The sequence below is a fragment of the Dasypus novemcinctus genome, chromosome X (assembly GCF_030445035.2).
Source record: "Dasypus novemcinctus isolate mDasNov1 chromosome X, mDasNov1.1.hap2, whole genome shotgun sequence".
Classification (NCBI taxonomy): domain Eukaryota; kingdom Metazoa; phylum Chordata; class Mammalia; order Cingulata; family Dasypodidae; genus Dasypus; species Dasypus novemcinctus.
The window spans coordinates 30,070,968-30,359,325 of record NC_080704.1 but is presented as its reverse complement, the minus strand read 5'-3'; the positions used below and the strand labels follow the sequence as shown (position 1 = coordinate 30,359,325).

Sequence of the window (288,358 nt, the reverse complement as noted above, 5' to 3'; positions counted from 1 at the left end):
ATACATAATTATAGTGATTAAATTGCTCTCCATTCACTATTTCCTAGACTATGGTCAATAACATTAAGAGTGGTAAAACGAATACCCAAAATAAAAATTCTGAAGAAGCACATTTGAAACCTCTTAAAATAGTAAGGAAAACACTCATTTTTTCCATGCCTTGACAATTATAGTGCAAGCCTTTTTTAAAGTTTCCTTTTCAGATTCTAAAATGTTTGAAATAATACTGGAAAATATGTAATAATAAAAGACTTTTAAACGTTGAGAACAAAACTGCAGATTTAAAAAATAATTTTATAATCTCATTGGTCTTGCCTAATGGTGAAAAATTTTATCATGAAAAATATATAATTTGTTTAAAAATTTATTTGAAAATTCTTTGATTTCTCTGAGTTATATGCAGTAACTAGAATATAGTTTTAAAAAGAAATAAAAAAAGCTTTTAGTTATATTCACTTTGAACGTGCTTTGAGCAATCTTAGAATATGTTTATCATTCTATCAATTGGTATGTGTTATAGGCAGAATAATTAATGGTCCCCAAAGAATATCCACATCTCTGGTACCTGTGAATATGTTACCAAGGAACTTTGGAGATGCAATTAAGTTTACTTTTTTAAAAAGTTTATTCCCCACCCCCACTTCTTGTGCCCACTGTCTGCTCTCTGTGTCTATTTGCTGCATGTTCTTCTGTTTCTGCTTGTTTTCTTTTCTTGTCTTCTCTTTAGGAGGCACCAGGAACTGATCCTAGGACCTTCCCATGTGGAAGAGAGGCACTCAATCGCCTGAGCCTCCTCAGCTCCCTGGTTTGTTGTGTCTCTCATTGCCTTTCCTCTGTGTCTCTGTTTTGTTGTGTCATCCTGTTGCATCTGCTCTCCATGCAGGCCAGCCCCCCTTCACCAGGAGGCTCCAGGAATCAAACCTAGGACCTCCCATATGGTAGACGGGAGCCCAATCACTTGAGCCACATCTGTTTCCCAAGTTTACTTTTTAAGTAAAGCCTTAACTTTATCTAACTCGATTTTAGGTAGTGCTAGTACTCTTAAGGTTATATATTACATACTACGAAGACCAGTTAGTTTGGCGGTTTTATTTAAGTTCCAGACTAAAGCCCTGTCTCAAGGAAAAAGGAAAGAAGCTTCATTAGCAATTTTCTAATCAAATCATATAATTAGCCAAACATTGATAATTCACTTAATAATAATAGCAAAGTGACAAGTAATTTATTGACTCACCTTAATGAAAGTAAATAGCTATTTATTAACTAGTCCTATAATTTTTACCCATTTTTCAAATGTCACTTTAAAATATTTTCATGTAAAGAAATCAGAGCATGTTATTTATTATTTTAAATAAACACAATGTTTTTACCAATGTTATAAAATAATTTTACTAAAATAATTTTTTAAGATTATTTATTTATTTCTCTCCCCTTCCTCCCCCTCCCCCCCCAGTTGTCTGTGCTCTGTGTCCATTCACCATGCGTTCTCCTGTGACCGCTTCTATCCTTATCAGCGGCACCGGGAATCTGTGTTTCTTTTTGTTGCGTCATCTTGCTGTGTCAGCACTCCATGTGTGGCACTATTCCTGGGCAGGTTGCACTTTCTTTCACGCTGGGCGGCTCTCCTTATGGGGCACACTCCTTGTGTGTGTGGCTCCCCTACACGGGGGACACCCCTGCGTGGCATGGCACTCCTTGCGTGCATCAGCACTGCATGTGGGCCAGCTCCACACGGGTCAAGGAGGCCCGGGGTTTGAACCATGGACCTCCCATGTGGTAGGCAGACACCCTATCCATTGGGCCAAGTCTGTTTCCCTTACTAAAATAATTTATCAAACTTTTATTTCAACACCCATAGCAGTATACACTGGACTGACATTAGCCTTTGCTACAAACACTATTTCAAATTTGCTAAAATTCCAGGTTTCCAATGTTTTTGAAGCTCATTTTGATTCCCATGTTATGTCCTAAAGGTGACATACTATCTGTCTCTTCTCTGCAATGTGTCTCCAGCTGTCACCTGCAAATTGAGTTTATGCTTAGAACTGATAGTCAGTTGGGATTAACCCCTTTGGCCACACAGCTATCCATAATGACTGGTCGCTGCCTATGCCATTCAGGCTGTTAAATATTTTGAATATCGCCATTCAGGCATTTATATATTGAAAGACACAAAAATGATTTACCTCTCCTTACTATACTCAAATTTGCATTGAGAAAAGAGGGGGAGTCCTAGATGGTGGAATGAATACTTGATTGATCTAGGTAAGGTGCTGCGAATGATTAATTACTGGGTTTAGGTAGTACCTTGGCTGATGGCAAGGTAAAGAACTCCCCAGTTGGTACTCTGAACACAGCATATGGGGGTCATTCTAATTGCAGTGGTGAAATGAAGGTTCTACAAGTGCCCCTTTTCTAAAAATTGTCTAAAAGCAGCTGGGACCTGAAGACTCTATTCTGAGCTTCTCTCCTGCATGGCATTAGCAATCTTTGCTATTCCAGTCAGATGAAGTCACTTCACTAGGAAGATTGTGCAGTAATGGAACTGCGTGATCATTTGGAGGGAGGGGCAGTTTTGGGGAGGTATTATGCAACTGTGTACCCTGACTGTAATAAGCAATGACAGGGAACTGTATTTTTTCTGCATTATCAAGTATAAAATACCCTTCAATTTGCCCAAATTTTGTTTACAAAATTGCGTTGATGTTTGGAATTGTAAGCAGGTGTCTGAGACGCACACTACCAAAGGGATAATGAGTGAAAATGAAACTATAGTGAATTTGCCATAGTGCATAGTGGTCTTTATTTATATTTTGATAAAGGGAAATGGGCATGGGGTTTTAACTCAGAAAGGTCTACTCTGCAGAGCATCCAGCACTGGGTTTCTTTGAGTTCAGTAAATGGGAATATGTTAAAATATCTCCACTAAAGTAGGGAATAAACTGCATTTTGCTTCACTGACCATGTTGGCAAATGAAGCACAACACTGGTTGGATAATTTGAGCTATGGCATCAGCATATTTCTTACTTGAGACTAGTGTTTGGGCTCTACCTAAAGACTCCAGAGGTGTCGCTATCCTTGACTGAGGTTTATCCTGGACACAGGTCTTCCAAAAATCATAGGTAGCCTTGCCTTTAGTTCCACAAGCCTAAAGGAACTTAGGCTTAGTAAAAAGACCCACAGTGGGTCTTTTACTAGAAATGTGGGCCTTCTTACTAATTCCAGATGTGATTTGCCACTTGTGGCAGCAGTCCATGAGGAAAATTCTGAAATTACCATTAGTGTCTGGAATCTGCATAATATTTTGAAGGTCTGAGTTAAAAGTATTACTATTGGCACGTCATTAGGTATTGGGTTCTGGTAGAGATTGTCAACTATGGCTGATATAAGCAAGAGGGCAACCTGTAAGAGGCCACCCTATGGAGGCCAAGGGATGAGGAACTGATTATGAAAAGTAATAATTATAACCAGGTGGAACAAACTTTTCTTTATAAAGGAGTTTTGTGTCTCTCATAATAGTGAACGATGGAAACTGCCAAAGATAGTTTTGATGCCCAATTGCATTTCCAATTGCTTTTACCAAGAAAGACACTTATTCTAAAGTGTTAGCCTACACTTTGGTTACTAATTCACAATTTGTTTCCCTGGAAGCCTGTAGACCTATTCAAAGTGTTGATTAGAGGTTTAGTACTTATGTAGCATTTCACTTGTTTGTACAGCACAGCTGATGCCTTTAAAATGTGGGATTCCATTGGGTCTGTTTTTAATGCTTAATAAAGAATGCAGAACACATGCACCCCTCTACCACCACACACACACATCACTGTACACACAGAGACATGTGTACAACATATCATAGAGCTTGATACTTACTTTTGTAAGTTCCTAGGATGCCACATAAACAATGCATGCTGTTAACCAAGGGAATGATCTTTCTTTTTCTTTTTGCAAAGAGATGTTAGAGATAGGTATCAGTTAATGATTTAATGGGTTTGATTGTTCCCGTGTACTCTATATTCTATTTAGTATTAATTCCCTTTTGTCTTGCCTGCCATCCCCATCATGGATTACATAAAAAATAGGCTCACATGGGAACTTGAACTAAATTATTAATGTTAAGACATTGACTCATCAACATTTTCTATAATTGTGAATAACAGAAGCGTCCTAATGTTGTTTCATTTACCCCACCAGTCAGGTACAGATCTGGTGGCTTTGCTACTGTTGATGCCCCAAATGGCCACCAGAAAACCCATTAATCCAGGAAAGCAAACTTCAGTAAAAGAAGACACTCTCTTGACAGCATTAATATTAGTTCAGAATGGGGAGTCAGGAGAGAATATTTATAGAGTTACGAGGTCTGGAATCAAGTGGTTCTTAAGATGGGTCTTCCAAGGCAGGAAAATTGATTGAGATTGGGAACGTTTGGATATAATGGGCTATGACTGATGAACACTGCTAGACAAACCTCTTGATGTGAGTCTTGGTGTGTCAACTCTTGTTTCTTAAGTGAGCTCTTTGCTAATGTGAGCGATCTATTGTCCTCAAAGAAGAGTTGTCTACCCCAAGAAAACAACTATCTGCCCGGACAAATTTTTTTCTTAACAATTTCTTGAGGCAAAAAGTGAAGTTATGTATTGGCTTAAAAACTTTATCATCCAGGACAAGAAGTTACAGGGAACAAATATTGAGGTCACGTTGACAAAGGTGGTCCAAATTCTCTGTCTTGACTGCTAATCTACATGGATACAGATGGTCTCAATTCTCATTAAAATCATCACAACTAGTGTCTAGGGTTTCCTGTTTTGGGATACAAGTGCCCCAGGACATTAAACTAAGCAGAACTTACTGGTACTGTCAAGAATCTTCTTTGGCCCATCAACAGAAAAATTGCTGATTAAAAAAAAAAAAAAAAACTAAGCAAATTTGTTTCTGGAAGCAGGCAAAGATCAAATATCTTGAGAATGCAATGTGGGTTCTTCTTCAAGGAAAGGGTTGGTGATTGGCAAGTGAGAAATTAGCTGTCACACAGATATTATGTATTTAACTCTGTTCTTTGGGATATTCCATTTTATTTCCACTCATGTATAGCTTCGCAGTATGTGTGCCTATTGCCTTTTCTGCAGTATCCTCATAATCAGCAACCAAGCTTCTATACCCACTTCTAAAACCCCCACCACTAGTTCCTCTTCTCAGAAATCTTCCCCTAGTTTCCTTTCCACATACACTATCTGTCCTTCACCCACTACCTACTCTTCCTTTTATTCCCCTTTCCCTTCCCATAATAAATTATGGTAAGCTGACCTCAGAGAGCAAATCATTTTTAACTCAAAAACTGTTTCCTCTCTTTTTTTTTTTGTTAAGATTTATTTATTTATTCCTCTCTCCCACCCTTGTTGTTTATGCTTGCTGCCTGATCTCTGTGTCTGTTCATTGTGTGTTCTCTGCATTTTCTTGTCTTCTTTTAGGAGGCACTGGGAACCAAACCCAGGACCTCCCATGTGGGAAGGAGGTGCCCAATCGCTTGAGTCACAGCCACTCCCTGTTTGTTGTGTCTCTCATTGTGTCTCCTCATTGCGTCATCTTGTTGCGTCATCTCATTGTGTCAGCTCACTGCACCAGCCCACCACATCAGCTCACTGCATCAGCTCGCTGACTTGCTTGTCTTCTTTAGGAGGCATTGGGAACTGAATCTGGGACCTCCTATGTGCTAGGTAGGCACCCAACTGCTTGAACCAAATCTGCTCCATTTCCTTTTTGATGGCTTAAGGATTTAGTCTTCCAATCCTTCCAGAAGGTGAAGAAAAGTAATTGTATTTATTATTTTATTGCACAAAAAAGAGAGAAAAAAAACAAACCGTTAAGTTTCTATAACACCAACTGAATATTCACATAGGCATATTTTGTTAGTGTACTGAAGAACTAAGGGTTGTGGAGTTGATAATCTATACAGCTGAGTGCTGTAAGAGTTGGAAGTGGTTATTGCAAACACTGCCTCATGCGTCACTCTCCTCAATATTTATAGTTAATAAATCAGAATGATGCAGGCAAAAAAAGATGGAATTGGTGGATACAAAATGGTCATTGAGGAATGTGTCTGAGCAGGAAAAAAATGTTGTAACTTTCAGTAGATACTTGTTATATTCCAATCAGTACAAATTCTGTGATAGATCAATGCACATTGATTAAGTAATAACAGTCAACATTGGTGGAGTTTCCCAGGAAACCGATGACAATGAGGAGGAGTAAATTCCATCTTGTCATCAATGTCCTAGGATATGACCTATTTGAAGGTCATGTATACTTTTTTCTCACTCATTTTGCACCAACCCATAAAGTATACTCTGAAAGACTGAACTGAGATTCTACTAAGGATAGTTTTTTAGAGAGAATTATGGTATCATACCTACAATTGCCCACTTCATATTCGGTTCTGATAACTATGACTGGATTCTATTAGTCTGATATATTACTTTGGCAAGAGTCTTAAATTAGTTTTACTTTAAAGATAGTAACTTTCGATAAGTATCATGATTCCCCCACACATCATAAATTTATATGTCAGTTTGGGCAAATTTCCTCTTGAAAAGAATGACTATTAATTTATTGAATATTAGTATGGATTGCACTGAGGTTAATCCATTTTATTTGACATCATACTGAAAACTGAAACATAAGAAATATTAATGGTCATCCTTAACAATCTATAACAGACCATAGCTGTTCACTCTTGTTAAAAAAGTTATACCTGAAAATACATTTTCTGTGATGCTAAAAATTTTGCAGTGGGTTACCTTTATTTAACTGTGGCAATTCTACCTTCTAAGTGATTCTTATTCCTTATTGTGAGGTGATAAGAGTGTACACACCTTTTATTCCCTTACCCAACCCTGGCTTCTGGTTTCTGTCAAGTTCTAGAACTAGCTGAGGCTATTCCATATTATATTAGTTTTCTACACCTGCATACCAAATTACTATGAATGCAGCAACTGAAAATAACATATATTTATTATCTCACAATTTCCATGATTCAAGAGTTTAGCCACAGTTTAACTGGGTCCTTTACTCAGGCTGTACTCAAGATGTTGTCTTGATGCACTGTTATCAGGAGCATGACCAGGGAAGAATCTGCTTTCAAGCTTATTCAGATTGTTGACAGAATTCATTTTCTTAAGGCTGAATAACTGAGGTCCCTGGTCACTCACTGGCTTCTGGCTGGAGGTTATGCGCAGAGCCCTGCCCTTTCATAAGCAGGACAAAACATGGCTTTCTGCTTCTATAAGACCACCAGCATAATCTCTTTCTCATTATATTTTCTCTCTCTCTCTTTCTCTCTCTCTCTCTCTCTCTCTCATCTGCTAAGACAGCAGATAGGACATCCTATCATCCTCTTATAAGAGACTATCACCATTGTCATATTCTAACAATTCGAAACAAATCAAAGATTCTTCTAGCATCGAATGGGAGATGGTTATACAAGGGTGTGACTTATTTAGGGTAACCTTTAGAGTGTGTCTGCCACATACACCATCCCCCAAATAAACTATGAAGATACTATTGAGATGAAGAGGTGACCTTGATTTGAAAAAAAATAACAACAAACTTTGGGATACCCCTGAAGAGCCACAGGCTCTTTTGAATGATATGTGTGTTTACCAGGTGTGCTGAAGCTTGGGGCAGAGGGCAACAATAAAAGAAAATGAGGGAAGGAAGTTCTGATTTTGATTCTCCTTGTTATCTTCAGACAAGAGTTACCAGCCCTATAGCAAAGAAACCTGCAGCAACAGAACAGATCACCAGTGCAGAAAATAACAGCCAGAACACAAGTATAATGCAAAGATATGGAGTTGAAAATAACACATGCTGGCTGACCTGGCACTTGTGGGTGTTTGCTTTTCTATGTCTTCAAACTCTAAGCCTAAATGCTAATGTATTATAACCCAGGAATACCATCTTCTCTCAGTGCTGCTTTTTGTAAGTGTTTAAAAATGAAGCTCTGGCTCGCAGCAGCGACTGGAGTGACCTACAGTGTTTGTGTGTTTCTGGATACCCTACCTCTCATTTTAAATTCAACCTGAGGGACAGTCCAAGGCCTTGACCTTGGCTTCATTCTAAAACTTACTAGAATATCTGAGACTACCAGGAAGCATGAGCTCTCAGACCAAATTAATTAAATACCAGAAGTACAATTACCTCAAAAGAAAGACAACAAAACAAACATCAGATAACAGCTGAAACAGCAGAACAGAAGGACAAGAAATTTAAATGTCCTTAAATAGTTAAGTGATGATATAAGCAATACAAGGTATAAACAATAAAACATCAGGAAGAACAAAGTGGAAACATTTGTATAAAATTTATAACATTTAAAATAGGAATACAATCATTGGAATAAATTGTAGCATAGATATATCTAAATTACTTATTGAATTGAAACAGATTGATAAAGTCTTATACATGGCAGAAAGCAAGGAAAAATAAGTCAGAAAATAGAAATCTAAATATGAGACCTAAGGGGGATAGAATTATGAGTAACAGAAGGAGAGGAAATGAAAGAAATGAGGTGATGTTTGAAAAAATAAGTTTAAAAAGTCTTAAAATTAGAAAAAAAAAGATAAAGAACTATATTTATAGTGTTTCTAGAGAGCTGAGAAAAAAGTCAAAATCTATACCTGGGGAAGTTGCTGTGACTCAATCAGTTGGGCTCCCATCTACCATATGGGAGGCCCTGGGTTCATGTCCTGGGGCCTCCTTGTAAAGGCAGGCTCACCTGCACGCCGTGGAGAGCCGCTGGTTCACAAACACCGCTGGAATGCCGCCTGGCCCGCAAGTGCTGCGGAGAGCCGACTTGGCAAGGTGATGCAACAATAAAAGGGGGACAAGTAAAAAAACATGGAAGAGCACACAGCAAATGGACACAGAAAGCAAACAACAAGCTGCAAAGGGGGAGGGAAGATAAATACAATTAAAATGGACACACAGAAGAATGCACAACGAATGGACACACAGAGCAGAGAGCAAGCAAAAAGCCACGGGGTGGGGGGGGCGGATTAAAAAAAAACTATACCTGATACATATTAGTAAAATTCAGTAACAACAATGACAGATACACATTTTAAATGACCCCAGAATAAAAAGAAAATACCCTACAGAGAAATAAAGATTATTATATTAGATATTATATCATTATATCAGAATCATTAGTAGCAAAGCTGAAACACAAAAAAGAAACTTTTAATATTATTTAAGATTATATTTCATTCAAGAATGTAATATTTGGCCACATAGTCATTCAAATATGATGGAATAATAAATATAATTTTCAGTAATGATGTAAGAATCTTGGCCAAAAAAGATATGTAGTGTAGATACACTTGAAAAAATATCAATGAGAAGAGAAACAAACCCAGAAACAACCTTCAATCTGGAAAAGGCATGGGAATAATATAATCCCTAGACTATATTAATATAATGGAAGATTTCTGGGGCAAATGTAAAAGGGACATATTTAAATACATACCTCTTTAATACCTAATTGTTAGGCAATAAAGCTACGTAAGTTTAAAAATTCAAAATGTGAAGGCTCTGATTCTAGTTTGGATGTAGAAATTCACAAGAGAGTGTTGCCCTCACCTTAAGAACTAAATCAAGCCAGTTCAACTACAAAAATCATAGCTTTGTTTTTTTTAAAAAACACAACATCAGAGAACTGAAACTCAAATGAAATAAACTCCAGGAAGAGAAGAGGCCTTCTTGGTAGAAAAAAAAAAAAGACCCATGCTTCCTACATCCAGTAGAAAGAAGAAGGAGCAATCAACCATAGAAGTGACCTCATCAAGATGATGACATAAGACATCCCCAGAAAAGTTTCCTCTCAGAAGCAACTAATAATAGGGCAAAACCCATTTGCTTGGAACTTGAGAATATGCTAGAGACTGGAGAAAGACTGCACACATGCTAAATTAAAGGAGGAAAAAAACCCACGAAAAATAGGAGATGGCAACTCTTCCCTGCCAGTTCTGACCCATCCCCCTCACTTGGTCCTGCACAGCTTAAGAATCATACAGCAGCAGTACTCTGTCCTGGGCACCACCTCCCAGGACTGCAGACCACGGAGCCACTCAGAGCAGCAACTTAGAAGCTCACACACTTGAAGGCATAGGACCCAAGGCTACAAAGACCAAGGCTGGAGCCCAAGCAGTGGGTGAATTTGTGCATATAAAAGGGCCCCCAGGAAACAAAACCATGGGTGCAGTATAAGCTGAGCCCAGCATTCAAGAAGAGCCTTAAAACACAGCCAATCTACAATCAAACTCTAGGCAAGAGGAAGAAACTGACTTTCAGGGTTAGCACATCAAAATAATCAGATGCCCAGACATCAGCAAAAGATCAAAAGTATACTAAGAAACAAGAAGATATAGGATATTCAAAGGAATGATTTAAAACTTCAGAGGGAATACATACTTTGGAATAAGTAATCAAAGAAGTTCAAACAAATCTCCTAAATCAGTTCAAAGGATTGAAGGAAAATATGGCTAGAAGTAAACTAAATAAGTATATAGAATAAAGTTTTTAAGAAGAAAATTTGTGAATGGAAAGAACTGGAAAGTTTAAAAAGAAACATAACAGAATTTATGGGAAGGAAAAACAAAATAATGGACATTAAAAATAAACTAGAAGCATACCACAGCAGATTTGAACAGGCAGAAGAAAGAATCAGTGATCTAGAAGACAGGACAATTGAAACCATATAGACAGAAGAATGGAGAAAATAATAGAAAAACTGAGCAGAATCTAAGGGACCTGTGAGACATCATGAAGCATACCAACATATGCACCATGGAGTCCCAAATGGAGAAAAGAAGTGAAAAAAGGGCACAAAAGTGTTTGAGGAATAATGACCAAAAATTATCCAACCTTTACAAAAGACAAAATGATACATGTTCAAGAAGTTCAACGTAGTCCAAACAAGATAAAACCTAATAGACCTGCACCAAGATGAATATCAATCAAAACGTCAAATGCCAAAGATAAAGAGAGAATTCTGAAAACAGCAAAAGAAAAGCAATTCAGGGAACCTCAATATGACCAAGAAGCAATTTCTCATCAGAAGACATGGAGGCAAGAAGGCAGTGATATTATATATTTAAGGAAACGAGAGAAAATATCCAGGAACCTAGGAAAGTTTAAGACATAATCAGCTAGACAAAAACTGAGAGAGTTCATCACAAAAAGAGTGCCTTAAAAGAATTGCCAAAGGGCATTCTTCATGTTGAAAGGGAAAGACAGGAGGGAGTAGCTTGGAGCAATATGAAGAAATGAAGATATTCTGTAAAGATAGTAAATGGGTAAACACAAAATTCAATGTAATGTATCCTCAGTATATAACTCCACTCTTTATTTTCCTATAAAAGTAAAAGACAATTGGATAAGAAATAATCATTTCCTTATAATGAGCATGCAAAATATAAAGGAATAATGTGTGACAAAAACAACATAAAGAAGTGGAATGAAGGGGCTATAGGAGCAGAGAATATGTATACTATTGAAATTAAATCGGTAACTTTTCTACCTTATCGTTTATAGACTTAGGTTGTTTAATACAAATCCCAGGGTAACCGCAAAGAAAGTATCTTTAAAAATATATAGAAATGGAAATAAGAAAGGGATCAGTGACATCCCTATAGATCAACTATATACAAAGAGGCTTCAATAAAGGAAAAGAGAGACAAAAAAAGATAGCATATGGGAGGCAAAGTAAAAAATGGCTGAAATAAGTGCTCTTATCAGTAATAACACCCAATGTGAATGGATTAAAGTCCTTAATCAAAAGACACAGATTGGCAGAATGGATAAAAAAGCATGATCTAACTATATGTTGTTTGAAGAGACTCACCTTAGATATAAATATGTTGAAAGTAAAAGGATTTAATGCCAATAGCAACCAAAGACTGCTGGGATAGCTATACTAATAAAAGAAAAAATAGGCTTTAGGTCAAAATCTGTTACAAGAGACAGAGAAGGAAACTGTATTAATAAAAGGGTCAGTCCACCAAGAAGAAATAAAAATCATAAGCATTTATGCACCTAACCACAGTGCCCCAAAACACCTCAGGCAAACACTGGCAAAACTGAAGGGAGAAATAGCCACCTCTACCATAATAGTTGGAGATTTCAATACACCAGTTTCATGAATGGATAAAACATCTAGACAGAAGATCAATGAGGAGACAGAACTTGAACAACATGGTGAATGCCCTAGACATAACAGACATATACAGAACATTGCAACCCCTAACAGCAAGATACACATTCTTTTCAAGTGCATATGGATCATTCTCCAGGATAGATCACATCATGTTATAAAAACAAGTGGCAGTAAATTTAAGAAGACTTACCACAATGGAATGAAGCTAGAAGTCAATAACAGACAAGTGGAAAATTCACAGATATATAGAATTTAAGCAACTCTCTCTTAAGCCACAAGAGGAATTAAGAAATATTTTGAGATGAATGAAAATGAGAATACAGCATATCAAAACCTACAGTAGGGAAGCAGACTTGGCCCAATGGATAGGGCATCTGCCTACCACACGGGAGGTCCACGGTTCAAACCCTGGGCCTCTTTGACCCATGTGGAGCTGGCCCACGAGCAGTGCCGATGCACGCAAGGAGTGCCGTGCCACTCAGGGGTGTCCCTGCGTAGGGGAGCCCCATGCGCAAGGAGGGTGCCCCATAAGGAGAGCTGCCCAGCATGAAAGAAAGTGCAACCTGCCCAAGAATGGTGCCATACATGGAGAGCTGACACAACAAGATGGTGCAATAAAAAGAAACAGATTCCTGGTGCCGCTGATAAGGGTAGAAGCGGTCACAGAAGAATACACAGTGAATGGACACAGAGAGCAGACAACTGGGGGGGGTGGGGAGAGGGGAGAGAAAAAAATAAAAAAATAAATATTTAAAAAAAAAACCTACAGGACACAGTGAACACAGTGCTGAAAGGGAATTTATTGCTCTAAATGCTTACATTCAAAAAGAAGATTTTGTATGATCTATGTATGTTAAAAAAGAGAGAGATAATAAAAAAAAAAGAAGAGCTCAAGTCAGAGACCTAACTGTTCACCTGGAGGAACTTGTAAAAGAATAGCAAATTAATCCCAAAGCAAGCAGAAGGAAGGAATTAGAAAGATTAGAGCAGAAATAAATGAATAGAGAATTAAAAAATAGAATTAACAAGACTAAAAGTTTATTCTTTGAAAAGATGAATAAAATTTACAAACCTTTAGATAGACTGACAATGAAAAAGAGAGGACACAAATAATTGAAATAATTAATAAAAGGGAGCCATTACTACTGACACCACAGAAATAAAAAGGATCATAAGAGGATCCTATGAACAACTGTATGCGAACAAATTAGACAACCTAGATGAAATAGAGAAGTTCCTAAAAACATACTATCTATACTGACACCAGAAGAAATAGATCTCAATAGATCAAGTACAAATAGAGAGATTGAATCAGTAATCAGAAACTTCCCAACAATGAAAATCCCAGGACCAGATGGCTTCACAGGTGAATTTTATCAAGAATTACTACCAATCCTGCTCAAAATATTGGAAAAAATTGGGGAGGAGGAAACACTGCTTAACTTACTCTATGAAGCCAACATCACCCTAATACCAAAGCCAGATAAATATACCTGCAGGAAAAGAAATTTACAGAACAATATCCCTTATGGATATAGATGCAAAAATTCTCATTAAATACTAGCAAACCAAATCCAACAGCACATTAATTATTCATCAGAACCAAATGGGATTTATCCAAGACTGGAAGCGTATTTTAACATAAGAAAATAAATTAACATAATATACTAACATTAACATATGGAAAGGAAAACACTACATTACCATCTCAATTAATGCAGAAATGGCATTTCACAAACTCCAGTACCCTTTCTTGATAAAAACACTTTGAACAATAGGAGTACGATGAAACTTCCTCAACATGATACAGGGCATATATGAAAAACCCACAGCTAACATTTTACTTAATGTTGAAAGACTGAAGGCTTTACCTTTAAGATCAGGAACAGGACAAGGATGCCCACTGTCACCACTGTTATTCAACATTGTACTTGAATTTCTAGCCGGAACAATTAAGCATGAAAAAGAAAGAAAAGGCATCCAAATTTGAAAGAACGTAAAATTTTCACTATTTGCAAATGTCATGATTACATATATATATATATATATATGTACACCCCAAAAACCTATATACCCCAAAACCTATAATAAAGCTGCTAGAGCTAATAAATAAATTCAGCAAGGGGTGGGGTACAAGATCAACATGCAAAAATCAGAAGTTTTTCTATACAATAGTAAGGAATGATCTTGAGATTGAAATTAAGAAAAAAATTCCATGTAAAAGAGCAACTAAAAGAATCAAACATCAAAGCATAAATTTAAGCAAGGATGTAAAGGCCTTATAGAAAGAAAATTATAAAAAAATTTTTAAAGAAATTAAAGAAGACCTAAATAAATGGAAGAACATTTCATGCTCATAGATGGGAAGACTAAATGTTGTTATGATGTCAATTCTGTACCCAAAGCTGCATACAGATTCAATGCATACTGTCAAAATTGCAAGAGCCTTTTCAAAAATTTCATCAAATGTATTTGGAAAGGTATGGGTCCCTGACTAGCCAAAACATGTTAAGAAAGAACAAAGCCAGACGTGTTACACTTCCTGATTTTAAAACTTATTTCAAAGTTACAGTGGTTAAAACAGCATGGTACTGCCACAAGGACAGGCCTATAAACCAATGGAATTAAATTGAGAGTTCATAAATAGACCCCACATCTATGTCCAATTGATCTTTGACAAGGATGCCAAGTCCACTCAATTATGAAAGAAGAGTCTCTTCAACAAATGATGGTAGGAAAACTGGATATTCATATCCAAAAGAATGAAGGAAGAACAATATCACATACCACATATAAAAACTAACTCAGAGTGGATCACAGGTCTTAATGTAATAATCAGGTCTATAAAGCACCTCGGAAAAAACTGAGGGAATCATCTTCAGGACTTTGTGGTATGCAATGGTTTCTTAGACCTTACAGCAAAACCACAAGTAATGGAAACATAAATGGGCCCTCATTAAAATAGAAAATTTTTGTGCACCAAAGGACTTTATGATCAAGGTAAGAAGAAACCTACAGAATAGGGGAAAAGAGTTAGAAACAACATATCCGATAAGGGCTTAATATCCAGAGTTTATAAAGAAAACCAACAATTAAATAACAAAAGACAACCCAATCAAAAAATGGGCAAAGGCTTGAGTAGACATTTCTCCAAGGAAGATTGACAAATAGGAAATAAGCACATGAAAAAAATGCTCAATATCATTAGCCATTAGGAAATGTAAATCAAAACAATGAGGTAATATTTCACACCCACTAGAATGGCTACTATTGAAAAAACAGAAAGCAAGAATACAATTGTTCTAGAATGTGTGGAGAAACAGGAGAACTCAGTCCTTTTTGGTGGATCTTTAAAAATAGTGCAGCTGCTGTGGAAATCAGTTTTGGTGGTTACTCAAAAAGTACAGAATTACCACCTTACCAAGCAATCCCATTTCTAGGTATATACTAATAATTGAAAGCAGGAATTTGGACAGATATTTTCACACTGATATTCATAGCAGCATTATTTACAGTTGTCTAAGATGGAAGTAACCCAAGTGTCCGGCAACAGATGAATGGATAAGCAAAATGTGGTATATACATATGATGGACTATTATGCAGCCATGAAAACGAATACAATTCTGGTAAATAGATGAACCTTGAAAGCTTCGTTTTGAGTGAAATTTGCCAGACTCAAAAGGACAAATATTGTATAACCTCAGTGATATGAAATGATTGGAATAAGCAAATTTATAGTCAGAAACTAGAATATGGGTTACCAGGGGTTGGTCAGCAGTAGGTAATGGGGACTTAAGTCTTATTTTCTTCAGAATTTCTGTTGGAAGTGATGGAAAAGTTCTGGTAATGGAGAATGGAGAATAGAGAATGGTGATGGTAGCACAGTATTGTCAATGTAATTAACACCACTGAATTATATATTTGAATGTTAAAGGGTAGGAATTTTAAGTTGTATGTATGTTACTAAAATAAAAATAAGAAAACATAGGATTGTAAAATAAATAGTAATGTACTGTAATGTACCATTACCAGTCATAGTAAAATTATAAAAATGTTCTTTTACCAATTTTACAAAGGTACCACACTAATACAAGGTGTTAATAATAGGGGTGGTATCTGGCAACTGTGTATTTTTCTGCAAAGATATGTTCAAAATCTAATCCCTGGTCCTGCGAATATGATTCTATTTAGAAATAGGATCTTTGAGGTTGTTCTTAGTTAAAATGAGGCCAAAATAATTCCAATCTTAGTATCTATAATCTAGATAAATTTTTGCACATTTGCACAAAGGAAAACTAGAAATTTGCATAGCAGCATAATTTGTAACAGGCAAATGAATGACAACACTCCTCGCCTGTCTGCTCATTGTCTGCTTTCTCAGGAGGCACTGAGAATGAAACCCAGGGCCTCCCATGTGGGAGTGGGGTACCCAATTGCTTTAATCACATCCGATCCCTACCTCTAACAAGGTTTTGCAATCTGTTGTGAAATTATGTCTCCTAGCGTACTGTTTTAAAATTTTAATTACCTGCTTTTCTAATAAGTTGAAATGTATCTTCATAGATTTATTGGTCATGTTTATACTTTGGGGAATGTCTACTAAAATCTTGTTTGTGTTGTATTTCTCTATGGGGTATATTCTTAGGATTTGCAGGGGTTCATCATATATTCTTATTTTATTTAAGATTTTTGAAAGTATTTTATTTATTTCTCCCCACCCCCTTGCTGTTTTTTTTCCCACTTGCTGTGTCTGTTTGTCTTCCATGTTTCTTTAGGAGGCACCAGGAGCCCAACCCAGGGACCTCCACTGTGGGAGGCAGGTGCCTAAAGCTTGAGCCACCTCTTCTTCCTGCTTTGTTGTGTCTCTCACCATGTTTTGCCTCCCTGCATCTCCTTGTTGTATCATCTTGTTGTGTCAGCTCGCCAACCTCTTTAGGAGGCACTGGGATATGGACCAGCAACCTCCCATTAGGTAGGCTGGGGAGCCTAGTCACCTGAGACACATTCTCTTCCCCATTATATATTCTTGATTAAAATTATTTGTCAATTATATGTATTACAAATATATTTTCCCACCTTTGGCACTGTCTTTAACTTTGCAGGTTTTTCTTCATTGAAACTGACATATCTTAGATTCATTTCTTCCATAACTCTTTTGGGTAATGGTTAATGGGAAACAGCTTAATTGTACCCTATGCACTTTAGAAACTTTGTAAGATAAAGAAGAACTAATTTATTTCTAACGACACAATTGGTTTGACCACTTAGATTGAATTTATAATTTTCTAGTACATTTTACATTAGTAGAATTAGAACTGATCAATCAATTCAGTGCAAATGATCAAACAGATCCTAAGGACAGTTATGCCATGAGGATATCTAATAGGCAATTTAAACTTAATATGTCCCACAAAAAAACTCTTCAATCCTTGACTACTTAGTTCTTCAGAGTCATTAACTTATCTCTTTTCCTTACCCCCTCCATAAAATCTATCAACATCTTTGGCTAGGTCTACTTCAAAATATGCCCTGAATCTGATCACTTCTGTTAAGAATCATCACAAATCCTACAGTTTCAGTCCCAATCAGTTCTTGCATGAACAATCTTAATAGCTTTCTAAATTGTCTGCCTGCATTCATTTTTGCCCCTCTACACCTCGTAACCTACAAAATTGCTAGATTGACATTTTTTTCTACTTGCAACTATATGTTATTGAGCTATTTTGCTTCCATTTTCCTTTATTTGTTTAGTCTATATCTATATCTATAAAGATATATATCTATCTTTTTTCCATATAATAAACTTTAATATAGAGAAGTTTTTTTAAAGATTTATTTATCTATTCCTCACCCCACCCCCTGCCCCTTATTGTTTTGGCACTCACTGTCTGCTCTCTGTGTGTTCTTCTGTGTCTGCTCGTCTTCTCTTTAGGCAGCACTGGGAACCAATCCTGGGACCTTCCGGAGTGGGAGAGAGGCGCTCAATCTCTTGCGCTACCTCAGCTCCCTGGTCTGCTGCATCTCTTATCATCTCTCCTCTGTGTCTCCTTTTGTTGCCTCCTCTTGCTGTGCTAATTCTCCATGTGGGTCATCTCTCCACGTGGGCCAGCTTGCCTTTCTCCAGAAGGTCCTGGGAATCAAACCCTGGGCCTCCTATATGGTAGACCAGAACCCAATTGCTTCAGCCATATCTGCTTCCCTAGAGAAGTTTTTAATTGCACAAAAGTTATATCAAAAGTATGGCTTTCTCATATAACCCACCATCTCCCCTCCCACATATTCCCCTATTAATTAATATCTTACATTATTGTGGTACATTTATTACTATTGATGAGCAAATATTGAAGCTTGGCAGACTGACTTTTAAAAAATCTAAATTAGATCAATTTATAACCAACAATGACTTCCCACCATATTTAAAATACTATTTAAGGGGAAGTGGATGTGGCTTAAGTGATTGGGTTTCTGCCTACCATATGGGAAGACCTAGGTTAGATTCCTGGGGCTTCCAGGTTAAAAAAAAAAAGCATGCTTGTGCAATGAGTCAGTGCCCATGGGGCAAGCTGGAGTGCCTGTGTGGTGAGCCAGTGCCCGTGCAAATGAGTCACGCAGCAAGATGATGACACAACAAAAAGAGAGACGGAGGGGAGAGTCAAGACGAGGCACAACAGAAACAAGGAACTGAGATGATGCAAGTGACAAGGAACCTCTTTCCACATCAGAGGTCCCCAGGATTGAATCCCAGTGAATCCTAGAGGAGAAAAACAAGAAGACAGAAAGAGAAATAGATACAGAAGATCACACAGCAAATGGACACAGACAGCAAAATACGGCAGGGCAGGGGTGGGGAGGGGGGTGGACGGGGAGGGAAATTACTATCTAAGGACTTTCTCAAGGTTATACTATCTCATCATAATGAAAAGGGTTACATTTTTTTTGTTAAAAAGAGCAAAATTTAACTTTTAAGGAAACTTTGTTTTACAGTATTATTTAGACATCTCAGATTATTCTTTTATGGGTTGAAAGAAGTACTTTGGTCTTAACACTGTCTATATACTCATGCATTCTTTCATTCACTTGGCATATTAGTTTTACACTTATAAAAATACCTTGGCCTAATTAAGTGCTCACTGATAGCCACGCCCTGAGCCTCAACAGACTTCAGCTCCTACACTCTGATTTATTGGACTTACCCCACTCAGCTAACATGGAGTTGAAGAATGTCAACCACCATACCATGGAGCCTAGAGTGCCTACAACTGAAAGCAGGAGGATTGCATCCAGTATCCATGTGGAATCTGAGCCCCCTCTTGACATAGATGTGGAATGGACACAACCAAGCCAAGGTCCACAGGATGGAGAAATACAGTAAGGGTTAGAGTGGACTTAATGATATTCTATTCATGAACTATTGTGGTTAATAATCGAGAAAATGTGGCATTGGTGTGGAAAAAGTGGCCACGGTGGCTGCTGGGTGTGGGGAATGGGAGGAAGAGATGAGATGTGGAGACATTTTCGGGACTTGGAGTTGTCCTGGGTGGTGCTGCAGGGACAATTGCCAGACATTGTATGTCCTCCCATGGCCCACTGGATGGAACGTGGGAGAGTGTGGGCTATGGTGTGGACCACTGTCCATGGGTGCAGCGATGCCCAGAGATGTACTCACCAGATGCAATGGATGTGTCATGATGATGGGGGAGAGTGTTACTGTGGGGGGAGTGGTGGGGTGGGGGCGGTGGGGGTGAATGGGGACCTCATATTTTTTTGAATGTAATATTTTTAAAAAAATGAATAAATAAAATAAAATGATAAAAAAATCAATAAATAAAATGTGTGCTGGCAAAAAAAATATGAATTGAATAAAGAAACAAATCAATGAGTAGGTATGTGATTCTTTTTTTTTTTTTAAATATTTATTTATTATTATTTTTTTAATTACATTAAAAAATATATGAGGTGGTATGTGATTCTAACGCCTATTTTTGGTAATTCTAGCTCTTAATTTACTGAGCATTCAATTATCTAACACATTTTAATTTAATCAAGTTATCTAACACAATTTAATGTATCCTAGTATTTGTGCCATAAAATGATGGAGATCATTTTATATATTTATATTAGGTTGTGAGCGAAATATCTTATCAGTATCATCACCATTATCATCAACATCCTCCTTCTCCTCCTGCTCCTCCTCCTCCTCATCATCATCTTGCTGGAATGTACTTCCCCATAGGAAGGACTTTGTAAACACAGTGTGCTAGGGAAATCACAGACACTTGAGAAGAGGCCATGGTCTAGATCTCACCTACCCCCATCGACCTTCACCTCCTTCAGCCTGGAACACACACTCACCTGCCATCCTCTGGCCTTTAGCTACCACACTATCTCCTTTTCTATTGTGTGTCATTTCACAACTTGGGGGAGATGTTAAGTCTAATGAAAAAGCCTGGAAAGTTCTTATACTCAGAAACTGGGAACAAGCAGCTCAGAAGCTTATCAGAACAGTATTTCTCAGTGGCAGGGACCCACCCCCTTCCCCAGGTGGATAAAAATCATATTGAAACACTATCAATTGATCTCTTTCTCCAGGGCAAAATGGGGCACATGGAGCTGCCATCAGTGTACCCTGACCAGGGGCCTTTATGGGATTTCTCCTGCCTTTTGGACTATTTTTGACAGAGATTGTTTGCATTTTCTGTAGTCTTTTATTCTGTGCAAGTAATAAAGGGATCATTTGCTGAAAGTTTTTGTTGTGCCTCACCCCGTGTTTCCACAAGGCACCACTGTAGCAACTTGCTCCTCACAGTGATATAAGATTAATGGCAAAATCCAATTAACAGATATATGAACTGTATATGTCCATTATACGTAAAATCACAAATGTATTTGACCTCATCCTACCCAGTCCTCATGAACAAGTCCCTTGTATCATTCTCAATTCCAGAAAGTAATCAAACTTCACAGACTTACAGTGCTACCTGGGGTTTACTGTAGGGAAAATTCATGAGTCGATTCCCAAACCAATCCACAAAACTGAAAAGGATTCATTATCTAATCTAGTAAATAGACTGCAGTACTCCATGTGTCCTCTGGGAACTTCTAGCGGCCACTGAGATGATTTCAGCTGGTCAGTGAGGTCAAAACTATTTTCATAATACTATTAGGATGTTATTTGCCTTTCCTTCTCATTCTCTCATGAGTGTACTGTGGTGTTTTCCAAAGGCTATGTGCAATAAGGTAGAATAAAAAATTTGACACAGTAGCTCATATGAGAATCCAGCTATCTTCTATTAAAGCAGTAATTGTATTGATTTGCAAGAAGTAAAAAACGAATTCCATTACTACGTCTTTGGGAAAGTGTAGTTGTTGTTTTTTTTAAGGTTTATTTTATTTATTTGTTTCTCCTCCCCCTTTAGTTCTTTTGCACTTGCTGTGTCTGTCTTCCTTGTTTCTTTAGGAGGCACTGGGACCCTAACCCAGGACCTCAGATATGGGAGGGAAGCGCCTAATTGCTTGAGCCACCTCCCTTCCCTGCTTTATCATGTCTCTCATTGTGTTTTTCTTCTTGTGTCTCTTGTTGCGTCAGCTTGCCATGCCTGCCCATCGCGCCAGTTCACTGTCTTGCTCTTCCTTTTTAAGAGGCACCGGGAACCTCTACTTCCTGCTTTGTTGTGTCTCTCATTGTATTTTTCTTCTTGTGTCTCTTGTTGTGTCAGCTTGCCACACCTGCCTGTTGTGCCAGCTCGCGGTCTTCTCCCATGTGGCAGGTGCGTGCCCATCCACTTCCCAGTGTAGTTCTTTTGCATACCTTGTTTTTTATTGGAAATGGCTTGCTAGTATCATTTTAAATGAAATAATGAATACATATTTTTAAATATTTTTTAAATCTCTAATATGATAGAGATTAATAATGATAGCTATAACCCAAATAATAAATAGATATAGCCCAAACGAACAAAAGCTCTTTGGTGTCCTCAATCATTTTTATGTGGGTAAAGGAGTCCTGCAACAATGTAGTGTGAGAAGTGCTATATTAAGAGACCCTTAAAAAAGTATTTGTTTTCTCACTTAGTAGACATTCATCCCTACCTCCACCAGCACAAGTTAACTTAATAGTTTTAAATAAGATAAAAATGCAAACACTCTTAGCAAAATACTCAAAACATGTTAGTTATTGTTGTTATAAACATTATTTTTATTAGCAGAATCATGGCTTAGAATAAGAAAGCATTATTTTAGTAATTCATTTAAAATATATGCCCACATGGTTTAACTAAAATCAGACTAAAATAATACTTAGTCAAGTCTTTTCTTCTTCTGCATGGTATCAAGTGATAATTTTGGTGTTTTTCATGTAAGGCAATATTAGTTTAGTAGATGTAGCCTTAAGTTACAACTGCGGTAAGATCAGTTTTGTTCCTCTGGTGGATATAAACTTCAGTACGAATTTAAAATGCTGATTTAATTGATGAGTAAAAGAACAACATCATATTCAAATTTGAAGCAAAAGAGTCTCAAAATGCCTTCCTCATATTTTGATGTATTCTTTAAGATAATTTTGCATTTTCATTTTATGATACTTGGTGAAGGAAAAGGAATGCCATTTCACTGATTTGAAAAATGTAAATTTGTCCAAGAGCTATTGGCAAGACCTCTGATGAGAGTTGTTGATGAGAAAAAATCATAGTCAGGTAGGCTGTTTAACAAATTACTTCCAAAAACTAAGCTACCTGCCAGTAGTTATTTGCAGTCATCTGTAAATATTTGACTTATTTTATTTTCATACCTAAGAAACCAGAGAAAAATGACACTAAAACAATGTCCCATGAAACACTGAAAAATGAGGTTAGAGGAATAGAAATGAAGATTGCCTTCTCCTCTAGGCCTTACACCCATTCACCCAAGAACCATGACTAGACTTTCTGTAAGAATGGAAATCTTAAAATTGCTTGAGTTTACATATAATGATATTTGTTTGTGTAATTGTGTTTGTATACGTATATGTATATGTAATTGTGTTTGTATGTGTATGTGTATATGTATATGTATATGTAGATCCATATACATGTAGGTCGGTTCATAGAGGAATTCAATTCATCTGTGTACTTACTTCCTGGGGCCCCAGCTCAAGAGTCCTGCACCAAACTCAAAATCAAAACTCCAACATCAAAATCTCCAACTCTGTCCTTTGCCATGCCTTTTTTCTGTGAGTCCTCACCCACCTAGGAGTAGGGATGCAACACCCTACTGGTGTGGCCCAATCAAAGCCTCAATCATAATTTAATCATGCCTAGGTACAGACCAGCCTACAAACATAATCCCATATCTATTTCTGGGATTCACAACTATATCAAACTGCTGCAGTCTGTGTTACCCATATTTTAAAAATGTGTTCATTTATTCAACAATTCATTCACTCATTCTTTCATATCCCACATAGTCACTGGAGGCCTCATAATTGCAATGTAATATACTTGGTCTTGAACATTCAAATATGAGTAATAAAAATGTCCATTGCCCTCCAAAAGCTTACAAGTGGGGAAGGGGATAAGCATGTGGACATGTGCATCATCAGCACTATCACAGAGCTATTAGCATAAGTGTGATGAAAGCCAAGGAAAGAATCAGGACCAACTCCTGAGCTGCATCTTATGGTGCCACATTTTCAGGTTAGATATACATATATATATTTCTGAAAGTTTAATGCATCTCTCTCTTTCTACAAGTTTGCACATTGCAAATACAAAGATGAAAATGGGCCGTTGTCATAAGAGTAGTAAAAACAAAATATTCTGCTATATCATAATAGAAAGAAAAGAAATCACGTATTACAGAGGTCATCTAATGTCTACTTTTGGGAGTAATTCTATTATTTCCCTTCCCCAATATGATATGAGTTAACTTTTTAAAAAAGATTTATTACCCCCATCCTCGCCCACCCCCTCCACATTTATGCTGGCTGCCTGCTCTCTGTTCGTCTTCTTTATTAGGAGTCACTGGGAATCAAACCCAGGACCTCCCATGTGGGAGGGAGGTACCCAATCACTTGAGCCACCTCTGCTCCCTGCTTGTTGTGTCTCTCATTATGTTTCCTCGTTGTGGCTTTTCATTGCATCATCTTGCTGCATCATCTTGTGTCAGCTTGCCACCTTAGCTTGCTGCCTTGCTCATCTTCTTTAGGAGGTACCAGGAACTGAACCTGGGACCTCCCAAGTGGAAAGTGACTGCCCAACCGCTTGAGGCAGGCACCCAATTGCTTGAGCCACATCTGTTTCCCTGAGCTTTAACCAGATTATAGGAGTTGGATTCAGAACATAGTCCTAACAGCAATACTGAGTCCTATATTTATGAAATAAAGAAAGGGTAATGTGAGTTTTGATTATATATTTCATGTTCACAGAACCTCATTTAGAGTATTAGAGTAAAATCAGTGAATCCACTTTCAAAATGAGTTGATATTGAACATGCACTGGAATAATAGTCAAGGTTCATCCACATTAGCCAGTAAGAATTTTGTATTCCCAGTATTGCATTTGGTATTCTAGGAATACTCAGTTTCTCCTTGTCAATATATTATTTGACTAATTAAAAAGTTTATAAAATGGGGATATTTAGGGGAATGGATTTACATGAGTATTTCAATATATCTCTGGTCAAAAGGGAAATATAATGGAAAGGGTCTTTTGTAACAATGTAGAAAAATGTATCCAGGTGTATGGTCATAAAGAAAGAGAAATCTTTTACAAAACTCAAGCTGCAGTGATATGACTGTCCTTAACTGAACTATTTATAGTGGCATAGAAAATGATTGCCATTACTGTTACCTCAGTGAATTTGGTGTATAATATGTGATTTCTAAGTGATATAGAATTAATGGACTATCTGATAGAATACATCATTGATGTTAAGTGACCCTACAATCATTTGACAAATTTTCACTAATTAAATTATAAAGGAGTGAAGTCACCCCATGTTACATGAAAATGTGAACTCAAATTGATGGAGTAGTGTGACATTAATTAGCATTGGAGTGCATGGAGAAAATAGTGATTTTGACATCATCTAAAAAAAGGATTGGTATTCAAGATAATTCTAAAGTCCTCTTTGTAATAAAGTGAAAGAAAAACATATTAATACATACTAATAATATACAGTAATAGAATGTCACTATAGTAGAGGCCAGCCCAGGGAGAAGCTCAAAGCTGAAGAGATGAGCTGACTATCATTGTGCCCTGCTGTGTGCTTGATTGCCCACAGATAAACTTGGAGAGGAAGCATCTTTAGATGATGCCACCATGCACTCAACGCTCACAGCTGCAACTTGGTGTGGCAACATCTCTTCATGATTCCTTGATTTGGGCACTTTCTGAGCCTCAGAACTGTAAGCTTTCAATCTAATAAATTCCCATTATAAAAGTCAACCCGTTGTTGGTATTGCATTGGCAGCCTTTTGCCAAACTTAAACACAATTAAAATAGAATTTGTGTTCAAAATTGAACAGGGTATTTATTGAAATATTCCAGGGAAGATGACCCTTGATTTATATGGAGATTCATTATCTGCTGTAGCACTTTGATATTATTGATGAATTCCAAAAAGAAATATTGGATTTTGTTTTTAAACTGGTCTTTTTCTCTGGACATATTAGATTATACTGATTACTTAATCATGTAAACCTCTTGTGCCACTAGGGCGTTGAGTCCCTGCCCCTTAGTGGGTGGGGACTCACAGATAAAAGACATGGCAAAGGACAGAGTTGAGGGTTTTTTGATGCTGGGGTTTTGATGTTGGAATTTGATGCTGAAGTCTTAACCTGGAGCCCTGGGAAGTAAACACACAGGAAAGAGAAGCAAGCCCTGGGAACAGAGGAACGCTGAGCCTGGAAAGAAGCAAGACCCAGGGAGAGAGGAACTCAGGAAGCCTGAACCCTGGCAGATGTCTGTTGCCATCTTGCGCCAACACATGAATATAGACTTTGGTAAGGAAAGTAACTTATGCTTTATGGCCTGGTATCTGTAGGTTCCTACCCCAAATAAATACCCTTTATAAAAGCCAACAGACTTCTGGTATTTTGCATCAGCACCCCTTCGGCTGACTAATACACTGCCTGTAGAAAGAATGCATTGATTAAAGGGAGTTGGTTTGCAATGGACGCACAGAAAAGCTGAAATAATAGAAAATATTGATAGAACTCATCAAAGCACTATCTAAGGGAGAAGAAATCTTAGCCCAGCAGATAGTGAGTGGTAGAATCCCAGGACAAAGTTATCCCTTCTTATTTCCTGGTGTCATTGTTTTAATCTGATGAAATTAAGCATTCAAAAAGTACTTAAATTTTTTTTGCCTTTATTCCTTGTGAACCAAGCAATCTTTTGAAAATAGAGGGTATAAAAGCATAAATCAGTCTACAGGGAGACACATTATTCTTGGAACTATTTATGCCAAGGCTCCTCTTGCTCTTTTCCAACCCAGACCTCTTTGCCTGGGACAATCACTGATAGTTCTTTTTGTGCATATGTCCAGACACTTTCTAAATCCTCATCTCTTAGAGATTGTTTCATAATTGAATGAATCATTATATTCTATGATATGGCTACCATAATTTATCAGACCTTTCCCCCATGGATGGGCATTAATTGTTGTATTCTTTGTTCTGGACAATAATGTTTCTATTTTTAAAATAATAAAGTTTCTATAAGATTTTAATGTTCCATTTAAAAAAAATTAGTTAATATGAGACCGCCCTTAAAAGACGGATCTATTTTCATTGTGAATGCTAAATGCTTTTTAAATTACTATTCTGGAAGTTCAGGTTGATTCTTAAATACTAGAGTGAGGCTGAACCTGAAGGTGAAGAAAACATGAAAGTTTCTAGATTTGTGTTAGGGTTAACTAAGGAGATGTTAAAAACGGTGCTCGTTCACCTAGGCTGATGCACAAACGTCAATTTTGCTTATAATATTGCCAAATTCTAGAAGTTAATGTCTATGAGGAGACATGACACCAAAGGGAAATGGCAGATTTCCCATGTGGGACCCCAAAATATGTCTCTTCACCTGTTAACAACTCTAAATAGGCTCACAGGGACTTTCCCTTTCCTACATTATCAGGACACAGCATCCCAGTAGAATGAGGACTAAACGGGTCTTAGTAGAGAGATGTCAAAATGTTATTTACATTAGTTTAAACAAATAATTTTTGTTATTAATTCTAGAACACATTGCTAATATTTTTGCGTTATTTCTAATATATGTAGTACAACAATGCCTTATTTCTATAGGTCTCTTATTGGATAAAGTCCTAAACCATGGAAAACCCATGTATATGTAGTCTTCAAAATACGAATATAAGCATCACTAACAAATGCTCCTATCTACTGGTAAAATGGACTGCTGGTTTTTGGTTGGTTTCAAAATCTCCTAAATTGCTTGGTGAAAATTCCAGCTTGTGCTAAACTCCAGGCTTGGAGGGATAATACTGACCCTGCACCTGTCAGTGAAGCTGCAGATGGTGTATGTAACACACACGATTGCCTTCAAAACAGGAAGGAGGAGGAGCTGAAGGAACAGATTGCTGTGTGAAATGAACACACACTTCCAAAAGGCTAATTATTTGTTCCCTAAAACTATTTCCAGTGCGTTGCATCCTTAAACACTGAGGCTCTTTTCTGTGCATCATTAAAAAGCCAAAGAAAATTTCTGATAGGAAATGCAATACATAAATACATTGTGGTATCATTCACCAGCGTGCATACTTTGCGTTCTTTTGAAACTATTTCTGCTTGTGGTTTAAATTTTTTTCACTTAAATGAAGAATAGATGAACTAATAAAATGTTTAATAATAATATTTTTCTTCTCTTAGAAACCTGAGAAATTAATATTAGTTTCATTGTAACTATTTTGGATGACCAAATGACGTCAGAGTATTGATTTCATCAAATAGCATCTTAAAAGTAAAAAGCTACAAAAACTTTGGCATTAATCTTAAAATATAAAGTTGAAAAACACTATAAAAAGAATGTAAAGTATAACTTGTTTTAAAAGAAATGAAAAAGGAATAATAGAGATATTAAAGAAATATATTTGAGCAATAATTATATAGTAGTTACAATTTTTGGATCAGAAATGAAAATTAGAGGCTGATATTTCAAAATTGAAATTATTTGAATTTTTATAAGAACACATGAAATACATATTGCAGTGGTGTTAAGAAACCTTTCAAAATAAATTTTGATTTAAACCGAACCTAGTTTTATATAAAAGTATCTTGTATAGTTTATTCAGAATACTTAGTAAAACCAGTTTCTTGATACTCTGGGTGTATATATTCAGGTCCCTGTATTGTTCTATCATAACTGCTTTAGCATGATAAAATAATTTTGTCTCTTATCATATCTTCCTATTGCATTGTTCATTTTTCTAAACCTCTGAGAAAAGAGGAAATTTGGATTTCCAAGCTGTTCTGGAATAGTTTTTCCACTCCTGTATAAAAGTTCATATTTCCTTTTAGGTTGATTATCATCCTCATTGCTTCATCATTTACTTCCCAGATGATCTAGATCTGGCAGAGTAGATTTCCTCTCCAAAAGGTGACAATGCACCTTATACCTTAGTTCTCAGATTGGGGACCCACCACTGTTACCCTACTTGACCCAGGCCATTCACTCTCACGACCTCACCACTGCTTACCCAGAGCTCTTTCTCTCTTGAAACCTTATACAATAACTGCTGTTATTGTCCCCATCTCCTCTTATCCTCTGGACCAATCATAATTCGTCTTTTTCTTCACTTCACATGGATTACTGAGTGGCTTTAATAAAAATCACGTATTATCTGCAGATGAGTAGCATAACAAATCCAAAATTCCCAACTTAGTTTGGCCCCTCAGAACTCTCCCAGGAATCTGTTTGTCTGCTTTCGGCTCCTCACCCTATCCCTTCTTTGTTCCCTCAGTGTCTATTCCTAAGCAACCAACCCTCTCTTTCAGCCCCTTATTGGTCATCTAATTCTCAGACAATAATCTAGTTTGCATTTATAATCCCATGGAGACAACTGCTTCCATTCAACAATTTGCCCCCAAACCTAAATGCTTGATCTGCATCCATCTTCTCTTCACCACATTTTATTGAATCTCAGAGGATGCAGTAGCTCCCACCCTGAGGCCACTCATTCCATTTGTTGCTTTGACCCTGTCCTTCCTTGGAAGTGTTGGTGGTCACCATTCTCTGGTTTTTTCAATCTCTTTCCTTGTTTCTCACTGTAGTTACCAAACATGCTGAGATTTCTACCAACTCAAACAAATATATTTCTTGAACTATGACCCTATCTTGCTGCTACGTAAACTCTTCTTCTATTCATACAAACTTCCTGAAAGAATTTACTATTTTATCCGAAACTGATTTTCCTAATGTCCCCCCATGACATTCCCATTTCTAAATATTGTGACATTTAAAAAATATTTACTATTTTGAATCTCTGTTGCATTTGACACTTGAGCACACACTATTTAGCACATTTGACACTATTAAGCACAAACTTTCTAGTTTCTACAAGCAATACCTATTCATTTTAAAAGGCAAAAAAAACCTCACAAAATACAATAAACATTTTGACATATAACTTCCAATAGTTCTATGAATTCTTATTAATATATGCATATAATATTTAAATAAAATAGGTTCATGATGTACATCACATTGCAATACAACAGCTTTTACTTAAAATTTCATTGTGAATATATGTGAATAATACTAAATATTTAGAACATAATCATAATGCTGTCATTGTATTTTTCCTAATTAATATGTTCTTTGATAGACTGTATTCAATTTCATTAATCTTAGTACTAATGCAGCATGTAAATATTCTATTTGAATCTTTTAACGTTTAATCTTTTAGGATAAACAACTAAATTTGGAATTCTAGGTTTAAATGTAAGCACGTTTAAGGATTTTGTTATATACTCTAAATAATAGTTGAAATAGTTGTCACAATTCATAGAATAGTAGCTCCTATGATCCCTTACTTCAAGAAACACTGAATGAATATGTTTTATTCAATTTTATTGGCAAAAGAGTGTAACACATAAATTGGTTTATCTTTGAATACTCGTGAGATATATATTGCATCATATGTATGATTTTATTTATTTTTCATGATTTTGAAATTCATACCATTTTCAATTTCAGCCACAGTCCTCTGCCTCCCCAGAGCTCGCCTGTTCCTTCCTCCAGCCCTCCCTACAGCTCTATGCATAGCTTAACCCACCCTCTCAGTATACATCTTTTCCGTTGAGAAATTTATATTTAATTCCAATTATTTAAGCATGTTTACAACTATCACTTAATGCATAGTTACATTTAGTTTATTCTGATGTTACAGAATAAATATTTAAGAACAGATTTTTGTAAAATATGTCTCCTGAATTACAGTATATATATGAAAATGTTGACCTACTGGGTTCACTGTGACAATTTGAGTATTGAATTTCTAGATAACACATTTCACCCCCACAAAATTTTATTAAACTCATTCCATTGATGAGAAGCTAGTGGACCACCAATAAGTAATGTACTAATGAGATTGGTTTTAATCTTCTTTTTTTTCAATTTTCCTTGCCTGGAAAATATGAGGTTTCCCTTCGAAGTCTTTAGAAGTTCTCCAGATTATGTCTAGTCATTGATGCCTTCACAGAAGCACTGATTACATCTTTTAATGTGGGTTTCATAACCCTGTGGAATTCTGCCAGCCCCCTATGGATAGCAGGGAGTTTTCTTATTGTTTTAGTCTGCCAAGCTGCTGAAAGCAATATATTGGAAATGGGTTTGCTTTTACAATGGCATTTATTAGCTTGCAAGCTTACAGTTCTGAGGCTGTGGAAGTGTCCAAATCAAGGCATCATCAAGAGGATGCTTTCTTACTGAAGCCCAGCTGCCAGTAATCCTGGTCTCCTCTGTCACATGGCAAGGTACATGGCCGTATTGCTTGTCTCTCCCTGCTCCTCCAGGCATCCTTGCCTTTGGTTTCCTGCTCCTGTGGCTCTCTCTCTCTTTTCCTCTGAATTTCATTCTCTTAAAAAGAACTCTGATAAAAAGATTAAGACCCACCCTGGGCCACACCTTACTGAAGTAACCTAATCAAATGGCCCTACTTACAATAGGTTTATACCCACAGGAATTAATTAACTTTAAGAACATAATTTTCTGTGGTCCAGTCACCTTCAAGCTATTACATTTATTATCATCTTAATCTTCCAGCTCTTTTATAGTGCTTTTTAAAATTTTAGTAAGAATGCAAACCAGACTCTGCTTAAAATTAATTTCTTTCTGCACTAAAATATGTTAAAATGTTAATGTGTAAATATAAGTGTACATATAGATATGTGTGTATATATGTTTGCCTGGCTATATGTATGTAAACAGAATTTTCTCTACTACCTGCATGCTGCTTAGTTGCTCAATTTTGGCTTCTTTCTTTCTTTTTAGGAGAGCATGTATATAGCTCAGTGGTTGAGTGCCTCCTTCCCATGTAGGAGGTCCTGTGTTCTATCCCCTATACTGCCTCAAAAACAAACAAAAAATATCATGTGGCTACATTTTCCTTCCTACACTTCATTAGCTTTACACAATACTGTTATAAAATTGTTCTATTATCTTAAACTTGAAAATAATGCAAATTTATAATACCAGCCCAGAAATCCAGGAATAAGTATTGGTAGCACGTCTAAAAACTAAATATATGTCTGCATAGATATACTGACGTGTGCGATGGAGTCACTGTACCAGACATGCATTCAATGAGTGTATGCCCCTTTGGAGACTTGAATCTGCCTTTCCACAGTTCACCTCAACAAGTCAATTCCTCACTCAGTAGACATCATGCTGGGTGTGCTTTCTGTTGTTTAGAACAAGATCCAAAAATGAAAGCCAGCTAATATATCAGTTGCTCAACTGAAGAATTAACGATCCATTCCACCTCAGTAGGGAAAACAAGCTCTGGAAAATTATTGTGCTAAGGGAATGTATACTGTTTTCATACATGATGCCTTTCTAACATTTTTTTAAACTCAATTTTCCCACTGAATGCTGGCTTTAAAAGTTGAAATTTATGTAAACTTTTTCTTTATTTTTTAAAAAGGGATTCCCTTTTAAGTTGAGAAACTGATAAGCCAATCATTTTAGAGCATGCTCAAATGATACTGTGCAATTCAGCAAATACATACTCTAGTTTCCAAGAACATGACTTTTCTGTGTTATTTTAGGGAATTTCTGAAAATATTTTTCCTATTGTGAATATTCTCACTTCCAGTTAACTCCTTTAGTTTTCTTCTGTTTGCTCTAATAAAAGTCCTCAGTACTTGCCTCTGCTTTCTTCCTTTATAAATGGAAAGATGGAGAAGGTGCAGTCTCAGACTTCTGGGAAGGACAGAAATCGGGGCACCAAACTGCCCGTCCTTGTCAGTATTCTTACTGACTTAAAGATCACACACATATGCTGCAAAAACAAAACAAAAACCAGGGAACCAACAACCAAACAAACAAGCAAAATAGCATTGGAAGCTAAAGAAAAGTATTGTCCACATACAAGTGGAAGAAATAGAAACTGGCATAATGCCAGTGAAATAATTATGGCCACAACATGAACTCCCATCCACTATATTCAAATATTATAAATGTGCTACTCATGAAAAAAAGACAATAATAAAAAATAAAAGAAAAAAATATGCTACGCATTGCTCTTTAGTGCTTACTCTGCACAGCCTACAGTAACCAATTTAATTCACAGAGCTTTTTCTCTTCTCTTTATCTTTTTTAACATATCAATTTTATTGATACATATTAATAAAGCATACAATTCATCCAAAGTGCACAATCATTGGTATTTGGTATAATAGCACATAGTTGTGCATTCATCACTTCAATCATTATTAGAGCATTTTCATTATTTCAGTACTACTACTACTAATAATCAGACACCAACCAGCCAAGAAATTCACCTCTCGATCTCTCTCTGTTTCCCCTGCTGTACATAGCTGATCTTTCTGGCTGTTCTTGCACATTTATTAAGCAGTTTTATTGAGATATATTCACATACCATACAATCTATCTAAAATAGATTGGCCATTTAGTATAATCACAATGTTGTGCATTCACCATCACAAAATTTTCCCTTTAATTTTTTGTCCTATGTATTATTATAGGAGTCTGGTAAATTAGCTTCTTGAAGAGTGATTAGTGAACTCTTAAATTCATATGTTTCTGTGGAATATTGCCATGTCCACCTACATCATACATTATATAGTTTATTGCTAGAAATCAGGTATTCATTCATTCATTCATTCTTTCATTCATTTAGCATTTCAATCCCCTAACAAGGCCCAACAACATTGTAGGCATAATTATGTGAAGTAGAAAATCCTAGTGTGGAATTTCAATAGCTAAGAGACAAAGGACAAGTTATTTAATCTCTGTGAGTTTTATCTTACTCATTTGACTAAAATCATATCATTAAAAGCTCTGGGGAGGGGGAGCAGATGTAGCTCAGTGGTTGAGCACCTGCCCCCCATGTACAAGTTCCCTGCCTTCAATCCCCAGTACCGCAAAAAAAAACAAAAACCCTCAAACACAACTCTGGGGAGTGAGTATGGCTCAGTGATTTGAGCTCCTGCTTCCCATGTATGAGGTCCCAGGTTCAATCCCCGGTTGTGGCCTAAAAAAATAACAAAAACAAAACAAACCTCTAAATTTAGATCATGAATATCAGTTTTCTGCAGAATGTCTAATATTCAGAAGTACTGAAAAGGGATAGTTATTATTCTTGACCATTGGCTAATGAAATGCTGAATGGATAAATGGATGAATGAGTGAATAAAAATACAAGACAGATACAGTTGCACTCTGCCACCAATCTTGTGCTATTCTGAAGGGCTAGCATGTTGTTTGCCAAGCTTGTCAGAAAAAAATCACATTTTCACAAAAAATATAGTCCAATGATGGTGAGATTTTAACTGTATTAAAACTAGAAGAAACCATATAAAATTTTAGTCCAACACATCTTTAGTATGCTAGATAAATATCCTCTTCTATAGTAAGAATGTGAAAGATTTGCATATACTTCAAATTGAATATTCCTCATTGAACTTAAATAAATGATAATTGACATTTGCAGTGGATAAGTAGTAAGGAATACTATATTGAAATGCAGCCCAGAGTGTGTACATAAGGAAGTGATTGACTGGCTTTTTGTGAGCTCTTTCTTTAATATTAATAATACATAAAGTTTTTGGGGGGAGAGTGAGGGGCATATGGCAAGTATCTTCACATACAAATTTTTCTAATTAGGCACTTACAGTGAAATTCAAATCACAGATCTTTTTAACTTTTGATTAGACACAAGTAGGCCAGTTATATAATATGAAACTATGTTCTTCTTGAAGGCAGGGCAGGCATATGCCCTTATTTTTTTCTTTATCTTTTGGAACATCTAGCTCAGTTCCTTGTACATGACAAGTGCTCAATTGTTAAAACACAGAATAAAGTGCCATAAAGGGATGTTTTATGTATCTTTAAGACAGAAATTTGGAAAGCCTTACCTGAGAAATGTTCAGAAACATGAGAGCTGCTTCCATCCATCTTGCAAAGGCATTTTGGTATCACAGTAGCTGATGTGAACTTGCCATCAACTCCAAGGGATGTGGGAAACTGAGCAGCTGGTAGCCAACGAGGGCAGAGCTGAGGTGGCAAAGGAGATAACAGGATGGGGCTGCAGCCTCCAGTCAGATAGTTGTCTGCAAGGAGCACTTGCTAATTGCAAGTCCCACAACTCCCTTGGGAATCACTGAAGGTCTGTGGCAGCATTCAGGCTCACTGAAAGAAGGTGTGTTGGTTTGGAGAAATGTACCCCAGAAAAAATGTTTCCAAAACCTAATCCATTCATGTGGGTTTTAACCCATTCTAAGTAGGACACTTTTGATGAGCTTACTTTAGTTAAGGTGTGGCCTACCTTAATCAGGTTTTTATCCTAGCACTGAAGTCCTTTCTAAGCAGAATAAAACTCAGACACAGAGAAAACCACAGAAAAAGCAGCCAGAAGCTCAATGAAACCCGGAAGAGAAGGGAGAGACCAGGAGACACCACCATGTGCCTTGTCATGTGACAAGCTAAGGACCAAGGATTGCCAGCAGCCCTCACCAAAATGCCAGTGTTCAAGAAGCAAGCATTGCCTTGATGCCTTGATTTGGGTTTTCTCTTAGTCTCAACACCATGAGCCAATAAATTCCCATTGTTTAACCCAATCCATTTAATCGTATTTGCTTGAGCAGCTTAGGAAACTAAAAAAAAACCACAAGGTTACCTATGACACTGTCACATCTAAGTTTCTTCCTCCCTCCCTTCCTTCACTCCCTCCTTCTTCCTCCCATTCTCAGAGAAAAAGAAAACACTCCTACCTCTCCTGTCCTTCACTTCCATCTTAAATCTTTTCTCAGTTATTTATTTTCCCAAATTATCAGGATGTATATCATTACTTTTATTTTGTAACTAGTCAATATTCTTAAAGGTAGAGTCAAAGATGGGAGATAAAGAGATTCTGTAAGGACAATCATTACATCTCCTTTATGTAATGGAGTATCATGTTATTGTCTAAAGTTTGTATAAGAAGCAAATGAGTTTTTAGTATGTTATGGAAAATTGCAGTGATTTGAAATTACGGTTTGGAAGTGGTAATGTGATGTAAGGTCAGCATTCCTTCTTCCTAATCCTTAAAAGCATCTAAGGGCAACAGGGGAGCAAGAAATTCAAATGTAACCTCCATTTTTTGGGGGGCCAATGAGATAACTAAAGCTTAATCCATAAAATAAATGAAAAGTACGCCAAAAGCAGTGGTGTTCAGGCTTAGGTGAATGTGGGAAGAAACAGAGAGAGCATCTTAGCTGTAGATCTCAGAAAGAATCTCAAATGCTATGACAAGTCTACTCTGAGTTGGAAAACCTAAATCCTCTTTTTGCAACCGCAGGAACTGAGAATGGAGGCTGTAATAGGAATGTTTCAATATCAAGCTGGGAGTCAAGAAGTCGAGGAGTCAGCACTAGGTATTTCATCATTGTTACATTATTTTATAATAACGGAAAAAAAAAGGGAAACAACTGAAATATGGACTGGTAAGTGTCTGGTTAATAAACAATGGTAGGTCTATGCACTAGATTACTGTAAAAGAATAAAGAAGCCTCTTTGTCTACACATGGATTAATCTCCAAAACATGTTGTTAAATGAAAAAAAGGAAAATTCACAAGCAAGGTACTATTTTCATTTTTGAAGAAAAAATAAACGTAAGGATGTATTTGACTGTATATTCATAAGCTATATTTGGCAGGACATTCAAGAAAAATAAAATTGTATTAGTAGCCAATTATAGGACTGAGAATAATATAGCTATCTAAACTTAGAAGGGGGAGCAGGAGAAAGATGGTAATTTAATTAAATTTACCTTCCTTCATTTCAGAGTAAATTGACATGCTCAAAAAGAGGAGTTAGAGAAGCCATTCTGGATTTCAATGGTAGGTGTGTGCAGACATACGTGGGAACACACACACACGGAGCATCAAGAGGGAAAAGCAGTAGCCCCTAGGATCAGGACAGTTATTTCAGCGAATTCTGTTTCCTCTCATTGCCGAATAAGGGTTTAAAAATCTCTAATTCATAACTCTGACAGACACAAAATATCTAACTCCATGTGGATTTTTCTTTTTACATTAGTGCTACCTCTAACCCAGTCCCATTCTGGGAAGCAAACTCCAATAGCTGTCAGCAGTTTAATATAACTATATCTCTCTAAAATGGCTGAACTCAATCTGGAAGGCTTAACTCTGTTTGAACAAGGTGACATGTATCAACTTTCAGATCTTGATGGCTAGAAACTATGACGTTTTTTGACCAGATTTATATTCAAGGGCAGCAATTGCTGAGCATTATAAACTATTATTGGGTAGATTTGAGTAGGATATTGAATGATGAAAATGAGAATCTGATCTATCCTCTGGAACTGGCCATAAAAGCACTTACCTGAAGGAACTGGGGAGGCTGTGTACAAGGAAGATGCATAAAATGAAGAAAGTGCTATTTCTTGTTTTGGGGGAAATAAATTATCCACAAAATTATCCTCATTGTCTCTCAAACATTGCTGCACATTAGAATCAAGGCACATTTTTATTTATTTTTATTTTTTATTTATTTCTCTCCCCTCTCCCTCCTCCAGTTGTCTGTTCTCTGTGTCCATTCGCTGTGTGTTCTTCTGTGACTGCTTCTATCCTTATCAGTGGCACCAGGAATCTGTGTTTCTTTTTGTTGCATCATCTTGTTGTGTCAGGTCTCTATGTGTGTGTGGCGCCACTCTTGGGCAGGCTGCACTTTCTTTCGTGCTGGGCAGCTCTCCTTACGGGGCACACTCCTTGCGCATGGAGATCCCCTATGCGGGGACACCCCTGCATGGCACGGCACTCCTTGCACACATCAGCACTGCCCGTGGGCCAGCTCCACACAGGTCAGGAGGCCCGGAGTGTGAACCTTGGACCTCCCATGTGGTAGGCGGACGCCCTATCCATTGGGCCAAGTCCATTTCCCAAAGGCACCTTTTTAAAGATAGGGGTGCCTGACCCCAGAGACTCCAATCTCATTGATCAGGAGCACCTTATGCCATGTGATTCTAGTAAGTAGCCAGTTGTGTACCACTATGCTAGAGCAGTGGTTCACACACTTAGCTCATAGTAGAATCACCTGGAAAGCTTTTACAACTTCTGTTGCAAAGGTCATAACCACTGCTGATTAAATTGGAAAGGCAAAAGGTGGGAGTCAGGAATCAGTTTATACGATCCACAGGTGATTCCAATGTGCAGCAAAGTTTGGGAAGCACTAAACAGTCAAGAAAGGAGCAAGGTATCAGAAATGCTACACAGCTGGGTTATAGTCATTGGCTCTGATATTGGTTATCTAAGGGACATTGTTTCTTTATCTACAATATAAGCCAAGGGATTCTCTTTCTAGATTGTTTGTGGATTAAGGTAGAATATGAGGTAGAGCACTAGATCAATGTAAACCATAATATTTCAGTGACTTCCATAATGCTTATGATCTGAATAATATTGATCAGCCTTGCCACATGATTTTTTGTAAATTTTTGAGGTCAAAGTATATTTCAGACTACGATGACAAACTATGCCAGTTTACCCGAATATAGAACTTTCAGTTTTAAAACCAAGACAGTTTCTGGCCAACCTGGACAGTGGGCCACCCTACGTCCAACCTCTATTAAGCCAATACAATTCATTGTGTAAAATTTTAGTTGTTACACTAATCTTCAAAATACTTTATTTTTTGCATTTGGAGATTGAATTAGAAACAGAAGTTTAAGGTAATGTTACAAATTGAAAAGATAGTTTTAGATGATGAAGTGAGGTCTGAGACAGCTGGCTTTAAGAGAAACAAAGGATAAGAAAGATAATGTAAGAAGGATATGGTCTTAGAGGATTCCTTCAAACTGCAACAGTTGGCATGAAATGCCTATTCCTAATTCTGTTGTTTTTGCTCAACACTGATATGGGAGGAGGAAGCAAGATGGTGGCTGAGTGAACTTGCCTTGTGGTCTCTCCTGGGAAGAGGCGGCTGGGCGCCACTGGAGGTTCTCCGAGGATGGGCTTTTTCGGGATTTTTGCAGAGCAGGAAGTGTTTGGACATCGATTTGGTGGAAAGGTAACGGAGAGGATTGGTCTATAAGATATAATTTGGGATCTATTTCCTGGAGGTGAGACCTACACATGGGTTGCTCCCTCTTTGGGGGTGGGTGGAGCCACGGTACTGGCGCGGGGGCTCCGCTTTTGGTGGCTCTGCGGTGCTGGGGAGTTCGCGAGTCCTGGGTGGGCTGTTGGGGGGTTGATGGGACGGGACGCCTGTGCGGATAGATTTGGGGAGACAGACGGTGTTTTGTTGTGAAGCAGGGGAATTTTTGACTGCAGACACAAATAATAGCGCTTCTGCCTGGAGCCCCACCCCCACAAGCCCGGCTGCCGATCTGCAACAGAATTAGATTGTTGGCAATAAAGGGATGTAATTGGGAGGGTGTTACAGGGTTCGGCAAGGGAGGGGGACACGTCTGGAAGCCGAATGGGGAATATTTTGTGAAGCCTGGGAATGCCGGTTTTGGAATCTGTTTTCGGCATTTCCATCTGAAGCCCAGCCCATGGGCCAGGCTTCGGATCTGCGTCATTAAATTGGCTGCGGTGTAGTGGCGCCCTTATGTGGCCGTCTTGTGGGAACACAGGGGGGGAACTGTCCAAAAGCTGAATTGACGATATACCCACATAAACCCTAGTGAGTAAGTGAATTGCAGGGTTCAGACATAATGTAGAGTTTGCGGATCTGACTTCCCCCATAGGGCTGGCACCCAACTGCGGGGATCCCTGAGGGCTGTGTTACACTGCAGGGCTCCTAGGCTTCCTGTTGACCAGATTTGAGGTTCCCAGGTCTGAATCCCCTAAACTCTGGTGGCCCACACCCCAGAGTCTCACACCTCTTGAGCCTTCAATATCTCAGACTTTCCACCCCTGAATCCATCACGCCCTGCGGTCCATCTGAGGTACTTGAATGCCCTAGCCTACACCGTTTGCATTTTTTCTTTATCGTTTCATTTTGTTTTGTTTTTATTTTCATTTTACCTTATTTTTTTTTACTTTTTTTAATGTCCTGATTGCTAATATTGCATTATCCCCTAGTCTTTTCTCCCAGCATATCCCCCAAAGTCTTTTTTTTTCATTCAGTTATTTAGGGTTTTTTTTCTTGTTGTTGCTGTAGTTGGTGTTGCAATTGTGGTCCATGTATATCTGTTTTTTTCTTTTTCCTTTTTCCCCTACCTGTTCCTCACCCTTTGCCCACCCCCTTTTTTCTTTCTTCATTTCTTCTCTTCTTCCTTTTTTTTTTTCTTTTCTTTTTCTGTTTTCTCTCTCCCTCTTGTCCCTCTTTTTCTACTTATTTTATTTTAACTCAATTATACAATAGGTGCGGCAGGGAACTCCTCACATTTGCTAGGTTTTCTCATCCTCCACTGCCTCATTTCTCTGTGAACTGATTTAGGCTACCTACACTATCCCCTTTCCCCTACGTCTTGATATCCACCATCATCTACTGTCTCTCCTATATTCCACCTCCCACATCCCTTTCTTTGATCCACAAAGTGTCTAACTCTTAATTTCTAATACCTTTGTTTTGTTTTCTGTCTGTTATCCACTCCTGAAACTATTACCTTTCTTTTCTCTTTCCCTCTCTCATGAAAACAATAGCTTTTTAGCTCATACCATATTCCTCCCATATTCAGTCATCTACCTCATAATAGGTACTCTACCTACTGCTATAACTCTACACAATTTACATGAATCTAACCTCCATCCTCCCAGATCTCATATTCTTGCTTTGTTAACATATATCACCAATACTACTTTACACTTTTTCCTTGCTTACACAATTGCCTTTCCCTGGCACTAATACTTTCCTTTAAAGTGAACTTAACCAGCAACAAGAAATTAGAATAAGAAGAACAAAGTGACAAAGAGAAGATATAACACTTATGCAAAAACAACAGCTAATTAATCTCCAAAAGTAGACAAAGAAGCTAAGGAACTGATTAAACCCGTCAAGATAATATGATGACCAGACAGCAACAAAAATCTACAAACCAAACCAGTAATCAGGAAAACATGGCTGAATCCAATCAACAAACCAAAAATCAGGAAGGGGAGCAGAACTTCACACAAGCAGTGAAAGATCTCAGAACATTTATCACCGACAAATTTGATGAAGTAATGAAAGAGGTTAACAACATGAAGACAACACTTGGAGGGGAAATTGCAGACATATGCAAAAAGTAACAGATATGATGGGAATGAACACCACAGTTCAAGAAATCAAAAATACACTTGTAGCAAATATCAGCAGACTAGAAAAGGCAGAGCAGAGAATTAGTGATGTGGAAGACAGTACATCAGAAATCAAACAGATAGTAGAAGGGGTCGATAAAAAGGTAGAAAAAATCCAGCTAGGACTTAGGGACCTGAATGACAATGCAAAACACTCAAACATACATATTATAGGCATTCCAGAAGGAGAAGAGGAGGGAAAGGGGTCAGAAGGAGTGTTCCAGGAAATAATGGCTGAAAACTTCCCAAATCTACTGAAAGAGACAGAAGTACATATCGAAGAAGCACAGCGCACTCCACTAGTCATAAACCCCAAAAGGCCCACCCCAAGACATATACTTGTCAAATTAAATTATCCAATGCTCAAGACAAAGAGAAAATCCTAAAAGCAGCAAGAGAAAAGAAAATCATCACATACAAGGGAAGCTCCAGAAGATTAAGTGCTGATTTCTCATCTGAAACCATGGAGGCAAGAAGGCAGTGGTATGATATAGTCAAGGTACTAAAGGAAAAAAATTTCCAACCTAGAATACTCTATCCAGCTAAACTAGCATTCAAACATGATGGAGAGTTCAAAATATTCACAGATAAACAGAAACTGAAAGAGTATACCAACAAGAAACCTCCCCTTCAAGAAATTCTAAAGGCAGTTCTGCAGGAAGAAAGGAAAAAACAGGACAGGCAGAGGTGGAGGAGAGTATAAGAGCAACAAAAAAAGACAAAAATAGAAGGAAAAAAATACAAACAAAATATGGCAAACACAAATCCAATCAAAATATGGCTAACACAAATAATTCCTTGAAAGTAATAACACTGAATGTCAACGGATTAAACTCACCTATCAAAAGATTCAGACTGGGACATTGGATAAGGAAATATGACCCATCCGTATGCTGTCTACAGGAGACACATCTTAGACCCAGAGACACATGGAGATTGAAAGTGAATGGCTGGAAAACAATCGTACAAGCAAACAATAACCAAAAAAGGGCAGGAGTAGCTATATTAATATCGGACAAAATAGACTTTAAATGTGAAACAATTGTGAGAGACAAAGAAGGATACTACATTTTAGTGAAAGGGACAGTCTGTCAAGAAGATCAAGCAATCATAAATATTTATGCTCCTAACAAGGGTGCCTCTAAATACGTGAGGCAAATGCTGGAAAAACTAAGTGAAACAATAGATGCATCTACAATTATAGTGGGGGATTTTAATACACCACTGTCTACCTTGGACAGAACATCTCAAAAGAGAATCACTAAAGAAACAAAACATTTGAACAGTATATTAGAAGAGCTGGATCTAATAGACATATATAGATCATTACACCCAAACACAACAGTATATACATTTTTCTCAAGCACACATGGATCATTCTCCAAGATAGACCATATTCTAGGCCACAAAGAAAGGCTGAATGAATTCAGAAAGATTGAAATCATACAAAACAATTTCTCTGACCACAGTGGAGTCAAGCTGGAAATTTGCAAGGGACAGAGGCCCAGGTTTCACACCATGATTTGGAAATTAAACAGCAAACTCTGAGAAAAACAGTGGGTCAAAGAGGAAATCTCAAAAGAAATCAATGACTACCTTGAAACAAATGATAATGATAACACAACATACCAAAATTTATGGGATGCAGCAAAAGCAGTACTGAGAGGGAAATTTATAGCCATAAATTCATATATGAAAAAAGAAGAAAGAGCAAAAATTGAAGAACTAACTGCACTTTTGAAGGAATTAGAAAAGCAACAACAAAGTAACCCAACAGGAAGCAGAAGGAAGGAAATAACAAAGAAAAGAGCAGAACTAAATGAAATAGAAAATAAGAAAGCACTTGAAAAGATAAACAAGACCAAGAGCTGGTTTTTTGAGATCAACAAAATTGACAAACCTTTAGCGAGACTAACAAAGAAAAAAAGAGAGAAGATGCAAATACACAAAATAAGAAATGAGAAAGGCAATATCACCACTGACCCCACAGAAATAAAGACTATCATTAGAGGATACTTCGAAAAACTATATTCCAACAAAAATGACAATTTAGAGGAAATGGACAAATTCCTAGAAACACATAAGGAACTTGTAGGGTGGCGCCGTGTGGGAGTGTGACAACAGCAAGGGTCAGCTCATCTCCAGGCGCCGGTGCGAGTCAGACCCGGGTGGCGGCAACGGGCGTTAAGGTCCTCCGCTTGGCGTTCGGGCGTACTGCCCGCCCCTCTGCCCAGCTGCACCCGCTTCCCCCTCGGTGGCCTAACCCCGCCTCTCCCCCGAGGGCCACCACCGCGCCATGACAGCCCCTCCTCGCTGCCGCCGAGAACCCTGGCTACCCCGTCTTCTGCCCACAACCAGTGATGCACCCTTGCCCGAACCTATCAGCCGTCTGCCGCCCCCCGGCCACGCCCCCTGCCCCTCCCCCGTCTTCGCCCTATATTAACCGCTGTACTTCCTGAATAAATCAGACTTGCGCACAGATCCTGGTCTCCTCGGTAGTCTTCTTCCTACCGCGCGTCCTCCGACCTTGCCGGCCCCAGAGCGCCTTCTCGCAAGGCCCCTCCGTGTGTTGCAGCCCTCCGCCCGAGCCCACACCGCCCCTGCAGCGGCCCTCCGGGCGAGCCCACACTGCGACAGCAACCCATATTGACGAAAGAAGAAATTGATGATCTTAACAAACCAATCACAAGCAGAGAGATAGAATCAGTCATTATAAATCTCCCAACTAAAAAGAGCCCAAAGCCAGACGGCTTCACAGGTGAATTTTACAAAACATTCCAGAAAGAACTAACACCAATCTTGCTGAAACTATTCCAAAAAATTGAAACAGAAGGAACATTGCCGAACTCCTTCTATGATGCCAACATTTCCCTAGTACCAAAGCCAAACAAAGACACCACAAGAAAGGAAAATTACAGAACAATTTCTCTAATGAACCTAGACGCAAAAATACTTAACAAAATACTTGCTAATCGTATTCAACAACATATTAAACAAATTATACACCACGACCAAGTGGGATTTATTCTAGGTATGCAAGGATGGTTCAACATAAGAAAATCAATCAACGTAATACACCATATAAGCAGATTGAAGGAAAAAAATCACATGATTATATCTATAGATGCAGAAAAAGCATTTGACAAAATATAGCACCCTTTCTTGATAAAAACACTCCAGAAGATTGGAATACAAGGAAATTTTTTGAACATGATAAAGAGTATATACGAAAAACCTAAAGCCAACATTGTTTACAATGGAGAAATCCTAAAATCCTTCCCTCTAAACTCAGGAACAAGACAAGGATGCCCATTGTCTCCGCTCCTATTTAACATAGTCTTAGAAGTACTTGCTCGAGCACTGAGGCAAGAACCAGATATAAAAGGCATTCAAATTGGAAGGGAAGAAGTCAAAATTTCATTATTTGCAGATGACATGATCCTATACATAGAAAACCCTGAGAGATGTACAACAAAGCTTCTAGAACTCATAAATGAGTTCAGCAAAGTCGCAGGTTATAAGATCAATGCGCAAAAATCAGTAGCATTTCTGTACACCAATAATGAGCAAGATCAGGAGGAAATCAAGAAACAAATACCATTCACAATAGTAAATAAAAAAATCAAATACTTAGGAATAAATTTAACTAAAGAGGTAAAAAACTTATACACCAAGAACTATACAAGACTGTTCAAGGAAATCAAAGAAGACCTAAGTAAATGGAAGAATGTTCCTTGTTCATGGATAGGAAGACTAAATATTATTAAGATGTGTATCCTACCAAAACTGATCTACACATTCAATGCAATCCCAATAAAAATCAACACAGCCTTCTTTAAGGAACTAGAAAAACTATGAAATTTATTTTGAAAGGAAAGAGGCCCCGAATAGCCAAAGACATATTGAAAAAGAAAAACGAAATTGGAGGAATCACACTACCTGACTTCAAAACATACTACAAAGCTACAGTAGTTGAAAACAGCATGGTATTGGCATAAGGAGAGACACAGACCAATGGAATCGAATTGAAAGCTCTGATATAGATCCTCACATATATAGCCATATAATATTCGATAAAGCCACCAAACCCTCTCAACTGGGAGAGAATGGCCTATTCAACAAATGGTGCCTGGAGAACTGGATAGCCATATGTAGAAGAATGAAAGAGGATTACCATCTCACACCTTATACAAAGATCAACTCAAGATGCATCAAAGACCTAAATGTAAGAGCCAAGACCATAAAAACCTTGGAAAGCAGTGTAGGGAAACATCTACAGGACCTTGTAATAGGAAATGGCTTCATGAATATCACACCAAAAGCACGAGCAGCAAAAGAACAAATAGATAAATGGGACTTCCTCAAAATTAAAGCCTTCTGCACCTCAAAGGAGTTTGTCAAGAAAGTAAAAAGGGAGCCCACACAGTGGGAGAAAATATTTGGCAACCATATATCTGATAAGAAACTTATAACTTGCATATTAAAGAACTCATATATCTTGAAAATAAAAAGATAAACAACCCATTTAAAAAATGGGAAAAAGATTTAAACAGACACTTCTCCAAAGAAGAAGTACAAATGGCTAAAAAGCACATGAAAAAATGCTCCAAATCTCTAGCTATCAGGGAAATGCAAATCAAAACTACAATGAGATACCATCTTACTCCCATACGATTGGCAGCTATGAAAGAAACAGAAGAATACAAATGCTGGAGAGGATGTGAAGAAAGGGGAACACTCATCCACTGCTGGTGGGAATGCAGAAGGATCCAACCATTGTGGAGGACAGTTTGGCGGTTTCTCAAAAAACTAACCATAAATTTGCCATATGACCCAGCAATACCACTGCTGGGTATATACCCAGCAGAACTGAAAACAAGGACACAAACCGATATATGTACACCAATGTTCATAGCAGCATTGTTCACTATTGCCAAAAGTTGGAATCAACCCAAATGCCCATCAACTGATGAGTGGATCAATAAAATGTGGTATATACACACAATGGAATACTACTCGGCTGTAAGAACAAATACACTACAAACACACGTGATAACATGGGTGAATCTTGACAACCTTATGTTGAGTGAAGCAACCCAGGCATTGAAGGACAAATACTACATGACCTCAATGATATGAAATAAGCAAGCTGCCTCAGAGAGCTAGAGACTGAACGATAGGCTTACAGGAAATCGGGGGGTGGAGGAAGGATGTGAGCCGACATCTGTAGGGGTGGAATTTATGTTGAGCTGGCAGTAAGTATAAACACAAAGAAAAGATAAAATCGGGGCAAGGGATTGCCTTTGGGTGGGGCTTTGAGGGTTTGAGGGGGGCTGGGGACGGGCGGATGGGTAATATTGCCCAAAAAGTGGGGGTAGGGAGGGGTAGCATATGAACATAGGAGAGCGTCAGGTGTTGGTTGAGAGTAAAATGCTGAGAAAATCGTATCAAAATATAATTAAGAGGGTTACCTGTTTAGGATGCTCAGAGGGGATGGTCTGATGCGGGATGGGCTCCTGGGGAATATCTGAATGCTCATTTTGCCAGAGTGGGTGATACCGTTGGGTAGAGACCCAAGTAGTGAGAGTGGGGGTGGACCCACATCCTGGGGAGGACTAAAGCCATCAAATAGAGGGAACTGTATCTCTCGAGAGAAAGGGTGGCTCCCAGGGCATTGGGGCAGTTGAGCAAGTTAGGCCCTGAACACTGTTGCAAGTATCTCTGGACGTGGCTCCTTGGGAAACGGAGGTTGGCTGTCACTGTGGGCACCAAGGGGATGGGAAAATGGATGTTAAATGTGTGGAACCAAGGTAAAAGTGGGGTAAGGGAGGAGTTTCGCGAGAGTACACAAGGATGGATATAAAACATGTAATATTACACCATAAACATATAGGGGACGACAGACTGATAATGTAAACCATAATGTAAAACATAGGTAAACTAACAATTTAGAAAACTGTATATCCTAAAGTATGCACCACAATGTAAGCACAGATGCCACCTTGTTTTAAAGCTATTGTCTCAGACTCTGTACATCACTTTAAGTAAATATGATGTGAATAGGTTGTAAGAGTATCGCTGTGGAAGGGAAAAGGTTTTGTGGTGGATGTGTGGGAGTGCTGTATATTGTATATATGAATTGCTGTGGTCTAGGGCTCTTGTGAAGAGAAGCTCAATAATTAGGGAAAAAAAAAAAAGGAAAAGATAGGATAGAATTTTTCCAAGTCAGCACGTATTCTATATCTAACCTTTAAACCCATCGCTATATGCCATTTTGCTAGTAAGGCATCCTGACATTATATTGGGCTTCAATTTTCAGGAAGTTCTGGATCACAGAGTGGTTCAACAATGGCAGCAGAGGAATACTGGTATAGGATACTATTGACAGGAGATATATGGCTGACAGGGAGCTATACAGGGCATATGTCCAGGGTGCATGGTAATGTTTGGATATTCTCATAATGGTAACAATTAAAAACTACAGCTGGGAGGGTACTGGGTTTCTGGCCGGGGGTGCTCTGTCGTGGTTCCTAGGGGAGCAGCGGCAGTCCCCCAGGTGCAGCGGCAAGGACCGGGAAGGAATGAGGGTCCAACAGTGAGCCCCTGATACTAATGACTATGCTTGTGAGCCCATATGCCTGAAATAAGAACAAGGCCTAGAGCAGCACTGTTCCTGGGAATTTCCTCCTGACAGCCTTCATGTTACTCAAATGTGGCCAGTCTTGAAGCCAAACTCAGCATGTAAATGCACTGCCTTCCCCCCAGCGTGGGACATGACACCCGGGGATGAGCCTCCCTGGCACCGAGGGATCACTATCAACTACCAACTGATGATGCAACTGGAAAATGACCTTGAATTGAAGGTTTGATGCGTATCAGCAGAATATCCCTGTCTACATATAATAACATGACTTTAAAATGCTGTTTGACCTAATGTAAGGGGGATAAGGAAAGGAGAAATGAGTTTATATGGCTACGAGTCTCTAAAAAAGAGACTGGAGGCTGTCAGAAGGATTGTCCTTATGCACAACTGAGCAGAGTCTAAGAGACAGATAAAGTAGATACAATCCCCAGGTATTGGTTCCTTGGAGGGCTAAAGAGACCCACGTGTTCTATGGTCATGGCAGAAGGGGTTCACTGACATGTCAGATGGCCCTTCTTTGGAGCTGGTGTTTCTGCGTGATGAAACTGGACTCAGATGGGATCTCTTTTCATAAGACTTTCATGCTACTTTATTGGAATTGTAGTTAGTGTTGGGGTTTAAGATATAATTAGGGGATTTGAATCTCTGGACTGACAATATGATAGCCAGGCCCTGTGCCTCAACAGACTCCAGCTCCTACAATCTGATTTATTGGACTCACCTCACTGAGCTAAGATGGAGTTGAGGAAGGACAATCACCACACCATGGAGCCTAGAGAGCCTACAACTGAAAGCAGGAGGATTGCATCCAATATCCATGTGGAATCTGAGCCTCCTCTTGACATAGAGGTGCAACGGACACAACCAATCCAAGGTCCACAGAGAAAAGGTGGCATTGGAGTGGGAAAAGTGGACATGGTGGCTGATGGGTATGGGGAATGGCAGGAAGAGATGAGATGTGGAGGGGCCTTTGGGACTTGGAGTTGCCCTGGATGGTGCTTCAGGGGCAATCACTGGACATTGTAAATCCTCCCAGGGCCCACTGGATGGAATGGGGGAGAGTATGGGCCATGATGTGGACCATTGACCTTGAGGTGCAGAGATGCCCATAGACGTACTTACCAAATGCAATGGATGTGTCATGATGATGGGAGTGAATGTTGCTGGGGGGGAGTGGTGGGGTGGGGGTGGTGGGGTTGAATGGGACCTCATATATTTTTTTAATGTAATATTTTTACAAAATCAATAAAAAAAATTTAAAAATCAAAAAAAAACAACACTGATATGGGGAATTACTGTGCATCTACTTTCAGGCCTCTTATGTTTCCCACTCATCTCTCCACACTACTCCACCAGCAGAGGTTATTACATGCCATTGCTTCCTTCTAATAAACAGGAAAGTGCAACTTCTGAAATGTCTTCCTTCAACAGCCTTATCAACTCTTGAGATATATTGTTTGAAGAGTTAGGGTGTCCTTTGTAGCAGGATCATTGTCTCTATCACTTTTTGTCTTCTTTCATGAATGTTATTTAGTTCAGTATGGTACTTTGGGATACTGTTATTCAAAACTTCATTTAAGATCCAGGATACTGAAACCTTAGTGACGAATATAACAGAGTTGGGGGTGCTAGAATATCAGATTTGAATTCTAAAAATTTTCTGCATTCAATTACTTTACAATACCTTCAAAAGAATTTGGCATCCATAACTCAGTATATCTGCATCTGAAACCAGAAGTGACCATGAAATCTACTGACTTAATACTGATTGTAAATAAAAGCACAGAATATATAGTCTTTCTGAAAGTGTCAAAGGAATTTTTGAAGGATCATATAGGAAGGAGATGATTTTATAATTTATCCCACGATGATGTTGTAAGCATACTCAGAAATATAATACAGAAATTAGTTGTAACAAAAGGACAAATAAAATTTTTTAATTAATTAAATTTTAAAAATGAGTTGCAAATTAAATTTCAGATATCATGCCCAGCAAAGCTAAGAGTTTAAAGTGGCAATTTCCTTCCAGTTGAAGTAACGTTAGAAAGCCAACTTTTTCTCTAGAGGGAATTAAGTTAGCATTAATTCTCTTCCTCTGACCTCCATATGTCTACTACTCTCCCAGTTGGGAAATCAGAGGGTTATTTCCTCCTACAATTGATGGGAAGAATCTACACGTTCAGAGGCAGGAGGCATTGTTGTCTGACAGAATGAAATTGGGCCTGCTGTGGCCTTTCTGGGTATCCTAGAATAGGATGTTGACTGTTGCACAGAGAGCACTTTTAGGGCTATTAATAGCTTATTAGTCTGGTGGACTACTTCTGAGATATAGACCTAATAAATACTTAGAGAGATCTATTACTGAGAAGTGGCATCCCTGGAACATTTTACTTCATGGTCCCTTATCCTCCCCCTTCCCTTCCTTCTTCAAGATGGACATTGTGGACTCTGCAGAAAACATATCTTTTCTTCCACTTCAACTCTTGGGAAAATTGTATATATAATTTGATTGGTGAAACTATAAGATTGGAAATAATGAAATGGACAGAGAAGTTCCAAGTTTCTATTAGTGTTTTATTTTTAATATCCATTAATTCTTGCCTTTGTATTGTAAAGTTTTTAAAAGATATTATTGTTATCCTATAATACAAATAAAGCATGTGTCTGTACCAGGGATAACAAACTTTCTGGAAAGGGCCAGATGGTAAATATTTTAGATTTTGCAGGCCAATCAGTCTCTGTCGAATTTGTTGCACAAAATTGGCCACAGATAAAATGTAAATGAACGAGCCAATAAGTCCAATAAAACTTAATTTACAAAAATAGACGGCCAGCGGGATTTGGTCTGTGGGTCTTGTTTGTCTGTATTCTCACAACTCAAAGTGGGTTCCATGGACCAGACAGGGCCTTATTGAAAATGTAGAATTGCAGGTGCCACACCACAGCCAGGGAGTCAGATTCTGCAGTTTAACAAGATTCTGGGGGTGATTTGTACACTCATGAAAGTTTGAGAAGTTCTGGTGTATAACACAATTATTTCGATCACTTCTGTTTTCAGCTGTACATTGTCTTAACCAAAGAAAGTCAGAAGGAAAAAAAAGTGGTCGTTTAGTACAAGGATTGAAGGAATTATTAATTGTCTCCCCACAAGTACTTGTGCTAATTCAGTGTATGAGGAATAATACTAGATAACACTTTTATGGGGCCTATTGTGTGAGAAGAACTATTATTGGCATTTGTAATCTTCTCAGCATGTCTCTGAAGTATGTATTGTTAATATTCTCATTTTACATGGGGAACTTGAGAGAATAAAGTTAAACAACTTGCTCAAAAATCTCATACATAAAGGAAACAGGAACATAGTACATATTGCAAATATTGTAAAATCTAACCCATATTCTATCATATTAACTTATCTGTATTTATGTTTCCCTATTAAAGTATATTTAAGAATGTTTGTGCCTGTATATATAGCCTGAGATACCAATTATTTCCTTAGAATACCATCTAAGAAGAGAAGTGATGGCAGCGAAGTGCATGTAATTTAAATAAAATGGTTTACACACTAAAAAGATATTTTTTGAGGCATATCCTAAGTAGTTCCCTAGCCACTAGCAATAAACAGGAATATGTCTGTCAATCTATCTACTCCAGCACATAGTAGTAGTCTTTCTCACAGTTTCATAAACCACATTTTAAAAAGGCAATATGGTTAATTTTATATTTCTATGAGGTTTTTTTTGAGCATTTATTTTTTATTGTATTTTTCTGAAGATACGTAGATCACAAAAAATGTTACATTAAAAAATACAAGAGGTTCCCACATACCCTACACCCTGCCCACCCCCCACCCCCTACTCCTCCCACATCAACAACCTCTTTCACCAGTGTGGCACATTCATTGCATTTGGTGAATACATTTTGGAGCTCTGCTGCACCGCATGGATTATAGTTTACATTGTAGTTTACACTCTCCCCCAGTACATTCAGTGGGTTATAACAGGACATATAATGTCCAGCATCTGTCCCTGCAGTATCCTTTAGGACAACTCCAAGTCCAGAAAATCCCCCCACATCAACTCTCTTCCCTCTCCCTGCCCTCAGCAACTACAGTGGCCACTTTCTCCAAATCAATGCTACAGTTTCTTCTATTAATAGTCTATGAGTTTTAATGAGCTTGAATTATGTCCATTCACCTATTAGTCATATATTTCTTTACTCTTTGAGAAATTATTTTTTATCATGTTTGACACATTCCAGAAGTGTTGCGCTTTCAACATTTATTAAAAATTTTTGTTGCAGGAATATTTTTCACCTTTTTGTTATTTTTGCCTTTGAAGTAGCTAAAATTGCATAAACTACCTTTAAAATTAATACCAAAATGAAAATTGCTTTTAATTTTTAGTATATAAAAGTTTCAAACTTTTATACACAAATATTTACTTCTGTCTATAATTGAGTGATTGTAGCATACCACATCTTCTACTGAGAATAAGCATAAAATTTGGATATAAGCAAATATATGTGAAGGCTTTGGAGAGCAAAAATATTTTGAGGGACTTGTGCTCTTTTTTTACCTAGACCCTGGATGATAAGATGCTGACAAAAAGTCTGATATAATACTTCACTTGTCTATAATAAAAACACTAGAAGTTAAGGGAACTTCGCTATGTATCAGAATGCTTGAGTCTCCAAATAATAGAACACTGAGTAATTTATTAGTAAGGTCACCATGTAAGTTATCATCTACCTGGGACACTTTGGAGAGTGAAAGGAGGAACATTTAATAAGTGTGCCAGGTAACAGGTGGAAATAGGAACTGTCCCAATCAAAGCATACGTCATGGTCACTTTATGACTTACATTTCAAGAAGGATGGAGATAGGTTGATTTCAGAGTTGTGTAATTCAGTGGTTCAGTGATGTTGTCTAGGACCCAGATGCCTTCCATCTTTCCATGCTGCCTTTGTCAGTTTACCAGGAAATGCCCAGAAGCAGGCATTTCCTCCTGTCGTATTATTGCAAGAGAAACCTTCCCCTCAAACCCACCCATCTGGTTCCATATGCCAGGATTAGGTCATAAACCCATCTCTAAATCATAAGTAGCAAAGGAAATGGGACTACACTAATTCGCAAGCTGCAGTGGGCCCCAGGGGCTGAAGGTAGCCCACTTTCTGGAATAACATAAAAAAATAGACAAATAGAGAATGAAACAAAACTTGGACTTCTGTCCACAAGAAGATGGAAAGAATGACTGTTGGGAAGACAGTCAAAAGTGTCTGTACAGTCCTTTCTACTGGTTCACAACATCCCTGCATCTTCCTTGTCCCACAACTTGATAAGGGATGTGAACCCTAAGACTATAGCAGATGCTGTGCATCATAGCGAAATGTTAGGTACACTGTCATTTAAGTCACAAATGAGACACGCCTGGCTGTTGCCCTATTATTTTCCATTAAATTGATAGTGCTTATAATTACAATAAGACCTGATAAATAAATAGAATATGTAAATAATTATAAAAAAAGAAGTATGGGCTTTTATTTGCAGAGAGTATATGTATCCTGAGTAAAATACAAAAGAATTAACTGAGAAACGTTTATGTGTCATCTGTGGGTTGATTAGGTTTTCGGTATTAAAAAAGCACTTCCAAAATTGGTTTCCTATAGACCAGTAATACTAATTTTAAGAAGTTATGGCAAGAAATGAGATTATTCACAATTGAAAACAAAAATATAAAGCAAAATTATACTTAATTTAAAAAAGGCAGATCTTTATGTGGAAAGAAATTAAACTTTACTGAAGTACCTAAAAGAAGATCTTCTTGAAAAATTCAGTGATATAAAGATGCCAGGTTTTCTCAAAGTAGTTATTAAACTTAAAACAGTAAAAATCAAAATCACAGCAAGATTTTTCATAATACTCGACAAGCTACATGATTCTGTTTCATGTAGCTGAGTATGAATTGTTAAGCAAGATTTCTTTATTTTTTAATTTGTTTTCCCCCTCTTGCGGCTTGTTTTTGCTGTCTACCCTCTGTGTCCATTTGCTGCATGCTCTTCTGCGTTTTTGCTTGTTTCCCTTTTTGTTGTGTCTCCTTGCCGAGTGGACTCTCTGGGGTGCTTGGTGGGCTGGGTGGCTCTCTCCAGCATGTTTGTGAGCCTGCCTTCACAAGGAGGCCCCAGGATGTGAACCCAGGGCCTCCCATGTGGTAGGCAGGAGCCCAACTGATTGAGCCACAGCTGCTTCCCTAAGCAAGATTTTTTTAAAGGACACATGTCCTTTTAGTTATTATGATTTATTATAAAGTGTGGTAGGCAGAGTCATGCCCATCACCCAAAGATGTTCACGCCCTTACCTCTGGGACCTGGGACTATGTTACCTTATGTGACAAATAGGACACTGCAGGTGTGATTACATTGAGGATTTTGTCATGAGATATCCTGAATTGTCAGCCTGGACTAAATTATATCATTGTATGAGTCATGGGGTAATGGAGGATGGCTATGGAGGGTGGAAGTATGGAGGCATGAGCCAAGGAATGCTGCAGTCTCTAAATACTGGGAGCAGCTCTCAGCTGACAGTCAGCAGGAAAACAGGACTTCAGTCTTAACAACTGCAAGAAATTGAATTTTACCAACAACTTGAATGAGCAGAAAATGGACTCACCCCTAGACCTTCAGGAAGGAACATAGCCCTGCCAACCTCTTGATTTTAGCCCAGTGAGACCCATGCTGAACTTCTGACCTACCGACCTGTGAGATAATGAATTTGTACGGTATCAAGTCACTAACTTTGCAGTAATTTGTCATGGCAGCAATAGGAAACCAAGACAGAAGGCTTTAGTGTGGTACTGGTGTGGAACTATAGACAAAATGACAAATGGAGCGAATAGAGAGTCCAGAAATAGCCATATCTCTATCAACTATATATTGAATTCATTTTTCCTATCTATCTCTTGAATTTATTTGATAAGAAAAAGTGACATGTCAAATTATGGGAGAAAGCATAGGCTACTGCATACAATTTAGGGCATTTGAGTGTGAAAAAAAATTTGCTTTTGATATTTCTGCCAGACCCTTTAGAAAAAGAAATAAAAATGCAACACAAAGGTTAATAGAAAACATAAGGTAATATATTTATAAACTTAGGTTACGAGATTTAAAAAAATTGTGGTAACATATATGTAATACAAAATTTCCTATTTTGAGCATTAAGAGTACATTTCAGTACAATCATTTACAATCCTAATGTTGTATTACCATCACGACCATTCTTACCACTTGGTTGTTTTAATTTGAATTTCCCTGATGATAAATGATGCAGGGCACCTTTTCAGTGCTTACTTATTATTTTAAGCTGACATAAACATCAAAAAACTTGAAAAAAATTGACTTGTAAGTCCACTAAAATTAAAACTATACAAGAAAAATAAAATCTAAGCAGATTTGAATAATTAAATGGGAAGTTGGTAATATGTATACATCTATATACATATAAATTTAGATTCCATATTATTTAAAGAATTCTTGTAAATCAATAATGTCTGCATTATTCTGCCTCACACTTATAAAGAATCATGCGAAACTTAAAAACAAAAACTCCACAAGGTAAGAAAAATATTTCTTTACTTAAGCAACTTGGTGATGATTTATTTTCTTTCTTGCACAAAACAAACTATGAACCATCCCACTACTCTTATTTTTTTGCTATGGTTACTAGGATTTATGGAGACAAAATCTGTGCTCAAATACAAAGTGGCTCAAATTTCTAGAAGAATGATCTTTAACTTTGTTCTTGACCTTCTATTTGGTAGAGAATGGTCCTGGTTTTAATATATTTTGAACCCTTTTTCCCACATGTATAGTCTATAGGCTACTTCTTGGTGAGCCACAAATAAAGAAATAAAATGATTTTTGGAAAAATTAAAGAAATAAATAGATGGACAAATGTATCATTAGGGCATTTATTAGGGAGTAAACCAAAATATAGGCATTGTAAGTTGCTTTCAAATATTTGAGGTGGTAGTCATTCTTAGAAATAAGTAGGTAAGAGTGTTTTTTTTTTCTGATGAAGACCTGGAATCCACAGGGAGAAGTTGTAACAAAGGAGTCACCTCAACACACCCAGCATAATTCCAACAGAGGGATTTCACACAGGGAACAACTCACAGCACAGGTTGTCGCCTATGCCTGAAAGGCACCCTTCTCCCCCACCTGCCCCAGATAGCATCGTGGCCAACTCTCACCCTTTTGCAGGTCTTTTTTTTTTTTTAAAGATTTATTTATTTATTTATTTCTCTCCCCTTCCCTCCCCCCCCACCCTGGTTGTCTGTTCTCTGTGTCCATTGGCTGCATGTTCTTCTTTGTCCGCTTCTGTTGTTGTCAGCAGCACAGGAATCTGTGTTTCTTTTTTTGGCGTCACCTTGTTGTGTCAGCTCTCCGTGTGTGTTTCTTGTTTCTTTGTCAGCTTCTGTTGTCATCAGTGGCAGGGGAAGTGTGGGTGGCGCCATTCCTGGGCAGACTGCATTTTCTTTCGCGCTGGGCGGCTCTCCTTACGGGGTGCACTCTTTGCGCGTGGGGCTCCCCTACGCGGGGGACACCCCTGTGTAGCAGGGCACGCCTTGCGCGCATCAGCACTGCGCCTGGGCCAGCTCCACAAAGGTCAAGGAGGCCCGGGGTTTGAACCTTGGACCTCCCATGTGGTAGACGGATGCCCTAACCACTGGGCCAAGTCCACTTCCCTCTTACAGGTCTTTGTCATGTCAATTTTCACTTGGTCAATGAAGCATCCTCTAACCAGCCTATTTACAGTTCTAATCTCCCTGAACCACCCTCTTCTACTGCATATCTATTCTCCTGTTCTGGTTTCATTTTATTTTGCTTTCTATGGAACATAAAGCAATCTTAGTATGATGCATGGGCCAATAGGTACCACTAAATACATGTGGCTATTTAAATTAAATTTTAATTAATTAAAGTTAAATAAAATTTTAAAATGATTCCTTCTGTCATACTGGCCACGTTCCAAATTTTAAAATGATTTCTTCTGTCATACTGGCCACATTCCAAGTGTCCAGTAGTCACATGCATCTAGGGCTGAACTCTGTAGATATAGGACAATTCTATAATTTCTATAATTGCAGAAATTTCTATTTGACAGCATTGTACTTTATAATTTATCATATTTACTGTCCTTCACTTAGAATGCAAACTCCGTGAAGACATGTGTCACATAGTAGACACAGAATGAAGATTTGGTCAATGATTGAATGCATGAGCACAAGCAGATGTTCTAGGAAGAATGATGATCCATCTGGATCCTTATGGAGTGAGATAAAAAGTAGGCATACAGGAAAAAGACATTTGGAGTGAGTATAGATGCATATTGAATATAAGTGCTCTTTTCTAAGGACATTATAATGGGTTGAATATAAAAAAATCTCCTCGCAGGCTGATGTCAAGTATAATTCAGCATCTTCAGGAGAGAGTTTGGAGATCACCAGATATGGAAACCATGGCAGAGATTTGACTTGAGTACACTAGGAAGGTGAGCTCATCAAATGAAAATAAGCAGATGGGAAAAAAGAAGAAAGGTGAAAATTCAACTTTGAGGAATACACATCAGATCTTAACCAAGAAGGATAATATTTTTCTTACTCTTTTAATAGAAGATTTCCAATGACCCTTTGGAATAAACACAATTTAGCTATGATGTTAACAAAGTTGCATTATAGAAAAGTGACAATATACATTATGTTACAAGATACACTGTTTCTCTCATAATTGCTATAAGCGTACAGAATCTGTCTCATTATTGATAATTTATATAGAGATTTATGAGCAAACGTAAAGAAACAATGCTTCTTAATTCTTGTTTATTTAATAATTTTAGCTATGTATTCCAGTTCTTATGTTTTTCAAGTCTGTTTTATTCTTCTATTGATGCAGTCACCACTCTACCATAATTTCTTTATAAATATAGCATCAAACATGTAAATAATAGTGGTAATTCTCCCAAATATCAGGAAATTCTTTACTACTTTCAAATTAGGCATACGTATGTATGCATCATTTTTTGATAATTTAAGTGAATATTTTATGTAATTGAATATTTTATGTAAATTTTTATTGTCATGGGTTTTTAATATTTTTTCCTTTTTAGTGTTTTTATTTTTAAAGAAGCTTTAGATTACATAAATGTTACATAAAATATAAGGGATTCCCATATGCCCCCACACACATACTTTTCCACATTAACGGCATCCTTCATTAGTGTGGTCCATTGGTTACAATTGATGAACACATATTGAAGCATTGCTACTAAGCATGGTCTATAGTTTACATTATAGTTTACACTCTGTCCCACACAATTTTATAGGTTATGACAAAATGTATAATGGCCTGTATTCATCATCACAACGTCATGCAGGACAATTCCAATGTCCTGAAAATGCCTCCATGTTATACCTAGTCTTCCCTCTCCCTCCCCTCAGAACCTCTGGTGGCCACAGCCTTTATATCAGTTAAAAGTTCTTCCATTACTAGAAGTATTAGTCTGTAATAGAATAATACTAAGTCTCCTTTAGTCCATTGCTCATTCCCCAGTCTTGAGGATTTGGGGATGGTGATGGCCACTCTGTTTCTAATTGAGAGGGGGCTTAGATCCCATGGGGCAGACGGATGGGACTATCTTGCTTGCAGTTGCAGACACTCCCTGTTCCTTGGGATGGGCATTGCCCATCATCATCTCCTTGTTGTCCTGGGTGAGTCCAATGAACTGGAGAGTAGGTGTTGCAACTCTGCTGAAATTCAGGGATCAAGTGGCGCATGGATGGATCAAAGATTTAAGTCTCTGGAACATATATTTATCAAGTTCAGTGCTAATTATGAGTTCAGATAAAAGGGTCAGAAGAGCCATGTGTAGAGAAATGAGTCTAACTCTGTTACACCGGGGAACATAAAATCCAAAGTAAAGCTCACTGACAGGGTGCTGAATTCCTGAGCTGTCTGCCTGCTTATGGTGCCTGGATGTCTCTAGAGCCCTCAGGAGCCCTGCTGTTTGAGGCGCTGTTTACTGTGGCAGTCAACAAGATCATGCTGAGACGTGTGTAACCTCTGGAATGACCTCCGGACTCACTTCATATGAGCAGGAGAACACATCTACTTAAATCTCTCGGTGCCAGATCCCTCCCTCAATTATCGCTTAACTCTGGCCTTCCAAGCATATGCTCACACATCTTCTTTCTTCAATTCACAGCAATCTATTTACACCACACACCCTCTATCTCCCCATATACTCATTCTGAATCAGTCCGCTTATCTCACTAACGACTTCCTAAATAACAAATCAAACACCTGTTTTTAATTTTGTGAGACTTTTGTCAGTCAATACTGTTGATCAGTTCCTCCTTCTACTCTCCTTTCCCTTAGTCTCCATAATATTGTTTTCCTGTTTGTCTTTCTATCTTGGTAGCTCTTTCTCATTCAACCTTACTGTTTTTCCCTCTACTTAACCCTTAACTACAAGGACATTTCAGAGATCTGTTCCAAGTTCTGTGCTCTTTGCAAGTTGTTTCCTACACAAAGGCTCCTGACCAAATATGTCCCAGGGACTAAAATTCAGCTCCTTTATAAAATAAAAATGCAGGAAATATCTAGGTTCACTGAGGATGTTGAACAAGGATAACTGCCGTACACTGGTGGTGTGAGTGAACATTATTAGCACAACCTCTTTGGAAAACTGCACGTCCTCCCTTTATTTTCAATATATTAACATATTTGCTTGAGCCTAGATACACCGAAATTATTTTCAGAATTGCTAACTCATACTACTGTATTAAACAAGATTCCCAGATGGAGATCATTAATTTTTAAAAATCATTTTGTAATTTATTGAGATATATTCACATGCCATACAATCCATCAAAGAGTACAGTCAGTGGCATTTAGTGTAATCAGAGTTGTGCATTCATCACCACAATCAATTTTAGAACATTTTTATTACTCCAAGAAGAAAAACTCCATTCCCCTTGAGTCACCTCTCAATTCCTTTATCCTTCTACAGCCCTATATAACCACTAATCTTATTCCTTCTCTATGAATTTATTTATATTTATATTAATGTAGTGCTTTTTGTCTGGTTTCTTTTACTTAGCATAATTTCTTTCACATTGTAATCTTTTTTTTTTACTAATGAATTTGTAGGTTTTCAGAAAAATGTCAAAAATACAGCCTTCCCATGAACCCTGTATTGTTGACACTTTATATTAATGTGCTACTGATGAAAAAATATTCAAGTATTATTGTTAACTATAGTCCATTATTTACCTTAGATATGTTTTTCCCATATTCCACCCTATTATTAACTCCTTGTTATGACGGCATACATTAGTTATAATCCATGAAAGAACATTCATGTATTTGCACTACTAACCACAGTCCATCATGTACTATACCATTCACTGTGTTATACAGTCCCATTTTGTCGTCCTACTTTCATTCTAGTAAATACACAACCCAAAACTCCTCCTTTCAACTACATCCACAAACATAATTCAGCACTGTTAATTATACTCACAATAATGTGCTACCACCACCACTATCTATTTCCAAACACTTACAATCAACCCAGATAGAAATTCTGCACAAGTTAAACATCAGCTCCATATTTTGTATGCCCATTCTATCCCCTGGTAACCTGTAGTCTTAATTTTAACCATGAATTTGCTTATTACAATTAGTTCAAATCAATGAGATCATATACTATTTGTCATTTTGGATCTAGCTTATCTCACTCAACATAATATCCTCAAGGTTAATCCATGTTGTTGTAAACATCAGGACTTCATTTCTTCTTACAGATGTATATATATATATATGTTTTACACATTTTACACTTGCACATTTTGTTTATACATTCATTGCTCTCCTTTTCTTCTAGGAGATTTTTTTCTGTTTTTGTTTTTTATTTTTCTCCCCCTCCCCCCCCCCCCCAGTTGTCTGCGCTCTGTGTCCACTCGCTGTGTGTTCTTCTGTGACCATTTCTATCCTTATCAGCGGCACTGGGAATCTGTGTTTCTTTTTATTGCATCATCTTATTGTGTCAGCTCTCCATGTATGTGACGCCATTCTTGGACAGGCTGCACTTTCTTTTGTGCTGGGCGGCTCTCCTTACAGGGTGCAATCCTTGCACGTGGGGCTCCCTTATGCGGGGGATACCCCTGCGTGGCAGGGCACTCCTTCTACGTATCAGCGCTGCACATGGGCCAGCTCCACGTGGGTCAAGGAGGCCCGGGGTTTGAACCTCGGACCTCCCATGTGGTCGGTGGACGCCCTATCCATTGGGCCAAGTCTGCTTCCCATTCTTCTAGGAGTTTTATACTCCTGATTCTTATATTTAGGTCTTTCATCCATTTTGAATTAATTTTTGTTTAAGGTGTGGGATAGGGGTCCTCTTTCCTTCTTTTGCATTTGCTTATCCAGTTCTCCCAGCACCTTTTGTTGAAGAGACTGTTGTGTACCAGTTGAGTGGACTTGGCAGCCTTGTCAAGTATCAGTCGGCCATAAATGTGAGGGACTATTTCTGAAGTTTTACTTTGATTCTATTGATTAATATATCTACCCTTATGCCAATACCATGTTTGTTTTGACCACTGTAGCTTTGTAAAATGCTTTAAAATCAGGAAGTGTGGGTCCCCCAACTTCATTCTTCTTTTTCAAGATGTTTTTTGCTATTCGGGGCCCCTTACCCTTCCAAATAAATTTGATGATTGCTTTTTCCATTTCTGCACAGAAGGCTGTTGGAATTTTGATTGGGATTGCATTGAATCTGTAAATCAATGTGGGTAGAATTGACATCTTTCTGATATGTAGTCTTCCAGTTCATGAACACGGAATTCCCTTCCATTTATTTAGGTCTTCTTTGATTTCTTTTAGCAAATTTTTTTGTGTGTTGAAGTCCTTTACATCCTTGGTTAAATTTATTCCTAGATATTTGATTCTTTGAATTGCTATGATAATTGGAATTTTTTTTCTTGATTTCCTCCTCAGCTTGCTCATTATTAGTGTATAGAAACCCTACTGAATTTTGCTTATCTTGTATCCTGTCACTTTGCTGAACTTGTCAATTAGCTCTAGGAGCTTTGTTGTACTTTTTTGGGGACTTTTTATATAGAATCATGTCATCTGCAAATAGTGCAAGTTTTGCTTCTTCCTTTCCAATTTGAATGCCTTTTTTTCTTCTTTTTCTTGCTGAGAAAACTCCTGAGGCTTACTTGCCAATAGTTTCAACCCAGTTCCTGAAGGGCATGAGTTGGTGCAACCACGAGACCAAAGAATGCACTTGGCACTGAGTCAGGCATAAGACTTATTGGGACTTACAAGCAGGAGAGAGGCTCTGATGATGGCCGATTGGAGAATGAATATAGTGCTCTGAAAAGAGATGGGAAAATGAGGGGCAATATAAGAGGTTTCAGAACAAGGATATTCCATAGGGTATGAGAACAGAGTTTCTGCTAGGGTCATGTTAAGTGTCCATATGGATCTGATGATATTTTCACTATGCTCATAGGAAGTATGTTTACCAAGGACATTTACTGCTTTGGGAAGATTATAGTTTATGATACTATCTATACAGTCTGTCCCCTCTGGGGAGGGTTGTTAACCTTTAACTTATGTCTAGGTCACACACTGGCATAGCTGCTCTAGCTAGAACTTCTAGTACAATGTAGAATAACAATGGTGGTAGTGGGCATCCTTGACTTGTTCCTGATCTTAGAAATAAAGTTTTCAGCCTTTTATCCTTGACTATGGTGTTAACTATGGAGTTTATTGTTTTTTATTCATTTGTTTTCTGCTTGTGTGTGTTAATGCTGTGAAATTTACATACCCTGAAATGCAAAACTGTTCAATGTAATATTTGATGAAGTTTTACAAATGCATATACTCATGAAACCCATACTTCCATCCAGATGTGCATTATTTCCATCACCCCCCAAATTGCCCTCATAACCTTTCTCTGCCAAACCCCCTAATGCAAGCAGCCACTTTCATGACTTAGTTCCCAATGGATTAGTTTATTCTATTCCAGAACCTCCTATAAATAAAATCAAATAGTATATTCATTTTGCATCCTGCTTATTTGCTCATCCTAAGATCTGTGAGATTCATCTATGATGTTGAGTGTGTCCATTGTTTATTCGTTCTAATTGTTGGTTAGTGTACTTTGTTATACAATAACCACAACTTGTTTATCCCTTCTCCTGTTGATAGGCATTTGGGTTGCATCCAGTTTTTAGCTATTTTGAAAAAAGATGCTATTCACATTTTACACAAATCTTTTAGCGCACATATTTTTTTTTATTCTTTTAAGTAAATATATAGAAGTTGAATTACTCCATCATGTTATGGTTATTTATTTTCCATATCCCAGTTATTCCAGCACCATCTGTGAGAAATTCCCCATTGATTTGTGAATGTGTGAGTGTTCATATACATAAGCCATGGTAAGAAATCAACTATTTGTATAAATGAGGTTCTATTTTTGCACTCTATTTCATTCCATTGAACTATTGTCTATCATTTGCCTATACCTTACTGATTTAATTACTGCAAATTTTTATGAAGTCTTAAAGATGGCCAATATAGGTCCTCCAATGTATTCTTGTTTTTTTTAAGATTCTTTTAGATATTGTAGCTGCATCCCCATATGCATTTCAGATTCAATATATTGATTTCTACCAAAAATAGTGTGCTTGGAATATTATCCAATTAAAATGAATTTATATATCAATTTGAGAACTGACCGTTTGAGATTATTAAATCTTCCAATCCTATGAGCATTATGTATCTCTTCATTTCTTCAATTCTTCATTAAGTGCTGCTTTTGTGGTAGATATCTTGAATTTGATGTACATTTAGTATTTGAACTCAAATACTTAAATTGCTCAAACAAGGAATGCTTACAAAATATTCCTTTTTAAGAATAAGAAGTGTCATTACAAGAGAGGACTTGACACCTAGACGATGTGCTTATTAAAAATTTCTTTACTTAAAACAGCTCTGAAAATCTAAATATCTTCTCCCCATCTAGTTGACCTGTTTTTGTGTTAACCTAATCTTAGTAGTTTACTCTTTTTTTCTTAGTTGCTAAAAGTGAAGCAGGCTAGTAAGATAGGGAATTAATAGGCAGATCTGGAACCTGGCAGAGAGTCCACGTGGACATCAGTAACCCCCAAGATGGCTGCTGGAAGACCCCCACCCCCAGGATTCTGCTCTCCAGAACAAAGACTTCTTCTGGATGCAAAGAAAAGCCCCAGATGTTCCCTAGGGACTTTTACCATTGGTTCTTCACTGGGGGATTGATAGGTGGGGTGATCAATCAAAATAGCAAACAACTGGGACTCCTCCCCTGTCACTAGCAAAGTGGTGGAATAATTCATAGTTTATAAAGCAGACCCATGAGTTCTGAGAGCCTCCACTCTCTTGCCTCTGGACCCGTTCCTGCCCTCTGCGTGCCGCTCTTGCCATTTTTCCTCTGCCATGTGGCCACGCAAGTAAACCTGGGGAATTATACCCTATAATGGGGAATTGTAGTCTGTAAATCAGCCCGCTTTATCACTGTTCAGCCCCTTCCTCTCTACCTGGGACTCCTGATCTGTTATTTTCTCCCATTTCTCTTCCCTCCCTACCTGAATAAATTATTGGCTTAAGTCACCCAGTGTGCTCTTTTTAAAAAAAAATATTTATTTATTTATTATCCCCCCCCCCATTGTCTGTTCTCTGTGTTCATTCGCTGCGGGTTCTTTTGTCCGCTTCTGTTGTTGTCAGCGGCATGGGAATCTGTGTCTCTTTTTTTTTGTTGCATCATCTTGTTGTGTCAGCTCTCCGTGTACGTGGCGCTATTCCTGGGCAGGCTGCACTTTCTTTCCCGCTGGGTGGCTCTTCTTTCGGGGCGCACTCCTTGCATGTGGAGCTCCCCTACACGGGGGACACCCCTGCGTGGCAGGACACTCCTTACGCGCATCAGCACTGCACGTGGGCCAGCTCCACATGGGTCAAGGAGGCCCGGGGTTTGAACCGCGGACCTCCCATGTGGTAGGCGGACACCCAAACCACTGGGCCAAGTTCGCTTCCCACCCAGTGTGCTCTTGAAATTCATTTCTGCAGCATAGCCAAGAACCTAAACGAAATCTGGTAACAGAAGGAGACTAACCCTCAGACCTTTCAAGTTCTACTCCAGGAAAGTCGGGAATAAGAACTTCTCAGCAGAGCCATTGCCAGGAGCACTTTATAGCCCAGGAAGTCTGTAACTTCCCTGGGATAAAAGGCTGTGAAGGACGACATCAAACAGTTTTGCATAAGAAATTTGCCCACACCCCACTCAGGAGACCCTGTAAAAAAATTCCAGAGTCATCACCTACAAGGCAGGCACAGATCACACAGTCAACCCCTATTCCACTCACAACAAACCTAGCCCCGCTTCCCACTTTGAACTGGTTTGGGAAAGATTTCCCCAGTTCCTTGTTTGTGCATTCCCTGTAAATCACCTTCTCACTGAGAGATATTTTAACTTTGAGTATTTTAAGTATTTCCATGTTATTATACATGCATTTGAATTTTTTTCATTGCTAGTTTATAAAAGCACAAATGATTTTTGCATATTGATGTGTATCCTGGAACATGGCTAAAATTCACCTATAAGGTTTTGTGGATTCCTGTGGGATTTTACATAAATAATCATGCCATCTGTGAATAAATACAGTTTTATTTCTTGTTTTCCCTTTTTGCCTTTTATTTACCTTTTTTACACTAACTAGTAACTTCAGCACACACTGAGTAGGCAATAGACTCTGTCTTGGACCCAGTCTTAGGGGAATAGCTATGAATTTTTTTATATGAAGTATGATGTTAGCTGTAGGTTTTCCGTAAATGTAGTGCTTTTTCTCATGAGTATGAGTCACATTTCTCTGTCTCCCCACATATCTAATAAAATTTTCTTATATAGTGCACCTTATGGAATAGATGTTTTAGAGATCCTGGCTTCTGATAACATTTATTTTTGCTGCAGCTGGAAGTTAATTTGAATAAATCAATCCCAATTCTATACCTGCCCACCCCTTACCCACCCCTGCAATGGGCAGCAGTTGAAACTTACCAGTTCTTTCAGCCTTCCAGCTATTGTTTCATGCTGAAAAGCTTAGAGTCTCCATAGCTAACACAAGGTTCAGGGAGTATCCAAGAATGTGCACAGAATTTGTATATATTTGGGGACTCCCCTGCATGTGGCCTTCTCTTCTTGATGGTTTCTAATTGCTTTTTAGTCGCTCTGGCACACCCAGTTCCTCATGCCAGTAAAACCAGAGCACTCTCCTTTATTTCTAGAAGTCCCACAAAAATTGGAGTGCCCTCAGTGCCTCAGGGAAGAAGCCCTATTAACCAGCAATTTTGCTCTGGGTACCTCCAATTTTTGTTTAATTTTGGTTATTCTGTGGTGCTACAGCAGCCCCTCCCCTCCTGAGTTTATAATGCTTTTCTGCATGAAGTTTATCCTGAAGTCTATTCAGCTCCTTACCTGAAGTGAAACTAGATGGACTGATTTTTATTTCCATATTGTTAAACTTTTTCTTTAAAACTAGACTAATTTATTATTCATTTATTATATAGTCTTTCCTTTATTTTGTCTCTTCTCCTTCCATCCATCTTTCATTATACTACGCTCGATGTTCTGTAAGAATGTAATATTTTATCTGAACATCTAGCTCCTCAAAACTTCTTTGAAACAGGAAGCCAACATGTATGTCCTAGTGTCATTAGTACCAGGCCCTGATGACAACTTTACATATTATTATTATTTTTTTAAAAGATTTATTTATTTATTTCTCTCCCCTGCCCCCCCCACCCCGGTTGTCTGTTCTCTGTGTCTATTTGCTGCATCGTCTTCTTTGTCCGCTTCTGTTGTTGCAGCAGCTCGGGAATCTGTGTTTCTTTTTGTTGCGTCATCTTGTTGTGTCAGCTCTCCGTGTGGGTGGCGCCATTCCTGGGCCGGCTGCACTTTCTTTCACGCTGGGCGGCTCTCCTTATGGGGCGCACTCCTTGCGTATGGGGCTCCCCTACACGGGGGACACCCCTGCATGGCAGGGCACTCCTTGCGCGCATCAGCACTGCGCATGGGCCAGCTGCACACGGGTCAAGGAGGCCCGGGGTTTGAACCGCGGACCTCCCATGTGGTAGACGGATGCCCAAACCACTGGACCAAGTCTGCTGCCAACTTTACATATTATATGTGTTCATTAAATTGACATTCTTTGGTTCATTTCCAGAACTTGAATGCCTTCTGTGTGACCAAGTCCTCATTTTCTTTTCACCTGTCAGAATCACGATCCTTCAGAGATGGGTGTACCAGGAAAAGAATGAGGCCCATCTCAACATAAGTACATTATTTCTTTGTTGTTATATCTTCCAAATGAATTTTACTGTGGAATTCATAGAGTAGCAGCTTATGAGTTTTGATATCAATAGTAAAGGTCATCTGTTTCCATCATCTCAGACTTTTTGATTTGCTCTCTTTTAGAGAGCCTATTTCATCCAAAGATAAATTATCATCAAAATGTTCTCTTTACATATGCATTAAAATGCAAATACTGAAATTCAAATTGCCAGTTGCCTTCTTGTGGTTTAATAATCATAACATTTTTATTTCCAGGTCAAAAGTCGTTGACTGAAAATCATGAGATTATGAAATGAATTGATTTAAAGAGAGTGTGTGCCAGATTGAAAGGGAGGGTGGTAATGGATCAAATCAAGTGTCGCTCTAAAAATAAAACCGTGCCAAAGTGAAGAAGAGTTAAAATATGCTGAATTACTTTCCATTTTGTGTTTAATATTAGTTCAGTTTATTAAATAGAGAATGGATTAGGCTAATCCCCTGTAATTATACATTCTATCAGAACTGAAAGGTAAAGGAGAAAGCAAGTCTGCATTGCTATAAAATTCAGGTTTCAGATAATCAGCACAACAGAATTAAGTTGTCACTGAATGACATTCATTATGCAGCAGAAGCCTAAAGCAGATGGAACTAACTCATTGTTGGCTGTATTCTAGATGTCAAGAACCAAATATATTTAGCTAGCTTCTCAGGTTTTAGGAAAATAGTCGTATGGTAGGTGTACTGACAGTCTTTTAGATTGCAGAGCTAGAAACCAGTATTTTCTTACCCTTGGGGAAAACATTTAGAAATTAAAATGATCCTGTTAGATTACCAGGTTCTTCAACATCTGACACTAATCCTTGGCGGTTTATTCTTGATTTGGTGATTCGTGAGCATGTGTTCATATTTATCAAGTAATGCAACAGAAATTGAAAGCAAAAAAAGCAAGTTTAACTTTCAGTTTCCTCTAATTTGTTAAATTAAGTTTTTTAGATGGATCAAGATGCATAATACTAAAAAGGTTAGGAATTCCATGACTTTTCCACCTGTTTGATTTTTCTGACTCATCCCAATAATATATTTTTTATATTTAATTAATTAATTAATTGATTTCTCCCCAACCCCTCGTTGTTTGCACTTACTGTGCACTGTGTCTTCAGGAGACACTGGGAACTGAACCTGGGACCTTGGATGTGGGAGGGAGGTGCCTTATTGCTTAAGCCACCTTTGTTCCCTGTTCTGTTATGTCTTTCATTATGTTTTTTCTTCTTGTGTTTCTTGTTGCATTATCTTGCCATGCCTGCCTGTTGCATCAGCTCACTGTCTTGCTCATTTTTTTCTTTTTCTTTAGGAGGCACCGGGAACCTCTGCTCCTTGCTCATTTGTATCTCTCATTATGTTTTTCTTCTTGTGTCTTATTGCATCATATTGTTGTGTCAGCTTGCCACACCTGCCTGTCAACACCAGCTCGCTGTCTTGCTTATCTTCTTTAGGAGGCACCAGGAACTAAACCATGGACCTCCCATGTGGTAGGTGGGAGCTCAGTCACCTGAGCCACATTGGCTTCCCCCAGTAATATTTTTAATCACTGTAAGAGTTAAATCAGAAGTCTTGCTGGTACTCTGCTATCATAATTCCTCTACTTATTTCAGCAATTACTTTTAGTCCATTCCAAGTCTCTACTAACATTATTATGTTTCAATTTTTACCTCAAACTGTTATAACTCAAGATTTCAGGCAACTGAAATGAAAAAAAAAAGTGAGGGAAGATTAAGTTGAGGGTGATGATGATGTATCATGGAATTTAATTTGAGTAAGGTAGAAAGCAAGAGTATTCTAGTTGATTGGGAGGAGGGGGGGAAAGATGATACCTTGTCGCATTAACGGATTGTTGGCCCTCATAAGGTCAAAGAATTGCTGAAGCTGGGGTACTGGATGGGGTCGTCTTCAGAGAATAGAAGGCTTGAAACTGATATTATTGAAGGCTGAGCAGCCATGTACTGGTAATGACTAAGTTAGTGTATGATAAGCAAAGGGGTCCACAAATTAAGAAGCTAGGGCAGTTGAAGAATTATCTACATTGATATTAAAATCATCAATCCTTGTGAGAGTACGATACAGATGGCTAATGAGTAAATACTTGTGTCTGTATGTGAGAATGTATGTATTTGAGGTTTAGTTCAAACATAATATCATTCCAATGCATTTAACCATTGTATTTTCCATACCTGAATAATTAAGGAAAACAGAAAGCATAACCACTCTCCTTGTCCCAAATATATATTGTTTTGTACCATGGTTAAAAGAGTACTTCTTATTCTCACTTCTCCTTGAAAACAATCATGGCTAATTCTTCTTTATATATTCTACAATTTGATATGTAAGAAATATCTTAGTGATGAGGAGTTAAATGAAGAGGGAGTCAATTTTGAAGCAGTAGCATTTGTTTTCATTAGACCTTGACATTTGGCGGCAAATCTGGTATGCTATGCAATTATTAAAATAGATATATATAACAACAGCTAAGGTTTATTGAGCTTTCTGTGCCTTATTTGGTGCAATGCTTTATGTACATTGCATCTTTCCCATTGTTTCCCCCAACTTGATTTCCTTTTTTTTTTTAAACAACTCAGTGAGTTTTAGTAACTTTACCGAGGGCTAGAACCATCACCATAAATCAGTTTTAGAAGAGTCTCATCCCCCCAATAAGATCCTTTTTGCCCATTTTCAGTTAAACTCCAACCACAGGCAATCACTAATCTACTTTCTGCTTCTATAAACTTGTCTTTTCTGGACATTTCATGTAAATGGAATCATACAATATGTTGTCTTTTGTGTCTGGCTTTTTTACTTAGCGTAATGTTTTGGAAGTTCATCCAGGTTGTCGCCTGTTTCAATACTTCATTCCTCACAGTATACTATTACATGTGTATTCCACTTTTTGTTTATCCATTCACCACTTGATGGGCATTTAGGTTGTTTCTCAGTTTAGGCTATTATGAATAAACCTGCTGTGAATATTAATGTACAAATCTTTGTGTGGACATAGGCATTCATTTCTCTTGGATAGATAACTAGGAGTAGAATTGCTGTGTGGAATGGTAATAGTAGTACCCTTAAAAGCAGATTTCATTTTCTAAAGCAGTACAGATGCTGATTGTATTTAAACATTTCAAATTAATCTTGAAATACTATATAAAGACTTACCTATCTTAGAATTGTTTCATATGTGTATGTGAAAAAAGGTATTTGAAATTAAATTTGTTACATGCTATCTTAACTTGCCAGGGCTGCTATAACAGGTACCTCAACCTTATTGGCTTAAACAACAGGAAGGTAGTATCTCACAGTTTTGGAGGCTAGAAGCCCAAAATCAAAGTTCTCCTGGCTGTGGCTCTTCCAAAACTGGTAGCATTCTGGTGGTGGCTTGCCAACCATCAGTCTCCACCTCTGTCACATGGTGATCTGTCTCTTTCTGTCTCCTCCTGTGCTCTGTCCTCCACACTCTGCTTCTGTATCCAAATTTCCTTTGCTTGAAAGGACTCATGCTGGATTAAAGCCCACCCCCATTCAGTCTACCCTCATCTTCAAAGATCCCATTTTGCAGATGAGTTCGTACCCACTGGGCCTGGCGTTAGGACTTGAACATGTCTGTGTGGGGACATGATTCCATCTACTACACACACCTTTTTTATTAACTGAAGGAAAGCAATGTAGTGCTCTGAGAGGGAAAAATATCTGATCTTGAGTCAGGGTTGTGGGAGTGCAGTAAACTTTCTGTGGAGGCTTTCCTGGGGAAGTAATTTCTGACTCAACATCAGAAAGGTGAACAGAAGTAAGCGAGGTGAAGAGCAGCTTGGAAGAGTATTCCAGTCAAAGGGAACGGCATGTGAAAATCCCTCTGGCAGGAAAGAGCATGAAGCTTTTGAGGAATGGGAAGAAGGATAAAGGGGCTTGAATGATGTCAGTGATAAGACAAGTTGAGTCTAAGCCTTCAAGAGTAAGATCTTGTTCCTAAGATCAGTCAGAATCACTGAAGGGATTGAAGCAGGCAGGAGCCAATATCAGATAATCTTTTATGGGTTGGAAAATAGTGATTCATCAAGAGTCATAGTGAATGCTGGGAGACCACTCAATCTACCTGATTTTCCCCCACTTGAACCTTTTTTTGTAACACATTCATCATGCTGACACGCTGAGCAAGAAAAGTCACACTGGTGTTTGTTGATTTTGTTAAGTTGTATTCTCTGTGCCCAAGGAGGGCAGTGATAGAAACTTAGTGGCTAATTCCTATATATTTGACAATGGATTGATTAGCAAAGAGGTCTATGCAATTATAAAAATCCATTATAAAGGAGGAAGACACATGTATAAGTGTATCTCATCATTCATAAAAGGATAAGCTTCCTAATAAAGACAACAAAGCCATACAGGAACTCCTAGCTGTCTATAATATTGTTTTAAAAAAAAAAAGATAACTGAAAGTTATCCACCTCACCCCAATATCTGTATCATTATTGATAATAAAAGTAACATTCTTAACTATACCAATTATGTCATGCCAACTCTCCTAGCTACTCTTAAGTATTTTATATAACTTATCCTGAAAATATTAATAGTTGACTAGGTAGTCATTCTTAACCCCATCCTTTGGATGAGGAAACCAAGGTTCAGGAAGGTTGTAAATAATGGAACACATCATCCAGTGATGGTCCATGTCTAACCACAGGAAGTGTGCTTACTGATTTTGCTGTTTTGTCTCCATCCAAGCATTTTGTAAAATAGAAATGGTATTTTTCAAAACCATTTCTGTAACAAGTGGCATTTTCAGTCACAGAGAGGCTTTTAAGTGGTTTTTCAAAGAGCCTCCCTCTCAACCCCCCTTCTCTCCACCAGGCTCTCTACGTTAGATGAAGTAATTCATATACAGAGAATATAGTAACCTGCTCTGTCATTAATAAGTAAATGGACCTTCAAAAATGAGCAATTTTCCCCTTCCTGCCTATCAGTTTGACAAGGCCAACTATTTAACAGGCAATTTGTTATATGTCTAAATTTATCTTAGGGGTACAAAAATTGGAAAAAGATGAATAGAATGAAAGACAAATGACTTACACATGAAACAAGGCAGAAGTACTCAAAGAACTGAACCATGATGCATCCTATGATTAAAAAGAAATAATTGAATATTTCTTAGTCATCTTAATAATTCTGCTTTCTATAATAGGGTCAAGATTGTACTTATAAGCACATGATACTTACCCTTTTTATCTACTTGCTATCATCATTCCTAGAATACAATATTTCTTGTACTTCAATCTGGAGTAACAGACTCAGATTTTTCTCAGAATTGGCAATGAATGTTAGAAGCTGCAAATGGTTAAAATGCATTGATTTGTCATCTATAGATATTCATGGTGATAAACTAGGCAATATTCCTGATGAGAAAAAATTAGTTTTTTTTTTGTTCTTGTTTCCTTATTTCATTTAAAAAACCCACAAATATTGTTTGGAATATAACTATATTGTAAAATTCTATATTAAACTTGTCAGTAGGTTTTCATGCAAATGGCCAATTGCAGATATAATAAATAACTAGAGAGAAGAACGCTAATAGAGTTCACTTAGGCAATGTCAATGAATGTTCTTTTTGACAGTAAATAATGACAGATGGCTACCTTCTCGGTGACAGTTGCTAATTTAGATGCTTCTGACACCTAAAAAGAGCACTTCCCTAATGACACAAAAGTGACCTTTTCTGAAAATGGTTTGGACATCATCCTTTTTATAATATGAATTTTAATGTACGTGCTAAATGCAGTCTATTCAAAAGGCATATCTGATTTAACCTCACGGATATAGGCTATAAATAAGACTATTGCAGTACACGTGTGCCCTGGCCTTGCCAAGATGTCCATAGTTGCTCGGCCTCTTCTGCATGCATTGCATTTGTATATTTATGGATAACTGTAGGTGTATGCAATTAGAGAAAATGAGGAGGAAATACTTAGCAGGAAATTAGGTATTCACTTGTGTGGATTCTATCAGTCTCCTATCCTGAAGGGTACCAGATGAATACAGTCACCTCCTGTCTGTCTGTCATATCCTTCTGTGTTTGGGTATGCTTGCAGATATGTAGACTGCACGTTCTGCTAAGTCAGCTTATCTCTGATGAAGGGTGACCAGTCTCCCTAAGGATTTCTGTAGCCCCTCGCTCCTGGATGCCATGATACTTTGAAACAGAGGCAAAATCGACCATTTCCAGACCTTAAATTTATGGATGTTGTGATTTCAAGGGGTGTCATGCCTCAAATCCCTTTCAGTTCCATTATCAGCAGAAGTCCAAGTCTCTCAGATTATCCTACCTCATGTGATTAGGATCCCCATCCTGCTCTCCACCTCCCCCAACCTCATTCTCAGCTGATGATCTCAGCAAGAAGCTCTTAAAATATTGCAAAAAGCTAGAATAATGCCATCATTCCACTCCTAACTCCACACCCCCTCCCATCCCCAGCCCTGCCACATGCCTGTGTACTTCCTATACCCCCCCTTCCATCTGTTACTATGGAAGCAGCATCCTGCTCTATATAAGGTTGCCCCTTCCACTTGTACCCTGATCCCTTTCCCTTTTATTGGCTCAGGGATATTTTGTTTTTTAGATCTATTAAAGTTTATTACATCAGATGTTAAAGAGATCTGAAAAAAAAAAAAAGTAAAATAATTCTACACTTCTAACTTGTATAATTTTAAATAAACATTTCTTTTTAGTTTAGAAGGGTTTTAGCTTTACAGAACTATGAAGGTAGTACAGAGTTCCCATATACCATACACCCAGTTTCTCCCATTATTAACATCTCGCATCATATGGTTTATTTGTCACAGTAGTGCTACATCACTGTTAACTGAAGTCCACACGTCATTCAGATTTTCTTAGTTTTGGCCTAATAACCGTTTTCAGTTTCATGATCCCATACAGGTTACCGCATTGCATTAGTTGTCATGTCTCCTTAAGTTCCTCGTGGCTGAGATATATTTTGTTTTCAAAATATATGTTTCTGTAATAAAAATTTCTTTGTTTTTGTTAATATACATTGTTTATTTTGCTGTTTTAAAATGAATTAATAAATGTTTTAAAATTTTATCACTTTTAATTTCTATATGGAAATATTGATAGGTATAACCCAGGGAAGCCAAGGCCCTTTAGTGTCCTCAATAATTCATAATAGAGTATAGGAGTCCTGAGACCAAAAAGTATAAGGGCCATTTGTCTAGGGTATGGCAGGAAAATGAAATGGAAGGAACTTGGATATCTGAATCCATTTCCCACCGTACAGTGATATGAGAGAGTACACTTCTCTAATCTGCTGAATATGTGTTGTCTCTTTGATAGAGACACTTATTTACTCATCCTGCAATGGAGACCTTCTAAAACAGTGCTGTTTTATGAATACTTACTCTGACCAAGAGACTGGATTGAGAGGAAATATAAGAAGAGACGGAGGTAGAAGGAGAAGGAGAGGGAGGGGTAAATTTCTTGCCTTCATGGAACCTAATGAAAAGTAACCACTAAATAAGTTGCAATGAAGAGAGAAGTACAAAATGTGATTGGGCAGAAGGGAAGAGCACACACACACATAGCAGCAAAAAATTTTAAAAAGCCTCTCAGAGGAAGTGACATCTAAAATGAGATCCAGCATTTGAGAGGGGCTACAGCTTCAGAACTAATGAAAGTTCATGTGGGACCTAAGCCCCTTCTCAATTTAGAGGTGGAGTGGACATCGCCATCCCAGGGTCCACGGGATGGAGGAATATAATATGGATTGGAGTAGACTTACTGGTATTCTACTACAGAACTATTGTGACTTTAGTAATGGAAGAAATTATATCACTGATGTGGAGACAGTGGCCATGGGAGTTGCTGAGGGCAGGGAGAAGGAAGAAGAGGTGTGATATGGGGGCATTTTTGGGACTTGGAGTTGTCTTGAATGATATTGCAGGAACAGATGGAGGACATTATATATCCTGCCATAACTGACTGAATGGACTGGGGGAGAGTATAAACTACAATGTAAACTATAATCCATGCATGATTATTGCATTCATTAAATGCAATAAATGTGCCACACTGATGAAAGAGGTTGTTGATATGGGAGGTGTGTAGGGGGGTGAGGAGTGGGATATATGGGAACCTCATATTTTTTAATGTAACATTTTGTGTGATCTATGTATCTTTAAAAGAAAAAGATAATTTTGAAAAAAGAACTAATGAAAGTTAAGAAATGGGACAGAGTGGGAGATTTTTCCAGGGAATGGGAGTAGCACATATCAACAACTAGAGAAAAAAGTACATTTGGGAAATTGTAATAAACAATGCCAGGGGATTAGCAAAAGTGGTATTGGAAGGGGTAAGCAATGGAAATATGGAGAATAATGTAATAAATCTATTTGAAGTTTTAAAGATTTGTGAGAAAAAGTCACTAAAATATTTCTGGTAGGGTAATGTTACTATCCAAGTTGGATTCATAAAAACTCTTTTGATCTGAATTTTGGAAAATGGAGGGGGGAAAGGCCAGAGGGAGGACAATTTATTAAAGACTGTTGCAATAATTAATTAAAATGAGCATTAACAGTGGGCTGAACTTTGGTGCTGGCAATAAAGATAGAGTTAAATAGATTTAAGCAAAATTTAGAAGGTAGAACTGTAGGTCTTGGCAATTGGTTAACTGTGGAAAGTGAATCTAGAGAGAAATCAGAGATGCCTCCAGAGATCTGCCTTGAGCAACTAGTTGGATCGGGGGACCATTCACTGAGGTCAAAACTCAGCAGTGGCGGGTAGATTTAGGGAGTAAATATGATGATCTCGCTTTTGAACCTGAGGAGTTTCATGGATCACTGGGACAAAGAGTTGGGGCAGTCTAAAAGGAAGTAAGGTAAGCATGTCTGGAAGGCAAGGGAGATTTGGACTGGAAAAGTACTATGGTTTCAGCAGCCTAATGATAGGAAGTAAAGACCCAGGAGTGAATGAGATTGACCAGGAAAGTGTGAAAATATAATCAAGACCCAGCAGAGAGCTTTGAGTAACTCCAGCAATTGAGGTCAAGCTGCAAATGAGCTCTTAAATTGCTCCCCAGGCACTGTCTATTCCCTTATGCTTTTATTTCCTTCATAGTATTTATCATTCCCTCAAATTATATTATGCATTTTAAGAATTTGTTTTCTGACTGCCCTACTAGAATGTAAATTCCATGAGAGCCATACATTGGTCAGTTTTCTTTAACCGTAGGATGCAGTGCCTAGAAAATTTCAGGCATTTGATGAACACTGATATTTTTCCATGACTGGGTGGGGAGAGGAAGGAGGAAGAGGAAGAGGAGGAGGAAGAAGAAGAAGAGGTCAGGGGACTGGAGGGCCGGAGGAAGAGGAAGGAAGGAAGTTAGGAAAGAGTCTGAGAAGAATCACACAGAGATGAAGGAGTAACAGGAAATTGTGATACCAAGGAAGCCAGTGAAAGGTATTAGAGAAAGATGTCAACAGTATCAAAAGCTGTCTGTGCATGTGTGTGTTTAATCATATTATACTTGTACTTTGTATACCAAAGGAAGAGAATAGATCCTCCTTATATATTACATAACCAGTGAGAATTAAAAGCTACATATTGATTTAGCAACAAGATCTTTCCTTAATCTGTGTCTGCAGGAGAAGTATCTGAATTACATAGAAATATTTTCTGATGAGGCAATAATTAATTGACATGTAAGCAAATATAAAGCATTAGCAACAAACCTTCCTGATTATGTCCTTGGGGTGTCTATTTGTTGACTTTTGCTGTCTCTTTTTTTCTAATCAATGGGCCCCAATTTTGTTTTGAGACCCATTTTATGTAATCTCAATAAAAATGTAATTCTTTACAAAATATAGACTCATGATGCCAGTCAAATCAGTTGGGATCTCTCTCCTGTGACTTTGAATCCCATGCAAAATCATGCAGAGATAACTAACAAAATTTGGAACAGTTTCAGTCCAGCAGTGATGTCCCTGATGAGCCTAAGAAGTACTTTCTAGCCATCTTGCTCCCCACATTATCCCTGATTTCTGTCCCATCCAAGCTCTGTTTTTTTTGGTCCTTCCTTTAATCCTGTGACATCCCAGATACCCCGTCAAGAGTTTTGCTTATGTCAACTAGACACTTTCTATGACTTGGGAATGAAGAAACCTAACTGACCTATCATCTTTCTGAAAAGCGGCAGTGGGAGCTTTTTCCAGTATTACAAGAGTCAGTGAAGCTGAAAAATACAAAAATTCTTGGTAAGTCCATGAAAGACAGCTCTGTTATTGGAGTACAGTGACATAGCATATTTAAGTTGGCATCGTTTACTTTTTTTCTTAAATTTATTTACACACACATACACACACACACACACCCGCCACTTGCTCGCTCTCTGCTCTCTGTTTCCATTCACTGTACATTCTTCTGTATCTGCTTGTCTCCCTTTGTTGCATCATCTTGCTATGCCAACTCACCATGGGCATGGGCTGTCCACTCTGCAGGCGCAGGCCAGCTTGCCTTCACAAGGAGACCCTGGAACGTGAACCCAGGACCTCCCATATGGTAGACAGGAGCCCAATCAGTTGAGTCCCATCCGCTTCCCTACATCATTTACTTGTAAAAATAACGTCAAGGGAAGACTCCTGCCTCCTATCATAATATTTCCTCTAAGATGCCTATTAGATGTCTCCATTGGGACAGCATAGAGTTTGGGCAGTACACAGAATAAGTCAAACCTTGAATGACAATTGCAAAATTCTTTAGAGGGTGTATTTGATGTATTCATCAGTAAATATGGTATAAATGATTTATGCATTCCAGCCAAAGTTCTTTTAGTAAATAGAATTCTACGAAATAGTGTCAGTCGAAAATAGAACTACTCATTTGCTAAAGCTTAGTAAAAAAAAAAAAATATATATATATATATATCCTTTGAGACAATCTAGGCTTTTAAAATTTAAATAATGTTGAGTTAACATGAAGTTGGTATAACAATGGAAGAAACTGACTTGAGGTAATATTTTTAATCTCACACACACACACGTATAGACCAGTTCTGAACTGCATATAGTATAAGTAGTTCCCGGTAGCTATGAGTTTAGAAACAAGATTTTTAGTACAAATTATTATCAACTAATTAAAAAAACCAGGTGCCAACATCCTTGGGCTCCTACCCAGGTCAGTCATTAAAAATTAGAAAGACTTTTTATGTCACTGGTCATTTACCTGTTACCTTCATTTGTAAAATGGGGTTGGGGGGTGGGGGGTGGGAAGGAGGGTATGGTAAGATCATCTTAGTGCTATTATTCTATAACATTTCCAAATAATTCCTTTCTTTAGAAGCAATTCACAATTGGGAGCACCATCTGGTGTCATGAAAGGGAATTCCAGGGCAAGTTTTAGTCATCTCTTGCAACAATGGTATGTGTGTCATTCATTTACGAAAAAGGAAAGGAATATCAGAATGTGTCACGAATTACCTTAACAAGTATTCAGTCAATGGTATTCAAAATACCACCATATAAGCAAGAGTAACATATTACCATTTTCCATATTACATGTGTCGCCTTTTGATTATTTTTCATAATTTTCAATGCTTTTAAAATATAAATATATTATGATCTTAGTATCAGTTTGAGAGCTAATCTGAACTAACCATTCAGTTTGATGAGGTTCTAAAAAAAGCAAATAATGGAATATTTTTATTCAGATAAAAATACCATCAAAGTCATGGGTTAAAATAAAAGATGATCATAACCTACTTTATATCTCAGTGCATCCAGTTGTGAATCGTGAAAATGTTTGAATAAAGATGTCATTGAGTGATATAAAAAATTAATGCTTAAAATGTGTTTTGGAATGGTTCAAGGCAATTCTTTTAACCCCTTGATCAGTTGCTTGTTGATTTGGATAACCATACCTGGAGTACTGTCATGAAATTATTCTCAAAGAGCTAAATTCTTCTGAATTCTATATAGCAGAAGAGAGGAAGCAACATATTTGAATGTGGAGATTTACATGCACCTGAGTTACCTTCACAAAATGGAATTAATATGTTTCTAGTACTTTAAAGAGTAGGAACCAAAAAGAGTTATTGCCATATTGGGAAAAATCATGGCTAAAGTTATCAAACCCTAACTTATCTTGTGATAAAATCTAACTTTATGTAACCTAGCTCAGCTTTATGAGTTAAAAGAAATGAATGACTATAGAATATGTTGATTTTCTTATTAAAAATTAAGTGGCAGTCTTTTGGAGTTGCTCTCCTGGAATTTACTACAGCAGTAGCTGCAGAAAAAGTACCTTGTATATCTTCACAAGTTTTAAAAATAGAATTTTAAACAGCAAATAATATGGCACTAAAACATTTTAACCAGTTTGGTTTCAGAAGTCCCATAATAAAAAATAAATCATATTTATTAATGACAGTTAGAAGCCATTTTATATTCAGAATTACACTTCATAAGTAATTAGTCTGAAACATCCACAAAATATATTTGAAAGACCGTTTGACTGTAATCAATCACCAGGTGTCTATTTGTCTGTGTGGATGAAGCACATTCTAACATTTAACCATCTGTCAGTCAACATTATTTATTGAATACCTGCTGTGTATGGAATAGTTAACCTTAAAAGGAATCAATCACAAAAAGTCATGTTTTTAATACTGAATACAAGCAGATGGAAGCAATTACATCAATTTCTGACCAACAATTAAAAAAAAAAATTACACCATCGTTTTGTTTTTCTATTGTATAAGTACTCTTGGAATGTTTTATTTGCATAAACTATGAAGCTAATAATTTAGGCCTTTAATTAGAAAGTCAAAATATACAGTTTTCAAGTTATCCTGTTAGCAACTCTCTGGTAACTAGGCTCATCCCACTACCTCAACACAGTATTTTAGTAGAGGAATTTTTCTGTATGACTGAATAATTAAAGGACTAATTAAAGGATTAACACTGGCCTACTACCGAATTATCCTTAAATAAGACGTGATAACTTCTCTTCATCATATTATGTTGTTGTTATCAATGTCCTGGGTGAGCATTATAAGGAAATCCTCATTTGATCTTTTTTTTTTTTTTTTTTTGCAGGGGATATATGGACACAGTGTTTTTCTCTTAGTTTCCTAGGAGGGTCTATTAATATCCAGTGTACATAATAGACACTTAATACATGTCAGAACTTTTGTTTCTTTTCACACTATCCCAAGTGAAAAATACAGCCAGAAAAAATATAAGGATATTTTAATGTAGGTTATTGGAATAAAAGAGGTCTTACCCCCAAAAAGGGGAGGGTACTTAGAACTTGGGCTTTGCAAAAAGTGTAAGAGGGAAGCTTCATTTTTATTTTAAAACTAAGAAAGGAGGAAGGATGGAAGGAAGTGGGGAAGGAAGAAGGAAAGGAGATAGGCAAGGAGGGGATAAGGGAGGAAAGGAAATTTCTAAATGTGCCTAGGAATAATCTGAGCATTAAAAAATAAGTTAAATATTAGAAAATAAAATTGATTCAGAATATCATTTTTTTAACCTTTAAATTAGGTATGCAATGAGTGTACTTGGATTTTCACCTTTGTTTATCTATCCAAGTTAAATGTATGCAGGTGGTAGAAAGAACATCAATATACACATAAGGAGAAATTAAATGTTTGTCAAAGATCTAGAAGATCAAAGTTATATTAAGTCTAAATTATTGTTCTTATGTTCTTATGTTCTTAGAAGGAATATTGCTTAGGAAGAAAATATTAGGTAGCTAGGATCTCATCCAATTTTCTTAGCTAAAAATTGTAACAAAATAATAATCATAACATCAAATAATTTAAAACTTTGGTGACCTTGTATTCCAAAGTTTCATTGCAAAGAGAAGTGTGTTGTCATGGTTGGTATCTATTAGTCTGTTGCTGTTTTCTCAAAGAATGTGTCTCTATGCTCCCAAGTATGGTGATTTGCTGTATTTCCCCCCACACATAAAGTAGTAAATTAAGCTAAACATGAATTGATAATATAAACTTCAATTTAATCTAAGAAAATAACACCTCTGAAAAGCTTGTTGGTTGTACCTAGAAAAGCTAAATCTACAAAGGTTCAGGAATTTAAAATGGAATATATACCCTAGTGTGTCCTTTAAGTGTAAATTAGGATTGATTGATACTATTGTTCAAGTTGTCCTTATTTATTTAGAGGCGCTTTAATTAGGTGCATGCACATTTAGGATTATCATGTCTTCTTTTTTTTATTCACCTCCACTTCCCCCACCATGCTGCTTTTGCTGTGTCCATTCGCTGTGTGATCTTCTGTATCTATTTCTCTTTTTGTCTTCTTGTCTTTCTCCTCTAAAATCTCTGGGATTTGATCCTGGGGACCTCTGATATGGAGAGAGGTTCCCTGTCAATTGCACCACCTCAGTTCCTGGTCTTTGCTGTGCTTCACCCTCACTCTGCCCTTCATCTCTCTTTTGTTGCGCCATTATCTTGCTGCATGACTCACTTGCACAGGCACTGGCTCATCGCGCAGGCACTCGGCTTGCCACATGAGCACTCACTTGGCTTACCCCCCAGCTCACCGTGTGGGCACTTGGCTCAACATGCAGGCACTCGGCTTGCCACGCAAGCACACTTTCTCTTCTTCTTTTTCACTAGGAGGCCCCAGGGATCAAACCTGGGTCCTCTCATATAGTAGGCAGAAGCCTTATCACTTGAGTCACATCCACTCCCCTATCATGTCTTCTTGATTATTTAATCCTCTAATGCTATGGAACACCCTTCGTTGTGTCTGGTAATAGTCTATGTCCTGAAATATACTTAATCTGAATTAATATAGTCAGTCTAACTCTCTTATGATTAGAGTTTGTATGGTATGTCCCTTTCCATCCTTTTAATCTTAACCTATCATATTCATCTCTTATATCCTATATATAGATGAGTCTACCTTTGTATCTAGTATAACGATCTGTCATTTCCATTGGAATCTTAGTCCATTAATATTTATTATAATTATTGGTACCATTATCTTTGTCCAACTTTTTGATGTTTATTTTCTCTTGGACAAATCTCTTCTTTTTTCTCTTATGCCTCTTTTCCCGCCTTATTTATATTTGAAATATTTATGATTCCGTTTTATCTCCACCATTGGCTTAGCAGTTAGACCTTTTAAAACATTTTTATTAGTTGCCCAGTGTTCATAATATACACCACTGACTTCCTACATTCTACCGTCAAATAGTATGCCACTTCATGTACAGTATAGGCGCTGTATGGCAATATCCTTCCATTTCCTCTCGCCCATCTTTTGAGTTACTATTTTGTACATTTTTCTACTATAGATGCACTAGCCATATGGGTCTCCTTGCTCTTTCAGGAAACTGTTTGGCATGTGCCTGCATGTGTGCTGCCCCTTCTTTCTGCCTACTATGTTATTCCCAGAATTTATGTGGCTCACAGGAGAACAGGTCTTTGAAGTTTGTTTTTTTTTCTTCTGTCACTTTCTCCACCAGATCTAGAGGATGTCCATAAACAAGTTGTAAACTCCCTCCCCTCTCCCATCACTACAGATTCCCCTTTCCCAAGTTCAATCTTTTCCTGGTTTTCATAGCATTTATAGCTTTCTAGGGATCTATATCATTCACTTATTTGTTATATCTGCTGTTGAGTGTCTATCTTTCACTGAAACAAAAAGGTCCACAATTACACTAATTTTCCCTCTTAATTGACAATTATCTGAAGCACTTAGAACTGTCCCTGATAAATGAAATGCAATTGATAAAATGTTTTGAATGAATGAATTCCAATTGCATTTTTCTGGAAATTACCATCCTATCTTTATCTACCCATCAGCATTATTAGAATGAGTATTATTGTGGTTGTATAACAACAGTTGACTGGTGGAAATAAAACCTATGTGTGGAATTGACTTCTGTAAAGAAATCTACTCAATATTAAAGAAAACCAAGTAGTAGCAAGGCAGTCACTGTTTTAGTAGGCACCATAAAATTTTAATCATGTTTTTGGTATTATATTTTATCTGTTCTCTTTGCTTTTTATAAAGCAATCTGCCTTCTAATTCTCAGTAAAAGTCCTGTATATTCATTAAAGAAAATACTGAAATTTAAAGTTATTTTCAATAATCTCACAGGCCTGAGAAAATGTATCTACTCATTTTATTTTCTCGCCATATCTTGTATTTTTCTTCTCTTCACATTTAAATATACATTTAAAAATTTTAAAGTTTATTTCCATTTCCTTTATTCCCTAGTTCCTTTATATCCACTTTAATGCTAGAACTTTCAGACAATGGCAAGCAGCCCTTCAATTCATGAGTAAAAAGGGACAGAGACGGGTTTTTAAAAAGAATACTGGAAGAATAAAATTTACTGCAACCAAACCATGGATGTATTTAAAATAACTGTTTGTAAATCAAGTCTAAAATTAACAAATATTGCATTTTTAACGTAAGTAGAGTAATTAAAACATTTCATTTTTGTTTTTGGCATAGAAAAATCATTATACTTCCATGTCTTTCCTGTTGCTGTTCTAAGTAATTACCACAAACTTAGTGGCTGAAAACCGCATAAATTGATCTTATCATTCTGGAGTTGAGATTTCCAAAATGGGCCTCACTGAGCTAAAATCAAGTAGCTGGCAGAGCTACATTGCTTTCAGGAGGCACTGGCAAATACTGTGTTTTCTTGCTTTTTTCAGCTCCTAGGGGCCTGCTTTGCTTACATTCCATGACCTGTGGTCCCCTTTCATTTTCATTTTCAAGGTCAGGAATCATTTGACCTCTGTTTCCATCTTCACATGTCTGACTCTCTGCCACTCTGCCCCCCGCCCTTTTTTTTCTTTTAGGAAGACCCTTGTGATTGCATTGAACCCACCCAGACATCTAGGATAATCTCCCAATCCCAGAGTCTGTTGCTTAGCAACCTTAGTTCCACGTGCAACCTTTTCATAGGTTCCAGGGATTAGGATTTGGGTATCTTTGGGTGACCGTTATTCTGGCTACCACAACCACAGTAGTGAGTTGGAACCTCTAGAAACCTAAACTTCCATTCTGTTAATTTTTTTAACGCATCTGAGATGCTAATTCTATATTTGAATTCCAACAACAGTAGGGAGACATAGAGGAGAAACTTAGTGAAAAGGGCAATCTAAAAATAGCCCAAAGAACTCTTGACAGGGATTCGTGTGTATTTTATGCCTACTGCTAAAGAATAAGCAGACAGCTGGTATATGATCAAGATGTTCAAGTGACTAAGCAGGCCTGGAAAGATTCAACAAATAATTGGAGAGAAACAGGCACATAATATGAATATAAATCCTATCCAAATCAACTTCTCTCATTAGCAGAACTATAACCAAAGGAGAAATATAAGAATTCTATGTATTAATATAGATATGCTTAAGATTAATGACACCACCAGACACCATCAAGTGTTCTATAAATTATCATGTCACTAATCTAACTTGTTTCCCCAAAAGGCAAAAGTAGATGAGAAAGAAACTTTTTCTTAGCTTTTAAAATCTTCCCAGATACAGTTAGGTACTTCCCAAGACACTGACAACTTTCATTTCTAAGCCTGTACTTTCTTGCCTGTGTCCAGACGTAACATTTTCCTGTGCTGTTCTCTTTTGATCAGTGCTTGTTCACCTTGTTAAAGTGCTTTCGATCTGCCTGCAAATGGAAATTCCTAAACTTAAGAATTTTTGAGTCATACTTGCATTCCACCTTTCTTATAAACTTTTAAATCTTATCACGGCCTGTCACTCATTAATATCACTACCCCTGAGAAGTGGCCAGTTTATCCCAATTTGATAGAAAGAGCAAAGAGAGAATTTGAGTTTGCCTTTAATTAACGTACTACAGTCACAAAGAGCTCCTTGTTTGTTTGCCATTTCCATCACACTAACAGCACATGATAATACAAATATGAAACTCAGATGCTTCCCTTTTTGCATGCAAAAATATTAATATTGCTTTCTTACCATGGAAGGAAAAAAAAAGAGATTTCATTTACCCTCTTTAATGTTATCTTAGGGCCGATTTATGAAAGGAAATTGGGGGGCAACATACCTAGCGGTTAAGAGTGTGGATTCTGGAAGAAACATGCCAGGATTTGTGGTTTGACTCTTTACTTAACAACCATGTGGTGTAGGGCAGTTTTCTTAGTCTCAGGTTTAACACATGTAATGTGGGGTTGATAATAATAGTAGATACATCACAGAGTTGGTGTGAGAAATAAATGACATAGGATATATTAGCATGTAGCCTCACCCTTGGTACATTTTCATCCATGACCATACTCCTTTGTTTCAAATTTAGAATTAATGAAAAATTACTGAGTGCTCACAATAAACCAGGCATTCTTATACATGTTTTCATCTTTAATAAACTGTCCTGGTATATGTTCTTTGGGTTGAAATGCCTTACCTCTTAATGGGCCCTCATGGAAATTGATCATTTCATGGAAAGGAAATTTTCGATTAAACAGCCTAACATTTCTTACCTGCCATAGGTTTTTCAGGCAATCAAAACCCTATAAGTTGAGACAAACCCCCAGAAACTTCCATGGTAAAATATAAAAAGAACTTCAGTTAAGGCTCCCAAACAGGTGAGTACCCACTCTTTAAAATATAGGTGTCTCTGTTTTCTGCTTCTGGATCTCCATTTCATTCACAGTGAAAGCTATATGAGTATACAAGATCTAGCTAACTTCCATTATCCCTTTTAACTTCATTTCCTACTCCTGCATCACTTGCTCACATTGTTCTGGTCATAGGTTTCTTTCTTGTTTCTTGAATACCGGGTAGGCTGTTTGATAAACACATCCAGAGTTCAAAATGGAGGTCTAGTGGAAACTCATTAGCAGCTATGTATGGCAGGGGAAGCATTGAGAGATTGAGAGGTGGTGAGTTGTTGTTGTTGTTTGATTGTTTATTATTATTATTATTGGAATAATGAAAATGCCCCAAAATGGTTAAAGTGATGAATGCACACATATTTGATTATACTGAATACCATTGATTGTATACTTTGGATGGATTTTTGCTTTAGTGTGTATTGATAAAACTGGTTTGTTAAAATTAAAATTAAAATAAAAAAAGGAGATCTACACTGGAGGTATTTATTTGGTAGTATTCATTCAACATATACATTCATTTAAGGTGGTGTAACTATGAATGTGGCTCTATTTTATGCTTTATCTGAAGTATTCATGGGTGGGCAGGCACTCTTTGTGTGTGAAAAAGAAGTAATATTGTTTATTCAACTGTGTTTCAGTAATTCACCTTCTAGTTAAAATATTATAAAGGAAGCTGTAAAGTGTGTGTGATTTGTGCTACTCAGAGGACCTAGACACATAACCTAGAACACATGAACCTATTGGATCTTTCCACTACAGCCAAGCTTTTTTGAGCTTCCAAATCTGGTACGGTGGTGCTATGACAACGCTGGCAGGAAATACTGAAGGGAAACATCTTCAGGAAACAAATCAAAATGGACAATTCTTTTATTCATAATAATGTACAGGGCCTTGGTAGGATTTACTTGTCCAGCAAGAAATTGCAGGAGCTTCCTAAATCTAAGTGCACCTCAGCCATTCGTTCTAGGTTTCTATCTTGAGAGGCATTTTCAGAGGCTAATGGAGGATTTCCAAGATCTTTAAAATGAGTTGTAACACACACTAATGCAGTTTCTGTTTTCAAGTTAAGTTCTGCATTTAGGTTTGCTTCAATAATAAGGTCATTGCTGATGTTTTCATTTTCTCCACAACACTCTTGAGAGTCTTCACCCCTGGTAAATAAATACTAACATCAGAGTCTGGGATCAGTGGCCCAGCAATCTTGTAGATACTGTGGAGGTATCAGTGACCCAAGAAGACAAAAATGTCATCATTCATGGAAATTATGTCCTGGGAAGTAGGAGAGAAGATCAATAAAATAAAGAAATAAAATATATGGTATATTAGAAATTGATAATACCTAATAACAAACAAATAGGGAAGGGGTTTGAGGAGAAAGGGGTTGACCATTTTAAATAAAATGGGAGACAAAGCCCCACAGAGACTTACATGTAAGACCTAAGAGGTTTGAGAGAGTAAACTCTATCTGGGGTGAGATTATTTCACTAAGGACAGCAGAAGAGCATGACTGGTTTGTCCAGGAAACAAGAAAGCAACCCATGACCAGAACAGTGTTAGCAAGTGGAAGATGAAATTAAAGGTGGTAATGGAAGTGGAGCTAGAGCTGGTATAATTATATGGCTCTTACCATATATGAGATGGGGATCTAGAAGGTTTTGAGCATCGGAATGAAATTATATGATGGATGTTTTACTTGTGGAGCAAGGATGCATTCAGGGGGACTTGTTAGAAGTGATTAAAGTATTCCACACAAAGGCTTATAGTTTTTTGGACCCAGGTCCTAACAGTGAAGTGGTGAGTGCAGTCACCATGTTGCAAAATAGCAAGGCTGTATTAACTTTGAAAAACTATGAGAATGGTTATGCACTGCACAGTCCAGGGGGGAGTGCTCACCCGGCACAGGATATTAACCTCTCCCTGGAGTTGTGTTACCCAATATATGTGAGAAACAGTCACATTCTAGGTATATTTTGAAGGTAGGGATGAAAAATTACGATGACAGATTGGAATATATGTCATGAGAGAGAGAGAGAAAATGAGATGAGTCAAGGGTGATGGTGAATATTTCATTTTGAAAAATTGTGCCATAATTAAGATAGTAAAAACTGAAGGGGGGGCAGGTATGGGGAGAAAAATTAGAACCTTGGTTTTGGACATATTGTGCTTTAAGACATATATTGGAGAAACAAATGAATGCTGAGTAGGATGTTTGATATACAATTCCAGAGTTCAAAAGAGAAGTCTCAGCTAGAGGTATATATTTGGGAGTGTTCAACATATACATGCATTTAAGGCTATTTGACTATGTAGGATCACCAAAATAATACAAGTAGAGTGAAAACAGGAGGTTCCAGAATTGAATCCTGAGGCACTCTAGTGTTTGTAGGAGGTCGAGAAGAGGAGTAGGAGCAAGCAAAGGAAACTAGAAAAATGTGGTAGAGAATTTAGGAAAAATGGATCACCACTCTTAAAATGCTGTTGACTTAGATTTTCATTAGCTTATGAAAGTTCAAAAATCAGGAATGACTAAACAATGTTATATCAAATCTGTAGGCCACTGGGTCACTGTGTAAAATGTTAAACGTGTGAAACAGTTATGCCTGGAAATGTATGAGAAGGTGAATTTTCAATTTAAAAAATTGCAGGAAGAAATGGGTGCCTTTTAAATTTGATGACTCTATAGACATATCTGAAGTTTAAAAATGGAAGAACACAGAGAATTACACAAATAGGATCTTATTTGGGATTTAATTCTATAATAATAAACATAGCTAGAAAAAAAGTGTATAAGGACCAATCATGGTATTTCAGGTTATTTTCCAGAGTTCCTTGAAGGTTCATTGTTCAATTTAAAATTTCTTCTTAAAATTAAGATCAACTCTGAGTTTCAAATTGATTCAGGAATGCTTAGGGAGAAACAAACTCTAGACATTTCCCTTGTATTATGTAAACATAGTCTTGAAAATGGTAATTAGGCAATTATGCTGATTGTTTGACACAATGCCAGGCTCCAGTCTCTCCTTTCTTGATTCTTGAAACGAGTTAAGTTTTCCAGTGTTCAGTGTCAATTGTTCTAAAGGAATCCTGAGTTTAATTAACTTTAATTCAGTTGACACAATGTTAAGATACATTTAATCCCTTGAGGTTGAATGACTTGGACTTAGATTTGGCTAGTCGTATTTTGAATATAAGAACTTTGTGTAAAACGGTAAAATAAGAATGGCAAAAAAATAAAATAATAAATACATATATAAATAACTTGAAAAGTCACCTGAGAGCTATTATATGGGTTAATTTTAGTTAATTTGAGTATATGCTTAGCCCTACTAAAACAATCCTGTGATTTGTCAATTTGAAAAGTAGTCTGATTGTTAGGTAGGAAAAGATTATTAATGGGATTGTAAAGAGTATTGCATTTAGAGACAAGCAGAATTAAAAGCACATCAAGGGAAGCGGACTTGGCTCAATGTTTAGGGCGTCCATCTATCACATGGGAGGTCCGCGGTTCAAACCCCGGGCCTCCTTGACCCGTGTGGAGCTGGCCCACGTGCAGTGCTGATGCCCGCAAGGAGTGCCCTGCCAGGCAGGGGTGTCCCCCGCGTAGGGGAGCCCCATGCGCAAGGAGTGCGCCCTGAAAGGAGAGCCGCCCAGCATGAAAGAAAGTGCAGCCTGCCCAGGAATGGTGCCGCACACATGGAGAGCTGACACAACAAGATGACGCAACAAAAAGAAACACAGATTCCCATGCTGCTGACAACAACAGAAGTGGACAAAGAAGAACATGCAGCAAATGGACACAGAGAACAGACAACTGGGGTGGGGGTGGGGTGGGGGTGGGGTGGGGTGGAAGGGGGGAGAAATGAAATAAATAAATAAATCTTTTAACAAAAAAGGCACATCAAGCAGAGCAAATGTAGCTCAGTGGTTCAGTGCCTGCCTCACATGTATGAGGTTCTGTTTCGATCCCCGGTACTTCCTAAAAAAAAAAAGCCTAACAATAAATGCAAGTAAATAGCTTTGAAATCTTGCTGATGGTTACATAATAAAGAAGAGGAAGAAAACCTCTGATTTAGAAAGGCATACTAACAATTTAAAGGCAAAGTGTAGAATCAAGCTCACAATATAGTTGCAGTGCTTTCTTTATAAGTATATTCATCATTTTATTCATTCGACAAATATTTATTGAGTACATACTTTATTCTAAACATTCTTCTAGGCAACACACAGTGAAGCAAAGACACAAAATTATTTCTCTCATGGAGTTTACACTGTAGAAAGAAGGCAGGCAATAAATAAGTTACATTTACAAAGGACAAAAATGAATTAGGGAATGGCAATAAGGCATGATGGGAGTGGGGGTTAAAATTGGACATTTGGTGGCCTGGGAAAGCTTTACTGAAGTAAAGACCAAAGTGGGTGACAAGGTGTGCTGGGTTGAATCACGTGCCCCCCCCCCCAATACATATTCAAGCCCTAACCTCCAGTCCTATGGGTGGTAACTCATTTGTAAATAGGACCTTTAAAAATCCTATTTGGATGAGGCTAGATTGAAAGAGTGGGCCTTAATCCAATATGGCTGAAGTCTTTATAAGGAGCAGAAATTCGAACTCAGTTAGTGGAAACCAGAGGCGGAGAAAATAAAAGATAGATTTCTCTGTTGAGGGAGGATTGTCAGGAAGCCATCACCAAAATGCTAAAGTTTCTGGAAGAACGCATGGTCTGGTGATTCCTTGACTTTGGACTTCTAGACAATCAACAGAGAGATAATAAGTCCCTGTTGCTTAAGGGAACCCATATTTGTGGTATCTGTCATGGCAGCCTTGCAAACAAAGACACTGGTAGTGGTTCCAGCCACGAGAAAGTATGAAGGAAAGGTGTTTCAGAAAGCCAGACTAGCAAATGAAAGGTACTGATGTGGGCATTTTAGTGGCTTGTTTGTGAAAGAGAGAGAAGACTTTTCAGCTACAGCAAAGAGAAGAGGGGGAAAGTGAGATGAATGAGGCCTTGGTGATATATTACCCTGTTTAGGAATTGTACTATACTTTGCCTTAGGATGGGAAGCCTTTAGCACATTTGGAAAGTAACGTTACTTGACATAACTTTTAGTAAGATCCCCCTGACATCATTGATGAGAATAAGCTGAGATTATAACATATTCTTCATGATCTCCCTGCTTTGGTATATCTTATACCTCCCTTTCCACCACTCCTACCCCTACCCTGAGTTATTCCAATCATTCCAAGAAGACTTATTTCATGTTTCTCCTTTCTTGAAGGCATTTGTTGCATTTCCCTTCACTCAGAAGATACAGTGAAGATACAACATTTATGTCTTTGTTCTGGAAGTGCTTTTGTGTGTACCTTGGCATAAAAAATGAGATCTGAATATCATAGTGATTGAATTACATGAAATAATTATGGCTACTAAAGACCTGATGAAAGTAATTTATTGGTAGGTAAGTTTTCTCAAATATAAGAAGCGAAAGCTTAATCCAGTCCATCAACTTTATACATTGTAATATTTACAAGACAATAAATTTAGGGCTAAATCCTAATGTACAAAATACCATTGACTTTTAAGCAGTTCTAAGTAACATCGCTTAGTACAAGACTCATGATTAAAACATATTCATAGAGCAAACAGCTACTGTTTCTATACCTCTCTCCCCCACCCCCACCTCTGCATGTTTGCCTCCCTTTGCGGGAAGTCATTGGCAATTGCACTACATTCTGATATACAAATTCTCAGTAAGCTGGGCGATGTCTTCTGGAAATTTTTTCTTTTGGACTTTCAATTTAGTTTGGGCTTTATATTAAAATAAAAAAAGATTGTTATGTAACCATTTGCTTTTTTTTTTTGTCCTTCAATATGATTCAACAGACTTTTATGCAAAACATTCATAGCAAGATCCCCTAAGACTTCTTTCCAAATTAAATGGCTATTGGAAGAGTTGAGCCACTCAGGTTTTCCCTGCCAAAGATCTTCTATAGATCTTTGATTTCTGTCCCTTGAGATATATATAGAAACTTTTATTTTCTTCTAGACAAATAGATTTATGCAAACAGAGTATCACTAAAGAGTACAAATGAATTCACTGAATGACAGGAAGACAAGGGGATAATTTACAAAGGGAGACTCAAGACTTAAAATAACCAACCCATAAAACAAATAAAAGGGAACAAAAATGCCAACAGGAGAAAATTAGCCAAGAGAAACTTTGCTTCTTTGTCAATTAATTGGGTGAAACCTTGAGCCTATCAGAACCTTTAGAAGAAAAGGCAGAAAGAAATTATGATCAGCCATTTATTTTAACAAGCAGGTTATCACCTCCATCCATTTAAGGCTATCTTAAAACTATCAATTCAATATCATCATTAGGGAACTGTTTATCTTTTCAGAGCCACTTTTCTTTGGGTTTTGATGGGCCTATCTGGAATGCACATTTCCTCTGCTTCCCAAACTACGTGCCAGGTGATCTTGGTAAGATAGAGAACAGAGACTGTGACTGTATTAGCATGACAACACACCTGAAGTATATTTTTAAAGTCATCTGTATTAGAAAATAAAAGTTTGTGTCTGCTGTGATTATGCTGAGAGCCATTGATTATACACTTTGGGTGGGTCGTATGGTGTGTGAATAAAACGGTTTCCAAAAAAAGCTTGTCTAGTGCAGTGCTACTAAATGTGTGGTCCTGGGATTGGCAACATTGGTATCACCTGAGAAACATTACAAATAAACGTCCAGGAGTCAGACTCACTGAAATGGGGCCCAGGGATAATTGCTTTAAAATTACTAAGCCGATTCTCCTGCACCTAAAATTTGAGAGGCCCTGGTGGAACAGACGTTTTCCTCTGAGAAAGCATCCTAAGGGCATGCCTGCTTCTCAATCAAGGAGAAAACCAGATGCAGTAGGCCCTGCTATCAGCAGTGAACAGAAGGTGAAAGGAAAACCAGAGAAGAGGAGGAACTCTACGATTCCTTTCCAAGGTAGGCTCTTAGGGACTGGTGTGTGGTGTGGTACCAGTTCTGTGTGTACAATGATCTTCTGAGAATGCTTTATTTCTGCTAATGGACTGTCTGTACTTTCTTGATATTTCAAACGTTACAGAGATGCCAAAAGGTGTTTAAGTTACTAACATCAATAGGGTTCCGATAAAGGGACCTTTATTTCAACCTTGATTTATTTCAAACTTGATTGCTGAAGAGAAGTGTACTTCTTTGAAAACGTCTTCTGCAACATTATATTACCAAACCTCAGTACTGGGAGACATAAAATGTTAAGGGAATGCTATTTCCTGCTTTGTCTATTCATGCAAATCAGTCGTGGTGCTGGCAAGCACCGAAACTTATTTTCATCGTGTTTCTTACTTTATATAAAATGTTCCTTTACGTTATCGCATTTTGTCCTTTTAAATATAAGAAATTGCTTTTATTATGGAGAGCAAGATTGTGAGGCTGGCTAATTGATTTCCCCAATGTCATAGTTGGAAAGCTGCAGCCCCGGCACTTGAATGCATATTTTCAGAGTCTATGTTCAGATTTTTCTTTTAGGCCTGTGGTCCTCAAAATATGGTCCACAGATCCGTAGGGATCCACAAGACCCTTTCAGGTGATCTATCAGGAAAAACAAAAATACAAAAATTGCTTTTCGTAATAATACAAAGAAGTTATCTTTTTCACTGGGTTAATAATTGCACTTCAGTTACAAAGGCAATAGAGGATAAAGGCGCTGGCACCTCCACACAAATAAAAGCAGTGGCACCACAGTGAATACCCAGTATTTTAAAAAATGCCAGTTTCACCTAAGAATATTCTGGACTAAGTAGGAAACAATACTAATTGTATAAAATCTTGATTACACATCTTTTAACATTTTGCACACTGAAGTGGGAGGTACACAAAAAGCATTTCTGCATACTGAAGTGTGATGATTGTCTCAGGAAAATCATTTGTGCAATTGAGTTGTGAGCTAAACTAAAGGTTTTGTGTTTTGTTTTTAAATGGAACATTACTTTTACTTGAAAGACTCCTGAATTAATGGTTATTATTCAGACTTGGGTATTTGGAAGACATTGTCTCAAAAGTTATCAAAGTGAGCCTGTCACAGCATGGAAAACAACTGACAATCCTTGTTGCCAATGAAAAATATTGAGGTTTCGTGCAAAACTAGCATTATGGAAAACTTGTAAATGCGTCGAAAAGCTTGACAGCATCTCAGTACTTAAAAGACTTTTCTCATGAGAATGGTGATATTAATATTTTTATATTATATAATGAAATGCCCATGAATCCAAAATTTCTAATGACCAGTATGTGTTACAAAATTATACATGTGTAAAGGATACATTAAAAGTGTAAGATAGACCAATGATTTTCTTATGCAACAATATGAGAAGGCCAGTTATGTGGCTTCAAATTCCACATTGCAACTAACTTTTATGAAACTATCACTTGTGAATTTGGGTGTAGTACCAAAAGAGAATATCCAAAGTCACCTTAAAAGACTATTGAAACATTCCTCTCTCTTCCACTTACATACAGTGGGAGGCCGTATTTTGTTCATATATGTACTTTCACCAAAACAACGTAATCACAACGGAATCCACTTGTCTTCTATTAAAGCCAGATGTTTTTAATGTTTTCAGAATTGTTAATCCCACTCTTCTCATTAATGTTTTATTGTTTCATTAGATACTGTTCTCTGAAAAATATTTTTCAAATTTCTATTTTAACTTATAATATAGCAAATATTAATAAATATACCTTTCACACAGAAAGCTCTTTGGGGACTTCAATATTGAGACCAATATGTTTGAGAATCAGCTTGAGTACTCCAAGCTGTAGCAGTAAATGTAGCCTTTTACATTTATGTAATTTGTCTATCTACAACGTTTCATTCTCAAAAAAATATTACACTTGGTTTTCAGAAATTTTTAAACGAACTTCTCTTAAGATAACCTACTGTTGCTTATAGATATATTGTGGCCCAAACAATTTAAGGTAAAATAATTAAACGTGGGGCTTGTCATGTCATCTGTGCTGAGAGTTTATTCTAACAGGCCTAAAATTGGCCTGAGTTGTTTTCCTGAAGTAGGAAATGTACTTGCAAGACACTGACCACTGGTCAGTGCATGAAGCATACCGGATAATAGTGTTGTTTTGTAACTGTGGGTCCAAAGGCAGTGTGGGACAGCTTGTACTATCTTGTCAGCATTATTTATTGGTTACATCAAATTTGACAGTTGCATCTGGTTTCAGGGAGACCCTCCTCCATTCTTCTCCACATTGGGGCTGCTTGAATAGCCCAACTAAGACCCCATTTTGGGTTCCCTGGTTCTGAGGTGCTCTGTGTATGCATCAGTGGTTCTTGAACGTGTCTTGTATGGACCTTTACAGAGGGAGGACAATTGTTGCTTGAACTTGGGCTCTCCAGACCGATGCAGTTAGGCATCCTTTGGCTGTGGTGCATATCCTAAACTTAACGCTGTTGCTGTGGTATATCCCTTTTCTGCCATGAACTGCAGACTTCATAGGCCCTATCATTTTAGTCCTGTATGTCTTCAGTAAGCACACTCTGGTTGCTGTCATTCGTGCATCAACCAATCCAATTTACTACAAATGTCAATAACCACGTGTTACTTTTCTAAAATAGTCTGTAAATACATTCACTAATAAAATGGTTTTTTTTTAATGTTAGCAATTTGTTACTATGTCTGGAAACCACATGTTGAAGTATATGCTCTAAAATAAATCAAACAATTTGTTATTGATGTCATAACATCATAGCATACATTATCATAGAGAGGTACATATTAATATTGCATCTCTCCATTAGCAGTAGCATATTTGGACAGCAAGTACAGTAGTTCCCTTACTTAACAGAAAGTCTGGAGAGAAGAATCTGCAAGATGAGTTTGGACCCTTAGTGATGTCATTAAGTACTCAGGCTCTTGCCAAAATTATCTTCCTCTGCACTGAGTATTGACGTCATCCTCAGGATTCTTGCCTCATGGTGATATTCAGGTAATATACGTGTTAAATCTGCATATAACCAATGTCAAATAGATAACAGGATTTTGTTTTGTTTTCACTCCTGCCTCTTTTAATCCTGGAAGAAAATCCTTCTCAGAGTCCCACCTCTCCTCCCATGCAGACTTCCTGTTTGGACAGGAACACCCTGCAGCAGAGGAGGCTGGGGAAAGGAAGATATGGTAGTTTAGTTTCCACCATGGAAGGCAGGCTTTGCCCTCAAGTAGGAGGGAGAGAAAAGCTGACAGGTTAATCCCCACGACTGATAGTATAGAACACATAGTTGAGTTCCTAGATTCACGTGTCAGGTGTAGAGGGAAAGGTGTAAGGCAGGGATTCTTAACAAGGGGTCCATGTGCTCGAATTTAAATAAAATATATAATTCTTGTGGGCGCGTGTTGGCACGGGTGTGATATATTTATTAAATAATGCACAGTAGAGTGTGGACTTCGTAAGGGGTCCGTGGAACAAAAAAGGTTAAGAACGTCTGGTGTAAGGGATGGTATAATATTGTGAAATCCCTCAGACCCAACTCTGTTTTAAGATAAATATGGAGTGGTTTTTAAAAAAATTTCTGCTATGTGGTACCCGTTTTCCTAAAACATCTAAATAATCCACTTTCAAGTAACTGGTGAAAGATCATTGCTTCTTGGAAATTCTCCTAGACACACAAAGAAAGAAGGTTTCTTCCTCCTCCAGAAGCTGACAGCATTGCATTTAAACCACCATTATAGAAACAGTCGTATTGAAGCGATCCGTTTATTTTCTGATTGCCCCCATAGACTGAGGTCCTCTAGGAGTAGAACTGTATTTATTTCTGTATGTCTATGGCATTATCAGCTTCCATATAATGGGTGTATTTCCTGTGATTAAATGAAAACCAGAAAGTTGAAACCCATCTTTTTCACAAATATATAAAATGGGGTTGAAGAAAACAGGAACAGACACTCTTCCCCCAACACCATTTCTTAATGACCAAGTGAGACTGTGTATCGTGGTATTATAGAAAAATAGGCCCATGTCAGACTTATAAAACGAATCTCTTTATTCATGTGCTAAGCATGGCTGCAACACACTGATATGTGCTGTGTGATTTAAAACAATGGATAATATATATACATTTGTTTTATGTGGGAAGCATGTTTGACCTTTGGGTTTAACTACTATAGTATGCCATTTATATCTTTTAAAAAATATTAAGAAAATACCAGGCATCCTCAGTAGTACAAATAGTTTGACTTCAGCTAAAATAACCAGTATTAAATAAAAGATCTATAAATATGCATGCATTACAATATAAACCCAAATGTCCCCTATGGGATAATTAGACTAATCCTAAGCTTTTAGAGAGGGTTTTTCATCTGTGGGTCTTAAAGTGATTCACATATTATTAATTCCACAAAAATACCCCTCAAGGTAGAAAATATATAAATTAGGGAACTGAGATTTTTGGGTCCATTTGCTAAAGGCTGTAATGCTAGAAGGCTTCAGAAATGGGTTTAAAAGCTAAATAATATTTCCCTCTTCCCTTTCGCTGACCACGAGTGCTATCATAATCATGTAAAAACATACCTTAATGAGCATCCAAATGTCTATGGTTCAGTGCTGGGAACTGAAAAAAAAAAAAAAAGGAACAAAACCAAGTTTAATGAGCACAGTCCACTCCCTTGGAACACTCAAATATAAGGTAGAAATTATGTGCAGAAAAATTTCCAGAAAGACAAACAAAATAAGGCATGTGATACAACCTTTGTATAGGTCATAAACACTAATGAATTTACATTTTAGAAGCAGTAGAAAAGTACAAAAATATCAAATAGCGATTTAATTTGTGTCTCAGAATGAACCCTGGTTCTCCTAGCAGAATTATATATATAAAAATCCACTATGTGGTTATATATATTATGTATCATTGTCATATATAAATCACCCTATATACTACCCACTATCATCCTATCCTATCCTCTTGGTATATTCATAGTTATATATAATGAGAATTATATACATATGATAGTGATAGGAGGGAGTAAAAGAGAGAGAGATATGTATTGGCTTTATATTGGAAGTTTTCTTATTTTTTTTTAGGAAAACTCCTATTCCTGCGTGAACACTAGTATAGTTCCAAACAGAAATGGAATTATCACTGTACTTAAACAGTTAATACCCCATGAAACCCTTTAAGTCTCGATTGCCAATATTTGAGCAGACTAGCAAATTAAACTTCTGTCCTCCCCAAATGGTGGCATACTTTCCATATACTTTGCAGAGACAGTTCCTTAGTCGCATTAATAATCTTGAAAGGTCTTTAAGAACATTTCCTCTTCTAAAGGTTTGCTTGATGGCGTACTCTGGAGGCAAAACTTTACCTTTGCACTGGAACTTCTTAAGAGGTCCGCCCCAGGGGTCTTCATCCACTAGAGTCCTGTCCTATCCACTTGGCATTTGGAAAATATGGCCAAGAACAAGTGAAGAGCCTGCTCATAGGAGTCACTCTGGAGCCTCAGGAGAAGCATGCAGCCTGCCATAAATCTCCAGTGCATAGCACGCCAAAGCACGCTTTGGTCCTAGCTAGTAACTACCAGTCTCTCCAAGGAAAATTAAACCTAAAGGAATAAGGGCCCAAATTTGGGATTCATAGGAAGCGGTTCAGCGAAAGTGTTACAAATTGTAATCTGGAACCATATACTTGGAAATGACCTCCCTCAGAAAGCTCTAAAATCACTACTGCCCTACAAAGATAACCACATCATAAGTGATATAATTGCCAAATACTCATCGTTATAGCTCTGTACATGGAAAATACTTTTCCTAATTTTGTGAAACAAATATATTCCACAATATTCTACATTATAGGTGATTTAAGTTGAGTGTGCGTGTGTGTTTTAAGATGAAATGCTTCTATTTAAAGACCTTGAGGGGCATGTTTGTATTTCTTCTCCTGCCTGGTATATTAGTTTTCTATTGTAGTGTACCACGTTATCACAGATTTAGTGGCCTCAAGCAACACCCACGCATTAGCCCACAGTTTTGTACATCAGCAGCCTGGACACAGCACAGCTGGTTCAGTGGGTATTACAAGGCAGAAATCAAGGTGTCAGCTCTGTTCTCATGCAGATCTCAGGGTTCTCATCTAAGCTCATTCAAGTGGGTAGAATACATTTTCTTTCTTTCTTTTTTTAATGTTTTATTTATTTATTTCTCACTCCCCACCCCCCATCATTTGGGCTCACTGTCTGCTTTCTGGGTCCATTCATTGTGTGCTTGTCTTCTTTTTGGGAGGCACTGGGAACCAAACCTAGGACCTCCTGTGTGGTAGGTGGGCGTCCAATTGCTCAAGTCACCTCTGCTCCCCACTTGTTGTATATCCTCATCGGTGCGCCTCCTCGTTTCGTCTCCCCACCACACCAGCTTGCTGTCTTGCTCATCTTCTTTAGGAGGCAACGGGAACCAAACCCAGGACCTCTCATGTGGTAGGTGGGTCTCCAACTGCTTGAGCCACATCTGCTTCCCAGAATACATTTCCTCGCTGCTTGTCAGCCAGGGGTCACTCTCAGCTCCTAGTGGCCACTCTGAACTACTGGAGTTTGATTTCAGTTCTTTGCCATGGCTCCCACCATCCTGAAAGCCAGCAACAGAGAATCTTTCCCATGTAGGATTCCTTTCGTGCTTCAAATCCCTGAGCTCCAGATTTAAAGGGCTGTATGTAATTCTGTCAGGCCCATCTCATAATCACCCTTTCTTAAAGTCCACTGTGCCATATAACCTACCCTAATCACAGCAGCAAGATCCCTCATGTGCACGTCCCAGGGTTTATACAGGGTGTGTACATGAGGCAACTAAGATCTTGAAGGATATTTGAAAACCTGAACCTGGTACCTGGATTATTTTTGAAACCTGTTTTCATGGTTTTCATGGATAAAATCCACCTAAATATCAGAGTAAAACCATTTTTACATAGCAGCAAGGTGAAACTTTGAAATCTGATTAAAGATTTTGGTTTTCTTTCAAAAAGCAAACTATGAGTATCAGCATTTCATTAAACATGCTTGTCCATCCATTCACCCTAAGGAAGGCAAGATAGTTATATTCAACCCAGAAGAAAAGAATGTAAGTTGTAAGGTATTTTTCCCCCTACTGTAATCTTTTCTTTACACTGTATGCATAAAATCATAACAGTGTGCCTGCAATGTTACTGCAGGTAAATTAGGTACATGTATGTTTTTCTTTACACAAAATATTTGAACTATATTTTACTACCAACCCCACAGAAATAAAAGGATTCTAAAAGTGTACTATAAGCAATTGTAGTATACCATCCAACAAATTAGAAAACCTAGAATAACTGGACAAATTTCTGGCAGCATGCAAACCACCTGCACTGACTCAAGAAGAAATAGAAGATTTTGACACACCAATAACAAGTAAAGAGCTCAAATCAGTCATCAAAAACTCCCACCAAAGAAAAGCCCAGGACAGTTTCACTGGTGAATTCTACCAAACATTGAAAGATCCTGCTCAACTGTTGCAGAAAATTGAAGAGAAAAGAGTACTTCCTATTTCATTCTATGAGGTTGACATCACCCTAATTCCAAAGCTAGATAAAGGTATCATAATAAAAGAAAATTACAGATCAATAGCCCTTATGAATATGGTTGCAGAAATGCTCAAACAAATACTAGCAAACTGAATCCAACAGCACATTAAAAGAATTACATGCCATGACCAGGTGGGATTCATCCCAGGTATGCAAGGGTGGTTCAACATAGAAAATGAATTAATGTAATATGCTACATCCATAGAACAAAGGAAAAACAAAACAAAACACATGATCATCTCAATTGATGCAGAAGAGGCCCTTGAAAAACTGCAGATAATATCATACTCAATGGGAAAAGACCAAAAGGTTTCCCCCCTAAGATTAGGAACCAGACAAAGATGTTCACTGTCACACTGTTATTCAACATTGTGCTGGAATTTAGGCAAGGCCTACAAGTTGGAAAGAAAGAAGTAAAATTCTCCCTATTTGCAGATGACTTGATCCAATCTGTAGAGACTCCTGAAAAACCCACAACAAAGGCACTAGTGCTAATAAATAAATTTGGCAATGTGGTGCGGTACAAGGTCAACAGGCAAAAAATCAGTGGTGTTTCTATATGCTAGTAACAAACAGTCTGAAGAGGCAATCAAGAAAAAAATGGGTTTATAATCACAACTAAAAGAAATATCTAGGAATAAATTTAACCAAGTATGTAAACTACTTGTATATGGAAAACTATAAAATATTGCTGAAAGAAATTGAAGAAGACCTAAATAAATGGATGGATATTCTGTGTTCATGGACTGGAAGACTGTTATCAAGATGTCAATTCTACCTAAATTGATTTTCAGATTCAATGCAATTCCAATGATATTCCCAACAAACTTCTCTGTGTAAATGGAAAAGTCAATCATCAAATTCATATGGAAGAGTAAGCAGACCTGAATATCCAAAACCATCTTGAAAAAGAACAAAAAACGTAAGACTCTCATTTCCTGATTTTAACTTATTACAAAGTTACAGTCAGCCAAGAGGGAGCTGATACAAAGTGCCAGAAATCTGCTGGCTTTTATAAATGGTATTCATTTGGGGTAAAAGCTTACAGTTGCAGGCCCCTAAAGAGTCCACCTCAAGGGTGCTTTCTCACCAAAGTGAGTTGCCACATGTTGAAGCAAGATGGTAGGCAATCTCTGCTGGGTTTCTCCTTCATTCTTCCTCTTAAGGATCTGCGGGCTCAGCTTCTTCTGATCTTAGCTGGCATAGGGTTTGTCTCTCAGAACTTCCTGTATCAGTTTCTGGCAGAGGGCTTCATTTCTTTCTGGATGTTCTTAGCTGCTCAGCTGCTCTGTTCTCTTCAGCTGCAAACTATCAGGTGAATGGCTCATCTCTCTTCCTAGGGCCTTAGCTGTTTGAGCCTTCTCCTTTCTGTCACATGGCAGGACCGAAATGAATAAGTTCTCTCCTGGTCTGTGTCTTCGTGAGTGCCTGTTTATATCAGCCCACCAAGGTGGTAGGGACTTAACCTGAGTCATACCCTACCAATGGGGGCAAATCAAAGGCCCTAAATTGATTTAATCAAGAAAATGCAAAACTTTTGAATTTAATACAAAGGGCACCACACCCAGAGGAAAAGACCAATTTACAAACATAATCCTTCTCTCTTTGTGGGTTCATAAATAATCTCAAACTGTCACATACACAGTAATCAAAACAGCATGGTACTAGCACAAGGACAAATCTGTAGACCAAGGAAATCAAATAGAGAATTCAGAATGAAACTTCACTCCTTTGGCCAATTGATCTTTGATAACCATGCCAAGTCCACTCAGTAGGTGAAGAATAATATCTTCAACAACTGGTGCTGGAAAAACTGGATATCCATATGCAAAAGAATGAAGGTGGGCCCCCTACCTCACACCATAGACATAAAAAATTTAAAATAAATCAAAGACCTAAATATGACATAGGTAAACATTATCATTACTTGGTATTAAGCAGTGATTTCTTAGAGTTTACACCAAAAGTATGAAGAAAGAAAGAATATATGTAAATAGCACTTCATCAAAATTAAAATCTTTTGAGCCTCAAAGGACTTTATCAAGAAAGTAAAAAAAAAAAAAAAAAAACCGAGAGAATAGGAGAAAATATTTGGGAACCATATATTTGATAGGAGGTTTTTCCAGAATATATGAACAACTCCTACAGCTCAACAACAAAAATACAACCCAAATTTAAAAAGGGAAAAAGACTTGAGTAGACATTTCTCTGAAGAAGATATACAAAGGGTCAATAAATGCATGAAAAGATGCTCAATGTCATTAGCCATAAGGGCAATGCCAATCAAAACCAGAATGAGATACCATATCACATCTATTAGAATGACTGTTATTCAAAAAGTGGGAAATAACAAATGCTGGAGAGGATGTGGAGAAAAAGTAAAAATGTTGGTGGGAGAGGGAGGGGGCAAGATGGCGGCTGAGTGAACATCCCTGTTAGGGTCTTCTGCAGGGAATCGGCTGGGCGGCGTTGGAGACTCTTTGGGTCCGGATTGTTTCGGGATTTTTGCTGGTCCGGAGGTGTCTGGACATCGATTTGGAGGGAAGGTAACAGAGAGGATTCGTCTGTGAAATATACACGGAGATCCCAGCTACCTATAGAGGATTCCCTCCTTGGGTAGGCGGAGACGAGGCATCTAGCCCCGCTCGGTGGGGCTGAGCCAGGCCGAGCCGGGCCGCGGTAGCGTTTGGAGCCGGGCGGGGCCGGTTCAGGCCCCGGCCGCAGGCCGCGGTAGCGTTTGGAGCCGGGCGGGGCCGGTTCAGGCCCCGGCTGCGGGCCGCGGTAGCGTTTGGAGCCGGGCGGGGCCGGGTCAGGCCGCGGCGGGTACGGAGCCAGGCAGGGCCGGTCCAGGCCGCGGTGGCGGGAGGTGGACGCCGGAGCCGGCTGGGCCGCTGTAGCGAGCGGAGCTGGGCGGAGCCAGGCCAGGCCAAGGCGGCGTGAGGAGCCGGGCAGAGCCGGTCCAAGCCTCCGCGGCGGGCGGAGCCGGGCCTGCGGAGGGGTTTCTGTTTTTTTTGTTTTTGTTTTTGTTTTGTTTTTGTTTTTTGTTTTTTTTTTTTGTTTTTTTTTAATTTATTTTACTTAATTTTTTTTTTTTTTTTTTTTTTTGAGCATCTGCAGTACTGGGGAGTTCGTGGGCCCTGGGCGGCCTATTGGGGGTTTGTGGGAAGGGAGGTGCTTGCAGACCCATGTGGGCAGACAGACGGGGTTTTTAGGGCAAAGCGGGGGGAAGTTGTTGTTTTAGATAGTGTTGCAATGGTGACACGTGTGTACCTGTATCTCTCTTCTCCCTATCCGTTCCCCACCGTTTGCCCATCCTCTTTTTCTTTCTTCCTTTCTTCTTGCCTTTCTTTTTTCTTTATTATAATTAGTTTTTGTTTTTTTTTCGGTTTTCTCTTTCCCTCTTGTCCCTCATCTTCCACTTATTTTTACTTTAATTCAAGTATACAATAGGTGCTACAGGGAACACCTCACATTTGCTGGGTTTTCCCATCCTCCACTGCCTCATTTCTGTGTGAACTGATTTAGGCTACCTACACTATCCCCCTTCCCCTGCATCTTGATATCCACTATCATCTACTGTCTCTCCTATATTCCACCCCCCACCTCCCGTTCTTTGATCCACAAAGTGTCTAACTCTTAATTTCTAATACCTTTGTTCTGTTTTCTATTATCCACTCTTGAAACTATTACCTTTCTTTTCTTTTTCCCTCTCTCATGAAAACAATAGCTGTGTAGTTCATACCATATTCCTCCCAAATTCAGTCATCTACTTCATAAAAGGTACTCTACCTACAGCTATAACTCTATACAATCTACATGAATCTAACCTCCATCCTTCCAGATCTCATATTCTTGCTTTATTAACATACATCACCAATACAACTTTACACTTTTCCCTTGCTTACACAACTGCCTTTCCCCAACACTAATACTTTCCTCTAAAGTGAACTTAACCAACAACAAGTAACTAGAATAAGAAGAAAAAAGTGACAAAGAGAAGATATAACACCTGTGCAAAAATAACAACTAATTAACCTCCAAGAGCAGACAAAGAAGCTAAGGAACTGATTAAATTCGTCAAAATAAAGAGATGACCAGAAAGCAACAAAAATCTACGAACCAAACCAATAATCAGGAAAACATGGCTGAAACCAATCAACAAACCAATAATCACGAAGGGGAGCAAAACTTGGCACAAGCAATGAAAGATCTCAGAACATTTATCACCGACAAATTTGATGCAGTAATGAAAGAGGTTAACAACATGAAGACATCACTTGGAGGGGAAATTGCAGACATACGCAAAAACATAACAGATATGATGGGAATGAACACCACAGTTCAAGAAATCAAAAATACACTTGCAGCAAATATCAGTAGACTAGAAGAGACAGAGCAGAGAATTAGTGATGTGGAAGACAGTACATCAGAAATCAAACAGATAGTAGAAGGGGTCAATAAGAAGATAGAAAAAATCCAATTAGGATTTAGGGGCCTGAATGACAATGCAAAACGCTCAAACATACGTATTATAGGCATTCCAGAAGGTGAAGAGAAGGGAAAGGGGTCAGAAAGAGTGTTGCAGGAAATAATGGCTGAAAACTTCCCAAATCTACTGAAAGAGACAGATGTACATATCCAAGAAGCACAGCGCACTCCACAAGTCATAAACCCCAACAGGCCCACCCCAAGACATATACTTGTCAAATTATCCAATGCTCAAGACAAAGAGAAAATCCTAAAAGCAGCAAGAGAAAAGAAAACCATCACATACAAGGGAAGCTCAATTAGATTAAGTGCTGATTTCTCTTCTGAAACCATGGAGGCAAGAAAACAGTGGTATGATATAGTCAAGGTACTAAGGGAAAGAAATTTCCAACCAAGAATACTTTATCCAGCTAAACTAGCATTCAAATATGATGGAGAGTTCAAAATATTTGCAGACAAACAGAAAAAAAAAGAGTATACCAACAAGAAACCTCCCCTTCAAGAAATTCTAAAGGGAGTGCTGCAGGAAGAAAGGAAAAAACAGTAAAGGCAAAGTTGGAGGAGAGTATAAGACCAACAACAACAACAAAAAAGACAAAAAAAATACAAACAAAATATGACAAACACAAATACAATCAAAGTATGGCTAACACAAATAATTCCTTGATAGTAATAACACTGAATGTCAACGGATTAAACTCACCTATCAAAAGATTCAGACTGGGACATTGGATAAGGAAATATGACCCATCCATATGCTGTCTACAAGAGACACATCTTAGACCCAGAGACGCATGGAGATTGAAAGTGAAAGGCTGGAAAACAATCATACAAGCTAACAATAACCAAAAAAAGGCAGGAGTAGCTATATTAATATCAGACAAAATAGACTTTAAATGTGAAACAATTGTGAGAGACAAAGAAGGATACTACATTTTAGTCCAAGGGAAAATCTGTCAAGAAGATCGAACAATCATAAATATCTATGCCCCTAACAAGGGTGCCTCTAAATACGTCAGGCAAACGCTGGAAAAACTAAGTGAAAGAATAGATACATCTACAATTATAGTGGGGGATTTTAATACACCACTATCAACCCTGGACAGAACATCTCAAAAGAGAATCACCAAAGAAACAAAACATCTGAATAGTATATTAGAGGAGCTCGATCTAATAGACATATATAGATCGCTACACCCAAACACAGCAGGATATACATTTTTCTGAAGCGCACATGGATCATTCTCCAAGATAGATCATATGCTAGGCCACAAAGAAAGGCTGAACGAATTCAGAAAGATTGAAATCATACAAAACATTATCTCTGACCACAGTGGAGTCAAGCTGGAGATTTGCAAGGGAAAGAAGCCCAGATTTCACACCACGATTTGGAAATTAAACAACACACTCTTAGAAAAACAGTGGGTCAAAGAGGAAATCTCAAAAGAAATCAATGACTACCTTGAAACAAATGATAATGATAACACAACATACCAAAATTTATGGGATGCAGCAAAAGCAGTACTGAGAGGGAAGTTTATAGCCATAAATTCATATATCAAAAAAGAAGAAAGAGCAAAAATTGAAGAACTAACTGCACATTTGAAGGAATTAGAAAAACAACAACAAAGTAACCCAACAGGAAGAAGAAGGAAGGAAATAACAAAGATAAGAGCAGAACTAAACGAAATAGAAAATAAGAAAGCACTTGAACAGATAAACAAGACCAAGAGCTGGTTTTTTGAGAAGATTAACAAAATTGACAAACCTTTAGCAACACTAACAAAGAAAAAAAGAGAGAAGATGCAAATACACAAAATAAGAAATGAGAAAGGCGATATCACCACTGACCCCACAGAAATAAAGACTATCATAAGAGGATATTTTGAAAAACTATATTCCAACAAAAATGACAATCTAGAGGAAATGGACAAATTCCTAGAAACACATAAACAGCCCATATTGACAAAAGAAGAAATTGATGATCTTAACAAACCAATCACAAGCAGAGAGATAGAATCAGTTATTAAAAATCTCCCAACTAAGAAGAGCCCAGGGCCAGATGGCTTCACAGGTGAATTCTACAAAACATTCCGGAAAGAACTGACACCAATCCTGCTGAAACTATTCCAAACCATCGAAACAGAAAGAACATTACCCAACTCCTTCTATGATGCCAACATTACCCTAGTACCAAAGCCAAACAAAGACATCACAAGAAAGGAAAATTACAGACCAATTTCTCTAATGAACCTAGACGCAAAAATACTTAACAAAATACTTGCTAATCGTATTCAACAACACATTAAATGAATTATACACCACGACCAATTGGAATTCATCCCAGGTATGCAAGGATGGTTCAACATAAGAAAATCAATCAACGTAATACACCATATAAACAGATTGAAGGAAAAAAATCACATGATTATATCTATTGATGCAGAAAAAGCATTTGACAAAATACAGCACCCTTTCTTGATAAAAACACTCCAAATGATTGGAATACAAGGAAATTTTTTGAACATGATAAAGAGTATATATGAAAAACCTAAAGCCAATATTGTTTACAATGGAGAAATCCTAGACTCCTTCCCTCTAAACTCAGGAACAAGACAAGGATGCCCACTGTCGCCGCTCCTATTTAACATTGTCTTAGAAGTACTTGCTCGAGCACTGAGGCAAGAACCAGAAATAAAAGGCATTCAAATTGGAAAGGAAGAAGTCAAAATTTCATTATTTGCAGATGACATGATCCTATACATAGAAAACCCTGAGAGATCTACAACGAAGATTCTAGAACTCATAAATGAGTTTAGTAAAGTCGCAGGTTATAAGATCAATGCGCAAAAATCAGTAGCATTTCTGTACACCAATAATGAGCAAGATCAGGAGGAAATCAAGAAACAAATACCATTCACAATAGTAAATAAAAAAATCAAATACTTAGGAATAAATTTAACTAAAGAGGTAAAGAACTTATACACTGAGAACTATACAAGATTGTTCAAGGAAATCAAAGAAGACCTAAATAAATGGAAGACTATTCCTTGTTCATGGATAGGAAGACTGAACATTATTAAGATGTCTATCCTACCAAAATTGATCTACACATTCAATGCAATCCCAATAAAAATCAATGCAGCCTTCTTTAAGGAACTAGAAAAACTAACTATGAAATTTATTTGGAAAGGAAAGAGACCCCGAATAGCCAAAGACATACTGAAAAAGAAAAACGAAATTGGAGGAATCACACTACCTGACTTCAAAACATACTATAAAGCTACGGTGGTGAAAACAGCATGGTATTGGCATAAGGAGAGACATATAGACCAATGGAATCGAATTGAAAGCTCTGATATAGAACCTCACATATACAACCACATAATATTCGATAAAGCCACCAAACCCTCTCAACTGGGAGAGAGTGGCCTATTCAACAAATGGTGTCTGGAGAACTGGATAGCCATATGTAGAAGAATGAAAGAGGATTACCATCTCACACCTTATACAAAAATCAACTCAAGATGGATCAAAGACCTAAATATAAGAGCCAAGACCATAAAAACCTTAGAAAGCAGTGTAGGGAAACATCTACAGGACCTTGTAATAGGAAATGGATTTATGAATATCTCACCAAAAGCACGAGCAGCAAAAGAACTAATAGATAAATGGGACTTCCTCAAAATTAAAGCCTTCTGCACCTCAAAGGAGTTTGTCAAGAAAGTAAAAAGGGAGCCCACACAGTGGGAGAAAATATTTGGCAATCATATATCTGATAAGAAACTTATAACTTGCATATATAAAGAACTCCTATATCTTGAAAATAAAAAGATAAACAACCCATTTTAAAAATGGGAAAAAGACTTAAACAGACACTTCTCCGAAGAAGAAATACAAATGGCAAGAAAGCACATGAAAAAATGTTCCAAATCTCTAGCTATCAGGGAAATGCAAATCAAAACCACAATGAGATACCATCTTACACCCATAAGATTGGCAGCTATGAAAAAAACAGAAGAATACAAGTGCTGGAGAGGATGTGAAGGAAGGGGAACACTCATCCACTGCTGGTGGGAATGCAGAAGGATCCAACCATTCTGGAGAACAGTATGGCGGTTTCTCAAAAAACTAGCCATAGATTTGCCATATGACCCAGCAATACCACTGCTGGGAATATACCCAGCAGAACTGAAAACAAGAACACAAACCGATATATGTACACCAATGTTCATAGCAGCATTGTTCACTATTGCCAAAAGTTGGAATCAACCCAAATGCCCATCAACAGATGAGTGGATCAATAAAATGTGGTATATACACACAATGGAATACTACTCGGCTGTAAGAACAAACACACTACAAACACATGTGATAACATGGATGAATCTTGAGAACCTTATGTTGAGTGAAGCAACCCAGACATTGAAGGACAAATACTACATGACCTCAATGATATGAAATAAACAAGCTGCCCTAGATAGCAAGAGACTGAACGATAGGCATGCAGGAAATCGGAGGGTGGAGGAAGGATATGAGCCGATGTCTGCAGGGGTGGAATTTAAGACGAGATGGTGGTAAGTATGAACACAAAGAAGAGATAAAAGGGGGGCAAGGGGTTGCCTTTGCTTGGGGCTTTGCGGGTTTGAGGGTGGCTGGGGAGGGACGGATGGGTAACGTTGCCCAAAAGTGGGGGGAGGGAGGGGTAGCATACGAACCAGGAGAGGGTCAGGTGTTGGTGGAGAGTAAAATGCCGAGAAAATCATATCAAAATATAATAAAGAGGGTTACCTGTTTAGAATGCTCGGAGGGGAGGGTCTGATGCAGGACGGGCTCCTGGGGAATGTCTAAATGCTCATTCTGCCAGAGTGGGTGACACCATGGGGTAGAAACCCAAGTAGTGAGAGTGGGGGTGGACCCACATCCTGGGGAGGACTAATGCCATCCAATAGAGGGAACTGTATCCCTCGAGAGAAAGGGTGGCTCCCAGGGCATTGGGGCAGTTGAGCAAGTTAGGCCCTGAACACTATTCCATCTATCTCTGGAAGTGGCTCCTCAGGAAACGGAGGTTGGCTATCACTGAGGGCACCAAGGTGGAAGGGAAAATGGACGTTAAATGTGTGGAACCAAAGTAAATGGGGGGTAAGAGAGGAGTTTCTTGAGAGTACACAAGGATGGATATAAAACATGTAATATTACACCATAACATATAGGAGATGACAGACTGATAATGTAAACCATAATGTAAAACATAGGATAACTAAAAATGTAAAGAACTGTGTATCCTAAAGTATGCACCATAATGTAAGCACAGATGTCACCTTGTTAGAAAGCTAATGTCTCAGACTCTGTACATCACTTTAAGTAAATATGATATGAATAGGGTGTAAGAGTATCACTGTGGAAGGGAAAAGGTTTTCTGGTGGATGTGTGGGAGTGCTGTATATTATATATATACATTGCTGTGGTCTAGGACTCCTGTGAAGAAAAGCTGAATAATTAGGGGGGGGGGGGGGGGAAGAAAAAAATAGGATGTGGAATTTTTTCAAGTCAACATTCTTTATCTAAGTTCTTTATCTAACTTTATCTAAGTTCTTTATCCTTTAAACTCATCGCTATATGCCATTCCCTAGTAAGGGACCATGACATTATATTGGGCTTCAAATTTCGGGGAGTTCTGGATCACAGAGTGTTTCAACAATGGCATTGGAGGGATACTGGTATGGGATACCAATGACAGGTGATATATGACTGACAGGGAGCTGTACAGAACATATGTCCAGGGTGCATGGTAATGTTTGGATATACTCATAGTGGCAACAATTAAAAACCATAGTAGGGGGGATACTGGGTTCCTGGCCAGTGGTGCTCTGTCGTGGTCCCTAGGGGAGCAGTGACAGTCTCCCAGGTACAGTGGTGGGGACCGGGAGGGAGTGAGGGTTCAACAGTGAGCCCCAGATGCTAATGACTATGCTTGTGAGCTGATAAACCCAAAATAAGAACAAGGCCTAGAGCAACTTTGTGCCTGGGAATTTCCTTCTGTCAGCCTTCATGTTACTCAAATGTGGCCAGTCTCGAAGCCAAACTCAGCATGTAAATGCAATGCCTTCCCCCCAGCGTGGGACATGACACCCGGGGATGAGCCTCCCTGGCAACGAGGGACCACTATCAACTACCAACTGATGATGCAACTGGAAAATGACCTTATACGGAAGGTTCAATGCGGATCAGCAGAATATCCATGTCTACATAAAATACCATGACTTTAAAATGCTGTTTGACCTAAAGTAAGGGGGAAATGGAAAGGAGAAATGAGTTTATATGGCTACGAGTTTCTAAAAAAGAGTCTGGAGGCTGGCAGAAGGATTGCCCTCATGCACAACTGAGCAGAGTCAGAGAGACAGATAAAGCAGATACAACCCCCAGATATTGGTTCCTTTGAGGGCTAAAGAGACCCATGGGAGTTATGGTCATGGCCGATGGGGTTAACTACCAGGGCAGATGGCCCCTCTTTGGAAATGGTGTTTATGTGTGATGAATCTGGAATCAGATGGGATCTCCCTTCATAAGACTTTCATGCTAATGTGCTGGAGGTGCAGTTAATGTTGGGGTTTAAGATATATTTAGGGGATTTGAATCTCTGGACTGACAATGTGATAGCCAGATCCTGAGCCTCAACAGACTCCAGCACCTACAATCTGATTTATTGGACTTACCACACTCAGCTAAGATGGAGTTGAAGAAGGACAACCACCACACCATGGAGCCTAGAGTGATTACAACTGAAAATGGGAGGATTGCATCCAGCATCCAGGTGGAATCTGAGCCTCCTCTTGACATAGAGGTGCAATGGACACAACCAATCCAATGTCCACATAGAAGAGGTGGCATTGGATTGGGAAAAGTGGACATAATGGACAAAGGGTATGGGGAAAGGCAGGAAGAGATGAGAGGTGGAGGCATCTTCGGGACATGGAGCTGCCCTGGATGGTGCTTCAGAGGTAATCACCGGACATTGTAAATCCTCACAGGGCCCACTTGATGGAATAGAGGAGAGTATGGGCCATGATGTGAACCAATGTATATGAGGTGCAGAGGTGACCAAAGATGTACTTACCAAATCCAATGGATGTGTCATGATGATGGGAACGAGTGTTGTTGGGGGGGGGGAGAGGGGGGGGTGGGGGGGTGGGGTTGAATGGGACCTCACATATATATTTTTAATGTAATATTATTACAAAGTCAATAAAAAATTAAAAAATTAAAAAAAAAATGTTGGTGGGAATGTAAAATAGTACAGTCACTGTGGAAAACGATTTGGCAGTTCCTTTGAAAGTTAAAAGTATAGAATTACCATATGAAGTGGGAATCCCACTTTTTGGTATATACCCAAAAGAATGACAGCAGGAACTCAAGCAAATAGTTGTACATTGATCATCCCAAGAGTATTATTCACAATTGCCAAAGGTGGAAGCAACCCACGAGTCCATCAAGAGATGATTGGATAAACAAAATGTTGTATATACATGCATGTAATATTATTCAGCTGCAAAAAAAAAGAATGAAGTTCTGATATATGCAATAATGTAGATGAACCTTGAAGATACCATATTGATCCACCTGAGCCTTGCCAATGACCTTGCCTGCCACTGTTCTTTAAGGGAAATATAAATGGGACATTGGGAGAGCCAGAACCATTTCCTTTGTGGCCTCTTGCTTAGACTATCTCAGCAAGTGAAGAAAGGCTTTTAGTTTGGCTTGATGTAGCAACAGCTGGCAGATTTGGACAAATTGAAACATACTATGCACACTTTTCTCGAGCTTGCTTTTCTTTTAACTTAAAATATATCCAGGATGCAATTCCATAGATGTACTGAAAGATATTCATTATTCCATTTGAAAAAGGTATGTAACTACCTGGAGTGGATTAGTTAATGCAACCAGTCACCTGATAATTGGCTTTTACGGTTTGTTTTTTTAATCTTTTATTCCTTTGCTATTAAAAATAGTTCTGCATCTCACAGCCCTGCGCATACATCGTTTTGTACTTTTTACAAGTGTATATTTAGAAGAGATTCCTAGAAGTGGGCTTGCTCTTTTGGAAAGAAAAATGAATATGCAATTTTAATAGGTATTGCCAATTCTTCTCCAAAGAACTTGTGCTATTTTGCATTCCAGCTAACAGTGTGTTAGAGTGCATATTCCCCCATAGCCTTACCAACAGAGGGTATTGCCAAACTCTTAGATTTTTACCAATCTAATGGTTGAATGATTGTATCTCAGCATAGTTTTATTTAATCACAGTTCTTACAAGGTTATGAGATAACTTCAATATGTGGATCACAGTTGCTTTGCCAATGCTTTTCTTTTTCTATGTGTCCTTGTGTGCATAGTTCATTTTGTTTGGATTCCACACATTATATATAAAAAATTGTAGAAATTATGTAGGACTCTCTATATTATTTTGCTTTTCTTCAGCAAAGCCTTTCTTTCCCTTCTACCAGACAGTTAGAATGGAAATATCTCACCTCCATCCCAACTTGGATTGAACTAATTCAGGCTAGTTTTAGTCTTTGAGAAGGCTCGATTATTTCTGGGTTGCCCTTGTCCTGTGGTGTAACCATACAGGGGTCCAAATCCAAATCTTAAAAAATTACCAGGACCATTCTTACCTGGCATTCAGTGAATTATTGAGTTCTATCAAACCTTCTCTAGCTATTATTTGCTTCTCAGCCTTGGACCCCCTATTCTTACGCTATTCATACATTTCCTGACCTTTTAATCCCATGTTGCTTAGGAATCTGTGCATGCCTCAAGTGCATCAAGGGATAGTACAATGCAGAATGTTGCATTTACCTCAATGCCCTTTCCTTCTCTCTTGTCTCTTATATGTCAAACCTTGGCTACCCTGGTCGCTCTTTGATTCCTTCACATATTTTTTTTTTATTAAATTAATGAAGCTTCTCTATTTGTTCTTTATAGAAAGATTACTCTTTTGCAAGCTGCACTGCTGTATTGGAAGTCAGCAATAAAGTGTTGGTTTGTTTTTCCAAACAAAAGTCCTCATATATATTACTGAACCAACCAATTAATGCAAAAGCACAACATAAAAAATCAAACCAGTTATTTTCCCAATAATTCCAACTTTTCAGAAAGGGTGACTTTTTCAAGTTGATTCAGTAAGATGCTAGGGAGCTTGATACGGCATAAATATGTGTGCATCACATGTTTGAGTTGTTACCTAGCTTGGTTCTTCTCCAGCATCTCCTCTTGGAGTTGTACCTGATCTTCTTGCCAGTTTTCATTCAAACCAGCTGGGGCATGAGACAGTTCTCTTTTTAATTTCCTGGTCAGGCATTGCTTGATCTAAAAGCCTTTTGAGAAGACTTGGCTAGGACAGGAGTCAAACACACACAACAGGATGATGGAGTAAGTGAAAGGGGGTAGGGAGAAGCGATGGGAAGGATGCCTTTAAAAGACCAGCAGTAAAGTCTTACCTGGAAATTTGTTCTATGATGCTTTTAGTGAAGTGGTAGGATGGTATCCTCCAGTGAGCGAAGTTAAAGAAAGTAACTATCAGGATAAATTTGTCAGGGCTGCATCACAAAGTAGAACAGACTGGTTGGCTTAAACAACAGAAATTTATTGTCTCACAGTGTTAGAGGCTAGAATTCTAAAATCAGGGATCTACAGGCCACGCCTTCTCCAAAGTCTATAGCATTCTGGTGTGGCTTGCTGGCAATAAATCTCTGCCTCCATCACATGGCCATCTCGGTCTCCTCTGTCTTCTGTTTTCATGCCCAAATTTCTTTTGCTCCTATCATGCTGTATTAAGGTCCACGCTGTTTCAGTTTGACCTGATGTTAAAAGGATATTTGACCATCCCATTTACAAATGAGTTCACATCCACAAGACCAAGGGTTAGAACATGAACATGTTTTTATGTGAGACATGATTGAGTCCCCAACAATATCATTTAATGATTTTTGGAGGAAAAAAAAGAGAATCCTCTTAAAATCTAGATGAAAACATTATATTTCAAATTTTTTTAAAAAATTAGGTTATCCTGAAATGGAATTCAAAATTAACTTCAGCCTTTCTTAAAAGTATTGGATTAAATTGCCACCAAATCTTAGAATAAACCTGAGTAATTCAAGTGTTAATTCACCTACCTGTCTATTGGCGTGATTTCTTCTTTTTACTCTCTGACATCCACAACTTGATCATGGGGCCATTTGGGAAAATAATTTCAGGCCTTTATTGATTTTTATCCATAGGTGAACTTTGATTCTTTGAAATGGAAATAATTCTCTTTTGAAGTACCTATCTTAAGAATTTTAGACTCAAGTGTTTCCTGGTCCGGAAACAAAACAGAATCAATTTTTTAAGAAGATTCTCATTTGTCAGTGTTTTCGGGGTATGGTTAATGCAGTTCAGCAATACCTTCCTGAAATTCCTATTTATTGCATCGTTCACAAGATCTGCAAATTTCACTTTTCTTGAAACTTTAAATACAAACTTAAATTGTAAGCACCTCCGTTCATAATATGCTGTCACCATTGGCCTATACAGGGATTCTTCCTTCCTTCCTACCTGCGTGCCTGACCTCTTGCCTTTCGTTCTTCCTCATTTTTCTCTTCATCCTCCTTCTTCCACAATTGCACAAGTATTCTAATATATTTGATTGTTTCTTTTATATTTTCAAAATAAATATTATATATGAGCCTCTATTTTTAATTTTGAATTTATATGAATTGTATTTTATTACCCCTCATTCTACTTTTTTTCTAAGCAATATGTTTTTAAAATACCATCAAATAGTTATGGCATATAATTCATTGATTCTGCTACAAAATACTCAATTGTATACAATGACTAGTTTTTACCTATCCACTCTCTCAGCCTGGGCAAACAGATTATCTCATTACCTCTAACCTCTACCAATCCCAAACCCCACAAACAATGATTCAGTGGAGGGCACACTGCCTGATAACTTTAGAGTAGAATTGCTCCACTTTAGGGTATCCATCTACTTAATTGGACTGGGTCAGATGGCTCTATACTATACTCTCTGTCGTAAAGCATGGAGTTTCCTATATCTCATCTCTCTACCAATATTTGACATCAACTCTCTGATCATTTTTACTTTGCTATTTTACCTTGTAATCAATTTTCACTATACTTGAACTGCCAGATACCGACCAACTAAGACTTTGATGGGCTGGATTGGGATCAACTTGTGATAAATATTTGAGTTTGAAAAATGTTTATAATTCATCAATCCATTAGTAAATATAACTAGTTTTTTGGACAACTGCTTTTCCCAAAGCAGCCCCAAGACTCCAGGGAATTAAAAATTTTTAATACTCTAATAAGAAATTCTGCAGATAGTAGGAAGAGAAAGTGAAGAGTTGCAGAGTATTGTTTTCAGTATATAAGAGAAAGCTCCTTGCCTTTTTCCTACCCCCATTCCAGTCTGCCTCAGTAGACTCTAGAAGAAAAACAGTCTTGCCTGGAGTCCATAAACGTAAACATAAAAGGTCTTTGACATGTTTATATAACACATGGAAGCCTCTTTGGGGCTTCATTGAACAGTGTTAGGAGAAAAATTCAAAGAAAACAGACATGCTACAAATAAAATAGGGGGCTCAGCACATCCAGATTTAGTATACTGCTATTGATAACACATACATACTCACAGGAGTGTGAACCTAACACAGTCAAGCAGTAACAGAGGAATTAGTAGTATTTTGGGCACTCATGCCCCAAGCAATCTGCTAGGTGTGTTCAAATAGGGAATCTCCCTTGAGCCTCACTAAGGCCCTCAAAGGTGGGGTTTCTTAACCTCAGTACTGCCAACATTTTGGGCCAGACAATTCTTGGTTGTTAGGGAGCTGTCCTATGTATTGTACGATATTCAGCGGCATACCTGATCTTTGCCCACTAGCGACCAGTAGCACTCCCTCCCCACCCAGTCATGACAACCAAATATCTCTAGACATTTCCAAGTATCCCCTGGAGGACAAAATCACCCCCATTTGAGAACCACTGCTTTACAGTAATAATCATTATCTTTTTTTGTTAAGTGAGGACTGAAGTTTACAAGTCTTGAGTAACTTGACCATGTAGCAAGGACACACAGGAGATGGAATTTGAATCCAGGTCATCCTTTGTAAAAGCCACTCCTATTTCCCCTACTGTATATCACCACCACCACCCATGATATTGCCTTTTATTTGTTCAGTTCAGTTATTTTTAACCACTGTTCTCTACTCCTGAACGTAAGAGGGATGTAAAACAACAACTACCACCACTGCAACTGGTAATTGGAACATTCTCTCCCTTCCAGGCTCCTACCCTCCACAGTCCCATCCAATTCCCTGGAGAGTTCCCATGGACTTTCACTTATTTACTACTTATTAGCTCACTGCATACTTTACCATCTTTTAAGATAGTAAGGGCAAATGTTATTTTTTTCTCCTTTAATAAAAGAGGAAAAAGATGGATCTAATTAAACTCAAGGATATGGCAGAGACAAGTTAATAGACCAGGTCTTCAGAAACTTAGAACCTTATTCTTACAACTTCTGGAATAAAGAAACACATACAAGAAAGACCAGGTTTTTACTTTTCAAACAATTATATTAGATTCATATTACCTCAACCCTAAAATACCTAAACTTATACATGTGTCAAAAGGAAATATAACCTAGAAGGCCTACCAAAATGTTATTATTAAAAAAACCCACAAAGCAATGCAAAGCAAATGATTGTAACCTAAGCCTATTGCTTTATGTTGTGTATAAGTCTGCCCTAATTCCTTTTTGGGCCCAGGACACCATCACTACTGTTTATTGCTAGAACAACATTATTTATCACTGAACTCGGGCAGGGTCACCTTTCTCTGTCAGCAATGGCTTAATGAAATGGTCTTTCACCTTTTGAGGCAGGCCTTTAAATTCTTGCTCTACAAATGGAAATGCTGTAGGTCATTTTCTTCTAATTGCTTGTGGACAAGGATTGACAAACCATCACACAATTTAGCTTGACTGGCAGGTTTTTCTTAGAAGCAGTCTAAGCCTGACCTCAAGATTTCAGAACAAGATTTAGATGTCTTGTCAGAGTGTGGTGGGCAAAAATTAACTTTATTCTGAGTTCCCCCAAAGAGTTCTCTTTACAAGTAGAAGAAGAAGGAAAAAAAAAAGCATTTAGCAATCCTTTAACATCAGCATGATGCTTTTGTTTTTCTATTCTGTGAGTTGCTTTTGATAAGTTGCTTTGCTGTTATCATCTGATGTCTCCTTCATAAACTTACAGGAAGAAACACATGCAGGGAAAATGTTTTTGAGTTGAGAGTACATTTTTAAATAGAAAAACTTAAGATTAAAATTATTAAGGTTTAAAAATTAAACTTTAAAATATTGTAGATGTTTTTATCAAAATTTTTTGTGATATGCTTGAAGAAATGACAAAGGGTAATTGGTAAACATATGTAACACTTTTTATCTGGCATAAATGCGTTCATTCTTTTCATCTCAATCCTCTTTCTCAGTATTTCACCCAATGTTGCAAATTGCCAACAATGATCTTGTTAATTGAACTTACTACAACCTCTACCTTCACTTTGGATCAGATCTTCTTAGGCACATTCTGAAAAATAATATAATTCCATATTTGTTTTCTTTTAAAAATAGTCATTTGTTAGGTCAAAGTTTTTGAAATAAGAATGGATGAACATATTCATATCTTTAGACCACTGGTCCTCAAACTCTCTGGTCTCGAGCTAACCATTTAAACTCTTAAAATTGGTGGATGGGGAGCAAATGTAGCTCAAGTGATTGACAGCCTGCTTCTCATGTGTGAGGTTCTGGGTTTGATCCCCAGTATCTCCTAAAAAAAACAAATAGAAAAACCAACTCCCAGTGGGGGGCAGATGTAGCTCAGTGGTTAAGTGCCTGCTTCCCATGTACAAGATCCTGGGTTCAATCTCCCTTACCTCCTTTAACAACAACAAAAAACAATTGATGGAGGATCACAAAATGCTTTCATTTATGTGGGTTAAATCTATCAATATTTACCATACTATAAATCAAAAAACTTTAAAACATGTTTATTTTAAAAATAATAATGAACCCATAACATGTTGATATAATCTTAATTTAAAACGTTGTCCCTTTTATAACTAAAATATTTGAGAGGCATGACATTGCTTCACACTTTCACAAATCTTCTTGGTATCTGGCTTAATAGAAGGTGGTAGTTCCTCATATGTGGCTATGTGTTACGATATTGTATGACATGGACTCTCTGTAAAACTTGACTAATGTTTGTGATAGAGTAAGAGCACCAAAAGAAGGCAAATGTCATCTTAATATTATTATAAAAATAATTTTGCTTGAAAATGCTATGAGAGGGTTTCAAGGTCCTTTTTTTTTTTTTAAAGATTTATTTATTTATTTAATTTCCCCCCCTCCCCTGGTTGTCTGTTCTCGGTGTCTGTTTGCTGCGTCTTGTTTCTTTGTCTGCTTCTGTTGTCGTCAGCGGCACGGGAAGTGTGGGCGGCGCCATTCCTGGGCAGGCTGCACTTTCTTTTCACGCTGGGTCGCTTTCCTCACGGGCGCACTCCTGGCATGTGGGGCTCCCCTACGCGGGGGACACCCTTGCGTGGCACGGCACTCCTTGCGCGCATCAGCACTGCGCATGGCCAGCTCCACACGGGTCAAGGAGGCCCGGGGTTTGAACCGCAGACCTCCCATGTGGTAGACGGACGCCCTAACCACTGGGCCAAAGTCCGTTTCCCCTCACGGTCCTTTTGTTCAAAGGTAGCATCAGAAATGTAGGTTTGGTCTCAGTTCAAGGCAAAATTTTATTACTTTTTAATTCCGTGATTTGGTTTCACCCTTCTGTAAATAGCCTCGTCATATATTTGGGCCAATCCTGCCATTGAACAGGGTATAGAGGTGATGGTGTCCATAGCATGGTGAAGAATCTTTTTCTTGATAAGAGATTGAGGGCTGCCAAATTGCAAAGTAAATCTAATTCCATCAAAGAATAAATAGAAAAGCAACCCTATTTATATTTATATTTTGGTTTTAAGAAATATCCTCCTCATCTACTCACCTGGTGAGATTGGGGAGTGGGAAATGAGAGGCCAAAGGAGAAATAAAACACAGACAAGAAAAGAGAACTGGGAAGGATTGAGAATGAATGGTGGATTAACATATACTTAGTAGTAAAGGCAATGAAAGAAGTTAAGGAGAAAAAGAGGCAGGCAAAGGAGGAAAGTTTCAAGGATTTGGAGTCTTCTCCGAATCAATCGGGGATACTGTTAAAGAACAGACTCTGATTCAAGGTCTAGGTGGGATCTGACCTTCTCACAAGCTCCCGGGTGATGCCAGTGCTTCTGGCTCATGGACCCCACTTCCAGTAGCAAGTTACTAGGAAACATATTCTCTGGTGTAGGGTATGACTATATCACTATCACTACCACCTGGAAGCTTTTTCAAAACTCACTTCTCCAAACCCTATCTCCCAATTCTGAAAACTGCCTCCCAGGGCAGGCAAAATAATTATCATTTGCTAAATGAGCCCCAACATCTGTGGAGCATGCATCCTTTATCTTAACTGAGTGGAGGAAAAAAAAATAAAAGACTGAGATCAAAAGGTTGAGAATTGATACTCTGGATATTTAGTGTGAATAACCAGGGCAGGTTGCTAGGAATAAAATTTTTTTAATGTGGAGCGACAACAGTTTTCAGCAATGACCCTGAGGACCAGGGGAAATGAATTTCAAGATCACAGAAGCCATTTGTGTGTTGATTGAATGAATCCACTAATTGGCTAGTTTTATACAATAGCAATCATGGCATTGATCATTTATGTCATGGAATAGTACTCATTTGTCATACTTCCTTATCCCAGCATTCCTGGAAATAGCTATAATAATGTCAGTTACTCTTACTACCAATTACTATAAGCTAAGTTAATATAAGAACAATATTCATGATTGATCTACACAGCCTACATATCATTTTACACCTAACTAGCAAGATCTCTGACTTTGTGCTTAACTGACCTAGATTATGGCAGCCAGATTTGTTGCGAGTCTTTGCATTTGTGCCTCCTCTTGCAAGTTCCCAGCTCAAGGAGCCAATTCACCTAAGGCTCATTTTAAAAATTTACCTGCTTGGGTCTTGTCCCTAAACTACTGAGTCCAAATCTGTGGAGCAGGTAGCTTGGATGTTTTACAAACCCTACTTTATGTACAGTCCATAAGACCTGGAAAACTTCCTTAAGAGTGTGTTGACCCATTTCTGAAATGGCACCACTTTGGGACTACCAGACATTCAGCACCACCTTAGGGGAAAGGGGCTTTAAATAAGTTTCCCACCAGACAGGACATCACTCCCCGTTTCCTTGGGACATGATTTCTCTCCATCCAACATTGTCCTTTGTCTGATGGGACTACCTATAATTCCTGGTCATATTTATTGTTTACCTAGTGTGAGATTACGGTTTTTCATTTTGATGAGTCTGAATTAGTCACTCCATTTTATCTTATTTGAAAGAGCTAGTGAATATGTTTAAAGCGGCTCATGTGAGAAACCCTACCTGTAATCAGAGGATGTTCCAGTTTGCCAAGAAGATCTGTGGATCACTGGGTGATAAAGGGAGTAATTGAAGGTGGTGAAGGGGCTAGGGGAAGGTGGAATGCAGTGCTGCAATTGGCAAAATAGGCCCCTTTCAATATACTTTCTAGCAAAAAATAAACTCAAAATCAGTAAACACTACCTTGCTCACTAAGAATTTTGTGTCACCAAACTTTTTTTCCTATCCCTCCTCCCCCCTTTTTTTTAATTTGGGAGAGGGAAATCGATAAGCACTATGTTCTATTTTTGTTGGCTGAGGCCAAACATATAAATTGCCTATGTAGTCAGGAGCTGGACAATGATGTCATAGGGCTACCTATGTTGATGAAAACAAAGCTTCAAGAATATGGTTCAGGGAAGCAGACTTGGCCCAATGGATAGGGCGTCCGCCTACCACATGGGAGGTACAAGGTTTAAACCCTGGGCCTCCTTGGCCCATGTGGAGCTGGCCCATGTGCAGTGCTGATGTGCACAAGGAGTGCCCTGTCACGCAGGGGTGTCCCCGTGTAGGGGAGCCCCACACGCAAGGAGTGCATCCCATAAGGAGGGCCGCCCAGCACGAAAGAAAGTGCAGCCTCCCCAAGAATGGTGCTGCACACACGGAGAGCTGACACAGCAAGATGACGCAACAAAAAGAAACACAGATTCCCGGTGCCATTGATAAGGATAGAAGCAGTCACAGAAGAACACACAGCAAATGGACACAGAGAGCAGACAACTAGGGGGGGAGGGAGAAATAAATAAAAAATAAATCTTTAAAACAATATATGGTTCAAAGTTTTTTGAAGTTCTTTGAGACCTTTTGGTGATGGTAGCTGTACTGTGCAAAGTTGGATTCTGTGGTTATAAATAGCCTCCCCTGGCATGCATAAAAAGTGGTATGACCTCCTGGCTTAGCCGGACCTGGAACCAACCTCCAGATAAAAAGGACAACCCGTAAGGCCATTCTTGATGTTCTTAGAAGCAACTTGGCAATGCAGATCTTGAGATGTGAGTAGAAAACCCTTCCGTTGTTAGGGGAGAGAGTATTCCTTTTGATTCTGTTCTTTCAGGTGCTATTGCCTTCTTTGTTTTGCTGAGCGACTGGGTGAATTATAATTATGTCATTATCCCTAATTGTTATAACCCTGCATGTTCAGTATTACCGTTCCTATTTTATGGATAAAATGGAGACAAAGGCCTAGTTTCACTTGGCTAATAAATGATTCACTTGGCATTAAAACACCCCTTACCTGTATCCCTTTTCCAACCCCAACTCCAGCAGAGCCCTGGCCTCAGTTTTCCATTTATTGGAAATTACCCAAAAAAATTTAACTGTATAAGTTGTATAAAACCAATTTACTGATAATCTGAGCTTGTAATAGCAACAGAGAGCATTTTAAAATTTAGCCCTTGTACTAAATTAGCCTTCATTTCTAAAGATGCCTTTGAAGTTGTTTGAACATTAAGTTCTATTGAGTGAAAATAAGAATACAAAAAGTGGCAATTGAATCTTTAATTTCACTTGGATATTTTGTGTTCTTTTAAATATTTTCATGATTTTAACATAGCTATGTTTCATAGGGGATTTCTTCAGTTAATTTTCCTTTTTTTAGCATGAGTCAGTGTTCATTTTACACACACTGATACCCTATTGTTTTACAAAAAAAATCTTATAAGGATAATTGCCTTACTCTGTTGACAAATTGTTTAGCCTAAATAACAGTGCCATCTGCTGAAAAGGACGAGTGAGTCACAGAAAACTTGTTGGCTATACAGGGCTGATGATTTAAAGTGAAAGATACCAGAGAAGGAGAAAATAAACCAAGACCAAATCTAGAAAGCTTCAGGATACAAGAAAAAGAAGAAAAAAAACACAAAGCCTTGACATGCTATAAACCAGAGCATGTTATCAGAAATCTTGAAAATTTTAAACTCTTCTGACTGAAATAATAATTATTATGCAAGTGAAGCAAGCTTTTAACTTTTTAGCTTTCTCCAAAATATTCTGATTGGAAGAGTGAGGATGGTATTTTTTAAGAGATCAGGATGAGGAGACATTGATTAGTATATCCTCATAGTGCTTGAATTTTACTGATGTATTTGTAGTTTGTTAAAGGCATATCAGACAAGCAAATTCGTTTTCAAAGTAATGCCTTTGAAATAAGTTTAAATATTGTGTTGTTGCTTCCCGTGATATTTCTAATTTCTAGTAGTCTCTTTTCTACCCTGTTCCAATGAGGGATCGGCAATTAATGACTGGTGTTCTAAATGTGAATGGATGCTGTGATTGTAATGAAAGGTTTGCCTTAAAATGCTTTTAAATAAAAAGAAATCGTATATATCCCTGCTTATTGCCATTAAAAAGAAAGTTAATCAAGAATGGACTAGTGATGAGTGCATTTCAAACATTCCATGTCTCCATTTTAAAGTAATATAGTTCTGGAAATACAAATGAATGCTCTGCTACCTCAAAAGAAATGTACAATAATTTTGACAATGCTGCATAAATCATTGTAATTTTTATTCTTTTAATATATTTCCCTACACAAATCTTAGGTGTTCTTATATAACGTTATGCAATGCCAGTATCTAAAGGAAAACTAAAGATTTAGAAAAAATACTCCTGAATTCTACATTCTTTGTCTATCCTTTTTATTTTTAATACTTATAAAGCAATCTACAAGCTTATTCTTTTCATGCACTCTCCCAGTTCTCTCTCCATTTTTCAGAGTTGAGCTCATCTGTATTTTAGAACACATAACCATTACAGACTACATTGTTACTCTTATAACTTACCTATGGTCTTAAGTGTAGATAATACTTAATTTTCACTACCAGTCTTTAAATCAGTGTCACTCGTTAAGTCATTGGGGATGTCTAAAGCTTATTTTCTGGTATGTTACTAGAGAAAGTATCATGGTAAAATATTTACTTAGTTTTGGCATGTTCAAAAGATTGTTTCTGGTCTTAATACTTAAAAGATGATTGGGTGCATATAAAATGCATGGCTCACATTTTCTTATCTGAGTATTATAGCTTGCTGGCATGAAATATTGCTTTTGGATAATTTGATGACAATTTGATCTTTCTCTTATATTTGACTTTGAATTTTTGCCTAAATGCTCCCTTTTCTCCTTCTTTCTTCTAGTCCAATAGTTATACTAAAATATGTCTCAGTGTTGGTAGTTTTGTTTTATTTTTTTTTTCTCCCCCAGTATGTGGTGTGAATTTTCAATCTCTAGTTTCAGTTTTTTCTTTATATTTCAGGAATATTTTTTTGTGTAGTAGACTAAAGCATTTGCCTGACTCTTTTACATGGGGGGTGGGAAGGAGAGTGTCTCCTATGTATTTACTGGTTCTTTATCACTAATCTTCTATTTCCCTCACTTTTAAAAAAAAATTAATTTATTGAAATATATCACCCACACACAAACATACATAAACAGTAAGTGTATAGTAATAGTTGTGAACTTACAAAACAAACATATATAACATCATATAGGACTCTCATAACTCACCCTACCACCAACACCTTACATTGTTGTTAAACCTTTTTAACTAATGATTAAAGAGCATTATCAAAATATTACTAAAGTATTTCCCCCAACCCTCCCTATTATTATTATCTTTATGACATTTATATATGAACATACATAATCAATTAAGTGTATAGTAAAAGTTGTGAACTTACAAAGCAAACATTCATAACATCATACAGGGGTCCCATAAATCAACCCTCGCCAACACCTTGCATTGTTGTGAGATGTTTGTTACAAATTACAAAAGAATAATGTCAAAATCTTACTACTAATTATAGTCCTTATCTTATACATTTGGTGTGTTTTTTCCCCCAACACACCTTATTATTATTTTAAAAATATATTTTAAATATATTTTTTATGGCAGAAGTTGTAAACTTATAAAGTAATCATGCACATATGCAGAATTCCCAAACAACACCTTTCCATTAACACACCACACTATGGTGGAACATTTTCTACAGATAAGATAATATCATCTAATTGTTACCATGTCCATAGTTTACATTTGGCTCATATTTTCCATATTGCCTCATTATCAACACAGTATATCTTTTTCATAGATGCAAGAATATTATTACTACTAACCACAGTCCATAGGTCACTGCAGCTGTATTTTTCCCATGCTTCTCCACATTCCCAACACCCTGCAGTAGTGATATACATTTAAGGACACTCTTGCATCTGTACCATCAACCACAATATTCATCCACGTCTTGGTTTACTGAGCTATTCAGTTCCTAGATTATTCTCTAACATTCTGTCAATTGGCATTTATATTCCTAGACTACCATTTTCAGCCACATCCCTATTTATAAACCAGCTATTACTATTTTACCATCCATTCTATACATTTCCACACTTTTACAGTAAAGCTAATTAAAACTTTTACATACATTAAACATTAGTAGTTCATCTCAGTCCTTCTCTTATCTCCATTAAGAATCCATCACCTACCACCAGGTCTTAAAGATATTTTCCTACAATTTTTCTAGGAGTTTTATGGTTCTTGCTTTTATTTTAGGTTTTTGATCAATTTTCACTTAATTTTTGGATGAGGTGTGAGGTAGAGATCCTCTTTCCTTCTTTTGACTATAGATATTCAGTTCTTTCAGCACCATTTTGCTGCATGGACTGTTCTACCCGAGCTGTGTGGGTTTGACAGGCTATTCAAAAATCACTTGACCATACATGTGAGGGTCTGTTTCTGAGCCATCAATTTTGTTTCATTGGTTTATGTGTCTGTCTTTATGCCAGTACCATGCTGTTTTTACCACTATAGCTTGGTAGTATGATTTAAAATCCAGAGATGAGGGTTCACTTTTCCTTTTATGATGTTTCTGGCTATTCAGGACCCTTACCCTTCCAAATAAATTTGCTCATTGTGCTTTAAATTTTTTTTAAATGCTGGTGGAATTTTTTCAGGGTTGCATTGAATCTGTATATCAATTTGAGTAGAACTGACATCTTAATGATATTTAGTCTTCCAATCCATGAGTATGGAATGTTCTTCCAGTTATTTAGGATTTTTACATTTCTTTTAACATTGGTTTGCAGTTTTCTGAATACAAGTGCTTTACATCATTGGTTAAGTTTATTCCTGACTATTTGAGTTTTATCTGTCCATATTTTATTTTCACCACTCTTTTGATACTTTTAGTTACTTTTATTAATATAATCTTCATTTCTAGACTCTCTTCCAGGCCTCTCTCTCCTGTCTTTTCAGGCTCTAGTACACCCTTTAATATTTCCTGAAAATCTGTTCTCTTGCTTAGAAATTCTCTCAGTTTCTGTTTATCTGTGAATATTCTAATCTTACCCACATTTTTTGAAAGACAGTCTAGCTGGATATAAAATTCTTGGCTGGAAGTTTTTCTCTCATAACTTAAATATATCAGAGCACTGTCTTCTTGCCTCCATGGTTTCTGGTGAGAAATCAGCACTTAATCTTATTGGTATCCCTTATATGTTATGCATTGCTTTTCTTTTGCTGTTCTCAGAATTCTCTTTGTCTTTGGCATTTGACATTCTGATGAGTTTGTGTCTCAGAGTTAGTCTATTTGGATTTTTTCAGATAGGAGTACGTTGTGCTTCTTGGACATGGATGTTTATGTCCTTCAATAGGGTTGGGAAATTTTCTACTATTATTTCTTCAAATATTCCTTCTGCCCCTTTTCCCTTCTCTTCTCCTTCTGGGACACCGATGACATTTATGTTTGCACATCTCTGGCTGTCGTTTAGTTCCCTGAGACCTTGTTCAATTTTTTCCATTCTTTTCTTCTTCTGTTCTTTTGTATGTTCACTTTCAGGGCCATTTTTTCAAGCTCACCAATCCTTTCTTCTGCCTTCTCAAATCTGCTATTATATGATTCCAGTAAAATTTTAAAATTTCATTTATTGCACCTTTCATTCCCATAAGATCTGATATTTGTCTATGTATGCTTTCAAATTCTTCTTTGTGCTCATCGAGTGTCTTCTTAATATCCTTAATCTCTTTAGTCATCTCATTTACTTTATTAAGATTTGTTTGAACATCTATGATTAGTTGTCTCAACTCCTTTATGTCATCTGGAGGCTTTTCTTGTTCCTTTAACTGGGCCATAGCTTCCTGTTTTTTAGTGTAGATTGTAATTTTTAATTGGTGTCTTGGCATCTGGCTTACTAGAGTATTTATTCTGGATGCAGTTTCTCTCTTTAGTTTAGGGCTTCCTGCCCTTTCTTCCTTGCTGGTTGTGCAGTAGGAGCCAAGGATGTAATTGGTGCTATAAACTGTGGAGGTTCAATCTGCTCTCATTGCCCCAGGGATGGATGAAGCTTCTTCCAACTTTCTCCTTTGCCAGAGGTAGGTACCGAGTCATAGCTGTGTGGAATAATCCAAGTCGTGCAGTCCTAGACTATAGTTGCCCGGAGACCTGATGAAGCTTCATTCCCCTTTCTCCCCTGCCTGTGGCAAGGATGGAGCTGCAGGTGTGGGCAGCAATCTATGCGGTGCGGGTCCAAGACGACCACAGTTGACCCTGTAGACTTTTAATTATTCAGTTTGTGCCAGCCAAAGTTACCCTCAGTTACCTGGATAGACTGGTTCAGGGCCTGCCAGCCTCCTCCCTGCCAGAGGTGGGCCTGAAGCCTAGACTAGGGCTGCAGGCTGATCCTGGTGAAAGAGACTGGTTCCTCCTGTCACTGTGGATTTTCAGTCAGCCAGGCTTCCCCTCTGGCTGGGGGTAGAGTCAAAATGGCAGCCACTGGCCTTTTTCCAACTTAGACAAATTCACACCCCAGCTGTTCCTAGGGCTATTCCTTGGCCATCCGAGTCTACCAATCAATAGCTGAAATGGGCTACCAACCATCTCCTCCTTCCCTGTTTTTGGGAAATGGAGCTTCCAATTCCCATCACAGAACAGCTTCTGGGGTGGTGTCCTACCACCAGAGGAGGACAATCACTGGCCTTGGCAGCTTGTCTGGCAATTTCCCAAAAAACCTGGTGCAGATCCCTGCATCTTCCTCCCTGTTGGAGGTGGCACTGGGACCTAGGCTAGAGCTGCAATCTGGCCTGGATGGAAAGAAGCTGGTCCCCACCAGCACTGGGATTCTCAGTCCGCCCCACTTCCCCTCATGCCAGGCGTGGAGTTAAGATGGCAGCTCCCAGCCTCTTTCTGACTTGGACAGGCTTCAACTTTAGCTGTTCTGAGGATTATACTGTAGCCCACTGAATTTACTCATCAGTAGCTGAAGTTGGTGCCCAACCATCTCTTCCTCCTCCGTTTTGGGGAGGTGGAGCTTTCAATTCCAGCTGGGGAACAGCTCCCGAGGTGGCTTGTGCCTCCAGTGGAAGATGGGCACTGGCCTCTGGGACGTGGAGCCTCTACTTAGGAGTCTTCTCTGCAGACGGGCCGTCTCCTCCTTCCACTCCCCCAAGGACATTGCAGGATGCTCTTCTGGCCTTCTGGAGCCCCAAACAGGTGCTTCAGCTAGCTCCAGAGAGCTCTGGGTGTTTGCTAACTGCCCTGTAGCAGGAGCTGATTCTAGGAGCTCCTTACTCCGCCGCCATCTTGCTGTCAATCCTGTTCTTTCACTTTTACTCAATTATATTTGTAATCCTTTCTTCATTTCCTTGTCATTTAAAAAATGTCTCTTTTCATTACTATTTTCCATGCAGCAGTACCTCTTGTTTTCCTTTGTTCTTTTCTTCCTCAGAAATTTAGTTTGCACTCCTGGATATTTTTAATTCTTTCCTGAGTTTTGCTGTTTCTTTTGTCAAATCTTCCTTTTGTCCAGCCATTTCAGTGCTGCATTATTCTAACTCTGATTCATGATGTTCTTTTGTAGTTCCTATTGTTTTCTTCCTTAATTTTTGATTTAAATAAGTTGTACTAAAAAAAAAAACTACTTTGTGTGCATGTAATTTTGTTGCACTTTAAGTATCTGTAGGACCTTTTCCTGCTCCGTAGTCTCTGTTTTTTTTCTTATTATAGCTTTGTATTGGGTTTTGACCAGGATCCATATATTTTTTTCATTTTCAAATAAAATTTGTGTTCCTGTAGTTCTAAGAGAATAGATTGTCCAAGGTAGTTTTTCTTTACTTTTTAAAAAATAATTTATTTATTTATTCCCCTTTTCCCCCCATTATCTGCTCTCTGTGTCCATTCCCTGTGCATTCTTCTGTGTCTGCTTGTCTTCTCTTTAGGTGGCACTGAGAATCTATCTGGGGCATTTTGGAGTGGGAGAGAGGTACTCAATCTCTTGTGCCACTTCAGCTCCCTGGTTTGCTATGTCTCTTATGTCTCTCCTCTGTGCCTCTTTTTGTTGCATCATCTTGCTGTGCCAGCTCTCCGCTCAGGCCAGCACTCCTGCATAGGCCAGCACTCCATGTGAGCCAGCTCTCTCCTTGGGCCGGCCAGCTTGCCTTCACCAGGAGGCTCTAGGAATGGAACCCTGGACCTCCTATATGGTAAACGGGAGCCCAGTTGCTTGAGCCACATTCACTTCTCCAGGGTAGCTTTTCTAGCATTATCAATCTAGAGTGCTCTTTTATTATTTTGATTAATTTATAGTAAATCCTATTTCATATATTTTGAGCTGTGCCTCCACTGTTCCCTAATTTTTATTTGAACCTTCTCTTTTATATTCCCCTATTACTGCTGTCCTCCTAAATTTGTATTATACTACAAGTGATTATTCCTCAGTAATAAGCTTTGTTCTGGTAGAAAGTTTGTTTATTCATTCAAACAGTTGACAGTGTCCACAACACTGTAACACTTTCATTTCTTACCTTAGTCCTTTTGTGCTCAGTCATAAATTTATGGATGTGGAAATACTAGTAGATATATAACACATATGCTCTTGTTCCCTTTATTAATAGCTAGTTAAAGAGCTTACATATTGAATTTAGGCACCCAAGTAATTCTTAAGGATAAAAATATTATTTAATATTTGGCATTTAATATGTTTAAATGATCTTATAAGTATTCTCATCAGATTGGTTAAATCGTATCTGTTGGAGAACCAAAATATAAGTAGCAATACAGCCCTCATCTCTATCTTATTCTTTTGGGGCAAGGGTGAACAGAATAGAGGAAGGAAGGTGAGAAGAGAATGGTCCTTGATTACTTTATAAATTATATTTGAATGGAAACTTCTGTCTGAAATGTTGTTTGGGTGGCAATAAGTAGAATGTCTTAGTAGTCCATATAATATTTTTTTGTTTTTTGTTTTTTTAAATAAAATAACTTTTCAGGGGCTTTAAAGATTCATTTTGATTGTTTTATTTATTTTTTGGTTGTTTAGGTTCTTTTCGGTATGCTTTACTTCCAGGTATTTCTAAATGGGTATAGGAGGTTAGCATGCTTAATTTTCAGAATGTTTATGCAATGATTCAGGTAAGGAAATTGCCTTATTTGGTTTTTCAAATCTTGAAGAGTCATGCTTACTGTTGGGGATTGAATCATGTCCTACAAAAAAGGCAGGTTGAGCTCCCAACCCCTGGTCCTGTGGGTGTGAACCCATTTATAAATAGGACCTTTGAAGAGGTTATTAATTACGGTGTGCCCACATTGAATGAGCCTGGGCCTGAAGTCAATATGGCTGAAGTCCTTAGATGCAAAGGAAATTGGACATGGAAAGAGGGAAGCAGTGAGGAGCAGCTGGAGGCGAGAAGTCAACAGAACCCAGAAGAGACAGGAGACGACACCTCCATATACATTGTCATGTGTCAGAAAAGCCAAGGAACCCCAAAGATTGCCATCCAGCCAAAGGATACCCACCCAAGGAGGAAGCCAGCCTTCTAGCCTCTGAGACCATAAGCCCACGGATTCCTATGGTTAAGCCAACCCATCTCTACAGTATTTGTTTTAGCAGGCAGGAAACTAAAATGCTATCACTCTTCTCCAGGAGGAAAAAATAAATTGCTGTGCCTGAGGGTTGCAAAGGGGTCTATAAGGTATTTTAGAGACTCCAGCAGAGATGAAATGCCTAGCTATAGTACCACAAATTGTAAGTCCAAGATAAGCATTTTTCAGCATTTTTCTTGAATATAAAATACTAATAAAAACCCATGTTTCACAGTCTAGTATAAGCAAACTCACAATATAGCCACACTTAGATATAAACAAATAAATGCACATTTTCCCTAAATACAGTGTTTTTAAAAAGTAGTTATAGGTATTCTCTGTTTATGATAATGATGTATCTATAGACAGTATGACTTAAGTTAAAACAAATGAACAAGATTTTTCCTTTGAACTAATATGCTATAAAGAGATTCAGTGTTTAAAAATTATTAGAAAATAGGGAAGCAGCTGTGGCTCAAGCAATTGAGCTCCTGGTTACTATATGAAGGAAAAAAAAAAAGAAAAAAAGGCATCCCAGACCTGCACGGAGAGGTGCAAGGCCCCTGTGTGGCATGGGTGGTGCAGTGATGCACCGAAAAGACAATGATGGAAACCAGATAAAAAAAATTACCAGCATAAATTAAAACTGTAGATTAGTCAACAAATATTACACATTTGCTGTCTTAATTCACAAGCCTAGAAATATCTGATGTGACATAAGATGAATATTTACCTACTTTGAATATATTAACCTTTCTGGGTAAAACGTTTTCACCACATTTTAATTATTTGCTAAAATAACAACTCTAGACATTTTATAAGCAGTAACATTTATTAGCATGACTCCTTATGTTCCTCCTGGAGTATTCCCTTACAGGGGTACCTTAGAAAGGTAAACCACAGAGGTTCATTTTTTTCCTACATATATCCCTAAATAAGAGTTTTGATAAACCACATTAAATACTCAAGGGACCAGGCTGATGTGACAGCCTTGAGGGAAAGAAAAATAAAATTCAGCCCATCAACAAAATCACAGTGCAGCCCTATATTTAGGCCTTAAACTATCTAGAACCAATCTTACAAGTAGGTTAACTAATAGCAGCCACCAATTTAAGCTTGGAAGAATGAAGGAGCCACATTGACAGAAAAATTACCTCCACTTTTCCAAAGCACACAACTCTTTTGTTATTTTAGGCAGATTCAAAGTTCAAGTGGGAGCTAAACTCATGCAGGAAACACATACTAAGAGCAAAATCAAAACATCTTACCCTCATAAAAACATAGTCAAATGGGTGGTTAGCTAGACACTTCTGGAAAGCAAAATAGCCAGCCACTAGCAAATTTTAAAGGATTAAGTTAGAAGAATCTCATGCAAGTCAAGTGAGGTACATAATTATTAATAGAAATCTTCTCTAAACATGCTTGGGAAAGTCTAGCACGGCTTATCCCAATAAGGAAAAATGTGTGTTCCCCAACCTTGCTATAATTAGAATGAGAAAAAAAGTGCATATTATGTCACCTTGCTTTTAATATATGTATTCACTTAATTCACTAATTTATTCAATCATTCAACACATTTATTTAATCGCGTCATTTAACATGTATCTATTGAATATTGACCATATTCCTGGCACTACACAAGGCAGTGAAATCATCAAGGGAACAGCAGGCCTAGCAGTGAGTGTCAGACCAGCTTATAATAACTGTGAGCTCTAGTGTGAGCTTCTAATAACCCTCATCACATATCAGCCCAGTTCCCAGATGTCAGGGGCTGCTTTTATGTTTCTCAGGGTTTGAGATTAGCAAGAAGGCCGGTTGACTTGAGTTCAGTGAATGGAGGGAGGGTAAAGAATCCAAGGTCAGGAGAATCTCAGAGGACCAGATCAACCTGTTAGGGTCAGAGTAAGGGTATTGCTTCTATTCTAAGAGAAATGATGAGACTATAGGTAGAACAGTTACACCAAGTAGGGGGATGTATTAGCCAAAGGGGTGCTGATGCAAAATACCAGAAATTTGTTGGTTTTTATAAAAGTGTATTTATTTGGGGTAGAAGCTTACAGTTACCAGACCATAAAAATGTAAGTTACTTCCTTCACCAAAGTCTGTTGCCATGTGATGGAGCAAGATGGCTGCCGACATCTGCATGGGTTCAGCCTTCTTCCTCTTAAGGCTCCATGGTCCCAGCTTCTTCCAATATCAGCTATAGACTGGAATAAGTCTTGTCTCTCTCTTGGGGCTCAGCTGCTCTGATCTCTCCACAAGGTCAGCTGTAGACTATTGGGCTCTGACTTCTCCCAGGGCCTCTGCCGTGTCTATGGAGCCCTCTCTATTCCTTTGTGTTCTTCTCCTGTGTTTACTTCCTGGGGCTCCAGCATCACAAAATGCCAACTCTCTGCTCTGCCATTTCATTTTCTCTGTGAGTCCCAGTCCACCAAGGACTCAATGTCCTACTGACATGGCCAAATCAAAACCCTAATCATAATTAATCAGATAAAAGTGAGACCTCTGGATTTAATAAAATCTAATATGCCCAGAGGAACAGACAAGTTTACAAACATAATCTAATATCTATTTCTGGAATTCATAAACAATACCAAACTGCTACAGGGGAGATTGGGAATTCATTTCTAACACGTTAAGTTTGAAATGCCTGTTAGACATGCAGCCCAGATGTCAAGTGGGAAGTTAAATGAATGTGTCTGACATTCAGGGGAGATATGATTTGAACATTATCAGCCTGAGTCTGTTTGAGATCACCTACTTCAGAAACAGAAGTAGTCCAAAGACTGAGCATTAGAGGATGGGAAGATGAGGAAGTAGTGGTAAAGGCAACTAAGCCAAGGTCAAGAGTAGAAGGAGACCTCAGAGTGAGGGGTATCCTTGAAGAGAAGAAAAAGAAGGGTAAACAGTGGTGTCAAATCAGTAATTTAAGAACCGAGAATTGACCGATAGATTTGGCAATACAGAGATCGTTTATGGTCTTGTCAAGTACAAGTTTTTGTGGGTAGCAACAAAAGAACCTGACAGGCATGAAATCAGTCATGAAAGAATTGGAAGAGAAGTATAGGCAGTGCACACAGACAATTCTTTTGACAGTTTCTGTTATAAAGGAGAGCAGAAAAATTACAACACTTGTTAGGTGATCTATAGCATACTCATGTGTCATTGGAATGACCTCAGAGTAGGAGCAAGGAATAATATGGAGATAATATAGATGCTATAGAAATCACCCAAAATTATGAAAGAAGTAGTTTTGGAGAGAGTGAGAATGAGCCAAGAGCTAAATTTGTTAAGAAATGAGGACCTGGGGATCCATGGGTGCCTGCAGCATGTAGAAATAGCAGGTGATATGTCAGTAGCATTTACCTTTAAAGTCAGAGATTCTCGGTCAGCGGGGTGGGGGTGGGGGAGGTTGGAGGGTAACAGTACAATTGTCTGCGAGTGGCAATAAGAACAAGGAAGACATCAATCCTACTTCCAGGCCCAGTGCTAAGGGAGCTTTGGGAGAGAAGGCAAAGCAAACACTTGAGGAAACTACATGGGTAGCATTTTCCTGGGTAGAATGTGTGCTTTCAGTAGCAGCAAGAACCTGCAGGAGATAGGGGATTTTCCAGGGGATGAAGTGAAAGGGTGTAGAGAGTCGGAGAGGAGTGATAATGGTATAATATTAGGCATATCGAGAACCATAGGAATGCATGTCCTATAAGGTATAAATGAGAGATCTTGGGTTTCTTGTAGGTTTCCCTGCCACATACAGGGATTTGGGGAATGACTAGATTAGTTTTAATGGCCTTCTTGGTAGTTTTGGTGGTGAGGTTTAGAGAATTTGGGGGGAGGGTGGGGATTTTCCAGGAAGAAGGACTCATATCCCGCCTCGCTCAAGGGATGTATAAAAATCTGCTAAGGGCGGGGTATTAGGAACAAGCCAAAATCTGGGACTCTACACCCAGTTCATTTCTGAGGTAGATGGTGCTAGAACATGGCAGTGGGATGAGGTTATGGGGGGACAGATTTCAAATGGCTTTCACCGTGCATGTCTCTTAGACTTAAAACCTTTTTAAGTCTTAGTTTTTGTTTTTGTTTTGTTTTTTTGTGATAAAAATATGTAGGGATTTTCCTAGGTTTAAACATTTTTTCAGATAAATTGTTTAGCATAATGTACATGGTAGATGCTTAGTAAGTAGTAGCTTTTAGATATTGTAATTATTGACAATGAACTTTAAGGACTTGATATTTAATGAGCTTTTGCAGTTTTTAAAATGCATATATAGGTATGCCTAAAAGGCATTTTCTGAAAAAGCAAATGGATATAGTTTCTTGCATATTTATGGATTTATTGACTTGTCTTCTTGTAAGGGCACCTTTGTAAGCTGTTGAAAAAGTGTGTCTTTGAAGTAACTGAAATAGGATTTATAAGTTTAATTATAATCCTGAATAGCACTGTAGTCAACTTCGCGAATCCACAAGATGAGAACAAGGAAGCCCCATGATGTCTGGATAGAGCACAACCTTTAAACCCCAGTATTGGGTTATTCATTTGCAATGTTGAAATTTTCTCCTCCTGCGTATGTTTGATTATACTGACTCTATGTGTTTGAGTTCATCTATAGAGAGCTATCGACATGAATTTTTCCTTTTCACTAATTCTGATCAAAGAAATGAAACATCACAAGGAGGGTGGGGAAACTAAGAATAGTCCGTTGCTTTAGAAACCTCTTGAAGTAGGCAGTGAGATGCTCTGAACCACATGTACTTCCAAAACTCTCTTTCCTTCACTCTAAAATTTTTGGTTTGCCCATTCATTTGGTGAGAAAGCAGTTATCCATGGCAAATAGTTACTTAATCCGAGCATGAATAGAAATGATTGGCTTACCCTGCTTTATTTAAATAATAACCTTTAGAAAGGCATGAGAAACTTTGCAAATGTTTTTGTTTTTCTTTCCAAAACAATTTATCACCTTTGTCATATTTCTAGCCATGGTTGCCTAGTTTAGGAATCTTTAGAAATTATGAATTTAGGAATCAGAAAGGAGCTTAGCAGTTTTTCACAAAAGAAAACCACTAAGTGAATGATTTTCATAAATATTATAAATCTGAACATAAAATGAACCATATAGTCATGGTTAATGATTATTATGAGCAATATGAAAATAGGTCAATTTTTTTTTTTATCATTACACATTACATAGTGCTAAGGATTATTCTAAATACTTTCTCCCACACAATCTCTGTTGAATGTCACAGTCACCTACTGAGGCATGTGTTGTTATCCTTCTATTACAATGACAAAAGGAATGCTGGAAGAATTCAAGCGTTATGCTTAAAGTTTCACATCCAGCTGAAAAGTGAGACTAGAACTTGATTCAGGGTCTTCCTTTGCAAATTCCATGCCTTTGTCCAAACAAGATGAGGGTTTGAAAAATTATACTCATTTCTTGTTTAACTCCACTATCTTTAGCACTATCTCTTCCTCTGAGTTCTATAACATAATTCCAAGGGACAGCTGGGAAATTTAGCATGCACATTTTTCTTTTGATGCATTTTCTTTTCTTTACTTGTTTTTAAGCTCACATTTGCATTGTCGCCATTTTGAGCCTTGGTCATTTCACACCATAAAGTTTTTCCTGTGCTCTTTTGCAAGTCCTCTGTTCTTTTCAGCTCTTTCCTTCATATTCTCCACCAGGTCATTATTTATATAATAGGATATCAGATAGCTCCAATTTTTTTTTAAAGATTTATTCATTTCTCTCCCCTTCCTCCTCATTGTCTGCTCTCTGTGTCCATTTGCTGTGTGTTCTTCTGCCTCTGCTTGCATTATCCAGCGGCACTGGGAAACTGCATCTCTTCTTTGTTGCGTCAGTTTGCTGCATCAGCTCTGTGTGTGTGCGGCACCACTCCTGGGCAGGCTGTGCTTTTTTCATGCAGGGCGGCTTTGCTTGTGGGGTGCACTCCTTGTGTGTGGGGCACCCCTCCGTGGAGGCGCCCTTCATGGCATGGCACTCGTTGTGCGCAGCAGCACTGCGCGTGGGCCAGCTTTACCGCTCGGGTCAGGAGGCCCTGGGGATCGAACCCTGGACCCTCCACATGGTAGATGGACATTCTTTTCAATTGAGTCACGTCCACTTCCTGCTCCAAACTTTTTAATAGTCACTGTGTTGCTCTTAAAATAATACCCAAACCTGGAATGGCCTAGAATTCTACTCATCTGTAATCTGGCTAATGCCTTCAACCTTATCCTCCATAATGCCCTTATTATAGAAGGAAGACCACACAAAATGGATCTAAATATTTAAAAGATGTAAATCAAGCTAACCATTCAATAAAATATGCTTTATCCTTCTACTTTGGTAGATTTCCATATCAATAAAATTGTAAAAAGTGCAAAACTTTTTAATGAGACTGAAAATGGTCAAAATATTAAAATTTAAAATATTAAAGATTCATAGTGGGGGGTATACAGGAACCTCATATATTTTTTTAAAAAGGTTTATTTATTTATTTTTCTCCCCTCCCCCCCACCCCAGTTGTCTGTTCTCTGTGTCTATTTGCTACATCTTGTTTCTTTGTCCGCTTCTGTTGTTGTCAGCTGCACGGGAATCTGTGTCTCTTTTTGTTGCGTCATCTTGTTGTGTCAGCTCTCCTTGTGGGTGGCACCATTCCTGGGCAGGCTGCACTTTCTTTTGCGCTGGGCGGCTCTCCATACGGGGCGCACTCCTTGCGCGTGGGGCTCCCCTACGTGGGGGACACCCCTGCCTGGCAGGGCACTCCTTGCGCGCGTCTGCACTGCGCATGGGCCAGCTCCACACGGGTCAAGGAGGCCCGGGGTTTGAACCACGGACCTCCCATGTGGCAGGCGGATGCCCTAATCACCGGGCCAAGTCCATCTCCCTCTTATTTTTTTTAATGTAACATTTTTTTTTGTGACTATATATCTTCAAAAAAAATACAGTTTTTAAAAATAATGATATGGGGGTGGGGAGTGGGTTATATGGGAACCTCTTATGTTTTTTAGGTTTTTAAAATGTTTTTTAATGTAACATTCTTTGTAATCTATTAACTTTAATAAAAAATAAATATTAAAGATTCAATATAATTTGCACATGTCTGGTGTTCTGATAATGAGACAGTGATTTCTGTATTCATAATTATGGTACAGGTATTCAACAAAGTTTACTTTTATTTCAACCAAATCACTAATGATTTATTGTATCATAAAATATTTTTCTAAAATATGTGTTGTATAGAAAGTAATGCTCTAAAGATTTGCTGTCCTATCTAGTAACCACTAACCACACATGGCTATTCAAATTTAAAGGAATTAAAATTAAGTAAAATTAAAATTTACTTTCACAGTCACAACAGTAATATTTGAATGGCTCAATAGCCACATTTAATTAGTAGGAGCTATACAGAATGGGGCAAATAGTGAAATTTTTCTATGGCAGAAAATTCTATTGGAAGACGTCTATCTGAAGGATTAAGAAATTAAACATAATTTGATTCAGAGTTTACAGAATTTAGATATATATTCATCAAAAACTAAAGTAAGGATATAGAAAAACTCCAAAAATTAAAATTATTTTCCATACATGATTTCATAAAAGGTTATTTTTTCTCCCCAAATAATCAACCATACCCATTATAAATCAGAAGGCATAATACAATTTGTAAGTAATGACTATTAAAGTTTTAAATGAATATTATTTAAAGCTGAATTTTTAGTTTAATTTTTTAAATGATAAAATCTAAGTATTTTATACAAACAATATCATGAATATACAATTGCCAATTTAAACAATGCTGTGTGTAGGTCTACATGTACAAATGCAACAGTAGTATTGCAAAATATTCCTCTTCTCTGAAGAGCAACTTTGGAGAAGCCCACCCTCATTCATATGTACTTCTGGAACCATGAGTTGGAACATTAAGGGAAACAAAAAAATGAATATTTTGAACTACAATGAGATGACATTTCATTATGCAGAAGCTACTTGTAGTCATGCTATCTGAAAGAAAGAATTTGACAACTTAATTAATTTGTCTTTTCTTGTACTTAAATGCTTCTGCCACTCAAATCCTTCCCAATCTCTGAAGGAATATCCGTCTTCCATGCTGGCCGTGGCCCAACTCTTAAGGCTTCATGACATTTGGATGCAGTTATCTTCTGTTTTGAGAACAAAAGCTGGGGAGAAAAGTTTCCTTGGGGCCTGAATGGTATTTGATCAGAGCAGATAGTTAGGTTTCATGGGTGTGTCAGATCCCAGGTAACATAGGTGCACATGTGATAAAATAACTCAATTTGTGCATGTTCCTATGATTCATGGAGCCCCCTGAAGCAACAGCCTAGTCAGAGGCTCTTCTTGCCTGGATCTAAAGGTGGTACTGAACTAAAAACCTTTCAATTCAAGCATACTGGTTCCTTTGCCTACACTTAGATTTTCTGAATCTTTAGGCCCTTCTGCTTATGAAATTAAACCTGTAATCCTCTAGTTCTAAAACATTCCTATTTTTCAAGGTCAGATAGAAACATCAACTTCCCGGTAAATTCTTCTTAGGCAAATCCTTACCAGAAGTAATCCTTTCTTCTGGAATATTGGGCCATTTATACCTGTTAACAAGTTGCCTGAGGCCTGGAGGAGGCCCACACATCAGGTTTTTAAGAACTTCCCCAGCCACCTTCAGTGAGAGAAGTTGTGTTTTGTTTCTGTTTTTTTGTTTCACATGAATGTTCATACCAACTTTATTTGTAATGCCCCAAACCTGAAACAACCCAGATATCCTTTAGTGGGTGAATGGTTAAACATACTGGGGTACATCTGTACCATGGAATACTACCTGGCAATAAAAAGTAGTGAATTATTAATATGGGCAACAACCTTGATGGGATACCAAGACCCTATTTTATATAAGGATTCAAGGCTTAAAAATCCTTCCAGGTGATTGGTTTGATCTCTACTCTGTGGCCTTTGGGTCTAACCTTCCAGATAGTAAAGAAAGTCACTTCTTGGTAGACTAAAACCTCTGTGAATCTAAAGCCTCAGTGAATCTAGGGTATCCCCACAGTAATATATATTCCAGTTGAGAAATAGAAATAAATTCCTCCACTTTTGATTCCTGGCCTTGAAAATGATGACTGAATTGAGAAGTAAACCCAATTCTGGATGGAGGAGGCAATAAATAAAATGCAAGTGTATTGTCTTACTCAGTTCTCTCTGAATTTGCTAGATTTAGTGGTTTGCTAGCATTTTATGACTTACAATATGGCCGTGATGGCCTTATCTTCCCCTTAGCTTGACTAAACTTTAGACAGAATTCTCTCTGACTCCTGGCCCCTGACCTCCCTCTCACTCCAGCCCTTATCCCATTTAGCTGCCTGAAAGGCTCCTAGCTGGATAGTTCCTTATCTCTTTTTTTCCTTTTCTACCCATCTGGGTAGAAGCAAACCATTCTAATCGAGACCTCAGTAAATCCCTTACCATTCCAGTGGTCAAGCCCCCTACCATCTTTCAGTGCTTTTTCTCCAACCCACTCCCTGCCCTTTAAAAGCTTGCTGTGCTTTATTTAGACAGAACTGAGGTCTACTCTCTCTCCCCTGCTGAAGCAGGTGCTGAATAAAATCATCCTTGCCTGTTTAACATCGTCCAGTGCAGTTTTTTTTCTTTGAAAAATGTGCTAACCTGTATAGCACAGAGGTTTTTTGTGCATTTAAGAACTTTGCTTCACTTGTATACAAAAATCAGACAAGTAGGAAAAAAACACACAGTAAAAAGACTCAGGTCAAAGTAATATACAAAAAAAAGTTATGACTTGAACTGATTTATCTTAGAATTCTATCTAAAAATTCTTTCATCACAGACACTGAGTGTGAAATAATATACACTTATGCCTAATTATTGCAGATAATCTCAATTATATATGTGTAGAATACACTAAGCTCTTGTATAAATTCTACATCACCTTTGGATCTGAAACTTTTTCATTAGACAACAGCCTTAATTTATAATATTAGCATGAGAATAAGTAAGATCTTTTTCATGACAAAGTCATACCCTTAGAATTGTTTTGGCCAAAAACAAAATGAAAAATGAACATTTAATCAAACGTGAATTTTATCTAAGAACTAGGTTTTGATGAATTTTAATTACTTGCTTGCAGATAGCTGCTTGAGATAAAGCCAAACTTAACTGGCTAATATGTCTGCTAGATGGTACCTATGGGACAAAGGACAGAATTTTGCTGCTTGGCATGTATGGTTACCACCTTACATGGCTTTCCCTTTGTTGCCCAGTGTATCTGATTAACAGCCACAGATACCATGGTCCATTGTTCTGATCAGTGGCAGCAAGGGCAGACATGGGAGGCAGATCTCACTTGCCATGGCCTGGGTTAACCCATTTGTAGTTTGTTTTTGTTTGTTTATTTCTCTTTTGTGGTTGAGGCATCATGTCAATGAAAGAAAACAAAGAAATCACAAATCACTGGAAGTTATACCTACTCTTATAGTGATGCATTCACGCTCATGTACCCATTCCATTCTCTACACCTATTAGGGAGGGGACCACGATACTTGATTCCTTCTTTGTTGAAAAAGGTATGTGTTCTCTGTTGAATAATGACTATATCTCTCCATCTAGCAGTCATGGCCTTTCCCACATTCACAATCAAACACTCTGGGTAGTTCCTATGACCCACTAAAGATAGTAATATAGTAGATAGGAACAGGGTCATGGGTTCTGTGGCAGTTTGACATTATTTATGAAATCCAAAAAGAGAAAGATTATATTTATAAATTATTCTGGGTGTGAGACACTTTGATTATATTGGATTCAGTTGAGGGGTCCTTGACTAAATTACCTGTTAAGATTAGGGCTTAGATTTGACTATGTCAGTAAGGTGTGATTCACATTGAGTCCCCGCCTCCTTAGTGGGCCTGTGTAAGTGGACACTCACTCTAAAAGCCATGTAAGGAAAGAGAGAGCTCTGTCATGTTTGATCCTGGGCCTCCTGGGAGAGATGAGCCATTTGCCTGATAGTTTGCAGCCAAAAGGAACAGAGTAGCTGAGCAGCTGAGAAGGCCTGAAAAGAAACAAGCCCTATGCCAGAGACTGATAACAGGAAGCCCTGAGAGACCAGGCAGAGATTGCCCGCCATCTTACTTCAATATGTGGCACTTGACTTTGGTGAGACAGTACCTCTTATGGTACCTTGAAGGACTTTCCATGGCCTTGGGACTATAAGCTTTTCCCCAAATAAATACCCTTTATAATTCCAACTAGTTTCTGGTACTTTGCATCAGTACCCCTTTGCTGACTAATAGAGGTTCTGAGTCACAAAGTCATTCAAGTCACATTCTGTAGCCCAGTATCTCTTCAAAGGGAGACGTCTTGACTAAAAAGGATGACTGGGAAGGAGATTAGTGAGACGTCAGCACAAATATTTTACATCTTTATGTTCCATCGAGGCAGATGGGGACTTCTCTCAAAGGGTTAAAGCAGGGTTCTAATTTTACCGTGGGTTTCAAGAGAAAGCAAAACCAAACTGCAACCTTAGAAATCTGAAAACTCACCACATAAAAATAGTACCAACAAGAAGTGGGTGTGGCTTAAGTGGTTGAGTGCCTGGTTCCCACATGGTAGGTCCCAAATTCAATCTCTGGTGCCTCCTAAATACAAAAACAACAAGCAAACAAAAAACAACTCAGGGGAGCTGATGTGGCTCAGTGGTTGAGCACTGGCTTCCTGCATGCATGGTCCCAGGTTCAATCCTGAGCATGGTACTTAAAAAAAAAAAAAGTACCAATTGTCATACTATTATCAAGTCTTACGCGTAAGGACCAATCCTTTTTCTAACTTAATACATTCTTTTAAAATCTTAGTAATATACTACCCTTCTAATTGTCTATAACGATGTATATCCTGTTCTACATATTTTTTAGCTGCACTTTCTTTCCAGGAAATCCTTGTGCGTATGCTTGCCAGATAAAATTCAGGATGCCCAGTAAAATTTAAATTTCAGATGAAGAACAAATTCATTTTAGTATAAGTGTCAAATATTGTATGGGACATACTTACACTAAAATATTCATTCTTCTATAAATTTCAATTTTAACTCAGCCTTTCTTTTGTTAATTTGCTAAATCTGCCTCCTACTTATGAGCCTAAATTGTCTTTTTAAGCAATCTTATTGAGATATGATCATATACCATACAATCCATCCAAAGTGTACGTTCAATGGCTTTTGGTATAATCACGGAGTTGTACATTCATCACCACAATAAATTTTAGAGCATTTTCATTACTCCAAAATGAAAACCCCACCCCATAGCAGTTACCTTTCAATCCCTCTATCCATCCCTTGCCATACATTTCTGCTAGTCTAATTCCATCTCTATAAATTTATTCATATTTTACAATTTATATAAATGGAGTCAAACAATATGTAGTACATTGTGTTTGGTTTCTATCACTTAGAAGAATTCTCTCTTCTACTTTTTAAAAGTTGATATAAGAATATTAATATATTATCATTTGGAGCAGTCCATAGTTTGCTTTAGGTGCTTTTTAGCTCAGCTAGCACCCTATTGTTAAATATATTGAAATATTGAAGTATATTGATTCTGAGTCATGAAAGAATATTCTTATGTTTGTACTATTAGCCACACTCTTAATGTGTAAAAGAATCCAATCTGCTATACAGTCCCATGTTTCATCATTAGCTTTTCTTCTAGTGACACACACAACCTTAAACTTTCCCTTTCAGCCACAATCATACCCCCATTTCGGTGCTGCTAATTGCATTCACTCTAATGTGCTATCATAGCCTCTGTCCAATTCCAAGCATTTATAATCAACCTTATTACCAGTTCTGCACTGTAGCAGTTTGATATGCTTATGAATTCCAAAAATAGGTAAGGGTTATGTTTATAATCTGGTCTGTACCTGGGCATGATTAAGTTATGATTAGGGCTTTGATAGGGCCATGTCAGTAGAGTAGTGAGTCTCCACTCCTTCATAGGTGGGGACTCACAGATAAAATACATGGCAAAGGACAGAGTTGAAACTTTTTAATGCTGGAAGATTTTGATATTGGAGTTTAAATTTGGAGCTCCAGGATGTAAGCACACAGAGGAAAGAGAAGTGATCCCTGGGAAGAGAGGAACTGAGCCAAGAGAAGACCACAGAGGAATAGAGATGGCTCCTTAGACACAGCAGAAACCCCAGGGAAAGAGAGAGAGCCATTTGCCTGATAGTCTACAGCTGACCTTATGGAGAAACCAGAGGATCTGAGCCCAGAGAGAAGCAAGACCTGGGAATAGAGGAACCCAGGAAGCCTGAACCCTGGCAGACATTGCCAGTCATCTTACTCTAACATGTGGAAATAGACTTTGTTAAGGGAAGTAACTTATGCTTTATGGCCTGGTATCTGTAAGCTCCTACCTCAAATAAGTACCCTTAATAAAAAATAACCAATTTCTGGTATTTTGCATCAGCACCCCTTTGGCTGACTAATACATGCACTAATGAAGCTTCTGCTCCCCATTCTATCTTTTGGTGACCAGTCTTCTAGATATCAACCCCATGACTCGGTTCATATTAGTGTGATAATACAATATTTCTCCTTTTGTGTCTGGTTTGTTTCACTCAACATAATGTCCTCAAGTTTCATTCATGTTGTCATATGCTTCATGACTCATTTCTTCCTATATTGTATGCTTACACCACATTTCATCTGTTGATGGACACCTGGGTTTCCATCTTTTGACTATTGTGAATAATGCCATCATGAACATTGGTCTGTTTGCATGCCTGCTTTAAGCTCTTCTGAGTATATATCTAGGAGCAGGGTTGCCAGATCATATGGCAGCTTTATATTTAACTTCCTGAGGAATTACCAAACAGTTTTCCACAGTGGCTGTACCATTCTGCATTCCCACCAAGAGTGAATAAGCGTTCCTATTTCTCCACATCCTCTCCAACATTTGTAGCTTTCTCTTTCCTTTTTTAAAAATAGTGACCATTCTAATAAGCATGTATTGATATCTCGTTGGAGTTTTGATTTACATTTCCCTAATAGCTTATGATGTTGAACTTCATGTGCTTTTATGCTGTTTGTGTTTCCTCTTTGGATAAAAGGTTTTTTCATGTATTTTGCCTATTTTAAAATTAGGTCATTTTTCTTTTTATCACTGAGTTGTAGGATCTCTTTATATATCATGGCTATTGTAGCAGTTTGATATAGTTATGAATTCCAAAAATAGATATTGGGTTTTGCTTGTAAACTGGTCTGTCTAAAGTTTCACATTTACTTAATTAAGTTATGATTAAGGCTTTGATTGGGCCGTGTCACTAGGTTGTAGAGTCCCCATCCCTTGGTGGGTGGGGATTCACTGATAAAAGGCATGGTAAAAGAAGAGAGTTGGAGTTTTGATGTTGGAGTTTTTGATGCTGGTGTCTTGAGTTGGAGCCCTTGGAAGTAAGCACACAGAGGAGCTTGGTTGTGAGGAAAGAGAAGCAAGCCCCAGGAGGAGATGAACCCTGAACCCAGAGAGAAGGAAGCCCTGGGAAGAGAGGAACCCAGAAAGCCTGAATGCTGGCAGATGTCAGCAGTCATCTTGCTCCAACACATGGCAAAAGACTTTGGTGAGGGAAGTAACTTATGCTTTATGGCCTGGTAACTGTAAGCTTATACCCCAAATAAATACCCCTTATAAAAACCAACGAATTTCTGGTATTTTGCATCAGCACCCCTTTGGCTGACTAATGCAGATATTAAACCCTTAGTAGCTATGTGGTTTCCAAATATTTTCTCCCATTGAGTAAGCTGTCTTTTCACCTTCTTGACAAGTCCTTTGAAGTACAAGAGCATTTAATTTTGAGAACATCCTATTTTATCTATTTTTTTAATTCATTGTTCGTGCTTTGGATGTAAGGACTAAGAAACCATTCCCTACCAAAACATCGTGAAGATGCTGTCCTACATTTAGGATTAGCTCTTTGATCCATATTGAATTTGTCCTGTCCCAGTTTAGTGGGCTTGGTAGCCTTGTCAAAAATCAATTGAACATAGTGGTGTGGGTCTATTTCTGAACTCTCAAGTAAATTCCATTGACCTATATCTCTGTCCTTATGCCAATATCATGCTGTTTTGACCACTATGGCTTTGTAATATGCCTTAAAGTCAGAAACTGTGAGTCCACTGACATTGGTTTTTTTTTAAAGATATGTTTTAGCTATTTGGGGTCCCGTTTCCTTTCCAAATAAATTTGGTATTTGACTTTTCCATTTCTGAACAGTAGGCTCTTAGAATTTTGAATGGGATTGCATTGAATTTGTAAACCAAATTGGGCAGAATTGACATCTTGATATTTAGTCTCCCAATCTATGATCATGGAATGCCCTTCCATTTGTTTAGATCTTCTTTAATTTCTTTTAGGAATGCTTTGTAGTTTCCTGAGAACAGATCTTTTTTTTTTTTTTTAAAGATTTATTTTTATTTATTTAATTCCCCTCCCCTCCCCCGGTTGTCTGTTTTTGTGTCTTTTTGCTGCATCTTGTTTCTTTGTCGGCTTCTGTTGTCGTCAACCCCACGGGAAGTGTGACGCCATTCCTCGGCAGGCTGCACTTTCTCTCGTGCTGGGCGGCTCTCCTTACTGGGTGCACTCCTTGCACGTGGGGCTCCCCTACGCGGGGGACACCCCTGCGTGGGGTGGCACTCCTTGCACACATCAGCACTGCGCATGGGCCAGCTCCACACTGGTCAAGGAGGCCTGGGGTTTGAACCACGGACCTCCCATGTGGTAGATGGACGCCCTAACCACTGGGCCAAGTCCGTTTCCCAGATCTTTTACATCCCTGATTACATTTATTCCTAGATATTTGATTCTTTTAGTTGCTCTTTTAAATGAAAAGTTTTTATGTCCTCCTCAGACTCTTCATTTCTAGTATACAGAAATGCTAATGATTTTTGCAAGTTGATCTTGTATCCTGCCATGTTGCTGAATTTGTTAATTACCTTTAATAGGTTCCTTGTCAATTTTGGGGGGTTTTCTAAACATAGGATCATGTCATCTGCAGATTGTGAACATTTTACTTCTTCCTTTCCCATTTGGATTTCTTTTATTTATTTTTCTTGCCTAATTGCTTTAGCTAGAAGTTCTAGTACAATGTCAAAAAAACAATGTTGACAGAGGCCATCCTTGCCTTGTTCCTAATCTTAGAGGGAAAACTTTTGCCCTTTCACCATTGAGTACCATGTTGACTGAGGGTTTTCTATATACTCCCTGTATTGTGTTCAGAAAGTTTCCTTCTATTCCCATCTTTCAAAGTGTGTGTTTTTTTTAAGATTTATTTTATTTATTTCTCTCCCTGCTCCCCCTCCCCTGCCCCAGTTGTCTGTTCTCTGTGTCCATTTGCTGTGTGTTCCTCTTTTTGCCTGCTTCTGTTGTTGTCAGAGGCACGGGAATCTGTGTTTCTTTTTGTTGCATCATCTTGCTGCATCAGCTCTCTGTTTATGCAGCACCATTCCTGGGCAGGCTGAATTTTCTTTTGAACTCAGTGGCTCTCCTTCCAGGTGCACTCCTTGCGCATGGGGCTCCCCTACATGGGGGCACCCCTGCATGGCATGGCACTCCTTGCGTATATCAGCACTGCATGTGGGCCAGCTCCACACAGGTCAAGGAGGCCTGGGGTTTGAACCGCGGACCTCCCATGTGGTAGACGGATGTCCTATCCACTGGGCCAAGTCCGCTTCCCTCCAAGTGTTTTATATCATTAAAGGATGCTGGATTTTGTTAAATGCCTTTTCTGCATCACTACAGATGAGCATGTGATTTTTCTCTTTTGATTTATTAATGTGGTGTATTACATTAATTGTTTTTCTTGTGTTGAACTGTTGAAATACCCTTGAATACCTGGTATATAACACACTTGATCATAATCTAAAATTCTTCTAATGTGCTGTTGGATTTGATTTGTAAGTATTTTGTTGAGGATATTTGCATCTATATTCTTTAGAGAGAATGTTCTGTAATCTTCTTTCCTTGTCGTATCCTAGTCTTGCTTTGGTATGAAGGTGATGTTGGTTTCAAAGAATGAATTAGGTAGTGTTCCCTCCTGTTCAATTTTATGGAAGCGTTTGAAAAGATTTGGTATTAATTTTTCTTTAAGTGATTGGTAGAATATACCTGTGAAGCCATGTGTTCCTGAGCTTTTCTTTGTTGGGAGGTTTTTGATGACTGACTCAATTTCTTTACTTGTGATTGGTTTGCTTGTGTGTTCTGTTTCTTCTCGAGTCAGTGTCGGTAGTTTATGTGTTTCTAGGAAGCTGTCCATTTCATCTAAGTTGTCTAATTTGTTGGCATACAGTTGCTCATAGTATCTGCATTAGTCAGTCAAAGGGGTGCTGATGAAATCTGTTGGTTTTTATGAAGTGTAGCAGTTTGACATAGTTATGAATTCCAAAAATAGATACTGGATTATGTTTGTAAACTGGTCTGAACCTGGGCATGATTAAGTTATGATTAGGACTTTGACTGGGCCACATCATTAGAAAATAGACTGGTGAGGGAAGTAACTTATTCTTTATGGCCTGGTATCTGTAAGCTCCTACCCCAAATACATACCCTTTATAAAAACGAACCAATTTCTGGTATTTTGCATCAGCACCCCTTTGACTGACTAATACAGAATTTGGTACTGAGGAGTGGGTAAGTGCTTTTGCAATTACTGAAATGTTGCAATGGTTTTATAAATGGGTAAGGGGTATTTTTTGGAGGAATTGTGAGATGATTGATGGAAAAGGCCTAGATTGCTTTGCAGAAACTGTTGATAGCAATATGGATGCTAAAGAGACTTTTTATGATGCCTTAGGAGTAAATGATGAAATTATTATTGGTAACTGGAGGAAAGGTGATCTGTGTTTTACAGTTGCAGAGAATTTAGCAAGATTAACTCCTGGTGTTATATAGCAGGCAGAATTTGAAAATGGTGAGCCTGGGCATTTAGCTGAAGAAATTTCTGAAGTAAACCTGCAGAATGTGACTTGGCTTCTCCTTGTAGCTTATAGCAAAATGCTAGATGAGAGAGATATACTGAGGACTGAACTGTCAGGCACAAAGAAAACAGAAACTAATTCTGGAAATTTCAAGCCTCTGGAAATCAAGCTTCCAGATGAAATGCCCCATTGGAGGACTTAACTAAACTTGAAACTTGTAAATCAGGATTGAAGATGCAGTTATCTCAGGAAGTCTTGTGGAAAGTCTTACTGTCTGATGGCTTCGACCCCTGCTTCTTGCATGCTAAACCAGCAAGGTTTCTGAGAGAGCTGTATGAACAAAACTACTGTCAGCATGGAATAAAAGGGACATAGGAAGGAAAGATTGAAGGGGAAACAGCCTCAGTAGGAAATGCATGGAAGCTGAGATCTGGAATTAAGACATCACCTTGGGCCAAGAGAGGAACCCCACCCATGTGTTCAGAGAGGATGAGTTTACCCCAGGGGTTGAAGAGGATAGATGTTCCTGCCCAATGTTCTGGGAGAGTTTTGCCACCCACGGTACAGAGAGGGTAGAGTGCATTCCCCAAGGATTATGGTGGTTAAGGTCAGCACTGCACAGGTCTGAGAGGAGTGGACCGGTCCCCCAAGGATTAGGGAAGGCTAGGTGGCCAACCCATTGCTCTGGGAGGGTTGAGTCTTCATACCAAAGATTAGGGGGAATGTTTTCTTCACATCACTGTACTAGGGGGTTAAGACTCTAACCTAGGGAAGTGGACTTTGCCCAATGGATAGGGTGTCTATCTACCACATGGGAGGTCTGTGGTTCAAACCCCGGGCCTCCTTGACCCATGTGGAGCTGGCCCACATGCAGTGCTGATGCACACAAGGAGTGACGTGCCATGCAGGGGTGCCCCCGCGTAGGGGAGCCCCACGTGCAAGGAGTGCACCCCGTAAGGAGAGCTGCCCAGCATGAAAGAAAGTTCAGCCTGCCCAGGAATGGTGCCACACACAGAGAGAGCTGACACAGCAAGATGACGCAACAAAAAGAGACACAGATTCCCATGCCTCTGACAACAACAGAAGCAGACAAAGAAGAACAAGCAGCAAATGGGCACAGAGAGCAGACAACAGGGGAAGGGGAGAGGAATAAATAAAATAAATCTTAAAAAAAGACTCCAACCTAAAGATTGGGTAAGGTGTGACAATCACCCCAACAGTCTTGGAGGGTGGGGCCTGGAGCTTGGTCTACACCCAGATTCTTGATGTGGGTAGAACCAAGAAAATGGTCATTGAGCAAGCATGTGGAAAGGGTGGGTTCCCATAAGGCACCATGAAGAACAAACCATCATCTTAAGAATGACTCTAACACTGAAATCAAATGCCCTGCAGGTTTACCGAACTGTAGAGGACCCATGACTCATGTTCTCTCCCAATGTCTCCTTATTGTAATGAAAATGTTTAACTTTTGTCTGTCCATTTGTGTGTTGGAAACAGATAAATTGTAAGTTTCAGAGGTCTATAGCAGATAGGACTTTGCCCCAAGACAAACTGTATTTCTTTAAATTGGTTGTAATATGATTTAATACTTGCATTGTTACTAACTTAATGGTTTTTTGAATATTGTGATGTCTTTTTGGAATTCAGAGGGTGGAGTATAGCAGTTTGACATAGTTATGAATTCCAAAAATAGATACTGGATTATGTTTGTAAACTGGTCTGAACCTGGGCATGATTAAGTTATGATTAGGGCTTTGATTGGACCTCGTCATTAGGGTGTTGTGATTGGGCCATGTCATTAAGGAACTCACAGATAAAAGGCAAGGCAAAGGACAGAACTGAGGGTCTTTGATGTTGGAGTTTTAATGTTGGAGTTTGATGCTGAAGCCTTAAGCTGGATCCCCAGGGAGTAAGCTCACAGAGGAGAGAGAAGCAAGCCCCAGGAAGAGATGAATGCTGAGCCCAGGAAGAAGCAAGCTCTGGGAAGAGAGGAACCCTGAACCCAGAGAGAAGTAAGATCTGGAAGGGAGTAACCCAGGAAGCCTGAACCCTTGCAGAGGTTGGCAATCATCTTGCTCCAACATGTGAAAATAGACTGGTGAGGGAAGTAACTTATTCTTTATGGCCTGGTATTTGTAAGCTCCTACCCCAAATAAATACTGTTAACAGTAACCAACCAATTTCTGGTATTTTGCATCAGTACCCCTTTGGCTGACTAATACATAAAGGGTACCAGAAATGTGTTGGTTTTTATTAAGGGTAAAAACTTACAGTTATAAGGCCCTTAAGAGTCCTACTCAAGGTTACTTCCTTACTAAATTTCTTGCCACTTATTGAAACAAGATGGTGGGCAATATGTGTGAGGGTTCAGCCTTCCTCTTCCTTCTTAACTCCCCCATGGGCTTAGCTCTTCCTATCTCAGCTGTTGGCTGGCATAGGGCTTGTCTGTCTCCCTGGTGCTCATTTCTGTCTGGGATCAGCTGCTCTGTTCTCTTCACAAGGTCAACTATAACTATCAGGTGAATGGGTCATTTCTGGGGCTCCAGCATCAAAACTAAGTTCTTTTCTCTGCTTGTCTCCTTGATTGATTGTCCATTTATATAACCCACCAAGGGGATGGAAACTCAAACTGAGTCACCCTAATGACATGGTCAAATCAAAGCCCTACTTTTAACATAATTTAATCAAAAACCTCTTAGTTGAGTCTAATACAAAGTGAATCATGCACAGAGGAACAGACCAGATTAAAAACATAATCAATACCTCTTTTTGGAATAAAAAAATAATACCAAACTGCCACAGTATGTTTTTATGATCTTTCTTATTTCTGTAGGATCAGTAGTGATGCTTCCCTTTCATTTATTATTATCTTTATTTACATATTCTCTCTTCTGTCAGTCTAGTAAGTGTTTGTCAATTTCGTTGATCTTCTTGAAGAAATAAATTTTGGTTCTGTTTATTCTCTCTATTGGTTTTGTAGTTGTTCTCAATTTCATTCATTTTTGCCCTAATCTTTGCTATTTCTTTCTTCTTACTACTTGCTTTGGAATTAGTTTCCTGTTATTATTCTAGTTCCTCCAGGGGTGCAGTTTGCTCTTGATTTTAGTTCTTTCTTCTCTTTTAATGTATGCATTTAGGGATATAAATTTCCCTCTCAGCACTGCCTTTGCTGCACCCCATAGATTTTGATATGTTGTGTTCTCATTTTCATTCTTCTCTAGATATTTACCAATTCCTCTTTCCATTTTTTCTTTGGCCCACTGATTGCTTATGAGTGTGTTGTTTAACCTCCATATATGTGTGTGATTTTTCCTGTTTTCCATCTGGTATTGATTTCCATCTTTATTCCATTATAATCAGAGAAAGTGCTTTATATAATTTCAATATTTTAATATTTATTGACACCTATTTTGTAGTGGAACATGTAGCCTATCATAGAGAATAATCCATGAGGACTTGAGAAGAATGTATATCCTGTTGTTTTGGGGTGTAATGTTCTGTGCATGTCTGGTAGTCCTAGTTTGTTTATCATATTATTCAAGCTCTCTGTTTCCTTATTGATCCTCTGTCCAGATGTTCTATTCAATAACGAGAGTGGTATAGTATAGTCTCCAACTATTATTGTAGAATCTATTTCTCCCATCAGTTTTGCCAGTGTATGCTTCATGTATTTTGGGCACCCTAGTTTGATGCATAAGTATTAATGATTGTTATTTCCTCTTGGTGTTTTGTCCCCTTCACTAATATATAATGTCCTTCTTTGTCTCCAACAATTTTGCTTTTAAAATGTATTTTATCCAACATTAGTGGAGTTATTCCATCTCTTTTATGTTACTGTTTGTGTTGAATATCTCTTTCCAACCTTTCACTTTCAGCCTATTTGTGTCCTTCCTTCTAAAATGAGTTTCTTTTAGATAGCATATAGATGGGTCATATTTTTTCAACCTATTCTGCCAGTCTCTATCTTTTGATTGGGGAGTTCATTTCATTAAAGTCAATGTTCTTGATGTAAAGGCATTGCTTACTTCAACCATATCGTACTATTGCCTCTCTTTTTACCTTTTTAGTTACCCTTACTAATAATCTTCATTTCTGCCCTCTTCTTCAAGCCTCTCTCTCCTATCTTTTCCTTTCAGGCTATAGAAGTCTCTTTAATATCTCTTGTAAGGACAATCTCTTGATGACAAACTCTCTTAGTTTCTGTTTCTCTGTGAAAACTTTAAAATCGCCCTCATTTTTGAAGGACAATTTTGCCAGATAAAGAATCCTGGCTGACAGTTTTTCTTTTTCAATAATTAAATACATCTTACCACTTTCTTCTTGCCTCCCTGGATTCTAATGTACGATCAGCACTTAGTCTTATTGAGGTTCCTGTGTATGTGATGCATTGCTTTTCTCTCGCTTTTTTCTTAATCCTCTCTTTATCTCTGGTATTTTGTCATTCTGAGTAGTAGGTATCTCAAAGTAGGTCTTCTCAGATTTATTCTGTTTGGGGTATGTTCCCCTTCTTGGATATTGATATTTACATCTTTCATAAGGGTTGGGAAGTTTTCATTCATTATTTCCTCAAATATTCTTTCTGACCCTTTTCCATTCTCTTCTCTTTCTGGGCACTGTCATACAATTCCCTGAAACCCTGTTCATTTTTTTCAATTCTTTTTTTCTGTCTGTTTTCCTGTCTTTTCAAGTTCAGATGTTCTGTCCTTGATTTTACTTATTCCTTCTGCTATTTTAAATCTGTTGTTATATGCCTCTAATATATTTCTGATCTCATCCATTGTGTCTTTCATTTTTATAAGCTCTGTTACTTTTCTTTGCAGTCTATCAAATGGTCCTTTATGCTCACCAAATGTCTTTTTAACAGACTTTTTCTCTTTAGTCATATTATCTGTGAACTCCTTGAATTGATTTAGGAGATTTGTGTGATTGTTATTGATTAGTTGTCTTAGATCCTGTGTCTCATCAGGGTTTTCAGTTTATTCCTTTGGATGGGCCATCTCTTCCTGTTTTTCAGTATGGCTTGTAATTTTTTGCTGATGTCTAGGCATCTGATTATGTTGAAAGTTTACTCTGATGATCAGTTTCTTTCTCTTGCCTAGGATTTTATTATTGAGTGGTTTTCTTTTATGGATCTTGTTTTATTTTTGGTCAACTTATTCTAAATCTTTAAAATTGCCCTGCTTAAGTTATCAAAACTTGGCCAGGGACCCACTAATGGGGCACACGCCAGATTCCTGTGTGCCTGGAGGTAGATGCAGAAGAGACTCCAAATAGTCTTTTTCTTCTGCCTTTACTTTCCCAGCCTGCCAGCAGATTGTACTCTTTGGTGAACCTTTCCACAGAGGTGTGTCTTCAGCCTCCTTCAGATGGTGTTTCTGTTAGAGCTGCAATTCAAAGATGGGCCCTGTTGTTTAAACTCATTGAGGAAAAACCACACTCTCCCTTCTGTCACACCTTACTTCTTCCCATGGGAGAAAACCTCTGTTCCACTCTCAGCCAGGGGCTGTCAACCACGGATTTTACCATGGTTGTTCACCTTGAGGGTGTGGGATGGACAATATTCCTTGCTGTGGGGGATATTAACTCACAGTTTTCATTTTGACTTCTTTGTCCTTTGAACCACTGCCTCTTGGATGATGTGCATGGCACTCCCCTCGTCTTCAAATCCCCAAAGCAGCTGCTTAGGACAGCTTCTGCCCTTTGTCTGATGTTTTTGTAAGAGAGGTGAGCAGTGTCAACCTACTCTACCACCATCTTCCCAGAATTCTCCTCTAGAGTATGTCTTTTTTCTCCTTCCATTCTATTCACACCTCTGTTGGTCTGGTTAGTATTTATTTTCTAGTTCCAGAAGGAGAACTAGAGTAGGTTCTTTTCCCTCAAGTCCAGAGATTTAAAACCATGCCTGTATATTTCAAACACTGCAGAAGCTTTAAAATATGTGCATGCCCAGGAACCACCTAACTCTGGGATATGGCTTAAGATGAGTAGTTTTGAAAACACCCAAGGTTATGATAATAAACAGCCATTATATTAAGAACCACTCACAGAATTTAATACCATCCTTCTGCCCTCCTAATACCTGGAAGAAAAGAAACAAAATGTTCCCTAGCCAAAGAGGGAAATAAAGGTTATAGTTTTCCTATCAGAATATAGATGGCTATTTTCTAGACTGGCATTGAAAAAGCCAACTCTGTTTTCATGGATCCCAGCAGATATGCTAGTAGGTTTGTTGCTTGTCCATTCTGCCCTCTTCAGAAGGCTAGCTGGTAGAGGCAGTGCAAGCAGGACCCAAACACTATGATGACATATAAAATGGTTTGCAGTAGGTGTTGGGCTATGCCTGTTTGCAGAAAATGGGAGGGCATTTAGTGACTGAGTTTCCCCAGGCAAAAAATAATTTATCAATCCTTTAAAAATATATATAACTGAAGCATTCATTCATTTGAAACATAATATTCATATTCTTTCATTTCAAATATACTATTAGTGCCAAAATCGAAAAGCTACAGTGTGCATTAGTCCATTTTATATTGGGAAACTAAAAACTTTAGCTAAATTAGTGAGTGATGCTGGTGACTCCAAAAGTAAAGTCTTCATTACAAAGTTGTATTTGCTTAAACTATCCTAGAACGTATTTATTCAAATCCTGGTCAGGGAAGCAGCAGCTAGATACCAACTGGGACCTTGTTCAAAATGCAGAATCTCAGGCCCTACCCCAGACTCATGAATCAGAATCTGCATTTTAACAAGATCCCCAGGTAATTTGTATGGAAATTAAAATCTAAGAATGATTGATCTAGAAACTTCAAAAGAGACAGTACCAAAGTACTGTTCACTGGGCAAATACATACTTGATAATTAATTGGTAATATCATAGTTTTAAACTTCTTCACATGCCATTTTTTTCAAAATTCCAGTCCAATGGCCCCTATGGAGAGTAAACTGAATTTATATTTATGTCAAATTCATCATAAGTTATGTAGGCCCTATTATTAGTTAGTAATAATGAAATCATACTTTCCATTTATTTTCAGATATAGACATAGAATTTGAGTTACATAAAGGGAACTTAGAAATTATGTGAGGTAACCTATTTATTTTATCATTAGATATGTTACACAACTTGCTTAACATCAGCGTGTCAATGTTTCAATGACCAGTTCAGTGCCCATATTTGTACAATATGTAGCCTTTTCCCATTGTCTTATCATGGAGTGATGTACAGCCACTTGTATTCTTGATTGACGAAGGCCCTGAACTCGCAGTATGTATACGATTGATTGATGTCAATTCAACCAATCCCAAAGTTTTGGGGGGTTATAAATTAACACAGACTTTCTGGAGAGTCATTTTTCCAAAAGACCTCAAAAGGTTAAAATTGTACACGTCTTCTGCCTTAGCAAGTTTTCTTCTTAGGAACTTATTCTAAAGAAATAAATAGGTGTTTTTCTCACAAATTCTAAAACCCTTAAGTTATAGACTAGGGAACTTCATAATGTACTGTCACTTCTTACTATTTAATTATTTAATATAAATGACAAACATGATATGGTTCATATAAATTAGAAGTTACAAAGTCAATAATAGAATGGGAATAAATTTCTTCTTCACAGAAGAAGGAACTTATGTAACCAAGTGAGAAAAGAGATTTAAAGTAGAGGCTGTAAGCCATTCAGGAAGTTACTCTTATGCATGTCTCAGCCAGATATCACAAACTGCCAGGCGTGCAGAACTAAAAGCAATGATGTTTCTGAGGACATCTGGATGGCAGCTACAAGATGAAAAAAATCAGTAAACTGTCTAACTTAAGGACATTTGGAAAGCCCCTAATATCCACCAATCAGGAGTCTTTAAAGCCAACTTATGTAATCTTCTTTTTCTTTAAAACACCTTGCTTGCAAGCGCCAAGAATGGACACAGTTCGGGTTACTACCTGAATCCGTGCTCCCCGAATTGCAATTCTAAGACCCTAAATAAATGCTTTTGTGTCCTTGCAGCTTTGTTTGTTATTTCCCGTTTGACATTACCTGGTGTTCAGAAGTGGGAGCCAAAGCAACCCCCTCCTCTACTCTGGAGTTGTCTTTGGATTCGAGCATGGTTTCTTCTGGCGAGTCCTCTCGGCATTGAATCTCCCTTTCTTTGGTTGAGGGTCTTGCCTTTGTTTGGGTGTCTTCTGGTTAAGGACATTTTGATCATTGTTCTTCTGGTTTTATTTTGAACTTTGTTCTTTTGGTTTGGACTAATTGGCAGAATTCTTTTGGTTGCCCTTTTGGTTTAGAGGTATTTTTCCTGTTTGGTGAGTACGCCAATATTTGGAATCTCTTCTTCCTTTCTTTCTCTGACATACAGAGGGACATCTCCCTAACATTTAATAACCTTTGTCCTGACTGAAAGCAATTACATAACCATTTTGGTATGCATGGCTCAGACATTTAAACACTATTAGAGTGCCTGCCCCTTCTTTGAGATGCCTCAGCTTCCAAAGACTAAAGTCGACTCCCAAGTAAGGATAAGGTAGTCACCAACAGATTAGATTGACAGTAAGTCACCTGCCACCCTCAAGACAATTTCCAAGCAATTAATGACCCAGGTTAAAGTATCCTAGGTAAGTCACGTGTAAAATACCTAATTAACCAAACCCTAAGACAAACCCTGTCAGGCATTTAGACTTTAGATTTGCTCTCAGTCCAAAACAGTGGGTTCCAATTCTTCAAAAAATTCTAATGGTGGGCCCCCATCAAGCAAACTAGTTGAACAAAACCAGATTCAGTAAAGCAGAGCAGAAACTTCTTTCTTTCATCAAGGAATGGAGAAGGGATCAACTCATGTCCAAAGGGCACCATCTCCCCCACAGGAGGGTCGCAGATTTCTTTTATTGAGGAGCCAGGGTTAGTGTGGAGAGGTTGCCTAGACACGTGCAGAAGTCTCTTCTTTGTACACACAAGCCCAATCAACTATCGTGGGCAGAACCAGTAGGGGTTGCCTTTTCAGTTGCTGGTGGTGACTTGGGCCTTTTCTTTGCGGTCGGTGCTTCTTGCACTTGGTTCTTGAAAGCAAGCACAACTCAACAAAGTTTAGGAGGAAATTTCTATGAGTAATCATTTGGGTGACACTTCTTTCTGGTAACATGGTCCTGGATCATGTAAATTTTTATCTCCCAGGACCTGGCATACTAAAGATAATCTTGATTACAATGGCTGTGATGAGGTTCTTTTGATTTACCCATATTAGAGTATTTGTGCCCATAATTAGAGAATGGGGATATAAAATCAAACAATCTGAATGGGATACCTTTTTCAAGTGGTACTTGGAAGCCTCTAAACATATATAGCAAATTCCAAAATTGCCTCCCTTCAAGAAACAACATAATAACAAAACAAGGACGTATCTAAATTCATAAGCACACTTGAAAAATTGTCTGAAACCTCTGAATTTTCTGAGTCAATCTCAACTCCTTCTCTGTCTTCCTGCCCTTCTCCTATTTATCCTAGGAGTTGCCTTTTTATAATAAGGTCCCCAAAACTCCTTCGTCAGACCCATCCCTCTTAGCCCCTTTTAAAGTTAAACCTAATAAAGGAGGCTCGGTCAACACAAGCATATGAAAAAGATAGCAGTAATCAAATAAATACCAATTAAAGGAAGGGTAAAATATTTTTTCAAATAACAATTTGAAAAGTTATTTATTTATGTATTTCGTTACTTTGATACCTAGTTGGTGATGGTGCTATAAAATGAACACTGTCCTGCCTTGTTGGAAAAACCAATTATTACAAAATTTATGAAGAGTTGATTTTTTCCCCAGATAGCATCGAAATCCTTTAAAAATGCATTTCCTTTTCCTAATCAAGTCCATTTATATGGATTTATATTAAATAATCATGGTGGTTTGCAAAGAGAGGACTTTGAGGAAAATTAACAAATGGCAATTTTAATAATCAAATAGCAAAAATATAGGAGCTGATCTAATAAATTTTAATACATCTTTATGGCTATATGTTAATGAAGCAATTATAAAGGAGCTTTAAAGAGTGTCAAATTATATTGTGAGTATTTATACAGAAATTTATAAAGTAGGGGAAAATTTGTAGCAATACGTTCCAATTTTTAGATACTAAAATAGGAAACATGAACATATCCATTTTGGGGGTTATATTGTGGATGATTTTTATTTCCTCTTATTTTTTTGCAGTTTTCTTAATTTTCAGCAATAAGTATGAAATTCTAGTAAACCATCTTTTTAGACAGATTATAATAGAAAGAGGAATCCATAAATATGTGTGAAAGCTTACATGTACACACTGAGGAGAGAGAATAGAATGGAGAAGGAAGAAATATGACCTTATGGGTAGAATACCAACTTTTTTGGTCATACAAACAAGTTTAATATCCAGCATGTGCTACCTCATCAAAGACTTAACATCTTTTAGTTTTAATGTCTTTCCCTTGATCTCTAAAAAAATTTGAAATACTTTGCATGGTGCTCAAAACATGTTATATAATATTATCAGGTTGGTATCCATAAAGCAAAAGGTACAATTACTTATATACTCAAAAATAAAAGACTGGGAAGCAGACTTGGCCCAATAGATAGGGCATCCACCTACCACATGGGAGGCCCGCGGTTCAAACCCCGGGCCTCCATGACCCGTGTGGAGCTGGCCCATGTGCAGTGCTGATACATGCAAGGAGTGCCCTGCCACGCAGAGGTGTCCCCACATAGGGGAGCCCCACGCGCTAGGAATGCGCCGGTAAGGAGAGCCGCCCAGCGCAAAAGAAAGTGCAGCCTGCCCAGGAATGGTGCCAACCACATGGAGAGCTGACACAGCAAGATGATGCAATAACAACAACAACAAAAAAGAAACACAGACTCCCGGTTCCGCTGGTAAGGATAGAAGCGGTCACAGAAGAACACACAGCAAATGGGCACAGAGAGTAGACAACTGGATGGGGGGAGGGGGAAAGGGGGGAGAAATTTTTTAAAAAGTGGAAGACAAAAAGTTAAATTATTTGAAAAGAATATTTAAAATCTTGTTCATTTTACCTAATCATGGAACTATTACAGTTTACTCCATTACATAATTGTACTTATTTTAATATTTTGAAAATGTAAATTGCTTAGCATCAAGGAAGAATGATGCTTCTTAAAAGATTTTCCATGTTTATTTTGTGGTTTCACATTCTTATCTTCAAAATTCTTCTATATCTGTGCTAATGCTTTCTGTGTTTCAAAAACAGATGTCACAGAAATTTTGCAAATTTATGTGGCTGTATCAAGGACAGCTCTTTGTTCTTTATCAACAGTGATTGAGACTCTTGATTTTTAGCTGGATACACTGTTGTGTAGTAACCAACTACGTTTCCCATCTTCAGATGCAGCTCTGATCATGTGACTAAGTTCTGGACAATGGAATGGATATATATGAGTTGTGAAAAAAATACAAAAATCTCAGACCATTCTTTAAAAGGAGTGTTTCGAGTTAGTTAAGTTGGATTTTAAGTTTCCATCCAGATGGAGGTCAGGTGCTTCCCAATGGGAAACAGAGGCCATAATGCATGAGAAAAGATAGTTACTCACAGGTCCCAGAGAGAAAGAGGGATGTTGTGAAGGATCTATGGGGAGAGCTATGGGCTCACACACCTCAGCGAGCAGGCAGGGAGCATCCTGGCAGAGCAAGGGGGATCAGTGGGCTTGTGCCTTTATTGTGGTCCAGGGGTGGAAGATGACAGAATTTCCACAAGAGTCAAGGGTTGGTTAGTGTAAAGCAGTGGCGCGCGAAAAGGGGAAAGGGATTGGGGAGTCTGTGGGGATGGTGAGCTCATCACTAGGGACCAGCTATGGGTTCCGGGTGAGGTGTGTGGGTGGTGGCCACAGATGCAGGTTTGGGCTCTGGAGGAGTTTATTCCCCAAGGATGGAAACTTCTCTTTAACTAGGCCAAAGTTCGTGTTGAGGCAAGTGGCTTAGCCAAAGTAAGTTGGATGCTGAGGCAGCAAATGCAAACTTTTGATAGTTATAGCAGGATGAAATCTTCTTTAAAGGAGGATTCCTTCTTTCCTTTTTCCTTACAGCTAGCTGGAAGGCAGGCATGATATTTGGTGTTAGAGCAGCCACTTGACCACAAAGAGGAAAGCAAATATATGGATGGCAGCACAATAAAATAGAATCCTGCAACTGTCATATAATCTCTGGACAACTTCCTAGGCTTTTTTTTTTTTTAATTCTATCTTGTGTAAGCCATTGTTATTTTGGGTTTCTTCAGCATTCTCAGCCAAGTCTAATTTTACCGGATATAGTGGCTTTTCAGATTACCTGATTTTGCTGAGTGGAAGTAGGAAGCAGCATTGACTAGACTCTGGAAACTCTGTTCAATCGTTCAGTCTCTGAAAATTTATCTGTCCTTTTCTACGGATTGCCTGAGCTTGGTATTTCTATTAGCAGTTACTGCTGTTATTTTTACCTCTTCATAACTCAACTGCAGCTCCTCTGGAAACAGGATTAGACAGATCCTGTCTGGAACACAGTAACAGAGTGAATAGCATTTTATAATTTGCTGATATAGCTTTTCTTCCAGCTTACAAAATAAGTCTCAAGAGCAGTGGATAAAATCAGCTATAGTTCAAGAGGGCGCTTTTACAAGGCTTTGTACATGCCCTGCCACTATTAATTTATGTAGTAGCCACCTTAATACTAATTGAAAAATGTGGAGGAAAAAAACATGATTGTCAAAATCCCCGAGTAAGCAAAATAACACTCAATCCAACTGTGTAACATATGGAGATGTTATGTTATCATGATTAAAAATTCTAAAAAAGTCTATGCTTAGAAAATGTCTTTGAACTTATTAGATACCGGTTTCTAAAATGGTTTGAGACTTAATTATAATGCAAATATGGAGGTAATTTTTGTGCCCTTTCAAATATATTTAATAATGGTGATTAATTTCATATTCTTATCTGCATGATTTATCTTCATCAAATCAGTCTTGAACTGTTACCTCAGTCTGTAAAAAAAAGTAGATAGAGCAGTATGAAGGAAGACATACGTATTTTCCATCATGATAATCAACTAATTTAGACTGTGCATTTTACCTTAATACTAACATTTGAATAAAGTGAATGAAACATACTCATTTGAATGAGGATACATTTATCAGATTATTGCCCCAAATGGGGAGTAGGTCTATTATATTACTTACTTTATGAAGTCATCCACATCTTTATTCTACACTACAGTCCTACAGAATTTAAGATACAAATAAGATTAGTGTGCAGTCATTTTAGTTATGTTTCTAAAATGAACTTGTTAAAGGGGAGAGAAAGGGACATTAAGATGATAGATTGTAAAAAGATTTTGCAGTTTTAACTCCGAGTTGTAGCTGTACAGTTGTAGGTACAAACATGATGCCTATTAATCTCTTTCTGTGCAATAATATATGGATGAAGAATAAACACTAATGTGACTGGGCATTGATTTGCAAATGTCTTTGGTCAGTTGATTATCTGAGAAGTAAGAAAATCTGATATAGTTTTCCATCCTCCTGACTACAAACACAAATTAGCAAGCAATTCATACCCAAAGTCTTTTGTCCCCAAGGAGCCTTTTGAATGCTGCTTTCAGATAGCAGTCACACAGACCCCCAGCTATTAGGCAGTCTGTGGATCCCCAGGGACATATGCTTGCTGGCACATCCAAGAGTTTTGCTTACTTTTTATACTGTTGATGGAATTTTCCTGTATTTTTCACCAGCTCTTCCTTTTGTGAAAAAGAGAAAAGATTATTAAAAAAAATAAACTACGATTTTAAGCAAAGTGAAATTTCAGTTAATATTGTAACTGTTCTGCCAAAGAATATTTGAGAAGGAGCTGTAAACTGTTCTTGCCCAACTGTTTACCTGTAGTCCTTCAAATTGGACCAAGGACTCTAGAATTGTGCTCTCTTGGCTTATTAGCTGGACTACAGGTTATGGAACAGAGAAGATGCTTCTTATAGCATTCACTGATTCTCTGTTGAACTGGGAAGTAATGCTATTTTGTAATGTTACTTTTTCAAAATGTATAATATTAATTATTTCATGTTTCTTTTAGAAAAATTAGTCTGTAGCATCAAGGTAAAAATGAAGAAACAATTCATCCAAAATACAACCACTCAAATAATCCCTCTAATCAATTTGGGGCAATATTTTCCATATACAGACATAAACATATATAGCAGAATGATGATGGAATCTTATACCCTTTTGTCACATGCCAAAACATTTTTATATGACTAAGTATATAGCTAGAGAATCCTTTTAATGGCTATAAATAGTGGTGCTGGCTGAGACATTGTGGGCAGGAAATTAAAAACCCATACTGAGAATTGGTGTTTATACCTAAGAGAATAAACCACTTCCAGGGTAGAAGGATCTCCAGGAGGAAAAGTGCCTAACCAGAGGCTCAGATTGGTTTCTCGTGGTGGCAAGTTGAACTTCCAGAGGCAGCAAGAGTTAAATTAGCCTTGGTAGGAGCATTCCATATCATGCCCTTATGGCAGTGCTGGAGTAGCCAAGGCTGAATTCTGACTAAAGTCAACTGCCTGCATCATTTTGTCTCTTTAACCAAACAGTACCTTTGCAGTGGAGGATACTTTCTGGAGGGCATTAAGGTGTGATACTAAGATAGTCTCATTTAGTTCCCTCATTCATGTCCATTGATATGCCTTTATTCCAGACCTTATCCCCAGTCTCCCAATCTTTTTCCTTTTAGGATCCTCAGCAGCTGGCTAGCCCATTGCCACAGTCCATGAGTTCATATATATTCTTACCACTGGCTGCTTTTTATTCTATGCAAAGTGAATGACCAGGTTTATTGCTAACCACTCTGCACATTGGGTTTCTCTGCCCGCTGTCTTTCAAAGCTATCTTTGAATGTGCTTGCAATCTGGCCATTGTCCATTTTCGGCTTATTACCCATATTCTGATTTGATTTCAGTATACCTAACTCAGGCTTTTTCTTCCTCCTTCAGCCGATCATCAAGATCTTTTATATAGAGATACATGTAAGCTGAGAATAGTTTAAGGTTGCAAATGATATAGGAGCCTGGGTTCCTTCCCAATGATGATTTGGGGGTCCACATGAGAAGAGTGTGACAACTCTAAAGCTAAAGTATATTCTAAAGGAGCTAATAGCTGGAGACTGCCTGCTAAGCCCACTTCTTGCTGCTGGACAGCAAATCCTTTCATGAGAGATCACAATGGTACATTGTTATATCTGCCAAGTGTTGTGAACTATTTTCCTATCTCAGCTAATTTCATATATATTCGTTCAGGTTAAAAATAAGATTCAACACACTAGAGACCATAGTTAGAGGTGATAGTCTGATGATATTATCTCATAATCTGTAATGTTCTACAACAATGTAGTGTGTTGGTGGGGTGTTTATGAGTGTTGTATGTGCACAACTGTTTTTAAGTTCACAATCTATCTAATAAAAATATGTTCTTTAAAAAATAAAAAATAAAAAAAAAAAAAAAAAAAGATTCAGAGAAGCAAGCATCCTTGGGGCCTAGGTGGGAGATTTGGAGAGGATAATTTAGTCCCTCACTACAAAGAGCACTTGCCCAGAAGGTGAGACAGAACAAAAAAATACAAATAATAGGCAAGAGGGAAAATGTGTATAATAGTGTAAGGTCAGAGACCAAATGGATATTGGTATGTTGGTCAGAAAGCAAAAGGAAAAAAGAGAAAGGGGATTATTTTGGCCAGGTTGGGAAGAGGGCCATGCTGGTCACATGGATGACTGAGGAAACTTTTGGGGGAAATAGCCTCAGATTTAAAAGAAAAGTGATCTTCAGAAAAATTTTCAGGGGAAAGTGTTTTTGGGAAGCTTAAGAAAATCCTTTCACCTTGCCTCAGGAGAGGTACCTCATCCAGAATTCTGCAGTGAGAATTAGGACTATGAGCCAAGAAGCCCTGAGAGAGAGAGAGAAAAAAAAGCCCCTTTGGTGCCCTTAGACCCTATTGAGGAGAAGCAAGCAGAGGAAATAAAGTTTTCTCAAGAGATTCAGGGAATTCCTGTACCAACATTTAACTTGTTTTTTCCTCATGAATCCCACCTGTATTAGTCAGCCAATGGGGGCTGATTGAAAGTACCAGAAATCTGTTGGGTTTTATAAAGGGTGTTTATTTGGGGTAGAAGCTTACATACCAAGCCATAAAGCATAAGTTACTGTTCTCACCAAAGTCTGTTGCCACGTGTTGGAGTAAGATGGCTGCTGATGTCTACAAGGGTTCAGGCTTCCTCTTCCTCTTAAGGCTCTGTGGTCCCAGCTTCTTCCAATATCGGCTGTAGGCTGGGAAAAGTGTCATCTCTTTCCCAGGGCTTGTTCCTTTCTGGGCTCAGCTGCTCTGGTCTCTCCACAAGGTCAGCTGTAGACTATCAGGCTCTTTCTCATCCCAGGGCTTCGGCTATGTCTATGGAGCCATCTCTATTCCTCTGTGTTCTTCTTTGTGTGTTAACTTCCCAAGGTTCCAGCAGCAAAAAACTCTTAACTCCTCTATTGTGCAGTTTTCTCTGTGAGTTCCCACCCACCAAGAGGGTGGGGACTCGACATTCAGCTGATGTGGCCTAATCAAAGCCTTAATCATAATTTAATCAAGTAAAAGTGAAACTTCTGAATTTAATACAATTGACCAATTTACAAACATAATCCAATATCTGTTTTTGGAATTCATAAATAATACCAAACTACTACACCACCCAAGAGCTTTTCCAAGAACATCTTGAGTAAATCATGGGACCAGATTCCTCTAAGTACTATGATAAAAGCTTTTGAATGAAAATCATAAATGAATCAATAACAGAAATCTCACTTTGAAGTGATACCCATTTGAAAGAAAATCCCAGAACCACATTAAACATCATTTACTATTAGAGAGCCTAATCAGGAGATAAAGCTTTTAATGTGAAGCATGTGGAATAGGTACTAAGAACTAAAAATTTCTGGGTGAGTACATACTGGATAGAGACTCTCCAAAAGTGAAGAATATTAAAGTGCTTCAGTGATCATTCAACATTATGAAATCATAGAATTGTTAACAAGGAGAGTGACCTCATAGGTATGTTGTGTGTGGGATAGTGTTCAGCTGTTGCTTGCAGTTTTTTTATACACTGAAGAGCTAACACAGAGTAGAAACCTGTGATTGTCATAGGAAAGGACTTAGTGACAATTTGTTGTTATTGTACCACCAGAGAACACCCACTGGAGAAAACCACTACAAATATTATCTATGGGAATATCTGTCAAAACTTAATTTGTATTGGAAGGAGATGCCTACAACTCTGGGACTAGTTGCAGCCTGGTCTGTGCAAGTAAATAGCTTCCTCTTCATGCCTGAGACCGAGGAAGAAACTTTATTGGGGCTTTTTGAAGATGTTTTTTCTTAAACAGTGAGTACAGAACATTCATTTTCTGTACTGTATTATTATATCATTAGGAAGACAAAAGAAAGGCGACATCTCACCAGAGATGAAGCTGGCTGAACAGTGTGGGACTTTGGGAGAAGAGCAAAGTGCTGCTTTGCTATTGAGTCTGCCCCAGAATCTAGTTGGCCTCACTGTCTCCTACTATTTCAGTTCTGATTATATGTCTCTTGAAATCATCAGTGACATGAAAAGGGCTCACCTTCAAAACAGTGCTTTTGATAGAGAAAGAAAGAGGCTCTGAGCCCTGAAGTATAGTGACAGCATCCTCAATAGAAACTTGACATCATTTTCTTTCCAAACCTATTTGGGTTCTGCATTGCCTGCTTACCGTTCAAGAGGGAAACACTAGAGGAAGACTGTTGGCAGCAGAACTATTGACAATGAAACCACTGGAATCAGTGACCTTCAATGATGTAGCTATAGACTTCACCTGGGAAGAGTGGGCTTTGCTGGACACAACCCAGAGAAAGCTGTTCAGAGATGTCATGCTGGAGAGTATTAATCATCTGGTGTCAGTAGAGGATCAGCTCTGCGAATCAGATGTGATTTCCCATTTGGAACAAGGAGAGGGACTGTGGACAGAAGGATTAGGATACCTCCAAGGCCAAAGTCCAGGCTGGGAAAATGACTATAAGAAACAAGAGATGATAACCATGCAACATATCTGCAAGAAGGACACATCTACCATCCAGTCAAAGCAGATTTCTTACACTGGAGAGGATCCTTTTGAAAATAATGATTTGGGAGAAGATTCCATTCACAGCACCACATCAACTCAATATGTGCTAACTGCTATGGGAGCAAAACCCTATGTGAGCAAACAATTTCAAAAAACCCTCAATGACCAGTCATCCTTTAGTTGGTCGCAGCAAATTCATATTAGAAGTAAATCATTTAACTGTCATCTATGTAGAAAATCCTTCAGAAGTAGCTCTCTCCTTAGAGAACTCGCACAGGAGAGAAACCATATAGCTGCCAGCTATGTGGGAAAGCCTTCAGTCAATCTTCCAACCTCAGGCAACATGAGAGAACTCACACTGGAGAGAAACCATATGTCTGCCATCTCTGTGGGAAAGCTTTTAGTTAATTTTTCCCCCTTAGGCAACATAAGAGGATTTATACTGGGGAAAAGCCATATGAATGTCATTTCTGTGGGAAAGCCTTTAGATATTATTCTGCCATTAGACGACATGAGAGAAATCACATTAAATATGTTGTGAATATGGAAGAGCCTTCAGCCATAGCCCTAATCTTTTAAAAAATTAACCCATACAGGAGTGTAAATCTATGTCAATATGATCAATCTAAATGCCCTTATTTACAACCTATCTTTAAATAACATGACTAGACTACACTGGGAGAAACCCTATATCTGTAGTTACCTATGACTGACTTCAGCTGAGCTCCAGCAATGGTGTGCAGAACAATAGCTCAGAGTAGGAATAGCTCCTAAACCAGAAAAGCAGACTGGAAAGTTTATACCAGGAGGAGGAAACTCTAGGGGAACAATAGATAATTTTTGCTTGAGTAGTTATTCAATGAAACAAATGTGAAAAGTCCTTTACTTATAGAGAAGTATTTATAAAATATGGGAGGTTTCACATTGTAAAACACCCTCTCTGTAAAGAAGTCAGCAAAGTCTTCAGTGGTTTTGAATTCCTTCCTCAATGTTAAAGTGCTCATACTGTGGAAATGGCAACCACAAAATCAAAGTGAAAAAGCCTTCAACTGGGGCCCACATCAGGAATATCAGCTTGAGAAAAACATCTAATGAGAATGCTTTACCACACAGTTCAACCACAAATTCCGAATTTTGCCAAATGAAAAAAATTATATGAAAATGTAGGATTGTGAAGTGAGCTGGAACTGTTAACTGCAGAATTTTGTAATGAGTAGTAGGTAAGCATATTAAAGTTCTTTTCAGTAGATTAGTATTTGTAAATACTTACAAAGTAAAATCTGGGCTGAAAATTCTGTTTGGTTGGTCTGCTTCTATTTTTTTATACAACTCTAAAAAATAATTATGATGACTAAGTTGAGTCAGACATTAACTTTGCATGTTAACTAAAAAGTGTACAACCCAAGATGATGTCATAATTGTTATATATAGAGTTAACCTGTATGTAAATAGCAATGATGAAAAGAAAATAGATAAACAGATACATAAAAGTAATCAGAATCAGTTTGTCAACTTTCATATACAAATGTAATTTTAGTAATTATTCAAATATAGATATTGATTGGAGATCAATGATTTCTTTTAACACTATTGAATCCTTCCACTGAAGAATATGGCAGGTCTCCATTTTGTTAATTCTTCCTTTTCTCTCAATAGTTTAAACTTTTTATTCAAATTGACTTTACACATTTTCGTTTAGTTTATTCCCTTTTATTATTTCTGTCCCCATAAATATTATATTTTCTATTGACCATTGATTTACATTAAAACATTATTGTTAAACTCTGGTTAATAAAAGGCTAAGTTCTATTTTATTTATATAATGTTTCTACTGTTTATCCTGGAATATTTATATCATCATATAATTTGTTAATAGTCATATTCAAATATTGAATAATTATTGCATAAATAGAATAATCACTAACTGACCATAGTGCTTCTTGACCATATGCATAAAATAATGTATATCATATATAATTTTATAGAAAATATTAACTTCTATACCAGTTTTGTGTGCAAGTCTTTACATTTTCCTTCTAATACTGTGTATTTGCAGTTTATTTGATTTTCTGGCTTGGTCTTGCCAGAGACTGTTTTCATTGCTGCTTTAACTTTTCCAGTGCCTGTTCCTAATATACTGAGTGAATTAATAATCTTCGAATTCCACAAAAAGCACAAAGATTTTCTTTAGACTCATGTTTCATCTATAAATCAATTTCAGTTTTATAAAATAGTGTATAATATATACCTGCTTATTTTTATAATAAAGTATTATTTTTTCTCTGACTACCTAAGAAATATTGATTGTTCAGGACCTGAACACTACTGCTAAACTAGAAAGCTCCTGGGTTTCCCTGTTTGAGAAACCTTGGTCTGGTTTAGAGATTGACAAACCACTGCTAGTGCGCCAAATCCTGCCTGCAGCTTATTTTGGAAATAAAGTTTTGTTGGAATACAGCCACACCCATTTATTGACATATGGCCCATGGCTGCTTTTGCTACAGTTGTGACAGAGATAATATTGCTTGCAAAGTCTAAAACACTTAATATATGGGCTCTTTACAGAAAATAAGTTTGCAATCCACAGATAGTTTGGGTTATTCAAATTTATTCCTGGATTATTTTTCAAAAAGGTAGTTTTCCCCTGTCTTCTGAGTCAATATCTAATTTTACCTTTATATTATGTCATACTTTTCTTAGTTTTCATTGATCGAAGCTTTCCTGATTTCTTGGGGTTAACTCTTTAAATGTTTTATTATTTTTTCCTATTCACTGCGATAAGATTTTCCATGCTTTTAATCAAGTACAAATTTAGCAGCAATACATTTTTTGTATAGGAGGTTCTCATTTTGAGTTATGCAAAACCGTCTAAAACTTCCATTTTAATTTCTTCCTTAGCCCAAAGATTTTAGAAGAGCATTTCCCTCTAAATGTTGTGATATTTTTTACATGTTTATTTCTAATGCCCATTTTTACTGAATTATGCTCAAATAATACTTGTACAAAATCTACTTTATAAATATATTACGGCTTTTCTTATGGCCTATGATGACATTTTAGGAGTATTCTGAGAATTCTTGACAAGATTTTTGAGGTCCCTGGAAGGGACAAATTTAGAAGTGCCTCTATATAATTACTCTAAATAACTACTTTAGTTTCCAAAGACAGAGAGATCTATGTTATACAACTCCGAAACTTCTAATTGTAAAATGGACTGAAGCTTTGTCAGACCAAAAAGGAAAACTTTGTGGGATTAGGAGTGTGGAGAGGAAAAGGTAAAACTGAATTTTGTGGATTTAACAGGGTAAACCCATGTGTTGCTTACCTGTTAAGCGGCCATTACCCAGACTTCACCTTCCCCTACCTCCTTCTCTTGGGAAGTCAAACACAAGCTAAGCAGTCTTCTTCTGGCCTAATGCTAGCCTCCACCTCCTTTTCGATTGTGTGCCCTTCTACAACCTGAAGGAGATGTTAAGTCTAATGAAAAGTCCAGGTCAGATGTTAAACCTGGACTAAAGCTGCCCCTCAGATGCTTATCAGAACTGAAATTCTACATGACAGGGTCCCCTCCCCCTGAGACAGATAAAAACCACAGTCTGACAGTCTAGATTGGTCTCTCTTCCCCAGCGCAGTGGGACTTGGGGAGCTGCCATCTATGGATCCCAACTTGGAGCAGTTTTTGGCCAACCTGAGAAACCGGCCATATTGGGACTTCTTTACCTCCTCTTTGAACTCTTTGTCCTCACTAAGTGACAAGGAAATTTGTCCTTTCTGGACTCTATTCTGTGCAAAAAAGGGATCATTTGCTCACAGTTTCTGTTGTGCCCTGAACCTGTGCTCCCATGATGCACTGTTGTAGCAACTCGTTCCACATTAAGTCCATGTTAATAAACATTGTGTCATGCCTTGTTCTTCATAGAGTTTTAATATCAGAAACAGGTCCTCCCATAATGCTATTAGGGCACTAGGCTGCCAAGATAATGTAGTTTTCTCTCTGATTACAATATCCTTAAATCAATAGAAAGCTTGGACCCCGGTAATGAATCTTTGAACCTATCCTCTTAATCTTAAATACATTTGTATTGACCCTCTGGTTCTTCTTAACTGATTTAAATAAGTACAGTGGGTTCTGGGGCAACAGTTAATTTAAACCTATGGCACATGAAGTAAAGACTAGGCTGAAGAAACATCTCTTTTCTTCCCTATTTCTTCTTTAAACAAAATAAAAAAGATAATTGCCTCCTGAACGTAAATTATTATATTCACTGAGTCTAGTTTCTGCAACATAAAACTTTTATGAGAACTGTGATAATCAGCTAAGGATAATTATTTACTTTTGTAACCAACTGAAAACTAAGAATTCATATACTGAATAAAATTGTAACTTTTTGAAACAATAATATCAAATTTACATATTGGAGGATACAAAATAAATATGTAATACCCTGGGACCACCTTACCTTCACTTCATGCATCTATTTTTTTAAAAAATATATAAAATGAGTATTATGTAGAATTGCTATCACAAAGGCAAACATTTACATAAATCAACAGTTGCTTTTAGTTAAGGAAACCTACAGTCACAGATGCTGGAAATTTTCTTCTTAAAATGCCCAATAGTAAATACTTTTTTCATATTTTAATAGAGTTTGCAAGGATTGTTTCCATCTCGGGAAGTTTTTCAAATTCTCTTTCTTCAAGGGATACAGTGTTTAATCACCATTTACTTTGATTTCAAATCAGTGTATAATAATGCTGCATAATCCTGAAAGGCAATTGAAAGGGAAAATAGACCTCTAATCAGTGCAAACTGGCACTACTGACAGTATAGGACAGATCAATGCAGAATATTTTTATTAAAAAAACAAAGTGGGATTCAAAATGAATAATTATATGAAAAACCACCACAAATAAGTATTTGAATAAATAGTTTCCAAAGGTGCCTATCTCCTTAATATCCTGCAGTGATGTATCAGCTACTGCTAGAAAATACCAGTAACAAATCAAAGGACTTCCAATATAGATTAATTCAACATTTAAAAAATGCTCCCCAATTTATCATTTTTAGGCATAGTATCCTTCTCAATAGATGTTTTAATGTTTGACATGATTTTTGAAAAGGGCCATAACAGTGGTCATTTTACTTTTCACATGGGTGAAGAAGCAATATAAACAATTTTAAAATTGATATTTTTGGATTAAAACTGTATATATTAGTTTCCCAAAGAAAACAGAATGACTAATCTTAGAGTGTTTAAAATATCACATCTGGATAAATCAAAGTAATTTAACAGACAAATCCTTAATCATCTCAAAGACCAAAAAAATTTTTAAAAATTATTTTTACCTTGTATTCAAATATTTGCAATATGGGTATAATGAATTCTTAATTTCTCTCTAGGGCTTTAGATTAATAAAAGATTTCACCATGGGTTAGGAATTAAGCTTGTATTGTGAACTATCAAACATGCTAGCCCAAACTTTAAGATGTTGACTCATTTCTGATTATTATTTTCTGATTTGCAGAGTGACTCTAGAGAATAGAACAATACAAGAGCAAAGATATTAGCAACAAAAAGGAGATAGTTATATTTGAAGGATTCACAGAACCCTCAAAAGTACTTTGTTTTCCTCATTTGCACAACATTTCTATTTTTAAGGGATCATTGGAGATTTTATATTTCAGTAAATGGGAAGAAAAATATTACTCAACTCACATACTTGGTACTATTATTTGAAAGTGCAGGGAATCATATATTTCTTCTACTTCAGGTATAAATTCTTTTCAAATTCATGTATATGAAAGGGATTCTTTGCTTGAATGCAATACCCCAGAGTGATCTCTACGTAGGAGAGTTCTCTAAGGCATGTGTGTATCATACATAATACATTTTGAAGTTGATGTTTTGGGGGAAATCGTTCTTTTAACATTGTTTCACACAGATGAGCAATCCTATGTATGGGCTTATCTGTTAGAAAGTGTCACTAGATTTGTTTTTAGTGTTTGTGAATTGACCGTGTCAAATGAAATTAACTTTGAAATTTTTGTCATCAGATCCCAAGCATGTGATTAAAGAACTTCTGATACCTATAGATCCACAGACTATATCAGTACCTAGAAAATGTTTTAATAAAAAAGGTAACAGAAAGAGAGAAAATAACTTTGAAAGTACATCCATTGTCCCAGAGATATACATTTCTTAAACACTATGTATGATGTTTCCAGTTTTCATTTTATATTGTTGGTTTTTATTTCACTCAGCAATGTATTTGTTTGTTGGTTCATTGAATAAAAATCATTAAACTTAGAAGGGAGAAAAGAAAAACAAACAAACAAACAAAACATCTGTTTTAATTACTGATCAAAATCCTAGTCCTTGCCATTACAATGTTGGGAGCTCTTGCTATAGTTTTCATGAATGAAAAAGCCTTATAATATATGTTTAGGGGTGTATGTGTATCCCTGTGCATATAAAAAGGGGCTTGGGGTTGGGGCAAAAGAGGGTAGAAGATAAATAAGATAGAATAAGAAATGATTTCAAGAAATATTATTGGAACTTACACTGAATATGAACAATGAGCGAGAAAGATGGTCACATGTCTCAAAAGAGCCATAGAATAAATCACCAGGAATAGGACACAGGCAACTTTGGATTACCATAATTCAGTCTACCTACCCCTAAAGTCTTTTTCTTCTCTTATTTCACTCAAAGAAGGTTCCTCATAGAACACAACACTGTTTTTCTCTCACAGCAGACTCCATGAGGGCTGAGGCCTTTATGGTTTAGTTAAACAATTTATACCCCAATGCAGTACCTGGCAGAATTTAGCAAACACTTGATAAATGTTTCTTGAATGGACAACCAGAATGATATTCAAAACCCAGGTATCCTGATTCACAGCCAGAGGCTCTATCTGTAATATCGTAATGCCACTTTTAAAATTAGTATTATCATTGTATTATAAACATTACCCTGAAAGTAGTTCTCATAGATTGGTTTGGCACCTAGATCAAATGCGGTCGCTGCTTTAACACACCTGAGAAGTGGCTGCATGCTTACATATAATCCATGTAAAATATCCGCTGGTTCAGGTCAAGTGGATCATGACCCATGCTAGAAAATTTAGTCACTTGGTTCTGTTTATACCTCTCAGGGTTTAGCAAAGAAAGCAAAAACATGCTGTGTTAAAGAATTGCAATTTTTTTTGGTAAAGTATGATCCAGAAACTATTGGAAGAAAACAACAACTTTCTTATACATTTTTAACCACTTAGATTTTGGTGGTATTAAAGTATGAAAAATAACATATTTAGATTCTATTTCAAGGTTTTTGGAAAATATACTCCTGTTATATATGTATAGTAGAGTGATTTTTTATCTGAAAGAAGACTAGTCCAAGAAGATTGAGATTTCTTTAACAAAGAAAAAATGAAATGCTCCATCTACAAGTTGCCATGGTTTCCGTTTAGCAGAAAAATGAAATTGGAAGGTCACCAATAAGTTCTGAGCATATTCTTTTTTTTTTAACAAAAAGAAATCATATCAACGCAGTGTAAAAACCTAACAAGATTTAGAACAATACAGGCACTTTGAAAATTACAAAACCATTAGTCAATACCATATTAAGCTGATTTATTACCCTCTAGTGGCACAGCCTTTTAGCTGCTGATGAGGATCCAGCTAAGAAATAAGATTATGTCTCCTTTCTTGAGGTTTTCACACACTGCTTTCTCTGAAAATAAAGCAAATTAGACAATAAATCATTGTCCATATCACTTCTCAACCAGTACTGATCTCAGAGATGGAGATTGAGGTTGAAAATTATTTTCCCCTCCTCTGCATCAAAATTCTGCACAGTCTTTTTCAGTCATATGATGCAGAAGACTCCTTGACTGAGAAAAAGGAAACACAATTTGAACTAGGTTAAAGAGCAAAAGACAATTTATGAAAGGACAATTCCTCTCTCAGATTACTTTCTAATAGCTTCTTGACCAGGCTCCAGTATACAAACTCTGGGGAAGGTTTTCATTGTCCTTGTTAAGGTTCCTACTTAGGTCACCTACCTGCCTACTCCATGGATTGTTCATTGTAACCAGGTAGGGAAAGTCCAACAAGTGACTTTAATTAACTTACTTGCCTTCTTGTTCACCTCTGTGCTAGGGATCAAGATGGGGTTTGTTAGCAAAAGAAGGGTATGGTGGGCAGAACAATAGCACCCCGGAGATGTCCATGTCCTAATCCCTGAACCTGGGAATATGTGATATTACATGGCAAAGAGGAATTAAATTGGTGGCTGAAATTAAGGTGTGCTGAACATAGGATCCTGGGTTATCCCAATGTGTGCAATGTCATCAAAGGGTCCTTGAAAGTAAAAGAGGGAGGCAGAAGAAGAAAGAGATGTGATGCCGGAAATAGGGTTAGTGAGGTGCTACTTTGCTGGCTTTCAAGAAGGAGCAAGGGCGCCATGTGTCAAGAATGGGGATGGCTTCTAGAAGCTGGAAAAGGAAAGAAAATTGACTCTCTCCTACAGCCTCCAGAAGGAACATAGCCCTGCCAACACTTTGATCTTAGTCCATGTCAGACTTCCCATTTGTTATCTGACAGTTGTAGGTGGTTTGTTTTAAGCCACTATGTTTGTAGTAATTTGTTATGGCAGTGATAGAAAACTAATACTGTCAATGAAAGAACTGGGAGATGTGCTGTAAAGCAAGAAGGAAGTTTTATTGAGCAAGTGCAGCATGCATGTAGGGCAGCACCACACGGGATTTTCTGCTCCAAAGGCTAGGTTGTAGAAGCAGCGTATATGGCTGCTCAGGAGGGGGTGGGAGAGAATTGAGGGGGGTGTGGGTTAATCAGGGCAGAGTGTTCTTGGGCAGGGGTTGGTTAATCAGCAAACTGCAGGAGCAGGATGTTTCTGCAAGATTTGGGATATCTGGTGACTGTCAGCAGACCTTCCATCACCAGGCTTGACTTGTTTGCTAGTTTCCTTTCCACCCAGGGGCGGAGGGTTCAGTTGCTACTGCAAAGTATCATTGGTATGTCAACTCAGGTCAGTTGGCCTCCTTTTCTTCTTTGCAGTTTCCTGAATAAAATGGACACTCAAGCAAGTCAAGGTGGTTTGTTAAGTAAATTACCATTCCCTTTCCACAATATAAGGAAAGACGTATCACGAACATCATCAGAGAAAAACTTTTGTCAGCAAAGGAACAGCCTCATTTGCCAGCTGTACACTATGCTATTTCTCCTTCCTCAACAAAACGATTATTAGTACTATGATTATATTTGGCTCTTCAGAATTTTTAAGGAACAGAAACTCATGAGCAAAATCTGCACACATATAAACCTATAATGTAAATCATATTAAGATAATATTTACTTGTAAACAAACTTGCAGTTGGACACTACATGCTAAGATGTGACAGAAATGTGGCTTCTTTATTTCCTATTGAGGATAATAATGAATTTTAAAAAAACATACCCACACAGAACACATGTCTTTCTAGGAAAAGACTTATTTTCTGGCCATAGTAACAAGTAAACACAAGAACTTGTAGTAAACTTGTCCCAACTGATCAATGACCAGATGACACAGGCTTTTGAAAAACAGCCAATCATGAACAGCTGCATGCTTCTGGAAGTCTCCCAATCAGCAGTAGTCACACTCAAGAACCATGCTTCCATGCCTAGAGATCAACAAGTGCCTAAACACTCCCATTTCTGAAGTCCGCCAGTCCCTGAACTCCTTGCTTCCCTTAAACTCCATAAAAGGTCAGCACTTTCCTTTGTTCAGAGAGACTGTATTGTACCAACACAGCTCTCCTCTGCTTCAGTACTGTAACTGATACTATCTTGCTCAGAAACCCATCTCATCTCGTCTACCTAAACTCTTGTACAGGAAAAAGAACACACCTGGTGGGGTCCAAGAAAAAAAAACAATATTAAGAAGTGGTTTCTTTTTTCCAGTTTATCTTTGATCTAAATCAATCTCATCTGAGTAAAGGTTCTGTCATCTAATTTCCCTCTTATTCCATTGATTCTCTCCAATAAAGAATGCAGGACCTTTAGTTGGATTTTAATTACTCTCCTGGGAGAAAAGGGAAGATTGCATTCACAAAGTTTGTAGGGGTGTGGATGATGTGTTCTTCAGGGAGAGGAGGCAGCAGAGAGATAAGGAATTGTTCATTGTTGTCCTGTGGAATTCTCTCTGGTATCAGATGCAGAGTAGCTGGTCTATTCTAGTTTTTCAAGTAGTGACCCCTTTTAATAAAGAGGCCCTGGACCTGACTTTCAGAGACAGTGATACCAGCCATTTGTTCTCTACATCATAGGCCCTTTTGCCTACCTTTGGGGCCACTGAATCTTCTCACGGTGGCACCTATCATACCCCCAGGGTGTGGGAAATCAAGAATGCCCCCTCAGACTCATCAATCTAGCCATCTCCCCTATGCTGGAGTCTCGCATCATATTGAATTTTGTCTACAGCAAGGCTTTTCGGCTATGCCCAGGCTTTCAGCAGCTTCCTACAAGCTTTTCCCTGGAAACTACACCTCTAGTGTTCACAAGGTACTCCATTCTCCATTCTTACCTTGGTGTTTCTAACATGCTCCATTCCCCTGGGTTCAACCCAGTTGTGATTTGTTGAAGAAAACGGGCTAACATTGCCCACTACCTCTGTTTCATCAAAACTTATCACTAACCACTGGGAGAGAACAGCAGCTTTCCATTTCTTTTATATCATGGGTTTTCCTGGATCATATATTTTTCTTCCCCACAGATACTAAAATTCACAACTCAGGGAGGTAAAAGGGCTGTAGTCCCTAAAATGTGGGACAGCTGTCTTCCAAGTGCACCTCTTAATATGTTAATGGGACATAAAGGAATTTAGAAAATCTTTTTATCTCTTGGTAAAACCAGGCTTTTAAGATCATTTTCAGGCTTTGAGCTCAAAGAAAGCTGATTTTGGGTCTCAAAAGCTGACTATTGATCCCCATTTCTCTTTGTATTCCTGTTATAACAATCCTAATCTTTCCCAAGTCAAATGAATGCCCCTGTCTGCATGTGAAAAAGGCATATGGGGAGAAATGTAAAAGAGAAATGAAAACTTACACATTTTTGGGGGGGAAATAGTCAACATAAATTTTCATCAAAATATTTCAAATATTTTCATATCTAATACTTGTGGTTTGAGTCACTCAAACTGCTAAAGTCCTATAAGAATTTATGTACATGCAGAGATTGCTCATGACCCCATTTTGGTAACCCAAAGTTTCACCTCCACCTGCCGTGAATCCCTCAGTGTTTGATACCTAATTAGTATGCTCTCTCCTATGAGACTGAAAACTGAGGAAAACTTTAACCTTTAACCACATAGATATTTTTGTTGTTGGTTAAGTGGGGTCAGAAGGAGGTGGTGACCCAAACAGCCATTTGCTTGGCAATTAATAAAGAGAAACAGAGGAGAAAAAAGTAACACATGTTTTCTGCAAAGCAGTATTATATGGAAGAATACAAATAAGTAAAATAAAAGGATCTGTGCATTTAAAACTCATCTAAATCAGTAGAATCGCATAAACATCATCAATCATTAAGGTTAGATGTCCATGAAAATTTCCAAGTCTTTTCTGATAATGTCTTAGATTGTTCCATTGGTTCAGAGAACCAACTGCAGCAACAATACAAACTTTTACTGGATGCTTATCCCAGGCCTGGTGCTTTTCCAAGTGCGGCATATGTATTACCTGTTTTAGTGGTCACAAAAACCCTGTAAAATGGTTATGATTATCATCTCTATTTTACAGATTAGAAAACTGAAACAGAAAGAGGTTAAATAGCTTTGACAAGGCCGCACGACAATTAGTGTGAAGCTTGAATTTTGATCCATGCATTTGACTTCAAGCTCTTAATATATAAGCCATGATAATTCTCCAGGGTCACCAATCTGATAGATGGAGAGTTGTAGACTTCAGAGTTTGCTCAAGTATGGCCAGGTAGTTGTATTTGCAGCATGAGTGTAATACCTCTGGATTTTTTCCTTAACTATTGTTCCACAGACCCTTAATTCTCTCTCCTTTAGACTTTCAGAATCTGCGATTACTCAAAGTATATCAATGATGATCTCTTTCAGAGTATGGCCATCTGTAAATCATGGTGGCCGGTTTTAATGAATAGGGACAGCCTCAAGAACTCAATCCAAAACCTAATGAACTCGGGCAAGAGAGGGCAAGAGGCTTCTCTGAAGCCTTAATCATCAAAGAGAACTGTTGTTTTCCACTTGCAAATTCTAACTGGTGATTGACTAGAGATTTCTGCATTTACACTGCTAATGCAGATAATTACCAGGTTCTTTGTGTCTGAAGCCAAGCTTTTGTCCGAGGAACTATGGTTATGTGAAGGGAAAGTCTCTGCCACAATCCAAGATCCAATCCAGTGTCTTCAGGGATTGGAGGACTGAGGAGAAGACATGTACCTTGGCTGAAAAAAACTGGATCCCAGGGTTCCACGTAGAGACAATTTTGTAACTGAATTTATCCACTGTTGGTGACTTTTCTTTTCCATAGGATGGGGAGTTGTGGGAATCATAATGAATGAAAACAATAAAAGTACCAATAGGAAAAAAAACTACCAACAAAAGGGCAAAAAATATAAGCGGCAAAGAGAAACCTACTTTACATCACAATCAGTTTGTAAAGTAGATGATATCTACATGCACATAAATATATGATAAATATATTTTACCTTGGGCATTTGTAGACATATGACAAATACATTTTACCATGGGCATTTGTCTATTACAAACAAGCATTTTTAACAAAATTGAGAGAGATGTTAAATAAGAAAATGATATCTACTTGAGATTTTGCGTAGTTATTTAGAATAACCTGTTAGAATTTAATTTCTTAATCTAAAATCATATATAAAGTATCATTTAAAACTTTGGAAAATCACTTAAAATATAATTTAAAATCTCTATTGGTGAAATGAGTCATTCTTATCAATTCATGTGGTATTTGTGAAGTTAATAGATTAAAACACACCTGACCAGTATAAATAACAATCTGTATTGTTCATTTTGTCTCTGCTGACTGCCACATGTAAGTTATCTTCTTAATCCTCTCAAGAATTTTAATATGGCATTATCCATTCAATTTTAGACAGGCAAAAACTGAGGTCCAGAGATATAACGTAGCTTTCCCAAGATTACAGTCAAGTAACTGCCAGAGCCAGGATCCAAACTCACGTCCATCTGCTTCAAAACCATTAGTATTGGTAAAGTGGCGTTCTATATATAGATGAGCAAGAAGAAACATTGACTAGTTCTAAAACCAAACTATCTTACCAAAAAAATGAAGACCGAAGGTATGTTTTCAGTCAGATGATGTATTTCTGATACAGTTTGACCCAGATTACATAGCTTGTGAGAAAATATCAGAGCAAAAAATCCGAACTAAGACAAAACAGAACAACACAAAAAGAGAGGTGGGAGAACAGAAAAAGTGAAGACCTGAGCTGGTCAAAGGGGACTTTTTCCAGCACATCCGTCATAGTCACATTCACCCTGACAAAGAACATTAGGATGGAGAGAAAGTCTTTCCTTGAGACCTTGACTGTAAAATAGCATCCATAATATAGGAGGTGTTCAAATACTGTTCTTTTATTGTTGTTGTTCTCATTTTTGCTGTCATTAATACTATTTTCAAAGAGTATTGCAAGAAGGAAATAAAAAAGACAGGCAGATGGCATCACAACTCTCATTTTGCCTTTGTGTCCACAACACATAGTGTAAAGAAGCTCTTCTAAGTGCCTGTTGTTGAACTTTAAATTCAGTTTAATCATGGATATGAGGGCATATGGCCACCTTAAAAAAGGATGTTGGTAAATTACTCACACTAGTTCAAAAGACTTTCCAAGAAGGGGAGAATAGTGAGGTGCAAAGGGTAGCACACCCCTGCCTTGCAAAACCAGAAGTGGACCATCCCTGGTGTGGTGGTTTGCAGCTGAATGTTCTGAAAACATGTTCTGAAAGTTAATCCCTTCCTGTGGGTGTGGACCCATTGTAGGTAAGACCTTTTGATGAGGCTACTTCAGTTAAGGTAGGGCCCACCTCATTCAGGATGGGTCCTAATCTTCTTAAGGGAGTCCTTTACAAACTAGATGAATACAGAGGGAGAGAGAGACGCCATGGGAGCAAGAGGCTAAAAGCAAGGAAACTCCAAAAAGAAGAGAGAGACCAGCAGCCACCTCCATGTACCAGGATCGCTGGCAGCCTGTCTGGGAAGAAAGCATCGCCTTGATTTGGACATATTCCTGGAATCTACTAAGCTAATAAATTCCCATTGTTTAGAGCCAACCCATTTCATGGTATCTTCTTTGAGCATCCCAGGAAACTAAAACAGCAGGGCTTGTAGAGTGTGCTTTTTAGTTTAGTCTATGAACTGTGACCTCTGGCTCTTCTTTCAGGCAATACTTCTCATGGACCGGCACCTACCCCTGCAGAGGACACATAAGGATTTTATGATCTGCTGTACTTAGTATGCAGTGGAAATCTTTCTGATAAACCTTGGTGTAGCCAGATATAATGTGGTAGAAAGAAGATAGCCAGATGGCCACGCATTATGGAGTCAGCCTCTGTTAGAATGTTGTCTCTCCCATGTTTCTCCCAATCACAGGCTTTATTATTCTAGGTAATAATTTCCAGCATTATAAAATAGTTATAATACTCCCCTCACATTGGGGTTGTTTTGCAGACTAAACGAGATATCATGCAGAAAATAGCCAATAAAATATCAGCAATCAGTATTAGCAGTAAATGGTATGTAATGTAACGATGGTATTTTTATTGTTGGCTTCTTAAGGAAGATCATTTTGTTTGACTCCCCTACGTCTGCTTTCACTCTTCAAGGATGAGTCAGGTTTTAATTTAAATGACTCTGCTTCTCAGAGAGAAGAATTGTGAGGTTTAGGGGCATAGATTAGACCATATGTTTCCAATTGGATATTTAAATGGAGGATGAAAATCACAGCATTGGTGGGTAATTTCTCTTCTCATCTTCACTTTTGTGTGACTAGAAGGAAAGTGCCAAAATTTCAGAGAAGTCAAGGAAAAGTAAGGTTAAAACTTTGGCCACTGGAAATGGTCTCCTTTGAAATTTCTTCTCTTGTGATTTCACTCCCTTCTGGGCCTCTTGCCAGTTCTCTGACTTTTCCTCATTCCTGTTTCTTGGCGCAACTTTTCTCTACCCATTCCTGTACTCAGGGTGTCCCCCACTTTTCTCACAAAGAAAAGTCTCCATGGTCAAATATATTTAAAGGAGGCTGCTTCAGGTAAATTTACATAAATTTTGTGTTCCTCAGACTGGCTTTTTTATAAAAAAAAATGGCAGTGAGTTTGTAGTTACTTGCAGACGATCTGTGGGAATACAGGTGTTCTGCTTTGTCAGTGATGGGTAAAACCATGCATTTTAAGAGTCCAGAGAGCTAGAAGTAGGCTTGACAATCTCTGAAAATTAAAGCACCTAACAAGGGAATGCCCTGGAATGGAAAGTCATTTCATCTGCTCCCATAATTTCTTAATAATGCTTCTGAATTTAACAATATCAAGTAAATAGTTGCTTCCACCAAATTCACCAATGGTTCGTTTCCGTTTCCTGGAGAGAGGAAAAATAAACAAGCAGAAGCAAATACCCAACTTCTAAAAGTAAAAAGACAGCAATAATTAAATAAATCACCAGAAAGTAAAATAAAAAATACAACACTGATACAGTTTTGAAAAAATTAACTTTCTTGTGTAACTGTAAAACAAAATCTATATGAACAGAGACAACTCCTGTCTTTTGCAGGAAACCCTTACCTTTCATCTTCTAATTTATAGATGACAATATTGATGTTTTATTCTACAGAACATTTCGTATACTTCTCAAATATTAGAACATATTCTTGAGATATGTACTAAAGTGATGCCATTTTAATAAAATATATTTTTCATCCATGCCTCCTGACATTTATTTTTATCCACCTTTTTGTATGTGTGTATTCCTATACAGTCTTTCAGCTCCAAACTGAATCACCATAATTTAAGACGATGTCAACATCTCACCATTCTGCTTTGTCTGCTTAAGACCCAGTGCCAAATAGCCTTGGAAAGTGTCAGAGTTTAAGGTGAAATCTATAGATGGTGACAGAGATTAATTAACGTATCTAAGAAGTAGATGGCTGTCTTGCACAAAGTCATTTTTTTCACCCCTGAAGTGGAAGACACTGCCATTTCTGTTATAATCAATAGTCTCTACAAGGGATGCAGTCACAGGCACGTGAGCAAGTACTTATAAGCCAGTCCAGTTATGTCATTTACCTGGAAGATTATATACCCACCTTTAAATTTCCTTAAATACATACCTTTATTACTACCCTGTAAAGAAAGGAAATAGGAAAGAAACCTTAGTAGAGCTAAAATGTATGCAATAAACTCTGCTTCTTTTTTTCTATTATATTTTGATTCACTAAATTGTAAGAATATGTTACCCATGGAAGCTTATGCTTTCAGAGATAGAGTAAGGGGAGAAAATGTTATTGGCTGAGAGGGGCATTAGTTGAGGTGGTATGGGAATAAAGCCTAGGGGTTTGACCTCAGGATGAGAGAACTGGTGCACTATTTTTTCCATTGCTAGGAAACATTTTGCCTTCTCTGTTATTGTTTGGTAGATATCCCCTCTTTTAGGAAAAAAAAATGACCTTGTCTGTTAAAATGAAGTGAAGCTATTTTTGTCTTTGTAGCAAATGTTTGAATCTATGATTTGTACAATAACATGTTGAAAAGAAACCAGTTTAGAGGGTATGATTTATTAAAACTATTTCCATGGTCTTAGTTATCCAAATTGGATACCTTTATACACCACGTTAAGGGAATTTAATACTGTTTTTCATTCCTTAATATATGTACGGAGCTGGCAGGCTTGATAAGTTTTCCACATGGTTACCACGTTCTACCTTACACAGTTAGATATTAATCCATCTACTCATAATTGCATATTACATCCCTAGACTAACACACAGAGACCATCTCTGTGGGGAAAAAGATAGCTAAACCAAAAGCTATTAACATATGGTGTGTACACAAGGTGAGGGGTTCACAGGGGAGTGACACCTGGCTTTTGGGAGGAAGAGAGAAAATTAAAAATGAATCCTGAAGGAGATGACAAAGACCAAGGCATTAAGAAATCAGAGGGAGTTAGAAAGAAGTAGGCTAGTATCCTAGAGAGACTAAAATCGAGTATACAAATGTATCTTTGACAAAAGGGCCTCCTTTTCAATTTCTTACTAGAATAATATAATTGTGACTTTGGTCCTGGTGTCTAGCCCCAATCCATTCTCCCCGAAGTTAATGGAATTATTTTTCAAAAATCAAACCTTGTAATATCACCACCATGCTTACAAATCTATGAATAGCTCATTATAGATATTAAGGATTAAATGAAGTCTTTATGAGCCTGCCTCTGATTTTGAAGTACATTTTATTAGCCCTTTTTGTAGACAGCTTTCATAGACTTAAAAGTTCATTTAATGATGACTTATATCGATAGACTTCTAATAAAGCCTATATATTCTTCTATAGCAGATAGCTGCATTTATCATAGGAATGGTGAGCCCAAATATTTCTGTGAAATTGCAGCTGCATTACATATAAAGTTGTACATGTACATTACATTAGGTGGTGGTCTTTCTGTGAGGACTAAGAAATAAATTTCTGTCTTGTCTCCAAGTCAGAAATTGCTGTATTTCCCCTGAGGAAATTAGTATACCTCTTTGGTCTGAAGGAATGCTTAGAATCCAGAATATATTATCTTCCACTAGTCTAGGGGCTCTTAACCTTTTTTGCTCCATCGACCCCTTTGCCAGTCCAGTGAAAACCACAGACCCCTTACTAAGTCCATACTCTACTGTGTATTATTAATAAATATATCACACCTGCACCAACACATCCCCACAGAATAATGTTTCCTTGCATTTCAGTTCAAGCTCACAGATCCCTTGTTAAGAACCCATGCTCTAGTGCATGTTTAGGACTCTAAGACAACTTTTAAAACTAGCTTACTGCCCCCTCTCGATTTAGAGGTGGAGTGGACATCGCCATCCCAGGTTCCGCAGGATGGAGGGATATAATATGGATTAGACCATGAGGTGCAGTGGTGCTTGGAGATGTATTCACCAAATGCAATGAATGCCTCATGATGATGGAGGAGATTGTTGTTATGGGGGAGGAGTGGGGTGAGGGGAGTGGGGGATATATGGGGACCTCATATCTTTTTAATGTAATATTTTAAAAAAAGACAAAAATAAAAAATAAAAAAATAATATGGATTAGAGTGAACTTACTGGTATTCTACTATAGAACTGCTGTGACTCTAGCAATGGAAGAAATGGTGTCATTGATGTGGAGACAGTGGCCACAGTAATTGCTGAGGGCAGGGAGAGGGAAGAAGAGGTGTGATGTGGGGGCAGTTTTAGGACTTGGAGTTGTCCTAAATGATATTGCAGGGACAGATGCTGGACATTATTTTTCCTGCTATAACCCACCGAATGGGCTGGGGGAGAGTGTAAACTATAATCCATGCAGTACAGCAGTGCTCCAAAATGTATTCACCAAATGCACTGATGAAAGAGGTGGTTGATGTGGGAGGAGTGGGGTCGGGGTGTGGGGGGGAGTAGTGTATATGGGAACCTCTTATATTCTTAATGTAACATTTTGCGTGATCTATGTATCTTTAAAAAAGAGAGACAATAAAAATAAATATTTACTATCTGACATTTTACAAAAAAAAACCCCCACACAACTAGCTTGCTATTTGGCTTTATGTTATTGCCCCATATTCATTTCTCCTGATGTATTTTTTTCTCATCCATTTTGTTTCATTTCACATAAGTATAGCATATATGTCTTTGAAATTCATGTTAAAAGAAGGCATTATTTAGAATGGAAAGGGAAGGAGAGGAGAGAAGAAAGAAAAGTACAGTTCTCCTAACTTCGTGGTTCTTAAAAGCCAAAAGGAAAGAGAGAAGAGGAAATCTACTCTTCTGTACTGAAGTGATGCAAACATATGCACAGTATTTTGGCTTGAATTGTGTCCTCCCAAAAGATACATGACACCCCAGTATCTTAGAATGTCAGTCTATTTGGAAACAGGGTCTTTGCAGATAGAATTAGTTAAATTAATCTGAGGTCATACTGCTGTAGGGTGGGCGCCTAATCTGATATGGCTGGTGTCCTTAGAAGAAGAGAGAAGAGAGGCAGAGAGAAGGGAAAATGCCCTGTGACAACTGAGGCAGAGATTTACGTACTGCATGAGCAAAGTAAAGAACGCCAAGGGCTGCTGACAAAACACCAGAAGTTAGGAAGAGGCAAAGACAGAGCCTCCCCTGCAGGTTTCTGAGGGAGCATGGCCTTGTTTCAGATTTCTATCCTCCAGACCTGTGCGGCAATACATTTCTGTTGTTCGAAGTCACCTAGTTTGTGGTATTTTGTTACCACGGCAGCCCCAGGAAGCCTTAGGCTCCCCCTCTCTATTTCTAAAACAAATCTTTTGTAAGACAACTTTTAAAAACATGGGAATGCCTGGACTTGGCAGGTTAGCCAATAGAGCTACTTTGTCTACTCAGCATTTCTTGGGGGGACCATGAATCGCCCCCTTCCCAGTCCAAGTGTTTCAAGAGTTGCTCAACCAAACCCCAAAATCCAGGGAAGGGCATATGATCTGACTCCAGCCAATTAGAACATACCCCATCCTTGAGCAGAATGACTTGTTTGGAAATAGGCTGCTGACCCAAAGCTAGCCTGAGACTTTGGATGGAACTGGTATTGCCAGTAAAAAGAATGAGGGAAGCCTAGAGCAGCTGATAGTTCTTGTGCTGCCATTTGCAGATGCCTTAGAATTAGGCCACCATTGAAGGGTGCAGAGCTTAACACAGTAATGGAAAGAAATTTAACCTAAAGCCATTAGACTTTCTACTTACGTAAGTCAATGATTTATCTTTCCCTTTTAAAGTAGTTTGAACTTGGTCTTGATCCTTTTAAGCAAAAGTGCCACAACTGACCAAACAGATATTTAGGCCATTGATTCAGGAGAAGTAAAAAGGTTTTAGAATCCAATAATAACTATCACCTCTACAATAATGATTATCACCATACCACCACCCAAATGGTCAGAAGATGCTTTTTCCCCTCTATATTCAAGGAAAATACTATCTTTCACATCATTGCAATATAAATGTACACATGCTTTTTTCACTCTTACTTATATAATAAAGGCTTTAATCTCAGTTTGCCTATAACCCTTATATCTTTTATCCATGAAAAGAAAAAAATAGTTTAACATTGCCCTTTGAAATATATTAAACACTTTCATTTGGAACACTCATAAAACCGACACAACAGGAAATGATTGTGTAGCCAACCTTCAAATAACCAGAATCCTGATATACCAAGGTTATTTCTTAGTATGGAAACAAACACAATATTAAAACATTATGTATGATATCATTATTGAAATTTAATATCTGAGCCTTGATAACAGTGATTATCATATTCTCATATATAAGTATACATATATAGACATGCACACATACGACAATACATATGTGTGTGTACATATATCAGAATATGCTTTTATTCCTTTAGGGTCAGTGAAAAGTCAAAGAATTTCAAAATTTCTTTTAGGAATCATTCTACCTCAAGTCTCTATTTTTTGTATACCAAATAGAAGTAAATTAAAATGAAATAAATAAAAACCAAATCTGGGTTATAAATACAGATTTTCCTGATATTCTATATTTGTATCTTTTTTTAATTTAAAAAGGCTAGTTTTCATCTATGTGAATGGAGAAGTATAGGCAGAAATATTCTAATCTATAATTTAGGTTCTTGTAATAAGATTATTAAGAAGAAAAATATATACGTGTGAGAAAAATGGGTGAGGCAATACTTTAAATTATCAGTTAATAAGTTATTTTCCTGACTCTTTGAATATTCCCTTATTTCATCTACCCACCTTCCTTATTGTAAATATTATAGTAAATCTTTCAGAATGAAATAAAGGGGAATAAAATAATAGACCATTTCAAGTACCATGGGAGATAATTGAGCAATTTTCACCTCAGAGGAACCCACAGGGGTTAGGCATCAATGCATTTTCTGACTCATGGGTGATTTGCAAGGTCATATTGCTTTGCTCCCTGATACATGCCACAACTTGCCCCTGCCCTTTCTCTCTGCCAAATTCTCCCCACCTATTGCCCTGAATGTCTCCCTTGGATATCTCAGTTCCATAAACCTAGGCTCTTCTCCACTTCCAGCATGATCTTTTATTTTTCCTATCTGCCACATATGTGCTCTGAAAGCAATCCAGTTCCACTCCCTATTTATCTTATTGCATAACTAGGCCCTTGAAGTACAGTATCTGTTTAATATGATATAGTAATACTCCCACCTACAGTCTCCCTTCTTGGGTTCAACATTTGTATTACCACACAGGGTTTAATTGTCAAGTCAGGCTCACCTTACTAATAGATCTTGCCCACCACAAGTTGCACTAAATAGTCAAAGGATACAGCTAAGTATCAGTAACACGTGGAACATTCTTTCTCTGGAGGAACCCCAAGTTGTCAGGTGACCATCTTCTAGCTAATTGTGACAAATTTTGCCTCTGGATTTCCAAATGAATTCTTGATAGTTTTGGAACGCCTCCATTTTCTAAACTGTACATCACACAAATAGGAAAATGTTCACTTAACTACCCTCTACTCTCCAACCAACCATGCTTATTTTTTTATTTGCAATCTAGATCATAAGCATGTTGACAAGATCAGCTGGTAGTGGTCACTTACCACCCATCTCTTCCTGTCTAGGTAGGAAGGGAATAGGTTACAAGCTATGGTTAACCCTTTCCGTGGAAGAAGTTACTATAACACCTACAAGATATTTTTGGATTAATAATATTTTATGTGGAATACCAACTCTCTACTGTTCATTGCAGCTTAAATGGAAAATCACTGACAAATAAAGAATGGCCTCTTATCTTTACAGAAATCACTGTCTAGTGGTCTAGTGGAAACAATATATAAACAAACAATGCAGTATACTGTGAAAAGTGCTAAAATTTATGCCAAGCTGTTGAGATAACAAAGATGAGGGATATCTAAACCCAATGAGAGATTCATAACACTATATTGAGGAGTGGGTGCTTTAACTGAGTCTTGAAGGATGATAAATAGGTAGCTAAGAAGAGAAGAGGAAATAGTTGTTCCAGACTCAGGAAATAGTAAAGGTAGAAGAAACAATACATAAATAAATTAAGTGGTGTATGGTGTAAATAGTTTGTTATGAGGACAGTAAAGAGGGTTTGTGCCTGTGATGTGAGAGGAAACCGATGAACTAGGGAGGGCCTAAGGTTTTCAGTTTAATCTTTGAAACTAGGGATACCCAACAAAGAACTTTAAGCTCAGAAGAGGCATATCATGTCTATGTTTCCATTCACTCTTTTTCCAATTTCTATTCAACTATTCATTTATATTTTCAACAGATATTTGCTGAGAGCTAAGCACAGCACTAGGAGCTGGCTTTACAATGATGAATGGATGGGGCAAAGTTTGCTCTGTCTTTATCTTATAGATAAATAAGTGTGAGCAAACAATTTAAAAGTAACAAATATTATTATAAAATATAAAGTTTGTGACAGGCATAGACAGGGATTTTTTAAAGTAAGAAAACAAAAATAAAGGCAGGATCTACTTAGGAAGGCTTGTCAGCTTGTTAGTGAAGGCCTCTCTGTGAAGCGGAAAAGGGAAGAACCATCGTTAGAGACTCTACGTGACAGGCAGAAAGAACATCATGTACAATGTTCCTCATGTGGGAAAGAATTCTGCATATTTAAGAAATCAGTAGGAGCAGTGGATGTAACTTAGTGGTTGAATGTCTGCTTCCCATGTACAAGGTCCCACATTCAATCCCCGGTACCTCAAAGAAAACAACAACAAACAAAATACCAAATGGAAGGTAAGGTCAGAATTAGGCACAAGTCAGGAAATTTTAGGGCAATTTCAGATGAGAAAGCATAACAATGATATGGATAATAAAATTTAACTTTTCTTGAACATATACTAAGTTTGAACCATTTGGACTTGCTAATACACAACTATCTGATCTACCACAACTGCAATTTCATATGGTTCCATCTATATATTAGATATTACACTAAGCACTTTAGTCCATGATCTCATTTAATATTCATGGAAACCATATGAAAGAGATCATTGTTCATATATTTCACAATGAGAGAACTGAGACTTACTGAAATTAAGTAATTTGATGAGAAGCATGTGGGTAATAAGCTGTGAATCAACAGGGCTTAGCAGGAAGAAGGTAGCATCTCAGAATAATGTGAGGAAATATTAATAAAGGGATTATTAACAAAGGAGTTGGCAGAGTTTAGGGAAAACAACAAGGGACAGTACAATAACCCAGGAATAGCAGTAGCCACCATCTGTTACCGTGGCCAGGCCTAAAGGGGCAAGTGGAGTAAGTATACCCCAGAGAGGTTATGTGGAGAAGAGTGCTTGACAGGAGCTATGTCCTTTGGTAGGAAAAGAAGTCAATCCATCAAGACTTAATAAGGAGAGAGTGGAGCTATTACCCCAGAGCTGACTCTGCAACTCCAAACTCCTACCTGAGTTTCCCATTAAAGGAACCCAACTAGAAGCCAGAGGGTGAAGAAGTCTGTGAATGTAGACCATAAAGGTCCATCTGCCAGAGTACAGAGCAAAGTAGTGAAGGTGTGTGTGAATCTGAGAGGGAGTTGACAAAGAGTATATCCAGCATTGTGCTGGAGCTGTGTAATGAATTGAGTTCATGATAATAAGCACAATTCAATATATTGCTTGGTGGTTTCAAGTAAAATTGTGGAAGCACAGACTGTGAGGATAGACCGAATAAAAAAAATTAATGGAGGAGGATTCTGCAGGAATTTGTAGGGGATGAGAAAACAGGAAGAATCTAGAGTAAGTTCAAAGCTTTTGCTTTGGGTGATTCAATAGATAGTGATGGAATTAAGTGGTATAAGTAAAAATGCAAGAGACAAAAGCTCAATTTGGGGAATGCTTAACTGAAATGCAATAGATCATCCAAGCCTAGTGGATAATATCTTCTTGCTGGAGATTTATGATTGACTATAAATGGGATAAATGTGTAGAAAGAATTTCAGAGAGACTAGAACATTGGGTTATACTGATTTTTATGGGCCAAATAGAAAATTAAGAAAGAAAATCCACTAAACTTATTGTCCCACTAGATAATTTTAAAGAGATATAAACAGGAGAAAATAGCATTGTAGAAAACGGGGGAGGTGAGAATTGCTGAAGGATGGTTCACTTTTTTCTTCTAATTCTAGGAAAAATGTGGAAATTTCAATAATAAAGAGAATCAGTTAAAATAATGTACTTATAATACAAATATTTATCTGAAAGTTACATGTTGTTTTCTCCCCTCCCGGTTGGGTAGCAGGATAAAGGAGGGGCCAAGTGTGACAGACTAACAAGGGCACTTACCGATTGAGGACAAGACAAACCAAGGGATGGCTAAAAGTCTAGGTGTAGGCTGTGGAAAACGCTTATAAGAGAGGGATGTCCAAATAGAACTCAATAAATAAGAAAAGCTGGAAAGTGAGAAGATAATTTGGTAATCTCCTTAAATATTTATACAGCAAAAGTTATATAGTCTCTTCCACCTAACTGTCCTCATTAAAGGACAAAGAGTAGAACAGATGAGCTATATTTTTAACTGTAATTCCCCTACTAATTCATGAGATCACATCTCATTATGTCATACTTAATTTTCTATTGATTAAATAGAAGTACCATGTCTTGAAAATGATATAACAGAGGTGAATTTAAAATGGGGACATTTTCTAAGGAAATTAGCTTTGAACATATTTGATGAAAGACAATTAAAATAAATAATAAAATGCTATTGTTATAGTCTCTTACCTAAGATATATTAAACATTCAGACTCATGAGTATTATTATACGTTAAGAGTGTTATTGGACTATATCCCAGAGAGTGATAATGCTTATTATTACTGACGAGTAACACTATTTTTTCCCAATGAGATGGACAACATTATGAAAGTTAATAAATTGGGAGTTTTAGAGTATAGAGAACATTTCTGACCAATCTACTATACATTCAAAAGCACTAAATAAACTTCTTAAAATAGATCTTTATGGTACCTTGATAGAAAGGAAACTATTTGTTGCATTCCAGCAAAATGCCTCACAGTTCAAAGATACAATTATTCTGTTGAAGACTGTAATTGGCCATTATACTAAATTCTCAGGAAGTTGTTTTAAAAATCAGTTTCATGGAAAAAATACATTTCATTTCCAAATGTAGGTTTTCATTTTCATACTTCTAATTGCAATTGTGGTTGTGTTTTTTTATTCATGTCTTAACCAAGAGGCATAACCACCCTAAGGTTCAAATATAAAGGGCCATTTTCATTTCATTTATAAAATTTCTTCCCCCAGCTAATAAAAGTACATAGGGTACTTTGTGAGAGTTCTAATGTAATTTTGAATAAAAACCACAAGAAATAGCTGCATCTTTTTAAAGAGGGTTTCAAATGTCATATTGAAGAATGTTTCTCCTGATGGATCAAGGCAAGAGAGGGGGTTCACCTGAACCAGCTAGACTGAAGCATCATGGGTCCAGATGATTTCCTTTTTCATGGTAACAAATTCACAGTCAAGACTTGTTTAACTCTGTAGAATATGGACTTTCATGAGGACAACTTGGTTTAGGCATGAATACTGCACTATTTCCATATTAGCAAAGGAACATTTTTACCTCGGGTAACAGTCACAGTTTTCCAGGGAGGGAATGATATAATTTCCATGACAATGTCATGTGACGATTGAATTTCTCCATCAATGAATCTCTTGTATATATGTATACTTTATTTACCCATGCCTGTATTTTGTTCCAAGAGCTGAAGTTGTTAATTTCTTTAATCCGTGTCCCTGCTGTAATATTGGTATTAGCAACTTAGATTTAAAGTTGGCAAGTATAATCTTCAGTCATATTTATGCCACAAGAGTGGCCGGGCCAGATAGAAGGAGCTGTGGCAGTCGTCTGTTCTGGAATCCATCTGGCCGAGGAGAGGCACATCCCGCGTCTGATGGGCTCGAGGCTGGCATGAGGGCCCCCCACTTTCCCAGCTGGTTCTGGATGCCAGGACAGGAGAGCCACCCCTTGGCCTTAGCAAAGAACCCGGTCTTAAAGTGTTGTGCGTGGGGTCCTCTGTCCCCTTATGATTTAGGCACAGAGAAGACATCATCTACCCCCCTCAACCCATCCTTCAGATGCAGTCGGTGTAGCGCAAGGTCGCCCGCCTTGGCCGGCATTCAGCTTCCGCCTGTCGACCGGTGGAGCCTGCCGCGGGCCCCTTCAGCAGCCTCGCAGACATTCCTGTTTCCCACCGGGCCTCGTGGTCACTACACAAGTAGCCTCCGTTGTCCTGTGTGTATGTCCAGGCGCTAGGACAGTCTTACGTCCATGCCATCTTACAGTTCCAACGAACAGGCTTTTTCGTTTGTTGATTACAACCTCTTTTATACACATTAATAAAATTCTTGCTGTTCTTGGATCAGTGGGGTGCCTATATTTTTCTCGAGTTTTTGTGACTGACTTTGGCCATCTACCATTCTGGGCTTTTGTTTGTTTATTTTTTATTTATCCCCGCCCCCTCCCCCCAGTTGTCTGCTCTGTGTGTCCATTCATTGTTCTTCTGTGACCCCTTCTATCCTTATCACTGGCACCGGGAGTCTGTGTTTCTTTCTGTTGCGTCATCTTGTTGTTGTGTCAGCTCTCCGTGTGGGGGGCACCATTCCTGGTCGGGCTGCACTTTCTTTCGCGCTGGGCGGCTCTCCTTACAGGGCGCATTCTTGCACGTGGGGCTCCCCTATGCGGGGACACCCCTGCGTGGCAGGGCACTCCTTGCGCGCATCAGCACTGCACGTGGGCCAGCTCCACACAGGTCAAGGAGGCCCGGGGTTTGAACCGCGAACCTCCTTTGTGGCAGGTGGATGCCCCATCCATTGGGCCAAGTCTGCTTCCCTGTTTTATTTTTATTTTGCATACCAAAGGTACTTGGGGAATTATTTTTATTTATTTTATTATGTAAAGATTTATTTATTTTTATTTATTTCTCTCCCCTTCCCTGCCCTCTCCCCAGTTGTCTGCTCTTTGTGTCCATTCACTGCGTGTTCTTCTGTGTCTGCCTGTATTCTCGTCAGCAGCACCCGGAATCTGTGTCTCTTTTTGTTGTGTCATCTTGTGTTAGCTCTCCGCGTGTCTAGTGCCATTCCTGGGCAGGTTGCACTTTTTTTGCTCTGGGCGGCTCTCCTGACAGGGCTCACTCCTTGCGCGTGGGGCTCCCCTACGTGGGGGACACCCCCGCGTGGCAGGGCACTCCTTGTGCACATCAGCACTGCATATGGGCCAGCTCCACACGGGTCAAGGATGCCCGGGGTTTGAACCGCGGACCTCCCATGTGGTAGGCAGATGCCCTAACCACTGGGCCAAGTCCACTTCCCTGGGGTGTTATTTCTTTGGTTGTTGTTTTGTGTTTGTTTATTTGTTTTGAGATGTGTAATTCTTTTATGGAGTTTTTAAAAAGAATTTAAAGATTGTTTTTCTAACATGGCTTCCTTAAATGTTTAAGTATTTTAAAAATACATATTTGGACCAGATTTTATGAATAATAGTACAGGTAAAGCTATTTTATTCTGTATTTTTTAAATTGTTGGGCACAAATAAAAGCTCTTCTGGATGAAAAAAAAATTTGGCTTCATTCACTGCAATAGCCAAACTCCTTACAGTTAAATAAAAAGTTGCCACTAGATCATTAAGTGAAAATATAATAAATAATAATGGTATTGAGGGAGACAAAAATAATTCCTACCTTAACCAAGATAAATTTTTAATGTTAGGTGTTGTGCATTATATAATTTTTCAACTAATATTCATTTCTTCCCCTGCTACTACCTCCAAGGAAGGAGTAGCCTTCCAAGTTACTGATTTGGGGCATGGGCAAAGGACTTCCTTTGGACGATGTAAGTTGGGCGGTCTAAAACTAAAGAGACCTCATGAGTTCCTGATCACCTATCTGGGACCTTGTGACTACCACCACATTGAAAATATTCCCCAAGTAGCAACTTCCTCTGCATCATGGGCTTAGTATGAGACCCGTGTAGAAGACCTGAACTCAACTTGTAGTCTGAAGCATTGTCCTCCAGATGAACCGCAGACCTGCAGCCAGGAGCAGCGCTGTACAAGGCAATATGTAGATATGAGAATGAGAAAGAAATGCTTTTTAGTGTAAGCCACTGAGTTTGGGGTATTTTGTCATGGATCATTATTAGAAAAACTCCTGACTGGGAAAGCAGGAAAGGAAAATTTACTATTGTTTCTTACAATAAAATTACAATAAACTTCTACTACAGATTTAGTAAAATATTTCTTATTTTTATACTTTGAAGATTTTTCAAAGGATACTTTACCCAATGTACATGAATGCTGTCATAAATTTGCTAGATGATTAGCAGAGCTCAGAGCATTTGTTTCTCTTATTTCTCCATTTGTTTTGACAGTCTATGAGAGTCTCCAATATTTGTAAACATTGGCCAACAATGTACAAAAAGCAAGGCACATTTTTATAGGTATAAAAAATAGTACAGTTTGAAAGGTTTTCCTCAAGTATTGTTTAGTTCTTTATTGTTCAGTTTTGAGATGGTGTATTAGTTTCTTACTGCTGCTGTTTTAGTCAGCCAAAGGGGCGCTGATGCAAAACACCAGAAGCCTATTGGTTTTTATAAAGGGTATTTATTAGGGGTAGAAGCTTACAGTTACCAGGCGGTAAAGCATAAGTTACTTCCCTCACCAAAGTCTGTTGCTATGTGTTGGAGCAAGATGGCTGCCACTGTCTGCAAGGGTTCAACCTCCCTCTTCCTCTTAAGGCTCCATGGTCCCAGCTTCTTCCAATATCAGCTGTAGGCTGGGCTAGGTCTCATCTCTCTCCTAGGGCTAGTCCCTCTCCAGGCTCAGCTGCACAGTTCTTTCCACAAGGTCAGCTGTAGACTATCAAGTTCTCTCTCTTCCCAGGGCCTCTGCTGTGTCTATGGAGCTGCCTCTACTCCTCTGTGTTTTTCTCCTATGCATTTACTTCCTAGGACTCCAGCATCCAAAGCTCCAAGTAACTCCTCTACCTTGTCATTTTCTCTGTGAGTCCCTCCCCACTAAGCGGGCGGGTACTCTACATCCTACTGACATGGCCTAATCAAAGCCTTAATCATAATTTAATCAAGGAAGAGTGAAACCTTTGAATCTAATATAACCTAATATACCCAGAGGAACAGATCAATTTACAAACATAATCCAATATCTATTTTTGGAACTCATAAACAAGATCAAACTGCTACACCAAGTAACTGACATATACACAGGTTCTGGAGATTAGGATGTGCGCATCTTTAGGGGACACGGGGAGGCATAATTCTTTCTACCACTTGTGGTATAATGGAATGTTGATTGTGGTAATAATGTTATGAATATATAGCAGCAGAGCACACTGATTCAGGTCACTGACTCTACATTGGGCTTCCTAGTACAGTCTCAGTTGTGTGTTTTAAGCAGGACCATGAACCTCTCTAACATTTAATTTTGTCATATGTATACTGGTGGATAATGGTATAAACAGATCATGCACTATGCTGAGTGTTTCGTAAAATTTTTACTCATAAAAATATTTATTTTGAGCAACTCATGCTTAAAGTTGAAGAGGATGGAATTAAGTGGTATCATCTATTTTGTCATCCTAAAAATTTACACAATAAATTTTACAAATATCTTTAAGGGGCACTGAGAAATGCAAAGCATCAGAAGGGTAATAAGAAAGACTCCTTGACAATGATTCTATTAGCCTAAATTTTCTAGCCAAAAATAATTAGTACTTAATTTAAAAAACGTTTTTGTGTGTACTGTGAATAATCAGCTTAAATGTAACAACACAATTTCTTTCTTAAAATGTAGACTTTCACTGGAATATTATGATTATCACAATATTAATACAGTGAAGATATTTTTCATAAGATATACATCCATAGGAACAGATTCGAAAAAATAAGAAAGGAAAACAGCACACACAAAAAATAGATGGACTCAGAGGGGATCTCTTTTCACAAGACTTGCATGCTACCTTATTGGAATTGTAGTTGGTGTTGGGGTTTAAGATATATTTAGGGGATTTGAATCTCTGGACTGATAATATGACACCCAGGCCCAGAGCCTCAACAGACTTCAGCTCCTACACTTTGATTCATTGGACTTACCCCACTCAGCTAACATGGAGTTGAAGAAGGTCAACCACCACACCATGGAGCCTAGAGTGTCTACGACTGAAAGCAGGAGGAGTGCATCCAGTATCCATGTGGAATCTAAGCCCCCACTTGACATAGATGTGCAATGGACACAACCAATCCAATGTCCACAGAGAAAATGTGGAATGGGTGTGGGAAGGGTAGCCATGGTGGCTGCTGGGTTTGGGGAATGGGAGGAAGAGATGAGATGTGGAGGCCTTTTTGAGACGTGGATTTGTCCTGGGTGGTGCTTCACGGACAATTACGGGACATTGTAGATCCCCCCAGGGCCCACTGGATGGAACGTGGGAGAGTGTGGGCTATGATGTGGACCATTGACTATGGGGTGCAGTGATGCTCAGAGATGTACTTACCAGGTGCAATGGATGTGTCACAATGATGGGAGAGAGTGTTGCTGTGGGGGGAGTGGGGGGTGGGGGCGGTGGGGTTGAATGGGACCTCATATTTTTTTAATGTAATTTTTAAAAATAAATAATTAAAAAAATAGATGGGAAGTAAAGATTTATTGGAATGATTAGACCTCAGAACTCTTATCCTACTGGGCTCAATGGCAAAAATTTACCCTTTAAGTAGGAGGCTGGAAGAGTACTTTGGCGAATGTGACTAGCTCAAAAGGAAAGACCTACAGATATTGCCACCAGGGCATCCCTAAGAAGTCACCATTGACATCGACCTAAGGTAAAGTTTAAATTTATTAAGCTCCTCCCATGTATTCAGAGTTGCAGTCTCCAGATTATAATTATAAGCAGATGTCCAAGTGTTCTTGGGAAGTTTCTGACATACACTATGGCAGCCTAGAAGAAAAAAAATGAGGAGGAGGAGGACAAAAAATCATAACAAAAACAAAAGAAAAAAATGTGAGTTGGAGGAACAGCCACTGTTCTGGGAGAAGAAAACTTCAATATCTACAGAGAGATGAGAGAAAATATTGCACATATGGTGTAAGACCAGAAAACTCTATATAAAAAAGACATGCTCAGAAAATAATCAGAACATTTTGTTTCAGTTATTGTCTTTCAGCTCCAAACCCATCCTTCCATATGCTGCTCTGCTAGCTGCTCCCTCTTAATTTGTCACCAAAGAGTGTGAGATGGAGATGGAAGGCTGGACCAAGGACAAAGGACTTAGTTATTCCATTTGCTTCCCAGCAATATTTCTCCACCCCAGCAGCCATACTTCCTTTTATGAGCAGCAGCCAAGCCAATTGGCAGTTTTTCTAACATTTGCGTTACTAGCTGCATCATGCCATCCCTTACCAGAGACATCAGTAGAAGTTCAGGAGAGCCCCTTCTCAGAGGTCAGGGTCACAGGCTAATAGAGCTCTGTCCTCTGAAATCAGAGACCCCAGCACGAGTTGAGCAGAGCTTTTCTCCTCAGAAAATCTGAATATTAGCTCCAGGAGGCTCCTACTGTGCATTTCTAACTTTTAGAGGTTTTAACCTCTTATTTTTGACCTTTCAGTCCAAGCAGTGTTAGCCACTTACTGCAGTTCGTAACTTTGTGAGTTTTTTTTATACCTTCAGTTACCTAGTTAAAAACTTTATAGTGAGTTAGCCATTCATTCTATTAAATTCTTTTGAAAGATGTGGATGTGTTTTTCTCCCCTCCAAAGACTCTGCCTGATGCAACATAACAGCAAAACTGAAAATCTCTGGGGAAGAGTTGGAAGACAGGAGGACAAATCTCTGAGTGGAGCAAAAGACTAAGACAGAAAAGAGGAAAATTAACAGACTGTTCCAGGAAGCCTAATAACTGACTAATAAGCACCCTAGAGAGAAAAAAACAGGGAAAACGTATGCAAGGAAATAAGTAAATATTTCAAGAAAGTTTCTCTGAAAAGAAATATATGAATTGCCAGATTCAAAGAATCCACTGAGTACACAGCACAATAGATGAAAATAGACCCATTTCAAATGATATTATGAAATTTGAGAACACTGGAGACAAAAAGAATTCCTTACAAGATTCCCAAGAGGGAGAGAGTATGGGCCATGATGTGGACCATTGACCATGAGGTGCAGAGGTTCCCAAAGATGTACTTACCAAATGCAATGGATGTGTCATTATGATGGGAATGAGTGTTGCTGGGGGCGGGGGGAGAGGTGGGGTGGGGGTGGTGGGGTTGAATGGGACCTCATATATATATATATATTTTTAATGTAATATTATTACAAAGTCAATAAATAAATAAATAAATAAATTTAAAAAAAAAAAGATTCCCAAGAGGAAAAACAGATCTCACATACAAGTATCTGTAATCAAAATGGCTTCAGGCAGGGAAGCAGAGGTGGCTCAAGTGATAAGGCCTCTGCCTACCATATCGGAGGACCCGGGTTCGATCCCTGGGGCCTCCAGGTGAAAAAGAAGAGAAAGCATGCCTGCAAGGGGAGCAAGTGCCCATGTGGTGAGCCAAGTGCCCGCATGGCAAATTGAGTGCCCATGTGGTGAAACAGTGCCCATGTGGCAAACCAAGTGCCTGTATAGTGAGCCAACTGCCCACGTGAGTGCCCATGTGGTGAGCTGGTGCCCACATGGTGAGCCAAGTGCCCATGCGGTGAGCCAGTGCCTGTGCCAGTGAGTCACACAGCAAGATAATGACACAACAAAAGAGATGAAAGGGAGAGTCAAGGTGAAACACAGCAGAGACCAGGAACTGAAGTGGCACAATTTACAGGGAACCTCTCTCCACACATAAGAGGTCCCCAGGATCAAATCCTGGTGAATCCTAGAGGAGAAAGACGAGAAGAGAAGACAAAAGGAGAAATAGATACAGAAGATCACACAGCAAATGGACACAGACAGCAAAAAAAGCAGGGTTGGGGAGAGGGAAGGGAAGGAAAAAAAATGGCTACAGGCATCTCAAGAGTAATGCAGGAACAAAAAGATATTGGAGCAAAGCCTTCAAATTTTAATATAGGTATCAATTCAAGCAGGTATAGGGAAAATAAAGATACTTTTCAGACAATCAAATGTATCAAGAATATACTTCTTGTGTACCTTTTAAAAGGAGTCTATCAGAAATGGAGGTGAGAGTGTGGGAAGATGGCATCAGATTAGTCAGGCAGGGCTCAACTCAAAAAAACAATGGAGAAGGAGACAAAAGCTGTCCAAGATCCTGCCTTGAGGGTCAGCAGACTAGGACAGTGCTATACATCTGCCAGAAGCATGAGGGACAGAGAGACAAAGAACCCAAAACTATAAACATGAGTTACCAAACTCCCACAGCTGGGAAGGTCTCCCCCCTCCCACCCCCAAGATATTAAGCTGGGATAAAACCCCTGACTTAGTGCAACCCACTGAGAGGCAAATAGATATCTTCCTCCCTGTGAACAAGTACAAAGGAAAAGTTAGGGGGAGTTCAGGGGCTTTTCTTCAGTGAATTGGGCCAACAGAGCCCGCTTTGAATCTCAGTTCTCACCAGATCAAAACACAGGAAAATGGAGATACACCTCTGTGTAAAGGTGCCCTGAAAAGCGCCATTTTCTGGCTGATCTGGAAATTGCATGGGCAGAAACTGCTACTGGCTCTTTCTGTACCCTAACTCCTGGGGCGAAATCTGTTTCCCAATAGTGAGTCCCCGACCTGATTTTGGTAACTTAAGCTGAGAAATTTTAAAGAATTAGAATAAGTTGAATCAAATGTCAAAGAAGAGCTGTGACAAAATATATAATAGGCAAGAGAGAGAAATTGGCCATTGGAGTAAATTCACCAACATATTCAGATGCCTAGACATCAGCAAAAAATTACAGGCCATAGTAGGAAACAGTAAGAGATGCACATGCCAAAGGAATAAACCAAATATCCTGAAGAGGTACAGGATTTAAGACAATCAGTGATAATCAACAACTCTCCTAAATCAATTAAAAAATTTAAAGAAAATATGAGTAGAGATAAAGGATATTAAGATGACACTGGGTGAGCATAAAGAACTATTTGAAAGACTACAAAGAAAAGTAACAGACCTTATGGGAATGAAAGACATAATGGCTGAGATTAAAAATACACTAGAGGGGTGGTGGTCTTGGCCCAGTGGTTAGGGCGTCTGTCTACCACATGGGAGTTCCACGGTTCAAACCCCGGGTCTCCTTGACCCGCGTGGAGCTGGCCCATGTGCCATGCTGATGCGCGCAAGGAGTGCCGTGCCATGCAGGGGTGTCCCCCGCATAGGGGAGCCCCAGGCACAAGGAGTGTGCCCCGTAAGGAGAGTCCCCAGCATGACAGAAAGTGCAGCCTGCCTAAGAATGGTGCCACACACATGGAGAGCTGACACAACAAGATGACGCAGCAAAAAGAAACACAGATTCCCGTGCCGCTGATAACAGAAGCAGACAAAGAAGATACAGCAAATAGACACAGAGAACAGACAACCGGGGTTGGGGGGAAGGGGAGAGAAATGTAAAATTAAAAAAACAAAAAACAAAAAACATTGACATTAAAAAAAATACACTAAAGGGAGCAGATGTGGCTCAAGTGATTCAGTGCCTGCTTCCAACATGGAAGGACCCAGGTTTGGCCCAAGTGCCTCCTAAAAACAAAAACAAACAAACACATGAAAAAACCAACTCAGGGGAGCCAATGTGGCTTAGTGGTTGAGCACTAGCTTCCCACGTACAAGGTCCCAGGTTCAAAGCCCGGCCCCAGTACCTAAAAAAAAAAAACCAAAAAACAAGCAAACAAAAACATTAGAACCACATAAGAGCAGATTAATTGCTCAAAGACAGAGGTAGTAGCTTAAAAGACTGAACATATGAACTGGAAAAGGCAGGAGAACAGAAAGAAAACAGAATGGAAAAAATGTAACAAGGTCTCAGAGAACTGAATGACAACACAAAATGCACAAACATTTGCATTATTGGTTCCAGAAGGAGAAGAGAGTAGAAAAGGGGCAAAAAGAATATTTGAGGAAATAATGACCGAAAACGTCCCAACCCTTATGAAGGACATAAATGTCAATATCCAAGAAGGACAACATACCCCAAACAGAATAAATCTGAGTAGACCTACTCCAAGACACCTATTTAGAACAACAAATATTAGAGATAAAGAGAGGATCCTGGAAGCAGCAAGAGAAAACAAAGCATTACATACAATGGAGACTCGAAAAGATTAAGTGCTGATCTCTTCTAAGAAACCATGGAGGTGAGAAGAAAGTGGTATGATGTAGTCAAGGTACTGAAAGAAAAAAACTGCCCGCCAAGAATTCTCTATCTGGCAAAGCTGTCCTTCAAGAATGAGGGTGAGTTCAATGTCTTCACAGACAAATAAAAACTGATAGGATATATTACCAAGAGACCAGTTTTGCAAGAGATACTAAAGGGCATTGTTTTAGTCAGCCAAAAGGGGTGCTATTAGAAAGTACTAGAAGTCTGTTGGTTTTTATAAAGGGTATTTATTTAGGGGTAGAAGCTTATGGTTACAAGGCTCTAAAGAGTCCAACTCAAGGTACCATAAGAGGTACTTCCTCACCAAAATTTGTTGCCACATGCTGAAGCAAGATGGTGGGCAATGTCTGTGAGGGTTCAGCCTTTCTCTTTCCTCCTAAGGCTCCATGGTCCCAGCTCCTTCTTATCTCAGCTGTAGGCTAGAGGGCTCGTCTTTCTTCCCAGGGCTTTCTCAGAGCTGTAAGCTATCAGGTGAATGACTTATCTCTCTGCTGTGTCTATGGAGCCATTTCTCTTCCACTGTGTGTCTTCCTGTGTATCTACTTCTGTGTGTCTCCTTGAGTGAGTGTCCATCTATATATAACCCACAAAGGGGGCCGGTACTCAAACTGAGTTGCCCTAATGACATGGTCCAATCAAAGCTCTAATCTTAACATAATTTAATCAAAGGCATCTCAGCTGAATCTAATACAGTCAAGGGTATCATGCCCAGAAGAACAGACGAGTTTACAAACATACTCTTTCTTTTTAGAATTCATAAATAATCGCAAACTGCCACAGGGGTGCTGCAGTCTGAAAGGATAAAACACGGGTGAGAGATTTTGAGAAGATTTAGGAAGAGTAAAGGATAAGAAGACAGACAATGGGATAATATGACAACTGAGAGCTGAAGGACAAAATGGATGAAGTAAGTAATGCCTTTATAGTAATAACACTGAATGTGAATGGATTGAACTCTCCAATCAAAAGACATAGACTGATAGAATGGATAAAAAGTTATGAGCCATCTATATTTGTCTACAGGAGATCATCCTCACAACCAGGGTAAAAGTGAAAGGTTGAAAAAAGGTATTCCATGCAAATAGTAACCAAAGAAAGAGCTGGAATAGACCAGATAAATGTAAAAAAAAAACCAACATTATAATATACAAACAATAATTACTCAGTGCAAGTAGCAAATTGTTCCTGTGATCAGTATTTTGTAATTTTTTCCATACAAAATGAACACTTTCTTTTAATTGAGGAGGACTGGAGAAGAGATGTTTTCGGAAACTTCAGTTTTCTTTAATCTTTTTTTATTCTTACTCTTTAATTAAAATAATCTATCTGGATCGATAATGATTTAACATGCCTACTGTTGAGCAAGAGTTTGAGGTTTTCTGCCTCATAAAATTATGAGTTGGCAAATTTTTGTTTGCTGTAATTCAGTCCAATAAGATGTGAGGTATTCCCAAATAGGAATTTGATTATCTAGAAAGAATTATGACCTAAAGTGAAATTAAATAACTAAACCAATAATTTATTTCATTCTTAAAGATTATTGTGTCTAATAGTTAGACCTATAATATAAAAATAGAATTACGTTATAACTTCTAATATATTTGAAATATTCCTTATATTTAGAAATATTCTATGCTATTTTTAAAATAATGATTATTTAAATGTAATCTGGCCTCGCATTCTCTTTTAAAATTTGTAATTTCTTTCAATCTATTTTTCTATTTATTTTACAATAAAGAACACTTTTACAGCTAAAAAAAAAAGCCATTGATTAAACACTTTGGATAGATCATATGGTATGTGAATGTATCTCAATAAAACTGCTAAACAAATAAATAATTGTGCAAGAATAAGCAGAAATAGCAGCTATGTACAGCAGGGGGAACAGATTGAGACGTGAGGAATTTTCTTGTTTGTTGGTTTATTCTTTTTGTTTATTATTATTGATATAATGAAAATGCTTTAGTAATTATTGAAGTGATGAACACACACTATGTGATTATACCAAGTACCATTGATTGTATTCTTTGGATATATTTTGTGTGCTTTATTAATATGTATCAATGTATTAGTCAGCCAAAGGTGTGCTGATGCAAAATACCAGAAATCTGCTGGCTTTTATAAAGGGTATTTCTTTGGGGTAGGAGCTTACAGATACCAGGCCATAAAAGCATAGGCTACTTCCCTCACCAAAGTCTATTTCCACATGCTGGAGCAAGATGGAGGGCAACATCTGCCAGGGTTCAGGCTTCCTGGGTTCCTCTCTTCCCAGGTTTTTCTTCTCTCTGGGCTCAGGTCCTCTGTTTTCTTCACAAGGTCAGCTGTAGGCTATGAGGCTCTCTAGGCTTTGCCTCCCTCCACAAGGTGAGCTGTAGACTCTCAAGCAAATGGCTCTCTCTCTCTCCCTGGGGTTTCTTCTGTGTCTGAGGAGCTGTCTCTATTCCTCTGTGATCTTTTCCTGGCTCAGGTCATCTCTTCCTGGGACTTTCTTCTCTTTCCCCTGAGTGCTTACTTCCTGAGGCTCCAAATCAAAACTCTAACATCAGAATCTTCTAGCATCAAAAAACTTCAACTGTCTTTTACCATGCCTTTTATCTGTGTGTCCCCCACCCACCAAAGGGTGGGAACTCAATGCCCTAATGATGTGGCCCAATCAAAGCCCTAATCGTAACTTAATCATGCCCAGGTTAAGACCAGTTTACAAACATTATCCAGTATCTATTTTTGGAATTCATAACTATGTCAAACAACTACAATCAATAAAATTGAATGGCTTAAAAAAAAAAGGATGAAAAAAAATATAGGTCACAGTCCCTGCCTTCCACTGACTCATGGTATGCTCCTTAGCAACACTTAACTACCTAATATTTTCTTTTACTTATATAAAGCAATTTTGTTCTCCTTATTTCACATGAGAAAGGATACTTATTTCAGAAACTGGCAAAAGTCAAATAACTTTTATGTGACAACATTGAAATTTGGACTCAAATTTACCTCTTTCCGAAGTGTGCTTTCAGATAAAGCAGATTACCTGCATTGTTCTAAAAAAGAATCATTTCAAATAGTTATGAATTGTTACCGGATGTTGTTCTTATAAGATTAATACCATACGTGTTACTGTTTACCACTGTCAAGGTTAATCCAATTAAGTTCATCGTTAAATTTTGATTATTCCTCAAATCCAAGAGGACTTTTGCATTTTTCTATGAGGAAGAATGCCATAAATACCACATTGGGAGAACAATGCAGTTCTAGTATCATGTATGTTTAAAACACCGTTAGACATAATTGCCATTCTTTAAAAAAACTCTTCTAAACAGTTCAGAGTAGCTTAGAATTTTAGGACCTGAAAGCATATTTGAAAGTATATAACCCAATTAAAATTTTATTAGTGACCAAAAAAAAGTCCAGGGGCAGTAAAGTGACTAATCAAAGATCAGTGCGCATGTGGGGGTAGTTTGGGGATTAAATCCACTCTTTCAAACGCCCAGTCATGTGATCATTAGAGAGTCATGTGATTGAAAAGGAACGCTGAAGAGTTACCATACAGACCCCTTTTCCAATATATGAATTTGTTGGCTTTTATTTCTGAATGACTTACAAAGACCAAAATACTGTTCTATTAGACAACATGTCTTTTGCAGTATGTGAGAAAACAGTAGACATCCTGGAAAACTAATATTTGATTGAGTGAGTTGTTTTGAAAAATCTAATTAGTCTTTATATTTTACTAAAGAAATATAAATCTATGACTAGTATACAGAATTAAGAAGTAATTGATTAGCTATAAATAGAGCCCAAGAACAAATGATAAAAATTGGTTGAGTCAAAAAAAGTATAAGAAACAGCAAGAACTATAGCACAATATCATATGTGATTATTAAAGCACATGAAATAATAATATAATTTTTAAGGATACGCATGTTAGGATATAACACATTATAATGAGTATCTATGGTGGTGATCTGAGGAGGGGAGAGTGATATGACAGTGGATACTGAAAGAAATGGGCAAATATAAAATAGTTTAAGAGTAAAATGAGAATAGCGCCTTGCAGAGCCTGATAAACTAAAACACAGTGTTAACTGAGCTCTTTGCCCCTGAGATCCAAAAATAAAATGAAATACAACAGATTCTTCTTGATATTCCTTAATATAATGCAGTTGTTTCTTCAAAGGTAATTATCAATATGAGTGATAATTACAATTCTGCACAAATTATAAATAGAATACAACTATAATCATTGGATTTTTGCTACATTTGTAAGAATTATTTTATAAAAAACCCTATAGGACCCAGGTAATTTAAGCCTCTAAAAATCCCCTTCAGTGAGTTATCTAGTTCTACTCCAAATTTTTGTTTTCCAAATTTTTGTGGTGTCATTAATATCACTAATAACTGAAATCTTAGCTTTCATATTGCCCTCTCTGATTTCATAGTGGCACTATATGAAATAGATACATTATTAAATAGATACATTATTAAATACATTATTAAACTTAAGAATATTCATGCAAATGAAGGTAACACTGTTGACAAAAATGCTTTATATTGGAAAGCATACCAGGGCATCACATATTGGCTATAAAATAAATAGAAAATCAGTAACTTAAATTTTATCAAATAACATAATGTATAAATCTACATGGTCTTAATGATAAACTGGGAATAAAACTAAAATTATCTTTTAATATTTAAGTATTTTGGTTAAGTCCTCACAGGATAGTTGAGCCCATATTCAGCACAACTCTGGAAAGCCTTACGTACATCATAGGAAATCATGGTTGTATCAATTAGCATGATTTTGGCCACATGTAAGAGAATACCCAACTAATAGTGACTAATAACATTATCAATATGGCCTAACATTCATGAAATGTAATGGGAATGCTGGAATGTGCACAGGCCTGACAATGCATTTAGACTCCCAGAGCCTCATTTTCCCTATATGGAAAATAATGGTGTTGGATTACACAAACTCATAAGCTCAAGTATGCTTTAAAATGATATAATTTCAAGTGAAATCTAATGGTATTAGCTATTGTTGGAGTTTCTTAAGGTTCTGTTTCTGATGTTCTAACCTAATTGAGGTGAATTAAGACAAACCAGGAGGCAACCTCTTTTTCAAAGTTTTCATGCAGAACCCGGTCATGATTTGGGTGGGAATAGTAGGAATTAACTAATATGAAATGAACCACCACCTCTGATGTAACAGCCGTGAAGGAGACAAAACAGTAAGAAAATAGCTTTGCTCTCAAGACCATGGTAGGTGAGGACAGGGAAAGCATAAAGAAGGAGATTCTCTCATGGGTTTTGGAAACATGGCTGGGTTCATACTTATTGTTCATGTGAGGAGTTGTGACATTAGGAGTTCAACACCTAATGACACTCCTCATAAGAATAGGACAATCAGTCAAAAATAGGGCTGCAGACTGGTAGAAAATATTTGGAAATTGTATATCTAATAGGGATTTAATATCCAGAATATAGAAGTAACTCCAACAACTCAACAACAAAAAGACAATTAAAAAATGGGCTAAGAAATTGAGCAGACATCTTTCCAAAGAAGATATTCAAATGGCCAGTAAGCACAGCACAGGAAAGGATGCTCAACACCATTAGCCATCAGGGAAATGCATATGAAATACACTAGCATGGCTGTTATTTTTTAAAAATGAAAAATGTTGGAGAGGATGCAGAGAAATAGGAATCCTTGTGTACTGCTGGCAGTAATGTAAAATGGTGCAGCCACCATGGAAAACAGTGTGGTGGGTGGTGGGTCCTCAGAAAGTTAAACACAGAATTACCATATTACCTGGTAATTCTACTTTTAATGTATACCCCCCAAAAAACTGAAAACAGGGACTCAACAAGTTATTTGTATACCAATCTTCATAGTGACATTATTCACAATAGTCAAAAGGGTGAAGCGATCCCACTGTTCAACAGAGGAGTGGATAAACAAAAGTGATATATACATAAAATGAAATATTATTCACCCATAAAAAGGAGTGATGTTTTGATATATGCTGCAACATGGATGGAACTTAAAGACATTATGTTGAGTGAAATAAGACCAATGCAAAAGGACAAATATTGTTTGATTTGTATGAAATGTGTAGAATAAGCAAATACATAGATACTGCATTGCAGGTTTCTATATGGGGTGCTGAAAAAGTTTTGTTAATGAATGGTGGTTCTGGCAGCATAATATTGTCAATGTAGTTAAGGCCACTAAATTGTACACATGACAGTGGTTAAAATGAAAAATTTTATGTTGTATATATGTCAACACAATAAAAATAGGTCCATAGCAGCAGTCAATTATTAGCACAAGTTGTCATGATAATATAAACTCTATCATCCGCAAGGAATGTCCAGGTTGTAAATATCTTCTAGCTTTAGTCCAGAAATAAGAGAAATATGACTCCCATTTTTTTCCTATTATACTGTATTAGGGAGGGTTCTCTAGGGAAACAGAATCAAAAGGAGGTATCTGTCAATAGTATGTGATTTTATGAGTCTCTCATGTGACCATGGGGATACACAACTTGAGGTTTCACAGGCAGGCTGCAAGCCAGGGCTTGGATGAAAGTCCAATGAAGATCCTTGATGAGTTTCTGGGAGATGTTGGCTGTCCAAAGATGAGCTGGGAAATTCTCCCTGAATGCTGAAATCACTTCGGCTTTTAAGGCATTCAACTGATTAGATAAGCCATCGCTCATTGCTGATGGCAGTCTTCTTGACTGATGTAGATGTAATCAGTTATCTATGCAGTAAAGTCATTGGTGACTAAAGTCCATAGATGTCCTTGTATTACAGTTAGCCCAGGGCTTGCTTGGTGGAACAACTGGGCACAATTACCTGGAGGAGTTGACACATTAGCCTAACCATTACAACTACTCTATCCTTAGTTTTCTTTTCAAACCGCTTGTTAAAATACATATAATTTCAATGATAAAATCAAAGGAGAACTGAAATATGCTCTTTATAACTTTGAGAGAGCAGTCATGCTGAAACTGATATGTATTAATTAATTTGAAATTTAATGGACAGTGGTAGAAGGAAAGATATGCCATATGGTTGTTTCCATTACTTTACAGTTGTTGGAATATCTAAGTGATTCTTTCCATTAAAGGTATATGTGTGTATAATACATATTTACTAGGCAAATGGAATTGTCAAGTTACTAAATAACATTTTTATGAACTTTTTAAAAAGTACTATTGTTCTGTAAAATGTTTAATTCAACCATTGATTAATCAGTGTGGAAATTAAAAATAAATTTATATTTTGTAAACTGGAATGAAAATGTACAATACTTTAATAGGTTAACACTTCTAAGGAGTAAGGATAAAGTAAAATGCAAGCATAAATATATTTCACAATGCTTATTATTGCCCCTGCAAATAATGGACATTAATTTAATCAGGCCTTTCAGTCCTGATATAGAGACACATCCAAATAGCTTCTTTTGCAAGGGCATAGAATTATAATCAATCTCAATCATTCTGTTTACAGGATGCCAGTTAGAAGGTACTTAAAAATTGCTGGTTTTAACAAATGAAATACACTTTAGGTTCTGAGGGAGCACATATTTATACACCCCATTTATGCTACTTGAAGTAGACTAAACTTGTAGGTCTTGAACCACATGCTGTGAAGATTGATTTAACACTTCATAATGAGTGCTAAGTAGTATTTACAGTGTATCCTTATTTGAATTAAGTTGCTTTATGTTAGAGAAATAAGAACCTTATGTTGAGTTTATTAGAGTAGTATTAGGTTTAAGACCTCCAGACTTTACCCCATCTGTTAACTGAAATAACTTTTACTTGTGAAGGCAGGACCAAAATAAATGTACTTCAATTACCCTACTTGCTTCATAGCCATAGAATTTATTTTACATTTGACATTTTCAGTCTCTGCGGGAGTTGGGGCATATTCAGAGGTAATGATGTCTTTATTAAAATGCTTAACTCCATTCAAGAAAAAAAATATTTAATGTAAAGCATTTCGTAAATTAAAGACAAACAGGGCAAGCAAACTAGAAAAAACCTGTTTCTCTAGTAGAATAAATCTTATATCTCATCCATACTTTACTTTTAGATAAATAAGCATATTTTAAAGAAAATAGGAGTCAAGGTCAGTGTTTTTGCTCTGAACTCATTTTAGCATTTACTCTTTTACTCATTTAATTCAATTGTAGCTATAGAAAATTGCATAGTCTATTTGTGGATTTTGCTGAGAAGAAGCTAAATCGAGGGTAACCTTCATTTTTAAAACATGTGTGTCCAAATGAATTAGCAAATTAACTATATATTATCACAATTGAATATATGTGAATCTTTGGCCCCTGCAATTAATTCCTATAAAAAGGTCATGTGTGACCAGATATGGACCATCAAAAATGCTGCTTCTCTACCGATGCCCTAATTCTTTCTCTTTATTATTTCTATTTGGTGATAGCTACATCCAATATCTGTTCAACCTTTATTTTTTTGTTTTTTTGACAAATTGTCTTCCACCGTCTTAGCTTCATTCCCTTTAACCTAGAACACTCATAGTCAAATTTTTTTAACACCAGAACTAATCTGCAGACAACTTTGTGAACCTGGTGAATTATGTCTTTCAATGACTCATTTTCTTCTTTGATATTTCCCCCTCTTTCCTCTAATCTCCGAACTAGAACGCATTCTCTGTTCTACCTCTAAGGAAATCCTCTATAACAAAATACCCATATTGCAAACCTTTCTATACATTCTATATAACATTAATGACTATGAGTACTTAAACCAGGAAGAAGAATCAGTAGTTCCCAATTTAATAGTAAAATTTCAGCATCAGGAACTGGTAAATGAGATCTTCAGTGGTATAAGAGCCAAGAGCTACTTAAACCTTTGTAGGTGGTTGATTCCTTACCCATTCTGTGGATCCCTTACTTATTAAATGCGGGGGGAGAAATAGTGTACTTCCAGAGTGTGAAGTCATTGTGTTTATATCTTTGCATTATTTTCAAACCATTTAGAGAGAATTTTTATTTCATATATAAAGGCAACATCCACAGAGGTATCATAACAGAGAATTAGTTATTAGACAGTGCAGACAGTCAAGTAAAAAAGAAAATTCATTTTCCCTGAATTGGATGAAACTGTATCAGTCAACTCTCTATTACACATGACCTTTATATTTATAGATTGCATTAATAATCTTGCTATTGTTAAATTGTTTAAGAAATGTAAGAGCTAAGAAAAAGTTATACCTCTCTTTATGTGATAGTTACAGAAAATTAATAAAGACATGATCTACAGGGAAGAGCTATGGAAATTTTAGCTATGATTTGAGGAAACTGGGTAAATGATAATTAAGTGTGTTTATTTCAAGAAACAAAAATGAGGATAATTTGCATCATAATAAGGCTTTTCTAAAACTAAACTTTGGGAAAGTTATCTTTTATTACTACTTCTATTATTCATAATGTATTTTTGAAGGAATTTTTAAATGACTTCATCTTTTGATGTTGCATGAATTGCATTTTCTCTAAACTTGCTTAGTACTTGCTGAAATTGTGTAATGTCTACTTCATGTTGAAGTATAGAGTTGCCACTCCTTTTCAATACAACAATAGTACATTTTAAACATGATGCTTAAACATTTTGTGAAAGCCTTCAACTGGTCCCATTGGGATCGTGAACTGTGCCTGCTGCTGCCATACTACATATTCAGAAAAATTTCCAAGCACCACTCAGAAGTGATTTGAAAGTCATTTTTCTTTTTATCACCCATAGAATTTGCAGTCCCTAAGAACTGAAGAATTTAAGAAGGGTGTTAGGCAATCAGACAAATACAAATTTCATTTCTCAACATTATACCCAGCATTTGTTTTTCTTAGAAAGGAAGAATCAGAAATTATATCCCCACGAATGACACTCTCTATATATTTAGGAACTTCTTTGCTTGAGAATAGACATATACTTGGCTCAAAAGTCTCCAAATTGATAGGTAAGGGAGATAAATGTTTCATTTAGTAATATAACCTAAGAATTTACATTAGTATTTCAATATCATAATATCAGTTGCTTTTCCCTTAAATTTACAAGCATCTGCTAAAGTGGTATATCTATTTCTTGGTAGCATAAATCTACCACTATATCAAAATATTCAGATTTTATTATAGAATAATAGAATGCAGGCTGCTTCTGAGGTCAGTTGTCAGAAAATAAAACTGAACAATCGTTCTGAATTTTATTAATTTAAAAGTGAATGTTTTTTTTTCTACTACTTTTTCTTTCTGTTTTGTTTTTATAGTCTAGGTGATAAGAATGAGAAAAGACAGGGAAAAATCATTAAAAAATTTTTTGTCTGTTGTCCAAATTTTATAGTGTTAGAGAAAGAAAGATTTTCTGTTTTAAGTTCCCACAAATATATGTGGGATGAAGTATAGGAGTGATTTGCTAATCCTGGTCAGAAGAAATGATCTTGAAAAGACCACCACTGTTATCAGAAGTGCAAAACTTAGCAAGAGAAAAATCTTAATCATAACAAAATCCTAAAACAGATTGGATATCTTTGATCACATTTTTCTCCTTTTTAATGCCTTTCCACTAAATATTCTAGATGAGTGTTTGTGTGCGCGCACGTGTTTGTGTACACTGATAGATTAAATGTCTAAATGCAAATCCGCTCAGTTTTGGTTGTGCAAGACACAAGTATATGAGCTGAATGTCACAAGGGAGAGTATTTTACTCATATGAATAATTTTGGGTGGCCCTGCTGAAAAAGAAATATGAGTGTAGACAGTATGGCCAGAAGAAGATTCTTTGTGTCTCATTATTGTTCTTTCTTAAGAGTGATTTAATCTACTTTGCCCATGTTTTGACAGGTTTCCCAATTGTCTCTTAATAAAAGTTCAACATAACCAAGATAGTTTAGGGTAAATGTGTTCTCGTCTTAATGATGTGCATTCCCACTAAAATAGGAGCTCTGCTTGAAATGAGGTTAACTACTTCTAAGTAAGAATGATCTTTGCCCCTTAAAGCAAAAACCTGTTAAAAGCTACTATGAATCTATGTGTATGTGATGTGTGTTTCTGTTCTTCTCCTTTAGTATCTAAATCTTAAAGAAGAACTTCCATGTAGCACCTTTGTCTTAGAATAGTCATTTATTCTCTTCTTCCCTATTGCACTGCAGTGGGCAGTGTCCTGCCCAGAGGCTAAACTGGTAGGAAAGAAATCGATTTGCAATAGAATGACTTGGAAAACACATCCGTCAAAAACATACTTAAAAATAATGGTGAAAAGCATAAACATGAAACATGTGTTTCATTTATTTCAGATTGTTTATAAGATTATGCATCTATATAAAATAATACCATACTAAATTAACATAACACAGTATTTGTCCTTTTGTGTCTGGCTTATTTCACTCAATATGATCTCTTCAAGATTCATTCATGTTGTAAAATGTATCAGAACTTCATTTCTTTTTTTACAGCTGAATAATATTCAGATTCAAAGAGAATAAGCAAATTCATAGAGTCAGTAACTAGAATACAGTTTATTAGGAGCAGGGGTAGGGAATGGGGAGTCAGTGCTTAATTGGTACAGAATTTCTGTTTGGGGTGATGGAAAATTTTTTATAATGTGTGATGGTAGCACAACTTTTTTATTGTAATTAACAGCACTGAATTATATATTTGAATGCAATTAAAAGAGGAAATTTTAGGTTGTATTTATGTTGCAAGAATAAAAATGTAAAAGCAGGACTGTACAATGCAAACAATTAACCCTAATGATAACTATGAACTGTAGTTAACTAATAGTACAGTTATAATCATATTCTAATTGTAGCAAAGATACCACACTAATGCAAGGTTTAATAATAAGGTGGTAAATGGGAACTCTATTTTCTGCATGATTTTCAGTAAACTTAATTCTCCTATAAGACATTGTATTAAAAAGTCACATACCACTTTAAAATAGGGGTTCTAAATATGAGGTTCCTTGGACCAGCCAAAAGTGGCTTCACCTGAACCCACTGTGCTCAAGAGGAAAATTTCACGTGTATGGTAATTTGCACTCTTGTCTTGGGGAAATACCCTTAGTTTTCATCATATTATCAAAAGATGCTGTGACATTGTCCTTCAAAATAATATGACCTTTAGCATTAAAGTTGTTACAGCAACAACTTCACCTTAATTGTCTCCTTTGATTCTGAAAATAATAGTACAGAGAGAAATTTTTTAAAAATAGCATTCTTCTTCTTTGCACGTGGGGAGACTGAGGAGACTGAGACACAGGGATGTTAAGTAACTGGCCCTATCATACAAGTAACAAGTTTATAAACCAAGCTGAGAGCCCAGGAAATCTGATGTCTGGTCACTGATTAAGAATTGTGCTATTAAGTTTAAATACACTGGCTATATTTCTTTTAAAAGGTAACCATAGATTCATATGTATTCTGCCCATTAAAAATAAATACTAAAATTTTTTGTTTAGAATTTCAGTCACTTCACTTATCAAATAGATCTTTGGTCTAATAACATGACCTAATATCCCCACAATGTTATATTTCAGCTCTTGGCAGGAGGGAACAGTGTGCTATGAAGACTGTGAATATTGAATTCTGTAGCAGGTCAGAGGATGTAGGGAACTTATTTGCAAAGCAGAATCCTGAAAGAACAATATTTCAGGTCTTGAACCTCAATGATAAAGCAAGATTATTTGATAAGCAAAGTGAAAGGAACAGTCTTTCCTTTCACTTAAAAGGAAATGCAGTACTGATATATCCAGATAAAAGATTACACAGACCAAAAGTGAGTTTTCTTTTGTTTTTTTTTTCCTCATTTGGTTTGGTTTGACTTGTTTTCCCCAACTGAACATTGGGGCAGTGCTAATAAATTAGGAAGTAATCTTTGCCACTGAGGAAAGATAGTATATCTTTTGAATGTCACAGAGTTAGGGGAAATATATGGGATTTTAAAAAGTAAAACTTGAGGGATTAATAACTTATTTTTTACAATAATCAAATAAAAGAAATGAGAATTACATAACTGATTGAAATAGATGACTTAGTAAAAAAATATCTTAATGCTTTCCTACTTCTTTTAGGTTAAGGCAAAATTAGTTTAATAATACCATTTCTTGAGGCTCTTATAAAAAGGCTTTAATATGATTGAATAGATCCTTCCTGTGATGGAAAATGAACTCCTTTAATTGAGTGAGCTGTAACTCCTCGGGTCACACAGATACATGTACCAGTCAGGGATCAACCAGAGAAACAGAACCATAGGGGATGTAATTAAGGGATTTTTGCAGTGAATTGGTTTAAATGATTGTGGGGTCTAATTGAGCAACCTCAAAATCCATAGGGTCGGCCATCAGGAAGGGCAAACTGGAACTCTTGGGCACTGGCTGAAGGTACTGTGCACAAGCTGAATTTCTCCTTTAACCTTTTCAACTGATTGAACCAGGACCACCCAGACTATCTAAGATAATCTCTTAAAGTCAACTGATTATGGACTTGAATTGCAACTACAAAATACCTTCATAGCCATCACCTAGATTAGCATTTGATTGAATAACAGGGGCCTATCGCCTAGCCAAGTTGACCCATAAAACTGACAATCACAGTGAATTATTAAGTTACCATTGATTATACTAAAAGTACGTAGATTAAGTTGGCACATTGTACCCCCACATATATATTGTTTATCACCGTGATTGAACTAGATGAGATTGCTCTAAACCATGGGTTGGCAATTTTCTTTGGTAAGTGACTGTGGTCCAATTAAATGTTATTTACATCAACAGTAGTTTGCCCACACCTACTCTACACTAGTGTGTGTGTGTGTGTGTGTGTGTGTGTGTGTGTGTGTCCTCCTGGGTTAAAACAATTGGGATTTATTCCCTCACTGTTTGAAACTGGGAAAAAAAATCAAGGCATCATCAGGGCTGTGGCATCCCAGGGCTGGCTGCTAGAGATCTTCGCCCCTTAGTTTGTCACATGGCAAGGTCTCCCCCTTCTCCTCTGTGCTCTGTTGGTGTTCAACTTCTTGCTTCTCTTGGCTTCCTCTCTGTCTGAATTTCATTCTGCCCATAGAGGTCTCCAGTAGTAGGATTAAGACCCATCCTGATTGACGTGGGCCACACCTTAACTGAACTCGCCTCATCAAAAGATTCTACTTACAATGGGTTCACACCCACAGGAAAAGGTTAAATTTAAGAACATTCCAAACTAGTGTTTTAATTCCCAATGTCATCATGCGATCATGGAACATTTTCTGAACACTTGTCTACAAGATATGTACAACATACTTTGTTGGAGCTGAGAAAAGTTGGAAGGAGCATAAACATCTTAACATCTAGTGGGAAGAATGTATAGGCAGATAATGGTTATACAAAGGAAGGAGCAAATTTGGATAAAATTCTATTCAAAGTGCTCTGAGAATCCACATAAGGCTGTCCTTAGTTTTGCATGGGGATTGGGTGGGATTACGCTGAATAGTTGACATATGAACTGGCACTTCAGGAAAGGAAAGAAATCTACAAATTGATGATAGAGTGTGGGGGAGAGGAAAGAGAGGAGAGGAGAAGCAAGTTAAGGACACTCCAGGAAAAGTCAAAAGGAAATATTTGTATTTACATTTTATATAAATGGAATCTTACAATATGTTACACAATAAATTTACTTCATAGTTGCACAGACATACAGCATTTGTCCTTTTGTGTCTGGCTTACTTCACTCAACATAATGTCCTCCAGTTTCATCCATGTTGTCATATGCTTCAAGACTTCATTTCTTCTTACCGCTGCATAATGTTCCATCATGTGTATACACCACAATTTGTTTATCCATTCATTGGTTGATGAACACCTGGGTTTCCATCTTTTGGCAATTGTAAATAATCTGCTATGAACATGGTTATGCAGATGTCTGTTCATATCACTGCTCTCAATTCTTCTGCGTATATACCTGGCAGTGGTATGGCCAGGTCCCATGGCAGGTCTATATTCAACTTCCTTAGAAACTGCCAAACAGTCCTCCACAGTGGCTGTACCGTTCTACATTCCCACCAACAGGTGATAAGTGTTCCTATCTCTCCACATTCTCTCCAACACTTGTAGTTCTTTGTTTTTTTTTTACAGTGGCCATTCATTTTTTTAAAAAATTCTACTCAATTTATTCATTTTTTAAAAAGATATTACATTAAAAAATTATGAGGTCCCCATTCGCCCCCACCACTCCCCCCCCAATAACACTCTCCCCCATCATCATATCACATCCATTGCGTCTGGTGAGTACATCTCCGGGCATCACTGCACCCCATGTCCCGTGTTCCACACCATAGCCCACACTTTCCCACGTTCCATCCAGTGGGCCATGGGAGGATACACAACATCCAGCATTGTCCCTGGCGCACCACTCAGGACAACTCCAAGTCCTGAGAATGCCTCTAGTGGCCATTCATATAGGTGTGAAATGATATCTGATTGTAGTTTTGATTTGCATATCCCTCATCATTAGTGATGGTGAACCTTTTTTCATCTGTTTTTTTTTGCCATTTGTATTTCTTCTTTGGACAAATGTCTATTCAAGTATTTTGCCCATTTTAAATTTGGGTTGTTTGTCTTTTTGTTGAGCTGTAACATCTCTCCATGTATCATGGACATTTTTTTTAACAAATCCATTTTCTTGATATATATTAATAAAGCATACAATTTATCCAAAGAGTATAATCAATGGTATTTGGTATAATCACATAGTTGTGTGTTTATCACTTCAATCATTAATAAAGCATTTTCATTATTTCAATAATAATGATAAGTAAAAAACAGACAAAAAAGCAAGAACATTTTTCACCTCTCACTGTTTTCCCTGCTGTACATAGCTGCTATTTCTAGCTATGCTTGCACAATTATTTATTTGTTTATTAAGTAACTTTATTGAAATATAGTCACATATAATCTATCCAAAGTATATAATCAGTGGGGTTTTTTTAGTTGTTAAAAAGTCCTTTATTGTAAAATTGTAAAATAAATAGAAAAATAGATTGAAAGAAATTACAATTTTTTTAAAAGATTTATTTATTTATTTATTTATTTCTCTCCCCTCTCCCCCCACCCTGGTTGTCTGTTCTCTGTGTCTATTTGCTGTGTTTTCTTTGTCCACTTCTGTTGTTGTCAGTGGCATGGGAATCTGTGTTTCTTTTTGTTGCTTCATCTTGTTGTGTCAGCTCTCCATGTGCGGAGCCATTCTTGGGCAGGCTGTACTTTCTTTCGCACTGGGCGTCTCTGCTTACAGGTTGCACTCCTTGCGCATGGGGCTCCCTTACATGGGGGACACCCCTGTGTGGCAGGGCACTCCTTATGCACATCAGCACTGCACATGGGCCAGCTCCACATGGGTCAAGGAGGCCCAGGGTTTGAACCACGGACCTCCCATGTGGTAGACGGTCGCCCTAACCACTGGGCCAAGTCCGCCTCCGAAATTACAAATTTTAAAAGAGAGTGCAAGGCCAGGTTAGATTTAATATAATCAATTATAAAAAATAGATAGTATTGCAACAAACATAAATGTAAAATATAATTCAAATATAATAGAAATTAATTATAATTCTAATTTTTATATTACAGCTCTAACTATTGGACATAATAATCTATATGAAATAAATTATTGGTTTAGTTATTTAATTTCCATTTAGGCCATAATTCTTTTTGATAATGAAATTCCTATTGGGGAATTCTTCACATCTTATTGGGATGAATTACAGTAGACAACAATTTGTCGACTCATAATTTTATGAGGCAGAAAAACTCAAACTCTTGTTCAACAATAGTCATGCTAAATCATTATTGATCCAGATAGATTATTTTAATTAAAGAGTATGAATAAGAGAGGGTTAAAGAAAAATGAAGTTTCAAAAAATGTCTCTTCATCAGTCCTCCTTAATTAAAAGCAAGTATTTATTTTGCATGAAAAAAATTACAGAATACTTATCAAAGGAAAATTTGCCAGTAGCACTGAGTAATTGTTGTTCTTATACTATAATATTGTTATTTTACATTTATCTGTTCTACTCCAGTTCCTTTTTTTGGTTACTATTTGCTTGGAATACCTTTTCCCAACCATTCACTTTTAAGCTGGTTGTGTCCTTATGTATATCATATGGTATGTGAATATATCTCAATTAAAAAGCTTTATAAATAAATAAATAATTGTGCAAGAATAGCCAGAAATAGCAGCTGTGTAGGGGAAACACAGAAAGATTGAGAGGTGAAGAATTTCCTTGTTTTTCTGTTCTGTTTTTTGTTTATTGTTATTATTATTTAAATAATGAAAATGCTTTAATAAAGATTGAAGTGGTGAATGCACAACCATGTGATTACACCAAATACCATTGACTGTACACTTTGGATGAATAGTTGCATTATTAATATAAACCAATAAAATTGATTTTTTTTTTTAAAAAGGAAATGTTAGGAGGTAGTTTAGTAAATAATATGCTTGATGGGCAGTGAGGGATCCAATATCACCAGATGATGTTTAGAGTGAATAACTAAGGGTGAGTTTTAAAATGAAGGTCTGAGCCATGTTGGAAATGGATCTTCAATATCACCCTAGGAAGTTTAGCAATTGTCCTGCAGGAAAGAGGAAACCATAAATTATAATGAAGAAGATGTCTGTGCTTCCTTCACAGGGCTTCCCCTAGTTGCATTATCAAAAACAAAACAAAAACACAAAAGTCACTGGCTAGGTTTTGTTGATGACTTACCTAGCATTCATTTCTCCCTTTCACTGAGCACGCCAACTTTCTTGCAAGCATCATTCTTTTCCTGTGCAGACCACACATTTGAAGGAACAATTTCATGAGTGGGTCTGACTGTTCTAAGAATAATCCCATCTCTCTTGCTCTGGGTGCAAATCAAGCAAAAAAAAAATACGTTGTGTTCTAGCAGTAGAGAAAATAAAAATACATATCTAGTGAGCAAAGATTTCCATCTGCAAGTAGTCTCAATTACACCTAAAGCCTATGTCTATCAAAATTGTTGTCAGTAAAAGGACCATGTGAGTTCTATATGCTAAATATAATTTGGGGAAATGGAGTTGAACCATTTAAAGTGTCTGTTGGAATTAAATAACCTAGTTGAACCAGGACTGGGTTTAAACAGAGGTGAGAAAAGAGACATTGTGCTGTATCCCACTTTGGTATTTTAATTTTTCTTCTGTAATTCTAACGTGTAAATTTTGTTTTCCAGACTTAATATCTCATGTAAAGCAGTTCAATAGGAACATGTTTACAGGGAAAACTTGTTTGCATTTTGTAAAAATACACCAGGGTTCTTTTCTGGATTTTTTTAAACTACACAAAATGAGTGTTTCTACCTTAGAAAATTAAATTATGCTGCTAGAAACAATATGTAGCAAATGGTTTATTTAAGGCATATTTTGAAAAGCATATATGAAATGCGAAGAAGCGGAATAACTGTAAAAAGCTTTGGCCCTTCTCAAAAGAAATTCTGCATCTTGGAAATTTAGTGAACCTGCCGGTGTCTGTTTGCAGTTTATATTTAGCTTTTCAAGGGCCAAAAAAAGATGCTTTTGGTCTCCTAACATGGCTAATTATCTCTAAATATAGGATGAGCGTTCTATGAGTGTGCCAAACGGCCCACGTTTTTTATTTCTGTTGCTTGCATATTTTAACTTGTACTGTGCTTCCAAGCATCTGTTGGATTTAGATCATTAGCATCTCCACCAATATAGCAGTCAATGAGACCACGAGAGTGTTTGCCTGCTGATAACCCCAGGAGAGAAAAACCACAGAGCCATTTGTTTTCCTGTTTCCGGTTAGAATCCTATCCGTGAAATTTAGCTCAATGTTCAGTCACAGAATATGCAGGGCAAACCTGCAAAGTCAAGTTCAGGATGAATACCTATCGGGTACGGATGTGTTCTCTCATGATATACTAGTCTGAAAATTACAGAAATGTTATTTGGGTGATGTTTTCGTTCAGTAGATGCACATTTCATTAACACATCCAAATCCAGGTAATATGAATGTTTCTTAATATCAATGACTAGAACTTAGCAGTAAAAAGGAAGATTCCAGAGCGTAATAAAATAGGGCTGACAAGCATAAGAATAGGTAGTCAGAGACTGAGTGGGACATTCTACCACTGTCCCCACAACTTTTTGTTTCAGTTTACATAAAATTACAGGTCAGGCTGCTTCATCCTCTTCCATGACTTCTCTTTCCAATTTGATGCCATGCAACTTGGTAGTGCCCTCTGACTCTCACACTGGGCTTGGCTAGGTGATTTGCTTTGGTCAATAAAAGGCTTGCAAATGTAATGAAAGAAGATGCTGGAAAGATATTTGGTTGCTTCTGCTTCTTGCTTTTGTCCTTTGTCATCCCCATGGTACATGATGAGACATGTGGAGCAAAGCTCCATTGTTCCAGTCATTCATGTCAAGGTTAACCTGAGGGCAGGGAGAGGGAAGAAGAGGTGTGATATGGGGGCATTTTCGGGACTTGGAGTTGTCCTGAATGATATTGCAGGGACAGATGGAGGGCATTATCTATCCTGCCATAACCCACTGAATGGACTGGGGGAGAGTGTAAACTACAATGTAAACTATAATCCATGCGGTGCAGCAGTGCTCCAAAATGTATTCACCAAATGCAATGAATGTGCCACGATGATGAAAGAGGTTGTTGAGGTAGGAGGTGTGTAGGGGGGTGGGGAGTGGGATATATGGGAACCTCATATATTTTAATGTAACATTCTGTTTAATCTATGCATCTTTAAAAAATAATAAAAGATTAAAAAACAAAACAAAAACAAAACAAAAATCAGGGGACCTCTAGATATGCAGATGAACCCAGCCGAGATCCTCAGAGCTACCTAGTCAATACTCAGCCTGTCAAAGACAGATGAAAGTACTCAGTCAAGATCAGCTGAGCCCAGGGCAGATCAGCTTATCTCTGCAGACTCCCGAGCTAAGCTAATGTTTATTTTTGTTTAAACTCTGTTTTATGGTTGTTTTTTTGCACATCATTATTGTGGCAGTAGACATACTTTGCATGAATCATGCCCAGAAGACTTCCTGCATCCTGGAATCTCTCTCTGTGATCAAAGCAACTGGTCCTTACATGAGCTCTATACAAAATTTTAAAATTGCATAGCCCTAACTGGGTGAATATAAAACTAAAGCCTTCATTCCCACCTGTTCCCACCTCTCTAGAATGATGAATTTCCTAGGTCACAAGTGATATTCATGCTCTGCTCTCTGCACACACCTAAACTGCTCCCCACCCCAGGTCAGATGAGTGTGTCAGATTCTGAGACAGGCAGTGGCAGGGGTCATATTTCCAGTAGCTGCTGGTAGCTACAGGAAGGTATATCAAGGCATGCTCAGATGATCTGGATAGAATCTGTGTATGTGTTAGTCAGGGACTGTGTGTGCTCACTCTTGAGTGGTTGTTGTAGTGTGTGAAGATGGGGGGTTATGCATGCACAGGCTCTCTCCTAAGGCTCCAGGATTCTGGCAGGAGGCCGTGAATCTCCATATCCCCATTTTCATTTCAGTTAGAATGAGTCTATGGTGAGAATGGTGCCCTGTAGATGTGGAAGCCCTGTGCAATATGCGTTTTGAAGAACAGTATATAGCAGGCTACTCGTGAATCCTATCATTCCATAATTGTTGAGCTATTCCACTGTGGATGATACCTAATTATTTCATATTTTCTATTCTGCAAGGAATTCATCATTCACTATGGGTCAGGCTCTGGGATAGGCCCTCTGGCTACAAAGATAAATTATTCTAATCAAGAGACAAACACAAAAGTAATTTCTATATGGTATTATAAGTGGTCATTTGGAGCTGTGATCAAAGTATGGTGGAGGAACAGAGTGATCAATTGTGTTTGGCTTGAGTGTACAAGTATAGGTAATATAAGGCTTCCCAGAATATAAATGAAAATTGAGTTAGTTAAGGAGAAGTTCTTGAGGAAGACAGAGGGATGAGAAAAACCTCCTGGGGAAAGGAAACAGCAAGAGTATTTGAAGAACAGCATAGAGTCATGACATCACTAGTTTGAGGATTTGTTAGTTCGATTGCAATTTGATTTGGGGCTTCACAAGAGATGTGCAAGAAGGGGTAGAAATATAATGGATCGTGGGAGATATGAAGAGGAGGTTTGACTTTATCCTGAAATGTATGTATAAAGATATGAAACAGAAGTATCAAGATCGCATGTCAACCAAGCACAAAGCCATCCAAAGTGTACAATCAGTGGTATTAGAAGTAATCACTTATTTGTACATTCATCACTTCAATCATTCTTAGGGCACTTTCGTTATTCCAATAATAATAATAAAAAACAAACAAAACTCATCACCTCTCAATCTCTCTATGCTTCCCCTGCCATACATAGCTGCTATTCTTTTTCCTTCTCTCTAGAGTGTTTGTAGTTATATTTTGTAAAAACAGTCTTATATATGAAATACCACCATATGTGTTTTACATGAGGTTTTTCTATCATATACAGGCCCATGTTACAGTTTTTAGCTTTCCTTCAAGTAATACACATGACCTTAGACTTTCCCTTTCAACCACTGTCATACCCATATAATAGCTCTCTTAGTGACAAACTATGATATGCTTTCACCATTTCTATTCATTTCAAAGATTTACAAACAACCTTTTTACCAATTCTGCACTGATTAACCTTCAGCTTTCCATTCTCTACCCTCCTTCTATTTTCTGGTGACCTGTATTCTTATTATTAACTCCATGAGTTTACACAGTATATTTAGTTCATAATAGAGTAATCATGCATTATATGTCCTTTTGTGTCTGGCTCGCTTGATTCAACATAATGTCCTCCAGGTTCATCCATGCTGTCATATGCTTCACAGCTTCATTTCTTCTTACCGCTGTGTAATATCCCATTGTGTGTATACACCACAGTCTGTTGATCCATTCATCAGTTGATGCATATCTGCGTTGTCTCCAACCTTTGGCAATCATGAATAATGCCACTGTGAACATTGATATGCAGACGTCTGTTCGTTTCTCTGCTCTCTGTTCTTCTGGGCATATACCTAGTAATGGTATTGCTGGGTTACATGGCAAGTCTATATTCAACTTCCTTAAGAACTGCTAAACTGTCCTGCACAATGGCTATACCATTCTACATTCCCATCAACAGTGAATAAGCGATCCTCTCTCTCCATATCCCCTCCGACATTTACAGTTTTCTGACTTTTTAATAGTGGTCAGTCTAATAGGTGTGAAATGATATCTCATTGTAGTTTTGATTTGCATTTCCCTGATTGCTAGTGATGTTGAACATTTTTTCATGGGTTTTTTTTTTTTTGCCATTTGTATTTCTTCTTTGGACAATTTTCTTTTCAAGTCTTTTGCCCATTTTAAAATCAGGTAGTTTGCCTTTTTATTGTTGAGTTGTATAATCTCTTTCTATATCATGGATATTAAGCCCTTATCAGATAAGTGATTTCCAAATATTTTCTGCCATTGCATCGGCTGCTTTTTTCACCCTTTTGACAAAGTCCTTTGAGGTGCAAAAGTGTTTAATTTTGAGGAAATCCCATTTATCTATTTTTTCTTTTGTTGCTCGTGCTTTGGGTATAAGGTTTAAGAAACTACCACCTACCACAAGGTCTTGAAGATGTTTCCCTCTATTTTATTCTAGGAGTTTTATGTTTGTCGCTTTTATATTGAGGAACTTGATCCATTTTGAGTTAGTTTTTATATAAGGTGTGAGATAGGGGTCCTCGTTCATTCTTTTGCATATGGATATCTGATCTCCCATCACCATTTCCTGAATACACTGTTCTGGCCCAGTTGGGAGGTCTTGACAGCCTTATCAAAAATCACCTGACTGTAGATGTAACGATCTATTTCTGAGTTCTCGATTTGGTTCCATTGGTGAACCTGCCTGTCTTCATGCCAATACCATGCTATTTTTACCGCTGTAGCTAAGTAATATGCTTTAAAGTCAAGAAGTGAGAGTGCTCCAACTTTGTTCTTCTTTTAAAAGAAATATTTGGTTATTTGGGGCCCCTTACCCTTCCAAATAATTTTTTTTTATTGACTTTGTAATAATATTACATTAAAAATATATATATATGTGAGGTCCCATTCAACCCCACCCCCCCACCCCCCCTCTCCCCCCCCAACAACACTTGTTCCCATCATCATGACACATCCACCAAATAAATTTGATAATTTGCTTTTCCATTTCTGTAAAATAGGCTCTTGGGATTTTTGTTAGGATGGCATTGAATCCATACATCAGTTTGGATAGAACTGACATCTTAATGATACTTTGTCTTCCAGTTGCAGTCCATAAACACAGAATGTCCTTTTATTTATTTTGGTCATAAGTTTCTTTTAGTAATGTTCTGTAGTTTTCTGAATACAGCTTTCTTATGTCATTGGTTAATTTTATTCCTAAATGTTTGATTCTTTTAGTCTCTATTATAAATGGATTTTTAAAAATTTCCTCCTCAGATTACTCATCAGTATTGTATGGAAATGCTATTGATTTTTATGTATTAATCTGGTATCCTGCCACTTTGCTGAATTCATTTCTTAGTTCTAGAAGTTTTGTTGTGGATATTACAGGAGAGTCTAGATATAAGATCATATCAGTGAATAGTGAAAGTTTGACTTTTTCCTTTCCTGTTTGGGTGCCTTTTATTGCTTTATCTAGCCTAATTGCTCTAGCTAGAACTTCTAGCACGAAATTGAATAAAAGTGGTAACAGCATCCTTGTCTTGTTCCTGATCACAGCAAGAAAGCTTTCAGTTTTTCACTGTTCTGTACAATGCTGGCTATAGGTTTTTCATATATGCACTTTACTATGTTGAGAAAGCATCCCTTTATTCCTATCTTTTGGAGTGTTTTTATCAAGAAAATGCTGTATTTTGTCAAACACCTTTTCTGTGTTAATCAAAAGGATCATGTGATTTTTCTTCTTCAATTTACTAATGTGGTTTATTACACTAATTGGTTTTCTTTTGTTGAACTACCCTTGCATACTTGGGTTAAAACTTACTTGGTTATGGTGTATAATTCTTTAAATGTGGTTTTGGATTTGGTCTGAAAATATTTTCTCGAGGATTTTTTTATCTGTATTTATTAGAGACAGAGTCTCATACCTCACCCTACTACCAATACCTGGCATTGTTGTGAAACATTTTTAACTAATGATTAAAGAGCATCCTCAAAATATTACTACTAACCAAAGTATCTTACATTTGGTGTATTTTTTCCCAAACCCACACTATTATCATTATTATTTTCATTTTTATATCATTTATACATGCGCATACATAAAAAATAAGTGTATAGTAAAAGTTGTGAACTTACAAAGCAGACATGCATAGCATCGTACAGGGGCCCCATGCATCAAACCACTACCAACACTTTGCACTGTTGTGAGATATTTGTTACAAATTATGAAAGAATATCATAAAAAATCTTACTACTAACTATGATCCATATCTTACATTTGGTGTATTTTCCCCCCAACCCACCCTATTATTATTTTTTAAATATATTTTTATTATAGAAGTTGTGAACTTAAAACAATCATGCTCATGTGCAGAATTCCCATATAATGGCCCTCCATCAACACATCACAGCATGGTAGAACATTTGTTACAGATTATGAGATGAATTCATCAGACTATTACCACTAGCCACGGTTGATAGTGTACATTTGGCACACTTTTTCCATACTCCCTCATATCAACAAAGTACATCTTTGGTATAGATGCATGAATATTAAATTATTACTGTTAACCACAGTTCATAGGTCACTCCAGTTGTATTTTTCCCATACTCCTCCACATTCCCACTAACCTGCAACAGTGATGTGCTTCTGCTCTAGCTCACAGAGGATACTTGCATGTGTACCATAATCCACCTCTGGGTTTACTATGTTATTCAGTCCCTAGATTATTCTCTATCTTTCTTTCAATTGGCAGTCACATCCCTAGTCAACCATTTCAGCCACATTCTTATGTATAAAGCAGCTGTTACTCACTATAATGTGTTACCATTAACTCTGTACATTTCCACACTTTTACAGTAAAGTTATTTAAAACCTCGATATACATTAAGCATCAGTAGTCCATCTCAGTTCTCCCCTTATCTCCTTTAAGAATCCACCACTTACCACCAGGTCTTGATGATGTTTTCCTACATTTTCTTCTAGAAGCTTTAGGGTTCTTGCTTTGATACTTAGCTTTTTGATCCATTTTGAGTTAATTTTTAATAAGGTGTGAGAATGGGGTCCTCTTTCCTTCTTTCGGCTATGGATCTCCAGTTCTCTCAGCACCATTTGTGGAATGGGCTGTTCTGCTGGAGCTGTGTGGGTTTGATAGACTTGTCAACAGTCACTTGACCATAGATGTGAGTGTCTGTTTCTGAACCATCAGTTTGGTTCCATTGTTCTTTGTGCAGGACATTTGCTTTGCTTCTATCCAAAAGAAGAAACCAATGACAAGGAGATACCCCTCATTGATTAGGTTACATCACATGGCAAATGGGAGGGAGGGGAAGAGGGAGGCAGGGAGAGAGGGGGAGAGGGGGAGAGAGAGAATAAATGAGAGAGATTCTCCTGCTAGCCCTGAAGAAGAAAGCAGTCACGTCCTGAACTGTCTGTGGAGAGGGCCACATGGTAGGGAATTGCAAACTGTAGGCAACCTCTAGGAGGTCAGAGTGGCCCTGAGCCAATAGTCGACAAGTAATTGAGGACCTCTGTCCTACACCTGCAAGGAGATGAAATCTCCTAACAACTTAAGGGAGATCAGCAGTAGATCTTTCCTCAATTGAGCCTATGATGAGACCACAGTCCCAGCCAACACCTGGAATTCATCCTGCTGAGACCCTGAAACAGAACTGAGCTAGGCTCTACCCAGACATCTTAGCTACAAAACTGTGAGATAATAAATGTGTACTGTTTTAAGCTGCTGAATTTGTGGTAATTTATTACATAGCAATACAAGAATAATAAACTGATCAAGTACAGAGCCAATGAAGGAGTGAACTATACAAGGGCATAAACCACCATGAGCCACCAAGAGATGTGACACTTTGTAGGTTGCCAGAGTAAAAATCTACCACATATGTTTAACTCAGTCTAAAGTTAATCAGCTGCCTTTCAAAAATTAGGCAGGAATTTATATTCTTTGACTCTGATCACCACCCTCACTGCAAGCTGCAATTTATTTTTTTGCAATGTCTAGTTTTTTCTTGATTATTGTTTAACACCACTAATTAGTTCTTATCTTCATTGCTTAAACAGTCTATTTGTTTATTCTAGCCATGGCAGCATTATTAATATTTTCTTTATTCATTTTCTACTTGTATCTCAGACCTTCTGTCTGAGATAATTTTCCTTCTTGTTCAAGTATACTCTTTACAAGTACCTTTAGTGAAGTCTCTGTTAGTAGGGAATTTTTAGTTCATGTTATTCTGAAAGTATTTTTATTTAATCTTTGTTCTTGAGAGATTGTTTCTGGAATACACATTTGTAGATTGAAATATTTTTCTCAGAACTTTAAAATATTATTCCATTTCCTTCTGGCTTTCCTTGTTTATTAAGAAGACAGTTTTTCTTTTCTTTTCATCTTTTAAATCTTCCCCTTGTCTTTAGTGTTACCCAGGCTCACTTTGATATATGTATAGGTGCAGACTTATTTTTACTTATCCTGTGTGGGATTCATTGTAAAGGATATGATTAATGTCTGAAAACTTCCTTTCTTATGAACCCTACTATTAAAAGGACCCATGCTCTTAATTCCAAAAATAACAACTCTCCACAAAGATAGCAATCCTATTTTCCAGTCTGTAGCAAACATATCAGTCAATTTTCCTTCAGTGCCCTCTGCTTCTACCCACAGATTTTATTTCAGTCTAGGGTGGCTGCAATTTTGACATCAGATCACATGCCCCTGTTTTTTCTGACCATAGCGCATTCAAATGGAGAGCAACTGACTCAACGCTAAGCAATTTATTGCCAGCCAGCAGGCAATCAGAGTCTTTAACCTCACTTGCTCACTCAATTGCTTGCTTGCTTGCTTGCTTGCTTTCCAGAATCTGGACTAAGGGACAAAGTCATTGTAGCTGGAAGACATTAAACATTTGAATTGAAAGATTTGGCAAAGTAAAATCAAGATTTGATATGACGGCAAGCCAAAAACCATGCATGCCAAAATTATGAACACTTTTAGACATGGGAAGCTTTCAGAGAGGATAATAGTACAGAAGTAATAAGCATGGATGGAAAGTTATATGGTAAGAAAGAGGAAGAGAGAAATTGAGATAATAAATCTTTGATGATTTTCTTTTTTTTTAATATTACATTAAAAAAATATGAGGTCCCCAAAAATCCCTCATCCCCCTCATCCCACTCCTCCCCCCATAACAACCATCTCCTCATCATCATGAGACATTCATTGCATTTGGTGAATACATCTCTGAGCTCTGCTGCACCTCATGGTCAGTGGTCCAAACCATAGCCCACACTCTCCCCCAGTCCACCCAGTGGGCCATGGGAGGACATACAGTGTCCGGTAACTGTCCCTACAGCACCACCCAGGACAACTCCAAGTCCCGAAAACTCTTCCTCCCACTCCCTACCCCAAGCAGCCACCATGGCCACTTTCTCCACACCAATGCCACATTTTCTTCGATTACTAATCACAACAGTTCATGAATAGAATTACCAGTAAGTCCACTCTAATCCATACTCTATTCCTCCATCTTGTGGACCCTGGAATGGTTGTGTCCACTGCACATCTATATCAAGAGGGGGCTTAGATTCCACATGCATGCTGGATGTAATTCTCCTGTTTTCAGTTGCAGGCACTCTTGACTCCCTGGTGTGGTGGTTGACCTTCTTCACCTCCATGTTAGCTGAATGGGGTAAGTGCAATATTTTGTATTCATGAGGCTCAGTTATATTTTCTGCAATTGAGTTTAGCAAGACTCTGCTGTATTTTTATAATAAAGCCTTTGTTTAGTTTTTCTGTTTGAACTTGCCTGTGTGGACTTATGCATTTTCCTCAAAGTGATCTCTGACTACAGACACTGCCTTTGTTTCTACTATTATGTCGTGGCTTGTGAGATGCACATATAAATTATCCAGAGGCCTCCTCAGTCCCATTTATACTAGAGGAGAAAAGCAGGAAAAATCAGTCTCTGAATTTCAGCTCTACAGCTCCTGAACAATATTTACTTTTCCTGGTTGAGTCCTAAAACTAGGGAGTGATATTTATTGTTTCAATCATTTAGGGCGTAAAATTATTATCTTGTAAAAGTTTGACGATGAATAAATGTTTTTCAAGAAATGTAGTAACTTCCTGTTTTGCAAGAGTGTCAGATACATGAGAGTGCTAAGTTGTGGATACCAAATAATAAAATTTTCAGGCTTGTAATAGAAAATAATGTAATGCATAAACATTTCCCGTTTTATTTCAAAGCAAAATGACGTTTACATAAAAGTTTATCATGTATTTGGTATTACAGAACAGGGATCAACAAACTATGACTGATCCCTGCACAATGAATCCAGCCTGCTTCCTATTTGTGTAAGTAAAGGTTTCTTGGACCTCAGCCACTCCCATTCTGTGTGTTGTCTATGACTGGGTATTTGTGCTACAATGACAGAGTTGAATAATTGTAACAGAAACGAGATGGTCCCAAAGGCCTAAAGTATTTGCAGTCTGGTTCTTTATAGAAAAAAAGTTTGCCTACACTTGTTACAGAAATAAAAAAACACATGTTTTACCAACTTAACAAAACAGCCTAAACACTCAATAGTAAAATCATGTGGGGCTTAAATATCTAGATATCTGCTGAGTTACGCACACACAAAGTGCTCAACTTTCTTCTATGGAATAACTGGAATATATATGGTTTTTTTCCTGCATGGAATCACTATTATTGAGGGGAAGGTAGCTGATGATGTTAAATATAAAGCGTCTTCAGTGAAAATCATAAGAAGCAGATGGCATTTTGTTATCTAAAATGAATAAAGAAAATTAGCAGATCAAAGAAATCAGCTCAAACAAATAGAATTCATTAAGAAAATACAGAAATAGGAAAAATTCAAATGGAAGTATCAGATGAATGGAAAGTAAGCTAGGCATTTAAAATGAGAATAGAGACAGTTCACAATTTAAATTAAGGTCAAATTGTTTAGAAATACAAAGTTGTGAAACTAAAGAAGCAAACCAGAAAACGAACTCTGTTTCTGAAATCACAAATAGCATCCAAAAAAAAAGGAAAATAGCCGTTGAAGAAAATTTACATAAGTAAAATGTTAAATAAAGCACACCATCGGTATAAGTTGCAAGACAGAACAGTTCTTCAAGCATGACATATTGCAGTGCTTTACTAATTGTTCTCTTTGCCTCCGGACTCTCCTCCAACTATACACCCTATGTGTTTGCCATTGCTTTGCACATCACTCTCCTTGATCAAAACCTTCAATGACTTCCCATTGAACCATGGTATTTTAGAGCTGAAAGCATCATTAGCTTCCATCAAGTCTACAACCTCATCTTACACACGAGGGCAAAGAAAACCAGAGTAAAAGAGTTTGCCTATGAGGTATAACTAAATAGTGGGTGTTCGGATAGAACCCCAAGCACTCTAACATCTAGGTCATTGTTATTTCTGCCACACCAAGCTTTCTACAGTAACCCTCTGTTTTACCTTTACTTTCACTGAAAATGCAGCTGTGTATAGATTCGTTTACTAGTTTGCTAGTTTATCTTCACTTTAGGCTGTGAGAATCCTGGCCAAATCTCTGTTTTAATGCATTCTACCTTTCTTTCAGCATACTAAGATATGTGAAAAGCTTTGCACAGTGCCTATTGCATAGAAAGTTCTAGTAAAATGAACTATATTTAAAGGCAAAATATAAATCCCCTTTCTTCTTCTACGAAGCCAGATATTCTCCCTTCCCTCTGAGTCCCTTTAGAATATGTGGGCTGATTTACTCATTTGACTTTTAGCACCTGCTCTCTTGTATTGCATTTTATTTTTCTGTGTAATTATAAGTCTGCTTTTGTCCAACTAGATTGTAAGTCCTTAAGGGCAAAGATGATTTGTAACACCCCAAACATAATTTCTCAATAAATGCTTGTTGATCACAATAGAGATTAATGATACAGATTTATAGTTCACAATTACCTCTATACAATAAGTTTTGATAGTATGATAATGAACTCGAATATGGAGATATTACCCATGGAATGCTCTAAGAATATGTATTTATCCATACAAAAATAAAAAATTTTATTAGTAGATTTGAGAGTAAATAAAAGCATAAAAAGATAATCTGATTATAGAACATTATTTGTAATGTTTTCATATCAGTTCATGGGAGCTCAGCCTCAAGCTTTAGAATAAGATTATGAGTTAATTTTAAGTAAAATTAACACTGCTCATATTTTAAGAAAAATATAAAATTTATAGCAGTTAAATTATTAAGGCTTCCTTTATGAGAATGGGAAAAATCATTACTTGAGCATAATTTCAGTATTTCAAAGCTCCAAATTAACAAGTTGATTGGATCAGAAGGTAGAGCAGCAGGTCAGAGAACAGCATGCAATTAAAAGTGTCCAACACAATCTATTACCACTTCCCTCCAAGTCAAGGCATAATCCAGAACTTGTGACTTAAATACAAATTCTGGATCCTTTAGCCCATTGTAAATTTTACAATTTTAAAAGTTTAAATGTAAATTTAAGTAAATTTAAGTCTAACCTACACATACATACTTTTAGGAAAATATCTGATATGTTCTTTGTGTAAACCCAAGCATATTTTGTATGTACAATTAATTACAACTGAAAGAGAAAACAAGGAGATATTTCAGAAAAAGAGAGAACATGCTCTCCTAAAAAGCCAGGTAATTCTAAAAAGTTCTAATTATAATGTGTATATTAAATGTTTTTAGTTGCCTATCATGAAACCTTAATATCAGGGTAATTATACTCACTGATAAGAGAAAGGATAAAAGTAATAGTTATTTCCAAAGAGTAATTGCTAAATTAAATGTGAATATGATATTAGGTTTCCAAATGATCCCTCCACTCAACTAAAACTTTTTTGTGTATTTTAAAAAAAAGAACGAAGAGAACTATTTTCATTTCCTAATCACATTTACTCTGTAGCCTTAATATTTTAACTTATTAACAAGAGTGAATTGCATAACATTAGGTAAATTATAATGATCTTGTTTCATCTTTTATTCTTAGTCTTATATGTACTTACATTGTATTTTATCCAATGGGATGCCCTCTATATTTTTCCTTTTTTATTATATACTGGTTAATTAGGCCTTTAATGTTCTAACAACCCAATGTATAGCACACACATGAAATATTAGTTAAAATTAATTGGCTTAATGCATCCAAATTAACCCACATTTTACTTTTCATTTATATTCACTGTTCTCATAAATATATACAATTTGAGAAGGTCTTGGAGTTCACCTAACTCAGTTCCCTTCACATTCAGGCAGTGTTGTGGATTAAGTCATGTCTCCCACAAAAACCATGTTCAGGTCTTAATCCACATACCTGTGGGTGTGAAACCATCTGTAAATAGAACCTTTGAAGATGTTATCATTAGGTAAAGTATGGACTCATTTGGGACCAGGATCTTTGAAAATCCTATTTAAATGAGACCAGATTGAATCAGGGTGGCCCTTAATCCAAGACGGGAATCATCATAAGTAAAGGAAATTTGGACACAGTCAGTGTCCAATCCAGTAGAAGTCAGAAGTGAGTAGAAATTAGAGGAGCAGACACAAGGAGAGAGAGAGAGCTATGTGACGAAGGATTGCCAGAATGCTACAGTCTCCAGGAGAAAACAAGCCCTACCAATATATTGATGTTGGCATTTAGATCCCAAAATCAAGGTACAATAAATTCCTGTTGTTAAGCCTACCCAACATGGAGTATTTGTCATAGTAGACCTGGCAAGATAAGGCAAGCAACTCGGAAAGCCCATAAATGAAGAATTTTCTGTGTAGGATTAGAACTATCATAAAGACCAATCATGGCCTTTATGCCACCGAATAACACAATGAAGACAGAAAGTAATATGAAGAAATGGAGGGGCTTAGGTCCATGGTGAGCACCAAGTGAAGATTCAGTAAAGATGGGAAAGTGTAAAATGTAAATGAGAAGCTGATATAAATGATAACTGAATAAAATATAATCTGTTTTCCCACTATGACAGACACCGTTTATCACCTTATCCAATAGGCATTACCAACCCCAGTCACATCCAAAAATAGAGGCTGGCAATCCTGGAAACTTGTTTTCTCAACTTTCTTGCAGTTACTAATGTGCATGTCTACCAATACTTAAGGGAAGGCAGCTGAAGGTATTCTTGGGAAAAATTTTCCCCTGTTAAAGGAGACTAGTGAGAAGAATCTGCTCTTCAAAGTCTCTGTGAAGGATGTCTCTAGCTATGGCAGCCATCTTGTGAATACAAGGAGACAAGACTGAAATGAATAGCCAATGTGTCAAAGATGGTGGTCAAAAAGATGATCAGGGTATAGATTTCAGAAGTCATAACTAATCTACACAAAACCTACATAATATGCATTCCAGTCTTCTTGTCTTATGAAATCATAATAAAGACCTGCACTAAACTTGTAATCCTATGTATTTGGAAAGAAATTTTGGAGAAGGTTGAGTAAAGGTCATCCAGAGATTTTTCCATCTCAAGCACTCAAATCACTTTTTTTTTTTTTTTTTTACCTCTGGGACTAATGAGGAATCCAGGAGTTGAAAATCAAGAGTTCTGAGTCAGAAATGAAAAAGAGTAATGGGAATTGAGATGGTGTATTAATTTATGGTGTCTCATAAATGTATGATTCAAAACACGGAAAAAAATATTTTCAAGTATTTTGTTTCTCAAAAGTGAGGGAGGGATATACCAATAAGTTTGTAGCAAATAAGCATAAGTAATTGAAGTTTAATGGTATCTTACTGCCTCTCATTCAATGTGTAAAACATTATTGATACTTTATTAAATTCTTTTTACTAACTCATTTTAGTGAATATATATACATCAGATATTTTGTAGATTCATATTCAAGTTCCATCATCTGCCCCAAACCACTCCACACCTTCATTTCTACATTAGATCTTGAGGGGTTTTTTTTGTTTTTTTTTTTAAAGATTTATTTATTTAATTAATTTCCCCCCTTCCCCTGTTGTCTGTTCTCTGTGTCTGTTTGCTGCGTCTTGTTTCTTTGTCCGCTTCTGTTGTCGTCAGCGGCATGGGAAGTGTGGGCGGCGCCATTCCTGGGCAGGCTGCACTTTCTTTTCACGCTGGGCGGCTTTCCTCCCGGGCGCACTCCTTGCGTGTGGGGCTCCCCCACGCGGGGGACACCCTTGCGTGGCATGGCACTCCTTGGGCGCATCAGCACTGCGCATAGCCAGCTCCACACGGGTCAAGGAGGCCCGGGGTTTGAACCGCGGACCTCTCATGTGGTAGACGGACGCCCTAACCACTGGGCCAAGTCTGTTTCCCTGATCTTGAGTTTTTAAATCATGAGCTTGCTTACACGGAAATTTTCAGGACTCTAATCCCATGGCTGCATTGTTCTTATTTCTCACGAAATTAAATCTCTGTCTTTTTGTTTTTATGATTTCTGTCTGTACTTTATGTGTTTATATCTGTTTATAGAAAATTCTGGAGAGAAAGACAAATTGTCTTCTTACACCATAGGCTTGTCCTGGTGACACATCCAGTGTAATAATACCATTATATTATACTGCCATTTATAATAAACTAATTGTAATTTCACTTTTTAACTTTTGGTAGAATTTTTAATTTTAAAAACTAATAATGCATTGTATTCCTTATATACCTGAAGTAACAAATGCTTCATTCCCAGTATTAGCATTCTATTACTTTTGGGCACGTAACTTAACATCCAGCTTTCAAACTTTAGGATGTGGACATCTTTGAAGGACCATTATCCTGCTTACCACTTTCCCCATATGCCTAAAGTTCTTTTTTATTTCTTTGTTTTTGTTTCATCTTTGTTTTTTCAAACATCAAAAGATACTTTTTTTTCTCAAGATCTGTACAGAGGAACTCGAAAGAAAACATTCATGAATGAATGAAAATGTCATATTCTTTAATAGGAAAAGTTGGTATTATTAAGACTTTATTTTCTCCAAATTTATCTATAAATATATTGTCATCTTAATTATTTGAGAATTTACAAAAATAATCTGAAAAAAATTACAATGCCGAGGATCTTGGGAAGTCAAAGCAGAGAAGTAATGAAGGAAGAAAAGGTGGATGGAAAAATACTCAATACTTTACTAAGATGTGTTTAAAATGTTAGTGGTAATAGTAATGCAGGTACATGCCCCCACACACACAGGCATGCTAGGTTCAGCAACAGGCCTTCTCACACAGTATTCTGTTACTGACCTTTTTGCCAAGCAATTCGGCAGTAAATATTAATGTTTTAAAAAGCATGTACTATTTTATCCTGTGTCCTGTTGGGAAGGAATTTATTCTATAGAAAAGTGTATGCAGGTTCTAAAAGACATATGCTCATTCATTATAAAACCACAGAAAACAAACTAAATGTCCAATGATAGGAAAGGGCTAAATAAATCATAGCACATCCATTGGACATGACACAATATCAGGTGTAGATTAAGAAGAATGAAGTATATTTGCATATGCTAAAATTGAAAGACCCACAGCATATCTTAATAGGTAAAAAAGTGGCTGTGATAAAATGATATATATATAGTAAAATCCAAATTTAATTATATATAATGTGTGTGCTTATATATACATTTGATGTATAGAAAATATAAGCACAAGAAACATGCAATTATTTGGGGGAAAATGGAGAATATGGTTTGTGGCAACTTTTATTTTCTATTTTGCAGTTTTTAACTGATAAAATAACTCACTTAGAGCATGTACAACTTTTGAATAAAGAAAAGGAAATGATACGCATTCATTCAAATGAATAAATTCTGTTTGATTTTACTGATATGTAAAGATTTCCAAGAAACTGGTAAACTTTTAAAAATGTAGTCAATAATTTGAATAGTGTGATCTCAGTTGTACAAAATATTTGGTCAGTCCTGCAAAGAAGAGGAGTTAAGATATAACTGTCAAGGAAAGAAGACATATCTGGCTTTGGACAGAAGGGGTAAAGTGGAAATCTTTGAAAGGGGGTAAAGAAAAGTCATGTATTCACAGGAAGGAAGGATAACATTACTAAATCTGCATAAGATCATATGAAAAAAACTTTGAGGATGTCTATTGAGAAAGATGCAAAGAATAGACTACAATGTGTAAGCTCTAGAGAGAAAGGGCAGGAGATGGAGACACCCATTAGTGCCAGGACAGAGGAACTTAGAATGAAGAAGGATAGAGATATATAATTGGCTTGATGTTTCTGTAAGTTTGAGCTACCTTGGCTGTAGCTGTGCCTTCATAAGTTGGGACACTGTTAGAGAGTGTACTAAAGATGGTAGCTGCCAAGAGCAGCTAATTTACTTCCATAAATCCCATCCACGGCAGATAACTAGAATCATATAATAATGGTGGTTGTATGGGAAAAAAAGACAAGATGCCTCTTTACCATCGCTTTATCTATATTCATTTAATTATAATGTAGTGCTTTCAGATCCATTCTTTTCACTTGTCTAGCATTTAGGATGCTTAAGTAAAATAGCATTCCATTTACAATTTTCAAAATGTGACATTTCAAATTATATCCAGGCAAATATCAAAAGACTCTGAATACATAGGAGTGCAGGACCTTAATCAAGAGCTATTCAATGCATCAACCTGAAGCAGCAGCAGCAGCAGCAGCAGCAGCAGTTTTACCTGGTACCATGTTAGAAAAGAAAGGAAAATTCTCAGGGCCACCCCTGACATACTGAATAATAAACTATTTGATTAGATCCCAGTGATTTGTGTTTTCACAGCCTCCCAGGTGATTCTGATGAATACTAATGTATGAGCAGCACAGCCTTAATTCATAAAAATCCCAATGATGGGCAATATGTATGAACCTTATATGCACATTGCTAAGTGAAAAAAGCCAGTCTGAGGTGGCTGCATATTATATGATTCCCTTTGTATGATGTATTAGCACCAAAGGGGTGCTGATGCAAAATACGGAAAAGTTGGTTGGTTTTTATAAAGGGTATTTATTTGGGGTAGGAGCTTACAGATACCAGTCCATAAAGCATAAGTTCCTTCCCTCACCAAAGTCTGTTTGGAGCAAGATGGCTGCCGACATCTGCAAGGGTTCAGGTTTCCTGGTTTCCTACATTCCTGGGGCTTGCTTTTCTCTTGGTTCAAGTTTCCTTTCTTCCTGGGGCTGGCTTCTCTTTCCTTTGTGAGCTTACTTTCCAGGTCTCCAGTTTAAGTCTTCAGCATCAAACTCCAACATCAAAATTCCAACATCAGAAACCCTCAACTCTGTTCTTTGCCATGTCTTTTATCTAATTATAAGTCAGTCTTGCCCAGGTACAGATCAGATTACAAGTATAATCCAATATTTCTTTTTGGAATTCATCAATTATATCAAACTGCTACATATGACATTTGGGAAAAGGCAAAACTATAAAAACGGTCAACAGATCAGTGTTGGCCAGGGGTTGGGGGAGGAAGGAGAATTGACTAGATGAAGCACAGGGCATTCTTTGGGTGGCAAAACTACACTGTATGTATGATACTGTAATGGTGGAAATGTGATGCTATGCCTGTGACAAACCCATAGAATTTTACAGCAAAAAAGGGTGAACTTAAATATATACAAATTAAAATAAAATCATTTAAGAGGTTGGGAGAATCCCAGTGTAGAATTCAGACTGTGTAATAAATGTAACTGTACCACAAATGTCTGCTCTAACTTCACTGAAGTGAACGGGGATGGGGCAGGGGGCAGTGCTGACCTGTGTAACTTTGGAAATGAGTGGAGACTATAAAACTAAAACCCAAAGAAATGGAATAGAAACACTGTAAGTAGATGGTGGGACCCAGGTTTCTCACTGTTAGGAGAGAGAAGTTACTGAAAAGCAAAGGCAGAAAGACTAGAATAATCCACGAGGCACTGGATTAGACTTGGAGACATCAGTATTAACTCATGTTTAGTTGAATGTAGATACAGATGGATACATACAGAAATACTTATAGATAAGTGTATATACATGCTTTGTCAGAAGTAACAACACCCCAGGAGCGACAAACATACCCAGTGCCCAAAACATGGCTTCTAGTATCATTTTCCAATAAAAGGATCTAGGACTTTTGAAGAAATGGCTAGTTATATGACTAGGTAGGGCAGGGAAAACACAAGATGAACCTGGAGTTCCTTGTTGGGCCAGAAAGTAAGGGGGTGCTCAAAAAAAATCTGCAACAGTAGGGGTATTTCAATAAGACATTTAAAAACATTATTTGGAGTTAAGATGTGGTAACCACCGAGTCAGGAAATGTGTCTCAACTCTGTTACTGAGGCCTTATAGAGAAGGGCACAGGGAAAAGGCCACAGGGAAGTAAGAAGCTAGAGGTAAGCAGAACCCAGAAGAGGAAGGAGAAGTTGCAGTTATGTGCATTGCCATGTAGATGGAAAAGCCAAGGACCCAAGGATCATGGCAGCCAGCCCCAGAATGCCACAATCTTTAAGGAGAAAGCATTGCTTGACGATGCCTCAATTTTGGACTTCTGGTCTCAAAAACATGAGCCAATAAATTCCAGTCGTTTAACCAAACCTATTTAGTGCCATTTGTTATCATAGCCAGGAAACTAAGACATCTACTTAACACCTAATAGACAGTAGCAGTATTCTGGGCAGTTGGGAATTAGTGAATAAAACAGACAAATGCCTACCTTCCTGGATCATTTAAAAAAAAAAAAAAAGGGCAATCAGTGCAAATTTCTTTCTCTACCTTTTCTCCAGGTAGTATTGCTTTCACTTCCAAAAACTTGATTATATTCTCTCTCTTTTCCTTTCCTCAAACCCTTTCTACTCATTGACTATTATGGAATGCTGAACATTGTCATTGTTCATTAATATTTAAAGGTAAACATTATGATCTACTTGTGGAATGGAAAATGATTGATCTAGGTTTAAAACAGTGTTTTGTAATTGGCTGAGAAAATCTGAGAGCCACAATCTAATAATAAAAATTTTCTTCAAATGAGGATGATTTTAAAATATTTTCCCACATTTGCTATACCTATACTTAGATTATCATCTTCGTTGAACCACTTGAAATTAATTTGTGAATATGACTCTGCATTGTAAATATATCATCCTATATCTCTTAAGAATAAGGACATTCTCCTACAAACCCCCAAACTAGCATCACACCCAAGGAATTTAACATTAATACAATCATTTTAGTCAATATATAGTCCGTATTCAAATTTCCCAACATTTCCCCAAATGCTCTTTTAAAGATTTTCTTTTCTGGCCAGTGATAATTTACTCAATTTGGGCATGATGTCTCTTTACCTTCTTTTCATCTGAAAAATTCCTACCACACTTTGTGTGTGTGTGTGTGTGTGTGTGTGTGTGTGTGTGTGAGTGAGTGAGTGATATTTTCAAGAGTCAAGGTCACTTTTCTTATAGAATGCCCCACATTCAGATTTATCTAAATGATGATTAGATTCAGGTTAAATATTGCTTGGTAAGAATGGTACAGATGTAATGTTGTATACTTTTCATTGTGTTTTATCAGAAAGTACATAATGCCAATTTGTCCCATTATGGTTATGCTAAGTTTGAAAACTGGGTTAGGATTGTGTTTACTGATAGCTCTCTTCATGGTAGAGGGCAATTTCCCCCATTATAATAAATAAGCAATTTGTGGAATGATACTTTGAGACCATACTAATATCTTTACTCCTACAACATTTCACTGAATGGTTTTAGTTCTGTTGATGACTCTTACCTAAATCAATAATTGCAGGCGGCGGACTTGGCCCAGTGGTTAGGGCATCCGTCTACCACATGGGAGGTCTGCGGTTCAAACCCCGGGCCTCCTTGACCCGTGTGGAGCTGGCCCATGCGCAGTGCGGATACGTGCAAGGAGTGCCCTGCCACGCAGGAGTGTCCCTCGCATAGGGGACCCGCACATGCAAGGAGTGTGCCCCGTAAGGAGAGCTGCCCAGCATGAAAGAAAGTGGGGCCTGCCCAGGAATGGCGCCGCACACATGGAGAGCTGACACAACAAGATGACACAACAAAAAGAAACACAGATTCCCGTGTCGCTGACAACAGAAGCGGACAAAAAAGACGCAGCAAATAGACACAGAGAACAGACAACCAGGGCGGGTGGAGGGTGGGGAAGGGGAGAGAAATTTTTTAAAAAAATAAGTAAAAATAAAAAATAAAAATAAAAAAAATGATTGCAGTCATGGCGGTTGCAAAGATCAGTGGTGATTTTCTAATTCTACTGTTTTATTTAAATTTGTTAGCCAGGGTTTTTCAACAATAAACTTTCCCTTGTCCTTTGTTTCCGTTTTGTGTGTGTGTGTGTTTTTTAGTATTAGCATAGGCTCAGATACTCATTTTTTTCATATCCAGTGTAATATTCAATATTCTACAAACCATTACCATTCTTCTTGATGTTCAAATTATTTCAAGTTGGCTGTTGGGAACCCTGTCAAAGCAACCCATATCCCCTTTTGGTGTGTCCTAATGGGGCTATTTTAAATGTTAATGCAAATTTTTATTTCTTAAAGCATTAAAATACAGATTTTATTACTCCAGTGGTAAAAAATGTGTTCTTTGGTGCAGCCTCTAATAACTTAGAAATTATAACTCCAGGCACATTTTTCCATTTAATGTGACAGAATGAATAGAGTTAAAAAAAAAAAGAAAAGGGATTAAGTCACTTTATGAGTGATGAACTACTCCTGACAAAGCAACATCAAACACCTGTGACACAGCTGTTCTCAGCTGCATTTGTGTCATTGCTGATCATTCCAAAAAAACTGAAACCTTTTAATGAGGGTTAATTATAAAGGGAAAAATCTCACAGAGTACTCAGGAAGCTTACTAGCGTTCTTGAGTAATATTGGGTGATGTGGAATGATAATTTATCACTACTACAGAGTTGCTGATAAAGTGATTCTCAGTAAAGTCTTGACAATTTGTTATCACTGATAGAAGGTATATTATTTTTTAATTGGCCATATCATCCTTAGCTGAGAAACAGGCCACACCATCTATCAGGCAGAAAGCTCATTTTAAATTGCTGCCACATGCTTGTAATACATGTTTAATCTTTGGTCTTCTGTAACTACTGAACTTGGCTATTTCTGCCATTTCTGTAGGGAGAGTAAATGCTAGTTGAGTGGTTTTCTCCTGGAATTTTGCCTAATTATTTACAATGAATGGTTACACCCTTGGACTTAGCTACATGAAATAAGTTTGTCATCTGAGTGTGATTTTCACAAGGTAGTCAATGTCCTTCCAAGTTCTAGCCCTGTGAATGGCACTCACAGATGTTCAATAAATACCTGTTTAAGGAGAGATGAAGAATTTAAGAAAGGGAGAAAGAAAGAGAGAAAGGCACCATAGAGTGTATTGGTGTCTAATAAAGATGTGCCTCACGTTCTTGGCTGGCTTTCTTGACCCCTAGCCAGGCCTCAATCCATCACCCCTCAGTGGCAAAGGCTGGCTCTAGCTAAGCTGAAATAGGCAATGCAACAGATGGTGTGGGGGGTGTAGAAAAGTTGGACAAGACTCTCGTCTAATGCAAAAGGGAAAAGAGTGAAGATAGAGGCTAAGTGAGGCTCAGCATTGTGAGCACCTAACTGAAGAATATCAGAATGAAATGGGTTAATATCAACTCAGATTTAGGGTGTTAACAGATTTAGGGTGTTGGGAAATAGCCTTTACAAAATACAGAGATAGTTTTTCAAGGAGACCTCTGCGTGGATTTGGTTTTCTCCCCGTTGCTAAAGATAGGTCCCTGCCAGTTCTGAGCTTGATTCAGGAGCCCAGAAAGTCTACAGTTTATAATAATTCTCCTGTACAGAAGAACTTGGATAATCAATGTAAGTTCTTCTGAAATAGTGAGGAAAACTGTGGTATAAAAATATTTTAAAAGCACCTTAAGAGAATTAGGCTCCTTTCTCAATTCTGATTAGACCCTATTTGCCCAGAGAATGTCCCAGATGCTCCTGTAGCAAAGGAGAGGAAAAAGCTATGCTACACAGAAATATACTGCTTTATTTACCTGGGTACCTGCTCCTGTTGAAGACATGGAAAATCCACATCATGTGGTTTTCTGGATAAGGTATCACTTTAATTTAGGAGCAACAGCTATTCGTATCTTACCCCCTGAAATTTCTTTATTGCACAAGTTACTACCTGAAGTGATTAGTTATATTTTAAACCATTCTAGGTTTGTCTGATTATTTAATTATTGGTGTTCTCTTCCATTAGAATAGGAGTTCCATGAAGGCAAGGACTTTGTCTTGTTCACCGCTGTGTCACCACAACAGTAGCCCAGCACAGAGTACATGCTTGCTAAACATTTGTTGTTGAATTGCTACCTACCTGGTTATGTGGACTTCAGGACCTGGAGAATTTATTGTACCCATTTTCCCGAAGCAGAGCACAATGTTCTTCGCATGCCCAAACACAACTCAGCTTCATTTGAGGCACCTTTATGAGGGTGGGGAATGGACTGGGGATAATGTGAGATCTTTGTCAAGGTAATTGAAGTCTATCTTTATTCCGTGAATCATACCTTTTGTTCTATCCCCTCAACCTGAGACTTGAAAATATTGTACGTGAACTGGGACACACTGGTTTTGGCTTCCCTTTATCATTATTATTTTCTTCTTTGGGCATATGGAAATGGAAGGGGTCAGTGGATTTTCACTCCAGAACACTTATCCTTTATTCTGATCATCAGTGACTGACTCCTAAAGAAATGTCCGTCACTCTTCTAGGCCAATAGAAGAAGATATTTCCTTTTGGTTGCTGCCTATCCTGTTGAGATATATAACATTAAATGTATTTCCATGATTATAGCCCTCATCCTCTTCAGGACTAAGTGAATAGTATCATTCTCTCATTTCACACTAGCAGGCAATTCATCCTAGCAACTTGGTCGTATTTGTCAACAAGAGTAGATATGGCCAGGGGATATGGGGGGCAAAGGCATTATAACAAGAGGGAAAACACCCTCTGGGATTGCAGTACTCAGAGGTAGTATATGGAAATGCTTTTAGATTCCAAACCCAGAAATTTCCCCTATATGAGAGAATCAAGGGAAAGCTCTTGGGATTGATAACTGTGCCTCACATAGGGTTAAACCTACGCAGGTATTTGGCCAGCTTGACTTTCACAACTAATCACATCTGACTTGTGAATTAAATTTCCTAATAGAATACTTCTAAAGAGACAGATCTAAAACTCTCATTGCATAAGGAGCATTAGAGTCTTTGATAGAAGAGAACACCGAGGGAAAAGTGAGCATGAGATGGCATATTACATAAGCTAGGAAGAGGAAAAGTTCAAAGATTCGAAAAAGAGGACTAAGTAGGAAAAGGAAATCTTTAAAATGTCTTTGAAGATGTTAATATCTTAAATCATCTTCTCATAGTATCTAAAGCCCTTCATTATCTAACATCAACTTATTTTTCATAATAATTTCATAGTACTGTACTCTTTGCTCTGGCTATCCTTTAAATCATGTATAATATGCATATTTATGCTTAAGTGCATTTGCTAATGTTCCCTCCACCTGGAATTATTTTCTTTCTCTTCTCTCCAGGTAGAAAAATAACTTTTATATTTGAAGCTTATATGAAGTATATATTATTATTATCCTCTTCTTTACAGATATGGAAACTAAAGCTAATAAAGTTTAAATACTTTTTCTCCCAGCTTAAGAGCAGTTAACTCTAAGTCTACAATGGCATAAAATAAAATGTTTGACTTAACATATATTTCAGGATATAGAATCTATGGTCAATAAAATATTAATCAAAATTTATTTATGGATCTGTCTTTCACTTAAGTTTGTTCCACATCAGACTTTGTGGTGAACAGAAGAAGAAGAAGGATGTGGATACTGGTGGCAAAAGCAAAAATAAGCAACATCTCCTACTTTAAAAAGTCAGTCCAGAAAAGATCCTCCCACCCCCAGGTAGCTCGGATCCCTCCACTTTACCGTTAGGCTAGCAACCATGATAACCCACCTACCTGTACAGTCTTTGCCCTTTGCCCTATTTTGCCAGTCAAATAACTGCTAAAATCCAGAAGAAAATGTTCCCAGAAAAATGCCACAATTTGAGAATATCCAAGCATTTTATATAGTTCAGCATTCTAGGGGAAAAAGTCCCAAATATAAACAATTTGACAACCATACCAGATGATGATGATGATGATACAGGAAGAAAGGGAAGAACATGTTTTCTCATCTTTCCTATTTCCATTTGGCCCCTTTAATTTCATCTGTGTATTGTGAAACTGATTCATCCTTCCCTATCATGATTAACAGCATAATCAGAAAAAGGAAAATCTACAAAATGATTTTAAAATAATAGGGAATACATATGAGAGCTTGTCCTTTTAAACAATGGCTTTATTTTAAAGCACAAATGGCAGTATATAAACGAACAATAGTTGTGAGGAGTTGAATTGAAGAATTAAAACAAATGGGGGCTTGTCACCCGAATAGAATTTCGTCAAAGAAAAATGTAGTTGCAAGTAAATTAATCAACAATTGTCCTATTTGTTCTAAAACAATCTTGTGTTCTGTTTTTTTTTTCCATCCAGAGTTAGATTTATGCTTTTGTTTCCTATTGACAAATATTGACTAAATATTGCCCTAGTGTAATTTTCTTGTAACATTAATTATAAATGTCTCACTGGAATAACGTGAAAAGCAAAAACTCATTTGGAAAGCTGATCGTCCAGACTATACACTAATAAATTAAAATCAACAGATGAGAAATTAACCCCTTTCTCATAAATAGAAATATCTTTCTTGATCCATTTGAGTTCCCATGTCACAAAATTCAAGGTCTAGGATTTAATTTCCGTAATACATTAATATTATTAATATCTATTAATGCATTTAAACTCTGTTACCAAGCATCCTGGGCCATGCTGTATATCCCATCCACAGCAGAAATGTTAAACAAATTGTGATTCTGTAATTAAGATAAAATACTCACATGCTTGATTTATAGAAGTTAATTAAATCTTGAGCCAAAAAAAGATAAGGAATATACACACCCAAACGTACAAGTAAAACTGGGGAAATCTGAGCAAGGCCAGTGGATTGTATCAATGTCAATTTCCTGGTTGTGATACTGTATATCATTTTTGCAAGATGTTACCATTGGGGGAAATCAAATAAAGGGTCCATGGTTGCTCTCTGTGTTGTTTCTTCCAGCTGCATTCTGTACAAAGATCTCAAAGTACAAAGTTTACTTAAAAACATACAAAGAAAAATCCATCTTGTATTTGACAGAGAAAGAGGCAAAGAGAGCTTTGAGACATGGGAGTTAAGGAGGATCAAGTAGGAGAATTTAAAAGTCACGGAGACTTTGGAGCTGCATTCCAGAACCAGGAGTCCTATATTCAAAGCCAGATAGTTTAGAAGTTACCCAAGCTGGAATCCACAGCTCATATCCATATACACTCAGGAATGTTCCCAGAGGTTTCTTGTTCTGGGTTGTGTTTCTTCTGAAATAAGGTCAGTTGTGATGTAAGCTTATCCTAAATCATCCGTGTTACTTCATGCTGCAATGCCCATGAGAGAAGGCTGAATTTGGCAGTATATGAAATTGGAAAAATGTCAAAGTTTAACCCATTGGTGCCTTGTTCATATTTTTGAAAGTTTTAATTGTTCTGATAAAAATCTTACTGATTTTATGAAGATATCCATTCTCTCTAAATTCATCTATGGTAATGTAATTCTCAACCAAAGTATCAAGAGTAATCTATTATACAATCCAAGATGCTAAATTTAAAGTTCATGGGAAAGCAGGGAAGAAAACATGAGACTTGTCAAGAAACATTTTCAAAAGAACAATAAAGAGAACTGGCCTTACTTGAAATCAAAATACACTATAATAATTGAAACAAATCTGGAATTAGTGATGGAATAGACGAAAGTTAATGAAGCAGAAAAGAGAATCTAGAAATAGACCCAAGTATAGGTAGAAATTAAATGTTTATAAAGGTGCAATTCAAATAATTGGAGAGATGATATTCTTACTAACGATAGACATTTGAAGAAAAAAATATTATTTAACTGATTTTTTTTAAAAAATCTATAATAATAGCCCTAATGCATGTTCAATGCCAGCCTTATTTTCTCATGGATTATGTACTTATGCATAACGAGGAAAATTACAGAAGTTATAACATGAAAGATAGGCTGACCTTCTGAAAGAAACAGCTACCATGGTAAAGAAAAGGAAAATTTCAAGGTAAATATATTTAGCTTTTTGAAAATAACAAATAACAAGAGTTGCACAACAAATGATTAAGTTAATGAAGTTAAAGGGCAAGAAATTGACTGAATGTAAGCATTTGCAACATGACAAATGATTATCGACAACATCTTCACAGCTCCATTAAACAAAAAGGAAAAGTCAGGACATATAGGGAAAAAGGTTACTGCAATGCAAATTGTGAAATGACATATACAAATAGCCAGTGAGCATGTTACTAGTACTCCACCACCCTAGAAATCAGGAAGATTTAAATTAATGCAACAGTGAGATTATTTTGACCCTCAGATCATCATAGATTTGAGAGTCTGATAATTTCAAATGGTATAAAGGAGTAAAGAATCTAGCTCTCTCACATTGCATTGACTGGAGTGAGCACTGTTGAAATGTTTGGGGAATTCAATTTGGCAAGTTCTACCAACATTTTAAAGTATTGGTCTGCTGACCCTGCCATCATATAACTAATTATCCTATAAGAATATTTATGTAACAGCACAAAAATCGTATACAAGAGTATTCATTACATATAGTTTACTTTGAAGTAAAATTGGAAACAACCTACATATGCATCACTAAGGAAGTTTCTTGTACATTTTCATGCAATCATACAACAGGCTGCTATGCAGCTATTATTATAAAGAATGAAGTAGTGATGGAAAAATTATGTTGACAGGGGGAAATATCTTGGAGCAAAGCCCCTGAAAAGGAAGTATATTGGGTTCCGTTTATGGTTAACATCTATGTGAATAGGAAGAAATGGAGGGAAGCAGATTTGGCTCAATGGATAGGGTGTCTGCCTACCATATGGGAGGCTCAAGGTTCAAACTCAGGACCTCCTGACCTCTGTGATGACCTGGCCTACACGCAGTGCTGATGAGCGCAAGGAGTGCCCTGCCACGCAGGGGCGTCCCCCGTATAGGGGAGCCCCACGCACAAGGAGTGCGTTCCATAAGGAGAGAAAAAAGTGCAGCCTGCCCAGGAGTGGTGCTGCACACACAGAGAACTGACGCAGCAAGATGTCACAACAAAATGAGACACAGATTCCAGGTGCTGACAAGAATACAAGCGGACACAGAAGAACACATAGCGAATGGACACAGAGAGCAGATGACTGGGGGAGGGAGGGTGGGGAAGGGGAGGAAAAAAAAAAAAAGAAATGGAAGGAAGAATATCAAACTTGAGTAATGATTCTCTCCAGAGGGAATCATGGAAGAAGAGGCTAAAGGGATACTTAAAAATATTTCTTCTCAGTTCTGTATTTTACTCTTTTACATCTTATTCATACCTTGTTGCCATAAATGTGGCATAATCGCTTTAAAAACAAAGTGATAAAAGAAACCCTTACATTATCATAATATAAGAAGAAAATTAAAATCAACTAAAATGCCAGAGACAAGCTGCTAACATTTTAGTAGATTTATTTCTTACATTTGGTTTGATACATTTACATGGTTCTTAACATACCATAGATGCATATTTTATCTCATTTTTTAAACTCTGACACAAGAAACACTTCCTTATTACAAACTCTTTGTAAAGATTGTATGATAACTGCAAACATTTTAAAGGAATGAATTCTAATTATAGGAACTTAACAGGTGTTTTGAAATGAATTGCAGATTTTAGATTTCAACAATTTTAAAAATTTAAGAACATTTACCAAATATCATGTAAGAAAAAATACACCCCTGACCTGCTGGAAATACACTAAACAAAAACCTAGTGGAAAAATATGATAAAATGACTAAAATGACTTTTGGGTATCAAATCAAAAAGCATGTGATTGTGTACTTTTTTTTTCCATTGCCTGATTAGGGTGGTGTGGTGGCTTCAAGTTCTATGTACCCCCAGAAACACGTGTTCTTAAATGTAATCCATTTCTGTGGGTGTGAACCCATTGTAAGTAGGACTTTCTGATGAGGCTACTTCAGTTAAGGTGGGACCCATCTCATTCAGGATGTTTCTTAATCCTATTACTGGAGTCATCTGTAAATGGAATGAATAAAGAGAGAGAATGAGAGAGAGAGCAAGAGCGCCACAGAAGCAAGGAGCTGGAAGCAGTGAAACCCTGAAGAGAAGGGAGAGACCAGCAGATCTCACCATGTATCTTGCTTTGTGGCAGAGGAGCCAAGGATCTTTGGCAGCCAGTCTTTGGGAGGAAAGCATCACTTGATGATGCCTTTATTTAGACCATTTTCTCGGACTAAAAGCAAAAAAATCCCCAATGTTTAAGCCAAACCATTTCATGGTATTTGCTTGGAGCAGCCTAGGAAACTAAAAAGTCTGTTTCATATAGAAACAGACAAACAGAGAAGAACTTAAGTCTGTCAATCCAGCCCTAAAATTTAGTTCTATTTTCCTACCCATCCTAGGCATCCTGATACTAAGCTGCTCTTCTGTTCATTTTCCTTTCACCCCTAGCTTAAGGCATGAAGCATTGGTTAGGAAGAGCCTGATGTCTTGCAGCCTGTACACAAAAGCCCTGATTCCTTCTGTCTCTGCACACTCCTTAATCTCTACAGGGAAGATGAATAAGAAATCTATATCTGAAACTTTCAGAAGGACACCTCCTGATTTTCCAGCTCTCCAAACAAGAAAACCATCAAGTCCATGAACTGTGTGTAGAGAGAGAGACAGATACAGCAAAAAAAAAAAGGAGAAGAGAGAACAGAGAGGAGGGATTCATCAGCAGACATAAATTGGATATTACCTGAGTTCTCTGTTCCTATTCACCTTCAATTATCAGTTGTTGTATTTTTCTCATAGAAATCACTATAAGACCTATTTCAGATCTCAGGTTTGTAGGCAGTGGGAGAACCAATGCCCAATGTTTAATGTTATCAAGAAACTTGAATAAAGACTATATTACACTTGGCTGGACAACAGTAAGCCCAGTCTTAAGGGCTTTGATGATTGAGTACATGGATATTTTGTTTTACAATCTGTGACTAAAATTAACAACTGATTTCAGTTGAGTTTTGGGGAGAGTAGACAGGAAAATGAAGGAAGAGAAATGTTTTATAGCAGAAATATGCATGTATGCATAGATATATACACAATACTCACACAAACACACAATACATATATACTTTATAAATATATATAAATATAGAATATATTTTAATTTATGCTTCATAAATATATACTTTATATAGTATACATTCTAATTATTTAGTCTCTATATTTAAAGCATTTGTTTACAAAAATTACAAGTAACCTATGGAAGGGCAGAAAGTAGGAGATATAGGAAACAAAATTGATCTTATTAAAGGCAAGAAAGAGGAAAAGAAAACTGAGAAAGTGTTCCTGATCATATAAACACTATAGCAGAAATAACATGAAACATAGGTAAATAAAAACCCACAATGGGTTAACAGATCCTCATACCGATAAAATTAACAATAATTGAAACCCTTTAACGCACATCTTGTAAGAAACTTGAAAGTAAATGGATACTTTTGTATTTACTCTTCTTTCAAATGTACCCCATCCCTCCTCAATTTCCTTCCCAAGCTTTGTTTTCAGAGCCCTAATCAGGACTTGACTATTATTTGTTGATTTATTTGTATATTCTTTGTCTTTCCTACTAATATATTGTTTCCACAAAAACAGGGCAAAGATTGGCCAGTAGGGAGGAACTGGAGCTCTCTTCTTGGGGGAATGAAATGAGCAGGAAAGAAAATCATTCTAGATCCTCTCCGATCTGGTGGTTGATCTCCACAGGGGATCCTATATGGTTTCTTTAGTTCTCATTGGGGGGCTTCTCCAGTGCTAACATCCCATTCTTCCCTCTAACCTGCTATAAAAAAGACCAGGTTTAGAGAGAGCCAGTGTGTACTCTTACAGCTTTCTCAAGTGTAAAGTTCAATTTATTTGGTGATAATATGTTTTCTTCAAATGGGGAGCAGGGGTACTTTGTACAGGATTGGGGAGGCCATTGGCAGAGAGTTCTTCCAGCCATCTCTGATTTGTTCCCTTTGTCCAAGCCCTGCTGTCTGTATCCCCCCTTAACTGTCGGCAACTTCTGTGGGCTCTGTGCTTTAGTTCCCTCCAGAAATGTTTGTTGATTAATGTAGTTCCATCTGCCTCTTCCCCTCCAGAAATTCATCAAACTACTGTTTTTCTTAATTTTGTCATACTATTATTAAGCTACAATTTCTATATATCTTCTGTCTGTATGTATTTTCTATCATTTTTGTGACTCAATATGTCAGGCTATGTTTTTCTGTTTGTGTGTGTTTGTTTTTTTGTTTTGACGGGAAGGTGAAGCAAATGCTTGTACTTGGTCCACCATTTTGAATAGAAACCTTATTATAACTAATCCAAAGTTTCGACTTATCTATGATTATATCATATTTTAAAAATTAATTTATTGAAGTATATCACTCATACATAAACATACATAAACAATAAGTGTATAATAATAATTGTTATATATGTTTGTTTTGTAAGTTAACATCATACAGGACTCTCATAACTCACCCTAACACCAATAACTCGCATTGTTGTTAAACCTTTTTAACTAATGATTAAAGAGCATTGTCAAAATATTACTACTAACCAAAGTATTTTCCTCCAACCAACCCTATTATTATTATCTTTATATCATTTATATATGAACATACATAAACAATTAAGTGTATAGTGAAAGTTGTGAACGATTATGTAGTATTTTGTCATGATTTCACACATCTTTGGTTTCTCTAGTTTTTCTGTTGAACAGATTGACAAGGAATATATTCTACTAGGCAAAAATCTGATACACATTTCACCTTTTGTTTTTATTAATTCCCTCATTCGGATTTGCTTGTATATCTGCAATATATTTTCTTAATTTCTGGGGTTGAATGCATTGTTAAATTATTGTCATTCTATTTAATAACTTATTTGGAGACATGAAAAGCTATTTAAAGTTTATTACATATTTGGCTTTTTTGCATTAGTTCAGACATCTGTACTGTTAATGTTCTTACCAAAGAATCTGAAATTTTTATATTTCCTTCCTTTCCTGAAGAATCATTTAGCTATTTCTCTCAGATAGTTTTTGTTCTTATTATCTGATGACTTATTTCAGTTTGCTATTGCTAAATTATATCTTTGTACATCATACATATTTTCTTTTGTGAATGTATGGCATTTTCATTATATTTACCAAGCACAAATTCAACATTTATTTAAACTTAATTCTATTTATAAATGCTTTCAGCGCATGCCAAATATCCTTTCAGAGTACATCTCTCCCCTACCCCTGCCTTTTTTTTCCTTATATTGATTTATCCCTTAACCTTGTTTTTATTTTCCTGGGATAAATTTACAATCGCATTATACTTTCTGATCTTCTTCTTTCCTAAGGATATAAAACTTTCATGAGTTTTAAATTTGCAGTCATAATTTCTCCTCAAAGAGGAGAGAGGTCAGGGCTGGGGTCAGGGAATTGGAAGTGGCGATCATGGTGAGACCATGGGCATGGACCCAGTTGTATGAAGAGAGTCTATGGTGAGAGAATGGAAGAGAGTTAAAGAAGAGACCGTGAGAAACAAGTTTTTAAGAGTTTGAAAGAACATGAGCCTGGGAAGGCATATGGGGTAAAAGTAACGAAACAAGGAGAAAGAGGATGTAGTAAGGGTTTCAAGCAATACTGATATCTGTTGAAAGCTCAGAATAGATAAATACAAATGCTTCAAAGCATTTAAAATTTGAGAGGCCTTTGGCTACTATATCAAGATCAGTAAAAGCACAATGAGACTGGAGTCAGTCACAATGTGCAAAGAGCTGAATATGAGATAAGTGAGAATATATTGCACTTTCAAAAAAGAAGTTTCATTAGGAGAAAGATAGGAGAATGTTTGGGCAAGATGAATATGCTTGTTCAAGTTTGAGTTTGGTTGATATTAAGGTACGAGGAGTTTGAGCATCTTTTTAGAGCTCACAAAATGAGCCAGAGAGAGGGACTGGATGAAGAAATATTGAAGGGTTATTTAGAGATTCTTGGAAGAGATGAAAACAAGAGTATATCCATTAGTTAATAACAAGTATACAGCTATTGGCTATGACTTAAGCAGGAAGAATAAAATCTCCTCCTCCAAAATGACTGGGATACAGTTTAGAATAGTTGCAAAAAAAGATAGTTTGGGTGGAGACATGGCTGATAAATAAATTCATGTCTGAGAAACTACGTTTTCTGCCTAAAGTAGAAAGGTGAGTTATCTGATAAAGATAGAGATGTAAGTGAATTTTAGAATTAACTTTTTGGGAAGTGGTAATAGTGATGAGCATACAAAAATATTTCTGAATGGCTCTGAAACTTTATTTAAGATTAGAGATCACAGATTTTTTGACAGCACCAGGCCACAAAAATAATTTTCCTTCAGTAAGGCTGAGCAATCCAGGAATAGTAACAGAAAAATCAAGATTCTGAATTGATCTAAAACTGATGTTTGCAAGGAAGATGAAGATGTTGGGCAAAGAAATGAGTATTGATGATGACAGTAACACCATGGAATCTATACTTGCTAGAGGATGATAAGACGCCAGCAATTGGGTGATAGAGTTGGGTAATGGAATGAGTTAGTGGACTGGGTATATAGCTGGAAAAAAAAAAAAAGGGTAGGTACAATGAGAATAAGCAGTGAGAAAACCAGATAAATAAGGTATTGTAAGGAAAGGTTATTTTATTATACCAGTTCATCTTAAACTTTAATGAGCATTTGACATATTTGGTATATGGTTAAAATGTAAATTCTGACTCAGTAGGTCAGGGGGTATGGCTGGATAATTTGCATTTTTAGCAAGTTTTCAGGTGATGGTAATGGTGCTGGTCCAGGGAACATACTTTGGGTTGCCAGGGTCTAGGTGACGTTTTCATGTCAGACTACTGAATTCATGATTAATAAAATATAATTAGTTTAATTCATTTTTGGGCTTTAGGCCTCAACATTTTCCACAAGCATGTATAATAAATGTACGTTATTTGGACCTTCAGACAATAACCAGTTGGAAATTTTCCTCTTTTTGAACAAATTTATTGTGATATAATTCACATAACATAAAATTTACCAATTTAAAGTGTATAATTAACTAGGTTTTTTTTTTTAAGATTTTAAAAAAAATTTGTTTCTCTCCCCTTCCCACCCCCCAACCCCATTGTCTTCTCTCTGTGTCGATTTTGCTGCGTGTTCTTCTTTGTCTGCTTCTGTTGTTGTCAGCGGCATGGGAATCTGTGTTTCCTTTTGTTGTGTCATCCTGCTGTGTTAGCTCTCCACACGTGCGGTGCCACTCCTGGGCATGCTGAACTTTCCTTCGCACTGGGCGGCTCTCCTTACAGGGCGCACTCCTTGCGCATGGGGCTCCCCTACATGGGGACACCCCTGCGTGGCAGGGCACTCCTTGCGCACATCAGCACTGCACGTGGGCCAGCTCCACACGGGTATAGGAGGCCCAGGGTTTGAACCATGGACCTCCCATGTGGTAGACGGACGCCCTAACCACTGGGCCAAGTCCACTTTCCTTAACTACAGTTTAATATACTTTCAGAGTTGTACAACAATCACCACAATCTAAATTTAGAACATTTTCATCACCCACCAAAAAACTCTATGCACCTTAGCAGTCACTCACCATACCCTCCAAAGCACTAGTCTCTGGCAACCATGGAAACCATTTTATTCTACTTTCTCTATATAAAGAGTACCCTATTCTGGACATTTCATATAAATGGCATCTTTTACTACTTTGCATGATGTTTTCAAGGATTGTCCATGCTGTAGTCATTTATTAGTATTTCATTCCTTTTCATTGCTGAATAATTTTCTATCACATGGATATTCCATATATTTTTAACCACTCATCATTTGGCAGACATTTGGGTTGTTTACCCTTTCAGGCTGTTATGAATAATGGTGCTACGAACATTTGTGTATAACTTTTTGTACAGACATATGCTCTCATTTCTCTTAGATATATACTTAGTAGTGGAATGGTAACTCAATGTATGATAATTTGAGGAACTGCCAAACTATTTTCCAAAGTTGTTGTACCATTCTTCATTTCCACCAGAAAGGAATGAGAGTGCCAGTTTCTCTACGTCCTCCCCAATACTTGTTCTTGTCTGTCATTTTCATTATAGTCATCCTAGGTGGATGTAGAAATGGTATCTCATTGTGGTTTTATTTTTTTTTTAATTTAAAAATTTTTAACAAATCAATTTTATTGATAAGTTACCAATAAAGCATACAATTCATCCAAAGTGTACAATCAATGGTATTTGCTATGATCACATAGTTGTGCATTCATCGCTTCAATCATTATTAGAGCATTTTCATTATTTCAATAATGATAACAAAACAGACTAACAAGAAGCTTCCTCACCTTTCAACCTCTCTATGCTGCTTCTACTGTACATAGCTGCTCTTTCTAGCTATTCTATCCAAAGTGTAAAATCACAATGTTGTACATCTCAAAAATTTTAGAACAATTTCATTACTCCAAAAGAGACTCTACACCTCTTAGCATTCCCTCCCCAGACCTACATAACCCCTAATCTCCTTTCCTCTTTATAAATTAATTTATATTTACTTTTATGTAAATTGAATCACACAATATATAGTACTGTGTCTGGTCTCCTCCTCTTAGTGTGATTTTTTTTGTCTGATATTATTAACATTTTGTACTATTAACTTATATTTGTTCAGCCTCAAAGAAAAATGGTCATATATATACAATTCTACCCTTATTCCTATTTCACATAATATATTTATATTTCACATAATATACTTAGTTCTTAATAGGGCAATCATACAGTATTTGTCCTTTTGTGTCAGGCTTGCTTCACTCAACATAATGTCCTCCAAGTTCATCCATGTTGTCATATGTTTCATGACTTCATTTCTTCTTACCTCTGCATAATATTCCATTGTGTGTATAATTCACAATGTGTTTATCCATTCATCAGTTCATGGACATGTGTGTTGTTTCCAACTTTTGGCTATTGTGAATAATGCTGCTATGAACATCAGTGTGCAGATATCTATTATGTCACTACTCTCAATTCTTCAGGGTATATACCTAGCAATAGTATTGCTGGGTCCCACAGCAAGTCTATATTCAACTTCCTTAGGAATGGTCAAACAGTCCTTCACAGTGGCTATATCATTCTACAGTCCCACCAACAGTGAATAAGCGTCCCTATTTCTCCACATCTCCAACATGTACAGTTTTCCAACTTTTTGATAGCGGCCAATTTAATAGGTATGAAATGATATCTCATTGTAGTTTTGATTTGCATTTCCTTAATTGCTAGTGCTCTTGAATATTTTTTCATGTGTTTTTTCACCATTTGTATTTCTTCTTTGGACAGTTGTCTTTTCAATCTTTTGCCCAATTTTTAATTGGATACTTTGTCCTTTTATTGTTGAGTTGTATCATCTCCTTATATGTCATGGATTTTAAACCCTTATCAGATATGTGATTGTCAAATATTTTCTCTCATTGAGTTGGTTGCCTTTTTATCCTTTTGACAAAGTCCTTGAGGTACAAAAGTATTTAATTTTGAGGAGGTCCCATTTATCTATTTTTTCCTTTTGTTGCTCATGCTTTGGGCATAAGGTTTAACAAACTACCACCTACCACAAGATCTTGAAGATGTTTTCCTACATTTTATTCTAGGATTTTTATGGTTGTTGTTTTTATATTTAAATACTTGATCTGTTTTGAGTTATTTTTGAAAAAGGTGTGAGATAAGGGTTTTCTTTCTTTCTTTTGGAAGTGGTTATCCAGTTCTCCCAGCACCATTTGTTGAACAGATTGCTCAGGCCTAGCTGGGTGAGCTAAACAGCCTTGTCAAAAATTGCTTGATTATAGATGTGAGGGTCAATTTCTGAGTTCTCAATTCAGTTCCATTGGTCAATCTGTCTGTCCTGATGGAAGTATCATGCTATTTTTTACCATGTAGCTAAGTAATATGCTTTAAAGTCAGGAAGTGAGAGTCCTCCAACTTTGTTCTTTTTTAATACATTTTTGGCTACTTCGAACCACTTACCCTTCCAAATAAATAGTGCTTATTGCTAATGAATAGAAACAAAATAGATTATTTATATTGATCTTGTATCCTGCAACTTTGCTAAAGTTGTTTATTAATTCTAACAGTCTTTGGTGGACTCCTTCCAGTTTCCTTTGTCTAAAATAGATAAAGTAAAATCAAGTCTTTGTCCAGAACCATTTCTGTTTGCAGAAATATTTTAGGTTCATGCTGCCTGTAGAGTTAGGACTGAGGTGTTTCTGTGTTTTATAGCTGAAGCCCTGAGAGATAGGGAAATAATCAGTACCAATCAGTTTCCGTTCTTTCTCTGTTATAACCATTGAAGCACATTGCTGATGTGGAAGACAGTAAAGCTCATTGGTGCTGGGATGTTAAAAGTTGTTGGATATTGAAATTTAATTGTGCCTAGCTACCAGTAAGAATGTGTTCCTTGTTACTGGGCTGGGCTGTATTTCATACTTTCCTAGAAATAGTGGGGCGGAGGAGATACATTGCACATATACAGCATATCATGCTATTGAAGAGCACACATCCTTGAGCAAAAAGAGTTTATTTAGTTCTTTGGAATTTCACAGCATCTATTCCTGATTTCTTTACATTTAATTAATCCATAAGTGCTTACTGGTTGAAGAAAATAAAAGGAATCATGTTCCTTAGGACTATTGTTTTTTCTAAATCACAGAATTGCATAGGTCTTTTCCACATGCAAACTGAGCCTCTATATTTGATTTATTCCCCTCACCTTTAGTACTAACCATTCTCATTCATTTATTTTTTCTATCCATAATTGCATTCAGAGGTTCTAGATGATAGGGAAGTGGCTTGAGGTAATGGGTAGGGAAGAGATACTTAAGGGGGCTTAGGGAAACAGCTCTTTATAAACTGGAACAAAAGTATTTCAATAATTTAATAGGAAGTGTGGACATACTTATATGAAACATCTGAATATTATTTGTGGCTTTAGCAGCAAGAGATCATTGGTGGGTTCCAGGAAGATGGCAATGCACTAAGGGATCAGTGTAGTTCACCTCTCTTATAGAAGCATCAGGGGAAAGGCAGAAGCTGTCCAAAGCAGCTGATTTGGGAATCTGCATACTAGAGGAGTGCTAAGCAGCATCCAGGAAGTAGTGAGACAGGAAGGTGAAGAGGCTGAAGCAAAAACTGAGGTAAGCACCCCCCCTGCAAGGAATGGTTCCCCTCCCCCACCCTCAAGGCAAGCAGCCTCAGTACAATCCATAGCTGATTGCTACCAACAGAGAGGGGAGAGCACATTTTCCCCCCTGGGAAGATGGGGGGAGTCCTCCACCTAGGATTCCAGGGAAAGATTTGCCAAAGAGCACCAGCTGCGGCAGGATGGGAAAGTGAAGTGAAAAAAAAACATCCAATTAGTGGTTCCCTGGCCCACTTATTACTTAGCTACATTTTGATAACATAAACATGAGCAATTTTAAAGATCTAGAATATGTTGAAACAAGAATCAAAGAAGAGCCAGGAAACAAGGTCAACCAACAAAATACTTTAGGCAAGAGAACAATATTGACCATTAGAGTAAACTCAGCAACATAATCAGATGCCTAGACATCAGCAAAAAATTTACAAGCCATACTAATAAACAGAAACTATGACCCAGCCAAAGGAAAAAATTAAAAGTCCCGAAAAGATACAGCATTAGACTCAACTAAATCAATGATGTTCAAAAAAATCTCCTAAATCAGTTCAAGAAGATGAAGAAAACTATGACCAAAGAGATAAAGTTTACTAAGAAGACACTGGGTGGGCATCAAAAAGAATTTAAAAGCTTGCAAAGTAAAGTAACATATCTTATGGGAATGAAAGACACAAAGGATGAGATTAAAAATAAATTATAGGCATACAAAAACTGATTTGAACTTGCAGAAGAAAGTATCAGTGGACTAGAGGACACAGCATCTGAGATTGAAAAGACAGACGAACAGACAGAAAAGAATGGGAAAAATCGAATAGGTTCTCAGGGAACTGAATGACAGTGCAAAGCACACAAATAGATGCATTATGAGTGTCCTGGAAGGAGAAAAGAATGGAAAATTGGTGAAAAGAATTTTTGAGAAAATAATGACCAAAAAGTTCCCAACTCTTTTGAAAGACATAAATATTCATAACCCAGAAGGACAACTTAGTCTGAACAGAATAAACCTGTATATACTTACTCTGAGATGCATACTATTCAGAATGTCAAATGCCAAAGATAAAGAGAGCATTCTGAAAGCAGCCAGAGAAAAATAATCCATCACATACAAGGGATGTCCAATAAGAATTAGTGTGGATTTCTTCTCAGAAACCATGGAGACAAGAAACCACTAGGATGATATATTTAAGATACTGAAAGAGAATAACTGTGAGCCAAGAATGCTATCTGGCAAAATGTCCTTCAAAAATGAGGGTGAGTTTAAAGTATTCACAGATAAACAGAAAGTGTGAGAGTTTGTCACCAAGAGACTGCTCTATAAGAAATACTAAATGGAGTGGTGCAGCCTGAAAGGAAAAGATAGGAGAGAGAGACTTGGAATGAAGAAATGAAGATTATTAGTAAGGGTAAAAAGACAGACACAAGTAAGATATGACATGAAAGCCAAAGGATCAAATGGTATAAGTAATTAATGCCTTTACAGTATTAAGGTTGAATGTTAGGTTAGTGAACTACCCAATCAGAAGACACCAACTGGCAAAATGGGTTAAAAAAATATGAGCCATCTATATGCTGTTTACAAGAGACTCACCTTAGACACAAGGGTATAAATAGGCTGAAAGTAAAAAGTTGGAAAAAGATATTTCATGCAAACAGTAACTAAAGACCTGGTGTAACTACATTAATATCAGACAAGATAGATTTTAAATGTAAAACTGTTGTAAGAGTCAAAGAAAGACATCATATATTAATAAAAGGGGCAAATCACCAAGAAGAAATAACAATCATAAATATTTATGGTGCTCGCTTCGGCAGCACATGTACTAAAATTGGAACGATACAGAGAAGATTAGCATGGCTCCTGTGCAAGGATGACACGCAAGTTCATGAAGTGTTCCATATTTTTCTTTTAAGAAAATGAATAAATTGAGTAGAATTTGAAAAAAATAAATGTAAATCATAATGTAAACCAAAACGGAACCATGTTTGATAGCTATGTTTTAAAATCTGTACATCAGCTGCAGCAAATATAACATGAATATATAAATGATCATTGCTGGGGAAAGGGGAAAAGGGTTGATGCTGAATATATGGAAGTCTGCTGTATTGTGTATGTGAATTACTGTGATCTAAAACCTTTTAAAGACTAAATTAAAAATTAGAAACAAAAAAAAAGAACGAATGTAGACACTGAGGAAGAAATGAAAGAAAGTGCTTTGCAACTGTACATACAGGGCAACACCTATTACAGTAATGAAAGGCAAAATGTTTGAAACAAAGCTTTATAATGTTTTTCATTTTATTAATACACCAATTTATTTTTACTTTTAAAAAATGTGATTTGTTCGTTAAAATAAATAAATAAATAAATATTTATGCATCTAACAAGGGTGCCCCAAAATACCTAAGGTAAACACTGGCAAAACTGAAGGGAGAGAAGGGGGCAAGACTGGCAAAGTAAGGAGCTTGAAAAGTCAGCTCATCCTACAGGGCAGTGAGTAATCAACCAGACCTATTTAAAGCACCTATAGACCAGAAGAGCATCTTGTAACATCCTTGGAAGAATGGAATGAGAAGACTACCCATCTGCAGTGAGGAGTCATGAGTAGAGCACTCCATGCTGCACAGGCCAGTGCCCATCCTCCACTGGTGACACAAGCTGCCTCAGGAACTATTATATAGCTAGCATTGGAAGTTCCATTTCCCAAAAATGGGGGAGGAAGAGAAAGTTGGGCACTGACTTCGGCTACTGATTAGTAAATTCAGCTGACTAAAGTATAATACTAAGAACAGCTAAAGTTTGAACATGTCCAAGTTGGAGAGAGTGTTTTAGCCAACATTTTAACTCCATCCCCAGCATGGGGGGAAGTGGGGCTGATTGAAAATCATAGTGAAAGTAGGGACCAGTTTCTTTCCATCCATATCAGATTGCAGCCTTGTCATGGGCTCAAGCCCCAGATCCAGCAGGGAGGAAGCTGGGGGGACCTGCAACAGCCTCTCTTGGCAACTGTATTTGCTTTCAGCCAGCACAGATGGAATAGTCAGACACCTGGGGCTCCATCCTTGCCCCCCCCCAAGAGGAAAGGAGGTCGGCTGTGTTCCCTCAGCCCCCTGAACAATTGCAGGTGCTTTTGGCCTACAAAGATTGATTTGTAGAGCACCTGGGACTCCACCCCCACTCCCCCCCCTCATAGGATAGGAGGGGGCTGGTTTTCTCTAGTCTATCTGGACAACTGCAGGTGGTTTTTGCCTGCACAAACTAGACTGTTGGGCACCTGTGGCTCCACCCCCACCTCAATAAAAGAAGGGGGAGGTGGTGACTCCCCAGCCCCTCTGGGAAACTGCAGATGCTTTCAGCTTACAGACTAATAGTTGGACACCTATAGCTATATCCCTACCCACCCCCAATAGGATAGGAGAGGGTTAGTGTTTCCTCAGCTTCTCTGGGCAACAGCAGGCGCTTTTGACCTATGTGGACCATACTGTTGGGTGCCTCTGGCTGAACCCCCACCCCCAATAGTATAGGAGAGGAATTGGTTTTCCTTAGCCTCTCTGGGCAACTGCTGGTGCTTTCATCCTGCATAAACTGGTTTGTTGGGTGTCTGTCGTTCCATCACCACCCATTAAAGGGCAGAAGGGACAGTAGTCTCTCAGATTCTCAGGGCAACTGCAGGTGCTGTCAGCCCACATAGATTAGATCATAGAGCACTCTGAAGGGTCCATTCCCACCCCTGGCAGGGGAAGAGGGCAGCTGTTGCTATGTCAGTCTACCTTCATTCAGTTTTGACCTATACAGCTTAGTTTGCTGCCCACACCTGCAGCTCCATCACCACCCCCAGCAGGGGAGGAAGGAGTGTGAAGCTTCATTACTCTCTCCTGGCAACTACAGATGGTCTTGGCTTATATGGCTTGGATTACTACACACAGTTGCAGCTCTGTCCCTACCCCTGGCAGAGGAGAAAGGTGGAAGAAACTTTATCAGTTCATGGGACAATGTGGGCAGCCTCCAGAACTTATAGTCCCAACTACATCCTATTACACAACCAGCAAGGAAGAAAGGGCAAGAAGGCTCTAAACTAAAGAGAAAAACTGCACTCAGAATAAATATATCTAGTAAGCCAGATGCCAGACACCAACAAAAAATTATAATCCATATCAAGAAACAGGAAAATATAGCCCAGTCAAAGGAACAAAATAAGCCTCCAGATGACATAAAGGAGTTGAGACAACTAATCATAGATGTACAAACAAATGTCCTTATCAAATTCAATGAGTCAGCTACAGAGATTAAGGATATAAAGAAGATACTGGGTGAACACAAAGAAGAATTTGAAAGCATGCATAGAAAAATAGCAGGTCTTATGGGAATGAAAGGCATGATAAATGAAATTAAAATTAGGCAGCAGATTTGAGGAGGCAGAAGAAAGGTCAGTATGTTTGAAGATATGGCCTCTGAAAGTGAACATACAAAACAACAGATAAAGAAAATAATGGAAAATAGTTGAGCAGGGTCTCAAGGTACTAAATGATGGAAGAGATATACAGACAAATGTATCATGGGTGTCCCAGAAGGAGAAGAGAAGGGAAAATGGCAGAAGATATGTTTGAAGAAATAATCACTGGAAATTTCCCAACGCTATTGAAGGACATAGATAGTCATGCCCAAGAATCACAATGTACTCCCATCTGAATAAATCCAAGTAGACCTACTCCAAGACACTTACTAATAAGGATCCCAAATGCAAAGGACAAGGAGAGAATTCTGAGAGCAGCAAGAGAAAAGCAATGCATCACTTAATAGGGACACTCAATAAGATTAAGTGCTGATTTCTCATCAGAAACATGGAGACAAGGGGGCAGTGGTATGATATATTTAAGGTACTGCAAGAGAAAAACTGCCAGCCAAGAATTTTATATTTGGCAAGATTGTCTTTCAAAAGTGAGTGCAAGTTTATAAGGTTCACAGATAAACAGAAACTGTGAGAGTTTGTAACTAAGAGACCAGCTTTGGAGGAAATACTAAAGGGAGTGCTATGCCTGGATAAGAAAAGACAGGACAGAGAGGCTTGGAAGAGAGTCTTGAAATGAAGATTATATCAATAAAAGTAACTTAAAATGTAAAAAGAGTGGTGAAAATAAAATACTACAGATAAAACACAAAAGTCAAAATGGGTGAAATAAGAACAGCCTTTAGCATAATAACATTGAATGTTAATGGATTAAACTCCCCATTCAAAAGACACAGACTGGCAAATTGGATAAGAAATTATGAGCCTTCTATATGCTATCTACAAGAGAATCATCTTAGACCCAAGGATATCAATAGATTGAAAATGAAAGGCTGGAAAATGATATTCCATGCATTCCACAAACAAACAAACAAAAAAGCTGGAGTAGCTGTACTTACATTGGATGAAATAGATTTTAAAAGCAAAACTGTTATTAGATACAAGGAAGGACATTATATATTAATAAAATGGGCAATTCACCAGAAAGAAATTACGATCGTAAATGTATATGCACCTAACCAAAAGGCCCCAAAGTATATGAGGCAAACACTGTCAAAGGGAAAAATAGATACCTTTACAATAATAGTTGGAGACTTCAATGCATGACCCTCAGCATTGGATAGAACATCTGGGCAGAGGAACAGTAAAGAAACAGAGAGCTTGAATAATATGATAAATGTACTAAAGCTAATAGGCATATACAGAACACTGCACCCCAAAATAGCCGAATATACATTCTTTTCAAGTGCTCATGGATCTTTGTCCAGGATAGACCATATGTTAGGTCACAAAGCAGATCACAATAAATTCAATGAGATTGTAATTATATAAACACTTCCTCTGGTCATAATGGAATAAAGCTGGAAATCAATGACGGTGGAGAAAGGGAAAATTCACAAATATATTGGGATTAAACAAAACAGTCTTAAATAATCAGTGGATCAAAGATGAATTTGCAAGAGAAATCAGTAAATATCTTGAGATGAATGAAAATTAGAACACAGCATGTGAAAGCCTATGGTATGCAGTAAAGGCATTGCTCAGGGGAAAATTTGTAGCCCTTTGTGCTTAGAGGGAAAATTATAGCCCTAAATGCTTACAAAACTGTACTTTATCTCACCAAATAATTTTGGTCATAGTACCTCTCAATATTACTTACTTCATTAAATGTCACTTGATTGCTTCTCAAAAAATTTTTTATTTCATTAAGGAGAAAAAGCATGAATTTAGGAAGCAAGTGGTTCAAATTTGATAACATTTATGTCTCATATTTCACATACTTTAAAATCACTTATGTTGCACAGATGTAAACAGATGTTCTGTTAGACTGTTGAGGCAAGTAGGCAAATGAAAATAGTCTCATATTTTTGATGACATCTTAAAAATTTTATACCGTGTCCACTAACAAAGTAGTGCCATATAGCATATGATCAATTATATGAAGGAAAATATATGAATGGGTTCATTGACAAAGAATGAGTTTCAATAAGAAAGATTGTAGCTCATCATTATAAAAATAATTCAGCCATTATTTGTCTAACCCAGGGCATATTTTCCCTTTTACCTCATATGAATTATGATATTTATTTTCAGTTTCCTATTTATTTTGTGTATGCATTGAATTTCATTTTTCCCTTTTTTTTATTATTTTATATGATATATTAGTGACTAAGTAAAGGGAGATAGAAAGTTAACATTTTTGGAGGAATTAATCTGTGATATGTGCTGCTATAAGGCAGTCTTTATATTTTGCCACCTGTTTTAATTTAAATAGCTTTTGATAGATAAGAAAACTGAGGTCCAGAAAATGTGTATGGTTTACCTAAGTTTCATAAGTTGTGAAGCCAAATCTGAACCTACATAGATGTGACTTCAGAACCCATCCATTCTCATGTCACTGGTATGATGACATCACAACCACTTGAGAAATACATGATGCCAATGAACTTAATTCTTGGGATATATTGTTTCTCTATTGCATTAACTTCCTAGGGTTTCCATAATGAATTAGTACAAATTTGGTTGCATAAAACAATAGAAATTTATTTGCTTACCATTCTGGAGGCAAGATGTCTGAAATCAAGGTGTCAGTAGGGTTAGTTCCTTTTAGGGACTCTGAGAGAGAATTGGTTTCATGCCTCTTTCCTTCCTTCTGGTGGCTGCTGGAAATCCTTGGCCTTCCTGGGTATTATTCTTTACTATCCACTATTTTTGACTTTCTTATTTGTTCATTATGCATTTCCATGGCTGTTGTTATTCTTACATCTAACTATTTTGCTTCTCTTTTTCATTTCCCAAATAGCTAAGATAAATTGACCTTGCCTCTCACAGCCAACATTGTTGGCATCTTGACCACATTTCCTTGGACCAGTTTAACCAGCTCTGTGCACCCATCCTCATCTCACTGTGGTCTTCAGAGGCATTCCCTTGGGCATTGCAGCTGACTTGCCCCTTATTGAGAGGCAGAAGAATCTTGGAGTTTAAAGTCCTCCTCCCTCATAAGGAGGTCCTTTATTCAGTGACTGGTTGCCGTGGGAACCCAGAAGTCCAGCTCCCTTGCTGTAGAACATATCCTTCAGAGCCTCTGATCAAAGGTCTTCTTGGGATTAGGCTGTGGCTGGCAGCCTCCTGAAATCACACCTTAGCTTGTCTTCTTCCACTGTTCTCTCCTGTTTCCTCCTAGCTTTCTGGTTCTCCTGGGAGAACTTCCTCAAAAACTCACTTGCACCTGAGTCTTTGCCGTGGGATGGGCTTTTTAAAGAACCAACCACACAGGTTTTCATTCTTTTCTTGGGCAGTCATTATTGCACTGTATCTTTGGGCCTTAATCTCATTCATACAAATGCTTTATAAGATTCGTGATAGTTTTTAATCTAAGAGAAATCATCTGTTGGTCTACAATCCTATTTCAGGAAGCTCTAGGTTTGTTAACTATTAACTTGTGTAAGAATATAAATTTTTCGCCTTATTCCCACGTGCAAATTCAGCCTGATTCACGATAAGGAGAGAAATGTTCAGGATGCTTGGCTAGAAAATGGAAAGGCTTAATAGAAGAGTAGAGTTAATAATGGAGTTTAAATATTTGAAAATGCTACAATGCGGGAGAGGGGGTAAGTAGTCTTGCTTTCTATTTTCTGAGAAGTCAAAATTGCATCAATCTCTGAAAAGTACAGAGAGTCACATATCAACTCAGAAATAAAGAAGAGTTGAAGCTTGGAACCTTCTGAAAATTAGATAGATTGCCTCAGAAATGTAAAAAGTCATTGTGACTGAAAAACGGATATCAGAGGATGGATCAAATAAAGGTGGTACTCTACCGATGGATGTGTGAGGTTCAGGGGGAAATTCCTAGCTCTTCCCAGGAACCAAATATAAGGTTATAAGGCAAAACGATTTCTGATTTCCCTGAGTTAAAGGGAAAATGCAGTTATATTTAGGGCCTGTAGCCAAGAAGACAGGATATATTCTAAAAACTTCAGCTACATTTCAGATGCTCTCTTCTCCTTACATTCTTGAATAATAAGGGGGAACATTTCCTGGCTATTTCCAAAACTTGAAACTAATGAGTAAAATTACAGGATACTCCTTGAGCAAAGGCTTCAATCCTGTTTCCTTTACACTCAAGGGAATTAAGGTACTTGCATAACCCAGAGTTTAAATGAAGTGTTATATCATGTACCAAAGATACATATTTCACAGTTTTAAAAGCCTATAGAAAGAAATCATAGTTTAAGTAAAACATAAGCTTCTTTAATGACGTAATGGTAATCAAATTATAAAATCAGGTAACCATAATAAAAAGGCACATACTGAGAAAGATAAAACAACCTCTAGCGCTTGTTTTGGCCCCAATTTTTAAATTACTGAAATAATAAAACAAGCCAAGTTTGGTACCAATTTTAAATCTCTGGTATTTTTGACAGTATCAGCTGCTCCCACACCTATGCCAAAATTGGGCGCTGGCCTCACTCTTTATCTTTTAGAATCTGACTGTATAAAACATTTTCTATATGAACTGAGGTTTGTTTAGGAGGCACTGCAGAGTAAAGTTCCCAGAATTAGTTACAGAATCTTACATAAAACCATAGGAAAATGCTTGAATAACAGTATCTTAAACCAGTGGTCTGCAAACTTTTTTTCTTTCATACCCCAGAAAAGTATCTTGTAATGTACCTTCACTCATGTTTCTCTCACTTTTCTTTTCAACTTAGCATGTACAAGTTCCAAAGTTAAAATAATTTCAAGGGAAAAGCTTTATAGAGCATTGTAAATATGATATTTTAAAATAAAATTGCTATATAACTTATCAAAATCTAATGAAATAAATAACATATTTTCTCAATACACATATCTACTTAAAAAGAAATTAATAGGCTCTTTCCTAATAGTTGGAAATCTCAGCATTCCTTCACGTATTTGAATGAATATTTCTCCCACAGAATTTTATCCTAATGTAATGTACTTTTTTGCTTATAAATACTTTATTGATTACCCTATCATATTGTAATGAATAATATGTGCGTATTTTGAAGTATTATATTTTTTATTTCATTGGGCTGTAAAGCTGTCTATATTAAACACCTTCTTTTGGTTGGAGTTGTCATTACACTCTTTATTAGTATACAACTGATGAAAAGAATATAAACATTTGGCAGAATTTTCAGAAATAATTATTAATCATATAAAATATTTATTTAAAGTTCCCCATGTAGGGGAGCCCCATGCACAAGGACTGTGACCCGTAAGGAGAACCACCCTGCACAAAAGAAGCGCAGCCTGCCCAGGAGTGTTGCCGCATGCATGGAGAGCTGACGCAGCAAGATGATGCAACGAAAAGAGACACAGATTGCCAGTGCCACTGACAAGAATTCAAGCAGACACAGAAGAACACACATAGCGATTGGGCACAGAAAGCAGACAACAGGGAGGGGTGGGATGGGGTGGGGGGGAAGAGGAGAGAAATAAATTAAAAATCTTTAAAAAATAAGTGCATCTTTTAATGTGATAGATTGAATTTTTAATGATTTATGTAATTCCAGAGGCTATTACTTATTGCTAGGATGAGCCGGGTCAAACATCGATTTAAAATTCAAACATCATTTTAAAATTTCATAGTATAATATTGACAAGCCTTATTCACAAAAATAAGTAGAAAAAAATAAAAGCAATATTCTAGCAATGTCATTCACTTCTTTGAGCTCCTTCTAAATTATATTAAAAAATAACCTATTGATCCATCATCAAATATCCTTGTAATTATCTATTAGCTGACAACTTAATTAGGTCTCCCTTCAATTCCTTGGAAAGCAAAGAAGTGGAATCAACTTGCCTCACAAAATAATTTGTTACCCAGTAATTAAAGTCTTTCACTTTTCCAAAACCAATGATTGTAGCAATTTGTCCCTTTGTTTGGTCTGCAGGAGGTTTTTACCACCAGGAGGTTTTCAATTCTTAGGCATCCAATTCATGTGCTTGTGAAAGGGCAGGAGCGAAAGAACAACTTGTGCCTCCATCACAAGTGTGTCCTTCTTAGGGATCCATTTTACAAAAGACTGTGAAAGCCAAATGCCTGGAAATAAAGATCTGTGTACTCTCCATGCTTCTCTACTCTAGGGAAACGGTTACCCACATCCAGGGTACAGATAGTCTAGTTTGAAAAACTCTGTTGTCAATCAAAGGGTACGTATTGTTTATTTAACCAAATGTTCAGAGATTGGCAGTATCTGGGTTGGTTCTGTGGCTCCACAGTGTGTTCAGGTACCTATGCTCCTTAAGGCCTCCCATTTTTCCTTTCCTAATATGTCCATTTCCTCACTGATAGTCTTGTGATGGCTATGGTAGCTCTAAGCATTACACAGTCACAGGGGAAACATCAAAGGCCAAAAACAAGGGAGGATGGATTATGGTTTTTCAGGGAGAAATAACTTTCTCAAAGGCCTGAAGTAAATTTTCCTTTTACCAGAGAAGGGTCACATGTCCACACAGAAATAAAACAAAAGCAAAAGAAATGGTATAACCATAAATATAATAAACCAATTGTGATCCATTCCCTGATTAATTGAGGCTAGGATATTGCCACCCAAAAAAGTCAAAATGTTTATAAGTAATGATTTTGGGTGAGGCAGCACAGATATCAGTGCTTTGCACATATTCCCCTGGGATGCTTTCATCTTTTTTGTGTGTGCCCTTTACCATTTTTGTGTTCATGGAGTTTTGGTGAGGTTTCACTCGCAATGGCCAGCACTTGCGTCTCTTTGTTTTGAGGCTTGTCCTCAAGCTATCAGAATGTGCTTTACCTCTGTGCACGGAGGGTCAGAAGTATCTGCAAATACACTATTCCCTTCTGCCTTCCCATACCAAAAACTGACTGGTATGGGGCATATAAATACTCCAGCTCCCTTGTGTTCTGATTGAGACAACTTTCAGGTGTGTTCAATAGTGTTCCTAAAGCTCCTCTGTGGGAATTAGCCAAAGTGTCCCTTCGTGGGACTTTGCTTGATATTGTACCCTTGCTTAGCTCCCTTCCTGTCTTGGCCCCTATTTTTCACTCCTCTAATACTCTTCCCAGAAAATGTTCTAACAAAGCTCTTTTATATGAGTCCTTCTCTCATGGTCTGCTCTCAGAGTATCCAGCCTAATACAAGGGATTTGTGACCAACTTTTTCTGGAAATCCCAGGATGGAGGATCTTGGGACAGAGGAGAAAGAATGTGCATGGTTCACTGCTTGCAAAATAGAGCCTGCCAATGAACTTTCAGGCAGCAAACAAATTTGCCTACTTATGTCTATCATATCTATAACTTTTAGATAGATTCACTCTCTAAAGATTCCTCAGTTTGAGAATAGATAATTGTGAAAATAAATTCCAAACGTATAATGCTTTGGTTTATGAAATATAGCCTGACATAATTTTATCATACAACTCCCTTGGTTGAATGAGCAAATTCAAAATTGAGCATCTATGCAAATAGAATTTTGCATATTTAGTCAATAAAAAGTACATTAGAATTACTTTGTCATTGTGCAATAGGACTTAGTGTATCAGAATCATCTCTCCATGTTATACAAATATTACCCTAAAATGATAAGATCAATTCCCCAAGTATGTATGGAAATCAGTTTTATTATTTGAAATCTCTTACTACTTGATAATAACACCTCATGTGAGGAATCTATATGAAAAATGCAACAGTCACTGGAAATATTTCATTTTTGAAATATATAAACTCACTATTTTATCTAGATAGATTCAATTAATAATTAGGAAGGTAGATAGATAAATAGACAGATATAGATAGGTAACATTTCAAACTGGAGAGAGGCTACTGAATAGAAAATATATGGTGAGTTAAATTTTAAAGCACACAAGTTGTCTATGCCTAGGGAAAATTGATGAGTGGAATAATAGCAAATAAAATTATTTCAATAAATTGCTATATGCAATGCATAGTATCTTAATTATTTTAATAGTCATGATATCTCTCTATGAATTAAATTAAGGATCTCTGGTAAAATGAGGTTCAGCCAGATTAAGATGATCTTCCAAAGACATACGCCAGCATACCAATAATAGAAGGGAGATTTAAATGCAGGTCTGTTTGAATCTTTTTTTTTTAAGATTTATTTTTTATTTATTTCTCTCCCCTTTCCCCAGTTGTCTGCTCTCTGTGTCCATTCGCTGTGTATTCTTCTGCATCCACTTGCATTATCCAGAGGCACTGGGAAATTGCATCTCTTTTTTGTTGCATCATGTTGCTGTGTCAGCTCACCTTGTGTGTGGCACCACTCCTGGGTGGGCAGCTCTCCTTGTGGGGTGCACTCCTTGCACGTGGGGCACCCCTACATGGGGACGCCCCTGTGTGGCATGGCACTCCTTGCTTGCTGCGGCATTGCACGTGGGCCAGCTCACCACATGGGTCAGGCGACCCCGGGGATCGAACCCTGGACCTTCCATATAGTAGACAGACACTCTATCAATTCCACATCGGCTTCAGGTCTGTCTGAATCTTAAGCATATGGCACTAAACCATTTGTGTTTGTGCCATTTTATGAGACAAGAAATTCATCTCTCTATGGAGAATGACCACGTATTGTTCTACTGATGGTATTAGGGAAAGCAATGTGCACTTCCAACCTGTGGGTATACTCAGTAAAAACATGAACCTGGGCAAAGAAGGAAAGAAACTGGACTTGTAGAGACAGATTCAGGAGCAAACCCATAGGTGCGTCTACCAAAGTATCACATGACCCCCCTAGCCTGGGTATTGGTCACATTAGTATTAGTTTCCATGTACTCAGGAACATGGCAGGTCAGACCAATTCCCCACAGAAAGTAGTAAGGCATAGGTTGGGGGATCCTCCAAACTACAATTAGTAAATTGGAATTGCATCTAAATTTCACAAACCTGGAGTAAACAATTCTTATGTTTGAGGAAAAGATATTTAATGCATCATTTTTTGATCCAAGGATGTCATGGTGGCATTACCTCCATTGTTCAAAGAATGAATGTGATATTCACGATCCGTGAATAAAGGGAAAGATGAGGCTATTTATAGGAATAAAGAATTTACTGACAGGAGAAAAACAGCTAATGCTGCGTTATTGACATTTTCATACCACTGTTGTAGACTTGAAAATTGGATGTCTTTTAAACATTCTTAAAATTCCTTGGCCAATGTTTCCACTGGGAATTTTTCACAGGCTATTCCTTTGGCCTCAGAATCCATCCATCCTAGCTTCCCTCCCTCTTCCTTCTCTCTCTCTCTTTTTAATATTGAAGTATAGCACTCATACATAAACATACATAGACAATAAGTGTATAGTAATAGTTGCGAACTTACAAAACAAACATACATAACATCTTACAGGGATCTTAATACCTCATCCTACCACCAATACCTTCCATTGTTGTGGAACATTTTTTTTAATTATTTATTTTTAAAAATTACATTAAAAAAATATGAGGTCCCATTCAACCCCACCGCCCCCACCCCCCACTCCCCCCACAGCAACACTCTCTCCCATCATCGTGACACATCCATTGCACCTGGTAAGTACATCTCTGAGCATCACTGCACCCCATAGTCAATGGTCCACATCATAGCCCACACTCTCCCATGTTCCATCCAGTGGGCCCTGGGGGGATCTACAATGTCCCGTAATTGTCCGTGAAGCACCACCCAGGACAGCTCCACATCCCGAAAACGCCTCCACATCTCATCTCTTCCTCCCATTCCCCAAATCCAGCAGCCACCATGGCTACCCTTCCCACACCCATTCCACATTTTCTCTGTGGACATTGGATTGGTTGTGTCCATTGCACATCTATGTCAAGTGGGGGCTTAGATTCCACATGGATACTGGATGCAATCCTCCTGCTTTCAGTTGTAGACACTCTAGGCTCCATGGTGTGGTGGTTGACCTTCTTCAAGTCGATGTTAGCTGAGTGGGGTAAGTCCAATAAATCAAAGTGTAGGAGCTGAAGTCTGTTGAGGCTCTGGGCCTGGGTGTCATATTATCAGTCCAGAGATTCAAATCCCCTAAATATATCTTAAACCCCAGCACCAACTACAATTCCAATAAAGTAGCATGCAAGTCTTGTGAAAAGAGATCCCCTCTGAGTCCAATTCCATCACGCAGAAACACCAGCTCCAAAGAAGGGCCATCTGTCATGGCAGTGAACCCCATCTGCCATGACCATAGAACCCGTGGTTAAAGAGCATCCTCAAAATATTATTACAAACCAAAGTATCTTACATTTGGTGTATTTTTCCACAACCCACCCTATTTTTATTATTCTTTTTTATATCATTTATACATGAACATACATAAACAACAAGTGTATAGTGAAAGTTGTGAACTTACAAAGCAAACATGCATAACATCGTACAGGAGTCCCATACATCAACCTGCCACCAACATCTTGTATTGTCGCGAGACAGTTCTTACAAATTATGAAAGAATATCATCAAAATCTTACTATTAACCATAGAACTTATCCTTCATTTGGCATATTTTCCTGCCAAGCCACCCTATTATTTTTAAAATATATTTTTTATGACAGAAGTTGTAAAGTTACAAACCAATCATGCACATGTGCAAAATTCCCATACAACCCCCCTCTATCAACACACTACACCATGGTGGAATATTTGTTACAGATTTAGAGATAATGCCATCAGATTATTATCAGGTCCATAGCATTCTTTAGCACACTTTTTCCATACTCTCCCATTATCAACACTGTACATCTTCGGCATAGACACATGAATATTACATTACTACTATTAACTATGGTCTATTGTTCACTTCAGTTGTATTTTTCCCATGGTTCTCCACATTTCCACCACCCTGTAATAGTGATGTACATCTGCTCTAGCTCACAAAGGATGCTCTTGCATCTGTAACATCAACCAGAGTTCTCATCCAACTCTGGATTTACTGTGTTATTCAGTTCCTAGATTATTCTCTAGTTTTCTTTCAACTGGTATTTATAACCCAGATAACCCTTTTCAGCTACATTCCCATTTATAAACCAGCTGTTACTATAATGTGTTACCCCCAACTTTGTACATTTCTACACTTTTACAGTAAAGTTAGTTAAAACTTCTGCATATGTTAAGCATCAGTAGTCCATCTCAGCCCTCCTTTGATCTCCTTTAAGAATCCACCACCTACCACCAGTTCTTGAAGATATTTTCCTACATTTCCTTCTAGAAGCTTTATGGTTCTTGCCTTTATATTTAGGTTTTATATCCTATCCATTTTTGTGTTAATTTTTGTATAAGGTATGAGATAGGGGTCCTCTTTCCTTCTTTTGGTTATGAATATCCAGTTCTCTCAGCACCATTTGTTGAATGGACTGTTCTGCCTGAGACGGATGGGTTTGACAGGCTTGTCAAAAATCCCTTGACTGTATATATAAGTGCCTGTTTCTGAACCATCAGTCCAGTTCCATTGGTCTATGCACCTGTCTTTATGCCAGTACTATGGTGTTTTTACCACTATAACTAGGTAATATGATTTAAAGTCTAAAAGTGAGAAATGGATGTGGCTCAACTGATAGAGTGTCCACCTACCATATGGGAGGCCCAGGGTTCGAACCCAGGGCCTCCTGACATGTGTGGTGAGCTGGCCCATGCACAGTGATGCCATGCACAAGGAGTACTGTGCCGTGCAGATGTATCCCCACGTAAGGGAGCCCCATGTGCAAGGAGTGCATCCCACAAAGAGAGCTGCCCTGCGTGAAAAAAACACATGACCCACCCAGGAGTGGAGTCACACACAGAGAACTGGCACAGCAGGGTGATGCAATTAAAAGAGACACAGATTCCCAGTGCCACAGAGAATGCAAGCAGACATGGAAGAACACGCAGCAAATGGACACAAGAGAGCAGACAACGGGGGCAGGGGAGGGAGAGGAGAGAAATAAATAAAATAAATCATTTTTTTTTAAAGTCTGGAATTGAGAGTCCTCCAACTTCACTTTTCCTTTTTAAGATGTTTCTGACTATTCCAAATAAATTTGATAATCGTATTTTCCATTTATTTAAAAATGCTGGTGGAATTTTTATTGGGATTGCATTGTATCTGTATATCAATTTGAGTAGAATTGACATCTTAATGATGTTCAGTCTTCCAGTCTGTGAGCATGGAATGTTCTTCCAATTATTTAGGTCTTTTTAAATTTCTTTTAACAATGTCTTTTAGTTTTCTGAACACAAGTGCTTTACATTGTTGGTTAAATTTATTCCTAATATTTGGGTTTTATCTGTCATATTTTACTTTCAACAGTCTTGACACTTTTAGTTACTTGTACTGATATAATCTTCATTTCTAGACTCTCTTCCAAGCCTCCCTCTCCTGTCTTTTCTTTTCAGGCTGTAGCACACCCTTTAGTAGTTCCTGCAAAGCCAGTCCCTTGGTTACAAACTCTCTCTGTTTCTGTTTATCTGTTAATATTCTAAACTTGCCCTCATTTTTGAAAAACAGTCTTGCCAGATATAAGATTCTTAGCGGGAAGTTGTTCACTTGCAGTACCTTAAATATATCCTCAACTGTCTTCTTGCCTCCATGGTTTCTGATGAGAAATCAGTACTTAATCTTATTAACTATCCCTTATATGTTATGCATTGCTTTTCTCTTGCTGTTCTCAGAATTGTTTCTTTGTCTTTGGCATTAAAAATTCTGATTAGTACATGTCTCCGAGTCAGTCTATTTGGATTTATTCAAATGGGAGTACACTGTGTTTCTTGGACATGGATATCTATGCCCTTCAATCTTATTGAATTTATTAAGGAGATTTGTTTGAGCATCTATGATTAGTTGTCTCAACTCCTTTATGTCATCTGGAGGCTTGCCTTCCATAGGGTTGGGAAATTTTCTACCATTATTTCTTCAAGTATTCTTCTGCCCCTTTTTTCTTCTCTTCTCCTTCTGGGACATCCATGACGTGTATGTTTGCATGTTGCTTGCTGTTATTTACTTCCTGATACCTTGTTCAATTTTTTCCATTCTTTTCTTCATCTGTTCTTTTGTATGTTTGCTTTCAGAGGCCATTACTTTAAGCTCACCAATACTTTCTTCTGCCTTCTCAAATCTGCTATTATATGATTCCAGTGTATTTTAATTTCATTTATTGTACCTTTCATTCCCATAAGATCTGGTCTTTTTCTATGTATGCTTTCAAATTCTTCTTTGTGTCCACCTAGTTCCTTCTTTATATCCTCAATCACTTTAACCATCTTATTGAATTTATTAAGGAGAATTGTTTGAACATCTGTGATTAGTTTTCTCAACTCCTTTATGTTATCTGGAGGTTTATCTTGTTTCCTTAACTCGGCCATATCTTCCTGTTTCTTGGTATAGACTGTAATTTTTTGTTGGTGTCTTGGCATCTGGTTTACTAGATGTATTTATTCCAGGGGCAGTTTCTCTCTTTAGTTTAGGGCTTTCCTGCCCCTTCTTCCTTGCTGCTTGTTTAGTAGGGGCCAAGGATGTAGTTGTTGCTGTAAGCTGTGGAGGCTCAAGCTGCCCTCACTGCCCCAGAGACCAATGAAGCTTCTCCCAACTTTCTCCTTTGCCAGGGTTAGGGACAGAGCCACAGCCATGTGTAATAATCCAAGTTATGCAGACCTAGACTCTAGCTGCCCACAGAAACTGATGAAGCTTCACGCCCCTTTCTCCCCTGCCTGGGTCAGGGATGGAGCTGCAGGTGTGGGCATCAGTCTATGCCATATGGTTTCAAGATGACTGCAGTTGCCCTGGTGGACTTCTGATTATTCAAATTGTGCCAGCCAAATGTACCTGCAGGTCCCACCAGCTTCTTCCTGCTAGAAATGGGACTGAAGCCTAGGCTAGGGCTGCAGGCTAATCTGGGTGAAGCAAGCTGGTTCCTATCATCACTGTGATTTTCAGTCAGCCAGTTTGCCCCTCATGCTGGGAGCAGAGTCAAAACAGTGGCCACTGGCCTCTTTCCATCTTGGACAGGTTCAAACTTTAGCTGTTCTTAGGGTTATACTTTAACCAGCCAAATTTATTAATCAGTAGCTGAAATCGGCAGCCAACCGTCTCCTCCTCCCCTGTTTCTGGGAAATGGAGCTTCCAATTCCAGCCACAGAATAGCTCCTGGGGCAGCTCCTGCTGCCAGAGTAGGATGATCACCGGCCTCTGCGGCTTGGCCGGTAATTTCCTGGAGAGGCTGGCGCAGGTCCCCGCAGCTTCCTCCCTGCTGGAGGTGGGGCTGGGGTCTAGGCTAGAGCTGCAAAATGATCCGGATGGGAAGAATCCAGTCCCCACCAGAATTGGGATCCTCAGCCCGCCCCACTCCCGGCCTCTTTCTGACTTTGACAGGCTCAAACTTGAGCTGTTTTCAGGATTATACTGTAGCCCGCTGAATTCACTCATCAGTAGCTGAAGTTGGTGCCCAACTGTCTCCTTCTCCCCTGTTTTGGGGAAGTGGAGCTTTCAATTCCAGCCACGGAACAGCTGCTGAGGCAGCTTGTGCCTTCAGTGTTGGATGGACACTGGTCTCCGGGGCATGGAACTCTACTTATGAGTCTTCTCTGCAGATGGGCAGCCTCCTCCTTCCACTCCCTCAAGGACATTGTGGGATGTTCTTCTGGTCTCCTGGAACCCCCTGACAGGTGCTTCAGCTAGTTCCAGAGAGCTCTGGGTGTTTGCTAACTACCCTGTAGCAGGAGCTAACTCTAGGAGCTCCTTACTCAGCCACCATCTTGCTAGTTGTCCCTTCTCTTTTTATCTCATTTTTCCACTTGAGCACTCAGACTGTTCTATACTGACTGTACAGAGCCAAAATTTCTCCTTTTCCTTCTTTTGATTAACAGTCTCATTGAGATATTATTTACATATTATAAAATTCACCCATTGTAAGTATACAATTCAGGGAATTTTAATAAATTTATACAGCTGTACAACCATCACCACAATCTAATTTTAGACCATTTCCATCACCCACAAAAGATCCCTTGTGTCCCTATGCAGTCGGTCCCCACTCCCTTCCCTAGATCCACATGACCACTATTATGTTTTCTGCCTCCATACATTTGCTTTTTCTGGAAATGTCTAGAAAATGTCATCATAGAAAATAGACTCTTAAATCTGGCTTCTACTTCTTAACATAATGTTTTTGAGGTCTTTCCGTATTGTAGCCTATATCAATAGTTCATTCCTTTTGACTGATAGTGTTCCATTGTATGAATAGCACTTTTTTCCCCCTATCCATTCACCAGTTGATGGACATTTGGATTGTTTTCAGATTGGGACAATTATGAACAATGCTGCTGTGCCCATTTGTGTGCAAAGTTTTGTGAAGACGTACTTTATTTCTCTTCAGCAGATACCTGGGAGTAGAATTTGTGGGTTATATGGTAAGTCATGATTAACCTTTTAAGAGGGGCCAAACTGTTTTCTGAAGTGGCTATACCATTTTTATATTCTCAACAGCAATGTACTAGGGTTCCAGTTTCTCAAAATCCTTGACAAAATTCAATTTTATTAGTGGCATGGATTGAAACACAAATGATTTTATTATTGATGAAGTCCCTTTTCTCTTTTATGGATTTTACTTTTGGTGTCCTATCTAAGAACTCTTTGCATAACCCATGTTAACAAACATTTTTTTTTCCATTTCCCTTTAGAAGTATTATGGTTTTAGCTCTTATACTTACAGCTATAATCTACTTTGAGCTAATCTTTGTGTATGGCATAAAATACGGGTCTAAATTAATATTTTCACATGTGGATATCCAATTGTCCCAGCACCATTTGTTAAAAAAAACTATCATTTCCCAGTCCAATTGTCTTGACATTTTTTTGATAAGCAATTGACCATGAATATAGGGACTTATTTCTGTATTCTTAGTTCTCTTCCATTGATCTATAAACTTGTCCTTATGCCAATACCACAATGCCTTGATTACTATGACATTAGAATAAAATTGAAAATGGGAAGTGTAAGTCCTCAAACTTTATTCCTCTTTTTCAAGATTGTTTTGCTGATTCTGATTCTTTGCATTTCCATATAGATTTTACCATCAGCTTGTCAATTTCTACCCTAAAATAAAAAACCTGCTAGTATTTTGATAAGGCTTACATTTAATCTATAGGTAAAGTAGGAAAGAATCACTATGGTAATAATACTGAGTTTTCCCATTCATGAATAGAGCAATGTTTTTTCAAGTAGTAGAGACTGAGTCCATTCAATGCAACAAGAGAAGGTGTTGGTGTTAGATTCATAGACAGTACGTCTAGTCTACAAATATTAAGGCCAATTGCAATGAGTACATTTTATTCCAATCACGTCTGTTTTTCTTAGAGAATTAGTAACATGTCATCATGTAACTGAGAAGTAGAACAAAGAGTGATATTTAATGTAACATAAGAAGATGTGAAATCGACTTAGGGAATGGGAGAGTGAATTGACTATGGGGATATGAGAGAATTGTGGAGTAATACTGAGAGACCTCTCGTACTGCTTTTGGCAATCCTGTGACTACCACTATGTGAATTCTCCCAAGCTAGCTGCTAGATCTATATTCCCTGTTACCCCCATTCTCCCCAGCCAACAGCTACCACCAGACATGTGAGTGAGACAGCTGACTTCAGTCACATGAGTGAGCCCTGCTAAGAGCAGCAGAACTGTCTAGCTGAGCTCAGCCCACAGAATTGGGAGCTTATAAGTGACTGTTTTAATGTTTTGAGATTTGTTTCCTAGCTCAATTATTCATCAGTAAAATGTAGTATTTAATATGAACCAAAAACTGTTTTATCTACTTCATTAACTCATTCTAGGGTGATCAGTTTGTACCAGTTTGCTTGCAATTGGCCTAGTTTTAGCACTAAAAGTTGCACATCCCAGAAAATTCCTTAGTCCTGGGCAAACCAGGATGGATGGTCATCTCATATTTAGCCAGCTCTCTTTCTTGTCTCCTTATGACTACTCTCTTGTATGTTCCATGCAAAGTACATGGAAGTTTTTCATGGTTGTTATTTAGGAGGAGACATCTGATATACCCCCTCTATCCTCACCTGGGTGATTTGGGGAAAGTTAGTGAAATTTAGAGTCTCAGTTATCTCCTCTGTAAAATGGACATAATGATATTAACTACGCTCAAGGTTGTGGGGGGAAATAAATGAGTTAGGCTGTGTTTAGAAGAGTTTCTGGTTTAATATCAGTTGACTATTACCAAAACTGCTATGAATTTGTGGTCAAAACCCTTTGTGTGAAAAAAGTGCACAAATTTGAAGATAGTGCTGCTTTCAGTACTCGGGGTACTGCCTTCAATAGTATGGCATGCAAACTATCATTCAGAGAGAAACTGTGACATGTTAGCTTTAGTAGAAATCTAATTTTTCAGATTTTTGGTAGTGTTAAATTGAGGAGGAGGAGGGAAGGCTTAATTCCTTCTGTTAATTCAGGAGGAGGAGGGAAGGCTTTGATTCAGTGCTTGATAAACCTATCTCGGAGAATCCACATGGCACTGCTTGTTCATGTGAGCCTGGTATGTGGAAGTTATGAATTTTAAATAATGAGGTTTACTTATAATCATAGAAACTTATCTACTGTGGATTAAATATTAATATTAATTTCAGCAAAGTAATATAATTATTTTGGTAAGGGTTATCAGTAGCATTTGAATATTTTCTCACATCTTTCAATGGAAGTAATAAAACAGATTTAAGCCAAAAATCCTGAAGGCCCCAATTATTTTAGAGAAGAGTAGTGAATGTAAATTGTACAATGTTACTGATATCCTTTAAATAGAATCATAATTAAAATCTGCCTTCTAGAAGAAATATTTCACTATATTCACAATGCTAATCTAGTGAGTATATGTGTTTGACTTGCTCACAGAATAGGATCTGAATGCCAGAAAATAAAAGGGAAATAATTTTGCTGATTTATTAGGTCCCAGGAATAAAAAAAGAGGAAAGAAGAAGAACCAGGGTATTGGGGAAAAATAAGAGTGAATATTACATTAAGTATTGAAAAGCAATATCATGCTAAGAGTTTTTAAAGGAAGAAGCAGGATAGAATTACAAAATCATGAACTTATGTGCAACTCCCATTCTATAGATTTGGGGCTCCCTAAAAGAAGAAAGAGGCGAATTGCTCTGATCTTTACCCAGTTTTCTTGGAATCAGAAGTTCTACGAAATAGCCAAAACACTGAAGATATGTTAAGTGTCTTCCACTTTGAGGAAAGAATGCCTCTTCAACTTATGAGGAGGATAAAAAGATGAAAAACAACAATAAAGGAACATTCAGATGATAAGTATATATGAGCCTTTTTCAGAGCCATGAGTTAAAGAGTAAGAACTTGACTATGTGCGTGTGACTGCGCGTTTGCACGTGTGTGTGTGGGTTTTTGCCACTGACTTCATAAGCTGGCAGGCTCCCTGAGCTATTTGTTAGCCAGGCCTATTGAGCAGAGATTACCTTATATCTCAGGACCACCTCCACATGATTCCAGCATTTTCCACCTTGCTTAGTTTCAGTAGATTAACACAGCCATCAGCCAGCCCTCTCCAAATAAGGTTGGCATCCCGTTGTAGGGAGATACAGTTTCCTTCAAGGTGTGCTCATTATAATTTCCTTTCTGGTAATTTTACCTTTCTCAAGTTCCTATTGGAATATCAGTTTCTGCTTTACCCATTCTTTGTTTACTATATTAACAAGATATGTGCCATTGTAAAGGTAGAACCTTTATAAGCAGACATAAAAGGTGTTGCTCCTTGAATCTCCTCTTAATGAGTATTGTGTTAAAGATTAAGTATACATTATTTTGTCCTGTTTAATGACAAAGTATATTTCTAGAAATGAAATAGAAAAAGGATTGCCTAGATCACTGCCTGGATACCCATTTCCTGAGGTCAATAAATTATCATTTGTTCTTTTCATGAAAAGAAGCAAGTGGAAATTTTAGAAAACCAACAAATTCTGTATATGTGTGTGTGTGTATATGCATGTGTATATCTATAAAGGAAATAAAAAGGAAGTAGAGAGGTAACAATCTTTTAATTTTTGTCTAATCTGTCATTTATGCATTTTCCTGTGTCTTTTCCCACAAAACTGGAATCATACTACCTGTACTACTTGAAAAATATTTTTTGCATACTTCACATGTCATAAAATAGTCTCCTAATATATTGATGCTAATAGTTTTATAGTGATAATAATAGCCACCATATACTATGCCCCAGGTTCTAATCTAGCAATTTACAGACACATATCCATAATCCTCATGGTAAAAATATGAGGCAGGTAATATCTTCATTTGTTCATTAATTTTTTTTATTTTTAAGGAAGCTTTAAATTATATAAATGTTACATAAAAAACATAAAGGATTCCCATATGCCCCACTTCCTCCTCCTCCCACACCTTCCCACATCAGCAACATCCCTAATTTGTATGGTACATTTGTTACAATTGATGAACACGCATTGAAGCATTGCTACTAACCGTGGACTATAGTTTACTTATAGTTAACACTCTGTCCCACATAATTTTGTAGGTTTTGACAAAGTATACAGTGGCCTGTATCCATCACTTCAATGTCATGCAGGCCAACTCCAGTGTCCCAAAAATGCCCCATATTACATCTATTCTTCCCTCTCCCATCCCTCAGAACCTCTGGTGGCCACTGCCTTTATATCAAGGATAAGAGTTCTTCCATTGCCAAAACAGTAAGTCTATAGTAGAATAATAATAAGTTTGCCTTAGTCCATTGTTCATTCCCCAATCCTAGGGATTTGGAGATGATGCCGCCCACTCTGCTTCTAATTGAGAGGGGGCTTAGATCCCATGGGACAGATGGCTCTACGATAAGGTAGAAGGGTGTAGTTATACAGTGGATGAGCATGACAGTGGTGCAGTGATGTGATTATCTTCATTTTAAAGATGAGAAAACGAAATCGTTGAGAATATAAGTAACCTGCCCCTGACCGCAAAGATAATGTACGATACCATAGTGATTTAAAGCATGGTTTGCAAAGCATGTATTTTTTCATCACTTTCTTTTACAGCCTTCTGATAATAGTCAATTGAATGGAGAAAGAATAATTCATTTTACCTGTCCTCTCCTGTTGGATATTTAGTGGTGTTTCAAAGTTTTCATTGTTAGAATTTGCATTGCCTTGAGCATTCTCCTATAAGAACCCACAGCCCCAATTCTGGTTCTTTAAGATAAATTCTAGAAATATAATTACTAGGTTAAAAGTTCTGAATAGTTTAAAAAATTGTGATACATGTTTTTTATGCCAAATTGTACAAAAGAAAAAACTTCCCATTAAATATCACTTTGCTCGCAATGTTTTGTTTAGAATATTTCTTTGCCAATATCATTTTAATCTTTTTCAAGGTGATCCAAGGTTATACAGATGAACATTCATAATTTCATCATCCCCAATATGGGGGAGATCAGATAGACAGGTAGGTAGATCAATACTAATTTACAGGCTAAATTATACCAATTATATTTCTTTCATCTCCATTAAAATTTATTAATTATACTTCTTTAATATTTTCCATTGTGATGCTTTGCATTTTTTTCTTTTTCTTTTTAAAAAATCAGTTCTTGTAATCTGTGCTTTTAATTGAAGTGTTTAGTGCATTAACATTTTTAAGCTTTTTATTGTAGTAACATAATTGGGGTATGTATTAGTCAGCCAAAGGGTACGGATGCAAAATACCAGAAATTGGTTGGTTTTTATAAAGGGTATTTATTTGGGGTAGGAGCTTACAGATACCAGGCATAAAGCATAAATTACTTCCCTCACCAAAGTCTATTTGGAGCAAGATGGCTGCCGACATCTGTGAGGGTTCAGGCTTCCTGGGTTCCTGTGTTCCGGGGACGTGCTTTCCTCAAGGTTCCTTTCTTCCTGGGGCTGGCTTCTCTTTCCTTTGTGAGCTTACTTCCTGGCTCTTCAACATCAGGCTCCAATGTCAAAATCCCAACATCAAAAACCCTCAACTCTGTCCTTTGCTTTGCCTTTTATCAGTGAGTCCCCACCCACCAAGGGGCGGGGACTCAAAGCCCTAATGATGTAGCCCTATCAAAGCCAAATCATAGTCATGCCCAGGTACAGACCAGATTACAAACATAATCCAATATCTGTTTTTGGAATTCATAACCATATCAAACAGCTATAGGGTATATATCTTCTTTTAACTGATTTTTAAAATAAACTCTTTCAGCAATTAATTGGCATTTAGGATCAGCTCCTTCTTTCATCATATTATGAAATTAACAGGGCACATGCCTTCCCAGAGTAAAGAGAACATTTCTCAGCCTCCTTTGTATTTGATTGTGAACTTGTGACTAAGTTCCAACCAATAGGGTATAAATGCAAATGCTACATGGTAGAGTCTGGGAGCCTTCCCTTGGTGACTCAGTTCTGTGGAGTGACTTTCAGATTCATTCTTGAAACTACAATATAGTAGTCAACTTTGGCTCAAAATTCCAGTTGCCTAAAATATTTATTTCACTCTCATGGCTCTGTAATTTGGCTGTAACAGTTCTTTCAGGGTGCAGATTTGTTTCAGTTAGGCTTCAGAGATCTCTCATTCCTAGGTCCAGACTGAAGTAACAGCAGCTCCCTGGGTATGCTCTTGCCATTATGGATGGCAGGAGAGCAAGAGTACTGGTGGAAATGTAAAATTCTTCTTATGTCCTCTTTTCAACTGGCATAGTATTACATTCATTTGGTAAAAGTGGGGGACATATCCTCTACCTGTTCTTCTAGGAGACAATTCAGTGTCACATGGCAAAGAGTTTGGGTGCACAGTCCTATAACATGGAGGGAGTAAAGAGTTGGTGACAATAATTCAATCTCCAATGCCCAGAGTAAACCTCCCAAGAATACTGTGAACCATTTCATTCACTATTTTAAAGATCCTTTCTTGCTTAATCTACTTTGAGTGGCTTCTGTTCTCTGCAGATACATGCTGGACAACACTCCCCAGAACATTTCATTTTTCAATGCATCTGGAATTTATCTGGTGAAAGGTCTGACAGCAGATAGAGTATTCATCTGAGATTTCTACCACTAAGCCTGTCTTTCACCTTTAGCCTGTGAAGCGGCGTGTTCTGTCTTTGGACTTTGGGTGAGGTAATTACCCCTACAAAGTGTGGCGCATGTGGCATCACTTTGAATCAAACAGACCTCTCCCAATCATAGATATTGGTTCAGGAATGGATAGACATTGGAATGCAGTGGAGTTGGGGCAAATCTTATGAGTCCCATAATAGTTAGGACCTATGAATACCTACAGAAAGAATCAAATCAAAAGAGTGATGAAGTCTGAAGAATTCAGAGTAACTTGTGAATAAGGGCAAGTAGTTATGTGTAATGAACATGGTGAATTGAAATATCTTTAGGGTCAGCTGTAGATCTAGGCTAGTCAGTAATGATAAATAAGCTTACTAGCGTGAGCAGAAAGGCTGCTATGAAGCATTTATAAGGATGTGGTAAGGTATAAGTACATATATGTCTATAGATAAATTTATGAATGCTTGTGGGCATTTATATGTATATTTCTTTGTACAAAGGAATTTCATTTGCTTTCCAAAATGATTGTTTTTTATTAGTTCTTCAAAAATTCTCAGATAAGAAGGAGCAGTTGGGAGGCATTAGAAATGAGGCAGAAAAGAGGTGAATGAAAAGTGAGACCTAATGCAAGTCACAAGGTAGAAAGAGGTTCAACTCTATTCAGATTGATATGTATGGGGCAGGAAATAGTTCAGAAGTATATTTTTGCACATTCAATCTAGGGAGAGTGATTTTCCTCTGCAAAAAGTTCTGATTTTTCTTGTATGAACTTTACCTGTTCTTTGCATAGTATTAAATTTCCCCCTTGTATTCATTGTTTACCCACTTCAAGAGAACTCAATATGAGTTACAATCAAAATTATCTAGGACTCAGTCATAACTTGATACACAAAATAGAATATCTTTAGAAATGATCATCCAGCTTGTACTTCTGCTCTCAGAGAAAGACATCATATTCCTAGAAGCATATGAGAGGGGCTGCAATAAGATTTTATTTGATTATCCAAATAATCAATGCCATGATCAGGTGCATCATTCCTATAGCTGATTCCATCCTAGCAATTATCCATATGAACCTCTTCTTTTTCTTTATGGTGGTTTATATATCTATAAGCAATTTAAACTTATTAGATTAAATAACCTCATTTAAAAAACTGTATACTGTAGGTGCCCAGTTGAGAAACACCAGTATATCTCTGAAGACCATAGAAAATGTTATTGCTGCTGATTATTTGGGGAATTGATCAGTAAGAGAACAGAGTTCACTAGGAGAGCTAGAGGCCAGGAGATGAGTTAAATAAGTGGAAAGAAAAAAGTAGGATACAGTGTTTCTGAGAAGTACTGTAAAATAGGAGGATCAGAGGACAAATATAAAATGTCACTTGAGTCCTTAAGAAACAGTCTGGAACCATTAAGTGACAAGTATCTAAGAGATAGAGTAGTAGCTCCTTGAGAAACCAGTTTAAGAGAGTAAGGAACCAATGAGCCAGAACCCAGGCACACAGTCTTGGAACAAAGGTAAAAATGGAAACTCTGGATAAATAAGCAGAATCTGGGAAAGATATCTGAGTAACAAGACTTGCACATCAGCTGCAAGAAACAAACTTGATTTTGAGTTTAGGGTTTTAAAGCCAAAGGGTCCTCTAGATGTGACTATTAAAGAAATAGTTTAATATTCTTAAGTGTCCAGTAGACATTTATTTCCTTACATGACAATCCCTGCC

General features: G+C 37.6%; 1 long non-coding RNA gene and 1 other non-coding gene across 3 annotated transcripts; both read left to right on the top strand.

Annotated features, from left to right (window-relative positions):
• The first annotated feature begins 122,595 nt into the window (after positions 1–122,595).
• On the top strand, positions 122,596–269,986 carry LOC131277167 (uncharacterized). 2 transcript variants are annotated; one of them, XR_009184331.1, is made up of 3 exons: positions 122,596–122,672; positions 231,197–231,262; positions 269,765–269,986. It is a non-coding gene; the product is annotated as an uncharacterized lncRNA (long non-coding RNA). The 2 variants fall into 2 exon arrangements; XR_009184330.1 differs by lacking the exon at positions 122,596–122,672 and adding an exon at positions 204,057–204,206.
• On the top strand, positions 261,855–261,961 carry LOC111761563 (U6 spliceosomal RNA). The gene has a single exon (XR_002794891.1). It is a non-coding gene; the product is annotated as a U6 spliceosomal RNA (small nuclear RNA).
• Positions 269,987–288,358: the final 18,372 nt, after the last annotated feature.